The 288,358-nt window shown below is 40.1% G+C and overlaps 12 protein-coding genes across 27 annotated transcripts; 8 read left to right on the forward strand and 4 right to left on the reverse strand.

Annotated features, from left to right (window-relative positions):
• Window positions 1–13,285: 13,285 nt before the first annotated feature.
• LOC136686881 (inactive phospholipase D5) lies at window positions 13,286–49,338 on the forward strand. Its single transcript, XM_066660941.1, has 10 exons — window positions 13,286–13,404; window positions 31,815–31,951; window positions 38,165–38,339; window positions 39,777–39,894; window positions 40,193–40,320; window positions 42,202–42,399; window positions 43,380–43,516; window positions 47,457–47,625; window positions 48,374–48,464; window positions 48,642–49,338. The coding sequence occupies exons 1-10, from the start codon at window positions 13,399–13,401 to the stop codon at window positions 48,908–48,910; spliced, it is 1,428 nt and encodes a 475-aa protein (XP_066517038.1). The 5' UTR covers window positions 13,286–13,398; the 3' UTR covers window positions 48,911–49,338.
• An 8,919-nt stretch (window positions 49,339–58,257) lies between these two features.
• cfap36 (cilia and flagella associated protein 36) lies at window positions 58,258–71,161 on the forward strand. 2 transcript variants are annotated; one of them, XM_066660313.1, is made up of 10 exons: window positions 58,258–58,590; window positions 59,986–60,050; window positions 60,163–60,264; window positions 62,230–62,344; window positions 62,693–62,780; window positions 64,651–64,813; window positions 65,646–65,751; window positions 68,075–68,232; window positions 68,356–68,508; window positions 70,111–71,161. In XM_066660313.1, the coding sequence occupies exons 1-10, from the start codon at window positions 58,488–58,490 to the stop codon at window positions 70,192–70,194; spliced, it is 1,137 nt and encodes a 378-aa protein (XP_066516410.1). In that variant the 5' UTR covers window positions 58,258–58,487; the 3' UTR covers window positions 70,195–71,161. The 2 variants fall into 2 exon arrangements, with proteins under 2 accessions (XP_066516410.1, XP_066516411.1); XM_066660314.1 differs by having other exon boundaries at window positions 64,651–64,804.
• Window positions 71,162–72,431: 1,270 nt separating this feature from the next.
• LOC136683466 (polyribonucleotide nucleotidyltransferase 1, mitochondrial) lies at window positions 72,432–84,094 on the forward strand. Its single transcript, XM_066658996.1, has 28 exons — window positions 72,432–72,697; window positions 74,050–74,110; window positions 74,387–74,461; window positions 74,689–74,794; window positions 74,972–75,021; window positions 75,332–75,395; window positions 76,226–76,273; window positions 76,486–76,599; window positions 77,054–77,240; window positions 77,743–77,794; window positions 77,922–77,979; window positions 78,135–78,231; window positions 78,446–78,548; window positions 78,637–78,707; window positions 78,928–78,964; window positions 79,084–79,150; window positions 79,439–79,528; window positions 79,681–79,734; window positions 80,395–80,504; window positions 80,692–80,763; window positions 80,861–80,924; window positions 81,012–81,095; window positions 81,186–81,269; window positions 81,574–81,680; window positions 81,801–81,856; window positions 82,289–82,367; window positions 82,605–82,652; window positions 82,953–84,094. The coding sequence occupies exons 1-28, from the start codon at window positions 72,582–72,584 to the stop codon at window positions 83,103–83,105; spliced, it is 2,307 nt and encodes a 768-aa protein (XP_066515093.1). The 5' UTR covers window positions 72,432–72,581; the 3' UTR covers window positions 83,106–84,094.
• Window positions 84,095–85,642: 1,548 nt separating this feature from the next.
• Window positions 85,643–96,168, forward strand: LOC136686195 (serine/threonine-protein phosphatase 4 regulatory subunit 3-like). 2 transcript variants are annotated; one of them, XM_066659813.1, is made up of 16 exons: window positions 85,643–86,035; window positions 88,232–88,287; window positions 88,375–88,473; window positions 88,767–89,390; window positions 90,268–90,345; window positions 90,440–90,556; window positions 90,737–90,856; window positions 91,057–91,188; window positions 91,614–91,710; window positions 91,840–91,881; window positions 91,977–92,135; window positions 92,573–92,742; window positions 92,828–92,967; window positions 93,260–93,408; window positions 93,607–93,725; window positions 94,606–96,168. In XM_066659813.1, the coding sequence occupies exons 1-16, from the start codon at window positions 85,894–85,896 to the stop codon at window positions 94,717–94,719; spliced, it is 2,358 nt and encodes a 785-aa protein (XP_066515910.1). In that variant the 5' UTR covers window positions 85,643–85,893; the 3' UTR covers window positions 94,720–96,168. The 2 variants fall into 2 exon arrangements, with proteins under 2 accessions (XP_066515910.1, XP_066515909.1); XM_066659812.1 differs by having other exon boundaries at window positions 93,526–93,725; window positions 94,606–96,167.
• A 3,486-nt stretch (window positions 96,169–99,654) lies between these two features.
• On the forward strand, window positions 99,655–144,448 carry ccdc88ab (coiled-coil domain containing 88Ab). Of its 3 annotated transcripts, XM_066651619.1 has the most exons (32): window positions 99,655–100,321; window positions 100,704–100,804; window positions 109,173–109,281; window positions 117,699–117,768; window positions 120,685–120,743; window positions 122,233–122,316; window positions 122,853–122,993; window positions 124,109–124,278; window positions 126,340–126,421; window positions 127,171–127,329; window positions 127,588–127,734; window positions 127,828–127,975; window positions 128,245–128,417; window positions 129,312–129,449; window positions 129,746–130,816; window positions 131,149–131,276; window positions 131,484–131,622; window positions 131,894–132,070; window positions 132,222–132,383; window positions 133,161–133,438; window positions 133,546–133,689; window positions 133,919–134,105; window positions 134,434–134,579; window positions 134,864–134,956; window positions 135,404–135,609; window positions 136,073–136,114; window positions 137,206–137,283; window positions 138,669–138,881; window positions 139,559–139,624; window positions 140,230–140,316; window positions 141,077–141,336; window positions 141,991–144,448. In XM_066651619.1, exons 1-32 carry the CDS (start codon window positions 100,259–100,261, stop codon window positions 142,870–142,872), a joined length of 6,003 nt encoding a protein of 2,000 aa, XP_066507716.1. In that variant the 5' UTR covers window positions 99,655–100,258; the 3' UTR covers window positions 142,873–144,448. The 3 variants fall into 3 exon arrangements, with proteins under 3 accessions (XP_066507716.1, XP_066507733.1, XP_066507725.1); XM_066651636.1 differs by lacking the exon at window positions 140,230–140,316; XM_066651628.1 differs by lacking the exon at window positions 136,073–136,114.
• A 4,893-nt stretch (window positions 144,449–149,341) lies between these two features.
• Window positions 149,342–162,004, reverse strand: ppp1r21 (protein phosphatase 1, regulatory subunit 21). 4 transcript variants are annotated; one of them, XM_066660317.1, is made up of 24 exons: window positions 161,732–162,004; window positions 161,573–161,624; window positions 161,316–161,446; window positions 160,499–160,567; window positions 159,905–160,051; window positions 159,653–159,754; window positions 159,393–159,557; window positions 159,197–159,255; window positions 158,895–158,989; window positions 158,125–158,177; window positions 157,894–158,043; window positions 157,658–157,759; window positions 157,476–157,564; window positions 157,184–157,320; window positions 156,883–156,975; window positions 155,539–155,666; window positions 155,175–155,327; window positions 154,901–154,993; window positions 154,378–154,620; window positions 154,079–154,114; window positions 153,652–153,768; window positions 153,261–153,359; window positions 152,921–153,049; window positions 149,342–152,103 (listed from the first exon to the last, which is right to left on the reverse strand). In XM_066660317.1, exons 3-24 carry the CDS (start codon window positions 161,367–161,369, stop codon window positions 152,074–152,076), a joined length of 2,343 nt encoding a protein of 780 aa, XP_066516414.1. In that variant the 5' UTR covers window positions 161,370–161,446; window positions 161,573–161,624; window positions 161,732–162,004; the 3' UTR covers window positions 149,342–152,073. The 4 variants fall into 4 exon arrangements, with proteins under 4 accessions (XP_066516414.1, XP_066516415.1, XP_066516413.1 ...); XM_066660318.1 differs by lacking the exon at window positions 161,573–161,624; XM_066660316.1 differs by having other exon boundaries at window positions 161,316–161,624.
• Window positions 162,005–163,305: 1,301 nt separating this feature from the next.
• Window positions 163,306–181,966, reverse strand: rtn4b (reticulon 4b). Of its 4 annotated transcripts, XM_066661120.1 has the most exons (9): window positions 181,036–181,966; window positions 177,882–177,941; window positions 175,719–177,104; window positions 167,861–168,068; window positions 167,061–167,199; window positions 166,702–166,771; window positions 165,859–165,905; window positions 164,608–164,666; window positions 163,306–164,258 (listed from the first exon to the last, which is right to left on the reverse strand). In XM_066661120.1, exons 1-9 carry the CDS (start codon window positions 181,757–181,759, stop codon window positions 164,216–164,218), a joined length of 2,736 nt encoding a protein of 911 aa, XP_066517217.1. In that variant the 5' UTR covers window positions 181,760–181,966; the 3' UTR covers window positions 163,306–164,215. The 4 variants fall into 4 exon arrangements, with proteins under 4 accessions (XP_066517217.1, XP_066517218.1, XP_066517219.1 ...); XM_066661121.1 differs by lacking the exon at window positions 175,719–177,104 and having other exon boundaries at window positions 181,036–181,958; XM_066661122.1 differs by lacking the exons at window positions 175,719–177,104; window positions 177,882–177,941; window positions 181,036–181,966 and adding an exon at window positions 173,536–173,717.
• A 10,175-nt stretch (window positions 181,967–192,141) lies between these two features.
• Window positions 192,142–197,944, reverse strand: LOC136686978 (clathrin heavy chain linker domain-containing protein 1-like). Its single transcript, XM_066661124.1, has 11 exons — window positions 197,629–197,944; window positions 196,488–196,675; window positions 196,058–196,197; window positions 195,589–195,790; window positions 195,205–195,317; window positions 195,018–195,117; window positions 194,129–194,235; window positions 193,857–194,031; window positions 193,417–193,619; window positions 192,918–193,097; window positions 192,142–192,650 (listed from the first exon to the last, which is right to left on the reverse strand). Exons 1-11 carry the CDS (start codon window positions 197,782–197,784, stop codon window positions 192,454–192,456), a joined length of 1,761 nt encoding a protein of 586 aa, XP_066517221.1. The 5' UTR covers window positions 197,785–197,944; the 3' UTR covers window positions 192,142–192,453.
• A 146-nt stretch (window positions 197,945–198,090) lies between these two features.
• On the forward strand, window positions 198,091–200,364 carry rps27a (ribosomal protein S27a). Its single transcript, XM_066661125.1, has 6 exons — window positions 198,091–198,135; window positions 198,245–198,309; window positions 198,822–198,876; window positions 198,985–199,070; window positions 199,883–200,014; window positions 200,179–200,364. Exons 2-6 carry the CDS (start codon window positions 198,262–198,264, stop codon window positions 200,326–200,328), a joined length of 471 nt encoding a protein of 156 aa, XP_066517222.1. The 5' UTR covers window positions 198,091–198,135; window positions 198,245–198,261; the 3' UTR covers window positions 200,329–200,364.
• A 1,708-nt stretch (window positions 200,365–202,072) lies between these two features.
• LOC136687027 (stonin-1) lies at window positions 202,073–212,527 on the forward strand. 2 transcript variants are annotated; one of them, XM_066661210.1, is made up of 4 exons: window positions 202,073–202,192; window positions 206,884–208,818; window positions 211,124–211,326; window positions 211,646–212,527. In XM_066661210.1, exons 2-4 carry the CDS (start codon window positions 206,967–206,969, stop codon window positions 211,709–211,711), a joined length of 2,121 nt encoding a protein of 706 aa, XP_066517307.1. In that variant the 5' UTR covers window positions 202,073–202,192; window positions 206,884–206,966; the 3' UTR covers window positions 211,712–212,527. The 2 variants fall into 2 exon arrangements, with proteins under 2 accessions (XP_066517307.1, XP_066517308.1); XM_066661211.1 differs by lacking the exon at window positions 202,073–202,192 and adding an exon at window positions 202,608–202,747.
• Window positions 212,528–212,671: 144 nt separating this feature from the next.
• gtf2a1l (general transcription factor IIA, 1-like) lies at window positions 212,672–232,351 on the forward strand. 4 transcript variants are annotated; one of them, XM_066661218.1, is made up of 9 exons: window positions 212,672–212,774; window positions 213,702–213,803; window positions 213,896–214,019; window positions 214,247–214,299; window positions 214,521–214,656; window positions 215,071–215,621; window positions 215,821–216,090; window positions 216,162–216,251; window positions 231,847–232,351. In XM_066661218.1, the coding sequence occupies exons 1-9, from the start codon at window positions 212,751–212,753 to the stop codon at window positions 231,871–231,873; spliced, it is 1,377 nt and encodes a 458-aa protein (XP_066517315.1). In that variant the 5' UTR covers window positions 212,672–212,750; the 3' UTR covers window positions 231,874–232,351. The 4 variants fall into 4 exon arrangements, with proteins under 4 accessions (XP_066517315.1, XP_066517311.1, XP_066517313.1 ...); XM_066661214.1 differs by lacking the exon at window positions 231,847–232,351 and adding an exon at window positions 216,551–216,866; XM_066661216.1 differs by lacking the exon at window positions 231,847–232,351 and adding an exon at window positions 216,551–216,866 and having other exon boundaries at window positions 214,563–214,656.
• Window positions 217,773–235,566, reverse strand: LOC136687029 (lutropin-choriogonadotropic hormone receptor-like). 2 transcript variants are annotated; one of them, XM_066661213.1, is made up of 11 exons: window positions 235,453–235,566; window positions 224,215–224,286; window positions 222,998–223,072; window positions 222,786–222,860; window positions 222,617–222,691; window positions 222,272–222,349; window positions 221,910–221,978; window positions 221,406–221,480; window positions 220,222–220,410; window positions 219,113–219,178; window positions 217,773–218,990 (listed from the first exon to the last, which is right to left on the reverse strand). In XM_066661213.1, the coding sequence occupies exons 4-11, from the start codon at window positions 222,845–222,847 to the stop codon at window positions 217,847–217,849; spliced, it is 1,758 nt and encodes a 585-aa protein (XP_066517310.1). In that variant the 5' UTR covers window positions 222,848–222,860; window positions 222,998–223,072; window positions 224,215–224,286; window positions 235,453–235,566; the 3' UTR covers window positions 217,773–217,846. The 2 variants fall into 2 exon arrangements, with proteins under 2 accessions (XP_066517310.1, XP_066517309.1); XM_066661212.1 differs by lacking the exon at window positions 235,453–235,566 and adding an exon at window positions 225,955–226,118.
• Window positions 235,567–288,358: the final 52,792 nt, after the last annotated feature.

Consider the following 288,358-nt stretch of genomic DNA (forward strand, 5'->3'; position numbering starts at 1 on the left):
AGCAATAAACTAAATAGCACCATAACTACAGTCTGTAACCCTGTACCTGCACAGTGGACCTGTAAGGCATGCTAAATAGATCTCTTAAATTGGCCAGTGAATGAAGGTGAAAGTCTCTCTCTCATGGCTACACAATTTGAACGATTATATATGTATTGTTGTAGGATGGAATAATATTTTACATCACTTACATAATAACTATCTCTAGTAAACTATGCTCAGGGGTTTGGATGTTGTGTGTTTTGGTTTTAAATGGGTAAAGAGGAACACTCTGTAATGTGTGCTTAGTCGATTCTCTGATAGTCTTCCCCTGCGGAGGATGTGATGTGAATTTAATTGAGGCACCTTTAGCGATGAGCTAAGAAACATGAGTCAGCAGTTTTAGTCTTTCCTATGTGGCTTTTACAAATTCACTGCATGCAATACCCCATATCCTGTCATGTTACTTTGTTGGTTTATGGCTGTACAATATATTATATTATCTGTTGCTGCACCTTTTATCACTGGAAAAGGCCACCGTAGGACCAGGACTGACCAGTGATTATTTGTGTTGTCAGTAGTGACTGTAAGTACTGCACTTACCTGTACAATAAGAGTTAAACAAATGAGAACGGCAGGGCCAGTAAACGAGTCAGAATCATTAGATTTTTTTACGTTTTGGAAAAGTATAAGGTGTTTGTTACCACAATTCAGCTGGAAGCTTGACGGATGTAGCAACAGTATCTAAGGGCGGGGCTAGCACACTTCCATTCAAGCACTAACAGATGGGCTACAGTTTGTAGCCCGCCAACGTTTTTTGATAAAATAGGATTCTATTTGAACAGGTCTCAACAGGTTGTTTAAAAATTTGACTGCTCGGTTAATTGATACAGATTGACTTCACCAGTACAGAGCCGTATGTGCTGGTGAGCAGAAGCTCTTCAATAATGAATGGACTTCCTTTAGCTGGAAGGCTGTGTGTGATAGACTCTTAAAAGAGTTTGGGTGTAAAAGAGTGAGTGAAAGAAACTGCAGCATACACTGCATCATTCTCTGCATACTGTGTGTGCCTTGTGAGGGCCCCTCCCACATCAGGGATATCCCCCTGAATCAACACACACTATGAGAGAGAACGCGCGCGCGAGAGAGGGAGGCAGAAAGGTGTGAGATGAATGAGAGAATGACTGGGGAAAGGTGTGGGCTATTTAAGGTCATTTTTAGAGTGGGGAGAGGTTAGAGAGGGAGAGAGAGCAGGGTGCAGTTCCAGCTGGCTGTGCACACATTGCTGACTAGACCTGTGTGTGTGAGAGAGAGAGAGACACACACACACAGGGAGACTGTCGCTTGGGCAACCCAGGGGCAGCCTGTAGAGGTTTTGATAAGCGAGGTGTGGGTCTGCCCCACAACACACACACCCACAGTGATGCATATGTGTGGGCAGTGTTAGAGCAGGGCTGAAGAGCAGCAGGTGAGGAGGAGATGGATGTAAGACACGGCCGGCTGGCCCCAGTGGGCTTTGAGCAGCTGAAGGGGCGTCCTGACCAGACCCCCACCACAGCCCGACCTTCAGGCACCATCTACAGCACCGTCCAGCAACAGGATTACCTCGCCTCAGTGTGGCTCAGCAAGAAGGAGAAGCTGGAGCACGTAAGAGCACTGACGTTTTCTGTCTGTCTGTCTGTGTGTGTGTGTGTATGCATATATGTATATGTATGTGTGTGTGTGTGTGTGTGTATATATATATATATATTCTAATTATATGTTAAACTCTGACAGTACACAAAAGTTTTTTTAATGACCCTGCTACAGCTTATTTACTGATTCATGGACCCACAGACAGCACCATGTGTTAATTCTGTGCTTTCTCCCTTTGTAGTTTAATGACTTAATGTGGAGCTTCACAGTTCACAGAAGCAGTTGTGTGGTTTGAATGATGTCATTACCTGAGAGAGGTACTCCCACCTCCTCAAAAATAAAGCGCCTTGGAAAATTTCATTTTCAGTGTTCATTCTGTGTAAGGCTTTATTAGCATTTTATTCCATTTAGCTGTGTTCATTTTGGTTATAATAATGTTTACTCTCCACCTACCCCTGGTGCTTTCCTGTACTACTGGCAACCTGCAGCATAAGGATAGCGTCTGCTGCTGTAGATTTTAGCTTCCAGAATACTTGCTTGCCTTTCACTGTCACGCCGTGTACTCAGCAAGCCCTGGTCTGCAAATTCATTTCATGGGCCAGTGCTCGTATCTCAGTCTTTTACGCTGCTTAAGCTAAGTAGACTATTGGAGCGGCAATCCTAGAACTTTATTTAAACTTTATTTATATTTCCACATATTTAAACTTAATATTCTTGTTCTTGGTTCTGTTTTGAGTGACACTCGTTTTTGTTTTTTTTTTGCTAAGCCATGATAGTAAGCCAAAATTAGCTTGTTAGCCTTTAGCAATATCGAACCCTGTTCTGTGTTTTCATTGATTCCCCACATGCCACAGGCTTTGCCGTGCTGTCTCTGTACTTTATGGTCTGTGTCTGATAGATTGGTCGACAGCCAGTTGTTATCTGAGTGCTGCATAATGTGCTATGCAGTAGAATGACAAATGAGCTGAGGTTGCTGGGGCATTGGTCCATTTTCAATTAGGCTCCAGCTTCAAACCAGAAGTTTGGTCAAAGAATAAAACAGATTTACACTGTTCTCCTCTTTCACAAAGCCTCATGTGTTTGAGACTGTAGTTTTTAACAGGTGTTAAGAGGCTAATGAAGCTTTTTAAATAGATTATTAAACAGAACATAGCTATATTTCTTTGCATATAATGAGAAATGTTGAGTGTTTAGAGCAATGACAGTGAATATGGGTGAAAACAGGAAAGAATCTGGTAAAATAATTGCCCTTCCCTTGGTGGGTGTTAAATCAATACACATCTACTACTGTAGTGATGAATAAATGGCTACAGGCCTACAATGCCTTTTTAAAGCGGGGATAAAGAAAATTCTTTCACCCACCTATAGGGGGTAGGGGGTTGGAGACAGGGATTCAGATGAATGGGAGTGGGGGAACTTTGCTGCCATAAGTCCTCAGCCAATCCAAAAGGGTCGTAGATTCTGACTAGGGAAGTGTTTCCGGCTGCTCTTCTGTTATTTTTTGTAAATAGTTCTGTGAACACACACACACACAATCTATTTCAACGTCCTTAGGAGTTTAATTCATAACACATTCTGGGGGAACTGAGTATCTTTAGATTACAGCTGATGTTGTCTTTAAAGCATTTACCACTTAACTCTAACTTTTCAGGATCATTTTATAATCGGTTCCTTTAAATATTATAACAATTATTCCATGCTAAACAAAACATAGGTTGGAGAAAGTGTATCTGCCATTTTGAAAAAGCCATTTTGACTGCTTTTTCTGATTTCTTTTTTGCAAAGAAATGCTGACTAGCTATTAGTCTGCAGTGGATCTGCTCCAAAGCTAACATGCCCTGTTGTCATGGAAATGAATTGAAGAGCCAAAACAGAGAGGAAGAGAATTTAAGTTCTTTTGCATCAGAGAGGATAGAGGCTTTCTGAGCCTCAGGAATGAGTGGCATGTGGCTGTGAATGAGAATGAAGAAGTGTAGGCCAAACAGCCGGCAGCTGCCAGTCTCTCCCTGTACAGTCTTGTCCCTGCTTAATTAACAGCTTTAATCTCTGCTCTACAGGCAATTTATGCAGTTCTCTATAGGAGAATAGAGTAAAAGATAATGATTTAGAGTCTGGAGGAGGGCCACATGAAAAATGGGTCTTTGTTTTAAGCGCAATCTATTCAAGGACAATTTAAATCATAGGGTTCATTTACTGTAGGGGATACTGGGGAGATGTCCTAACGTTATGTTTCATGGCATCACAAAAAGAGTAAATCCAAAACGGGTTGTTTTTGACATTTAGTTTCAGGGACTTAAAAAAAAAACTGGAAGTAAATGGAGTGTTGTGAAATCTTTACAGCTGAATTACAAACCTCATTCTTAAAAGGTTGGAAGATGCAGAGGTGTTTAATTAGATTTTAGAGATCTCTTTCCCAGAAAAGTTCAATGCAGCAAGTAAATACCAGGCCTCATTTTTGGATGAGTTACAGCTGTGTGGCTTTTTAAACATAGAGTCTATGTGCTTGACCACTCCAGGGACCTGGAGGTTGTGGGTTCGATTCCCGCTCCGGGTGACTGTCTGTGAGGAGTTGGTGTGTTCTCCCTGTGTCTGTGTGGGTTTCCTCCGGGTGCCCTGGTTTCCTCCCACAGTCCAAAAACATACAGTAGTAGGCGGATTGGCGACTCAAAAAAAGTGTCCGTAGGCGTGAGTGTGTGTTGCCCTGTGAAGGAATGGCACCCCCTTCTCTACTGAAAATATATGGTACATCATGATGTGATTAATCAATCAGTGGTGACCATTGACTGTTAATCAGCTAAAGCCTTTTTCAAGAAATAATGAGCAAAATTTGCACAGGACTGGAACAATTAGTTCCCCATCGGTTCACAAACTTGTACAGGCATCAAATTCTAAACTTGTTAAAAATTCAACGCAGTTGTTCAGTGAAAACACTTAATTAATGTCTGTAAATAAAAGTTCTTTTGTCAGTAAAAAAAAGTTCTAAAAAATCAACAGATAACAAATACTGTTTTTTGCATTTTAATAAATGCACCCAACCTTTCCAGAAATGGGGTTTGTATTTCAATAAAAGCAAAGACAATTGACACTAAAGTAATGTAGGTTTCCACGATATAAGCCCTTTAATCAGTGGCCTGCTGTAGATTGGGTGTGCTCAAAATAGCATCAACACTGTTGGTCATTTGAATTGCTGAAAGTCATTGAGTAAAATAGCCTTAACAACATTAACAGACTTATAAAGAGGCAAAGTTTTGAGCACAACAGTTCACACAATACTTTACTGAATTTCCATCCATCCATTCATTATCTGTAAGCGCTTTTCCAGTTCAGGGTCGCGGTGGGTCCAGAGCCTACCTGGAATCATTGGGCGCAAGGCGGGAATACACCCTGGAGGGGGCGCAAGTCCTTAACAGGGCAACACACACTCACTCACACACTCACACCTACGGACAATTTTTTGAGTCACCAATCCACCTACTAACGTGTGTTTTTGGACCGTGGGAGGAAACTGGAGCACTCGGAGGAAACCCACGCGGACAGGGAGAACACACCAACTCCTCACAGACAGTCACCGACTTTACTGAATTTCTATAATAATAGGGTGACCAGATCTGAGATGGCGAAAAAGAAGGTGTAAATTAAATGTTTACAGAGAAGGTTACTGACCAATAACTGTAGCTCTACAGTCAAACCGTCCAATCAGAAGATTTTAGGCTACTTCACCACGCCCCTTCTCACTCAATCGAACCAAACGGAGTAGGGGAGGGCGGGACTAGTGTGTGAACGAAGCTTCTCGAAGTTCTATGTAAGCTCTAGAAAAACAAAATCCCGGACGTTTGTGAAATTCCGCCCGGACATTTTTTAAATCTAAAAAAGAGGACATGTCCGGGTAAAAGAGGACAACGTATAATTTTAGGCCACAATTTCTTTTTGTGAAGTCTAACATATTAAAACGAAGTTACGGGACGTTTTTATAATTTATTTGTGTAATGTGAAATTCTGAAAAATAAAGAGAAAATAGCATTAAATACACAATGTTTGAAAATGTTTCACTGAGGAAAGGCCTGATAAGCCTTAAACATTTGCAGAGAAACGTCATATTCACCTCCGAACGGTGAAAAACACGATGAGGGTGTTGTTCTATCCTCCATAGGTGAGTAATATTGAACTATTTGTGTTGTTACTGTTATATGTGTAAGTGACTTAAATTCTTTTCTTACTCAAACATACCGTTCCACCTTAAAAAATACAGAACTTCTGAATGTACACAACCGTTGGAGGGAGTTGATTTTTCGGTGAAAACAGCAGTTCTCCATAACTATTTATTTTAACAACATGTAGCGTACATTGTATGTACTACACGCTTTGTTCCTCTATGAGGCAGGATAAGCTACGACGGAGTTTTAGGGCCACAGCGGTAAAAAAAAAAAAAAAAAAAAAAAAGATTCCAAGATTAAAGTCAGAATTCTGAGATAAAAAGTCGGAATAATTCTGAGAAAAAAAGTCAGAATAATTCTGAGAAAAAAAAGTCGGAATAATTCTGAGAAAAAAAAGTCGGAATAATTCTGAGAAAAAAAGTCGGAATAATTCTGAGAAAAAAAGTCGGAATAATTCTGAGAAAAAAAGTCGGAATAATTCTGAGAAAAAAAGTCAGAATAATTCTGAGGAAAAAAAGTCGGAATAATTCTGAGAAAAAAAGTCGGAATAATTCTGAGAAAAAAAGTCAGAATAATTCGCTGCGTATAATGGAGCAGACACAGTGTAACAGAGTAAAACTCTGGCGCCCACGAGGCTCCATCATGTTACGGTTCGGACTCGTACAAAAAACTAAAGCATTTATGCCTCTCAGTCAGGGGCTGCGTCATGTCTGTGAATGCGTTTAATAAATAATTCATGCATAAGGCTTTAGTGTTTTGTACGAGTCCGAGCCGTAACGCGATGGAGCTTCGTGGTCGCCGGAGTTCTACTCGTTCTGTATCCATCATTTTCGTGATCATTAATTGTATCGTGAAACTACATGCCCTGGGTTCGTGCACCGATTCAGGGTTTAAACACTAATCACACTGTGGCCCTGATGTGGAAGAGAAGAGTGTTTATTCCTGAAATCTATACCATAGCATAACTTAAGCAACACATTGTGTTCCACAGTTACACTGTCTGCTCCATTACACGCAGCGAATAATTCTGACTTTTTTTCTCAGAATTATTCTGACTTTTTTTCTCAGAATTATTCTGACTTTTTTTCTCAGAATTATTCCGACTTTTTTTCTCAGAATTATTCCGACTTTTTTTCTCAGAATTGTTCCGACTTTTTTTCTCAGAATTATTCCGACTTTTTTTCTCAGAATTGTTCTGACTTTTTTTCTCAGAATTATTCCGACTTTTTTTCACAGAATTATTCTGACTTTTTTTCACAGAATTATTCCGACTTTTTTTCACAGAATTATTCCGACTTTTTTTCACAGAATTATTCCGACTTTTTTTCTCGGAATTATTCCGACTTTTTTTCTCGGAATTCTGACTTTAATCTCAGAATCTTGTTTTTTTTTTCAATGCTCTGGCCCTAAAACTCCTTCGTAATAAGCCGTGTTTCTTAGGTAATGTAAATAATATTTAAGGCAGTCATTGTGACCAGCTTTCAGAAAACGAGTGACTGTTGAGTGTATTTTGTTTCCTGCTATAATGTTTATACAAAAAAGGCCACATACGTTTTAAATATGAAGAAAAAAAAAGGCATTTCCACTCATGTGGATACGTCAGAATCAAACTACAACATAAAAGACGTCGCTCTGAAAGTAAGCCATTACAGTATTTAATGTTCTTAGCACGAACTGAATTTTGTGTCATTCCAAGCATTTTCAGTTTTCATTCATTTTCAAGGTTTTTCATTGTGATATTTTCACGTGGTTGTGACAGTAAATGTCCTTGTAATAATTTGGACAGCAGATGGCGCTGCTGTCCGCTTCACAGAAACAGAATTGATCAGAACCAAACAATCAATACTGACCCTGTGCAGATCTCCTGCTGTAGAGTTCTGGGTCAGAACCAGAGAGCTGTCAAGTCCCATAAACATCGTGATCAGTCACCTTCCCAGAATGATTTTACATCATCAGTGGGATGGCCAATAATTCCTTGTAGTCGTCCAGTGCTGACTTGAGAATGTCCAGTGCCCCCCCCCCCCCCCCCCCCCGAGTTATGGGGCTGTAGTGTGTACTAGATTCATAGTGTGAGACATATATTTTACTACAAAGGCTGACAAACCACTAAAGTAGAGCTATCCTTTTGTAGCTGGCACTATGCCCATGTTAAGAGCTGCAGGTCTGAGCTGATTTTTCTGTCGGAAAGAGTTTTTGAAAATGGAGGGTAAACAAAAATGCTCCAAACCTGATGGAGCCTTGTTGTGTTTGGACATTGTTTCCAGTGTTACTGGATCCCCTGATTACAAAGAGAGGTCAGAAGAGATCACTCACTACATACAGTTGGATGTGGTCCTGCATTAACGACTGTGTACAGTGCAAACTTTCTAAAATATCTGATTGGAGGATGGACACTGTTCACTGGTCATTTGCATATAAGGGTTACTCTGGATGCAGTTATTTTATTTAGAATTCACAGAGACTGAGAAGTCTAAGCATCTGTTTTCTTGAAGCACGTCTCTATGCCTTAGCGTGTATCAAAATAAGTGTAGAATCTATAAAACAGTTAATATTAAAAGCATTATTTATGTGTGTGCACATTTGAATGATGTATTTGGGCTTGACAGTATAAATCTTAGCTCCTGGAGGGCAACAGCACTGCAGAGTCCAGCATTGATGCAGCTCTAACACTGTCAGTGTAACTCTTGAAGGCCTTGGTCAGTTTTATGAGGTGTTAAATGTTCATTAGCACTGTGTCGCACTGTGGCCTTCCTCACCCAAAGACTGCTGCCCTTGATTTAACTACGCGCCCTTGCTGAAGTGGTTTATATATTGATATGAGTCTGAGCTGGTGCACCAAACTTTAATAAGCCAGCTGTCGTTTTCTGAAATAGCTTAGCAGTCATTAACAAATCTTTTTTTACTTATGTGACAGTGTACTCCTGTGTTCACAGTAGCAGCTGTGCTTTCTTTATCAGAAAGTGCACTGTTATTTTTTATATTATGTTTCAGAGGATAAAATATTATTTGTCCCTGAAAAGGGGGCATGCCATAGTAGTTGTCATAGCTAGTAATACAAAGGTACTTTGTGTTAAAGGTACATTGCTTTTCCAAGATAATACAGTGATACCTGGCGTGTGATGGCAGCAGGAATAAAAAGTTCTCCCAACACTAATGACGGACAATCTATTTTCTTAGAATATAATCACTTACAGCTCGTATTTAGCATTTCAGTGGCTAGTAATGCTACCTAAGCTCCCCGGCCAGTGTGAGATATTATAATTGGCAGTTATAATGATGCTGTGGCATTGCACAGTAGGAGACAAAACGTAGTCGTAAGAATTCATCCCCAGCTCGGACAGCTGAAATAACCCCCCAAAGGACAGAGGCTCATGACTGATGACTGTTCCCTGCTGTAAAACAGACTAATCTGGAAAGCACGATAGTATAGACTTTATTTGGCTGTCTGGACAAATTTACTGGTCACTGCACTAAAGTCAAAACTTTAAAGTGAAGGAGACAGGAGTGTGAGGCTGAACTTTTGGATGTTTCTTTTGTAAATGGTTGGAAAAAGTTTGTTACACTTTTTTTAAGATAGATTTCTAAAACAAGAGGTGATCTGATGATGCAACAGGGATTGTTCCTACCACATGGTTCAGGGGTCTTGAGGTTATGGGTCTCATCCTTGCCTCGGGTGACTGTCTGTGAAGAATTTGGCGTGTCCTCCCTGTATCTGTGTGGGTTTCCTCTGGGTGCTCAATTTCCTAAAAACTAGTAGCCTTCCTTGGTCACATCTAGTCATCTCAAGTGTGTTTATAGTTGCAGGTATGGATGCTTTGTTACTGACTCTGCATCAGAACTAGACCTACACTCAGGAGACGATGGTTCAAAACCCTATTGGGGAAGAACAATCACGCTCTAATGTTAGACTGCTTTATTAACCCTGTGTTGCAGCTGGTCTAATTATGTTGCTCTCATGCTCTGGGCATATAATTAAATTTGCGCCGTTCAGTCTTAGCAGCCTTTAATGATGTGCTTGCACATATTGTAATGACGACATTACCATGACTGATAACACAGTGTTAGCTCCAGCACTGATAGATACTGAAGGTACGTTAGAAAATTCCGTTTTAAAGGAACACTATGTAGTACAGCTTCAATATCATTTTGATGCTTCACTGATCTGTAATAGGGAGAATAGACTCTCTGTCATAGCTATTCTGGGCTTGGCACTGCAGAATCTGAACTATGTAAGTTTTGGAAGAGAGTAGGAATCCAACCCCCACCACCAAATCATTCCCTGGCACTCTGCAACTCTAGGGGGAGCCCAGGAGCAAAAATACTAAACCTTACATAGTGTTGCTTTAAGCTACTTGACAACTTTGCAGTAGATATGTAGCCCTATGAATGAGTGAATGACTCCTACATAAGCCTTGCTTATGGTACAATAATTGAAGTACGTTTATGCCTATGTAATTGAAGCTTTGGCAAGCCCTTGGTTAAAAACCGGGACACTAGTCTGTGTGACAACTAGAACAGCTGGTGTGCTTGCCTTTTGTGTCGCTGAGTAGAGCTGAGACATGCAGCAGCTCAGTATTCAGCTCACAGTCGATTGCTATGGCGGATGCATCTGTTTGATGTAGCCCTCGCTTCACTCAAGCTACAGCAATGGTCCCCAGTGCCTCTCATCTACACTGTGCTGCTATCATGTCACTTCTCCTATGTGCTAACCCCTACTCTAGGGATGGGCGGTATCCACATTTTTCATACCATAATACCGTCTCAATATATTATCTTGGTATACGATATTACCGTGGGGAGGGGGTGCTCGGTCAGGCTGCGTTGAGCCTTATATCTGTGAGCACAAAGTCGAGTGAATTTAGCTAAACACAGCCCAACAGTGCACACTGACACCCGTGTTGAAGATAAAAACTCGTTTCTGGGAGAGCAAATTTCAGCAACTGGTGCTGAAGAAACAGAAAACTTTGAAAATAAGCCAAATAAGACCGTGTACACTGTTTAGAAGCACAACTGGCGCTAACAAGCACTTGTGGTTTAGCACACCACAGCAGTTTTTTCAGCAAACTGAGGCTCAAAACACACTCTCAAAGTTCTTTTTCTCAAAGAATTATGTCTGTTTACAGCTTAATTCTTTTCTCTTTTAACCCAAACTCTGAGCTAAACTTACAACTGCAGTGGGCTACTGGGCTTGTGTTTTTCTCCACCCATTTTCAGACCGTTACATCAGCAGGCAAAGAGCTCCCACAGCGCCCCCTCCCTGTGGCTCTCTTAAATGCACATGATCATTTTAGCCGACTTTTAAAGACACAGAAGCGAAATTTGACACACCACACACACGACATAAATACCGCCCTCATTTTAAGATACTGTCCACATTTTAAAATACCGTGGTATTATTGTTATACCACCCAACCCTACTCTACTCTTAATGTTTCTGGAGGCTGGCCTACACACACTGTCATGTTTGTTTCCTACATCCTTCAGCAGCTGCAGGGTCAGCCGTGTGTCTCAGACCTCACCACACAGGAGGAACAGTTCATTCTGCTCAGGAACAGAACAGGGCCTTTGGAAGAAAAAAAAAAGCCCCCAAAGAATAGCTCATCCATCCCCGAAGCCGATGGATGTTACCTCATGAAGGAAAAGAGCTCACTGGTACACTCCAGTTTAAAAGGTGTGTATGCAGAACCTTTTGTTAGACAATAATATTCACTACAAATGTGTGCCCTGACATCTGTTTTGTTGATGGGCACTGGGAACATTCTCAATCAGGAGAACATCTGATGCAGAAGTCCCTGAGGAATTGCTGCTGATCTTCTCGATAGGATCTAAAGGTGCTGAGTGTAATGAACGCACATTGGCTCTGTGTGAGATTTCTTGACACTGTAGCTTAGCTTCTTTGGCTCATGGCCCACACCCACTGCTGTGCCCACTGAGCATAGCATATGACATGTTATCCACAGTCCAGAGCACCGGATAATTGAATTGGCATCACTATGGCCTGGTCTCAATTTCATGTAATGTGAATTGAAGCTCGTGGAAAGGGTGATAATGCAAAAATAAATAACTAAATTTTTAATGAAATATTAACAGAACTAGAATGCTTCTCCCCAGTCAAGGCCAGAGAGACACACTTTACATACAGTGCATTATTAAAGAGAGTCAAACAAAGAGAGTCTCCCTCGCTCTGGCATTCTCACCCTCTCACTTCACTTTTTCTCTCTGCCTCTCTCTCTCTCACACTCTCTCCTGCTCATGTTTGCTCTCCCGCCATATTCTTTTTTTTCTCTTTCTATCTGTCTGTCGCGCTCTCTGCCCCCACGTTCTCTTTCACACTCTCGCTCTAGTCTTTGCTTGTTCATGTACCTTCAGAGAAATGTCCTGTCTCTTAGACTATCTGACTCTCTCGCTTTTGCTCTCGTTCTCTCTCTCTCTCCTCTCACATGTCCAGCTTGTTTGCTGCTGAGTGTTGAAAGATCTGCATTGAAATTCAGCAGCTCCACTGGCCAGTCAGACAAACACATGCTGCCTATCTCTCCTGACTGCACAAACACACACACACATGTGACAGATTTCTTTTTTCTTTTTTTCCAGACACACCCTTCTGTTTAATTTATCGAGTAGAGATGACACATCTGTGGGCTGGTTGTTCTGTGAGCCTAGGTGTGTTTACTCGCTCATCACTGAGTACTGATAAAGAGCATGTTTAATTGTGATATTAATATTAAATTAGACATTAAGGATGGTCTGTTTTTATTTTTTGGTCACCCCATAATTTATTGCATGTATGTTTGCTTAGCTGATAATGTCAGCCACAGGTACTTAGCCAGTCGAGAACTGGTAATGGTTTCTGAGCAGTGAAATTGTTACTGCCGCACACTCTGGCTCGGTGGTTGGGAACCTCGGATCTATTGCCCTTTTAGTTTAAATGTTTGTGCTTTGCACTGATCTTAGCTACAGGGACATAGGAAAATGTATGTCATGCTCTAGGAAACGCCCAGGTTTACGGTTACGGAGCAATTAACAGTTATTTAATAATTTGCGCATAAAAAATTGTGACCACTGGTTTTCTAAATACTACTACTACTACTACTTATCTGGTGATGTACAAAGTTTTTTACTGAAGTGGTGTGTATTATGAGAGAGCATGAGAGAGATATGTAAAGAGGAAGCCTCTTCTTCTGCTCTGATCTACCGCTGTAACTTAAATTGGTTGTGAGTGTGACAGAGGGAAAGAGCCAGCATGAGAGACTTCCCTTATACTGCGACATACCAATGTCTGAGACTTGAGGTGTGCATCTGAAACATGTGTAGTGTCTCTCTCCTGGAGGGAGGGGCTACGTTCCAGAAAATATCCACATTGGACAGCATGGGTTAGTGGGTGTGCCTTATGAATAGGGAAGTGTAGTCTCAGTCTTTGTGTCTCACTCACACTCAGTTCTTTCAGAGGTAGAGAGAGCATGGATTCAGGACTAGAGAGAGATTGGTAGCACCATGCCAGAGTGTAGTAGCTCCCTGTTGTTGACCGTGCACTCCGCTTTTCACTTGGAGACCTATCAGCACATAAAAGGCAGCAGGAAGCGAAAGACTGAGTGAATTTCCACAGGAGCAGACTAAACCCTGAAAAAGCAGAATGAAGGTAAGCCTGGAACCCAGAAGTGATGCTGTGGAGAAGCTGATATCAGTCTGGTGTTTCAGTTTACATTTCTTTATAACCAAAGGTTGACTCTGCTTTAAAGGGGAACTCCACCTGTTTTTCAGAATTTGTGCATTTAGGAAATGAGACGTAAACTGAATCATTGGGAGATGTTTGATGTGAAATGGTTCGCTGTGGAGAACCTGATTGATTCATGAGGTGCTGGAAATTGCATTTGCTTGTGCAATACACATACAGGCAATTTATTATTAACAATTTAACCTCAAAACCCTGCAAGTACCTCATAAAACAATCCAAAACGTTCTCTGAAAACTATTACAAAACTATGAATCTAGATAAAAATGTACACTGACATTAACATAAGAATGGCAAAGTAGTCCAATTATTGTATGTTAGAAATTGCCCAGTTTTGTACTTTTGAAGTGATGCTTCAGACACTTTCTTCATGTTGCCTGGTTGGTTGTTTTAGATGGTTTCAGTTGTGATGAGAAAGAAAAAGAGGAATCCTACAGCTAGTTGTTAGTAGAATTTACAATGCTGAAACTTCTCCGGAAGTATCTGCACGGGATAAACACACAGTGCTGATATCAAATGTGGCCTTTTAATGAGCTTGTTTGAGTGATGCTTAGCATGTGTGACAGTGCTTCTCGTTTATATTCTGTGGCTGCAGCTTCGGGCTTTTGCTGATAGGTTGTTACATGCCATTTGCTGTGTGTGGACGTCCCACTTAGCAAAAGGGAAAAAAAAGTGCAAAGTGCAGCACTTCTATGGTGTCAGTGTGAGTCTCGGGGCTGAAAAGTACCACTGGAGGCTGGCACCCACCGTCACTCACACTGATTCATGGCTCTGCAGTGACAGTATTGCCTGCACAGGCAAACTAATGTACTGTACAGACCTGCTCTTCCTGACAATCACAGCAATAAGGAAGGCAACACACACCTAGCAGCTCTTTCCATGTTCTGACAGCCCAGCTCGTCCAGCAGAGTCCTGTGTGGAAAGGGAAGGTTTAAATCTTCCGAGAATATTGTCAGTGTATCTCTCTGTGTCTGTCTTGCTGTCTTGCGCTCTCACTCTCTCTTTGTCGCTCTCTCTCTCTCTCTCCCTCTCTCTTTGTCGCTCTCTCTCTCTCTCTCCCTCTCTCTATCTCTATCTAGTTTTTATGGCCATAGATGAGTGGGAAGCATTGTGAATACCTAATGCAGGCAGGCACATAAACAGAAATCTTTCCAGTTTCCCTGCTATAATAAATGTTAACATTGTGCATTATTAGACGTATAAACTTAAATGAGCTATATGTACAGTACTGTGCAGAAGTCTTAGGCACCTAAGATCATCATATATATTTCAAGTAATGCCTTCTCAGTGAGAGTGGTGCTTGTATAAAATTATATATAATCACAGTAAATACAAAAACAAATAATAAATATAAGATATAATTTATTTCGTATAAAGTAAAGTATGTAAAGAAGGTGTGAGTGAGTTTGCAGAATAATGTTTTGTTCGGATTCTCCTTGATCGCATGAATTCGTTAAATCAACAGCACACATTATTTAAAGTCATTATTAAAATCCAATACCCATTAAAAGGTATTTATTAAAAGGTATTGGAAAAGGTATTGAATGATTACCTCAAATAATACGGACTCCACGAGGAGAGATTTGGAAAACGTTAAACCAACACATTCACTCACAGAATATCACACTCTCTGGAGTAATGTTATTTGAATTTATTCTAATGTTGGTCGTTATCTAAATTTTAAATCTCATAAGCTCTTGTGCCTGGGCGGCACGGTGGTGCAGCAGGTAGTGTCGCAGTCACACAGCTCCAGGAATCTGGAGGTTTTGGGTTCAATTCCTGCTCCAGTTGACTGTCTGTGAGGAGTTGGTGTGTTCTCCCCGTGTACGCGTGGGTTTCCTCCGGGTGCTCCGGTTTCCTCCCACAGTCAAAAAAAACAGTTGTTGGTAGGTTGATTGGCAACTCAAAAGTGTCCGTAGGTGTGAGTGTGTGTTGCCCTCTGAAGGACTGGCGCCCCCTCCAGGGTGTATTCCTGCCTTGCACCCAATGATTCCAGGTAGGCTCAGGCCACTGTGACCCTGAATTGGATAAGCGCTTACAGATAATGGATGGATGGATATATGTAATATTATACATGCAGTGATGTAAAATATTTTTACAATGACCATTTTAATGCCCCTCTCCAGTGATCAGTTAAACTCTTAAAAACTCTTTTCATTAAATCACAGTTATTAAAAGTGGCATAGGTATAACTCCACACCTTCTTTGTCATGTGCAGATATATGAAAATGCAATTAATCCCTGCCTCTATCTCCACTCACACCTTCACCACTCACCTTCAGCTCAAAAAAAAAACAAAAAAAAAAACATCCGTTAATTGGAAGGGATTGGTCTGTTAGGTTCATAATGAAAAAAATTTGGACTTTCTGAACTCTCCAGTCTTTGGAACACTTTGGAAGTTTCAAAGTAGAAACGCTCAGCCATTTCACTCATGACACATCGTCTATTGGATAAGAAACAGAACACAGACATGTTAACAAGGTACATTTAGTCTTGCTGAATATAGTAAGTAATGACTTTTAAACTGATTTTGCATGATTTATTGTAAATTTCACTTTGAATCTTGTCATATTTCATTCATTCATTCATTCATTATCTGTAACCGCTTATCCAGTTCAGGGTCGCGGTGGGTCCAGAGCCTACCTGGAATCATTGGGCGCAAGGTGGGAATACACCCTGGAGGGGGCGCCAGTCCTTCACAGGGCAACACACACTCACACATTCACACCCATGGACACTTTTCACTGTTTTTGGACTGTGGGAGGAAACCGGAGCACCCGGAGAAAACCCACACAGACACGGGGAGAAGACACCAACTCCTCACAGACAGTCACTCGGAGGAAACCCACGCGGACACGGGGAGAACACACCAACTCTTCACAGACAGTCACCCGGAGGAAACCCACGCGGACACGGGGAGAACACACCAACTCCTCACAGACAGTCACCTGGAGCGGGAATCGAACCCACAACCTCCAGGCCCCTGGAGCTGTGTGACTGCGACACTACCTGCTGCACCACCATGCCGCCCCTCCTCATATTTCATTAATATTTAAATTATTATTTATATTTAAAAATATTTGCTGTGCCAGTACCTGTCCAAGGTATTCATTATTTTAAAGTTCAAACCCAGCATTAGCATGTTAGTATGCAGCTTATTTTCCCAAAGCTGAGTTGACCTTTGGCTCAAAGGGAGATGGTATATTTATTTCTGTTCATATGTTTATCACATGGCAAAAATCCAAACTGCTGTGAGTGCCCTATCTGTCCCTGTGTGTGTTCTGGGCAGAGACCCAAAGAAGTCATTTAAAGGTGAGAGAATTTTCCTATAACTGTTTAAAAAATGTGAATTTCGTTATAACCCTTGAATATTTCATTTAAAAATGTGTAGTTAATTTGTTGAATATCTTGTAGGGGGTGTCATTTTTAACTGAAATACCCCATGGATAGCAAACTGAATTCTATTATGGCTCACTTCTGCACATATGGCACTGTACCAACACCTTGTGTAACTGATCACCAATCAGATGTTTGAAAACTGGGAGCAGCTGATTTTAACCAGTAAAATCAGGTTTGTTTCTGCTTGACTGGACCGAGAACATGCAGAACTGGCAGTTTCTGGATAACAGTTGTGACCTACGCTCTAAGGGTCAGATCACTAATCTTTCTCTTAACATGCTAATGTAAACTGAAGAAACCCACGGTGGTAATTCTCATCGGAAAATACCAAAGCACAGTGAACAAGGTTTAAAACAGTGGTGAAAACAGCCCTGTTGTAAATTAAGCCCCATGTACTGGCATCACTTCCTGTCTGAGGTGGTGTAATATCCTGTTGGTGTAATTGTGTTCACGGAGCAATCAGCTCATTTATCACTTTCACCCCCTATTCAGGCCCAAACAAACAACACGCTCGGTAATAAAACCTCTGAAAAGACCCAGCAATCCATTTAAAAAGGCATTAATTATGTGGCAGAGCTTTAGCACGTATGAGCCCCTCTACCAAGCAAACAGGCTTAGCCTTCAAAGCGTATACATGCGTCATTAGTTTTCAGACTGGCACGGTTTTAAATTGGGTTTTAGATATTTGTTCCTCTTTGTAATTATATTTCAGACTAGGCTGCTATGGATAATCTTTTCAGACTCTTCAAAATGCATTGTTCCATGTATTTGGACTAACACTCTTTCATTATCTGGTTCACGCACTGTGTTTATTGGGTATGTTATGTAACATACCCAATACCCAACATACCCCCCACCCGCATTACAAGCATCATGCTTAGATATCTCCAGTTAGCAGGCCTGGGGTTCCCAATATGTTGATCAGGTCAATCATAAAGACAATGCTGGTAGAGCGCATCTTTTTTAAAGGTACAGTACTCAGTTTCGCTGGAGTGCCTGTTTGTGTTATTGTAGTTCACCTATCTGGCCTCCAGAGGTCGCACATCCTGAATCTCAACCAAATCAACAGTTCATTACATGACTTCCAGCAGCCAATCAGGTGAACCACAACAACACTCTGGTCCAGAGTGGAGTTTCCCGACAGTTTTCTCAAAAACAGAATGCACTTGTGCTGATGCAGTTGCTAAAGTCATAATCGTTGGTGTCAACAGCTACTGTCCAGAGTGTTCAAACTTGATTGTTTCTGTTTAAGGCAAATCATCAGAACCCCAATGATTTGATCACTGAACACAGTGGTTATCAAGCATTACTGGGACTCAAACATTACTGGGAGGTTTTAGCTGAAACCACACTAGTTTTGGTCATTAAAAAGACGATTAAATAAGTAATTGAGTGAATAAATGAATAAATAAATAAAAAAGTGGTCTATTTTTGTGCAGATGCTGCATTAAATCGGCGGTTTTAGCTTTCAAGCACTGGTTTATTGATAGAATGTGGACTGAGCAAGTAGGCAACAATCAATTGCGTTGTAATTTACCTGCTCCTACAGGGCAGAGAAACCACTGCCTGGAGCCTTAAAGTCTGAATGTTTCAGAAGAGAACAGTACATTTCACTACTATTTATTTTTGTGTGATATCTGCTGAAAAGTATTGAATTAGTCTTTTAATCCATAGCTTATTAATATTGCTGGACCTTCTTTAGTGGACCAGACTCCTCCAGAGTGCAACACTGATTCAGACTCTATATTGATGTCTTACAGCAAAGTCATGGACGTCTGGTTTGTGGTTGAAAGTGAAATGGTGATGGAAATATGACACTGAAGGGATTTTGTGGAGAGGGCAAAGGGAGGATGAGGATGACGGTTTGTGGAATTGCAAACATAAGCAGACTTCTCCCTGTTGTCTACTAGTGACAGGGATGTGTCCCCCTGTGGTGCAGGACAACAGTTCTTTTAGACTGCAAGTGAGTCGAAGTGACTCAAATAAAAAATACATAAAGCTTAAGCCTTCTCTTTCCTCCAGGTGTGGGACCGGTAGCCCTCTTTCTGTACTGATGTTTTTTATCTGTTTATTCCTTGTGTCACAGTGCTACTGTACACTCTTGTTCCAGTGTTTGAGAGCATCGAGTCGGAAGCATAAAAGCAATAATTAAACTTGTTAGCAGTAAAATATGGAACTTAAAATGTATCCAAAAAACACAAATATAACACTTTAAGATTTAATTGTTGACATATTCCAAAAAGAAAAAATGAAAATGAAATTTATGGTTGTTTACATATTTACATCTGTATTGAATAGATTGCAATAAGTTATTAATGGGTGTAATAAATAATAAATACCACCCCCCCACCCCTTGCAAATTAGTGCAGTGTCAATTGGGGAAAAGTAGATGGAAGTGGGCTCAGAGAGGGGATTCTTTCTCTTGCATCTTTCACACAAGGGAATTTGCCTGGTACCCTGCTCTCATGTCACTCTAATGGAGCTCTAATTGACGTATTGATCAGAGACGTGCAACCCACTATCGATTAACGTCCTCGGAGACAGACAGAGGCTCCTCAAACTCAGCAAGATATTCTCACAGCTTAAAGAAATAACGCTTCACGCATGTGTTCAGCTTTTTTCTCATCATTGAATGATGGAAATTATGAGCATGTTCATTCTCATAAAGGATGTGATGCTAACAGCATGTGTAAATTCATACACATTATCTGCAGTTTTAAACTTTTTTATATAGATAAACTATAGAAGTCAGATTTGCGGAGCCCAGTGTGACTTAAAAGGGGACTTATACATCCTTTTAAACAAGTTAGAATAGGTCTATGGGCTATACAAAACATGTTCATTAAGTTCTCTCACATAAAGAGATCTCACCAGCTCTGTGTCACTGTTATGCAAATAAACTGTTGCTGACCACGCCCCACCTATCCCATGTTTACACAAATGAGGGGTGGTGCCAAGGTGGTTCTATGAAAATATCCTTATTGTGACATCACAATAAGGGAGCCATCCAAATGGCTTGTAGAAGCACATGATTCCTGATGAAACAAATCTTTCACCTGACTCACAGAAAACGGATGGATATGAGTTTTTTTTCATGCTTTTTCCAACCCAAGTAAAAATACAAAAGCCTACAAAACGTTAGTTTGGCACAATTTGTCCCCTTTAAGATAAGGGCTGTTCTATGAAATGTGTCATGAAATAAAATTCCTCGCAATGACAGGAATGCAAAGTGTTCAGGGTAAAGGAGGCCTTGAATAAATGTTCTTTTTTTTCACAGTGCCTGCTTTCTTTCAGTTCTAGTAACTGACAATAACATGCACCTTGCATTGCTCTTTGATATGCCTCTGTATGCCTCTCTTCTCCATGTGGAATCAGTCACGCATCTGAGATGAAACTACCTGCAGATATAGGCTTTGAAGCTGAGCTCTTCTTAAAAGTGAACAATGCCTTTTTGTCATTTTTGTCTTCTCTGATATGATAACTTGGACATCTACAGAGTCAAATCTGAGCTCAGATGACCTTTTGTTTTGAAGGCAGGCAATTGGAAAGGTATAAAAAATGGTCTCCATCAAAGCAATGTCAAAACCCAGGTCTGCTAATGGCTTACTTCCAACATGGAGAGGCTGCATAGGATGAGCAGTGGTGATAGCTTATATCTTATACTGCTGGAATATTATTATTAAATATTAGACTCAGGGACAGCTTTGGAGGACACTGCTATGAAACACTGGTTTTAAGATTAAAAGAATGGAGGATTGGAAGACTGCCTTGCACAATGATTCTGGGTAGTCTTGGACCCACCCTTACCCTAATGAGGAAGAAGCGGTTAGAGAAAATGGAGAATATGAATGAGTAAATACATTTTCTATGTTCATATTTTCTCATTCATTCATTCATTGTCTAAAACCACTTATCCAATTCAGGGTCGCGGTGGGTCCCGAGCCTACCCGGAATCACTGGGCGCATAGCAGGAACACACCCTGGAGGGGGCGCCAGTCCTTCATAGGGCGACACACATTCAATCACACCTATGGACACTTTTGAGTCGCCAATCTACCTACCAACATGTGTTTTTGGACCGTGGGAGGAAACCAGGGAGAACACACCAAACTCCTCACAGACAGTCACCCGGAGGAAACCCACGCAGACACAGAGAGAACACACCAAACTCCTCACAGACAGTCACCCGAAGCGGGACTCGAACCCACAACCTCCAGGTTCCTGGAGCTGTGTGACTGCGACACTACCTGCTGTGCCAATGTGCCGCCCTGTTCAAATTTTCTGATCTTGAAAAATGATTAACTTAAAGCAACATTAGGAAGTACATTACATTGAAATTACAGCTTCAAAATCATACAGAGGCTTCATAGGAAAAAATAGAGCCTCTGTCTTTGCTACTCTGGGCTCTGCACTGCAGGAACTGCGCTATGCAACTTTAGAACATTTTTCTTTTCTTTAAACTGTAGGGGGAGCTCGGGAGCAAAAACACTGTATGTTATTTAGGGTTGTTTTAATGGCTGTTTTACCTGGAATCTGATTAAGTAAAAACACTCTGAATATTGTATGATATTGTTATTAAATCAAACAGAATTGAGTGATGCACTGGGTCGTTCCTAAAGAATTGTGGTGTAATCAAATCGCTGTGGGGTCAGAGATTAACTCTCCTGTGTTTGAAAAATCAGATAAGAGCCAAATGGACACAGCATATTTGGAAGGCAGCAGGAAGAATGGCATTGATTTCTTACAATCCAACATAACTCCTTATTAAAGGAGCTAAAATCCTAGAGCAATCCTCAGTGAAAATCTTGTAATTGACACAAACAGAGCATGGAGCAATTGAAATCGATTAAGGTGGTGGTACGGTGGCGTTCCCAGCAGCCATATTACCCTGCGAGGACATGCTTCGGGTCACGTTTCTTCTCGGAAAACACTCTACCTGTCTGCAGAGGGAAATCTCACACAGCTGGCATCTCCCATCGGCCTTTAGGTCATTAGAGTCAGCCTTGGCTACTTCATGTCTGTGTACTCCTCCCACGCCATAAATTCGACTGTAATCTCCTTGGCTGGGCAGACAGTATTTCATGGTGGTATTGATATTGTAAATTACATCTCTCAACATAGGCTGAAGCCCCCACTTCTGTGATAACATGACATCCTGGATTCTGCAGAAGTGATGAATTGCCTAAAACAATAAGTGCAATAACCTTCGACAGGAGGGACAGGGGGTCATTGGATTTTATAGAACCTCTGGGTGCCTAAAAAGAAATTGATGAGTGCTTTCATTCAGTGACTTGCCGTTTTTCAACTAATCAGAATTAATCAGGGTTTCACTGTTAAATTAATGGTGACATGTCAGATGCTTTCGCTGGAGGCATCAGTGTGTTGTTGCCAACAGCCAATAGAATCCAGTCAAGCAAATATAATGATTAAAAGAACGTATTTTTTTTATTCTTTCCAATATATTTAATTAAGCTGCTTTTATTTCATGGTCCTGGGGTCTTGATTTTGATCATTGGGTTCAAAATTACAATCCAAGCAAACTGTTTATATTTTAATTGTGTATATTTTACTATCATTTAAACAAATATAAAAATTTACAGCAAAAAACTGGAGCTTTGTGAGTGACATCTCAGGCACGTTATCAGAGAGTCTCTGCACCACTGTACCAGCATGGTGTACGCTCGACTGTGCCCAGTCATTTATTATCCCTGACACTTCCCTGTCAGCATGGTGGAATGAAATATGGGCATTTAGTTAATGTAAGGCTCGATCTAACCCTGCGTCATATGAAGTGTGTTACTTTAAGTGTTTTTTAAAGTAAATGTCGGCCCAAAAAAAATCTAATTAATGAATGTATAATTCTCCCTTCCACCAAATGCATTAAGCCAGCCAGCCAGCCAAGATGTGTTTAAGGTTTCATTGGTTTTACACTTAATCCATGAGGCTAATGAGCTAATGTAAAGTAATATTAGCTTATAGTCTAACAGTTAAACTTGTTGTAAATCACAAACCTGCATCGAATTCAACACATATACAAGCTTCTTAGATGCAAAACACCATTGTCCAGTTATGTACACTCAATCTTGCTGATACTATTGTAGAGGAGATGAGGTATCAGTCAGGGAAGAGCTACAGCGTTCCCCAAAAATATATTACACACTTAAAAATGATGGTTCTTCAAGATTCTTTAGTAAAGAAAAGTTCTATAGAGAACCCTGAACACTCGAAGTACCTTTTTCATGATTAAAAGGTTCTTTGCATCATGAAGGTGTTTCTCAGATTAATGGAGAGTGTGCTATAGATGGTTGTGTAGAGCACTTTTTAGAGAAGGTTTCTTCTAGGCACCTCGAAAGAGTTCTTCTACTGTTATAATGTCAAACTTGGTACAAGAGACCATATTTGATGCTATATAGAACCATTTCTAAGGTGCTATGTAGAACCATCTATTGCATGTTCTCCATGATACAAGCAAGTACACACAAAAAATATGAACATGCACTGTCTGGCAAGAGAGAAGCAATGCATCGTTTTATACTTCTTTGTATTCTTTTGTTTATTTAGCAGTGTGAGCTGTTGAATGTATCAGTGTAACCTTCTCTGCTATTGTGCGAGTAGCCTGCCAGATTTCAGCGCTGTTTATGAAGGACACCGCACATGCTAAATGCTACTCTGTGTCATATTTGTTGACTGTGGATTTCTTTTGCTGTAAATAATTAAAGGCCATAGCTGTCCACTTTTACATTTACCTTGAAGACAAAGCTCTATCATTACACCATATGATGAACATATCTGTAATGAGTTATATACAAAATTAATTTACCAGAATAAATAGGATTACAGCTGAAATTTATCTCCAAAATATAATAATAATAATAAGCAAAAACGTATTGAAATTCTTCTGGAGCTTATCTTCCCTCTCGATAATGAAAGTGTTTGAATCTGGCCCTGCACATAGTGTGAGCTGGAAAGGGAGGGCAACTGTCTAAAGCTGTTAAATGAGCCAGTTTTAGCAGGCAGCAGTTTTGTATGTAGAACCCTCTAAAAAGAATTTGGTATTAGATGGGCCTCTAGGCAGCAATGAATCAGTGTCAATATGGCCAGAGTGCTGGAGATAACAGAAGGAGTATTCGGGGACTGAAGCTTTGGATTTCTTTGTAGAAAATGGTTCTTAAAATAATCTTTTTGAACCTTCGGATTATTCTACAGTTATTAATCAGAAGGCATTTTATTCACTAACTTGGGATTATTTTAAAAAACATTATTAAAACGTATTACATAAAATATTTACATATAACCCTCTGCTCTGCAGGTTTTTGGGGAATGTATTTATGCACATGGCCATGAATACGAATGACTTTACAAATCCGGCTTTGTGGCTTTAGAGAAAGAAGAAAGAATGGCTGTGGGAAGGTTTATTTGGGCAGTTGGAGTTATGAGGCAGTTGGAGTTATGAGTTTGGTGTGTGTGTGTGTGTGTGTGCGCCCACAAAGCAGTTTAATGTCTTTTCTTATGCTTTACGAAAATGAACAAATCTTTCATTTGAACTGTGATTTTTTTTTTTGCTTTTTTTTTTTTTTACAGCAAATGTTGATTTACACAGCAAATATTTTTTTTTTTGCAAGGGTATTGATTTTAAATTTCCCATTTAAAATATATTAAAACAACATTGTTGATGATACAGCAATGTAAAATTGTAAATTGTAAAATGGTAAATTAATGAATTCAGGGTCGCCTACCTGGAATCATTGGGCGCAAGGCAGGATCACACTCTGTAGGGAGCACCAGTCCTTCACAGGGCGACACACATTCACTCACACCTATGGACACTTCTGAGTCACCAATCCACCTACCAACGTGTGTTTTTAGAGTGTGGGAAGAAACCAGAGCACCCGGAGGAAACCCACGCAGACACAGGGAGAACACACCACACTCCTCACAGACAGTCACTTGGAGGAAACCCACGCAGACACAGGGAGAACACACCACACTCCTCACAGACAGTCACCCGGAGGAAACCCACACAGACACAGGGAGAACACACCAACTCCTCACAGACAGTCACCCAGAGGAAACCCACACAGACACTGGGAGAACACACCAACTCCTCACAGACAGTCACCCAGAGGAAACCCACACAGACACTGGGAGAACACACCAACTCCTCACAGACAGTCACCTGGAGGAAACCCACGCAGACACAGGGAGAACACACCACACTCCTCACAGACAGTAACCTAGAGCAGGACTTGAACCCACAACCTCCAGGTCCCTGAACCTGTGTGACTGAGACACTACCTGCTGCTTCACCGTGCCGCCGTAAATAGCAAATTGTGAAGTTGTAAAATTGCAGCTCTTGGGCTCTGAAAAATACACTTTCTTATATTGCTAAATATGTATTATATACATACCATAAAAAGGATGAATTGTTCAGCCCTTGCTTCTTGTATTAGTCAAAAAAGCAGAGCATCATGTTGCTGCTCACGGATGAAAGGGGACTGTTTGAGAGAGGCATGGCTTAACCTGCTGAGACTGAGTGGAGCAGAGTGTCCTACCTCAGTCCACTGAATATCCTACAGAGACTCTCAGTGGGGACCCAGCTGTCAGTGAGCCTGCTGTGAAAGGGCGAGGCAGAGCTGCTGCTGGAGAAGCTCTGACAGGAGATAGAATTTAACATGAAAAAAGCCAAGGGACCTGCTGATCTGAGCTTCCTTCGACTGATAAGAGCCTTTTAAGACAGCTACAGATTTAAGGGTCGGAAACATTCTGTTGACCCATAATTTTGTGGTGTTAAAAAACAAACTGTAAAAGCAGTATTAGCTCAGAGGAGCCTATATTTTTTTAAGTCCCTAATGATGCTAAGTAAAAATGAAGGATGGTCTCTGACTTTTGCACATTTCTGTACATACTGCATTCTTGTCCTTTAGAAAAATCGAACCCTATCCCGGATAAGGGGTAAAATAGGATTTAGAAGACCTTTAAACGCAGTGGAAATAACATACGATGCAGAAAGTCCATACATATTATATGTGACATCTTTATACATAGTGACGTTTATGTATGATGAGGAATGTATGGCTGTGCATTGGAAAAACCTAATTACTGTCACACAGCAGAACATATGGGACGTAATCAAAGGTACAGAGATGTTGGTTTAGCAAAGTGTCACATTAGTGTAAGTATCTAACATTGATCACATGGATCTTTGTCACACCTGCCTGTGGAAAACCAATCCGCACTTTTTCACCACAGTGGCCGCTTAGAGAGGGTCATTTGTACTTGTCTACAGCCTAAGCTGGGAGCCTTGAAATATTAGAAAGGAAGCAGATTTAGCACAAATAGGAGCCCTCAGAGACGCAACATAACACCGAGGCATTTTATTACCAGGCTATTTCTGAGGCAGGAGACATTTTAGATTTCACTCGTCTTCTCAGGATACATTTTCCCCAATGCCCAAGTCCAAGGCTTGTGATGTATGTTGACATGTACATGCATGAACATTTGCGGCCCTCTTTATGAACTCTTCCTACTTCTGTGGTGCCATTTCATAGATTATTTTTAGCACCTTGTTTTTGCAGAATATCCACCCATTAGCTATTAGCTGAACTCCCTCTGTCATACAGAATACAGTGATATTTGATGTCAGCCACCACCTTTTTAACACACTGATGTTGATGCAGCCCAATGTCCCAGAGGAGAGTGCAGTCAGACACCCATGCTGAAGCTATCCCATCCCCCAGTGGTGCTTTCCTAGGACTCATGGCCTCGAATGGGACCTTCATCACTAGGGACCTCTCAACACTTAGACGACTTCACTACCCAGGAGCTTAAAGATGTATTGTTTGTTTATGGTTTCATTTCTCTTGTTAGTTCCTAATAATTTTTCAATCCTGGCCTCTTAACGTTCCTCTCTTTACCGTATGACTACCGCTCTCCTACCCCCAAGACAGTCATTGCGTAACAGGCTTAAATTTATAATAATTATAGTCATCAAAGACCTTATTTTATTCCGCTACAGATTTACAACACCTACACTGTGCTATACATTTCCCGGTGAGCGCAGAGCTACTCTCAGCTAGTTTATTTAAGGGATACTATACTTCTACCTAAAGCGCTGGTCTTCCTAGCCCCACCACTGAATGTTTCAGCTCTGTGATTCACAGGCGTATGGAAGAGGGTATGTGTAGTTACTGAGCGGGTGGAAGTGAGTCACAGTGTCTCAAGAACATCTGTGCGCTAAAAGGCAGATTGTCCACACAGACCTGCTATCCATTAGCACCTTCTGCGTCACAGCAGGATCTCTGTTACTGTTGTGTATTCTCTTTTACTTGCTCTTTATTTATTAGCTATGAAACATTCATAAAATGAGATGAAAATGATTATTTGACTTGTTTTTTTTTTATTTTATTTTATTTTTTTTTTTTTTGCTGTATTAACAAATGAAATGTATTTTTTTCTGGAACAGGAAGGCATGGGAGGGGGGCGTTGTCCATGGTTCTGTTGTATTCTGGCAAACATTTTCACCTGTAAGCTGATTGGCTGTTTTGTTGGAGGTGGAAATGTGATGTAGTCACCGTGTATCATGTAGCATCATGCGCTTGCCTTGAGCCGGAGTGACCAGAGTAAGTGTTTTCTAGGGCAGGGCCCTTTCTTATAAGTCTTAGTTCTTGCCTCGACCCAGAGCAGTTTGACTGTATACATTCTACATTCACCGTCCATTCTCTCAGCTCCCATGAGCACACGGGAGCACTGTGTAGCACATGTACAGACTGTAGTCCATCTGCTGTCCCTCTGCCCCACCCCCCCTTCCACCCATTGTTCTTCAATGGTCAGGACCCCAACAGGACCACCACAGAGCAGATATGATTTGGGTGATGGATCATTCTTAGTGCTGCGGTGTGATGGTGGTGGGTGTGTGTGTTGCATTGACATGAAGAGGTGATCATAATGTTATGGGGGATCGTTGTATAATATACTGAAAATCATTTAATAATTTTCTTACAAGAAAGCAAGGGACGTTTGATATTATGTGATAACAGGCCTTTGAGCTGGCACTGGGTGTGAAGCTTTTGTAGGACTATGTAGGTTCAGCGTTATTGGTGTAAACCCAAGACCTGGAGTCAAAGTACAGTGTAAAGTCTGTTGTAATATGAGGTCAGAATGTGACACTTTGTGATTGGTGAGCTAAGCCCAATTCATTAGTTAATAAGCATGACAGTGTGGTGCATTTAGAGCCTGGGGACTGAGGTTCTGGCTCATCAGTCCTCCAGCAGGAGGTTAATGGGTGAGAGTTGTGTGTTTACAGAAAGTGGGATTCTGGGCAGGTTTATAGGCCATCTGCTGCTCGTGATGTGGACTAGAACACGACGCAGGGCATCTGTTTTCTGTTGAGTTGCCATTTTCTGTAACAGGATGCGTGGTTGGGCGGCGTCCCTAGGCACCAGCTCTCCTTCTGGAGGAATGTCTCCTCTCAACAGAACACCATGTGAATCCTGATTACATGCCTTGCTTTTTAGTCAGAATTTAAAGAACGTAGAAGCTCGAGGATTCCTAGTTTACACCAGTATTCAGCACAGCAGCAATGGAGCTGAAAGTACAACATAAATGGCCTGTCAGTATTTTGGAGGCTTTTTTAAATTTCTCTATTGTGCTAAAAGTACAAAGGCTTCTTAATTAAATTTAAGATGTAAAGGTTACTGCTGCTGTCAACCCCAAAAAGTACAGGTCCACGTATAACTCTTATGTAGTTTTATGGCATAATTCATTTTTACATGGCCGTTTTATACCTGATTTGACCTGAATTGATTAGAAATTCACAAGCTTTTTAAAATATTATTATTGGAATTATCTGTTTGAAATACACAGTAATTAGTCTGACATTTTGTTTCTTAGCACAGTTTTTGTTAGAAATGGGACATTAATACATTGCTTTTTGGAAGAACACTGAACTGCATGAGCGCTGAATATTTTTCTGCCATGATCAGATAAATCCAGCATCAAAGAGCATTGAAAAATAAAGCCTCATCATTCATCAAAGCTGTCAGGAGCTGTCTACCATGACACCAGCTTGGCTGAGTTTCATTCATTGTTGCCTGTAAAACGTAAATAGAATCCAGTTGTTTGGAAGTGTTATGGAGATGATTCATTACTTTTAGTCTGTGGTATTCTGTGTCAGCGTATGTCAAAGTGTGTTGTTTCTGAAATGTTATGCATAATCTATGCCTCAGAAAGGCCATATTTAAATAGTAAAATCAAAAAAAATATTTAATTAATGCCTTTGTTCACTATGGAAAGGTTGAAATCTGCCTGCAGGCCACTGTCCATGGTGCTGATCTAAATGCTGCTGGCACTTCTTTTATTCTGCTGATTATAATCACCACACTAACTCTCCAGGAGCGGTTATTGATGATTCATCTATCGTTCAGAATGCATTCCATGTAGACGTGTAGTGACTAAAGTAATTGAACTGACATAAATATGTATTTTTCATATTTATACAATAGATTAGACAAACACAAGGCCTTCATTTAACATAACTTAGTCAGTTATTGTGTTGATGTAATATGTTTAATTTAACACACACACAGTTTGGAGAAAACACATACCGCAGTGGAGCTTAACTGTGGCGAAGAATGCAAACCTTAGTGATACTCAAACCATAGTGACACAAAAAATAGAAGATAAATGCCAACTGGGACAAAACCAAAACCAAACCACGGGGAGAAAACAACAGGATGAGAAGAGAATCCTGTGAATTCTTAATAAAGAAATTCTTGTGGTAATTACATTTATATTCAGCAGCCATAGGGCAAACCTTGTCTAACAGACAGTGGTGTTGGTGGCTCTGCTGGGATTTATGCTCTTCAGCCTGAGAGGATTAGGGATCCACTGTAACGTCGGTCGTATTGATTCTGGAGTCCTGCCCTGAATACTGCTGGCAGTTGCTCAGATTTGGTGTTGTCTGTCTCTTGGGCACTATTCAGTGGAGTAAACAATAAATGATTCACACATAGCAGTTCTTAACTTTTCTACAGAAAAACAAAGCATTCGAATCACATTTGGACAAATGTGATTTCCAATTTCTGGTATGAGCATGATGAATGATTACGCTGAGTGCTGGGCCAGAATTGAATTACGCGGTACGCTTCCCATCATTAAATCTCCTGGGTTGAATACCATGATCTGCTGAAATATAGGGTTAGATATAGATCATTACTTATCCAGTTTTTCACTGAGACAGATCTTGGTACTGCAGCTTTATATTACCCTTCATTTCCATTATAATCCGTCTGCCTCCTACAGCCTGTAGAGTTCTCTCGTTGAGGACGCTGAGAACGTTTCACTGCCACTGATTTATTCTTTCTGCTTCACTGACTTAGTGGCAACTTTCAGATGAATTGCAGTAAACCACCCTCCTCTGCATTTACTGACATTTAATTCCTTTCTTTCACTTTTCAGTTCATTAACAAGGAACAGATGCGAATAATCTCACAGTGATATGATTGAAATTTCTCACCCTTTGCATATTCACCCAGACTCAGTGTTTCTATATAGTTCCACTGCTTTCACTACTATAAATAAAACAAGCCGTTCTCTGGAACCAGACATTACAGCTCTGATCCCACAGAAGAGATACTGGAGCACAGATCGATGAAAAGGTTAATGCTGGTTCTGAGAGAAATCTGTTAGAACGCAGTGCATTGCAGTTCGTGCTCCTTGAGTTTGTTTGTGGAATTGGAGCTGGAAAGCAAGGCTTTCCCTCCATACACACATCAACAAGCCTTGAGCAAACTTAACCATTGCTTTTTGTACTTTTGGTAGGTGCTGGCCTCTGAATACAGGGAACACACCACATGGTCTTTTTTGGAGATGACTGAATGACTCACCCAGTCGCTCATCAAGTGATATTTACAAAAGTAGTGAATGGCTCTCTGGGCTTCAGCTGATGTTGAGCCGGGGGAATGTTTGTAATCGAATTGAAGAATGTTGACTACATGACAAAACCCATATATTGCTCATAATACACAATGGACCATTATTACAAAAATAAAGTGTAACTTTGGTGGTACACTAGCTGTTATAACTGTCACATCAGCCCAAGCAGTTTCTCCTCCAAACCACCAGAGGTCACACTCACCCGAGTTCTAACTTAGATTCCTCACCTGTCTCTAATTCGCAAAATCTTTTGTAGAGCATTTAAGCTCACTGTTTGGTTCCACAGGTTGCGAAGTATTGTTAGAAATATATTGGCAATTCTGAGCATTAGTGTTTGTATTAGCTTTTCATGGTTTTTTGAATCTTGGCTTTGGACTTGGCTTATTCCTTTGATCTGTTTACCCTTTGGATTATGGTTGTTTTTTCTCGGACGGTCTTCATGGTTTTTTGACTCCTCTTCTACTTGGATTTTGTCTCTTGAATAAACCTGCAACTGACTCCTCAACATTTTGTAAGACTGAAATTTATGACAATAACCACAGCAACTGACAGTAAAGCACTTATTACCAACGCTAAAAACTGAGCTTGGTGCAGTAAACCAGCAGAGGACCCAGCATAGCAGCCACAGAGGCTCTATTCCCCCTATTACAGCTCTGTAGAACATCACAATCATTTAGAAGCTGTAATTTTACGGTAGAGCTACTACATAGTGTTCCTTTAAGCTCCTTGTGAGATTTTGGAAAGAACAGCAATTCCCTGATTTCACTCTGGACGTGAATAAAACAGAACAGAAACCATAAACCAAGCAAACCTTACCTTGTTACATGTCTTGCTTTATTGATTTGATTAAAGATTTCATGAAATTCACCTTTTTGCTCAGTGTAGGCCTGTGCTGTGCAGTAGAGAGGGTCTCTTAGGCATTGCACAAAAATAATAATGAATCAATGTGTGTGTGTGTGTGTGTCTTCTCACCCTGTTTGCTGCAGTCTCAGCAGAAGTGTATTGTGATCTTTGCTCTGGTGTGCTGCTTTGCTGTCCTGGTGGCTTTGATCTTCTCGGCAGTAGATGTCTTGGGAGAAGACGAAGATGGCATCAACGAGGAGAACTGCAGCAAAAACTGCCAGTAAGCACTTTGATTACGTATCCTACAAAGCAGGGCATTGGCAGGTCAGTTCATCCAGGCATTATTGAGACCTTAACTGTTTTAAGAACAACATGCACTGTATATTTTAATATTTTAATGATGGGTTAAAAATATTACACATTATTGACTGTACAATCATAATGACTCCACTATCATATTGGAAATAGTAACTTTACAGTAGAATTAAAAACCTAATGTGTATTGCAGGGTTTAAAAAGGATGCTATAGTACACAGATCAGCCATAATATTATGGTTATAGTTTGTGTGGTGGATCATTCTCAATACTGCAGTGTTGTGCTGGTATGAGTGGATTAGACAAAGCAGCGCCACCTACCACCAGTAGCTCATCTGCTGTTGCACTGTTTGTTTTGGTTAAGCTTTAGTCCTTCACCAGTCGACACAGTAACTCTGTTGGCTGGATGTTTTGGTTGGTGGATTATTCTCCGTCCAACAGCGACAGTGAGAGGGATATAAACTCCAGCAGCACTGCTGTGTCTGATCCGTTTGTACCAGCACAACACACACTAATACATTACCACCATGTTAGTTGTTAGTGTCAATGCAGCTCTGAGAATGATCCACCACTGTCTGGTTTTCAGAACATTGGCAATATGATGAAAGAAAAGAGATGAAAAGAAGAATGGTGTTCTTTTACTTTATAAGCTATGTTTTATTATTATTTTTTTTGTAGGTAAAGTGTATACAGCAGTTTCATGTCAGTTTATATCAAAGAACAACACTTGAATGCTGGTTGAATGAAGTGCAAAGCACTGGAACAAGGCTTTGATGCTACAATTATCCTGAAAAATGTTGCACTAGCATCAAATGTGAACCCAAAATAGAGCTTTTCTGGTATGTCTGAAAACAGCACTGTAACTGAAATGCTCCAGTAGCAGAGGAAATCAATATCAGTGTGGCTTTGTAGGACTTGCTTTAGCACAAAATAGCCTTGTTTATTTGTTTTGATTGACAAGCCTTTGTTAAATAATTACAGAATTACAGATAATTCAGCCATTGTACTCCAGAGCTAATATAAATAAAATAGCACTTAATGATCATCCTCTGGAGTCCAGTTACTGAAAAGGTGGGTGTTATATCATTATTCCTTCTCATTATGTTCTTCTTGTGATAGCCACCGGATCGGAATGTGTCCGAGAGTCAGCCTATATAACAACACCCGAGTCTGGCTCTAAGCACAGTCATGCCTGGACATTTCAGTTCTGGATTAGATTTTAAAATGCGAATGCCCAAGGCTACAGCGGACCTCCCTTCAAGTTTCATTGTTATCAGGCTCGGCTTCAGTGTTCAGCATGTAGCTTGTTACCCAGAACATTTTCCAGACTCAGCCATTTCCCCCCACAGTCCCAAGAGCAATCTGCCCTCCATTTCCTCCTAATAAGTGTCGAAAATGCAATTTGGAGCTCCAGAGCTGAAATTGATTCTGTTTTGCTCCAAGTGGGAGCTTGGAGCCATTTGGAAGCAAAGATCCATGCCTCACTAAATGCGGTGATCTGAGCTGTAGGGTTGTGTCAGTGGAGTTGTGGAGATGTTTTTTCTGGATGGCCTCAAGAAGAAGGGCTAGATTCAAAGGGTGTTGTTTGACAGCGCCTCTCGGAGGAATCAGAATTCAGCTCCTTAGCTTTGATCTCTTAGAAATGAGGAGCTGCTGACTTGATAAGAAAGTACATCTAGTGTTGTGGCTTTCTTTGCCAAAACTAATTGCTGAGAAATAGAAAGGCTATTTTTGGTTTTACGTAACAACAAAATCGATGGCTGTTGATGTCAGGTGGAATAGAAAAGCCTCGTTTGTTGTGCTGTATTCCTTCCTGCTGTTATCTTTGGCTGTGATTGCATTAGCATGTAGGAATGAAATCTGAACTGCAAATTGGTTTGTTTCTGCAGCTCGGTCAGAGTGTGCTCTACTACCATGACATGAGAGACACGCTAAACTGAGCTGAAAGTGTTTACCCGCAGAAACATTTCATGAATAGGACCTGCATTAAACCCAGCACCATTTCAGACTAGAATCGTGTAGAACAAAAAAGGAGTATCTTAATTTTAGCGATGAGATAAAACGATTAAATATTAACTGGTAAAGAAATAACTCCTCTCGTGTTATGAGTTTAAAAAAGCATTAACTGTAGTTCATTTCACATAAACAGTAATTTAAACATGAACTCGACTCTCTTGATGCTTTTCTTAAAATGATATGGAGAATCTACATTTTAGCAAATTCATGGCAAAGAACACACACACACACACACACTAGAGAGCAATCTTAGCATACAAACACACACTGGGGCAGTGAGCACACACACTACCGGAGCATTTGGAAGGTGCCTTGTTCAAGGGCACTTCAGAAATTACTGTTCTTTCACTCCCCACCATTTTTCCTGCTCTTCCAGGAGAACCAACTGGAAACCTTTCGTTCCAAAGTTATGGCTGCCCCAAATAGCTGTGAAATTGTGTTATTTTTCAATCTTAGGGGCATTACATGCTTGGTTCAGCTAGAAATGAGGACTAAAAATGTAAGTGTTTATGAGTTAGTGATTGAGTGGTTTATTATTTACATCTGTACTAGATACTAGAACGTTTGATTCACTGTGTTGTGAGGAAATCATTAGTGGGTGTGCAAAATTATGAAGAATAATATGGTGCATAAGGCGGCACCATATTGGTAGTGTCGCTGTCACACAGCTCCAGGGATCTGGGGTTGGGGGTTCGAATCCCGCTCTGGGTGACTGACTGATTTGTTGTAGTGTGTTCTCCCTGTGTCCGCGTGGGTTTCCTTCGGATGCTCCAGTTTCACGTTGGTAGGTGGATTGGCGACTCAAAAGTGTCCATAGGTGTGAGTGACTGTGTGAGTGTGTGTCACCCTGTGCAGGACTGGCGCCCCCTTAAGAATGAGATTTCCGCCTTGCGCCCAGTGATGCGGGGTAGGCTCCAGACTCACAAACTGGATAAGTGGTTACAGGCAATGAATGAATGAATAAATATGGTGCATAGCTACTGAGATACACTGAGCTACAATGGCATATACGTATGTTTATTATAACTTAAGCTAGTCATAACATACATTTACCCATAAGAACATTAGAATCTTAGAATATGCAATGTTCAGTGACCAGTCCTTACATTCTCCAGTCAAACTGGCATTAGAGTACTGCAACATGGCTTTAGAGCCCTGTATTACAACAGTGAATTATGAGTTTATGTTTATCCCTGGAGGCAAAGTGCACTTCATTTACAGCGCTGCTTTACACCGCATTGTGGAAAATTACAGAACAGGCAGCTGTCAGTTAGGTGGCACTTACAGTCAGATGGGGTTCAGTGGTTAAGGACAGCAGCACTATCCTACACTGGGTGCAGAAAATAAATTATAAAAATGCACCACTTTTATAGTTCAAAGCACTAGTTCAATATCAGCATTAAGTGTGCCAGTGATCAAAATGTCTGAAGCCATGTATGTAATGCCATGGCAAAGACCTAATCACTGTTTGCTTCTCTTATTTAAAGTAAAAGTGAAAATCAAGTTTGACCTTGTTACCATGTCTGTGTGGTGTTGGTTATACACTAGAAGACATATCATTATTGAAATAAGCAGTCTACACTAAGGCATGTGTATAAATTCAAGACATTGTACTGAAGATATTTTTGTATGCCCTGTTGTGTGGGTATCATTGGAAGGGGAGATATTGATTCAGAGCTTCTTAATGGTGGAATGTGTAACAACATATGAAACACTGTCCAGCTCATTTGGCTTTTTTTTTTTTTAAAAAAAAAGCAGGTCTTCAGCGCTCCTGTTACCACAGATACCTCAACACTCAAAGACCTTGAAACAATATCAGCCAGGTCTGAATATCAGTCGAATCACAAAATGAATCCTTTTGTCGTACACAGGTAATTGTACTTGGTGCAATTGGTTGATAGCAAAAAATCTATTTAATAAATAAGATTTGGAGTCCAGTCAGCATTCTATTTCATGGAACCTGAGCATAATGGCATGAACAATTTTAGCACGTTTCATCTCTCTCTCTCTCCCTCTCTCTCTCTCTCTCTCTCTCTCTCTCTCTCCCTCTGTGTGTGTACGTACTCTGTCTCTGTCTGTAACTGTTTATCTCAGCCAGGCTAAACCCTCATTCCTAGGGGAGACGCTGCAGCTTATAACCACAGAAAATATTCAATCTTTGTCAAAAACTCCTCTGTATACCCATGTGTATGTACAGAGGTTTGAAGGCCAATGTAAGGGGCTGCATATATATATATATATATACAGGGTGGGCCATTTATGTGGATACACCTTAGTAAAATGGGAATGGTTGGTGATATTAACTTCCTGTTTGTGGCACATTAGTATATGGGAGGGGGAAAATTTTCAAGATGGGTGGTGACCATGGCGGCCATTTTGAAGTCTGCCATTTTGGATCCAATTTTTGTTTTTTCAATGGGAAGAGGGTCATGTGACACAATCAAACTCATTAGGAATTTCACAAGAAAAACAATGGTTTGCTTGGTTTTAATGTATCTTTATTCTTTCGTGAGTTATTTACAAGTTTCTGACCACTTACAAAATGTGTTCAAAGTGCTGCCCATTGTGTTGGACTGTCAATGCAACCCTCTTCTCCTACGCTTCACACACTGACAGAGAGAGAGAGAGAGATGTAAAATCTGTTACTCTTATAAAATCAAGGTTTATATGTAGTTTAATCATCTGTAGTGTCAGTATTTTCAGTGACATAGAAAGAGATGTGAATATATTTGATCTAGTTTTTTTTAACCATGAAACATAATAACCACTAAAGGTTAAAGGGATTTTACGTGAACTTTTTCTTCAGCCTAATTTTTCATGCCTGAGGCCTGGGGGTAACTTGAGGAGGAAATACATATACACTGCCACGGGGGGAAAAGGAATTGTATCTCAGCATCTGAAATTCCTTCTTTTTAATGTTTCCCCAACTCTTATTCAAACTCAGTTACATCTAGTTCCTGTAGTTTACAGATAGTTCATATTGTAAAGGAATGGCAAACGGTGAAATAATGTCACACTGCTTTATATCAATTCGTTTTCTACGTGTTGTTTCATAAACCTTTGCTTCCCTTTCTCATACGTATAGTTAAGTAAATTTATGGATGCTGTCAGGCATGGAGGAGTGAGTGGATGCGTGGATTTCCAGTACGCTTCATTTCTTCTGTTACAAATAGATGTGATTTACAATCTCTTGTGCTCCTTTCAGTGCTGAACTAACACTCTGCCTGTATTTGAGGAATCGAAGTGTCACTCTAGTTCAGTGGCGCGGAGAGATGAAGGGGGAGCTATTCAGACTTATATTTTACCTGACAAATATTTGACTATTCAGATACTTCAATAGTGAAAGCTGTTCGGGCTGACAGACAGGGAGCACCACTATAGCCTACCAGGCTCTTTTTACTATAATCATTATTTATTTATTTATTTATCAAGGACAGTGCCGCTCCATCAAAAGAGAAGTAAATGGGTTTGTGCACATTTCTGCCTGCAGAAGCAAAGGTCTGATGTTAAAAGCAAATACTAAAAAAACTAAATAACAGACCATTTTTAAAAATGGACAAAAATCAGCATTACATCAAGAAGAATGCATTTTAATACACTTTAAATATTTTGATGGAATTGATGTCCAATAGAGAGCTACCAGTGAAGTCTATAATGCGTTGAAGAAGGCAAGGAAAACATTGTGCTTTTGGGAATTTTGCTCTCTCATGGCTCTAAAGAGAACAGACAATCTTGTTCGGCATCTACAGACCCAAGAACTAGCTCTCACCCGCTACTATTCAAAACAGACAATGGGGAGAAGGGTAATGCAAAGAAAGACAACACAAACCCACAAAACCACACACTATATACAGAGAATAACTCTAAAAACATAACCATGAACTACACAGCAATGACCACTACATGAACATTTATGCTCAGAGCCAGTTTGCGTGGTCATGACCTGTGCACTCTCTGCCAGTGTGGAGGCCATTGTGGATACCACAATACATTAATGTAGCACTCAGGTCGTTCCAACATTTTGTAATGGCACAATGGAGGTCTGTTCCAAAGCCAAATACTCAAAACAACAACAATAGGGCATTTATTCCTAAATGTGCAGTGGTGCTAAATCAGAAGACCATGCAGAATATGACACGTGATATTTTCCTTGTAAACACAGGGTCGTGATTGTGGAGAATATTCCAGAAGACATCTCCATTTCACACGAGGGGACGATACCACTGAGCACAGGGCTACATAACCTTCTGGACCTGGCTCAAAAATCAGTGGAGATAGTGTCACCTTTGTGGGCTCTGAATTCTACAAATGGGTCTCGCTTTGCTCAAGCCAAGCAGGTAAAATCAGGCCCTTTTCACAGTGCTAATGAGCAGCTATAATCTTACATTTCTTATTAGCTACATTAGCCTTGTATCGTAGAGGCAAACTTCATACACTCATCTCTTAATCATATGACATCAAATGAAGAGTCCAAACTTCAGTTTCCAACAGCAGACATTTATTAAAGTGCAAATCATTGCATGCTGTGGAATAATGAAGCACTATTTCACATTGGACAGTAGCTTCATGCTCTGCTGAAACACCTTGTTTATTAGAGTGAAAGCAGATGAGTTGTCTCTAATGGCTCCCACTGTAGCACTTTAGCCAGATGGAAATAGTTCTCTGGGCTGCTGGTGGTTGCACAAAACTAATCACCTCCACTGAATGTGATTGTTATCCTTATGCCTTCAGCAATATCATGGTAAATCTCAGTTCTGGAGCAGAATGAAAACTATGAAAGATGACATTTATATTGTTATGGTAGGAAAGGAAAGGCAGAAAGCTGGCATTTGTTAGGATTTGTTTCGATTATTTTGCTTGGTGTTAAAATATAAACAACATTATGCAAGATTATCTGTCATTTTGCCAGTTTACTGTTCCAGTTATTGCCCGAGTTGGAACCTTTGCATCACAAGATAAACAGAGTGGTCCACGAAGTCTCTTAAGCTGTTGGCTATAATTTCCCATCCACAGGCTTCTATTCAGTAAATGCAACCCATTTAAATGCACTACCAAAATAACCAAAAGTAGTTCATTGGAAGTTGCTGTGAACTCATACAGCACACAAGACTATAGTAAAAAAAAACTAATTACATCCTTTTAGACAAGACACACAAAGCAGTTCCCCACATGTATGCCCCATATTCAGTTTAGTGTACAAAACAGCTCCCATCCACTTTCCATCTCCATGGCATCATTAGAAACCACAGGCAGATGGTAGTTTTAATGTTGAGTTAAAAAGCTTAATTGCCTCAGAATAAATGCTGTTCCGGAACCATCCACTTCAAGTCTGAACAAATTTCACTCTGCTGTGAAAGCTGTGTGGCTTTGATTTCTTGTAATCCAAAGACTGTTCCAGTTTCAGTGGGATTCACATTAGAGATTCTGACAGGAAGTTATTTTAGAGTTTTTTGGACTATTTTAATATATACATTTTTGTGACAACACATATATTTATTGGCTTTGTGTTTAATAACAATATCAAAGCTCCAAAAATGTTTAACATGTCTGCCCTCTAGATATTACCTTACTATCTACCTAACTATTTTGTCTTCTGATATAATAATCTGTAAATATCATATGCTATTGCAAAACGTGTATAGGCGAAATAGGTATTAGATCTCAGTAGCGAATTAAAAACCATGAATGAAATCCTTGAGCGGATTTGGCCAACATCAGCAGGATATGTACAGCTTATTGCAGCTTGTATTTTATGACTGTGACATTGTCCACAGGGTCAGCTCTTGCTCCAGCGGCTGATGGGCTTGAAGGCTCAGCGTGTTCATTTGAAGGTGGCTAGTGGAGAAGAAAACACCAGGGCAATACCAGAACTCAAACTTCTCCTTAACTATGGTCAGTGCAATACCTTACTCCATCTTAGTTTAGCCAAAATCTATTCATTTTAATGTAAAATAATAAATCTTAGTATATGTTCTTGAAACCCAAACAAATCTTTTTATGGAAATTAGATTTTGATCAAGTGTTTTATACTTTTTAATGCTATTTGTTGTACTGTACATGGTAGACTCATTAAAGTAAGAACCCTTTATGCTCTATTCTCCTTTTATAATATTAATATATTTTGACTGAGGCTATAGAACTAACAATGTATAACAAAGACCTCAACCCTCTCCTAACTTTCTATCACAAGGTGCAGACGTGCATGACCTGAACATGACTGCCCTCACCAATGGCGAACTCCATTCCTCCTTCTGGGTGGTGGACAGGAAACATATGTACATTGGCAGTGCTGCTATGGATTGGAGATCACTGTCGATGGTAATGGAGGGCACCATGTTTATGTTTATGGTGTCTAAGAATGGTTTTGGTGCGTAATTATGTGTTTGCATTGAACTATTATCGTTACCCATCAGAGATGTATTGTAGAAAGTACAGTGCAAAAGTCAGAACCCACCATTAATTTTAGTTCCTTTTAAAATCAAGACAGATATTAAATAAAATTTTTAGTTTCTGTACTATTTCTGTTAATGTTTAATTTTGTCATTACATGTTTTTGAAATCCCACACCATTTCAGACCCATAGGGTCACGTCAAAGCAGGACTCAGAGACTTGTGGATGGGGTGATGAGGTCACGCCCCTCGCTGCCGGTGTACGCTTGGCTGAACCCATGTGTGCTTTTAGGTCCTTTACACCTTTATTTGCTACACATGGGAAAACATGGGAGTTACTTTTTTCATTCATCCGAGAACTTACATTTCCGTTTCGGCATAGCTGCTCGAGATGAGGTTGGGTACATGAGCTTTGCCTGACGTAAACAAGGACTACTGACGTGCAGACTGACTAATTAAATGTGTACAGAGAAGGTTATCGACCAATAACGGTAGCTCTACAGTCAGACCGTCCAATCAGAAGATTTTAGACTACTTCACTACGCCCCTTTCTCACTCAAGCGAACCAATCGGAGTAGGGGAGGGCGGGACTAGTTTGTGAACGAAACGCTTCTCGAAATTCTATGTAAACTCTAGAAAAGCAAAATCCCAGATGTTTGTGAAATTCCGCCCGGACATTTTTTTAAGTCTAAAAAAGAGGACATGTCCGGGTAAAAGAGGACGTCTGGTCACCCTACCTTAAATAAATTAAGTGTGGTCTCTGAATTTTGCACAGTCTTGCATTACATTTCACAAAATCATAATATGGAAGAATTCTGTAAGATGTTACTTTCACAATGGTCCTTTATACTTATAGGCCTCCATTTCTAAACCTTTCTGTTTGTGAACTCAGTGTGCACAGTGTGCTAATAGTTTCACTGTTATGTAGAGCACAAAACATCCCTAAAACAAAGTGACCAAGCCATAGCTCGCATTTGAATGCACAGAGAATGGGAATATGCACTTAGACGTGGTAATCAAAGCTAGAAATGTGTGTGAACTTTTGGAGTGATAGGCTTTTAGAGGAGCTAATTGTAAATGCTTGGAATGCACCTAGCCTGGGCCTTGTGCCAGTACACAGCAGATAAGTTGCGTAAAGCCAGAGGGATTTTCTATGAAGGAAAACCCAGTTACTCACACCCTCAGATCACTTAAGCGTTTATTACAGCGCAAAATTCAGAGGAGCCCTCCTGCCCTTGTCTGATTCCAAGTACAAAGGATGGTAGTGTCAGTGCTAACACCCTGGCTAGCTGTCACCCCTGTGGGGAGAAACAAGAGACAGGTGATTCTTGTTCAGATTATAAATGATTTTCATTAAATACAAGACACATAAGACACAACTCGAATACAGTTGTTTTTTTTTATGTCGTATAATGCCATAAAATTACATGTTTTGGAAGTCCTTCATTTTATCACTCTGCATATGTCTATGATTTACAAAAGCTTCAGTGAACTCGATCTTAAGAGTGTTTTCAATGTGTTGAAGCACATTTACACATAGTTACATTTACACAAGTGTTATTACTTGAGGGGGTTCTCTTTCATTCTCATTTACCCATCATTGCTTGTTAGCAGCTCAACAAACTAACAATAGCCTACAAACAAAGGTAGCAAACCATAGTTTATGAAAAAATTCTTTAAATGCTTCTGGCATTTAGAGTTTAATTTAGAATTAATTTGGAAAAATGATTAAATTAAATAAATAATATATTTTTTTTTAATGCCAATGTAGCTTCAGTAAATTTATTTTAACCCCTTATGCCCTGACAGAGGAAAGAGATGGGAGTCATTATTTATAACTGCAGCTGCCTGGTGCTGGACCTCCACAGGATATTCAATCTCTACTGGCAGCTACAGTTCAGGGACTTTGTGCCAGCTATATGGTCCAAGAGGCTGACTGCCCTCTACAACAAAGACAGGATGCTTAAGTTTCACCTGAATGGCACCAACACCACTGCCTATGTCTCGGTGAGCACAAATGGCATGCCCGAAATGACAAATATCTGATGGTGATAATATATAATATACTATAGGTTGTATATCATTGCAGTTGTAAAAATGATCATATCCCAAACAAACATAACACACATGAACTTAACATAAAAGCAGCGTTCCCTGACACAGAAATGCTGTAGGCTATAAATGAACCTTTGCTCATCTGTGACTGATAGCTTTTTCTGAAATGTACAGAGAGCGCTGAGAGTGTCATGACTGTTATATAGAGCTTGTGAGGTGAAATCACAGTTCTTGTCCCTTTCAGAGATGCCCTCCTCATGATTGAGGACTCTTCTGAGAGATATCTTTGGATACTGAGAACTCTCTGTCCATTTCCAGAAAGGATGACTAATCTATGTGTACCAGAGCTGGGGGCTTCATGGTTGATGTCATTCAGTGGTTTTCAAAAGTGTTAAAAACACACATATAATATTTTCTGAATAGATTTAGCCTAAAGATTTGATTATAAATACATATGTTCTACAGTTGAACATAATTAATATATCATTACATCTCTATCTATAGTTCTGGACACACAATTTACACATAAGTTGAATCCTATGAAGATTGTAAAGTAGTTATAGTAATTTGAGCCTTTATTGATGAAAAACTCTTAAATTTTCTTGAAATATTCTCCTTGGAGTTTCATTTTCTTCAGCTGTGTTTCATCTTCCTGTCTGTGTATTTATTTCACTTGTGCATCCTGCGTCGGTTTTCAGTGTTGTCTCATTCATGAGCTTTTACAGTTGTACCTTTGTTTGTCTATTAACACTTACCTTTGACTTGTTTGTCCCATTTTGTTTTAGTAGTGTCTTGTTAAACCTTTTGATACGTTAATGAACTAGTTTTGTGCTTCCACATACTCAGCCTCATAAACATATATCTATTAAAATATAAATCGTGTTTACAAATATAAAATATAGAATCACTGATATTACTGTTTATCATTTCAGAGTTCTCCAGATATCTTCTGCCCCAAAGATCGGACGCGAGACCTCGATGCTATTATGCGTGTCATTCAGGAAGCAAACAAGTTCATCTATATATCCATGACAGACTATCTACCTCTCATTACTAATAGTTCACACAGGTGAATACTCGCATTTTCTGTTACATTAAATACCATGTGATCTTTTCACATAAAGCATTGCAGGCAGTGAATTTCATGCTTATAGTCTTTTTACATCTAAAAGTGTATTTAAGCCAAAATCAGTGCTACTCTACATTGCAAATCTAACAGATAATTTGCTCTTTAAGCTAATTTCAGGCTTTAAGATGGTTGCTGCTGTGTTTAGCTATGCAATTTATTATTGTACATTTCAATAATAAGCGTGGTGTCACACCTTGACACTTTCTGCTTTGTTTTCCTCTTCCATGTGCTCTGTTCGTTGTTTTCCTTCTCCTCACATGGCTTTGTTTATGTTCACTCGCTCCACCTCTTGTTCCGCCTCTCTGTAATTGTCCTCGTTATCTGCGTCAGGTGTGTCTAGTTAGTTCATGTATTTAAGCCCTCTTCCCTCACTTCCTGGTATCGGTCATTTTGTTGTTGTTAGGTTTTGTTCGTTTGCTTGTTTGTTTCTTGTTTCTCTAGCTTGTTTTCTCGTTTCTCGTGCCTCGTTCTGTCTCCTGCCTGTTTCATGCCCCAGTCCTCTAGTGTTGTCTCCTGCTCTTTCTCATGTTTTGTTATTGCGTGTTATTCGTCAACTTCGTTTGTCGTGTTATTTGCACATTAAACCTTCCGTGTTATAGCGAGTGTGTCCGCCTCCCTGAATCTACTCATCACACCCCCTGACAGAATGACCGATCCAAAAATGGACACAGCTAGCACGGACTACCCGTTTAAGAGAGGAGTAATTCGCCGTACTCCGTTCCGCAACGATTCCGTTGGAGGAGGCGTTAAGGGCGGCTTCGGATTGGAGTCAACGGCTTCAGAGCATGTCCGGTGTGGTTCCTTTCCCCCGAACAGAGGAATCGATTCATGAATCGAGTGATTCCTCCAGCGGGAATCGACGGAGCCGGAGGAGAAAGCAGGCTAAAAACCCAGCTCCAGAGAATTACCCCCTCAGGTCCGGAGAGATTTTTGGGGGGGCGTTATGTACAAGGGCTGTTAGCCTCAGATCACAGGACATGAGAGATGAGGCTAACAGGGACGCATCTCCGGGGGAACTACGTTCAAAGAAGTCCCTCGAGAGTGCGTCCGAACCCGCTAAATCCTTAACTCGTGCTCGGCGAGCGGCACGAGCACCTGCCCCGCTGGGCGTTTTAACTCCTGCTCCCGTAAAAGCGGCACCTCCGGCCGCGCCTCTCTTCATGCCCGCGGCACCTACGGCCGCACCTGTCCCCATGAGCGCAGCGCCTACGGCCGCGCCTGTCCCCCTGAGCGCAGCGCCTACGGCCGCGCCTGTCTTCCTCAGCGCGGCGCTTCCGGCCGCGCCTGTCTCCATGGACGACGTCGCAGATTCTTCTGCCCCCGTGGACGTCGTCGCTAGGACCCCAGTTCCTAAACACCGCTCTGCGCTCACTCCTGACCTCCAGGAGAAGCTTACAGGCCTCATGGCACGCCTGGAGCTCTCCTTGAAGGCGGCGTCCGTTTCTCCTGTCTTCGAAGGAGCGACGCCCGCCTCTTCTGTTTCCGTGGACGACGTCGCAGATTCCTCTGCCTCCGTGGACGTCGTCGCACGTTCTCCAGTCTCCGTGGACGACGGCGCAGATTCTTCTGCCTCCGTGGACGTCGTCGCACATTCTCCAGTCTCCGTGGACGACGGCGCAGATTCTTCTGCCTCCGTGGACGTCGTCGCACGTTCTTCTGTTTCCATGGACGACGTCGCAGATTCATCTGCCTCCGTGGACGTCGTCGCACGTTCCCCAGTCTTCGTGGACGACGGCGCAGATTCCTCTGCCTCCGTGGACGTCGTCGCACATCCTCCTGACTCCTTGGACGTCGTCGCAGTTCCGTCTGCCTCCGTGGATGACGTCGTCGCAGTTCCGTCTGCCTCCGTGGATGACGTCGTCGCAGTTCCGTCTGCCTCCGTGGATGACGTCGTCGCAGTTCCGCCTGCCTCCTTGGACGTTACTGCAGGTTCCCCTGTCTCCGTGGACGTCGTCGCAGGGTCTCCAGTCTCCGTGAGTACGGCTCCCCCAGCCGCTCCTATATCTGTGACTTTGGCTTCGGCCGTTTCTGCCCATGAGACTGTGGCTCCGGCCGTTTCTGCCCATGAGACTGTGGCTCCGGCCGTTTCTGCCCATGAGACTGTGGCTCCGGCCGTTTCTGCCCATGAGACTGTGGCTCCGGCCGTTTCTGCCCATGAGACTGTGGCTCCGGCCGTTACTAAGCCAGTGACTGTGGCTCCGGCCGTTACTAAGCCTGTGACTGTGGCTCCGGCGCCAAGGACTTCGAGGCCAATCCCCAGAACTGTACCCAGGCTGGCACCTTGGACAGTCCCACAGACACATGCCAGTCCTGGGTACCACCCAGTTGTTTTTGTCCCTTTCTCTGTCCCTGTTCTGGTTCCTGTCTCTGTCCTTGTCCCTGTGCCTTTGTCTGCTTTTCTTTCACTTCCAGTTCCTGTCACTGTATTCGTGTCAGTCCCTGTTAAGGTCTTAGTTCCTGTACCCCTACCAAGCCCAGTCCAGTTCCCTGTTAGTCCTCTTCAGTCCTCTGTCCAGTCTAAATGTCAGTACCCTGTTTCTGCTCCCGTCTTGTCCCAAGTCCAGTCACGTTTATCTGCTCCTGTTCTGTCTCAATCCCCGTTCAGTTTCCAACCTAAGTTCCAGCACCCTGTATTATCACGAGTCCCGTCTCCTCTTTCTAATCTTTCCAGTGCCCATTTAAGTCCAGTCCCTTGTCACCAGTTCCATTTCCTGTCTTGTCCTGAGTCTTTTGGTTTCACGTTTGTTTTGTTTCTTCTGGCCCCCTCCTGCGCCAGCTCCTGGGGAATCTAGTTTTTCGCGCTCCAGGAGTTGCGCGTCTTGGGGGGGGGCGTCTGTCACACCTTGACACTTTCTGCTTTGTTTTCCTCTTCCATGTGCTCTGTTCGTTGTTTTCCTTCTCCTCACATGGCTTTGTTTATGTTCACTCGCTCCACCTCTTGTTCCGCCTCTCTGTAATTGTCCTCGTTATCTGTGTCAGGTGTGTCTAGTTAGTTCATGTATTTAAGCCCTCTTCCCTCACTTCCTGGTATCGGTCATTTTGTTGTTGTTAGGTTTTGTTCGTTTGCTTGTTTGTTTCTTGTTTCTCTAGCTTGTTTTCTCGTTTCTCGTGCCTCGTTCTGTCTCCTGCCTGTTTCATGCCCCAGTCCTCTAGTGTTGTCTCCTGCTCTTTCTCATGTTTTGTTATTGCGTGTTATTCGTCAACTTCGTTTGTCGTGTTATTTGCACATTAAACCTTCCGTGTTATAGCGAGTGTGTCCGCCTCCCTGAATCTACTCATCACACCCCCTGACACGTGGCTTGTAATGTGATGATTTATTTAATCATAGAGCTTTCACGCTCATCCATAAATCCCAAGCCATGTGATTTAATTCTCTGATATTCACATTATTATCGTAGCTGTACTGAAGACGGAAATAAGCAAATAAATGCAGCAGATATGTCTTATTTGATCAACTGCACCAGTGGACAGTGTGAAATGAAATGTTGGAACGAAGTCAAAGGATGACCGTTATTATTTGTTTTTTCAGTGGGCAGTGTTTGACCATATGTGTCTACCCACACATTTAGAGCAGAAGTTAAGAGTGATGATGCAACTGATCAGACACAAGTTCTTCATTTATACATGGGATTAACTTGAACTTAATTATATATTTTCTGTTATCTTCTCAAGGTCTCATATTATCTTTTGATTTTTACTTACATTTGCTTCTTAATATTAACTTATCATCTATATTGGAATGGTTAAATGGCAGATTTTAATTCAGATTTTCATTGTGTTCTTATTGTTATTCTTATTCAATTAATTAGTGTAGAGACCAGCTTTGGACAGTGTTTAAGACCGGTTGTGATTGTGGGCTGCTTGCTGTTTGTCTTTCCAGCAAGTACTGGTCACGCATCGATGGGAAGCTTCGCGAGGCCTTGATCTTGAAGCGCATCAAAATTCATCTGCTAATAAGCTGCAGGGAGCAGACGCACCCTCTCACTTTCAATTTTGCTTGGTCTTTGAAAAGCCTCTGCATGGATCTGTCCAACTGCTCAGTGGAAGTGGTGAGTAGATTCTGTAAGATGATTATTTTTTGGAAGTGGGAAATATGGATTTGAAACATAAATTTAAGTACAGGTACTGGAAGAAAGACCAAAATTATCATTGATGTGAAGCACAGTAGCACCCAATTGTGGAGCATTCCCTAAATCTGTATGTATGTGAGAAAGTACACCCTGTGTGGTTCAGTCCCTAACAGTGAGTGAGTCACTCACTCACACAACAGCTGTTTCCATTGAGTGTTTCACATTTAAATATATACACAACATGTCATTGATACAAAGCACTGGCTAGCGCCCCCTGTACAGGATTTTGTTACTGCATGCATGTGACTGAGTATGTATGTATCTATGTGAGTGTGTATATATGTAAATGAATGAGTAAGGCTGTATGTATGAGTATGTGTGAATATGTATGTTAAATGTGAACTGGAAGTTGACCTATAAAATTAGCTAATAGCAGGCATTTTACACTAGAAATATTCAAACATTTGAGATGTGTAATACGTTTTTTAATTGTGATTATTTGGATAGTGACATGCAACCAGTTCTAATTCTGAACTGAAGAGGTGTTTATAAGAAGCATGGAAGAGTATGAAAGCGGAAACGAGATTGTGACGTTCACAGTAACTGCCAAGGTCTTCAACAATGTGAAAGAATAGCCTGCCACCTATTGGCCATTGGCAGTTAGTGCAAGTTTAATCGACACTCACCCAATGTCACAACATATGCATGTTCTCCCTGTTTACTGTAGAGGTTCTTTAGTCCGCGGCTGCAGGAGGACGGATCTATCAAAGGAATCAATCACCACAGATACATGGTGACTGACAACTCTGTTTACATAGGTGTGATCAATCACTCATTTCAGTTATTGGATTTTGTAATGATTTGTGATGGATTAATATTGGCTGCATGCTCATTAGCTCTGTTTATGTAACTGTGACATGACAGGTCCTGTTCATTGATCTGATAATTTCCCATGGAGTCATTCATTTGCTGTGGTTCTCCTTTTGGTTCTACAGGGAACTTTGATTGGGTGGGGAATGAGTTTCTGTACAATGCTGGAGCGGGATTGGTCATCAGTAAGGTGGGTCATGAGAAGGAGAAGAGCTCCACTCTCGTTGAACAGGTGAAGGCTATGTTTGATCGAGACTGGCACTCTACATACACTAAGACTCTACAGCCAAACAAAGTCCCAACATGCAGCTCGATCACTGTCTTCCCCAGCCCACTTTTAAAAGATCAGACTGGACACACACAACAAGGGAATGGACCCAACAACTCTCTGTGAAATTTCTGCATTCACACAATGAGCAGTTTGTCAAAATGGGCTTTTTTTTCGTATACATGTGTCCATTGTGTCAGTGCTCACTGATTATATCATTCATTTTATACCACGACTGCAGTTTTAATGCCAATGTCTCTTTATAACATTAGAGTTATTTCCAATGAATGTTATTTTCTTTATTTGTTGTTGTTGTTGATTTTATATGTTGGTGTTTGTTTTTGGTTTCTTAATCCGTTTAAGTCTTCCCTCTTAATAGAGAGCATTGCCATCATCCATTATGAAGTCAGCCACTGTATTGATTTTAATGCCCATGAATGCAAAAAAAAAAATAGACTTTGTTTGTCAAATGAATCTTTTAACAATAATATTTGGACTTCAACCTGGACATAAAAATGACTGTATATAGAGCAGTATATTATCAGGATCACTATATACCCTAATGTATTTGGCATGAAAAGTTATTAATTCTAAAAACAACACTATTTGTAATTCATAAGCTAGCTTATTTATTTATTTATTTAGTCATTCATTCATTTATTTATATTTGTATTTGAATTCAATGTTACTAACTTCATTTGAATATTTCCATTGAGGTTATAAGCCTTTCCCTTTACAAATATGTGGCGGTTTTTATACTGCACATAATGTATACATTTTTATACTTCAGTGTACTGTAAATCATCAGTATTATGTGTTTTTTATCAAACTGGGATTTATTATATGAATAGAAAATGCTTCTTACTGTTGGAATGTAGCACTAAGCAACTTTAATTGCGACATGATTTTAATTGAGACTTTCATTTCTACACAGAACCTTCTTTTTTGGCCACAAATTTTAAAAAGTTGTATTGAATACTGCAGCTTGAAATTATTTATTTATCATCTGCATTTTTAGAAAACCATCACAGAGCTTGCACTGATTTTACAGGATGTGTTATTATCATTTAATCTTTAAGCAGATGTTGGTTATTATTGATGTGTTTTGCTGTTGAGCACATATCTGTTGTAAAATTATGTTGAAAAGAGAGACTATATTTTTCTATCTAACTTTCTTTTTTTTCACCAGAGAAATGTGTTTTTCGTAGCCACTTTGTTTGGCAATTTTGGATTTTTTACCATTACTTTTCTTTGCCAAAGGATTTTTATATTTTCATATTGCACTGTGTTGTAACATCTTTGGATCATTTTAAGAAAGTGCGTGTATAGCACCTACCAAAGGTTTGAGGCAGGTAATGCTCATAACACATAGCTGAATCCTATGTGTTAAGGATGTATAGAATGAAACTATACTGCTCATACAGCTTCTCTTAATAATTTAACTCACTCTGCCACTTCTGTATAAACTGAGAAAACAGAGGAAACCACCCTAAAGGGAACTCCTTTTTCAGAATTTCACATCTTTCTGAGTGTCTTGTTGTGAAGTGTTGTGGTCAGAATTGTTCACAGTGGAGATGGTAATAGCTCAAAAATTATAATGAATATGTTGCCTGCGGGGCGGCACGGTGGTGCAGCAGGTAGGTGTCGCAGTCACACAGCTCCAGGGACCTGGAGGTTGTGGGTTCGATTTCCGCTCCGGCTGACTGTCTGTGAGGAGTTGGTGTGTTCTCCCTGAGTCCACGTGGGTTTCCTCCGGGTGCTCCGGTTTCCTCCCACAGTCCAAAAACACACATTGGTAGCTGGATTGGCGACTCAAATGTGTCTGTAGGTGTGAGTGAATGTGTGAGTGTGTGTTGCCCTGTGAAGGACTGGCGCCCCCTCCAGGGTGTATTCCCGCCTTGCGCCCAATGATTCCAGGTAGGCTCTGGACCCACCGTGACCCTGAACTGGCTAAGCGCTTACAGATAATGGATGGATGGATGTTGCCTGCGATAGTTTTATTATAGTATTTTCAATATTCATTCTTAGTAGAGGGATACATGCAGAACTGTGTAAGGAAAAATAGCACCCTAGAAAAGTTTTTAAACTTGTCCCAGCACAGACATCATTTAAACCACTAAAAACACATCTCTGCTCTTCAAATGACATATTTAGAACTTATTACCAGAAAAAATCCCCTAATGCCTTAAAAATAGTTTAAATGTAATGCTTCACCTGCATTCTGGACACATTGATCGGTTAGTCTATTCCTCTATCTCCACCCACACCTTCTCCACTCACCTGCAGCTTGAAAGGCCCACCCGACATTTTGACATGATTGGTTTCTAGGATGGGAATGATCACGAGGTATAATACCCTGGCTCTCTGAATCCATGTGGTTGAGAATCCACTGAATCCTCAATTTGGACAATAATAAAATGGCTGTATTTCCATGGGGTGGCACGGGGGTGCAGCAGGTAGTGTCGCAGTCACACAGCTCCAGCTGCCTGGAGGTTGTGGGTTCGATTCCCGCTCCAGGTGACTGTCTGTGAGGAGTTAGTGTGTTCTCCCTGTGTCCGCGTGGGTTTCCTCCCACGGTCCAAAAACACACATTGGTAGGTTGATTGGTGTCTCAAAGTATTCGTAGGTGTGAGTGTTTGTGTTGCCCTGTGAAGGACTGGCGCCACCTCCAGGGTGTGAGATCGCCTTGCACCCAATGATTCCAGGTAGGCTCTGGACCGACACTGGTTACAGATAATGTATTTCCATGACCACTGCTGTAGTGAATTTCAGCTGTTAGGTTTCTTTACAGTGAGCCATTTCACAACAGAACACTCTGAAAGACTGCTTTGAGCGCAATCATTAAATTACGCAGAACAGTTTTAGATTTGCAAGAATTACCATGAAAACAAAATTCTGGACTGTGTTTATGAGAGACTCATGACAGAGGGCTTTTTTTCATATTTGTAACATTTTGGCTTATTTTAATTATTGCTTTGCATATACCATACACTGGTCTAAAATAAAAAGAAAATATTAGAATATTAGAAATAGAAATTGTACATTTATTATCACTACATGGATGAGGCTTATGTTTGAAATAAATTACACAGTGGGTTTCAGCTCAAAAACTACAGGTGCTCTGTAGTCAGGACAACAGAGCACTTTCCAAATCAGAAAATGTTGGCACAGTATGGAAAATTCAAATGAATAAAAAAAGGCTATTTTTGACATTTACTTTGTTTTTTATTTGCATAATTGCAGACAGTGTAAACCCAAGATATTTCATGTTTTTTTTGGTGAACTACAAAAAGGCCAGTCCAGTACCCATAACCTCTTCTTCCACAGCGATGCCTTTTTGATGTGTGTGTTATGTGTACATTGTTTTTTTTTTTTTTTAAATGCATGGATGTCCCTGGAAGTATACCATCGTGAAGTCAGCATTTGTTGCTCTAATTTTACAAAATACTTTCCTATATTAAGGCTGCCATCATAGAAATGTATATTACCTTTCCTAAGAGCGCTTATAGAACCCCTTAATATGAGAGACCCTTTCTTTGAGGAACATTGTTTTTAAATATTTCAATCAAATTCTCACACAATTGTTGACAAACTCAAGAGCCTTTGCCCATCTTTGATTTGCTTTGTTTGAAATCCTTCACATTCCATACTGTGCCAACCCTGATTTGGAATTGCCAGTAAATAAATTAAACATGTCCCCAAATAACAATTATTTCCAGTTACAGTCTTGTACGTATAGAAACAAACAAAAAAAATATTAGAGAGAATGTGAGGCGATATTATTGTAAATAAATTGAAAATCAATGCACAACAAACACTTTAGCCATTACTCAAAGTCTGTTAATCTAAAAACTATGATTTGCACTGCAGCATCATTTTAACTAAAGAGTAATTACACCCTCAGGCTGTTTTTTCCCCCCTAATTAAGAGCTGAAATGTATTGCTCTGCTTTATTCATGTGTCCAATTGTACAATGACTCTTCACATTCTGTAAATCAGTCGACCAATGTTCCTGCCCCCGATGACGCCCCTTCGTTAGCCTACACCAGGGGAGTACTTCCTCCCTAACTGCCCCTCCCATTTCTGAGGTGGACTTACTCTTTAATCACCGGCCTAAGTTGATTTCATCAAGCAAAATATATTTGTGTTGTATGTATAATATCAAATAATGCCTTTAACTAACTAAAGCATAACAACACAGAGAATGTGTGATGGGATGACGATCACTGCAATATTTCCGCATGAGAGCTTCTTGCATGTTCTGCCTTCTTAAACTTTGACTTCTCTGGTGTGCACACAACTCTGTGTAAAAAAAAAAACTAATCCTGGGCTGCCAGCTCTTCTGCAGCTCTTAACTAGAACACACAACTTCCGTTAGAACAGGTCAAAACACATTTGTCAGATACTGAAACATTCCTTTCCAGATAGCAGTGAGAGATCATGTCCCAGAGCTGGCAGCCCTGTGAGGTCATGTGTATTTAAAATAACTTTGGTAATGCCAATGCTTTTGTATTCCTAATAAAAAGAAAACTTTCTCTGCTAAAAAGAAAATACATGTAATTTTACTGTCTGGAACTCTTCAATTTGTGTGTTTTTCTTACTGCTATATTCGTGGACAGTCTGGCAGTGTCTTTTACATGGTAAAAAGCAACTGACCACTAAATGTGTTGTAGTGATTCATATTATCACGTATCTGTGATTTGGGGAAAAGCTGGACATAGATCACATCTCCCATTTCCAGTAGCAGAGATGCTCCATTGGTCGCGGTCACTGTATGACTGGCCTGGTGAGTGTAGGCGATAACCATATAATCTGAATTCTTAAACAGCTGTGCTCCAACAGGGGTGGAAGTACTGCCTTGTCCATTAATGGAGAATCTGAACATGTAGACTCCCCTGACAGGGGCTGTGAATATTCCTGCAACAAAATGAATACCAGAGTGACACATACTGCAAATAAGCAGTTGTCCCCACTGATAATAACAACAATATCTACATTATTAAAGCCCAAAATAATGTCATAGCGCTATAACATTTATATTGACCAGATTGTAATATTTTAAAATTCATCCAGCTCTTTAGACCAAAAGGGAATGTATCCAAACAAACAAAGGAATGAATGAATGAAGAAATAGAAAAAGATGCACACAGTTCATTGTATGGAAGATGGAGTGTGGTTTTGCAGTGATCATTACCTGTGTGTGGATTGTAAGCTTTACCAGTGTTCACAAAGACGTTCTTGTACTTCAGTGTAAAATGTTTGTCAAAGGGTCCAACAGTTATACCAATTTCAGTAGACAATGATGCTGAAAATGCTATTTTATCTGTAAGATAAAATATATACAGCAACTATGAACAATAGCATTTATGATTGAAAAATGTTTATACACACATTGTTTCTTTTATTAGTTTCACTGACCCCCTTTTTAGATGCAAGATCAGACAGTATGTTATTTGTTGCTGCAAGTTTTATTGCTGCACATTGTTAGTCATCATCTAGGCCAGGGGTCAGGGACCTTTACCACTCAAAGAGCCATTTGGACCCATTTCACGGAGTAAAGAAAACACTGGGAGCCACAAAATCCTTTTGAAATTTTAAATGAAATAACACTGCGCATAACAGGGTTTTTTTTGCCTTTGTGCTACGTATAAACAAACCATACTGTGTTACATTTATGAAATCAATGAACGACTGCAGAGAAAATGAAATAACATTTCTGCATGCAACAAAACATTTTTAACTCGTTGTATTTAGACGTTGGGTTGACGGTTAAGTGAAACACTCAATGACTATTTGAGTCCTTGTAGTAATTTGGAAAAAAAACGCCGAAATTAAATTATCCACTGGCAGCAAACAAAACTACTGTCCTCATCCTTTTACTGGCGCCGTCAGCGGTCAAAAAGTTCAAGAAACCGCACACTGGCGGGTGAGGCACGTTGGAAGTTGTGACGTGTATTAGGAACGACAAAATATTTTAAATATTACAATATTTTAGATGTTACAAGATCGCCATAATCTTTATAGAATTACATTTTGAAAATGAACGAACCAATAATAAAATACATTTTAATAAAATACTTGAATTATTTTCAAAAGCTGAGCCGCATCAGAGGGATCAAAGAGCCGCGGGTTGCCGACCCCTGGTCTAGGCCAATGAATGAGATATATAATGCGTGTCACTTGTAATTAGACTGTAAATGTCATTTGTCATCTTATTTTCTGTTCACTAAGAAGTTACAGTTGGAAGGGTGTGGTTCTAATCTACAGAAGGGTTACTGCTCTAGTCCTTGACCGTTGAGAAACAATGTAAAGGGGCCTAAATAAGTTTACAGAGCAATATATGGAGTACAGTCTGTAACTAGAACTACAAGGTGCACCTATACGGTCAGTGGAACTGAACAAATTAACAATGTGTTTAGAAACAAAAAGGTCACTTTAAGGTTATGGCTGATACATGTATAATTTACCAATATATGCATTCAAGAAAAACAGCACTTACATTCATTATCCATTCTCAGGAATGTGACATGGCTTTCAGTGATGTTGGATCTCGCTTGCAGATTTCTCATCTCCAAAGCCAGATCTGAAATTAAACATAGAATCATGGAAATCAGGTTCCCTTATATCCACACTGTAATTCTGTTTCATGCACAAATTGAAAGTCTGTGCAATTATCTCTTTTTTCACTCTTCCACTTTTTTCTCATTGGCTTTAAGTCTGATGTCAGCAGCTTCAAAACACACACAACACACCACTTACACTTCCTGTATGTCAGAGACATCATTTACATCGTTTTGATCATTCCGTACCTTCATTCTGCTTCTTCAGTTCCTCTATTTGGCTCTTTGCGTATCTAAGCTCCACACTTTGTTCTGCAATTTTAGCGCTCAGCTCCCTCAGCGCTGCATAGATGTCAGAAAGACAGCATTGCTGACCAGAGACACTGCATTCTTTCTCCTGAGCCTCAGTCTGAATTTCATTGCTAATGCTCGGTTCCTCTTGATTGTGAAGCTGCTCAATGATATCATTAGCACTCACTGCCACACCACAGTACAGCAAAACTAGCAAAGCTACAAAAAACTGCATTCTGAAACTTCTCTTCTCTTCTCTTCTCTTCTCTTCTCTTCCCGAATCTGCTTTCCTCTGTTCTGTAGTGTTTTAGCAACATACTCATAAACAAATCAATGATCTAAATTCCCAGCAGTCTAGATAATTATTAACTGATACAAACAATAGATAATATGATACACTTTCCAGGATCTGGATAATTTTGTCTTTTACGATTCAGAATCCTATTAAAATACATCATAATCAGATTTTAATTATTAAAACATTAAGCATTTTATATAGGCACTTACTAAGACAGGCTCCAATAATTAATTTAAAATTACACTACCTTCACGTGACAGATCACAGCTCATGTGTGCTGGCATGCTTAAGTCTGTTTTTAAGCTTGGCAGCACAGACAGCTCTGGTCAGTTATCAGCATCTGATAACAGATATGGACGTTTTTGTTGCTCACATGAATCTCTTTTTATAACAGCACATTGTTCTTTTGGGGTGATGAAAGGCATCCAATTTCCACATGATTATCTTTGTTAGAATCCACCTCAGACAGAGAACTATGTTATTATTCTTCATGTTAGGTCCTATGTGAAGCTAGTAATAACGATTTCCTGAACACCGTTCATGTTCACATGGTTTCACTTTTGCCTGGCTGTGCTCCACAGATCATCTTCTCCCTTACAATCTTAGAGTAATTAAAGTTACAACACACTCTCAGGTCAAGGCCTGTGGCTAAATCAATCCTGCTGCTCATTACAGTTCTCAGCTTAGCCTCTCAGGCTTAATTCCTTTGTGCTCCAACAATTTAAGTCATAAAATCTGAAATTACCTTGTAAGCTTTTGATTTTATGTGCTGTTTTTTTTCTACACGATAAAGTCAGTAAATTAATAAGAACTGTGCACTAAAATCTCCATTAAAAAATTTTTTTTCTGTCAAATATTTGTTATTATGTCTTATAAAATCAATAAACAGGGTTAGACATTCCTGCATATGTTTGTATGTAAATTCAGTTGTTAATGGTTTATTGCAGTGTCTGGGGTCATTTTCACATTGTCAGAAAAAAACAAAACAAAACATGTATCACTAAAAAAAAAGTAACATGACAGGAGAAGAATGTTTTTACTTTTTACATACAGCATGAGCATTACAGGAGCAATCAGCCATTACCTACATTCTCTAGATGATACATGCTCTAGAAGCAAATGGCTGGCCATTCTAATAGATCCTTTCTATTTGTGAAATTCCTGTGTCCCAGTTAGTCATGAATACATTATAATCCTTTTTTTAAACATGGCTGCACCAATGGGGAGACATGCTTTATGGTGCATGATGCATTGAGGGCCTACACAGCAAACTGATGGAAAAAGGAAAATAAATAATATTCACTTTCAGAAATATTATCTGTTAATTCTGGTGGTAGGGCAGCACGGTGGCGCAGCAGGTAGTGTCGCAGTCATACAGCTCCAGGGACCTGGAGGTTGTGGATTCGATTACTGCTTCGGTTGACTGACTGTGAGGAGTTGGTGTGTTCTCCCCGTGTCCGCATGGGTTTCCTCCAGGTGCTCCGGTTTCCTCCCACAGTCCAAAAACACACGTTGGTAGGTGGATTGTCGACTAAAAAGTGTCCGTAGGTGTGAGTGTGTGTGTGTGCGTGTGTGTGTGTGTGTTGCCCTGTGAAGGACTGGCACCCCCTCCTTCACAGGGCAACACAGGGTGTATTCCCGCCTTGCACCCAATGATTCCAGGTGGGCTCTGGACCCACTGCGACCCTGAACTGGATAAGTGCTTACCGATAATGGATGAATGAATGAATGAATAATTCTGGTGGTCAAAAGTTTTGCTGATTTAAAATCCCCCTGTGATAATGTATTAAATCCCCCCAAAGACATATCTGTTCACCAAAGTTATGTATTAAGAAATGGCTTAGATGTAATACCTTCACATTCATTCAGTACATGTGAATCTATGAATACACACATAGTCTCGGGTTCTTTAGGTTTGTGATGTAAGAAACCCTGTCTGAAATTGCCTGTTTAAGGCTGTTTTTGGAACACTGCAGTTTCAGAACAGAAATGCTCAGCCACGATGTTCACTGTTTATTTTCTTTATCTGACATCTTCTAGCATATTAAAACACCACCTAGACATTAATAAAAAGTCAAAACCTTCAGTGGAGTGGGTCTTTAATGATATTTTTATGCCGGGAACATGATGTACTGGGCTCCTGTTGGTGAAACTGTGGTGAGCAGCTGATGTATTCAAAGGTAAATAGATGAAAATGGGGGATGATTGCCTTTCTTTGACAGAGCTGCTGCACTGGGCATATTTATGTTTAATGTTTCATTATTTATCGTGACGTCGGCGTGCCACGCGGTGGCCTCGTGACGTCAGGCGTTGCCATGGTTTCGGGTTAATCTGCATTAGCAGCTTTGCTCCCGTCCATTGCTCTCGCTGTATTTTGTCTTCGCTGGTTTTTCGTCGGTGCAGATTTTTGTCCCCGACATTTTGCACCGACACCAGGGCTGTTTTCACTAAGCTAATGTCCGAATTCTCGCGGCCGAACGTCTCGTTTGTGGCTGCTTCTGCGCGCTGAGCTTGCGGGTGCTTGGCCGAGGGGCGGCGCGGCTACGGGGCCGTGATGGCCGAGGACAGCGAGTGGGTCGCGGAGAGTATCGCTGGATACCTCGGCAGCCCCGAGTGGATAATTCCTGTCACAGACTTCATGGAAAATAAATGTTCAGGTACCTTAAATCCACCTGTTCTTATAGAAAAATCTCTTATTTTATAGAAAAGATTAATGTTTTATATGTTTTCTGTAATTTGAGGGGGAAAAATACACAGCAGAGCTGAAGGTACCGCTGATGTGAGTTAGCACTGTTAGTGTTCATAAGTTAACCGTAGTTTAGGGCTTAATAATGTTATTTAAAAGAAGAAACCCTAATTTTATAATACTTATAGTCAGTGTTTGTTAGGAAATATGAACTATGCAGTCATATTTAAATGTGTGGCCTGTACACGTTATGGCATGTCTGATGTATTTCACCATTCAGTAATATTTTATAATTTCCATATTGTTACAATGTTCATCGTCGTCATCATCATAAATAAATGCATTGCCTGCAAAGTAAACAAAATGCTCAACAGTATGAAATCCATTTGATCATGTTTGTCAGCAGTGTGTCAAATAGAAGAGAAAGAGTGAAAGGAAGGAATAAACAAAAAGCTAATTTTGAGAGCCCATAAAAGTGCTGGACCTTCTTAATATTCTCTTCTGATACAGTCCAGTGTTTTCAGACGCTAGATGTAATGTGTACAGAGGAAAAAAACCTGTGCTGAGCTCCATACAGCATGAGCTACAGCAGAACCATTGAGAACTAGCATTTATCAGCCTTGAAGCTGTAGTATGTTTAGGATCTGTTTTTCTTCTGGAATGCTAAACACCACAAGGCAGCCATGGTATAAAAGTTATACCAGCAGACCTGGGACTAAAAAAGACAATAGTTTATTTCCCTAGACCGACAGGAAACATTGGGGATGGGGAGAGTGAAGGAACTTTCTCCTTCTTCAGCATCCTGCTGAAGTGCCTTTCAACTAAGCAGCTAACCCCAACCTGTTCCCTGGGTGCTCCTGCAAAAATAGCTGTCCACCGTTTCAGGGGTGTTTGTGTGTTTTCAATGCCACTGATGGGCTGAAAGTAGAGTTTCACCTTCTCCAATTGGATTTTTAAAAAATATGATGAGGTTCAGATGCTTTTAAAGCAGAAAAGATTTTAACTTAACCCCTCAGAAGCTTAATGTGACAGGCTGAAACACGTTCACCAATACTTTTTAATGACCATCCACTTTTCTAGCAATAAAGTGCCATGTTTTGTTTGTATTTGTCAGAATTTCTCCTGTTGCACTGTTTTACAGAATATTTTGGGTGAATTTAAGAAAACTGAAATATAGAAAGCTATAATATAGGAAGCATAGTATAGCATTTGTTGGCCGATTGACCGCTAAGTATAGAAGAACATCTAATCAGCAAATAAAGTTGACAAGATTGGGTCTGCTTTGTTTACATCAAGTCCATTGGAACATATTTTCAATTAATAAATTTTCCATGATACTAATTGGATATGTTTAATTTCCACTCAGTGTTCGATGACGAGGAAGAAAATAAATTAACATATACAGAAATCCACCATCAATACAAGCAATTGGTAAGTACATGACTGAAAATGTACCTCAATCATTTTTTGACTTCTTGGACCATGTAGCTTATGCAGTTTTGAGTGAAAATATTCAATCCCATGCATGTTTTTTTTTTCTTAGGTAGAGAAGCTGTTAGAAAGCTACATGCAAGAAGTGGGCATTAGTGAACAGCAGTTTCTGGAGGCATGCTCATCTCCCATTGTCAGGTCGAAAACTTTGCAGGTGAGCATAATTCTCTGAAACAGCTGTTTGTGCATGCTGGATAACATGCCGCTACAAGTTACTGAGACATTGTTTTGGAATTATTTTGAGCTAACATTTTGGGCTAAAACATACTAGTCAACTCAGTTTGGAGATTTTTATAAAGTAACATAATTGTAAAAAGGCAAATAAATACACCTCAAATCAACATTTTTCCTTTTTTATGTCATCTGAGGTTATATCTTATATCCAGCAAGTATGTCAAGTATTTTGAACTTTAATGGTTGAAGTGTTAATATGGGGATTCCCAAAATAACAGCAGATATTGAGCCAGCTTTTCCCATTGGTCTCAGCAGTGAACGAGATAAAGTGTCAGTGACTCAGGTAAACCCAGTATATGAGATTAGAAAGGTAGTCCTGAATTGGGTTACTGAGACAGAGGAAGCGGCTTTGGGGAGCTGTTGCTTTCAGGACAGTGACACAGACCCAATCTGCCCTTTGAGACTTACCCTTGCTTGAAAAAGCCTCCACGTGTGATTAGGTTACCAGGAGAGACTGAGAATCTGGGTTTCGGACCTCGAGCAGAGAGAAGGCTATACGTCTGACCCCATTAGAGGACAGAACAGACAAATTCTTCACAGAAGAACAAAAAGTTAGCGTGTCAGTGTGGGAGGATTCATTTCACTTTTGTTTTAATGGTGTTTTCTTCTCTTCAATTTTAAATAAGGTCTTTGTTTTTGTACCATAAGCATTTACATTTCAAAGCAGTGACTTGACACTGTTCTTTCTCACATCTTTGATTTTTACTGAGGCAAGGAGACCAGAAGTATAGAATGGTTATTAAAATGACTCAAACTTGCCACTGACTGACTGACAGGTTACCTATTGTAGCTGGTATTTTAACATTTAAATGCTTCAGGCCTTTTAAGCCTTTGCTGCCATATAAAGTTTCTGGATTTAACACAGTTACAATAACAAAACAGAAGCATGTCATGTGCTCTTAACTGACAAGTAGATTTTGACAGATTTGAGATTATTTAATAGGAAAACAATTGAAACAAGAGTAAAAAATATAGGTAATTTTACATAATGCTCATTTTAACAATGTTAAAGTTAATTGTATTAAAGTTAAAGGGATAGTTATGTTAAAAACAAATTTGAACCATGAGCTTGGTATCGTGAAATTCCGTTACTTGGTATTTAAAATAATATGAGTGCAAAATTAAAGAAATGTTCTGATATTAAATATGTATTTGGCAGATAAACTACATATTAAGTGTAATTTTGGTGTGATATTTCAGACTAATTAGCCTTTTTTTTCTTGACATCTCACCCTTTTTTTTGAGAGATGTCTTGAGCTCAAAGATTGCAAGCTTGGTGTGTGCTTTGCTGTAGTTGGTCTTGCTTGTGAGCAGCCGGATAAAATGTGTCAAAGCTTTATTTCTGGTGATGGTCATACAGAACAACAGACACTTAATTGGGAAAGGTTCTAGGAAAACAAAAGTGTTTTGCTTCATGCTCAATTCATCAAGGCGAACTTTAGCTTTGCAGATTCATGAAGCTTGGAAGTGTGAGCCTGTAGAAAATACAGAGTGGAACTATGCTCGCTTTTTTCAGAATTATTCAATATGTTTACACAACAAACTAAGATGGAAGAACTGCACATTATCAAACTTTAAAGACTTGTCTTGTGACACTTGTGAAACCTATCTACAGAAGAACTGAAAAAAATATTCTTACCTCTAATGTACCTTTGTACCATGTCTATTTGTCCATTCAGTAGCTTTTTCTTGCTAATGTCGGCTTGCTCACATGGGGTTAATAATTTGGTTTTAATACTCAGTGTCTGTAAAGTTGCTTTGTAAAACCATCAGGCTGTAAAATCGCTATATTTGACTTGACTAATTTGATATGTTAGTGATATAAATGATGGACATTTTACTCTATTTCCTGCTTTTATTCCTTATTTTTCCCACCTCTTCCCAGACTCTGTTCCAGCCAGTGCTGGCCACAGATGACTTCCAGATGTTCCGTTCTCTGATGGTGCAGAAGAACGTGGAGCTGCAGCTTCAAGCCTTGCGCGTCATAAAGGAGAGGAACGGTACTCATTATTTATAATGTTTCCTACAGCAAACACTCTCCGACCTGTGTCAGTGCTTCTCTGTACTCAGTGTAAAACTGTTTTGATGAAAAATACATTTTCATTGTGAAAATGTTATCATAAATGTACACGAAAAAAGTTCTTTAACTTTAAGGAATCCAACTTTTAATTCTGCATGACTTAAATGTTATTTGCGCTACTTCCCTTTAGCAATAATTATGTTATGATTGTTTCATAACCCTCTTGTATTTCTTGTTTGAATATTTTGGCTCAGAATACACTATTGGATGTGTTGTTTAAAAGCTCTAGCATCTAGAAATTATGTTTATTCCTGTGTTGAATGGCTAGGTGCACTTCCGGAGTGTCTGACTGATGGTGCTGATGTAATGAGTGAGCTGGAGCAGCAGGAGATGCAGATCCTACAGGAAGTTCTTAAGTAAGTTGCTTTCTCTGTCCTGTGCGAATGAGGGTGTCGGAGCTCTTTTCATCAGTAAACACTAAGACAGCACATGTTTTTAGGGCAATCAATAAGCACAGATCATTATTTTGTGTAGTTAATTATGATTGATCACAGAAATGTAGTAGTTTTTCGATTTTAATATTTTATTTTTATAAAAGTTTTTATTCACTGTTTGATTTACCACAGAAACTCATTGAAACTGTAATTTGAGTTGTTTAGTTTTGTAGTATTTTGTGTAATGCATTTAGCTGTCTCCTGAGTTTGGAGACATTTCCACCTTAAGTGATAGGAAATAGCAATTATATGTCTATATCACCCACCTATAGAGCAGGAATAGAGCAATCCTCAATTTGGTTTGTGAATTTTAATGTTTGAGGTTCTCTCTGTTGTCCAAAAATCTCCAGTTTTTTTTTACTCATTTATAAACACATTAAGCCAGTTTTGGGTACACAAACAGATTGGAGTGCTAGCAAATGGTGAGCAAACATCTTCTGAATTTTAGAAAAAGTTATAAAATATGTAAAAAAAACAACAAAAAAACCCTCAAAGCTGCCTTTGTTGAATGCACTATATTTCGAGTGTGCGCACATTGAGTGTGTTTATGATTGTGATGTAGTATTAATGTCCCTTCAGGATGGTGATGTTAGTGATTCTTTGTACATTTGTTCACATATTTGTTTGTTTGCTTGAAACACAAGACAAATCTGATGTTTTTGTAAAAACCTTTATAGAATCTTTATATCTAACATAAAAATGAAATGCGTTAAAATGTTAACTATTTTCACAATGTGTGACTTGTAAGACTTCCAAAGTAAAATCAATCTCCGGCAGCAGTCTCTACTTCTAAACACTGCTGTAATTCATCTAATGCGATTGGTGCAATTCACACTAAGCCAGGTGTATAAGACTGTGTGTGTCTATGGATAGTTAATCTTATTAGGACTTCACTAATATTGGTCTTTTGGATTCTCACTGAAAGACTATTGAGTAGATCTTTTAGCCTTGTTTTAATCATTTTCTTACACACTGATTCTGTTGTATTATCTACACTGATTCCAGTGGCCTGTCCATATTTGGCTGGATGTATTCTAATTGAACTTAATAGTATGCACTTAAAGTTGCTGTAAGTTGTATCAGCTTACATTTCTTTAGCATTCAACTAGTATGCTTCTGTCTTGCGAAAGGGCTGTGTGAAAGCTGTTCGTTTTACTTCACATATTCTTTAGGAAGCACATGAATTTTTGCCTTATCAATGATTGTTTTTTAAAAGATGAATGGTAAAATCTTCTTCCTGTTTTTAAAAAATAAAATTGCCCTGGTTTAGCACCCTGGATGCTTCTGTGTAGATTATTTAAGAAGCTAATAGTAATGAAGTCCATTAAGAGATCATGGTACGTGTCAGAGCACTGATCAGAGTTTTAGCATCCTTAAAAAGTTTTTGGACCTACTTTATATGTTAAAACTCTTTTAAATCGATTAAATATTTATCTGTCGATGAACATCTCAACTGTCAAAAGGTGCTCTTCTTTGCTACATAAAAGGTAAGCTGACCTGCCCCGTTCATACCTACAGATCTAAAAATACATAGTGTTACATAACACTGTTCTTAACCCCGGAATCTTCTTGAGCAGTGGCTCTCAAACTCAGACCTGTAGGTGTCATTATGTGATGAACGCTGTGGTTTACCTGCTCTGCCATATTGAGACACTGAACTCTGTACAGATGAATGTTTGTGAGGGAAGACGTGAATTGTAATATTTTTAAACTCCGTTATGTGTATTTATAGCAATGATTATGTTTACAAACATCGGTTTGTGAAATGTTTTGATTATGCTTCTCCCTGCAGACGATCTAAGGAGGAGTATGAGCTGGAGATGGCTCGTAGGGAGCAGTTTGAGGAGGAAGTGGGCTCCACATCCACCAACTTCTGTAAGAGGCCTGTGAGAAATGGCATTGACCCTCAGTCCCCTGCTCACAATCCAGCCAAGCCAGTTAACGGCGTAAGCAGTGTATGTCCACACGGTGCACATGACATTACACTGTTTTCAAATTTACCCCAAATGTAATCAGTTAATGCAGCTAATAGAGAATCCAAATAGCATGCCAATGAACATCATGCCTCCTGCATTACTAATTCATCACACGCCAACCTAAAACTCAGTATCTTAATGTCTCGGTCTCAAAGTCAAATTGTTTAGCAGTATGGAATAGAATTAAATATGTGGTTTCTGACAGTGCATGGTATAGTATGAACTACAGTTTGTGGCTTACAGTTTAAAGAGATATTGTAGCATCTACTTTGCCAATACTTTTGTTCAAACTTCAGCAAACTCTGCAGAAAATGTCATGGTTAATCTACTGTCTAATCTAATGTGGTCAAAAATCCTTTAAATCCTTTAATACACATTAGTAGGTAACACTAATATGTAAACTGTTAGTAGTTTGTTGTTTGATGTGTTGATAAATTTATTTTGGATTATTTTTGTTTCATGTTTCAACTGAGAGTGCACTTTTTACAGATTGTCTTATGGCAGCACTTTTTAAGTAGTGTTTTCATTATCAAGCATTCTTGCTGAGTCATCTGGTTTTATTTTTGCTGTGCTGTGAATGAATAGTAAAAAGAAGCTTTCTGTGTGTTGTGAGTGCCAAGAAGTTTAACTGTTCATTGTGTTCTCTCTGTTTTTTGACCACGTACGGCATTGTGTGTACATTTTTACATTGGTCGCATCTGTCTGTATTTATTAAAATGAAGCAGTTATTTTTTCATTTCTGATTTACAATAATCACTTTAATTATGGCTTTTCTACTGTAGTCATGATAAGTTACTTGTGTATTTTACAGATAAACGGTGCTTCATTAAAGAAAGAAGGGAAGTCAGGAGAATCAAACTCCATGGTCTCAGGAAGCACTGAGAGGTCTTCAAGCAAAATACTTCCCAAACAGTCAGGTAAAAGAAAATTATTTTCTTCCTAGAGGATTCTGTATGGGTAAAATAACATTTCACTGAACTCTGTCCACCGATAACATATACTCATCCGTAATCTGGTCATTGACTGCACTACATTCTCTGTATACTATTTTTACACTGTACATAATTGTATATTATATTGTCTTACACATATTCTGCACATTCAATTAATGTAAACATATCCAACCCTCCTTTGGTAATCCAGCCTGTAAATTAGCTATCTGTATGTCATGTTTATAGTATTTATATATCCATTGTATATCATGTTTATAGCATTTTCTACTCCATCTGCACATCATGTCTTTCTCCCCAAACTATATTTATTATTTTATAATATATAATATATTTACATGTATATTTGTCCATATTCATGTCTATATCTTCTATATATTGTACATTCTACACTTACTGCTTACTGCACTCTGGTTAGATGCTAATCTATATTTCGTTGCCTTGTACTTGTACATGTGTAATGACAATAAAGTTGAATCTAATCTAATCTAACATTTAGCCAGCGAAGCTTGAACACATTTATAAATCTTAATAAAAATTAATAAAACACTTCTAATATTATATAATAAAGAAGCACTTTAAAAATGTGAAGCTATTTTGAACAACAAACCAACATACTTTGCCCTGTGAAGGACTGGCGTCCCCTCCAGGGTGTATTCCCGCCTTGCGCCCGATGATTCCAGGTAGGCTCTGGACCCCCCGCGACCCTAAATATTGGATAAGCGGTTACAGATAATGGATGGAAACCAACATACTGTTAGGTGCTTTGTATATTTCTCCTTATAGTAATCAAGATGTTTAGGCTTTCAGCTGTATATATATAGATATGCCTTCTCAGTAAGCGTGGTGCTTGTGTAAAATTAGATATAATCACAGTAAATAAAAAGAAATACTAACATAAAACAAAAAAGAATATAAGATAATATTTTCTCTATAAAGTAGTAGATGTGAGTGAGTTTGCAAAACAATGTTTTGTTCAGAATCTTCTTGATCGCATGAATTCGTTAAATCAACAGCACACATTATTTAAAATCATTATTTATTAAAAGGTAAAACTAGGTATTGGATGATTACCTCAAATAATACTGATTCCACGATGAGATTTGGAAAAAGTTAAACCACTCACAGAATATCACACTTACTGTAATAATGTTATTTGGTTTTATTGTAATGTTGGGTGTTTTTTGTTATTTGATTTTTTGTTTTTTGTTTTTTATGCACACTACTGTAAATAGTTAAATATATTAGTACCAGTGAGTCATCTCATTCAATGTTTTTTTTATTATTTTCTACATATTAAATGAATATGGAAAACATTAAAAAAACATTAAGGAACGCATATGGAATTATGTAGTAGATAAAATTAGCCACCTTTTGCTTTGATGACAGCTTTGTACAAAGTTCTCTCGATCAGCTTCATGAGGTCGTCACCTGGAAAGGTTTTCAGTGAACAGCTGTGGTCTCGTCAAGGGTTAATTTGTAGAACTGCTCGCCTTCTTAATGTGTTTGAGACCATAACTTGGGTTGTGCAGAGGTAGGGGCTGGTACACAGTTCTATGCAGTGAATAGTCCTGTTCCACCAAAGGCTAATGAGATGTGTAGGAAACATGGGACGTCTCTCAAATTTGATGAAAAATGGAAAACCTTTATTACAGCAAGCAGTTGCAAGATACAAAGATGTACCATGGATTCAGCGGAGCTGGACTGAACATTGAGCAGTAGAAAAACACAGCATATATAGATTGACAATACCGCCTTCCCCTAAGCTCCTCCTGAAGGATGTGATGTCAGTTCTGTCTGAATACAGACTATGTGTATATACCACTCAAGTTCTAACTCAGTGGAAATTGAGTTCTGTCACCTTCATGTTTAGACTAATTCCCTTTTGTCTGTGGTGGTTGTTGATTACTCAGTAATAAACTTCCTTTGATATTGATTAGGTCTTCTGGTCCCACAGTGAGCTGTTGTGGCTCTTCCTGCTTTGCCTGTTCATATGCTAAATAAGTCAAATGGTCAACCTATCTCTAGAAAGACACACTGGTTTGAAACATTTATTATGATATTAATATTGTTGATTGTAGCAAGGTAAGCCAGTCACATTTGGGTCCATGCTGTAATTTCTTACAGATGTGTCCAAACATTTGACTGGTAATATATATACATTTTTTAAAGAATTTGGAGAATTATTTTACCATATAAAATTACATTAATTTATATGGTATAGTAATTGTAATTACAGTATTTTAACCCCTTAATATGAGTGAAAATTATTGATTTTATTGTTTTACAGAGAAAAATACTGTAGAAACCAAGACCCTTCCAGCTGTTCGAGCACCAGTCAAAGGCAGTGTCCCACAGACAATTCCAAAGGAGAAGACTTCCAATCTAGCTGCAGAGAGCTGGCTAGATGAAGCTCGAAAAGAAGCTGGCATCTCTAAACCTTTTAAAGTGAGATTAAAGGAGTCAGACTAAAGCCAACACTTATTGACTACAACACTTATCTAGTGTCTGAGGAATCACTGTCTTTCTCCCTCTCATTCTCTCTCTTTTTGTTTCTGTGGGTGAATATAGGAGTTAACGGTAGCCCAGCAGGAGCAGCTACAGCAGAGAGCAGAGTACCTGAGAGCACAGAGGGACAAACTGCAGGCCATGAAGAAAGAGCAGAAAGCCAAACAGGTTTCTACAGAAGACACTCCTGCAGCTCCTGCCACACCTTCCACCCAGGTAACTAGCTGGATCTTATAGTTCTCATAGTCCCCCTAGTGGTGAAGACACTTGGATCTGCAAATCTAAAGCCGTAGTGGGAGACGCAACAAGACTGGGCATGTCTACTTTGACCAGACTGCCTTTGGCTGCATTAATAAATTGTTTCTGTCATTTCTGCACTAAGGAGACATTTATACATGGAGGGATCAATTTATATATAACCTACTTTAATGTGTATTTTAATAAGCTCTATGGTGAGACAAGAACTGTTGGCTTTTCTGTGCCTGTCCTTATCATATCTTTTGTGTCCTCCTCTACTGCATCCTTAAGGAGAATGTGCTGAAAAGGCATGGGGTCTGTGCTAGTTCAAATGCATCGCAGTCACAAACTGCAGGCCCTGTGGCTCATAAGGTGATCTATACAGCGGTTTCAGTGTTAAATGAACAGATGAGTTAGACCTTATTAATGATTCCTATCCCCACCCACAACCTCCAACAGAAAACTTTCTGCATTAGAGGTGGGTGATACCGGGAGATACAGGAGCGGGGTGGAGGGGTGCTGCTCCTCGCAAGTTGACGAAGCGCGCGGGGGGTGGATGGGCTGCTACTTGCAACTTCATGAAGGGGTGGCACCTCTCCTTGCAACGTGACTACGCGGGGGGAGAGTGCTATGCACTGCCTCGCACACAGACTTTAGTGGCAGAGCAGCGGGAGAGAAAAAAGGCTTGAGTATCGATCTTTGTCCACGAGTATTGATCAATACCAATACCAGGGTTGGTATCGATTTGATCAATCCGCCCACCTCTACTCTGCATTAGCCGGCCTACTTAGTGCTTTAGTTTCTCCCTCTGTTGTTCTCAGTTGTAGCCATAGTCTGTATTGCAAGTTGTTTTTTTCTGCCTCTAGCACCTATGATTCTGATAATGTTATTATAATGTTGCATAAGCACATAAAAAATCTACAGTGATGGCTGAGCAAATATGGCACATTGTTTTTATCACAATATTTCCTGTAACAGTACCCTCCCAACATTTCTCCAGAAATAAAATATCTTTAAAACTAATTTGCTTTCCCTTTGCTGCAGAAAGTACCTCTTTGTTCCTGTTCATGAGACTAACAATGAGTGCAGATTTGACTGAGCTGAATTACATAGGAACTGTTCATCCTCTCACTCATTAATTTTTCATATGATGTGAAAACAAGCCGAGATATAAGTGCAGGTGATGAGTCAGGTCCACTTGTGAAATCATGCTCTAGCCCACCAGGCCTTGTTTACACCCTAATGCCAAAACTTGGAATTCAGAGGCTTGCTCACCAATAGTTGCTCATAAATGGAGTTTGAGATAGAACAGTGGGTGCATTGCCCCCTCTTCTGACCACAGGGTATTGTTTAAAAACTACAAAGCCTGGAATTAAAATGAAATAAACTAAATTATTATTGTTTAAGAAGAGAAGAATGATGTGTTTGTTTTGCTTGATGATTTTTTCTAATATTGCACTGGACTATGCACCAATTATCAGCATTAATGTTAATATCCCTTTTGTATTCTTATATTCTATATATATATTGCTTATTTAACTGCAAATCATGCTTTTTTTTACATTTTATTTTAATTTTAAGGAGATCTCTGTCGAAGAAAAAAAGAAGCTGCAGAAGAGGAAACATTTGGCAGAGAAACTAAAAGAAGAGGTCATCAAGAAGTGATATTTTAAATATTCCCCCTCTGTATCCTGGATTGGGGAGATGTTGTACAGTAGCAGTGCTTGACTGGAATAAATCCACAGACGGATAGACTGAGTGCACTACGCAGTGTTGCAACAGGAAAAGTGCTTTAATGCTGGAAAAGCAAACATTATTCCACACTCCTGACTAGTCTTCGTTGTATGATAATTGATGTACTACTGACATTATGTAATCATGTGTAATCATGTTAAGATATATCTTCTTTAATAAATGCTATTTTGTATATGTTTGCTTTTATACTTTTTTGTCTAGCTGTCTAGCAAAAATGATTTCAGAAATGTAAAACACCAGTTATGTTGCAGAGGAATGTCCTGCATGCTAAAGGCATTTCAGGGTTTCAGATCTTGATACAGAATGAGTTGAAATATGTGTAAATGAGCAGAAGCTATTCTATGGTTCCTGGTAGCACGATGTTTATGTCTGCAGTGTTTCACCCCCATGCAGCTTTAATGACTTTTAAAGATGTGACTGATTTCAGAAATAACATTTTCAAATCCATGCCCATAAAGGGTTTTTTTTTGTCGAGATCACGCCCTTCATTCAGTCTACTGTAAGCAATGGCGCCCTCGTGTGTTTTCATTCTGTCTTGGATGAATCTCATGATATTACTCTGTAAATATTTGGCTCAGTAGAAAAAAATTGGTCGTTTTCTACAATATTCCAATGAAGCATTTTGATTATATAAAGTGGAATGAATAGTTTTTAAAAACAAATAAATCAAGGTATGAAACAGTATGAACCATGTTTATGCGTCTAGCACCTAAAGTAGATTTTGGGAGAAAAAAAACCAAAAATGTGCCATAACTTTTGCTCACAAATAAACAAGTAACTGTGCACTAAAATGTGAATGTTTTAATTTCTGTAGATGATGTGTAATTGAGTTTAAAATAAATAAATGGGGAAAAAAGATATGTATATATCAAGCATATAACAGAATGGAATTAAAACAATAAAATACATTTATTGTCATTGTACAAGCAGTTTTTATGTGTGAACATTTGAATGCAGCCAGTTTTTGTTTCAAACATTTTTAAAGAGTTATTAGATATTTGTAGATTTATATTTTACAGCTGTGAAACACAATACACATGATTTACAACAAATTCAACACAGGAAATATACTACATATCAATTTTAAAAATATATTTTATGTAAATACCAGAATGTAAAAATTATATTGGATAACAAGAAAAACTTTCCTGTATTTTCTCCCCAAATACATAAAACTGCATTACTGCCTTTAAAATTGAACATATTAACATTTCAGTGTGTTGCTAGATGACATATCATGAGCAAAATGATCAGTGACATGGCTGAACATTTCTGCTTTGAAACTTCAGTGTTCTCAAACTGACAGATTCAGCCATGGTTTCTTACATCATAAACCCAAGAAACCAATTTAGTCAAATTGCAGGGCGTGGTTTCCAAGTTGCAGGCGAGTTGTGTAATAACGTGTAAATATTTAATTTAAATAGGGTGACCAGACGTCCTCTTTTACCCGGACATGTCCTCATTTTTAGACTTTAAAAAATGTCCGGCCGGAATTTCACAAACATCCGGGATTTTGTTTTTCTAGAGCTTACATAGAACTTCGAGAAGTTTCGTTCACAAACTAGTCCCGCCCTCCCCTACTCCGATTGGTTCACTTGAGTGAGAAGGGGGCGTGGTGAAGTAGCCTAAAATCTTCTGATTGGACGGTCTGACTGTAGAGCTACCGTTATTGGTCGATAACCTTCTCTGTACACATTTAATTGGTCAGTCTGCACGTCAGTAGTCGTTAACGTCAAAGCTCATGTACCTATACTCACCTCGAGCAGCTGTGCCGAAACGTAAATGTAAGCTCTCGGATGAATTAAAAAAGAAATTCCCATGTTTTGTGCAGCAAATAAAGTTGTAAAGGACCTAAAAGCACACATAGGTTAAGGCTAAGCATTCAACGGCAGCGACGGGCGAGAGTTCATCACCCCCCCTTCAGATCTGGTCACCCTAATTTAAACAACAGAGAAACGTTTTAGGGGTTTAATCAATACCTGTAGTGGGAATTAAAGGAATATGCGGGTGAGTTAAGTTTAGACCTCTTATGGATATATTTTCCCATCACAATGAAAGACTACATCAACCCAGTCCGTTTGAACTGCGTATAATGAATGAAGTGAGGTCTCTGTTGAGGTTGATAGGAACTAATGTCGCGCGCTCTCTGCAGCACGGCACCAGTCTACGCGTGCACGCGCCTAGTCCAGTCAGAGAGGAGCAGGGGCGTTTGTGTGGACCACGTGACGGATGGCCGCCTCCTGCTCCTGTTGTGTTCATGTGTCACACTAAAGGGACTCTCTCTTCTCCGCGTTACTATGAGACTCTTTCTAAGACTCGGCCCCGCGCTGCGGCTGAGCTCCCGCTCCTGTCACCGCAGCGTGTGGGCGAGCCACGGCACCGAGAGGAGAGCCGCGGTGGAACTGGGAGGAAGGTGAGAACACACCTTCAGAAAAAAACACTCTGGATCTGTCCCAAACCAATCACTGTAAGGAGGAACTTGTAGAGCAGTATCACTCCTTCACTCTCCAAGAGCCGAGGAGCATCTACATAGAGCCGATGAGCCATAACATTGCTCATTGTTTCTACACTCACTGTCCAGTGAACATATATGTGCACTTTGTAGTTCTACAGTTACAGACTGTGGTCCATCTTTCTCTGCCTCCTGTTCTATAAATGTCAGGACCCCCACAGAGCAGGTATTGTTTGGGTAGTGGATGTTTTTGTTTGGTGGATGATTCTCAGTCCAGCAGTGACACTGGGCAGCACTGCTGTGTCTGATGCACTCATACACATCACTCCACATTGGTGTCACTGCAGCGCTGAGAATGATCCACCGTGTTGACTACTGAAGAACAGAGTGAAAGGATGCTAACCAAGTCTGCAGATGGACTACACTCTATAATTATATAATCTAATTATAATATAATAGCCATATAGTTTATGGGCAGCATGGTGGCTAGCCTGTTTGCCTCCTAGAACTGGGATCTTGGGATCAAGTCCCATTTGAGTGGAATTTCCATGTTCTCACAGTGTCTGCATGGGTTTCCTCTGGGGTCTGTGGTTTCTTCCCACAGTCCAAAAACATGGAGGTTAGGCGAATGGGCTGAAATCTGAGTCTGTATGTGAATAAATGTCTGTATGTGTTCATGCCCATGTATGGATTGGCACTCTGTCTTAGTGAACTAGTGCCCGATGCAGTCCTCCATGTGGACGATCTTTCCTGGTTGAGAGTATGCCGTACGTGTTTGGCTGCAGCTTCTTGCCAGTGTGTGTGTGGATTGACTGTTGGATGTAAAGCGTCCTTGGGTATCTAGAAAAGTGATATATAAGTGTAACTATAAATAATAATAATAATAATTTTTTTGCTGTTGGCTCTGTAGTGAGATTCCACCAAAAGGTAAATGTGGCTGCATGTGTTATTTCTTTTTGACACATTCATTCATTATCTGTAAACGCTTATCCAGTTCAGGGTCGCGGTGGGTCCAGAGCCTACCTGGAATCAATGGGCGCAAGGCAGGAACACACCCTGTCCTTCACAGGGCAACACAGACACACACACATTCACACACACGAGTCACCAATCCACCTACTAATGTGTGTTTTTGGACTGTGGAAGGAAACCAGAGCACCTGGAGAACACACCACACTCCTCACAGACAGTCACCCGGAGCGGGAATCGAACCCACAACCTCCAGGTCCTTGGAGCTGTGTGACTGCGACACTACCTGCTGCACCACCGTGCTGCCCCTTTTTGACACATTATTTTTCTCTATTCTTTCCTAGAAAACTTGAAATATCAACAGGGAAGCTTGCCAGATTTGCAGATGGATGTTCTGTTGTGCAGGTACAACTTTTTGTAGATATTTTAAAGACTCTACTAGATAGACTGTGTGCATTAAAAATGATTAAAAATGACACAGGTGCATGATGTCACATAGGTCACAGGCTTTACTGTGAAATATTACATGATGATTTTGGTGTCACTAAGTATTAATTTGAACATGCTGACTCAGTTCATGTGGCTTCTTGAAATATATATTGCCCCACACCTACCCCTTACATCAGGTTAAAAATAATTTATTTGCTAATGTGTTGTGCACTTTTGAATTCTGATTTCTAGCTTGGAGAGACCTCAGTGATGGTCACAGCTGTCAGCAAAACAAAACCATCACCATCCTATTTCATGCCCCTCGTGGTACGTTCTGCTGTCTAATAAATTTTTTTACAGACTAACAATTTTCAAAAAAAGCTCTTGAGAAAACTTGAGACTTTTAAAGACAGAATTAGGATTTGGACTAATGTTACATTTTCCCCATTTGGAGGCTGTAAATGTGCAGAATTAGTACACATTACAAAAATACACAATCTTTTTATATATATATAATTTGAACATTACATGTATCTGTCTCTCTATTGAATCAGGTTGATTATAGGCAAAAAGCAGCAGCTGCTGGAAGAATCCCCACTAATTACCTGAGGAGAGAGATTGGCACAAGCGACGTAGAGATTCTCACCAGCAGACTGATAGGTCAGAGACAATGATCGTTCTTCACTATTAAAATAAATCATTCATTTCCATAGACCAGGTTCTGAAGGATTTTCTTTAATAATAACTACATTAATATATAATACTGTAATAATAGCTAAGATATACTCTCATATATTTAGAATGTGTCTCTCTCTATTGTATCTTTTTTTCACTCAGACCGATGCATCAGACCCCTCTTTCCTTCTGGTTACTACTACGACACACAGGTACAATACATTGTATTATCAAACGTGTCCAGCCACCCCTTGGAATTAATGATTAGTGGGATTGCATTTTCTGTATATGCTCTCCATTTAATACCTTTTTGATTAGACGTGTTTGTGATCCAGAACTAATCATGCATCAGTGCCTGCTCATGTTGGTCAACCGGAACAAATACTCACAGCAATATTCCAGTTACTGCAGCAGAAACATGAAAAATCTTCCTGTTATTTCACTTGATTCCAGAAGACATTTGGAAAATATTTATGTGACCTAATGTATGATAAAACCCTTTCTACTCGTTTTGTCATCAAGGTTCTGTGCAACATTTTAGCTGCTGATGGTGTCAATGACCCAGATGTGCTTGCCATTAATGGAGGTAGGAAAGCTCCTTTTGTTTTCAGGTGTGATTGTTCACTGACTTAATTTCGGACAGTTTCAGTAGTAGGCAACGTGATGGTATTTATTGTTATGACTATGAATTTCATCATAGTCATCATGAATATTGTCCGAATATTTACAGTAAACAGTGGCCTCTGCTTGTTGCGGACACACTTGCTAATAATACAGACTTTTATTTAAACAAATGATAACAAAATAAAGACAGACAGACTTGGATCACACAACAGCATACTTAGACAAACAAAGACCTAAACAGGGAGACTTAACAGAGACAGAAAACTTAAACAGAGACCTAGACTAAAGAGACAGATACAGATTAAACATAAGAGGGAACTAGACAGACAGAGATAGCTAAAGAGACAAACCTTGACAAAGAGAGCTAAAGCAGACTATACTTGAACACAGAAATAAACAGAGTAAAGACACAGACATGAGACAAGAAAGATACAAAGACTGACTTGGAAGGCATGAGAAACAGACAACAGACAGACCAGAGAGCACAAAACGAAGGTGGAATGTCCAACACGAGGAAGAGAGACAAGGGAACTTAAATACACCACACAGATAAGGGACACCTGAAACAGATAACGAGTGGGCAGGGTTACAAATGACACTGACGAGGACACTGACAAGGAGGAGGAACAAAGGCGGGACTAGGGCGGAGACATGGACAATAACAAACAGAGCCATGTGCTAAGTGAGCACATGGGGGGGGGACAGACACGACACTACAAGGGTGTGACACTCAGTATTAAATTTCCATTTTTAAATCAGGATATCTATAATTGCCTGTTTATTCTGTCTTAGCATCTGCTGCTCTCGCCCTCTCTGATATTCCTTGGAATGGACCAATTGGTAAGTCTTTCAGTCAAGTCCACGAGTCTGGATATATCATAGCCATTTTCCCTTAATCAGCTTGCAATACATAAATGTTTATGTGTAATTATATTGTTACACTGTAATAATAACACCTAAGACATTTTATGAGTCACATTACAACATTCACAAAGACATAAATGCTATGATATCATATTTAATATTTACTTGCCGTTCTTGTCCTTGTGCAGGTGCAGTGCGCATTGGTCTTGTAGATGGAGAATTTATTGTGAATCCGACCCGGAAGGAGATGACCTCCAGTACGCTGAACCTGGTGATAGCAGGAGCTCCTTCTAGCCAAGTCGGTTAGTGTGGGATTTTATTGGATAACACTGTACTGTCCCTAACCACACCAAACATATTGTGTGCTAATAATGCTGCCCTCTTTGAAAAACATGTAAGCCTCCTATATTTGGGGCTTGTGGATGAATGTTCAGCTTCTTAAAACTACCATTATGTATAAAAGTTTCAACTTTGTAATGGCACACACTTGTGGAGAACTTTGAACTAGCTACATGTGAGGGTGTTACTACAGGCCCATTAGGTGCTGTATATCTGCCGTAATCACACATGCCAGCGTTATTGTTTTGTTTGTTTGCGCTTGTACAGTACCTACTCTCCCCAATCTGTCTGATTTTTACACATGCCCCATTTAATACACATCATATGTTGCCTTAATAATAGAACAGATAACAGACTACAGCATTAACGTTGTAGAGTACAACGAATAAATATCTCTCTGTGTTTTATCTGTTTCAGTGATGATGGAGGCTGCTGCTGAGAATGTGTTGCAGCAGGACTTCTGTCACGCAGTGAAACTGGGAGTGAAACACACACAGCAGATCATCCATGCCATCCAGCAGATGGCCAGAGAGCAGAAAGTGGTCAAGCGCACGCCGTCCAAACTCTTCAGTGTCCCAGCAGAGATGGTAGAACACGTACAACAGTAAGTCAGGCCCGTTTTTAAGTTAGTCAGTCGCTACAGGGCCCTACAGTACAGTTAATATTGTTAACAAACAATGAAAGCTAATATCTTATATAAAAATGCCCAAAGATCTGGCACATCCATTTTATAGATAACTGTATGATCCAACATTTTCAAAACAACATAAGCACAATTCAAAATTTGATGCAGGTCGAGGTGAGTATTTGATCATTATGTCCTACATTTTACACAGGGCTGACAGATAGGGAATAAGCTTGTATTGCTTAAATTCATTAGAATTGAAGCTGTAGTGTTAATGACTGACCATGTCTTGGGTGATCAAATGTATTTGGAATAAGAGGAGAATTGTGCAAATTAGATTGTTTTGCAGAGCTGCTTATTTAAAGCTTGTAAGTAAATCAATGCTTTTAAAAGTTACTTTAATCACTGGCGCATATGTCTAAAGTATCCTGTCTGCAGTTAATATTGCCTTGTTATAAAGTTTAATACATTATATTTGCAGATTGGCCAGTGACAAAATTTATGCAGTGTTTACAGACTTTTCACATGACAAGGTAATTCAAGCATTTGTTAATATCTGCTCGTTTATTATATGTTATATGTTATATTCTTATATGTTATATGTTTATTGCTCGTTTTTTTCTGTTGCATGTATGTGATTGTATATATCTGATCCTGCAGGTTTCTAGAGATGAAGCTATAAACAAAGTACGGCTTGACACAGAGGAAAAAATTAGAGGTGCTCTCACTTAGGTTTCATGGATTTTACCATCTTGCTTCAGTTTAGATTTGTGCCATAATTATTTATCTATTATCCATTATATATTTAACAAAATCGAAATGTAGTGGAGCACTTATTGTGTCTTATCCTATCATTGAATTGCTGTTTTATAGAAAAATTTCCTCAAGCTGAAGCTTTTGAAGTAATTGAAGCATTCGATGTGGTGTCTAAAGACATTTTCCGTGGTCTAGTTCTCAATGAATATAGAAGGTAAGATTTTTCATCTCATGTATCTCATGCCTAGATAGGAGTTATATTTCATCCAATACAAGAGGTTGTGGAACTGTGTTGTCTGGAGTGATAAAGCTTGTTCCAATATATTTGGAATTGATTTGGGTTGGTGTTTGTGACCCAGAACTTATCATTCAAAATTATGACCAAACCGAACAAGCCTCATGTAGTCGTTTTTGTTGTTGTGTTTAAGGTGTGATGGAAGGGATCTGACATCTTTAAGAGACATCTCGTGTGAAGTGGACGTGTTTAAGCCATTACACGGCTCTGCTCTTTTTCAGAGAGGTCAAACACAGGTATCTTAAGTGTGCAAGTCGATATAGAATACTGTGCAACAGTGTAAGATTACTTTTGATAAGTTGACTGTAACTGTTACTTCTGCAGGTGCTGTGTACTGTAACATTTGACTCAATAGAGTCCAGTGTGAAACCGGACCTTATAACCACAGCTTTGAGGTACATCCACCAGTGTCATTATTTTGAGCAAATATGAGTGCACGCTTTACTTAAAATTATTACAATCAATCCAGCTGAATTGAGTCCTTCGGGTTTATATTCATATCACTACTACAACAGTATTCTGTGGTGAGGACCTCAGGCCAAAACTAAGGCAACAGCTTATGATTATGAATGTATATACATTTTAAATGTCTGATTTTCCATTCTTCATGAACAGTGGGATCAAAGACAAGAATTTTATGCTTCACTACGAAGTGAGTATTGCCATCTTTCTCAGTACTGACAGGAATAACCTTTAGGCTTAAAGGCCTTTAGTTAGTGTTTAAGGTTTGTAAGGACATTGATACATTTCTACACAATATTTTCCTCTCAGTTTCCTCCATATGCAACCAATGAGATTGGGAAGATGGGTGGAATGAACCGAAGAGAACTTGGCCATGGTAAGTAAGAGGTTTATTAAGCTCTGCTTCTATATTAATTTTGTTTTTGAAGATAGTCTTTAATTTATATTATTACTGATAGCATCTTTCATTTATATCCAGTACGAATAGGCAGTGTGTGTTGTAGTCAGGGGTGAGTAATTGTGGGGTGATTTTTATCCTGTATGATTCTACACTGTGCTTGTGTAAATAGTCTGTTATCACTATAACTATTATAATATTTATTATAATTGTTGCATGTATATCAAACTAAAAACTCCTCTAATCTATATGCTTCTGTGTGCGTAGGGGCCCTGGCAGAAAAAGCTTTGAGACCAGTCATTCCTAAAGAATTTCCATTCACCATAAGAGTAACTTCAGAGGTGCTGGAGTCCAACGGTTAGTATTCTGGTGGAACAACTGTAATGCTTATTATTAGTGCAATTTTAGTCTTTAGATATGTGACATATTTTTACTTATGTTTTTTATACTTTTTATAAGCAAGAAAATGCATCTCCATATATTGTTGATTAATGATGTTAATTTTGTAGGGTCGTCCTCCATGGCATCAGCGTGTGGAGGCAGCCTGGCTCTAATGGATGCAGGTGTGAACAGGCAGGATTCTATTTAAATCATTCAGACATTGGAAATAGCTCATTCTCTGTATTGAAATTAGCCACGTGTCAGCTGGTGTATTATCCATGTACATGAACAACTGTGAGCAAGCCCATTTATTCATATATTTGACTACTAGACATGCAGTTAAATACGTGTTTATTGGAAGATAGAAGCTGGAAGTGCTACCATTTAACCCAGTCTGTCCTAATTATACATTAGAGAGGTTTTGTATTTCATATTTAGCAGTGCTCTTAATTGCAGCAATCGCTAAATACAGCATCATTTGTTGACCAGAAACTTTTTTCTTAATGTCAATTATTGCAAAAACGTAATATTTTAATAACAATAATAGCCTGAACACAAGTGCATAATCCATTGTGTTCCACATCCTTAATTTGCCAAGCAATAAACGCTGTCAAACAAGTATACACCTACACAAATCAACAAATGGCTGAGATGTATAGTTTCAGTGGAATGAAACGCTTCAGACTTCTCATTCTTATGACTACAGTTAACTATTTCCCAATTAATCCCAATTTTTACATTTTTATGTTTTAATACTAAAAACATCCCCTTTTAAATGAACATTTAATGCAGATATTTTGGAGTAAATTTCTGCTATATCAATTTCCACCTTGCTTTCTCAGGTGTACCGATATCTTCAGCAGTGGCTGGTGTTGCTGTGGGTCTGATATCCAAACCCAATCCAGAAAAACCATCTGACATTCAGGACTATAGATTATTAACTGACATTTTGGTAAGTGTTCTTACAATCCTGTCTATGTAAACCTCTTTACACCGCTTGGCACCGAACATGTTAATGTTCTTTAAATTGTGTTTTTCTATGCCCAAAGTGAATGGATCTTAAAGTAGCTGTGTTCAGTGATCCAACTTTAAGTCATTTGCTTTTGAAATGTAAATCTAATTGTTTCTGGAAATTGTAGGGAATTGAGGATTACAATGGAGACATGGACTTTAAAATGGCTGGAACAAACAAGGGAATCACAGCTTTACAGGTGAAGTGGAGCACTTTCACTGCATGGGAATTGTTTGTGTCTTAGTGCAGTTTTGGAATTGGAATTGTATTTTTAAATTTTGTGTGCTATTTCCTAGGCTGATATTAAAATACCAGGCCTTCCTCTGAAAATTGTAATGGAAGCAGTTCAGCAGGCAACAGGTACTTAGTGATAACTGAGTAACAAACTGGTTTACAGATTTTAATTATTGCAATTGAAATATACACCTCACTGCAATTTTCTTTCAGTGGCAAAGCGAGAGATTTTGGCCATCATGAATAAAACCATTTCCAAACCAAGAGCCTCCCGGAAGGAGAATGGCCCACTAGTTGGTATGACATATTGTGTATGTGCTTTTTGTTCTTTAAGTTCCTGTTTTGTGCTTTATTTTTTTAACAACGTCAAATCATTTTCCTCAAAAGAGAATGTCCGTGTACCTATGTCCCGAAGAGCTCGATTTGTTGGTCCAGGAGGACATAATCTTCGCAGATTACAAGCCCAAACAGGTGAGCAAGCACACAATATTAGGGTCTATGTGAGTAGAACATCAGCTATTTGGGTTTAGGATTGTTTATTGGAGTCATTTAGGAGCTAATTGTTATTAATGGCTCAAAGTTGGATGGTATTATGAATAATTAACAAAACAAAACTTTGGAATTTAAGTTTTTTATAAGGTGACTAATCTTCAGCTACAGTTTTAATTTAGAATGTACAACAACTCCTGAACATTTAAAATCTTTCCTATTAGTTAAAAATATTTTGCTAGTTTGATATTGTTGTAGTTTCTAAAGTTTATTTCCTTCTATGCAGGCGTAACCATAAGTCAAGTGGATGAGGAAACCTTCTCGATTTTTGCTCCAACGCCCACTGCTATGAGTGAAACCCAGGAATTCATCACTGAAATCTGCAAAGATGATGTATGTTTAAACACTTGCTGAAATGCTTTTATTTTGCAAAAAGCTGTTTTGGCCCTATTTTATTTGTGGCTAGAGACAAATAAAAACACATTATGTAATGAGTTTCGCTTTCTCATACAGCAAGAACAGCAACTTGAATTTGGTGCAGTTTACACAGCAACCATCACAGAAATAAGGTAACGTTGATCATTTATATCATTTTTAAAATATATTTCATCATGTATATACTATTGTATTATACTGTGGGTGGCAGTTTGCTCCCATCACCCTCTCTACCCTTATCTATTCTTTCTTTCATCTATTCACACTAAAATCCTACTTATTTTCTGAATACTTTCATACCCTTTAAACTATGTAGTGTTTTTTCACTCTCTTGAACATTGTAAAGCAATCTCGGGTTTGTGAAAAGAGCTATGTAAGAGTAACATTATTATTATTGTTATTATTAATGCGCCCAGTGAATCCGGGTAGGCTCCGGACCCACCGTGACCCTGAACTGGATAAGCGGTTACAGACAATGAATGTATGATAATAATAATAATAATAATAATAATGTAATTGTTATTAATGATAAATTTTGCTGTTTTTTCTTCCAAAAAACTGGACAGGGACATCGGAGTAATGGTCAAGCTATACCCCAACATGACTCCAGTGCTGCTTCACAACTCTCAGCTGGATCACAAACGGGTACACCTCGCTCAAAAAACACATATCTCAGTGACCTTAATGCTGTACCTCTTTGTTTCTGAACTCACAGTCCATTCTCCCAGCTCCACCCTGTTCATTCTCAGAGCTACCGTGATAGCCCATTTGATTAATGTATCCAAATATACTACAAGAATAGTACTGAGACTATAGTTCCCTAATATAATTTTAATTGTAATTTATTTATATAATATTTTAATGTATTTATTTTTTAAACAGATCAAACATCCCACTGCACTTGGACTAGAGGTTGGACAACAGATCCAGGTATAATCTATACATATGTAAAAAGATCATGTGTTTAGAATCAGAAACAGAAATAACCTTTACTTCATTGTTACCATCCATTACAAAAGTTCATCAAATAATTACATGTACAAAATTTCTCCCTCTCTTCTCAAAACAACGCTCAATGATTTATAGTTTTTAAAAATACATTTTTTTGCAGTGCAAGAAGTGACATTTTGATTTATTATAAGAAGGCAATTATGTTTGTTTTTTTCATGATCTCTCACTGTAAATTCCATAGCATACTAAGAGATATGTCCTTTTATTTGCATTGTACAGGTGAAATATTTTGGGCGTGACCCAACAGATGGCAGAATGAGGCTGTCACGTAAAGTACTCCAGTCTCCTGCAGCTACAGTAGTGAAGACTCTCAGCGAGAGGCAGAGCATCAATATGGGAGCAGCGAATGGTCAGCAGGAGAGTTCCTCCTGACCCAGTAACTGCTTGGGGGTGTTTAGCACATGTTGAGTAACAAAACTGGACTGTGTTTCTTTATATGTGCTCAACACATCTCACCAGTCTTCAGAACACATCTACAGCAGTTAACCAGATTATGTTGGAAGAACCTAGAGAATTAATGAGGATGTTTGGGGGGTGATGCTTTATGTTGTGGTAAAATACTCCATAAATGATTATGGAATTGGAGAAAAGTATTTTGTTTATGTGCACCTTTTTTAAGAAATAAAAAGTAATAGAAATTAATATCAGTACTGTGGTGAAAACTACCCTTAAAATAGTGAACTAATACAGAACATATATAAATATGCATACAAAAAAAAAATATATATATATATATATATAAATTATCTATTTTAAGAATCTTGGTGCAGATGTTATTTGGGTGGTATGTTAGTCTGTTGCGCTAGTACTAGTGGATCAGACACGGTATGTAAAAAAGTATGCAGAGCAACAGATGGACTGCCCCTACAGTCAATATAACTTCTAAGAACTCCTTTATTGTCAGTGGAGCTGTGAGAATGCACCATGGGTATAGAAAACAAAAGGTGGTTGTAATGATATGGCTGAACGGTGTGTGGTCATAGGGGTGATGAAATGAAGAATAAGTATAAAAAAATATAAGGTGGTTTTAATAATCTGGCTCACTGGTGTATTTGAGCTGCTCTTGACCCATATTATTTGCGCGGTTTGGGCACCGTTGGCCGCCGTAGCCCCTCTCGGGAGACCCCGCAGCTCAAAAAGCGTTTTGATTGATGTTGTAAAGGAGAAAAGGGGGAGTTCGGCTCATTTTACTGAACCGATTCTCTCCAACCTGACCTTTCAGATACGATTCAATGATTCATTTTGTAGTGTGGAGAAAAGGTTTCAAGTGTACGCTGTTATAAATGGCTCATATATATATATATATATATATATATATATGTTCAGTTTTCTTGTTTCCCCCTATAATAGCCACTTATGTTTTTGTAGCAAAACGTTTTTCCTGCGTTTTATATATTCAAAGTATTATTATTATTATTATTTTGCTATTCCTTTAAGACATCTTACTCTGTATTGTGCCCCATTAAAAACACAAAGTTATAAAATGTAGACATAGAGATGCACTGTGATTTGATTTGAGGGTTATTGAGCTAAATTGAACAATTCTGTTTTTTTTTTGCAACACCCCAAAGGGTGACAACACTTGTTGATATTTAAGATTTACAATGATAAAGCTATTTTAACATGGAGTCAATACTCTAATTCTGAGACTAAAGTATATATGGATAATTCAGAAAATAATGTCAGAATAATTCTGAGAGTAAAATCAAAAAGATTCAGAAAAAAATTATTCAGAATAACTGATATTAAAGTTGGAAAAATTCTGAGACAAAAGTCTGAATATTTAGAGAAATATTGGACTATTTGAATCTAGGGCAGCATGGGGGCACAACAGGAAGTGTCATTGTCACACAGCTCCAGGGATCTGGGGTTGGGGGGTTGAGTTCCACTCTGGGTGACTGTTTGTTGTGTTCTCTCTGTGTCCGTGTGTGTTTCCTCTGGGTGATTCAGTTTTCTCTCATGATCCAAAAACACACGTCGTTAGGTGGATTGGTTACTCAAAAGTGTCCATAAGTGTTAGTGAATTTGTTAGTGTGTGTCGCCCTACGAAGGACTGGCGCCCCCCTCCAGAGTGTATGTTCCCAGCCTTATGCCCAGTGATTCTGGGTAGGCTCTGGACCCACTGCAACCCTTAACTGGATGGATCTATTATAATATAGAGTGAGTTGTAAAAGAAGCAATCAAGTTAAATGAACAGAATACTTTATTATACACTTCCACCCACATGACATGACAACTAAACCTGTCAGTGCAGCCACTGACTGCAATGCATATAGCTTTAGTTTATTGTATGAGTCCTAGCCATAACATGATAGAGCCTCATGGGCATGCGGGAGTTCCTCTCCTTCTGGATCAATAATTTTCATGATAATTATTGTATCCTGTGAGACTACATGCCCTCTTCTGAATAAATAGGCTCTTGCTCAGCCAATTCAGTGTTCAAATACTAATACCAATCTTGTCCTGATGTGCCAGAGGACTGAAATCTATATTATAATATGACTTCAACAATACACTGCATTCTTCAATCACACTGCAAATGGTTGTGTCTGCCATAGTGTATATGCAGTGTAATATTCTGACTTCATACTCAGAATTATTTTTTTTCTCTGAATTATACCCACCTTATTCTCAGAATTCTAACTCTATTAGAATTCTATATTATTTTAAAATGTCTTTCAGTGCTATGGACATAAACTTTGTCGAAGAGATAAGATCACCTGAAGAGGAATTATTTATTTTTATTTAAAGAATAAAATCTTTTTTACAACCATTGGGGCACTTTGTAACCGTTGGTCTTGTCACTACTACAGTCTTGAGTTTTGTTTGATTGTTGCGTGTGAGTCGATTCTCCAGTCAGTTAAGAGTCGACTCGTTTGGTTTTTGAATCACCATCACTAACAGCAGCTCGGATTACAAGATGGCGGTCTGTGGATGAGAGAGAAAACCTCCGCCGGAGAGAGAGCTCGTTTGAACGGTGTTTTTGTATCAAAATCAGGAGTTTGTAGACGCAGAGAGAGGGAATATTGATTTCTGTTCAGACCGAGGAGGTGCGTTTTAGTGGTCTTGTGGGGGAACATGCGGTTAGTAAGAGAGTTGGAAGGGAAATAGAGGAAAAAACAACAGCAGTGTTTTGGAAGCGGCTTCATCGTCACCGATAATGTCGGACACCAGACGGCGTGTTAAAGTGTACACGCTGAACGAGGACCGGCAGTGGGACGACAGAGGGACCGGACACGTCTCATCCACTTACGTGGAAAGATTAAAAGGCATATCTCTGCTGGTCCGGGCTGAATCTGACGGTAAGACCGAGACTACGCTAAGCTAAATGAAACTTTAAAGGGCCCATGTCAACGCAAACCCTATTTCCTCACTTTTCCTTGAATTAAAGAGTTTTATGTAGTTACGACTAATGTTTTAAAGCTTATACGTAAATCTTCTCACTCCATACGGTCCATTTAGAGAAATTAAATTGCTGAAACTAACCGTTTTTAAAATTGTGTGACGTCACAAACCCATACATTTACACATCCTTTAATTAGCCCCTCTCTTTTCTAGAATTACGGGCCAATCAGATCACAGCTTTTTAACGTACTGTCGCTATAGAAATGAAAATTTTAGAGTTCCATAATTTATTAAATGTCTAAACTAGCTGCTGTCTTTCTTTTTAAAGTATGGAGCCACAGAAAAGTTTCAAATTTCCTAAAAGATTTATTTTTCTGTAACGTGTACTAAGTTAATATGGTTATCATATGTAAAGTTATCCTTTTGGAGAATTTTTGTTGTGACAGCAGTTTTATATTAAAATCTTGAAGTCCTCTTTGCCCTTCGATTAAACCCCTAAAGGCTGATTGTTGATAATTTATTACCAAGTAGAAAATAAATGTAATCACTTATAGCCATTTAAATGTAACTGCACATTTTTGCCTTCATTCAGTACGTGCAGTTCTATGAATATGCAGTTAGTCCCTGCGTCTGTCCCGACTTAGCCCCCACTTGGTCCATCTCCACCACTCACCTGCAGTTTGAAAGCGCACAAGTTGATTGCATGGGTTCTTTAGGTTTATGACGTAAAATAACATGTGGGTCTTGGGTACACTGTAGTTTTAAAGCCAAAATTGTCAGCCATGGCATTGACTGCTTATTTTTCTAATTATATGTTTTCTGTTATATACACAAAACTGCCCTGACATGTTAACGGTTATAAAAAACTTTCAAAGCAAGGTGTGCTTTAAATATGTAGAAATCAAAAATGGTTTACAACGACTAAGGAATAAAGAGGTAATTAAAAATTGATCATTTTTTTGTATCTAGACTCACACAAGTGCAATATGTTGTCCTCATATATAAAAAAAGTATGATATGGCCCAGTTACCTTTGACAAAACATTGACAGTTATTTTGGAAGCACCATTGGTTATTGCAATAACAGTTGAAAATGGAAAATTTATTAGTGTTTCTTTTTTTTGTACTGCAGTCACTTGGGATCAGATTTCTGTTGATTATAGTATTTTATCCCTCTTCCAAGATGCATCATTCAAGCCAGGAAACTCTATAATTAGTATAATGAATTTAATTAGCTGTGTTAAGGAAAAGTTTTTTTGAGTAAAATGTTTAAAATGATAGTTATTACTGCCTACGACGCAGACAAGTTAAATAAACATTCATCAGTTTCTTATTGACTCAGATTAGATGGATGGTGCAGTAATGACTGTCATGGGCTTATCATCAAAAAACTGATAAGAGGAGATAGAAAGTTGTCAGTAGCTGATCTGGAGTGTTGCACAGTTAAAATGTTTAAGTAGGATTACGGTTTTTAACTTAAAACTGGGTCATGGACAGATGTGGATGCATCAGTGGAAAGTTCACATAAAGTTCACTTTACCCAGTGCTGTCTGAATGATTTTTGGTGTTAATCGCCCAACAAATGACCAGTCAGTCTTTGTGGATTGTCATATAGCCATTTTTAATGGGGCAGGAAATACAACCCCATGGACAATATACAAGTTTATTATAAAGGGATTGTTTTTGTTTATGCTAATGTGTGTGATTGATCTCTCATTAACTGATCACACAGTTAGTGTGCTAACACAGCCTTACACTCTAAATGCCGTAATTAAGCTAAAATGGCTTTAATTTGTACTCAGATGCAAAGCACCTATTTGAAGTGGCTTGTAACTCACTCATACATACATCCTCACGTTTAGGAAATGCTCCACAAGGTGCATTGTTTAGTGCTTAGCATCAATGACATTGTCTTTTTTTATTTGTAAAGTATATATTAGAAGTTCTTCGTGGGTCACACCAATCCCAGTGATGAAACCATGAAGGGTTTTCATAACAGTAGGAAAAGGACAGACCTATTTATGCATGTAATTACACATAGGGAGCCTTGCCCTGCTGAAATTTCATCTTGATATATTTCACTATAATAACAGTCATGTAAAAAAATCAAATTAAATTTAATCTTGTTTATCTGTGTTTGTCTTTGTCTTTTAGGCTCACTTCTGCTGGAGTCCAAAATCAGCCCCAATACTGCATATCAGAAGCAACAAGTTAGTGACAACCCACTGTTATTTTTATATATGTGTGTCAGCCATAGAGTTTCTGACTTGTGTAATTTCACACACATCTTTCCTCAGGATACCCTTATTGTGTGGTCTGAAGCAGAAAACTATGATCTTGCACTGAGTTTTCAGGAGAAGGCAGGCTGTGATGAAATCTGGGAGAAGATCTGTCAGGTAAACAGCTAAATGGAGCCTGTAAAACTGACATGCTTTGAGTGTTTCTTTATTATTTATTAATTTCTTTTTTCAGAATGAAACAGACCAGTGTTAATGTGTGTTGCTTTGCTTTGTCCCATCTCGTGGTTTGAAATCAATTGTGTCGCTATATATTTTTATTTATTGTCTACCTTGAGTCTCTTAATATTTATATAATAACAGACATTTAAGATAATCATAATCATGTCAGACATATTGGTCTAACCTTTATAGCCTCTAAGTGCTTGTGCTTTTGTGTGGCTCATCCTTAGGTTCAAGGAAAAGATCCTTCCCTGGAGATCACTCAGGACCCCATCGATGAATCCGAGGAGGAGCGCTTTGAAGAGATGCCTGAAACCAGCCACTTGGTGGAGCTGCCCGCCTGCGAGCTGGCTCGTCTGGAGGAGATAGCAGACCTTGTGACCTCTGTGCTGTCCTCACCCATCCGGCGGGAAAAGCTGGCACTGGCGCTCATGAGTGAAGGCTACATCAAGAAGCTTCTGCAGCTCTTCAGAACGTGTGAAGACCTGGACAACCGTGAGGGCCTGCATCATCTTTATGAGATTGTACGTGGTGTTCTCTTCCTCAACAAGGCCACTTTGTTCGAGGTCATGTTCTCTGATGACTGCATCATGGACGTTGTGGGCTGCCTGGAGTATGACCCGGCACTAGTTCAGCCCAAGAGGCACCGCGAATTCCTCACCAAGACAGCCAAATTTAAGGAAGTCATCCCCATCACAGACTCAGAACTTAGGCAGAAGATTCATCAGACATATCGGGTGCAGTACATTCAAGATATCATCCTGCCCACACCATCCGTCTTTGAAGAAAACTTCCTTTCCACGCTTACGTCATTTATATTTTTCAACAAGGTGGAAATAGTTAGTATGCTCCAGGTGAGTGTTCTCAGTAACAGTATACATGTGTTGCATTTGACTAAGCGAATGAGGAACAAGTGTTCAGACAGCAAAGCAGGTTCTGCAAAAACATCTGCACGGAAACTGCTAGTAGTGCACCTGTGACGACTTTTGCGAACAGAACAGTGGAGTGAATCTTTATGGGTTGTTAATATGGGCTTTTTTTCTTAAGTTGAACATTTTCAACTTGATTCACGACAGAAAAACTCTGTTGGAGAGAAGTGGAGAGCAGAATCTGCCTCGCGCTGTAGGATATGATGGTGTTTTCAGCAGAATCAACTCCATGTTCTTGACAAATCCTCATGAAAGCTGTGTCAGACGAGATGCCTAATTTTAGAACGGGACTGCATTATACAGCAGGCAACTCTGGTAGCTGTTTAATTACATGCACATTTACTGGATATGAAAGAGAAGTTAAAGTTGAGGAACAATGAATTGATTTCATACAGTCATTTTCCAGAGCTAGTCGAATAATGGATGTGTTGTTATATGATCAAATTAAAATGTGTATATCTGTTTTATTATCTAAATGAGGATTGTTAGTGATATAGTAATATAGATAATATAAATTTTTGTACAGTGGTTCGGTTAAGCACCAGCACATCTTCTAAATCTAGTGTGTAGTCCAGTGTGTATAAAAAATAGTTCCTCTTGTATAGTTATTTATAACTGTGTGAAAAAAGGAATTGGAGCAACAAACATCCCCGTGTATACAGTCATAGATACATACAGCTTGAACATTAATTTGCATCTGTTACTTTAAAATGACAGAGTGCCGAACACTGGTGGTTAGGATTAAATATTTACAGTATTTTTCGGACTCTTCATTGAAATGTTTTTTCCTCTTGGTCACCAGGAGGATGAGAAGTTCCTGACTGAAGTCTTTGCTCAGCTCACAGATGAAGCAACTGAGGATGGGAAAAGGAGGGAGCTGGTAAGATCATAACCATACCATCTGTCATTCTAACAGACCATTTTTGAACTGTGGTCTATAATCTTTGTGTAACTGTATTGTTTGTTTTCCGCAGGTCAACTTTTTCAAAGAGTTCTGTGCTTTTTCACAAACGCTGCAACCTCAAAATAGGGATGCTTTTTTCAAAACATTAGCAAATTTAGGAATTCTCCCTGCGTTGGAAATAATTATGGTATGTTAGAAGCTATAACTGCTTGAATTTTCTTTATACTCAAGTGTTATTCTGTACTGTTTATTATTCTAATTAAAGTTTAATAGTCATCTGATGCCTTCCTGAGAAGTGCCTTATATTAAGGAGCAGTTTTTGGGTTTTTATTCAAAGTGAGATGCTTAATATTATGTTTTTCTGTAGGGCATGGACGACCTGCAGGTGAGAGCTGCAGCCACAGATATCTTCTCATATCTGGTGGAGTTTAGCCCTTCCATGGTTCGAGAGTTTGTGATGCAGGAGCCACAGCAGGCAGAAGATGATGTGAGTAGCAGCAAAATGACAAATTGTAATAAGTATTTATCACAATTTAATGACCCTAGGTGTTTTACACATTGAGTGAATCCTGTGTATTTTAATTGTAATTTTATTGTAGTTTTGGTGTTTTCAGTTGATCATAAAACATGGTACAGTTTAATGAGTTCTTTGGATTTCGCATGGATTAATTTCTTGTGTGTTTTCAGGACGTTCTTCTGATAAACCTGGTCATAAAGCAGATGATCTGCGACTCTGACCCTGAGCTGGGAGGTGCTGTGCAGCTCATGGGGCTTCTCCGCACCCTCATAGATCCTGAGAACATGCTGGCACCCACCAATGTGTGTTACTGCTCCTTCTTACAACACCTCTCTGCTAACTGTCCTTTGTTCCTGTGGAACAAACAAATGTTTCTGCTTCACTTGTTCTCTGTGAAGCATATCCGTAGTCCTTAGTAGAAGCCTGCCCTTTGGAATTGACTCATGTATCGTGTAGATAAGACCCTGTTATTTCTGACACCATAGCAACTAAGATGATGAGCTTTAGCTTTTGCCTGTTTTTCTGATGTAACATGTTAAAGGAGGTTTGACTCTCCTCCATGCCACCTTCTATAGTTTGAATCATTGGTTACATTGAAGTATTTTCTTTTTATATGGACTGTAATAATGTGCATGTAGAAATATGTATATGGATTTTCATAGTTGTACTGGTGCTAATAGTATTTTCATTCTACAAAGCTAAACCTTTATTTTCTGTTTCAAAACAGAAAACAGAAAAGACTGAATTCCTCAGCTTTTTCTACAAGTATTGTATGCATGTCCTCACTGCTCCACTACTAGCCAATACAGCAGAGGAGAGGAAGGGTAAACTCTTTATTGCATGGGTTTATAGTTACATTTAATTTAAAATTGTGCATTTTGTGATGGATTCCTTATACCTAGAGTTTATCTGTATTTTGAGGTGTTAATTCCTTAGCATGTTTGTTTTTTTAGATTTACAAGAGGAACCAACTAATGTAAATCCAGTTTGTCCAGGTAAATATTAATGGAATGTGAAGTACAGTGTCTATGTATACTAATTCTTCGGTGTTAAGTTATCTTAAAACCTGATGTGTCTCTTGCCACTTCAGACAATTTCCAAACTGCCCAGCTGCTGGCTCTGATACTGGAGCTGCTGACGTTTTGTGTAGAGCACCACACTTACCACATAAAGAACTACATTATGAATAAAGATCTGCTGCGGAGAGTCCTGGTGCTCATGAACTCAAAGCACACCTTTCTGGCACTGTGTGAGTCTCAAATTTCTTTGAGGGTTTTTTTTTAAATTATTTTATTTATTTATTTATTTTTCTTTCTTTTTTTTAAACTACAGATCATTGTACCTTTTTTATAGACTGCTTTTTGTCAAAAATAAACATGGTATTCTAGTCACAAAAAAGATGTTTGAATTATCATCATTTCCGATTAATTCACTTCAGGATTGTGGTAACCGTTTGAAATTTTTAAATCAAATTATTAATATTAGTAACATCTCATACTGTAATGTTTCTTCAGCAAAATTTCATGCAGTCAAGGAGGTGGACATAAATTTACCTTTTTAGTCTTGTTTATTACATTTATACCACTTTGTTTCCCACTTTAAAAAGAACGAGATTTGTAAAATTTCTACAAAATGTAATGCAGCAGGATGTGATACCTGTGTTTTTGTTCCCCACCCCCCGTGCAGGTGCCTTGCGGTTCATGAGGAGAATAATAGGACTGAAGGATGAGTATTACAACCGCTACATCATTAAAGGGAACCTGTTTGAGCCCGTCATCAACGCTTTGTTGGACAACGGGACAAGATATAATCTTCTCAACTCTGCCATCATAGAACTTTTTGAATTCATCAAAGTGGTAAGAGTTCAACTGAAAATGGCTGAATGGCTAAACTAAATTTGACACATCACTCAAAGCTTAAAGTACGTTTTGTTGATTTCAGGAGGACATAAAATCGCTCATTGCTCACATAGTAGACAACTTCTACAAAGCACTTGAATCCATAGAATACGTTCAAACCTTCAAAGGCCTGAAGGGCCGCTACGAGCAGGAGAAGGACAGACAGAGCCGGGGTCTCAGCAGGTCAGAAAACATCAGTGTTTCAGTCTGTTTTCTGTCAGTATAATAGTTTATTAAAACATTTGCTCGTCCCAAACATCATCCTTTTTTGTCCAGTTTTTTAGATAAACTTATCAAAAAATATCAAAACGTATATACGAATCATCTTGAGAACACTTAAAGTGAACTTGAATTAGAAATTCTTAGGGCTTTTCATGTCATGATAATCGCAGTGTGCAGAAGGCCTCTGTTCTCAGTGTTTCATGTTGTAACATTATCCTCAATGAAAGTTCACTGAAAATACTGTTGTTTTCAGATATCGCCGTGATGCTCGATCTCTAGAAGATGATGAAGAAATGTGGTTCAATGAAGATGAGGATGAAGAAGAGACAGAAGCGGCAGTTGAAAAGAGAGTTGATGAAGACTTTCCAGAGAACTATGGAAAGTATATGGGGGCAAAAAAAGGTATCCCAAAATTCCGCCCCGCACTTTTTTTTTCCCCCCAGACGTGTACAATTTTTACTTGCTTCTTCGGAAAGGCTTTTCAACCCATCCTCACAAGCATCTTTTATCTCGTTGCAGTTAAAGAAAGTGAGGACAAAGAGAACCTTCCAAAGCGGACGCCAACTGGCAGCTTTAAGTTTACCTTCTCTCATTCTGCAGGGGCTGCCAATGGGACGAACAGTGCCAGCAGTAAACCAGCTTCATCTGCCTCTCCCGCCAGTCCCAATGGCTCCTCAGGCAAGGCAGCAGCAGCACTACCCTCTACTCCAGTGGTGAAGGTAAATTTGACTTTATAAACTGTATGTCACATTTGCTTTTTAGTATAGTATTAGTATTAAGCAAATATACGAATATCTGTACTAATCTTAGGATTAATCTTAGGACTGTGATTGCAGTATCATCCAATAGCTGCCTCTCTGACATCAACTAGATCTAATTTGCAAAATTGCTAAGTGAAAGAAAGACAAAAAGTGTCATGTCTTTTAAAGAAAATGGACCATGGAATTTTTAATTGAAGTGAAAGTAAAAGCTTAATGTGTACAGAAGCCCTCTCAGTTTATTAGAAAAGCAGTATTAAAGGACATCACACAAACCCAGATTATCCTACTCTACAAGGTTCTATAGGGGGCCGAGACAATTAAGGGGCTTAAGAATAATTTAACTGCAGTGAGTCTCTTTCCAGCAGCCAGCAGGATAGTGCCAAACAAAAGATCTCAAAAATATCTGAAGGAGATCTTGTGAAGAAATATGTCCATTGTTTTCTGGCTGTGTATAAATGTTGCAGTCTGTGGCACACGACCAGGAATGGAAATGTTAATTGGATCCCTTTTTTGAGATAAAAGTTTCCCCAACCCTGCTATTAAAGAAGTGTTTACATTTAAAGTGTTGGGAAGCAAGTAGATAAAATTGTGTCATATGAAACATGCTTAATTTCTCCTCCTCATATGTAAAATCAAACAGCAAACAGCGGGTGGGGAAGAGAAAAATAGCAACCAAATTACTTTCCCACAATCCCAGCCTATAATAGGAGTTGGGTTCTGTGCTGCAAGTGTGATTCGCTACAAACTCCACATGATTTAGAAAGAAATACATTTCGATAATTCTCCTGACCTTCTTTGCCTCATTTTGTTTTAAATTGATGTGCGTTTCTCTCGACAGGCTGGACTAGTTGGCCTCGTGGATTACCCAGACGATGAAGAAGATGAAGAGGAAGAAGAGGAAGATGATGAGGAGGAAATGTCTCCTAGAAAAAGACCCAGACTGGGCTCGTAAAAACACAGCTCTAATACTCCACTCCAAGCTCCCATGGTGCCGCCGAGTCCCGGTCTTACGGGCTTAGGGACCCAACCCAAATATTCCCCCACCTCTCCTCCCCCAGTTCTGACAATTGCTCCCAAATAAGAACGACAACACTTTGGGTAGCAGAGGAGTGGACCCTTTCCTATGGTCACCTGAATCCTCCCCATTTACATTTCCCATCCACTTGATCCTGTTGTACCAGGTTGTACCAGCAGGGGTGCTGAACTTCATTACAGTTTCTTCTTTTTTTTCCTTTTCTCCAAACGTGGAACAGGGGTTACGTGAGAGCCAGTCAGCCTAGCAGGACTAGCCACTTAGTATTGGAAGCTTGATTGGCAGAGCCTACCGAGCCATGCATCCTTTTCTTTTTGTTCTTCTTGATCCAGGTTGTGTGGAGGAATGGAGTTAAATGGGGAGGAAAAAGAAGACATGGGTCTAAGGAGTAGAACTCGTCATTGTCCTTGACATCGGATGTTTGAATTCTTGTTTTCTGAGTTTATTACGAGTAGTGTACAGCTGTATTTTTCCTCTTTTTAATTGTTTTCCCCTTCAGTGATGATTTTTTTTAATCAACAAGGGGACAACTACGCCTGCCAGTGTACATTTCCTTTTTCCCTTCCCTTCCCTTTTTTTTGGCACAAACCAAGGTGGAATAACGTTTACCCCTTTTAAATGAAATTCTTTCGTTCATTGAAGACAAGCAGAAGTTGTGATGCTGATTTTAATAACGTGTATTAAACTGCAGTAAAAGTCATTTGCAGCTGAATGGAGCATGTCTGAGGGTGTCTGTGTTATGTGACTGAATTCATTTGTCATGACGAGAACTTTCGCATCCGAAGGTCCATCTGCCAATCCGTGTGTTTGTCGTCCTTTTATGAGGAGTGCAGGCTCTCCTCAGCACTGGATTCATGACCAGATATTTTGTGTCACCAGCACACTATGTTCCATAAGTGTTAAATGCTGACAGCTACAGTTGGGCTGATATGTAGACATTCCTGTCGCCGTTTAGGTTTGGGGCCCAGTTCATGCTCCTGGAGATTTTCCAGCAACTGGCTCTATTACTCAGTTGCTACTGAAGAACATGCTTTGTTTGGCCAGGTCCTTAATATGCTTTTAAGGCTATGGTTGAGGCAAAATTTGCTGACTGCACCTCAAGCACAGCTGGGAATTCTTGAATTAAAATGGCGTTTTCTGAAGTTCATCCCGTTTGAATAACAGTTGAAAGTGTTGGAACCCAACATGCTTCATTTGAGACTTGAGTATTGAAGTTGTTTTTTTTTTTTTTTTTTTTTTTTTTTTTATTTTCCCCTCTTCATGAATTTTTGTACAAGTCCATTTACTACCATTATCTCCGCACTAGAGCATTTGTATACATTTGATAATTGAAACAAAAAAATTAAATTTGAGCCTGGCATTAAACAAATTGTCTAATTTAATCATTAATTTAAAGGTTTTTAAAATTTTTTTTTTTTAAACCTGATGATATCAAAATCTACAGCCATGACAGTACGGTCAGTTTTGATAACTTTTGATAAACATGATATTTAAACTATTGGCTGTTGGCTGTAGCATTTTGAAAAATAACACTTGGATTGTTTCCCAGAAATATATTAAAAATGGTTTGTTTTTTTTATATAAACAACATTAATATCTGGCAAAGGACGGTCAGTCCACAATGCATGATAGTTAAGAGTTGGGATACATTTTAATTTGTAGTCAACATGGCCACAAAGTACATTTTTATTTTATGTATTTTATTTAATGCTGATGGGGGAGAAAAAACATTTATTTATTATTATTTTTAAATCAGAAAACTGCCCCAAAGCATCAACAACCAGAAAGAATTTTGTATATGTTTTAAATTTCCATCTAAGAATTTGGTTACCACATTATTTTCTTGTCTATATTTATATATTCACATGAATGGCATATTGGCAACTCCTTATCTATTCAAGCCCACTGCATTGAGTTGAGTCCAGTTTTAATTATCTGAATCATTTTTGAACTGCCTTAACTTTTCAGTTCCTACTGTAAATGTTTTGTCTTATTGTATACAGTAATGAATTGGCTTTTTCAACTGGAAATGGTTTATATGATTCCAGACCGACTTGTAAATGTAGGGCTTATCTCTCATTTTCTTTTACCTACCCCATGCTTTTTCACTCCCATCATGGCCTGATTTACCTGCATAGACAATTTGTTGAGCCACTAAAGTAAAGCCTGCATTTGGGAGCTGATGTCTTGGGTGTAAATGTAACTACGTTTCAGTTCTGAAAACATCTGAGATGCAGTAAAGATGACTGAAGCTGTAAGTGAATGAGAGGACAGCTGAGTGTACTAATATTCTTGTGAGAAACCAAGCATATTAACAGTTGTTGGGTTTTGTCTTGCTCTAAATGTTTTGTTTTAATAACAATAGTCATTCGGTCTTGTTTTGAAGAGATCATCGGGAGTGACACAGAGCTGGGAAGTTAATGCTCTCCTGCAAGCGTGTTGAGTCATCCAATTATGTTGTGTAAGTGGTTGTTTGAAAGCGAGCGATGTCTGGCTTCACATGTCACTCAGGCAGTATGTGCTTGACAATGACATAGTGGGATTGGGCTGGTGGGCGAAATCCTTCTCGCTGGTTTGTACTTTGCAAAACAAGCTAAATCACCCTGTACTGTGAAAATGTCTTTATATACTGTTTTTTTTCCCCCATCTCACCCACCTTCAGCTAAAGGGGGTCTGTGGGTTAAGCTCTTGCAGCAGTTTAACTGGCTGCTTCTGCCGCTTAGTGATAGCAGTGGTTGTCATGGCAACATTTTCATGTCAGCAGTTTTCCTCCTCGGTAACAGCAGATACGGTTATTGTGGTGGTGATGCTGCTGTAATTGCATGTCTGAGAGACTGCAGTGCTGAACTCAGGAGAGTTGGAGTGATGCAAAGCATGATATATATTGCTACAAGCGATTTCTAACTAGTATATAGTTACAGCTCATTTTAATATATTCATATTAAATTAAAGAGAACTGTTTGTAGGTCCTTCATTTTCATTTCCTATAAATACTCATCAATTGACTTAATTTTCGTGTTGTTACCACTGAAGCAAATATGGTACAGAACACACTATCCCTCTGTACCAAGATATGTTTCTAAGTGAAACACTGTTAGGGAGGATCTCAGTGCTTGAGGGGTGTGAGATGGGGAGGTCATTTATAATTACAATTATATTATATGACTCCATCTTGCTGGTGTATGAACTGCTATTTCATATGACCACTGAAATGACTTGACAAGGTAAGAGAAAATCCAGTTGACTTAAATTAACTGTGCTATTTAGTCTTTATGCCTCCTAGTTTTAATCTCTGATCTGAATAATATGGTGACTGGCTGTCACAGCCCACTTTATCCCTTGTATACTTTAATCACACTGGGCTTGGTGCTCAGCTGGACATGACAGGCGAGAGAGCTTCCATTCATCTAGGTCATGTCCTGCATACAAATCAGAGTGACGACTTGTTGATTAGATTACAATTGTACATTCATATCTCCAGATTACACAGTGAATGTATATCCTAATATGATTTAGTACTTTGAAGCTTAGACTGGGTACGTTACAATAAGAAGTCCAGCAGGCCCCTAAACGTCAAGTTCCTCTCATCACCACGAGATGCCCCTGTTTGGCGCGTGTAAGAAAAGCGTCGCACGACAGCCACAGATTAAAACAAAAATATGATTGCAGTATATGTACTTGAATGAAACCGATATGAATGATAAGCTTTACACATATTTTTAGTTTTAAATGATAACTGTAAAACAAAAAAGGTGCCTTCCAAGCATTACACTAGTTCAGATTTCTCCACTACAGGATTTTAAAATCACATAGCCCACTTTTTATAATTGTGAAATAAAAAATAAAATCATTTCTGCTTCGATGTAAGGGACCATTTAAGATTTAGTCACACATGAAATGTTAAGAAATGGCAAGTCTCTTAAGTTCCACCCATTAATGCTACTGCGGAACACGAGTACACTGAAAATAACGGTCGTCATCCGTTTCAGATCGTTAACGGACGAACAGGAGTCAGAATCACTGCGAGCGAAGGAGCTCCTCGTACAGCTGGTAATTCCTGAACCGATTCTTTCGGTTGCCCCATTTCAGTGTATTGAACATCCGATTCAAATAATTGATTCATTGAGTCAAATCATCATTCCATCCGTATGCTATTCAGAGATTCTGAGGGTGTCATGATGATTAATAAAGTCGTCATTGGTATTTTGTCAATGAATAAAAACGAGATATTCATGTAATCGTGATAAATGTGGTGTTAAGCACATAGAAAAAAAAATCTAATTTCTACAGCTTGTCTGTAGCCCAAATGTTTCGCCCTCAAGTTGACTCTATTGGTTCCAGAGTTTTATGATGTCTGGATTTTTCCATTTGAGACAGTCTTTGGAACAGTAGTTTTAAAGCGGAAATGCCATGCCAGTGACTGCTTATTCCATCATACGCCTTTACAACCCCACCGCACACATTAAGAATTCCAAACAAACAAATATATAAAAATAAAAGGACAATGAGGGAGAACGATCTCTACCCAAAATAATGTATTCAGTGATACACACAACTCAAAAGCAAAGTTTAAATGGACTTAACTGTCACAGCCACACCCAAGTATGTGGAATCGCACAAAAAAAAACTACGCTCAAAATTAATGTTTAAAAGTAAAATGACAAACTTTGGAGTATGCTATTCAAATCAGTAAATCAAAAAAAAAACACTTTAAAAAAACTAGTTTAAGACTTCATAAGATGAACCAAATCGATTCAGTTGGTATTTGTGAATTGGTTCGTTACAGCTGCTGAATCGGTTCGTCAGAACGAGTCACCGAAAAAGCACTTCAGACGGTGGCAGGCAGGAGGACGGAAAATCCAGCGCTGCCAAAATCCACATTCTTGGAGACACTCAATGGGAATTATCGTCCGCTTCGTGAAGGAGAGCGTGCCGTTGGGGAAGGAAAAAGACTTGAAAGACGAGAGCTTACTTTATATTTAATCTGGCATATTTTCTCTCGTTTTCTGCTCCAGGGTTAACGGCTCATTCTTGTCATTTTTTCATCCACATCTCTCTCTGTGTGAATGGCTGGTCTGAGACGTAGGTTAGCTGCCTGCTTTTCGTCTTGAGGATGTGCAGAATAATGTATTTGCGATTGTATATGTTTTAACGATAAGCTAAGAAACGGTCGGTCTTAGAGGAGAGAAAGATAATGTGCGGCGGCGTTATTTGTTTGACCTCTAAGGCGAAGTTGCGAGAGAATGTCCGGATAATTCAAGCCCCGCTGCTTTTCTTCGCTCTGTTAAAGCAGCTGGACCTTTGTTTGCCGTTGTAGCAAAGAAAGATACTCACCTCTATCCAGAGCAATGCATTTAATGAAATATAGCATAACAGCAATGTATAAGTCGACGTGAAGCCGTGGTCATTCAGCGAGTATTATATTCTGTGGACTAACCGTAGACAAGACCGGGAGAGAATGGAAAACGAGGTGTTCACGCCTTTGCTGGAGCAGTTCCTGCTCTCTCCTCTTGTGGCCTGGGTGAGATGTGTTGGTTTTCTTCATATACAGTGTGCTGTGCAAAAGTCAGAGACCACTCTCAGTTTATTTAATTTCCAATGCAAACACACAAAACGCCACGAGGTACAGATTATTCCTCTTTTTCAGTGATGAGTCAGGTCTGAGCTCTATATAAACTATAAGATGACAGCTTTTGTCTGCGAGGTCATGCCTGGTTCTTAAAAATTCCTTTCCTCTTCTGTCTTCTCCTTAGTATGTCCTTTCTCTTATGTAATAAACTATTTAAATTATTTAATGAAAAAAACAACAGCACAAATTAAACGGCCATTTTGCATGACCCTAACTTTTACACAGTACTGTGCTGTGTGCTTTATTAACGTGTTTGCCTTTGAAATATTTTTAGGTGAAAACCGTGGTCCGGCCAACCACAAACGATGGAAGCAAGCTTTCTGAATACATTGAACTAGTGGACGGCGGGTATTTGAACGAGGTCATGCTTCAGATGTAAGTACAAGAAAGGACCGGTGTTATTCATGATGAAGCCTGCAGTCTTCTTGTAGCCCTATTGCACAAAGACATTAAAAAAATGGAGACATGGTGCAAATGTTGTGAAATCCAGCCACCTCTATGTTTTCTCAAGTTTTCCAAGGAATTTGTAATTCACTGGAAATATCATTATAACATCCACAAGATTAAGCCGTACGGCACCGAGGCACTGAAGACTGCTCTGCATGCTTTGGAAGGGTTTGTGCATGGAAATATTTCTAATGTATTTACAGTATTGGAAAATCTGGCTTACGTTTTATTTTCTTTTGGATTCCTTTGGCTTTTGAAAACGTAATTATATTGGAATTGATAAATAACACATTTCCAGGCTTCATAGAGAATAATATACTGTCATAGAGCATATCTCTGAAGAGCCCTATGTGGATTAATCAGACGGTAGAACAACTATGAGCATGACATTTATGTCGGATGTCAGTGCTTTCAAATGAATTTTTTCTTATTGTTTCATCAGTTTGGAGGATGTGCTTTTTAAAAACGGTTAATTTTCACAAAAGACATTGTTACTGTTGCTTCTCCTTCATCAGAATAACTCACAAATAATTTATGTCCAGAAGCAGATGGCAATACCTTGCCTTTAAAGCAGTCAGTTTTTATAGGGAAGTGTTGACACCTCTGTATAAACATAGACACGCATCTCCTTCATGTCAATATCGGTCCTGTCCCTGTGGTTTACAGAACATACAATACCCTCTAAGCCCAATCTGCAGGATATTATTAGCCTGTGCTGTAGTGACATAGCCTAGGTAAAGATCTTTTTGTCCTCCCTACTGTGTGGTACAAGTCTTCCTCACTTATTGAGGATTTTTAGGCAGTTACTTTTGGCGCTGAGCTTTGGGCAGCTGTTGGCTCTCATCCTCTCAGCATGGCTCTCAGACAGAAGGCACATTGTCTGTTAGTGAAGTGAAGCAGATCTTTGTTAACTGGTCGGCATGTTAACTGGTTAGTGATTGTGGACCCTAGTAAATCTTTAGCCAAACTCACACAGGGATATTTGCTGATCTGCAGTTGTTTTTACCTAAGCGAGAGTGTTTTGAGCAAATGTTTTCCTAATTGGATTCAGAGTGCCATTATTGGAAGTAACACAGTGTCAATAATTTTATTTCCCTTCCTCTTTGTGGCAAGAGATGCCTAGGAAATTTTAACACCACTTACCCTTGTTGATATACAGAATTTGGCAGGCACAGTAGCTTGCACTTTGTAGCATAATGCAATTTGGCCAGCGGATATTGGAAGACCTCGTTGGCATTACATTCGTTATAGCTTCAACTTCAGGCACGCCGTAGACTGGGTGGTGATCAATACTGGTTCTGCTCAAAGGGTGCTCTTGCCATATTGACACAAATGGTCATTAAACACAAGAATAGCTGGAGGGAGATTGATCATGCCGTTTGTCTTAACAAATTTGAATTTTACGGGTGTAGTTGAGAGTTATGCCCTGGAGCTGAGAGTGCGTTAGGCTTTGCCAGTTGTTTTTTTTTAAAAAAATGTGGGATTATGCATTAAATTTTTTATTGATTGAGTGACGAAAACATAGTGGACAGAGTGGCGCACACAAAGTTAGATATTTTTTAGTAATTTGTTGGAGTTTCCAGAGTTTATAATGCTTGTTTGGTGAAAACAAATGCGGTTTAGCAGATATTGATCTGACAGGTCAGGCTTATACACACTGTAGAGGTCACAGTGGTATCATCACTTAAGGGAAGATATTTACATAAACATATTGGACAGTTGCTTAGGTTTGACCAGCATGCTGCTGTGGAATGATTTATTTATTAATAATTACCTGTTAATAAATGATATGCACATCCCTCTAAAAAGTGTGATATTTTGGAGAAACTTAACAGACATATTAACAACATATATCTTTAGTCAGGTGGAAGAATCTATGAATTACTTTCCAGAAATAATCTTGAATGATACATGGGTTTCTCCATCTGCTCGTGTTTGGTAGTTTGCATCATGCAAAGGTGACATTCCTGAAAGCTTGTAGTTTAACAGACACAAGCCGTCTTTGCATGAGAGAAGCTCGTCTGGATTATCTAACGGTTTAGAGCATGTAGCACAGATGGCAGAGGTGAACACCCTGCCTCTTGGTGACAACTGCCCTGTCCCACACTCTTTCCCCCTTAGTGACCACTGCTCCATATAACCAGAAGCTCCCCAAGTTACACGCTACCATGAGCACTACCTGAAATTTGACAGAGTCCAGGTTGTGCTTCTGCCTCTGGATCTCTGCCAGCCTCAACTCACTTGCTCTCCTGTCACCAGATTAAAGCCGTGTGCCTGGTTGCATAAAATACCTTAAGTGAAAATATACCTTACGATTTCCCTTAAACATAATTTAAAGTTAAGGGTGTTGCAGAAAATAAAAATGGATAAATTGGTACCTAAGGGCCTTCTTAAGACAAATCATCATAACCCCTTAAATGTTCCCTTAAGTATTGAATGTCCCTTAAGTAATCCCATAAAAACCCTTAAGTGTGGCGTAAAAGTTCCTTAACTGTTAATTCTCTTCGACCGTCATTAAATTTATGAAATCACTAGTGAGCTAGAAGATGACCTCAGACATCTACACAGCATAACCATGCTTTACCTGCAGATTTACAGCTCCAGACAGCGCTGCACTTTCTTGCAAAAGTTCAGAGTTTTCGGTCAGTGGTGGGAGTCTTCGGTGTGCCGGCTTGTTCACCGAGTGGGCAGACGCTCTTTGCCGATGGCAAGAAAAAGTTAAATTTCAATCCCGGGTTGAGCAAGAGGTTATAATAGCAGAATTTTTTAGTAGTTGTGCTGCCATAGTGTACTTTTATACGTACAGTTGCTTAAATCAAACAATTGACGACAAATGATTTTTCACGTAAATCACCAGACAACGTAAAAACCTTTGGGTCTGAGTGAGTGCAGAGCTGCAGAGTAGCACATTTCAACAAGGTAGCACAACTCGTCAGAACACCAGCTTACCGCATGTTTGCATGCGGTATTGTTGTTGTCACGGAAACAGTGGAACTTTACTGCAACAAAACCTCAGCCACTCCAGTAAATCCCTTACTGCTCTCCCTTAGTTAAGTGAAATTTCAGAGGGATTTTTATGCAACACACTTAAGTAATTCCCTTGGCTAAGGGAAAATCTTCACTTAAGGTTTATACTTAAGGGAAAATCCTTAGGTGTTTTATGCAAACAGGCATTGACACTCGTATTTGAATTGAATATATGTGCTTAATTTTATTATGAAATCTTTATTTCACCTCAGTTGGTTTATTTTGGTGCAGTTTAGAAAATCTTTCAATATTCCCCAAATATACACATATGATTGGTGTTTACGCGTTAATAGAATAAAATAAACACAAAATATAATGTGTTTGAGGATGATATGGTTTTTAAAATATAGTTTAGCCATTTTATTTGACTCTAAATCTTAATCTATTGTTTAGTATCGCAAATTATATTGGATTATACTCAGTCAGAATATGATGCAGTTAGCACTCTTCGTCATCTCTCCTCGTCAGCACAGTTGTGTTACTGGTCTGTTGCCTGAGAACCACACACACGATTTACCCACAGACTGTTGCCATTTTATCCCAACAGTACGCCAGCTTTATAGCTGATAAGATATCTGTTGAATGACAATGGTTTAATTACACTAATCCCCTGATTGGGCTGTGTTCTTGATGGGCACCCAAAATTCACGCCCCACAGTGCTTTTTTTACAATCAGAGGGAGGGTGATAATAGGATAGAGGCACATCAGCTCAAACAATATCGATTGGGCTTTTTTCTTTTTTTCCCTCACTTTCCAGTTTTTCTTCGTCCTTGTTACTGGAGCTTAGTTGTTGCTTTTTTTCAACCCCTGTTGTCTGTTACTTTATCTTGGGAGATCAAAGACATCAAACTGGTCTAGGGACTGGTCTGGGGATGTAGACAGGTAGTAGAAGACTCCATCCCCCACTGCACCACTGTTGTGGCTTTTGCAGGCATTTCTTCTGTTATCTACAGAATCTGAGAAATAACTACCATCCATCCCTGCTTTTGCATTGCTCTTCCTCTCTCTATCTCTCTTGCTGGCCTACTTTTTAGGCTTATCTACTAAATGGAAGATACACCACCTTGATTTCTGCAGTATGTGTCTGTGTGAAGATAGGGGCTGGTTTTTGAACTGAACCTATGACGCTGCTTTCATATTCTGAACTGATGGAATGGGAATGTTGTGCTGTTTGAAAAATGCTATGAAGTCGGTCTCACAGGAAGCAGACTTCATGACCTTGAAGGGGTGTTATTTTAACAAGGCCTCTCCAAGGCCTGTAGGAATTCTTCAAGTCACTAGAAACGTGCAGTGGCACTCAAGCCTCAGAGTGATAGAAAATTTTATTAAAAGTGGTTATACAGGCAATGAAAAATACATCTTATATTTATGTGTATTCCCCTTGAAATCACTTTTGGTTTCATTCATTCTGGTGGTTTTTGTTTATAATGGGTGTGAGAGAATGGTTTTCTCTGATTGGCTGTTTAGGTATATGTTTAGGGGCCTTTTTCACTGAGTGACTAATATGTTTTTGGTCTCTGGTATTAGGGTTGGTGATGTAGGCTATATGTTGTTATTATTGTTTATTATTGTTTCTGGAAAATAGTCTCGGATGTATCCCCCATCTTTCCTACTTTGTCCAGTCCTTCCTCTTTTCATGTACCACCCACATGCCTGAAATGCAGCTCTAAAAAAGAGGGTTTTTTTTCTCCTCCCATAAAGGCCACCCTATGCCATGACAGTGTTTGTGTTATCCCTCTTCTGTCCTCCCCCTCCCTGCTCTCTCCAGCTGAGAGTGATGCACCCTGTCAGAAGTAGGTTAGTCTGTTGCAGAGCAGTGCCCAGGGCAGTGGTGCATTCTGCATCGACTATTGACTTCTGCATCGGTCACCAATGTCTGAAGGACTGCTTCATCAACTCAGTCTATCTCTTGTCTCTTTTTCTATTTTCTATTACAGAAAGCCCCCATTCAAGTGGGTTCCTCTACACTAATGCATGTAACTACAAAGGATATACGTTGCTAACCTAATGATGTGTCTGTACTATAACAAACTCTGTATAAAACATGCATCAGTGAAGGAACTTTTTACAGCAGTGGAGTAAATATTAACAGTTCAATTTTTAATGGACAAAAAATGTATATGCACAATTTGGGGAAAATATCAAATTGCATTTTCTCCCCAGTATAGTTGTACATTAAAAGCAATTTCTGCAAGAAGACCAGCGCATACATATTCTCAGGCTTGAAAACTGCCAGTTTACTAGGTATTCACAATAAGTTGAATTAGGGATGGACAATGTGGCCCTAAAATAATATCATGGTACTTCAGCAATAACAATATTCTTTATATTGATATGACCATAAACATTGAAGAATATGTTTATTACTTTCAAGAACACACTATTGAAACAAAATAAATGTTATATTAATATTAATTATATGAAATTAAATATATTTTTACATAATACCATGATTTATTGTACGTCTGATATTTTGTAACCAAACCACTGCCACACAACTAAAGTCACTGGAGCAAATTTCTCCACCTCAGAGCCACTTTCCACTGTACATGTCACTGCCGAAATGACTGTGACGAATATAAAGCACGTATGCTATATTATGGGTAACTGCATGATGTCTTTATGTAAACAAGTCAGAATATCACTTTTGTCATGATTATAGATATTTATTTAATTGTTATAAAAATTATGATATGGCACTGCCTTAAGTTCAATTTTCACCTCTCAAGACAGCATTGAAAGATTATAGTGTCTAATCATAACATAATGACACACATTCAAATTATTTTTTCAGTAGTAAAATTAATGCTCAGCTGTTTTTATTTGTAATTGCCAATTACAACCAGACTAAAATCTATAACATCATTCCCATATCAATGCATTTGAAAAGCCACTTTCACATAATTTCTACACCCCTAGTGATTACCAGTAGAGATAATGGTGATGGAGCCCAGCCCATGGTGGCATTAAGTTCCACGCCAGATTCATTTCCTCCCCATTTTGGGAATGAGATGTAAATTAACATCCACAAGGCTTGCTTCACTCTGTTTTAACCAGCACTTGGGCTGACAGGATTACAGTTCCCTCTGTGGTATTTAATTAAGGGGTTAAGCCCACCCCCCATCGAGTCCGTCTAAAAGGCCTCCTGGATAGGCATGCGCTTTCAGGTCACGTGATGTGTGTATTCACACTATTCTTAAAAGGCCTCTGTTCCTTGATTTGCAAGACTGAGAGGCAGTTGTATATGTATGTGTGGGAGCAGCCCAGCCCTTGCAGCGGACCTACATCAAAAGAACAATTAAGGCTGTAAGAACAGAATGGCTGTCTGTAACAGTATGAACCTTAATTAGCTTTTTTTCATCACTTTTTTTCAGTATTAAACAGTAGGTTAGTGTAGTTATATGTAATAGGACTATCACCCTAATTTAAAAAAAATAAAAAGAAAGGTGTGTGTATGGGGAAACTTGTTTTTTTTTCTTTCACTTTTCAGTGGCTGTACAGTCACGCAATATGTGTAACACAGATGAATGGACAGGTTACCCATTTCATCGTCTAGTGAATAGCCATGGATGTCTGCGTATGTGTATCTGGGACAGTTAAGGATGAGGGGACTAATTGTGTCAAGGTTCACTTGTAAAGGGCCTGCTGCATATGTGTCTCTATGAGAAAAAAATGACAAAGAATAACAAATGTTCACTGCATCAATACAAACCATTGCACTCTGTTAAAGCAATATGGGAATTTGATAAGAGTTTGAGGCTGATACTTTGAGGCTGTTCAGGTATGCACCTGCCAATGCCAATATTGAAACATTTCTCAATCGTATAATCCATCTGAATTAGCATTGTGTAAATATACATTTATTTCTGCAGGGTTACACCTACAGTACAATGAATAATATCATAATTATCCAAGGATTTTGTAAATATTCTCCTCCTTTAAAAATACAATACAAACAATTTCACTATTAGGTAATGGCCACGCCTGTGACAATCTTTTTAAAAAGAAATATTCTACGTCTGGAAAAATACTGTTCATGTAATTTTTATTTTCATTTCATGAAAATGCATGTTTTACCTGTCGTCTGCCTCTGCACCACTGTCTGTCATTATATTTCATTGCATGGCAGCTGGATCAGACAATCCAGAGTGGGAAACGAGGTCAGCGGCTAACTAAACACAAGCCATCTGCCAGTGAAGAAGGTCAGCGAAGCAGTAGATGTGTTAATCTCGGTGTGCTCATAGACCATTTTAATTTTTGGGGATCATCAGTGCACAGGCCTGAGCTGGTAGGCTGACGGATCCTCAGGGAATTCATTATTCTTTCACTATTCGCTCTCTGTGCATTAAATGGTCCAATAGCGGTTAAAAATAAAGTGTGTTGGTGTTAAGCATTTGTCTTTGTACCATTTAAAATCAGATGTCTTGGAAGAGCTAGGTTTACAGGGCCAGCTGGAAATCTTTTTGTATTTTTAATAGTACGGGCAAGATTTTACTCACAATATGTTGCCTTTTTTAACTCTTAACTCTTATTCTGTCTAGGTGTTTTATATTTATTGGAGCTTATCAAAGAAACTCTGATATTGTGTGAAAATTAGACCAAAATAATGAAATACCCAGGGCTTTTTGTTGGCTTTGCTTCTGAAATGTTTTCTTTCCACAGCAGTTGGTTGTTTCTTTTTACAGAAGGTTACTTTTTGTTGGAGAGAGGAACAGAATTTGACCATATAATATACCAAAATGGCTTTTATGCACTTGTCTATGTTTTGAGTATCAAATACCCCTTAAATACCCCATAGTTTTATTATTTACTTTATAATATATTTCACTTATACTGTGCTTTTCTCATAATAATGCACTCTTTTAAAATAAAATGTAAATTCACAGAATTAGATATTAAAATAATTCACTAGGAGAAATGAAAGCAATATATTTAGGCACTTCAGTTCTTATAACTAATAGACCAGTGGATGTAATACATATGCTGAGATCTAAGCTGGTTTGTTTTAAGCAGTTTTGTTTAGAGATGTCAATAAAGTATGTCAGTATTTAGCATCTATGGTAACTAATGGCTGCCTTGGTTTAGGAGGTGTTTAACAATGTAATTAACACCTCGTTGTTACTGAACCTGTGTTTTAAGAGGTCTTGGTAAATTCTTTTACTCATAATCACATTGTCTCTAACATACCCTTGCACAGGCGAATTGTTCCTAAATTGCATTTCTCTAAGCAGATATCAGAGCTAAATATTTTGTTTCTCCCTTTCACAGAAACCCTAAAGCATCCACCCAGAGAGTGAACAAGAAAGTGAACAATGATCCAGTGCTACGCATACAGAATCTTTCCATTCTCATACGCCGGGTCAAAGCATATTATCAGGTGAGTTGATGCTGCTTCATAAAGGTCTTTCCAAAAGTTTGCCCCATTTACTTTGACTGATTTGGTGACTCTGGATTGTTAAATATTCATGATGCTTCATGTTGTTTGTTGATGCTTTGCGGAAAAGATGTTGGACCACAGCATGTATACATGCTTATTTAGCAATGTGCTTTTGCTATTGTGTCCATTCTGTTACCATATTTTACAGGGAATCAAAGCTTCATGCATGAAACACACATGTTCCTCAAAAGATGGTTGCAACAAATGGGAAGCAGAGACTCTCTTTCAAACAAATACTCACACTGAAACGCAATTCCACTCTGGTCACTCGCTTTCATGAGGCTGTGGCTGGTGTGATGTGGAAATGTTGCCTGTTTTCCAGATGGTGCTGCTTATTCTCTCCAGCTATGGAGCTCTGCTCTAGTGCCCTGCAAATGCATTAGACAACACCTTTGAGACTATAGACGTGGTTAATTCAGGATGCGTTTCAATATTGCTTGTTGAGGGAGACTTTGAGGTCGAGATGATTGAATTTGCCAGTGAGTTTTTCCACTAAGCAATGACGTGTAAAAGTGTTACAGGCTGGTGATCTAATGAGGTTGTGGCTCAGATTCATCTTGTTAAAGCAGTTCTTTAGGGCCTTTTGGCAGGAGTTTGTACATCCCTTCTTTGAAACTTTTGCACTGCATTGAAAAAAGGGTTCTGCAGCTAGGGATGCACCCATGTGGCAGTCATTATCTAATATTTCTCTTGAACATATGGGTCAATAATGATTTTGATAATCTGAAATACACATTTTTCTGTACAGGGCTATGATACGTGTGTATGATACTTTCATGATCAATTAAATAGTTTTAACAGTCAAATGCTATATCAGTCTGATGTTAAGTTGTTTTTGGTTTCTGCCACTTTTCTGGAACATCAGGAACGTGACACAGCTTGCATGCACTGCTGGAATGTGTGAAAACAGGGAAAAGCACAGTCGACAGGGCTTGGGAGATGGAATGCCCATAGCCACAGTACTAGATGTACAAGCAATATTCAGACCCCAGAAAACATTGTGTTTTTTTAAACAAAGGTATTAAATATAAGGTAGCTCCAAGTGATAGCATCGCTGCTAGAATTAGCCTTTACATGCTTAATTCACGTGCCTAGCGTATTTTGCTAGCAAATCAAAACACAGTTTAATACGTGATGATCGGATTTGTGATTACACATCAGTGCAGGTCCCGGAATGAATTGAAATATTTGAGAATAGTGCTGGCGGCACGGTGGCGCAGCAGGTAGTGTCGCAGTCACACAGCTCCAGGGGCCTGGAGGTTGTGGGTTCGATTCCCACTCTGGGTGACTGTCTGTGAGGAGTTGGTGTGTTCTCCCCGTGTCCGCGTGGGTTTCCTCCGGGTGCTCCGGTTTCCTCCCACAGTCCAAAAAACACACGTTGAAGGTGGATTGGCGACTCGAAAGTGTCCGTAGGTGTGAGTGAATGTGTGTGTGTCTGTGTTGCCCTGTGAAGGACTGGCGTCCCCTCCAGGGTGTATTCCCGCCTTGCGCCCGATGATTCCAGGTAGGCTCTGGACCCCCCGCGACCCTAAATTGGATAAGCGGTTACAGATAATGGATGGATGGATGGAGAATAGTGCTATGACTCTGTAGAAGCTGGAAGATTATATAGCACTGAGTCAGCAAAAACTCACTCCCAGAGGTGCAAACTTACTAATTAAGTCTCTCCTTAGAACTTGGGGACCAACAAGTCTGCCTCCATCCTTCATTATATAAAAGCACTGGAATCTTTACAACAGAAGGGAGGAAATTACTTGCTGTAGAGATAAGTCAGCCAGTGCTCCATTTCCATAATAATGGTTCTATAATGCTGTTCCAACCTGCAGATTGAGCGTCTCAGCTCTTCACATTTCCGAAGCAGTTCTTAATGGATGAAGAGGGTTGTGTTCATGGTCTAGACGCGTGACTGTTAAAACAATCATAGGCTCTTTGAAATAGATTTTTTTTTATGGAAAAGCTGGCTTTCAACCACGGAAGAAAGTTTATGGGAGAAATATTGCTGTTGCAGTAGCACATAATATAGTGATAAAAGATGAACGTGGCTTTCACATTCATCAGGTTAGAAGAGTTCTTTTTCTGCCTAACATGCACAGAATGTCAGATTACATACTGAATTTTGAGTTTTGATTGTGGCTATATTGATACAAACCGTATTTCCAGAAAAGTTTGGACAATTCAGTAAAAAACTAAATATTTGATGTGCTAATTCCTTTTTTAATACTAAAAAAGCAAAATAATTAATTCCAGTTTTATCACTGACCATCTGAACTGTATTAAACTAATTTAGAATCCAAACTTGAGAAACATTTAATGTAATATTCCACATACATTCATTCATTCATTGTCTGTAACTGCTTGTCCAGTTCAGGGTCACGATGGGTCAGAAGCCTACCCGGAATCACTAGATGAAAGGCAGGAATACAACCTGGAGGGGGCATCAGTCTTTCGCAGAGCAGCACACACTCACTCATTCACTCACACACTCATACCTATGAGAAACTGTCTTGCTACTCAGATTTGTTCAAATGGGCTCGGAAGCACTTTGGGAAACACTTGCCACAAAATGCAGTCCAACTCTACGTCTAGTAATACAACCTGAATCTCTAATATGTACACAAGGAGAAATCAACACCCAAGATCATCTAAGATGGTCCAAAACAGTAGAAACATAAATTATTATTTATGTGAAGGCAAATGTTTTTTTTAGAGAGACGTGTGCTGTATTTGAGATGACGTCTCAAGGACTGCAAGGAAGCAGTCCTTTTTTCAGATATGGGATACAGCATGTGAATTAATGCTTATGTCCTTTCTTTATCCTTGACTTAGTACAGAGAGAGCATTCTTGCCCCATATAGGCTAATCAGGTCACTAGGAACCAGGAGTAATCATTACACAGCATGACATTGGTCACAATATAACACTGTTCTCTGCCTGTATTATTCACTACTGTACAGCTTCCCTACATCTTATATAATATAACGGAGAAGCACAAATATTTTAGAATTCATAGAACTATATATATTTAAATTGTTAGATTTATATTTGTGATTTATTAATGAAGACAAATGCTTCAGTGAATCAGTAATACATATTTCTGTGTAATTTAGTTTAATATGTAGTATGTGAGTGTTGTATTTTCATAATATGGTCACATGTCACTCCACAAGACAACACATTGTGAAAACTGCCCAGGGGGTGTTCCTGCCAATGTGCCGGCTCATTGGGTAGGCTCCAGACCCACCCCAACCCTGATCAGGATCAGTGGATTACAGAAGATTGTGAAAAATCAACAAAACCAACAGTGCAGATTGGTCCAAAACCTGGAGTTATTAAATAAAGGCCATAGTCTTTAGACTGGCTGAGTCTTCCTTTGCTTAAGTCTTCTGAATTTTATGAGTCATCTCTGTGAACTGGCCATAAACTGGCTCTGTCATGAGACCATTTCTGGAATGCATGGTATGCCTCTCAATGTATGATATCAGTTATCAAGTCTTTTTATCATATATCACAGATATTATACAGGCATTTTGTGTTTTTAATATTATGCATGCATCCATCCATCCATCCATCCATCCACCTTCTGTAATGGATTCACCCTGATTAGAGTCATGGGAACCTGAAATCATAGGGTGCAAGGCGGGAACACACCCTGGAGACAGCGCCAGTCTTTTGCATGGTCCGTAACCTAACAATCCAGTGTTACTGAGTTGAAGAGACTACTGCGATAGTTACTGTGCATTTCTGTGTATCTTATTTTGGAACAGACTTGTGGCCTGTTTTTGACTGCAAATTGAACAGAGCTTCATTCTGGGCCTGGCCCTTAGGCAATGAGCACTAAAAACACGTGACTACTTTTTTCAAGCTCTCTTTAGAAGCAATTACGCAGATGTAAATGACATTTTTTTTACCCAACACCCTACACTGCCCTCATGCAAAAGTTACTTTATTCCCACATGTGAGCCTCAGTCTGTCCTGGCTTTTGAAAACACAGACGCTTGGTTTGTTTTGGAAGTCCAGGGTTGAAGTAACTTAGTGGCCAGCAAACACAAAGACCGCCTGTTAAAAGACCAGGCTGGGGAGCAGAGGGAATGTTTGTTTTTGGTTATTTTCCCCCTTTTTCCATCATGAAAAGCATCATGGAAAAAGCAAAATCTATGGCTGAAGTATGATATTTTAGTAGACGTTGGCCTAAAATCACTATATTAGCATTAGACGTAGTATGATTTCAGTAATATGTAATTATTATATGATGATACTTTATGGAGGCTAGATTAATGGTCTGGAGAAGCAGGCATGCTTGTGGCTATACACCAGTCATTGGTTCAGCTGGAGATGAGAAAAAGGATGTTGTGGTTTCATATATCTTCAGAATTAATTAATTCAGAATTAAAATATTAGGACTGTGACTGTTGATTATATAAGTAATCCAGTAATGTAATAATGAGTTTTGTAACAAATATAATAAATTTACTTAAATGATCAGTAACAAATTATGCTTAAATATTACAAAGTACTTTAATAATAATTAATACTTTAATAAAACAGGAATATATGCATTTTAATTGTTTAATTGTGGCAGTCCTAAAATCACTGTATGAAAAAATCTAAATGTCAGCTTATACACATATAAATAAACTTGTTGTAGAATAAAGACATATTTGTGTTAGTAATTTTGGAATCATTTGTGAAGCTTATGATCTTTTAGATTTTGGTTTTGATGCTTGGTAGGCCAAAACATGTTGTATGTGCATTGTGTTTGGAATGCAATTTAGTTTATTAGGGCATGTACTGCATGTAGAATAGCTGCAGGCCAGGTTTACATTCATGCACAGGCCTGTACATTATATGTCACAATGGTCTCCATAACTAGTCACAATAACTTTCCAAGCCATTCATGGACTATATCATGGATAGAGAAAACTCTGTTCTCTGCTACATGAAAATGAACCTATATGGAGCATGTCTGTGTCAACTATAAACTGTAGCATGTAACCAAGGTTATATTTGGGTGTTTGTACCCCCCTCCACCCAAACACACACACACATACACACACACACACACACACACACATCGTAAACATTACTATGATTGGCATAAAGCAGACTGTATTAATACATGCATAGTACATATGGACTCTCTAGAAATTCATTTCTATGGAAATGTTTAATTGATGTTCAGTATTTTTATGTTTGATGATGATACAGGGAGTGATGCTGATCCATAAAAATGTATTAACTCCATGTGGAAGCCAGTGGGGGTGGCTTGTTTTTACATTTTTTTACATTATATATTATGTTTATTTTTACATATTACACTGTTATATATCAGAATGTACATATGTAGCACTGTTGGCCTGCTCATTGTCTTTGCCTGTTCATATTACATGTGAAACTAATGTCTCCATGTATCTCCTATTGTTTGCCTCTCTGCCTTCCTTTCATTTTCTCCATGGGTGTCACCTCTTCTTTTACCAGGCAGCACTTAAACCTCTTACAGAATACAGAATCAGAGCAGCATCCACAAAGCTGTGCACATCTTCCCTGTATTTTTTTGAGAAGCAGAGAGGAAGAGAGAGCGAAAGATAAGAGTAGCACACACATACACACACCCGAAATCTGCACGGGGTGAATCAACCCGCTGACGTTGCCATGGCAACTGTGGTGTCTGCAGAATGGGTGTGATTCAGGTCGTTAGAGCTCTCAAGGCATGCAGAGTGGTGTTTCCAGCGCCTCTGCAGGACAATTGGGTGCCTTGTTCCTGCCTCTTTCCACACAGATGGAACCAGGGACGAAGGGGAAATGAAGTGTTCGCTCAGTCCATTGACACACAAGCACAGAGTAGCCACACACTGCAAATTTAGAGCTGCAGCTGTGGGCAGCGTCTCCTCCCCCTGCACTTTTCTATTAATGCCAAATGGGTTTTAACAGTGCTTACCACATATGCAACATGTAATGCCAATGCATCATATATTTGGCCTGTAGTTTATCCCCACAAGCTTTGGTCTTGGCCCTTAATTCCCTCTCTGGCCTTGCCCAGATGATAATGTCTGGGTCACAATGAACTTCATCTGTTTGTCTGAAACTGGAACCAGTCTTCAAGGTCATCAGTAGTAAATTAGCAGCACTGGAGCACAGAAGACAGAGGATAGAACACAACTCTTGTGATATGTGCCAAAGCCTTTGTGTGTTATTGATATCAGATTCTGCACAAAAGTAGAAAGCAACAGTTTGAAAAGCTTGGCAAAGGTTGCATTTTGATTCTTCATAGTTATTTTTTATAGTGTATAAAAGCTGTTGTAAAACCACTATAATACATGACCTGGTTTATTGCTATTATATGCCATTTTCTAGTTATGACCGAAAAATAGGTTTATTCAATAGCCTGGCATTTGTATTTTGTAACATTTTTATTCCTAATGTATTTCCAATGTAATTGATGGAATTCTCTTTTTATGATTTAAAAAAAACCCTATTCACAAGAAAAATATATAAAAAAAAAAACTGTCAAGAGAAAAAAGGTGTAAATTGTTCACCTGAATGTGTGAGGAAAAGCCCCAAATCACAGTGCAAATAGTTATTTTGCCACCTCAGAGGTGTCTTTTCCCTCCCTCGCTTCTGTTTTCTTGTTTTCACAGTGTGATTTTTATGCTCATACACCCTGCCTTTATCATATATAGATGCTTATACATTCTCTCCAGCTGGTCTTTGTGCCTGTGGCATTGTAAGCATTTGCACAAACATGTCAGTAGTATTTTTATGACTTTTACTTGAGCCAGTCAGTGAGTGTTTCAGTGCTGTTTTATGAAGCGTAGAGGTACAGAGGAGAATAGAGTTTTTTTGGCAAATGAGTTACTGTCTCTCTGTCAGAGGATTTATAAGGATTGTTCTATAAACATTTGAGGCTGAGGTGAAATGTATATGATGGTAGGTGGTGGTCATGAGGGTGACGCCAGAGCAAGGCTTGTTACTATAATAGTGACAAGTGTGTGTCTTTTATAAACTAATCGTTTACTGTTACTATCCAATTGTTCACAAGGATATTTAGGAATATTTAGCCTTTTCTCACTACAGCAATGACTATTGCTTGTTCTGCCCTGACTGTATGCTGTTGTTGTTCATTCCTTTTAGATAAATAATACATTTGGCCTTGTGATCCACCTCTATTTTAGTCATGTCCTTTATGCTCTTTGCTGACGAGAATGCGGCTGACTCACAAAAAAACCCTGGCTATTGACAGATCTCCGCTCTGTGACTCTGACTCTCAGGCAAACCTGCTTCATTTATATTCAGCAGTATTTGCAGGTATTAGATGTACCTGTGGCATCAAAAATCTCAGACACGGTATTCAGTCAAAAACTGTTGATGGGTGGAAGCTCTCAGAAAATATGTGCAGTCGCTGCAACCATTCCAGTGTTGCATAATATGTTTGTAAATTACAGGGTTTGTCATGGGTAAGGAATGTGCAAATTCGATTTTATTATAAACAGCATATCCAAAATAACAAAACTAAACATCTAACCTGTAGAAACTCTTATGTTTTTTTTTTTTTTTTTGAAATCTTGTCTCTGAGGTTTTAGAAGTGCAAGAAAATAGTATATTGAGTGTTGGCACAAGAAATGATGAAGAGAAAGGTGCTGCCGAAAGAGGGTTAAAAGGTTTTATTAGTCTGTTACTTGAATCATCCATGGCAACTAAGCCGTATCTGGTCCAAAACCTAATTTTCTCTCAGTATGTTGTCCATTAGAGTTTACCAGTGTGATCGAACTGTAATGGCCCTGAACTACTCCTGTCAGTGCTTCAGGCCTTTCAAATGTGCATGTGGAAAAGATGGGAACTAAATCTGTGGACTCAGTATAACATTAAAGAATAGATAAGCTGCTTTATATGTCTGATCTGCAGGACAGAGGCCCTCTGCTTATAGTTAAATTTGAGACTGACAGGTCCTGGGTTGTGGGTTCAAATCCTGCCTTGGTGGTCTCTTAGTGTCTGTGGGTGCTCCAGTTTTGTCACATGGTCCAAAAACACATGTTTGTAGCTGGACTGGCTACTCAGAACTGTCCATAGGTGTAAATGTGTGAGCAAATATGTAAGTGTGTACAAATACAAAGATTATAAACTATGCATTGTGTAAGTTGTGTTTGTCTTGTGTTTGCTGACGCGAAAAAACCCCAACTGTAGTCGTACACTCTAAGGAGGCCATTAAAGCACTTGTTATTGATTGCCAGTTGAAGGATCAATGCGAAGTGAATAAGTGCTGACTGCGATAGCAGGCAGCACACACAGCTGAGAGAAAAGTAGGAAGATGTAGCTCCTAAGTGAAAATGGTGTATGAGTGTTTCATTTCTTTTTGTTTCTAGGAGACCCTGCAGCAGCTGGTGACGATGCCTCTGCCCAATGTGCTGGTGCTTGGCAGGAACCCTCTCTCTGGTAGGTGTCCCATACACACTGACTATCCCAACCCCCAGCATTTGCTGTAACTGCTTATGCTGCATTTGTAGAATTATACAGTAGGATGTACACACTTAGGAACTTAATGTAGGGGTTCAAGAGGCCTTTCTTTCAGTTAAGCCTACTTTTTACCTCAAATGCTTTATGAGTACAACATTACAAATACCAATGAGAGTTGAAGGAACTTGTTTTTTGTTTTCCCAGGGTTAATTATAGCAGGCTAATGTTTGCTGTAGAATTTTCCTAATGTGTGACAGCTACCACCCGTTACCACCCCATGATAATAAAGGATAACATGTGCTTCCCTTCCACATGAAGCCAGTCACCTGATTTCTGAATTTGTTCAGCACATTTAAATGGGGGAACTGATTGTACGGCTAAGTCTAGGTGATATAGCAGAAACTAGAACTATTCTGTATGACCATTTTGCAGTAATTCATATTTTATAAGGTTAAAACAAAGAGTCTCTATCAGTTTCACGTGACCTGTGCCAAAGTGGCTTTGCACAATAGTAGTGCTCCATCTGAAAGTGGTTGGCCATGTGGCTTTTATTACCTAGCTATTAGAGCTCTGTGGGGGATGGGAGCATTATCAGCTCAGTGGGAATCTACCCTAGGCTAGAAGGACTTAGCTCCTGATGAAGTCTCACTTCTTTCTCACCCTTAGTCTGTGTATTTTTCTGCCTCGTGCACACACATATTTTTAGTTTTTTTCTCAATCTTGCACTTAGTCTCTCTTTCTGTTGCTCTTAGTTTCTCTTCTGAAGTTAGTCTTAGTCTCTCTCTCTCTCTCTAATTTTTGCACTTGCTCTTAGTCTCTCTCTGATGCACACTTTTTTCCCCTCAGTCTTTCTCCTCTGTCTGCCCTTTGAGATAGAACATGAAACAACCCCACTGTCCTTGCTTGTTGATCTTCTCGCTGCCTTGCCCTCATCATGGCTCAGCAGCTTTACTCACTCGCTCCAGACTTAACTGACTCACTCAGCACTCGCACGCCTGTCTGACAGGTGTCCTGTTTGCTTGTTTTTAGATGAACAACAACAACTGTGGTGAAAACGACTGCTGAATCATGACAGGTGTACTTTAGTGGTAATGTCGGCAAGAACGAAGCAGGGGTCAACCCTGTCGCAGTTGCAGAATTATTTTAGTGACCTGTTTGGAAAAGCTGTTGACTTTTGTTGTTACATAAGTCATGCTAATACATACACAAAGCAGATTAATGTATGAGTAACTCCTAACGTAGTTGTTGTATAAACTGAAAGTAATATAGCTGGATTTTGATTTGTGACATGGTGATAAAAACAAATTTGAATCCTGGGTTAAGCCCAGCTGAGAGGCCCTGCTTACAGAGGATGCTGTCATTCATGAGGTCATATAGAAGCTGGACAGTGCAGGCATAGGCTGAGCTGATCTACAGGAAACTGTGACATTATTAATCACTGGGATCTCACAGAGGAACTGTTTCCTGTTCCTTTTCAGTCATTGTTTACAGGAAGGGGCGGAGGAGGCTGGGTTTAGTCAGTGTCCCTGTGACCTCTCTGTTTCCTGTCAGGATAGAAAGATGGTGATGAAAGAGCTCTGAAAAAATACTCACACGCACAAAAAAAGTAGTTCCGTCACTCTAGACCCAAGAGAAGACAGGGGTTGTGTTAGGTGAATGTTAATACAGGTTTTAGAAGCTTCCCTCCATCTCGCTCTGCTCCTCTCCTCTAAGCCTACTTGAATAATTCATACACTGCACACTAAAGCAAAGGCTCCTTATCTGACACCAGCATATGCAGGAATTTTCCTTCTCTTTTAAAGTGGTGGTGCTCGTGCATGTAGGTGTGAGCTATTATTGTGATACCAGCTTTTCTAGATTAACTACGATGAATACAAAGCAGATTTTCCATATGCTATGCTTTCCAGCCTGCACAGCTCAGTATGACTAATTCATGCCTTAACTCATCATTTTTTCTTTGTGTCTGGCAGTACTCATTATTGCATGAAGTAATTATCATTTCTTTCTAATCTCAATTTAGCACAATTCTCATTAGACAATGATTAATGAGTTTTAAATTCACAGCGTTTTAAGGAAACATCTTTTAAATGTTTTAAGAATTTGCAATAAGTCAGCTCTCACCGTTTAAGTGATTTGTCTGGCCTTTAACAGAATTTACTGTTGGAGCTGTGTTGCAGAACTGGTGTGTGTTTTTTTTCCGTCCGCACAAATATAGCCTCCCTATCTTACGCCCTGCTGCTGCATCTGGTGGTAATCCATGGCACTTTTGGCCAGGCTGAATTAAATATAGGTCACTGATGGAGAAAACATTCATGCTTTAATGTTTTTTTAAACATCCTGTTAGCTAAGCTGTTCTGTCTCCGAGTATCCTGTATGTGCAAGTAGTGAAAAGATCAGATTCTGCCTCGTATACAGATTTTCTCTAGCAGAAGAAGATAGTTGAATGACATATGTTTTTTACGTTATTCTATTTTTACTTAGATTTTCTTTTTGCAACACACAACTGTATTAGGGTTTAAACTAGATGAAGGTATAGATTTTGCGGTTGTATCTTGTGCAGAAAGATGCGTCACTGCTTTACTTCCACTGTAGTCAAACAGGCCTACTCTTTAAGCCATTTGTTTATTTGTAATCGTCTGCTCTGTGCTCCACCTCTCTCTGCACGAGCGGACTAATCGGAGCCAAGTGGCACAGTTGGAGGAACCACCTGCCTCTTCCCCTCTGAGGGCACAATCCCTGCCTAATTCTGCTGTGTTAACACTTCAGCTCCCAGAGCAGCTGCTTTGCTGCTCTATCTGTTTGTTGTGCCTCAGCTACTTAAGTTGCCACTGTGTGTAAAAAATTGTAACAAATAGATTAGCGTTTAAGCTGATGTTTTTTTTTTTCTGTTTTCAGAGCAAGGCTTGACAGAAGTGAAGAAACTCCTGTTGCTGTTGCTGGGGTGTGCTGTCCAGGTGAGGCCTCAAAGGTTCACTGTCCCCACGGAAATACAACTAATTCTGGGTTTCCCGAGAAGCTACAGATTGCATGAAATAGAAAGTGAGGTAGTTGCTGACGCTATCAGCGTGACAGGTGGCAGTGGCTGGCGACAGGCCAATCTTGAAATCTGTGAGAAAGACTGTCTGCATCGTGGGAGGGCTGCTCTGATCTTCTAAACCTGCGCACACACACACACATACACACTTGCGTACGTTTAACAGATTTAGTTACACTGTAAATAGGAATGACAACACCTAATGTTATTGCTTTATTCATTATATTAATTCCTACTCAGTTTATATTTTCCCTGTTTTAGTCATTGCCACATGCACCCATTAACTAAGAATGTGCCAATCACTCACATTGCCAGCGACCTGCGAGTGTGACCACAATAATGTGTCTCCTCTGAGAGGTAGCCAGCTACCTCTCTTTTTTATTTGTGCTGCTAACACAACACCAGTGGAAAGCTCAATGCTTTTGAAGCAGAACACAAACTGCCCTAGTCTGTTAAGCCACCTAGAAGATGCCCACGCTGGGTAGCAATATTGTTGTCAGGAGGGCCATACTACCAAACCAGAGAGCAAGGCCACATGTGCTCTCATGGACTCCTGGCTTCAGAAGCATCACTAGGGATCAGACCAGAAATCTCCATGTTTTTTGATAAATTTTTTAAAAGTAGCAAGTGAATTGTTTTTTTTTTACATAAGCGATATTTGCTTAAGTGCCAAGCATTTGTGAACAATATATCTGTAAACTCTCCTAGTGCAAGTGTTCCAGTTACTGCACAGGTGGGTTTGACTGTAACAGACTCAGAGCCTAGCTGTTACAGGTTATTAAATAATATGGTAAAATTATGGTAAAATTGTGCAAATGTTATGAATTCATTATTCATTTAGTTTTTAAACCAAACATAAGTATGTGAAACACATAGAGTGTGACCATATTTACTTACCTAACAACTAAAAATACAGTTTTGTGTCACCCTCTCCACTATAATATGAATATATTATCCATATAATATATGAATCAAATTGAATATATTTTACAAATCACAATAAATCTTTCCTAGCTCCTGTGGTTATTCTGCTGCTGATATTTTGCTTATAGTTCCTACTGACTTCCACTTGAACCGTTAGATTTAGAGCCAGCCTCAAAGACTGCTTCTTTCAAGTCACTCACAGCATAGATTACACATACTAGGCCTGGACATAGGGTAAATGGTGTATATGAAACATGGAGTAAAATACGAGCTTTCACAATTTTATCATTGTATTTGTAGTGAAGATGTGTGTGTGTGTCCACATTCTTCTGTGGATTGTTAATAATAATAATAAAAAAAGCAATCCTAGTGGAAACATGAGTGTGCAGTATTGTATAGTGTTTGAGAGCAGTTACTCTGGTGAGCTCCTGCAGACTTTCTCAATATTGCCAGACTCACAGTCTCCTTTCCCTGTCTGTTTGCAGTGTGATGAAAAAGAGGAGTACATTGAGAAAATCCAGACGCTGGATTTTGACACAAAGGCAGCTATTGCGTCTCATATTCAGGAGGTAAGGAGCAACCCCCAAGACAGTTCACCCCAGGAAGTAGTTTCAGTATTTTGAGTTTAATAGGGCCTAACAAGTATGGTCAGAGAAAATCTAGTCTCATGGGACAAGATCTTGTAGGGAAAACATTTAGAGATACACATGAGAATGAAGACTAAATGCGAGGGGGGGACATGGTGTTGCAGATTTATGTCACGTTTTTTGCGGAACACAATACTTGCTGTAAAAATGATCCCTTACAAGCAAAATTAGCTAACAATAGCATTAGTATTTCACTTTTGTTGCAGAGTCTGCTCCAGACAAAAAAATAGAGGGCATGGATTAGAGAAGTTCAGAGTCAGGTTTAAGAGGGTTAGAGGGCATGCTGTTGTTTGTGGTAGGTTTAACAAGTTTTTGTCAGTTGCCTTCTTTGTTCTTACAGTTTATGTCATGCTCTGGTGCTTGTGTGTGTGTGTGTGTGTGTGTGTGTGTGTGTGTGTGTGTGTGTGTGTGTGTGTGTGTGTGTGTGTGTGTGTGTGTGTGTGTGTGTGGTCCTAAAGGTTACCCACAATCAGGAGAATGTGCTGGATATGCAGTGGCTGGAAGGTGGAGAGCCTCCTCTTGAAGACCTGGACTCTTTGTCTAGAAACCTGGCCTTCCATCTTAAAAGGCTGGTGGATGAGAGAGATGAACACTTGGAGGTAAGATAGCTAAAGAGATCAGAGGTTCTGCTGCTGTTCAAAAATTTATATCATAACTGGGGTTTCTTCTCAGTATTAACTTGCAATCTCATATTCATCTCCATATAGATTTCATATGTATATCTCATATAAATCTCAGCCTGAATTTCCAGTACCCATTCAAATGTGCTAAGTCTGCTTTTTCGCTTCACTGTAGACTTTTCAACTGAATTCTGCTAAGCTTGCTGTGAAGTTTTGAATATACATTTTCAACATTTGTATTGAGTGTGTAAAGCATTTGTAGTGTCCTGGGGGATTCCAGGTGTGGCTGATTAGGCTCAGATCTCCCCTAGAGTCAGTGGGCTTTGAGGACATTTCCCCCTATCCTCCACTCCTCTGGGCATGGATAATGATCTACAGAGTTCGACTTGTGGCCAGCCGCTCTTCATTAAAAGGCTATTCCCCTCCCCACTTTCTTTCTCTGTCTCTCTCTCTCTCTGTTTCCTTTTTGCTTACTCACACTCTACATCATTTTCTTACTCAGGATCTCCCACACATGCACATATCACATAGAAACAAGTTGCTGATCACATATATCTTAAAATGACCTTTCTCTTCCTCCTAGTTCAGTGTGACTCAATTGGTGACCCCTCCCTGGCCTCCTAACAGTGATTGAATGACTTAATGGCTAGTTCTGGTGGCGTTCTCCTTGTTGCGCTCCTGGTCTCAATTTAATGAAATCATCACGGCCAGCTGCTCAGGCTAGCATGGCATAACTGCCTTAATCTCCTTCCTCTCTCTAATTGGAGACCTCACATGAAACGGAGGAGGAGAATGCTGTTTATGTTGCTGCAGAGTTTTCTGTGGCACTGTATACATCCCCTCTCACAAATTCACAAAATGGATTTTTCCTCATAAGCAACCTATGTTGCAGGCTTCAAAAACACTAAAGCTAGTTGAGAAATGTAAGCATTGTGTTGTGTTGTGAAAAAGGAATTTATTTTGACATCTAAAATGCAGTTTTAATAGTTATATCTTAATTGCAGAGGTCACTGTTGCTATACTGATTAAAATTCTACAGCCTGTATTTTATATTTTACCTTAGTTAATGACTTTGACCATTTCTGTTTCATCAGACCATTGTTGAGTTGACCCAGGAGAGAGACTGTGGCCAGTATTCACCCCCTGCGCTCAGTGCCCAATCGCCAAACGACTCACCCAGTATGCGCCGCACAGAGAGCAGGCAGCACCTTTCTGTTGAACTGGCAGATGCCAAGGCCAAGATCCGACGCCTTCGGCAGGAGCTGTAAGTAAAGGGAATTGATGTTCCTGACACTTGTGCTCTAAAGTATATACTATACTGTATATAATATACTGTAATCTCCCAGCTTTTAACACAAGATTTTAAAAAGTCCATCCCTTGTCTTTGCTCACAGCTACAGTCAATTTCCTGCAAAATTCCTGAGAACAGCAAAAACTGATTGTTGAGTCAAGGCAAAAAAGCCTGATGTTGTCAGTGCTATCATTTTCAAAGCATCATAGCTTCCCTCATATCTCAGCTTTGCCTTGTCTGATATGGTAAGGCCAAAGCACAAAAGCTTTTTGCAGGCTTGTAAATAATTGAACTTCCTCCTTAAAAGTACATTAACCTTGAGAGACAATACACAGTGGTATGATTTAGAGGTAGCGGTCAGTCAGATAGAGAAGCAGTATGAAAATGAGAGGAAGTTAAGTGCTTTTCCAACAGAAACACTGCAATAAACAGCACTTATCGTTGTTTATTTATTTATTTATTTTGAATACACTTGGAGACGGTAGTTTTATACCTTTTTTCCAGCTTTGTCTGTCTTGTGCCTTGGGAATCTGACACAAATATAGCGATGCCTCAAAGCTCTGTAAGATGCTGTTGTCCTAGTTATGCCCTGACCCTGTCACAGTGATGTCAGCATGGTGAGGAATCTGCAAGGCATCAGTAGAGGGACGAAGCAGGCTCTAGCTTCCACTGGGCCTGACACTGGATCAGATGTCTGGGGATTTGGCCCAGATCAGAAGATAATCTAGCATGCTGGATATTCTTCAAGTGTTTTTGACCTACTTAAAGAATTCCTTCATGTTCTTGTCAGAGTACAGAACAACAAAATTATTGTTTATCTGCAGAGACCTTTTTTTGTGGTTGTTGTCTGCCATTCCCTCTTTGCCTTCTTCATGGTTGGAAGGGTGGAGGAGAAAACGAGGACAGTCTATTTTCGTCAACAGCGAAACAAAAAAAAAAAAATCTCTGTACAGCTCCATTCGAGCAAATGTTTTCTCTGTTCAGCATGTCTGTGAGGCTAGGATGGAGTTCACAAAGCCTTACTTATTCCTCTCCTATGCGGTCGTGAGACATCAGAGTTTCTGACTTGATGACTGTACTGGTTTGCCACACATATATACTGTGGTCAGAGAACGGTTGATTTGTGCTCAGTTGCCAGTGCAAAATTTTGAAGATAAGAGAACATACTATTTTACTTAGAAAAGTACTGGGTCCTCTTTTTGAAATTTGACTGTTCTCTAGGTTTCATCCAGATTTTTTGAGGAGATTATACTATACTTCTCCTTGACTTTATCCTTTGAGATTTAGACCCAGATCACTGCTTGGTGACTGTGCCTGTTGTACGAAGCATTAAACAAACACAATGGGATGAAGTTGAACAAATACAACTACCTGTATTTCCCAAGCTTAAATGTTATCTCTAAGTGACTATGAGTGACCCACTCAAAATCTCTGTTTAACAGAGCAGTAAAATAGAAAAGCAACAAGAATTACTATTAAAAATGCTTATTACTGTAGTTGGGGCTTTTGAGATTTATCTTTTGAGTCACCGTCAATGTCATGCACTTTGTGCTGCTTCTACATCTAAACAATTAGACCTCTCCACACCACTCTGCCCTTGTATTCAAATATAGTGGGCTAATTAACCAGGTGACTCAGCAAAATTAGTATTATTCATTATTGTTAAAAAAAAGTATCAAACATGTATAAAAATTCAACTGATAAAGTTTCTATTGTGCAAAAGAGATATTGCTAACTGGTGCCCACTGGCTTTCCTTTACTGTTAGAGATATTTTGGGATATGTTTCTTTAAGACCAGGAGGAGAACAGAAGGAGAAGAGTAGAGGGGTTTGTGCCAGTTTTGCCAGATGCTATCATTAGTTTCTCAGGGGAACATTGATTTGTGCCTTTATCTTAAACATTAACTTAATCCAAACCTTAACCTTGAATTATTTATATAAACTCAGTGGAAAACAAGAAGAAATATGGATTGTAAAACAGGGATGGAATGGTACGATAATGCAGTAAGATGGAGGGTGTGTATTTGTGTTCCAGAGAAGAGAAGAGTGAACAGCTTCTGGACTGCAGGCAGGAGCTGGAGAACCTAGAGAAAGAACTCAAGAGGATTCAGCAAGAGGTACAAGAAGTATTTCTTGCAGAAGTGTACCACACGCGCATACAATAAATTCAAAATGCAGCTTCTGCCTTTTCTTCTGTATAACATTCATTGCATTAATTTTAATGGAAAAGATTATCATTTGCAGAAATGGATTTTCACTTTTCCTTGTTATAGTGTTTTATGTGTAAATACTGTTCTAATCTAATTTCAATGATTAATATACATTATATTGCCATCAAGATAGCAGCCTGTTATTTTGTTTGTCATTAGGAAGTATTGTGGACTATGTTCACAGCAGGGGTCACATACTCCTTGTGATTTTTCAGTTCACAACACTAAGAGTCAACGCTGTCAAAGTTCACCTCAATCTGGAGTAACATGATGCAAATAGATGCTTGGATTGTATTAACTACAATTTGTTTTCAGTTTTTGCTCCACTCAATCCATATAATGTTGCATCTCTCATTCTCAGAAAGGCACTGTTTTCCAGGATTAGCCAAGACTTCAAACTATGGTGATCTTACTGTCTTAATTCTGGATGATTAAGTCTATTCCCTTAACCACTTATTGGCTCAGCTGTTTTCACTAAGATAACGACAGCACATGTCTATGTGTTGTGGTATTTTTAGAATGACCTGTAAACATATTGTGCTCAAAGAAAGTGCAAAAACTCTTGAGTGAAAGACTTGGATCCAGAGACAGAACTAGCTCTAACCCATTGATCACATGCAGCTGTACTGTGATATTTGTATGTGTGTGTTTATTAGAACCTACAATTGCTGTCTGATGCACGGTCTGCCAGGGCCTACCGTGATGAGCTGGATGCCCTTAGAGAGAAGGCCATTCGAGTGGATAAATTGGAGAGTGAAGTGGGACGCTACAAAGAGAGGCTCCATGACATTGAGTTTTACAAAGCCAGAGTAGAGGTACAGAAAAATCTAAAGCAAGATTTACAGTGAAACATATAATACATGTCAGCCAGATTAGGTTTTTGTTCTTCTGGGGACAGCTTCTCTTTTATCAGCATGTTGTTTTCAATACCCCAGTACAGCTTGAACATTACCTAGATTCTTTTTGATGAACTTAGTTTTAATTAGCTTGTGTTCCTTAGGTGATTTTGTGCCCACAGAAGTGACATACATTAAGGAAACTCATTAATAAGTGCACTGTTTTTGGCCAACCAGGAGCTGAAAGAGGACAATCAGATTTTGCTGGAAACAAAGAGCATGCTGGAGGACCAGCTGGATGGTTCAAGAGCTCGCTCTGATAAGCTGCATGAACTTGAGAAGGAGAACCTGCAGATGAAAGCCAAAATCCATGATATGGAGATGGTAATAACACAAGAAGATTATAACATCTCTTGACAAGAACATAACAGAATGACATGTTTGCATTGGTCCTTATGTTGTGCTATTGCATACCAGGAGCGGGACATGGACAGAAAACGCATAGAAGAATTATTGGAGGAGAATCTGACGTTGGAAATGGCTCAGAAACAGAGCATGGATGAGTCTTTGCATTTGGGCTGGGAGTTGGAGCAGCTATCCAAAACCACCCCTGAGCTTACAGAGGGTAAGCAAACCCTGTAGCCTGAGCACTAGCTAGCTTACAGATTGCCCTCGGCTTATTCACACATGATTGATTAACGTAATTAATATTTAATGACCACAAGTCCCAGATTACCACCCGGCCCACGTTTGACAAAGCTAATAAGGTTAACTGGGCCTAAATCTCAGATAAACCCTGCTTGTTTACCAAATGAGCTCAGCTCAGCTTGTTACAGTTGCAGAAGTGTGCAGGCTTAATATTTATTTACGTTTTTCTTATGGTCATACCTGCAGTCCCACAGAAGTCTCTGGGTCACGAGGTAAACGAGCTGACCTCCAGTCGGCTCCTGAAGCTGGAAATGGAGAACCAGACCCTACTGAAGACAGTGGAGGAGCTGAAAGGCTGTGGGGAAGCTAGCATGCGCCTTATCAAAGCTGAGAAGGAGAACCAAAGACTCAGCCAAAAGGTCAGCTTATGCTTCCTCTCTCTCTGTCTCTTGTTTCTGATGTATGCTGTCCTAGCTTAGGGGGCTTCACACTTTGAAGAGCTCCCTGAAGTGGCTCGTAATAAAGGAGCTCAGTCAAGACAGGAGAGCCGGAATGAACAAAAGAAGCCTGAAGTTCTCATCTCAAATGCCATTATTCCGGTCCTAGAGTTATTTTAAGAAAGCTAATCGGTTCATTTTGAGCTTAGATGAAGTCATGAATAAAATGCAGTTTCCCCACACAAAGGCAAGAAAGTTGGACTGCTGAAAGGATAGAATAGTGGGTTATGCTCTAGTTCAAGCACTATTGCTGGAAAATACAATGGCTGCTCTTGGCCCAGACGTGTGTGATCTTAAGCTGTCACATAAGAAGCTTTACCAGAATTAGATACTACACATAGATCATACATACGTGATGGGCTTAGGGTGTTCTGTGCCTGTCTCTGTGTTTGTGCCTGCCTACTGCTTCATGCTGTGTAATTACTTGTTTCAAAAGGGTTTATAAAAAAAATAAAAAAGTAGGATGTTTGCAAAGCCATGGGGATACGCCCCTCCAGTAGTGCTCTGCATTGCAGCTGTTTCTGTGTTTCACGGACAATGTAAACACATGCTATCCCTCCTTCTCCCTGCAGGAGTGTGAGCAAAGAGGGTGTTAATTATCCCTGTCTGATACTACACCCCACGTTTTAGCTGTAAGAATAGAAGGGTTAGGGCTAAATGCTGCTTGGGTTACAGCTGCACTCCTCATGCCCCCTATAAAAACCACAACCAGCTAGTTTCTGTGCATGAGTGTAATCTAAACCGACCCAACTTCTGCATTAGTCTGGTTGATATGATAGTGATGTTTTGTCTCTTTTGTCTGGATATCCTGCACAGCTGGAGCAGCTGGAGGGTGAGATGTGCATGGACAGGGAGAGCCTGCGCAGTGCCGAGAGCCTCAGTTCTGATCTGATGAAGGAGAAAGCACAGCTGCAGAAAACTTTAGAGACACTGAGGGAAAACTCAGAAAGACAGGTGTGTACTGGGTCCCTAGAGGTTTGGCAAAAGCACAATCTTAATAAAGACACTAGGTCTTAATATAGTTACTAGAATTGTCATGTTATAGTGCTTAATAAACATTTGTATATGTAATATAATAAATGGTTAAATAATAACATTCATATTTTATTTACATTCTGTATCAACAGCAATTTTGGTCAGAAATGTAATGTCAGGAAATTATAAAACATTCCTAAAAACAAGAGAATATGAACTTATTCTTTTCTTCTGCTTACAGTATCCTGTTTAATATCTGTTTCTCACTGGTTCAGGTTAAGGGACTGGAACAGGAGAATGAGCACTTGAACCAGACAATTACGTCCCTCAGGCAGCGTTCTCAAGTCAGTGCTGAGGCCAGGGTCAAAGATGTGGAGAAGGAAAACCGTGTGCTTCATGAGTCCATCAAAGAGACCAGCAGCAAGCTCAACAAACTTGAGTTTGAGCGCAAGCAACTCCGCAAAGACTTGGAGTACTACAAAGAGAAAGGTGAGAAATCTGAGGAGCTGGAGATGGAAGTGCATCGCTTGGAGCGGGAGAACGAAGGTCTGCAGAAGCGGGTGGCCAGCCTCAGTATCACCTGTGAAAAGGTGGAGGCCCTGGAGAAGGAGAATACAGAGTTGGAGGCAGAGAGCAGGAGGCTGAAGAAGAAGATTGATGGCTTGAGGAACACAGCTCTCCAGTTGGAGGCTTTGGAGAAGGAGAATGCTCAGCTGGATGAGGAGAACCTGGAACTACGGCGCACAACTGAATCACTAAGGTCAGCAGGCGCTAAGGCCGCTCAGCTGGAACTGGAGAACAGAGAGCTGGAGAGTGAGAAAAACCAACTTCAGAGGAGTCTTGAGCTGCTGAAGGCTTCATCTAAAAAATCAGAAAGACTGGAGGTGAGCTATCAAGGCTTAGACTCTGAGAACCAGCGGCTCCAGAAGGCCCTGGAGAACAGCAGCCGCAAGATCCAACAACTGGAAGGTGAGCTCCAGGACTTGGAGAGTGAGAACCAAAGCCTCCAAAAAAGTCTGGAGGAGCTCAAGATCTCTAGCAAGCGTCTGGAGCAGTTGGAACAGGAGAACAAAGTGCTGGAGCAGGAGAGCTCCCAGCTCGAGAAGGACAAGAAACAACTGGAAAAAGAGAACAAGCGCCTGAGACAGCAGGCTGAAATCAGAGACTCCAAGATGGATGATGATAATCAGCGAATCTCGCACCTTGAGAAGGAAAACCGTGCCCTCAGCAAGGAAGTGTCCACTCTTAAAGACTCTTACAACCGTGTCAGAGATCTTGAAAGGGACAACAAGGAACTGGTGAAACAAGCCACAATTGACAAGAAGACACTTGTCACGTTGAGAGAGGTACATACTCGATGTAACAGCAACAAAGCAACTTTTAACGAATGTTAAAAATATGCAGTTTTCCCATATTTCTTATTTGCCAAGACTGTTAAGCAGATTTACTGATAACTGTATCATACAACATCAGAAACAAAACAAAAATATCTATTTGACACTACAAAAAATCCTGCTTTAAGGGAACTTTGCTAGGGGAAGGGGTAGAAGTGTGCATTTCTCTGTAATTTCATATCTCGAGAACAAAAATGTTCCATACTTCCATACTGACAACTGTGAGTATATAGATAGAGGAGCTTTATTATGACTGAATTTGTTATTCGTTTATTTTTATCCAGGAGCTTGTAAGTGAAAAACTAAAGGGTCAGCAGATGAACAATGATCTGGAGAAACTAACTCATGAGCTGGAGAAAATCGGTTTGAATAAAGAGGGACTGTTGCATGATGAACAGTGTTCTGATGCCAGGTGATTCACATTTATTCAGTTTATAATTTACAAATGCTTAGTAAGCACTTTAATGTCTCATTTAAAAGATGTTTGCCTTACAATATTTCCTGCTTAAATTACAGTTAAATTTACAGGGCAAATAATTTATGATATCATAGATTTCGTTTTGAATATATAACACATTTGTTGATTGTTTTCTGTTATATTGACTTCTGTATATTTTAGATTCAAGCTTTTAGAGTCTAAGCTGGAGTCCACTCTGAAGTCTTCACTTGAGATTAAAGAGGAAAAGATTGCTTCCTTGGAAGCTAGGTTACAAGAGTCCTCCAACCTCAACCAGCAGCTTCGTCAGGAACTCAAAACAGTGAGAGTTTGCCATGTTGCTGTTAAAATATGTTTCATGGTTAATGCATAAATAGATTTCAGTAAAGGTAAATAAATTAACTTTCATTGTATGTTGAGACTACTAAGGGTAGTAGTCTGAACATACAAAATAAATGGAAGAATTTGTTTTATATAAATTAATCAGTGATTTATGTGTCCGAATCGTTTGAATATTCTGAACGAAAACAGTTCTTAGCTGTGATTCTGATTTACAATCTTGTGAAATGAACCTTCCCTTTTTACTCCATCAGGTAAAGAAGAACTATGAGGCTCTCCGTCAGAGGGAAGAGGAGGAACGCAATGTGCAGAGTTCACCCCCTAGAGCAGTGGAGGGTTCACAAAGTGTCAGTAAGTGGGAGAAGGAAAGTCATGAGGCCACTCGAGAGCTGCTTAAAGTCAAGGATCGTCTCATAGAGGTGGAGAGGAATGTAAGTGGACCTATGTTTTGTTACCATAGAGTGGGCGAATAAAGCACCTTGCATGTTTATAGGTGCATTCCCTCATTTTTGCAGCTGAGGTTGTCATGTGGTGAGTGATTTTTTTTATTTATTTTTTTATTTTTTTGTGAATTCTTCCCAGAATGCCACTCTTCAAGCAGAGAAGCAGGCCCTCCGCACGCAGCTGAAGCAGCTTGAGACTCAAAGCAGTAATCTCCAGGCTCAAATTCTAGCCCTGCAGAGACAGACTGCCTCGCTGCAGGAAAACAACACTACCTTGCAGACCCAGAATGCCAAACTACAGGTTATTAGAATGTTGGCTGTAGTGTCAAGGCCTTATTATTGTCATTTAACTTTGTTATTTCCTCTGTTTCATTCATCTTTGCTTAAAAAAATATCCACAGCCCCCCACTCTCCTCTGGTTATTATGACCCATTGAATGTAGGGTTTGGCTTTGCATTCCGTATGGCACAACTTACCCAGGGATTTAGATTGAGCAACAGATAATGTCAAATATAGGTCAAATATTTGTAACACTGGGCTTAGTCCATCTGCAGCTGTGTTTACAGTTTTCAAGTTTTACTTACAAATCTAACTGGGATTTTAATTCTGAAAGCTTTTTCAATCATTGGCAAAAGTAGACCAAGTGCTAGCGTTGACATTAAAACACGGCCACAGACAACTTTGGCATAACATGACATCTCTCTGTAGAAAATCCATGCTTTTAGTCCACATGGATTATCTGGTACTTAATAATTTCACTAAAAGTGGAGCTTAAGCCTTAGTTTCAAAGCAGAAAGCCAAACTTAACAGCATTTAGAATGCTTAGCCAAAATGCGAATGCAAATACTGGCTGAAGGCAAAACCATGCTTACTGCTACACTTCACATTCTACTTGTTTGCAGCATTCATCATGCTAATTTTGTGTTTTCAGTATCTAGTACTGATTAGTCACAGTAGAATAATTGACCAAACTATACCTTTAAACACAGTGATGGATACGTATTTCTTAGCATGCTTTACGCATTCTCTGTCTTCAGTGAGGTCAGTATCACATCATCGTTTGTGCTTTTGCCTGCAGGTGGAGAACTCGACCTTGAACTCGCAAAGTGCTGCACTGGCAGCTCAGAATGCTCAACTGCAGAGCCAGCAGTGTAGTGCAGAGAGTGAGAGAGACGGAGCGGTACGGGAGAGAGAGGATCTCCGCACCACCTACGAGCAACTTTTGAGAGACCATGAAAAGCTGGCTACCCTTCATGAACGCCAGGCTGCTGAGTATGAGACACTAATTGGCAAACATGGCAGCCTGAAAACTGCACACAAGAGCCTGGAGGTGCAGCACAGAGAACTGGAGGACAGGTGAGACCATCAGTGGGCTTGTACTTATGTATATACACTTTTTTGAAGTAAATATCTGTAAGAATGGATAAGCACATATCTTCACTAACTTAGTGGGCTGTTTGTAGGTATAACCAGCTGCTGAAACAGAAGGCTCAGCTGGAGGAGCTGGAGAAAGTGCTGAAGACTGAGCAGGAGAAGATGCTCTCGGAAAACAAGAGCCACCAAGCCACAGCTGCAGAGTACAACAAACTAAAAGAAGACAATGACAAGTGAGTGGCTCAAACGAGCACTTAATTGTGAAAGAAAAGTATCATGTCGATAAAGCTATCACGTCTACAGTGAAAAAACTCCTTTCATATTTTCCTTTCAAAAATATCAGACAATTTATGTAAAATTTCACAATCCGTATTTTACTTTTACTGCATCATTTTTACATTTGTTTGGCAAAGGTTTATTTGACTGAGAGAACGTGTATAATGCTTCTTTCATTCCCCCAAGGCTCAACACTTCCTACCAACAGCTGCTAAAAGACAATGAGGGGCTTCAGACTGACCACAAGAACTTGAAGAGCCAGCTTAACGCAGCCAAACTGGAGCAGACGCGTCTGGAAGCTGAGTTCTCTAAACTTAAAGAACAGTACCAGCAGCTGGACATCACCTCCACCAAACTCACAAACCAGTGTGAGGTACATTCTCCACATTGTGAACTAAGATGTCTTGTGTTTATTTTCATCATGTTCTTGAAGCGAATATATAAAACAATGGAGTCATGGCTGATATGTTAGCAGATGTCCAAGCTGAGTCTCTCAGCTATTTACACATGGAGGAGGGTTAACTCCTCTCCACGGGAATGCCTGTACTCTCATCTGAAGCTAGAGCCTATGGCATGGGCCTTACACACTTTTCCTTATGTAAATTTCCTCCAAATTACACTTCTTTAACATGATGTCATAATGGAAGAGACTATGTTTGTGTCATGCTGCATAGAGCAACGATATTAATTTATCTTTCTAGCTATTAAGCCAGTTGAAAGGAAATTTGGAGGAGGAGAATCGCCATCTACTGGACCAGATCCAGACCCTCATGTTACAGAACCGAACACTACTGGAGCAGACTATGGAGAGCAAGGACTTGTTTCATGTGGAACAGAGACAGTACATGTGAGACATCACCTCCATGGCTATTGATACACTGAATATAACATTTTGGGCCAGAACAAAAAAAATCTGAAGAAAATGGAAAGAAAGGTTTAGTGCCAAATAAACCAAGCTTTAAAACTCAGTTCTTGATTAAAGGGGGTTATTTAGATGTCTTTGTGGAAGAATTCCAAGATCAGGTTTAATTATTTTTCATAACCTGCCAAAACATTTCTCATTATACCGTTAAGCGCCACTCATTCTGTTTATTTTCTGTGTTATTTTTCTCTTCCTGTCTCTTCATTCAGAGACAAACTAAATGAATTGAGAAGACAGAAGGAAAAGTTAGAGGAGAAAATCATGGACCAGTATAAATTCTATGACCCCTCGCCTCCACGAAGGTTTGTGTTTATTCTGAAGGGGCTTCTGAAAGGCTTCTGAAACTGGCTTTTTTTCCGTAATTTAAGGATTTAATATTGTACTTAAGAATCAGTGAAGACTTTAGTCACATGATTATAAGCTTGTATATGCCAGTTATGGTACATGTTTTGGTCATTTTTTCAGAGCCTGGATCAGCAGGTATTTTTGCATCAAGAATGAAAGTTTATTGCATGATTTCTGGTGTTGAACACTAGCCCTCAGACCTACATTTTGGCTGCTTTGTGCAAAATGGAGCCTTTAGTGTTCCGTTTGTATTTATGTGTTTTACTCTGTGCTTTTGCATGCCCTTTACTTTCTAAAATATAGATTTGCTGCTATTGTGGCAGTGCATAGCTTTCTGTGCATTCTCCTTTTTAATAAAGAGCAAAATGTTCCATTTGTCTTGAGACTGTGCTTTTTTCTGGCAGAAGGGGAAACTGGATCACACTGAAGATGAAGAAGCTTATCAAGCCAAAGAGCCGTGAGCGAATGCGCTCCCTCACCATCACTCCCACCCGTTCTGAGTCCAGCGATGGTTTCTTGTCCGGGACATTAGCACTGCCAGACAGCCAGGACAGCTCATCCATGGGGTCTGGGTCACTGGATGACCCCCTGAGCCACAAGAGGAGCAGCAGTGAGTGTTACATGAGCTTTTGCCTCCAACCCCTTCAGCCCCTAGTTTTAGATGAAAAGTACCTTCAATTATATAAATTATGGAACCAACTGCATAACGTGGGTTTAGCTTTGAGTGCACCTTGTGAAACTTTCTCTTGAGCTCTGTACAAATAGTTGGCTTCTTTATGCTATGAACGCAACACAAGGCACAGCTCGGCTGCATAGAAAGATGTTATTTATTTTCTACAGCGTTTCCTATTTGTCTATCTTTTCAGGAAGAAATGCATCAAGCTGCTTTATATATTTCTTTTTTTTTTTTTTTTTTTTTTTTTGTGCTCAAGACATTTATTTTGCTATTGAGGCCTAATGCTTGATTTGCCTGTTTCTGCCCTCTCTATCTCTCTTTTTCTCTCTCTTCCTCTATCTTCCTCTATCTTGCTCTCTCGCGTCCTTTTGCTGTCTTCCTCTTTTTGCACAAAAAGGGAGGAGAGCGCAGCACAGCAATGCGCAAGGCTCCTCCAATGGTAGGCGTGAGCAGGGCGAGGGCGGGTCTTTAGCAAAATGGTCCTGTCTCAGGGCATGTGACAATGTTTGTGACTGATCATTGTTACCGTCTCACTATTAAAAGGTGCAATATGTAATGAAGGTCTGTAACTACCATTCCTGAATTATACATCATGGAGCTTGTGCATGACATAAGGTCTAGGCTAGATAGAGCCCCCCAGTATGGAAAAACATTAATGTTGTTTCTTTCATTTAAATGCATTAGCTCTTGTGTGTAATGCTGTATGAGCATTGATGATGTCTTTACCTCTATTAGTAATAATACTTTCATTTACATTTTCATCTTAATAAATAGCAACTAAAATAGCCAGGGAAGTGATTCTACATTGTAAATGGGCAGGACCAGTGAGTGGATCATGACATGTTTATAATCATATTTTTGCATTTTTATTACTGGTATTCTAAAGGTTAAGTGAGCACATTTTAATTTGCTTTGTAAAGCTACTGCGTGAATTTTTTTAAAGGTTCTTAGCAACAAAGTTGTTTTAAGAAATTTAGCTTGAATTCTGAATATGACTTAAATATTCTTAGTGAAGGTTAAAAAGCCACTTTCCCTATATCCTATAAATACTGACCCCCCAAACCCCCCCTCCCTCAGTTGCTCCCTAAATTGCACCCTTTAATAACCATATTCCTTCTGTGTGTATGTGCTGGCTTCTGTACAGTGTTGGCTTTTGGACTTGCAGCATCTTCATCACTTCAAAATCCCTCTTCACTACTGTCTTACTGTGTTTTTCATATGTAATTGTGTACCTGTATGCATATTAACTGAAATATGTATGCTGTATTGTGTGTGTGTATATTACACTCAGTAATATATATATATATATATATATATATATATATATATATATATATATATATATATATATTACTCTGTGTGTGATGAGAGAGTGAGAGAGAGACTGTAGGTCTGCTTGGTTCCTTCACCTGGTTGTTGAACTTTGTTAATGTTGGTATGTTTTCTCCCTCCTCTTTCATCCTCCATCTCTCCTTCCGTGGGCTCACATTGTGTTCCATCTCTTCCTTGACTTCTATTATTCTGTGACAGCACTGAAAAGACTGCCATTTATGAGGAACAGATCCAAGGATAAAGACAAAGTGAAGGCCATCTACCGGCGCTCCATGTGTAAGAGTCCTGAAGGCTATCAGCTCCTTCCCTTCGTTCTGCACCATGCCTGCACCCCTCACCAAGTTTTTAGAATTTTGTTTCCCTTTTAGCTTTGTTGCTTTCAGTCATTAAACCAGATGTTAGCAATACTGTGCACAAGAATCACTTCTTGATTGGTTTGGAAGGTCTCTTGCTACCAAATTGCATGTGTTATCCATAGCTTTTCCAGTCATTTCTGGTAGCAGTGTTATGAGATATACACTGAAATGCCAGTTTATTAGCAGATTCCTTCCATCACCCTCCACTCACTGGAAATTTTATCAGGTATCTACCCTCAGGTGCACTTTGTGGTCATTAATAGTAGGGAATAAAAGTGCTAGTGGGTGGTTTATAGTGTGCATAGCAACTAGTGTTACACTTACGTTGATAATTAATTTAATCTACTAAGTTAACCTACTACTTGATAACTTGGCCAATATTTGGGCATGGGGTACCAGCAAAGTGTGCCTATTAACCTAGAGAGAATAAATGTACTGAGCCCGTAGGTGACAACTAGTTGTAGACATGTTTTGAACCTGTAGTCATGTATTTGTGTGGAATGTACTGGTGTTTAATTAGGCATTGGTATAGTATCATGTGGGAACTGCAGTACTGACTTGGTAGTATAGTATTTGTTTAGTAATCCGTGGGAGAAATAGTACTTGATTAAGTATTTGGGCGGTATTTGTGTTGTGTATGGTGTGATCTCTCTGGATGTGTGTGGCCTGCACTGTCTGTGACTCTGGCCTTTTTACTGATCGTGGTGTGAGCTGATTGTTCCATCTCTCACCCTGTACTCACTGCATCAGCAGCACAACACCACCACCCAGCCACCATGTTGGAATTGAAATGGAGCGTTCTGGGACATACACACACACACTTTTTCAAACTCTCTTTTTTTGTTATCAGGGCTGTTAAAGCAGGGGCATGACAGACCACAGTACTGCATAGTTCAGTGGTTCTTCTATTGGTGCCTACAGACACTAAATCACTAAACTGTGTAGTGCATTGTGATAATGTACTGTTTACCTCTGAGATATCAGTATGCTTTTTCTTTTTATTCTTTTTTTTTTATTTACACTACATACACTCTCACTCTTGCTGCTTATCCACACACATCCATTGGAGGCTTCATTTCAGCTCTGTGCATGTCATGCTAACATGGCACGATCTCTCTTTTCAATCTCTCCTTTCAATTTCTCTCTTTTTCTTTGAGGCATTTGTACTTATTGATATTGGTGTGATAAATGCATGCCTCTTTACCTCTCTCTGTTTCTCTGTTTCTACCTGCCGTTCTTTCGCTGTTTGCGCCAGCTTGTTCCATGCAGCATGTTATAATTATCCTCCTGCTATTCCCATCTCAGCCATGAATGACCTGCTGCAGACGATGGCACTGGCTGGGGGCCAGTGGACCGGCAGCACAGATCAACTGGAGGCCCCTGATGAGGCAACGTCAGCAGGCAGTGGCCAGCGCATGAAGGAGCTGGGATCAATGGCCTACTCCACCAATGCCCTCAATTATGCCACCCTCAGTCTGCCTGCCAGCCACAGCACCAAGCAGAAGCTTAAGAACAAAGGTAGAGCTGGCCACACACAACAGTGTCTTTGACTTTCTCCCATATGGCGTAATCCAAAAGATGTTTGTGTTATCTGTCCTTGTAGGATGTGTACATTTCCCAGGTTATCTCTGGTGATGTTTTGTACTTTTCTTTCACTTGGAGTCAGAAGTGCTATTCGTGGAGCTGTATTTGAGTGTCAGTCACCTGTATTGATTATTGTGGGCTGAGTGGTCTTTTTTTTCTTGCTTGCTTATTTGGTTAGGTAGTATTTTGCGTTCAGATTTACAGTACAGTTTGCTTTGCCAATCCTCATGCTTTTCATTCTCATATTTCATACAAACATGTAAGATAACTTCACTGTTGGAACAAGCCCTATGTTTTTTTTCTAATAATTTTATATACTTTTTTAACAAAAATAGTAGCTTCCATTTGCATAATATCAGAACATCGTGCTGAATGATAAAAGAAAAAGTAAAAAAAATACTGTGAATAACAAATCATTTGTTACTGTATTGTTACTCTTTTGGAGATCCAGGGTTTTGTTTTGACAGTGATAATAAGTTGCCTGTTTTGCTAACTATCTGATAATAAAGTGGGGTCTTGCTCGTAGGCTACCTCAGAAACTGAGTCACAGTTGTTTCCATTGTGCTTGGAACTAAGGATTGTATATAAAACCCTGTCTCTCTGCCCTGAAGATAATGCTTCCTGTGAAGATGTCACACCAACCTCTTCAGATGAGCAGAGTGGAATTCGCCCACAAGGTGAGAAAAGGACTGCAAAACACCATCTCATAAGACCCATAGAAAGATCAAGTGTATGGTAATCTCAGCTGCCAGAGCAGTAAGTGTTAGATTAAGCTCGGGTGTTTAAAACTAGTTGGAGATGTTTAATATGGTTGTACTGAGTACAGTGGGATGGTGTTCCACAAGCCATCTTTATGATTGAGATGATTCTGCTGTGGTGTCAGTGGGCATGTGCAAAACACTGTTAGCAGTGCTGGTGAGATAATTCTAATTCTCATTTGAATCTCAGACAGGCCAACAGCTTCGCTTCAGTTTTGCTATTTAACAAGTTGACAAGTAATTTCAGATGGTGTAGTTGCTGTTTTTAGGGTTGTAAACACAATATATCGTTTTCAAAATGTCAAAGTATTGGATTTTGTTCTGCATTATTTTCTGTATTATTTCCAGACCACCTGTGAATGATGGCATTTTTATCTACTGTCATAAAACCCATGGACATGCTTTTACGAGCTTTGACACTTCCACATTCATTTTAAGTTCACAAGGATGCTTTAGCTGAATCAGGCATTGATGTATCAAATAATATGTATAACACAGCAAGCTGTTTGTGTATAATTGGACAGGACTGCATCTCTTTAGCAATGCTGAAGCTTTCCCTCCCCCAGCTCCCACCTTATCCACCATGTGCAGAGTACCCTGTAATATTTGTAGTAAGTGACTTATCTGCATGCACTATTGAACCCCTCTTGAAGCTCTTTGCAGAAGAAGGAATTTATTTTAACACCCTGTTCTTTGTTCTGTGAAGCATTTTTCAATCTGAGGCTTTTCCTCCAGGGTTCTTATATAACCCTCTTCTTACTCGGACCTTCTGGGTTGGCACTCCTCAAAATAGGCCTCAAGACATTCCCCCCCTTCAGATACTCAGTGTATGGTTGCTTATGCAAGACTTCTCCCTGCTACCACTGTCTGACACTGAGCATGCTATGGGCAAATGTGGCTGCTGTGGACCATCTGCTGCCCCAAGTGTGATCTTTTCTCATGCTGTGTGCCCTGTCATCCCAATGCAGCCTCCAGGCCAGCCATAATACTAACATCACTAGTGGTAATAGCAAAGATAATTTTTGGTACTCACTCTACAATGACAAAGATATGCCTGGGTAAACTTTGTTTCTGCCTTTTATATAACTGGGGCTGGATCTGTTGAATTTTTTATTTGGTGTGTGTTGGTGTGGTGCTCTTATATTTCAGATGTACGGATTGTGATTTGGCCTTGGGTGTTTAATTGTCCTTAATAAAGAATATGTGTGGGGAAAAAAGCATTCTGTTCATTATTTAAAAATGTAATTTTAACACATTTAAAAACATCTATATATAGATATATAATCATAAAAAATGAAAAACAAATAACTCCACATTTGAAATTATTGGAATTAAATTCCATTTGTTAATCTCTGATGTTTTGCCCCTCAGGTGCAGTGAATGGCAGTCTGAGCAGGCCACACAGTGAGAGCAGTGGGGAGTTCAGTCTAAGTTTGGATACAGAAGTTTGGTCCAGTGGGAGTAGCCCAGTTCAGCAGCCCCATTCCCATCGGTCATCTCATCAGAGCCCTCTGCAGCTCCGCAAGAACCTTGAGCTGACAGGCGTCCAGAGCATGAGGAAGACCAGCTCTCCTGGCAGTGAGGTGTTGTCCCTTCAGCAGTTCCTGGAAGAGAACATAGACACTCCTGAGGTGACATGAGCACCACCGTGATGATACATAATGCTCAGCCGTAGCAATATGACCTCATCCTATGGTGCCACAAGAGATAATTTATAGTTGCTACAGTGAATCTAATCCTCAGCACAGTCTTTCAGAAAAAAGCTTTTTCACTGTTATGATACTCGCCCACTTGCAGTTTTCCCACTGCAGCTCACTGTGATGCATGGCTCTTCTGGCCACATGGAGGTTACTGTGTTGCAGTGGAAATAAAGTAAACAGTTCGATGCACATGAATCAGAACCAATCAAATTTTGCCATCATGAACCCTGTGATACGGCAAAACTCTCCATTCATATTCTTAAGGCCTGGCTAGTTACAAGGTCTCAATATAAAAACAGCAAAGTTTTTATACATAAAACAGTTATTCACCAATAGTAATATATTTTGCAAAATAGAGCTTGATGATTCTTAAGGTTAGTCTTCAGATTTAAGTAGATATTTCCTTAAATGTTTGACCCAAAATGTTTGAAGTGCTCACCACTGAACTAGGGGTAAAATTATTAAAATCTTATATAGGTGTTTTTTTTGTCTTACTTGTTTCTTTAATTTTATCATTTATTTTATAGAAGGCAGTGAATGTTTTTTTTAAATTCTAATGTATTTGTTGAAATGTTCCTCCTCTAGTCTGGCAGCAAAGAGAACATGACCGTAGATTCACCCCGTCTGTCGGGAGCAACTGAGCCAGTGCAGAAGGAGAGAGCCAAGGGGCGGGGCATTCTACGCTCCGCTAGTGGAAAAGCAGCGCCTTCAGACTCCAGCACAACGCGAACAGGGCCGGGGCGCCCCAGCTTGCGAAAGGCGGAGAGTACCCGAGTTAAGGGAAGCCAGGCCAGACCAAGCCTGACATCGCAGGGGAAGGCCATATCTGTGTCTGAGCGCCTAGATGCCTCTTCCTCCTCTGCAGGTTTGCCCCGGGCCAGCAGCGTCATCTCAACAGCTGAGGGCAGCACGCGCCGGACCAGCATTCATGACCTACTGTCCAAAGACAGTCGCCAGCCGGTGTCTGTGGACCCCTCACCCTCCAAGAGCAGCAAACCTCGTGCCCAGCCTGTGCCCAGTGAGTACCCAGCATCCCCCAGAGCACACTCCTACGCGCCACCCCAGCCTAGCCACCCTACACCTCTACCCAAGTCTGCCAGCATGCCGTGCACTGGCCACGTCCCCAGCGTAGAGGACCCTGAGCTGTCCAGTCTGCAAGCCTTCCTAGGCCCCTCCTTCACTGTAGATTCAGTCTTCCTGGACTCCATCCTTAGTGAACCAGTGTTTGCAGGTGGCGCTAGAAACCAAGCCATCCTCTCTCTCAATACTTCCCTAGTTAGTAATATCAGTGGCCCTCCCCTCAAGCCCAGAGAGCCCAAGCCCAGTCACAACCAGTCAAACAGCCCCCCTGACACCAAGATAGATGGGAGAGGCAGCGATAACAATCACGTGAGCATTTCTGACCAATCAGCTCCCTTGAGTTCAGAGGACAGCCAATCGTTGTGGTACGAATATGGCTGCGTCTAATGTGTTGGATTGTCTGACTTGTTTTCTTTGTGGTGATGGTTAAGCACCTGCATGAATGCTATGAGCACTACCATGGTATCTGTTTGTTCTCCTTTCCTAGTTTTTGTTGCTGAATCCATAATCATGCTCTCAATCTGTTTGGCCTGTCTTCGGTTCTGTGGGACATTGATTCTGAACAATCCCTTTGTAAAACTCACAAGTCCATACTGTTTAATGTCTGCATGTGTGGTTTATCCTTCTATCTTGTGTGATTTTGATTTTCACAAGACCCGTAATCCATGTGCAAGTAAGTTCCTTTGTTTATGATCATCATGATTACTACCTAAACCACAGAATTAAGCCATTGGTTGTAGCTTTTTTGTAAACTTCATAAAGCTTTGTTCCTTGTGGATTTTTATCATTTCACCATTCTGCTATTTTTTTTAACCCCGTGCCAACATTTGCTTGTTCATAAATTTCAAAGTTAACTGAGCCTGAACTACTTGATATTTAAAGTAATTAGGCTTGTGGAACATGTCCCATGGTGCTCTGTCTTATCAGAGCTATTTAAAAGACTAATAGACATCAGTGTAAAAATGAACTTCTTCTGATACGTTGCTGTTACTCTTAGAAGATTAAATTTATATATATTTTGAGGGGCTTATTTGGGAGGGAAAGCTTTTCACAAAAAGATGTGTGGTGTTTCTGCAGTATTGATTCTTCTTGGGACTTCTGGGACTGTCCTATAAGTGGGTTTCACAACATCGTTGCTGTATCACTGCATGGCTTTTCCCTCTCCGTATCAGTCCTGAAATTTTATTTTGATTGATTCAATCAAAATGAATGGTTTAGTTGATATTATATCATGGGTGCTTGTTTTTTTTTTTTTTTTGTTTGTTTTGTTTACTTATACTCAGCACAGTGATGTGTATACGATTGAGCTGTCCAATTAGTTATAGTTACACTATATTGAGGAACATCTTGCTGGGCTTCTCACTCACATCTTAAAAGTGAGAGAGCATTATTGTATATGCTCTTCCTACAAATGCGTTCTTTCAAGGGGGACAACTTTATAGAAAGTCATCTATTACATTTTGGGTCTAGTGCCATGTTTCTTTAAACACTATATGATATTGAGTTTGCATTTCCAGTGCTACACTACTGAACTGTACAATGCTGCTTTCGCTAAGCAACAGCTAATCAAAACTAGGAATGTTGATGAAGAATGTTTAGCTCGAATACACACGAAAAGCTAAATCTAATCCTCCTGACAGTGACTTTGCATAAGCATACAATGTAAATATTACTTGTTAAATATGGTTTTTCCCAATATTCTGTAAGGTCTGTCCAACCTTGCAATATTATCTACAGAAGAACACATTTGTGTGTGGAGCATATAAAGGTCCACATCAGACAGGGAATCCTCATGAGATTAAATGCTAAGTGTACATTAAAATTTCATTTTTAATAAGGGTTCTTTCTCAAGTACATATACCAAACATGCCTGTTCCTCCGGTAGTAGCACTATAGTAACTGTAGTGATTTATATTTATTTGCTGCTCCTTTGTTTCCTGCTTATTTTTATTGCCTATTTATCTTGTACATATAAAGTTCAGTACTCGTTTTTTGTTTTGTTGTGTTTTATTTTTTTTTTTGTAATATTTAGTTGTAATGTCACCTGCCTTTGTCCTGCAGATGTGGAAGTGTTACAAGAACGCAGAAAATCAAAAAGCAGATCGGGAGAGCAGCAAAGCTCCTAAACATTAGCCGCAGGGCTAGCGTTTTCACGAGCTTGAAGGGGTGAGTGTCGCTGGCTGCGAGGGGGATGGGAGGTCGCTATGGTAACCCGGAGCGGTGAACAGATGTCTGAGCTGCACGTGCTTGCTTTTCCGTGCTGGTCTCTGGTGACTGTGGAGGCCATGTTGGTGATGGATCCTGGCCTGCATGGTTCACTCTGTGGGGTGGGATGGGTTTTTTGGCTTAGTTCTGCTTCCTGCCCCCAGTTCCCTCAGTTCAGAGACCCCAGACATGTTATTGAGCCCCCCCTACTTTCTTCTCAGTGGAAGTTTGACTGAGTGTCTCTATGCCCCTACTGAGGTGAATCTGTCTAGTCGTCTGAAAAGATTTCAGTCTCCCCACCCTTTCCTCCACCCAGACGTTGCTTCAGTTATAGCATGGCGTTAGAAAATCCTGTGGCTGGAAACTCCCTTGCTTACCCAGCGCATGCTGGTTTCACCTGTTTATGTTTGTGTATTCACACTGACCGCGGAACATAGTTTAAATCAATAATTCTAGGGTTTTTTTTCCGTTTTCATAGTGCTGCTATCATGACTGTGCTAAGGCAATCAATCTGCTCTGAAAATCTACGAGTAGGTTGGTTTCCCAGATGGGGTTAAGTAAATCCTGGTCTACAAATCAGTCTGAATGGGAATTGTCCGTTGAAAAAAAATGGCTTAATCTCTGAGAAATGGAACCACGGAGCCAAACATTGTGCTGTGTGGTTTGAATATTACTCTTAGTTTACATTGTTAGGGTCTGAATAGACTGCGAAAGAAGACTATATCTCACCATCTGTACTGTTAGATGCGATTTTCCATGAACAAACAAAAATAAAATTGTCTGAACTTATGTCAGCTGGTATCAGCTTACCAAGCCTTACAATTTATGCTAACATCTGGTTTTCATATGGCAGAATGAGTAGGATAGGACCATGTTAAATATATCATCTGATGGCCAGTGGTTCCGCGGTCGGTGTACGTCTGTCTTCTGTCTCTCACATTTCTGCCTGTAACATCATTTTTCTGCCCTTCTCTTTTCATCACTTCTTCCTCCTCTGCTGCCACCTCAGAGAGAAAAGTGACCTTCGACCTGACAGTCTGAAGCCTTTTTAAAAGTTCTGAGATGGTCTTCTTAAAAGATAGAAAGATTGTATGTCCTTTTTGTAAATCAAGGATCCTTCTGTGTTATGAAACTAAAACATCCCCTTTTCCTTGAATCAAGGAAACATGAGACTTTAAAAAAAAAATGTTTCTTGAGTATTGACCAATTTTGGCATTGCACTGCTGTAAAATGGTATAACAATAGACTACTTGTGTGCTCCTTAAGTGCACCATTCTGTTGGTGCGAATGTTTGCTCAACTGAGTCTGAAGCCATGAGGACATCATTGGGACCTTGCGTGACTCTCAATCAGCTGGCCTTTATACACTCCTCCAGTGGACTTTGTCTTTGGAGCATGCATGTGATGCTGCATTTCTAATGTTACAAGACCATCATTGTACAAAGATCTGCACAAAACCAACATGGATCACCACATTCTGCATGGAGCAAATCAGTAAACAAGCCCCTTTTTCCCTTCGCTAATCAAGTGGACAGTAATGTGAGTGGTTTCTCTGAGTACAAAGGAAAAAAAGAGAAATAAACGATGAGAAACATCTTGCTTTTGTCACTTGAACGTGCCAAAAACAAGAGTACAGCAGGTTTCTCGTTTGTGCGCGTGTGTGTGTGTGCGTGTGCGTGTGTGTGTGTGTGAATGCGGGTGTGCGCATGTGTGTATGTTTTCCTGTAGGACTACTGTCACCATTCAGACCTGCCACATGCTTCCTTTTCCACTTTTACATAAATGCAAAATGTGATAAACCAAGTCTTGTGTCTGTTATTTCTCATCTGTACTTAAAGGTCTACCACAGTTTTTAGGTTGTGATATGTTTTCATCACAATAGAGAAATGGGTGCATTGACTTCGGTTGCGTCAGACTTGATAATTTAATTAATATTAATAATATACAGAGATTTTAAGGTTCTTACAAAAACAACAAATGTAATTTTGGATTGGTGTTATATATACACCAAAGTGCTTTATACAATAAAGCAAAAAGAATATAAACCCTCTGCTCAGCACTTACACAAACAGATATACATCAAACACAGGCCTCAATCCACTTCTCAACAGTTAAACATCTAATGACAATAGTTGATAAAGATATCAAAAGAAAAAAATATTCACAGATGAGGAAAGACTTATTTTTGTTAATACTTTGGGATATTTGTCATTCAGAGCAGTAAAGAGTGTTATATTACTACCTTCAGAGGGCAGTGGTGGGTAACGTTTGTTTATTTGGTGTTTGTCCATAATGGGTTTGTATTTTTTCATGTTTTACTATTTTAAGTGTCTCAATATATAAATCCTAATATAGAGATAGAGAAAGAGAAAAAAGTGGGCAGCCATCGCCTAATAGTTAGAGAAGAGGGATTAGGACTGAAAGGTAGTTAAATGGTGACCAGACGTCCTCTTTTACCCGGACATGTCCTCTTTTTTAGACTTCAAAAATGTCCGGGCGGAATTTCACAAACGTCCGGGATTTTGTTTTTCTAGAGCTTACATAGAACTTCGAGAATTTTCGTTCACAAACTAGTCCCGCCCTCCCCTACTCCGATTGGTTCGCTTGAGTGAGAAGGGGGCGTGGTGAAGTAGCCTAAAATCTTCTGATTGGACGGTCTGACTGTAGAGCTACCGTTATTGGTCGATAACCTTCTCTGTAAACATTTAATTGGTCAGTCTGAACGTCAGTGGTCGTAACCTTTAAATTTCTGTGTTTGCGCCAACTGAACAGAATAGGAACAGCCTTAACCCAGAACACTACCACACCCTATAGCCTTTTATGTTTGAAAGAAAGAACGTTTCACAGTTTCGCCGGTGAACAACTGGTTTCTCTGTTAAGAAATGTGTCGGAATCAGACAACACCCTCGACAGCCAGCAGGGGGCGATGACTGCGCTGTAGGAGAACAAGCGACTGTATTCTCAGAAACTCCACTTCACAGAATCCTCCCGGGTTAATTAGTGCTAACCACCTGCGGCCTGCTTAACTTAAAACCGCAACAAACAGCAGCCAGCGTCGCACATTTGTGACCGGTAAGGTATCTCTGAATAAACACACACAAAATATAAACGGAAATAAAAAATAAAAAAGCATAAAAGAAAGTAAGATAGCTAATTAAGCGATAGAAATAGTTATTTGTCTCCTTTCCAGTTCTGTTTGTGTTTCCCGCCTTTTATTTACATGAGAATTTCTGCGTATGACGACTGATATTTTGGGTTAAGTATGAGTTTGTTACTGGGTTGAATAAAGTTCATATGTTAATTGTTAGCTAGTTATCAATTTGTCATTTTATAATGAGTGCTCAAAAACACTAGCAACTGAGTTTGATGTTTGCTGTTTTACTGCTGGATATTATAAATTTATAACGCTTTCTGCTGTGCATTTATCTGGTCCCTCATTTTTACAATCATCTTTACAGTCAGGAAAACAACGGCTCCTGCTCGCTATGCGCTTAAGTCGGTCTTTTGTCGCCGTCTGGCGGATCCTGTTGGAACTGCAACTAATGGATGAACGGGTTCCTCATCTATGTTTAATACATTCAGAATGAATTCACGAAATTAATGTGTGTGAATATATAATATTTATTTATTTAACCTTTCCAAAAAAATATATATAGACACAGTTTGGGGTATATTTATCTGTGAATAGTGAAATATTTGTGACTTGTTTTTAAGTAGTGGATTAAAACTTACGCATTTGTCAAGTATTTTGAGACTAATCTCTCTCCGTACTCGTCGACTACATGTATATAAGTACCGTAAAAAGCAGCCAACTTTCACAGTGACCATTGCAGTAAAAAGTCAAAAACTTGGGCTAAATAATTTTTATACTCGAGCAACAGTGACGTCACAATCTGTAGACACGTGAGCTGCCTCCAAAAACCTACTTGGATTAGGGCCTGGCTTTGTAGGAATCTTGCCTATAATAATTCTGTTAATGGCCCCCACTCTGAGTTCATAGACTGTCCCCTTTAAAGCATACTACCACGCATGTAGTCACGTGATTCTGCCTCATCCAATCTGCCACATGGAAGCAACAGGGAGGAGAAAAATGCTGCCTGTTGTTGGCACATGGTTTGACTTTAGTGAAAACCAACGTTAAAACCCACCACTCTGTTTCAACACTTGAAGTAGAATCACATCACCGTATATGAACAGTGCATGACTTAAAAACACTGACAAATTCCCAGCAACATTAGAAAAAAAATATCCCTGCTTTAATACTTGAGCATATTTTACAGTACAAACCACGTGAGCTGTGAGGGCAAAAAAAAAACAAAAACAAAATAGTTCATTAATTGTAACTGAGGTATTCAATTAATCAAGATATTGATTTGCGGTCATACTGCCCAGCACTAACTTGGATATTACCAACCAACCATCGTGTTTATGTGTAAGTGTGTATGATGGTGAACAGCGCTAAGCAAAACTTAGCTAAGATTTTACTAGTTTTAAAAACTTTTCACACAACACTTTCATATCATTTCAGCGCGTGTTAAACAAAAGTTTGCATATTTTGCCTGACATTTCAACAGCTCTGGTTTTGTTACTGCGTTTTTGAGGCTCATGGTGGACTGAATGAGAGTTCAACAGCTGTAGAAAGAACAGGCAGACAGACAGGTAAAAACACACTTTAAACTCACAAAGCAGTTAAAGAGAATAGTTTTAGTTAGCTAATGAAGCATGGTCCGGCCAAACCTGTTAAATAAGATGTGACTGGTGCCTCCATCATAGCGAGGAGCGCTGTTTTAGAGAAGACTAATACAATAAAGCTGTTCTGAAATCTGTTATCCGGTTTCCTCCCACAGTCCAAAAACACACGTTGTAGGTGGATTGGCAACTCAAAAGTGTCCGTAAGTGTGAGTTAATGTGTGTGTGTTGCCCTGTGAAGGACTGGCGCCCCCTCCAGGGTGTATTTCCGCCTTGCGCTCAATGATTCCAGGTAGGCTCTGGACCCACCGCGACCTTGAACTGGATAAGCGCTTACAGATAATGAATGAATGAATTAATTCTGTTAATTCAAATAAAAGTGAAATGCAAGTTAATTCCAACCAAAGCAAAACCAAACAAATCAGATGCAACATCAACGCACAGATGCTTAGAAGGAGGAAATCTGTTCATTCTTTTAATTACCATATTTTATTTATTTCATGTTTGCCTAAGTACACTGTTTTTGGTATATGGGCAGTAACGGGAGAGGATTAAATGGACAAACACTTTAAATTTCAGCCTAGAAGTAGTTCTTTACAGACTGGAGCGAGAAGAATGTAAAGCAGCTTCACTGAAACAATCATTTTTTTACATTTTGTAAACCTGTGGAATGGCCAGCTAAGCGGCTTGTTGTAAACGGTCACTGCCGATTCACTCAGAGCTACTTTTGGGCTGAAGAATTAAAAAAAAAAAATCACTAGTCATCCAACACACCTGTTTTCAAAGTTTAAATGGAATGGATAAAGTTCTACTCAGTTAGTTTTCTGATAATGTTCTCAGTGTTGGTCTGACCATTGGTATGAGTATATCATAATACAACACTGATTTTATTGGTTGAACCATTTTAAAGCAGTTGCATAAAATGTTGGTAGTATAATTTCTCAAAGAAAAAAAAGACAGTACAAAAGTTAATTTAGACAACGTAGACTTAGATAGATTAGAGAACGCATTCACATGGTGACACTACTGAAGGGCAGCAAAAATATGGCTACATGACACCCACTTATTACCTACTTAAACATCCATAAACCTTATTCCAACAAGCATGGTCAACAAAGCTGCTCATATCACTTGTAGTTTAATTTCAGCAAGTGTTATGACAGTTAACGCTTGTTGAAAATGTAGTTTTATGCCAGTTGTCATAACGCTCCTGCGTAAGAGCTGTGTAGGTTTATTAATGATGCACTTCAGCAGTGTTACTGTTCACATTAACCCTTTTCGTCATCCTCATATGATTCTGTTTTTGCAGAAAAAGAAAATCTGCTCAGTGCATATTCATAACAATATAGTGATCACAACAATACAGCAATAACAGTATACCTTCTACTTAACTGACTTTTCCTCAGGCTACATGAGTAAGTAATCAGTACTACTGAGGTACATACTAGTTTTCGGCACATGATTAGCATGTGTTTAGAAGTGTGTTTTATATTTTTTGGTGTGTGTGTGTGTGTTTCATTGAATAGCACAACACATCAGTTTTTAAAAAGTATTTTGACATTTGTCTTCTGCTGTACATCAAACGGCAGGAAAAATTATATCTTGGCAAATAAAAGCATTTTGATGTTTGGCAGTGTATCGAGCATTTCTCATGTGACTCTTTTGCCCAGTCATCACCTCTTATAAGAATATTAAGAATTATTTCTTGACACAAGCGTAGTTATCTGTAAATGCAGAAAGATTTTCAAACCTTTTTGTTTAAGAAGAAGAATTAAACTGCTTTTTTAATGATGTCCATATCTGACAGCTTTATATAAAAACCAAACAGGCTACATACAGACTGTTCAGGAGGAGTAGTGAATGATACAATTGGAAAACAAATCTTTAACAAAGTCTGCATACTACAAGGTGTTATTTAAAAAAAAAAACAACCAAAAAAATGGGAGGATAAAAAAGTATAATGTGCACTGGACTAAATTGTCTTTTAAGAACATAGAGGGAAATGTAAGATACAAACTGCCTATGTTTTAACTGCTTTCACTTAACAAGACATCATTTTTTGGAACAGAAAAAAACCTGCACTGTGCAAGCAGACAGATCAGCCTTCGATGCAAGGGCTCTGTGATATTTTTGCAGTTTGAGTCCATATTTCTTTGTTAATATGCAGCTTTAGGGTGCGTTCAAGCATCAGATTTCATCAGATTTGGTTTATAGACAATTGGTGAAACTGATTTTACTCAAATGCATGTCCTATGTTAAGCCACATCACATGGAAATGTTAAAATGAAATGTTCAGCGATGTATTTAGCTCACTCACTGAGTCCGAGGCAGCCTCCTCTCTGGAAATGCGGTTCACACAATAGCACTCACAATATAAAAAAAAAATAGGTACAAACACAGTCTGTACTTAAAGGTTTTGGAGAATTTCATGTGAAAACACACACAAATTTGGGGTGAACAAGATTCTCAAATTGCTCTGACCAAACAAAAAGAATGAAGTAGCTGCTCTCTCACACATAAAAAGAAGCAGTTCAACTATTTTGTGTAGAAGTGAAGGTTAAGTTTGGCCAGTTTAACACAACAGAGCAGGAAGTGTGGGGCCATGCATCTCCCTTGTTGAATAGAGAGCCCTGTGCCTGGTCCCACCAGGAGGTTCTTCTCTTCCTCTGACACTGAAGTAGTAGTGCAGACCCCACTACCGGCCCTTGTTCTTCTTAGAGTTTCCCTATATGGATCAATGCCAAAAAAGGAATGATTATATTAGTCTACTTAATAGTTAAAAAATAATGAAACTAGAGCTATAAGATCTAAGACTGAAAAATAGTTTCATATCAAAATTACAATTTGAAAGAGTGCAATTTTCACATCGCAAGAGGTACAATTTTAATTCTAGTCTACATTGTCAAGAAATGTCTTGCATTTTACAAGGGGACATTTTAGCTTACTCTTATTACAGTGATCCCTCGTTTTTTCGCGGGGGATGCGTTCCAAGACCACTCGCAAAAAACGAATTTCCGCGAAGTAGAGGAAAGACATTTTTTTTTTTACTGCATTTAATGAGTATTTGGACTATTAAACACCCCCACCCCCCCCCAATTACTGTTTAAACTGATATCCTACCAGTTTCTTTAATAGAATAATTCCTAAGCTGTTATTTAGCGTAAGTAAATTTCACTCGGATGTGGACATGAACAATACATGTACTGTACGTAAGAAATACTTGTAAATGATATATTTTGTCACATACAGACCTAGTCTAATACATGTAAATAATAAAAAACAAATACTTTTGGCTATTCATCTTTCACGGTTTTTCTAGATTTTCCCTCAATAACCGCGATACAGTGGCCGTTGAAAAACCAGCGAAGTAGCAAATCCACAAAAGATGAACCGCGAAGTAGCGAGGGATTACTCTATATGTAATATTTCTTTGTTAATGACAATTTGACACACTTTCATTATTAGAAAATAATAGGACCTTTTAATTTACAGAAACTAATCACAATGTTTAATCAGCACAACAGACATAGTAAGGAGCTTACTTTGTTGCCTAATTTGAGGGTGTCGATCTCCTCTCGCTGTTTGCTGAGCGTTTCGTTCATGCTGCAGAGATGGTCACTCATCATACTCAGTTGGTCTTCATAGCTCCTCTTAGTAGTGCTCAGCTCGTCCTTTCCAACACAGCACACACACATTTTAATGAAGGTTTTCATAAAACCACAGCATTCAGCAGTTTCACTGAATGAGATGAACAGCCTTAAAATAGTCAAGCATTAATATTAAGCAGTTTTAATTAAGTGAAAAATTCATTAGCCAATTTTTTTTGCTTTAAGACTGCTACAAGGTTGAAGTAGTCAACAAGTTTGCATGTCGATAAATTACCTGCAGGGTTGTGATGTTCTGATTAGCTCGCTTAACTTCCTCAGTTAGCGTATCACGAGATTTCTCTGCAATGGCCAGACGTTTAGCCAGTGCCCGACACTACAAACAAGAACAAGCCTTAGGAGGACATATGAGAAACATTTGCTGCATGGTACACACACACACACACACACATACACTGAAATGCTAACCAAAGAATAGGCTGCATTCTAAACAAAAGCTGTATTTACAACTATCTTCCAATCCCAACCTTTCTTCTTGCAGCTGTTAAGACTGGGGGATGGGGGAAACAGGTTTCTACTACAGGAAATGTTATAGGAAATGTGCTGTTATAATACTATTGTGCAATTCTGACAAAGTAAAGCTAAGCGAAATGTTTAGTTCTGCTCACCTCTGCATGGAAATGAACAGCCTTGCTGTCAGACATTTGAAGCTGAGTGGTCAGCTCAGCTACCCGCATCATATAGTGGGTTTTGATCAAATGTTCTCTTGACTCCTCATCTCCAACCTGCAGTACAAACAGTGGCAATGGTCAGCGCTGCTTACTCACTTCCAACTGATTTAATAAAAATGCAATAATGCAATAATATTCATAGCCATCCTACAAAAACTTAGACACCATCTACTAGTGCAGCCATTTGGGGGGTTAGCACTTCCTAACTGAATATGTGAAAATTAAATAAATTAATATGGCCCCTAACTTTTTCCCTAAGGAAGGAAACCTGTATTAATTTAGGTCCCAAAAATGCACTTCGAATTTCCATGGTTCTAGACTGAAATTAGTTATATGTCAACAAATCAATTTTCTTTGTACTCACAATCTCACTGGTGGGGGTTGTGGTTAGCATTCCAACCTGATGATAGAGAAAATAAAACACATTTGCATACAGCGCCATGCCTGTTTTCATAACATTTAAAAACCTGTTAAAACATTTTCTACAAATATATTTACAGAAAATAGATCTCCTATTTTCTAACAAACTAAACACAAGTATGAAGCCACTGACTGGGGTGACCCAGAAAATTTCATGGTGAGTGCATCTGAAGGCCTTTTCCCCCAGTTGTGTAATCCAGAAGCAGCAGTTCTCTGGAAATGAAGCTCTTGAGAAGCACTAACCACACTGGTGCTGTGAGACACCTCTCTGCCAGTCTCAGTTTCCAGGTCTGTCTGTTCAGTTGTGAGGGAGCTGGTTTGTGAGCAGGCTGGGATGTCTCCTCCTAAAACTGCTGAAAGTTGAGCCTCCAGGTCTGCTATGCGCTGGTTCTCCTTTTCCAGCCTCACTCGACCCAGCTGCGCCTCCAGCAGCCAGTGCTCCTTCTCCTGCTCCAAGCGAGCAATTTTCTCCTGACTCTGCTGCACCTGCAGAACAAAGAGTTGGTGTGAGCGTAAATATAATTCAATATAATGTTCTGCTTCAATGTCAGCAAATCATTTAATAAATATTTTTTTTATTAAAAAGTGCATACTTTCTTATGCAATCAAATACTAAAATGAGTTTTGACATCTTCATTTTCTAAAACCTCATGCATGCCTAGTGCAAAGTGTAATAAACCAAAAATGCTCATGACAACTTGAGTAGGAATTGTTGCGTCTCCTGCTGATGAAGAGAAAAAGACTTTTAAAAAAAATTTAAAAGTACCTGCTGCATAAGGCCCTCCCTGCTCTCCGTAGAGCTGGTCAGGATTCGGCGGTTAGACAGAGCCTCTGTGTATGGGACAGATTCTGGACGTGTCTAAAAATAAACAGAAGCACACGTCTATAAATCCACTATATAAAGAGGCTTTTGGTAATTGCCTTTAATAATGCAAATATACATCCCTCTTTGTTTCATTTAGTTAAATTCCACTTTAAATTGCAATATAAAATGTTATTCAAAAGAAATTAATATAATGCAGTACAATAGTCTGACTGACCATTCTAACTGTGTGAATGTAAGCAGATGCCGCCTTCTTGTTACTGAGCATGCTCTCTGCCTGCAGTGGGTTGAGGTTCCCTGCTCCTCCTCTTGGCCCATAGCCAGCCGACGAAGCAAAAAAGTCTAAATTGTTGCTGAAGAATGTGGCAATCTAGACAAACAAACAAAGTAATAATAATGAATATTTAAAAGGTACTGTATGCTTGAATGAAGTATGCCCCCCCCCCCTTCAAACAAAAACAAAAAATACTAGGAGGCGTGTCCAAAATTAGCAAGAAACCATTTTTTTTTTAAATTATGAGATCAACAGTGACATATCCCTTATACAAACTGATGTTTGCATTTATTCCTTGCTGGCTTACCTTGCCAGTGCTGTTTGTCAGAGATGCCAGGGAGGAGAGTAAGCACTCGTTGGTGGTGCGCAGTTTCTGGGTGACAGTCGGCAGCTCCTGCTCCAGAGTTACTTTTTGACTGTAGTGCTTGGACAGCTCTGTGGAGAAACACAGCTGTCAGATTTCTCAATTTTTTTTGCATAAATAAATCACTAAGATGTGAGCAGTTATGTAAAGAAAAGTGTGGTGTTATGGTGTGATGTGCTATTCTAGAGAAACCTAACAAGTGAGAATTGGTGGTCGGGTGATAATGATCTGAGGTCTTAAGCATGTGATGCACCTCCTCACAAAGATATAACACGAAAAATTTACAAACACCAAACCCATTTCTTTTGCTTCATCTCTGTTTATTTTGGGCCAGGAGAACTCGCCAGTGTTTCTATGCAGAATTATGTCTTTCTCTTTCCAAAATACAGTTTCAGACTGCATTGCTTAATGCAGCAGCAGACTAAGTGACACTAACTAAACTGATTGACTTGATAATGACAATTGTGGAACCTTTTCGAACAGTGGTACTTGTATAATCTTTCAGTTTTGTTTTGCCTCTAAACCCTCTGAGTGGGTTTCAGGTGTCACATTTAGTTTTATAAATGTATAAAAGACAATTAGGTTTGTCAGTGAAAATACTGATTTTTTTTTTCTTTCGTACTTTTATCACTTAGAAGTTGAAAAGATTAAACAAATTACAATTTTTACTTTTATTGAATTTAATAGTGTCCAATCTTTTCTGTGAATGGAGTTTGTTTTGATTGACTGTGTCACTGTCTTAAGACTCTTTAGAGAACAGAATTTTAAATAGCTTATACTAATGGTATTAGAACATTATTTTGAAATTGTAGACCTTTGGATAACATTGGCAACCTTTGGGCCTTTTATGAATATATTAGCAAAAGGTGACTTAAAGGCAATTAAATGTGATTTATTGACCTGAGCTCACAGTGATATGAGTATGTTATGATGGTAACTATAAAACTCCAACTGAAACACATTCTGTGCAAGCTTTATTTAGCCGTGAGGCTTATTTCACACAGCCTTTCTTAGAGCAGTGAGAACAGCCAGTGTTAATCTAGCTATACAGAGTAGCCATATTCAGCAGTCATAAAATACAACTCTCACCGAAGCCCCAAATAAATTCAATTAACTTAATGTTTGTAGTGATTATAGACAAGTGTATAGTGTAGCAAGCTTTTTCCTATGTCACAGTGATTCAGTGAGGAGCATGTCCCAGAACAAAAGCTCTCATACATAACCAATCTAGGATAACACATTAACTAAATGATTCCCTTTGTCTGTGCAGAGGTCTGGTAGTCTCACCCTTGGTGGTGTCATGTAATCCATGTAAACAGGCAGCCAGCTGAGTGAAGACTGCATTGGAGCTGCTCTGAGGCATGGCATCCAAACGTACACCTGCCACATGCCAATAATATTTCAGATTATAATTAATCAATCAATAAATGCATCAAGTAACAGCAAAATAAATAATTGTGTGTCTGCCTAAGTCTGAGGACATTGGATTAAAAAAAAAGTAATTCTGATCTTGTCCTGGATTTTCATGTAGATAGCAGGCACTTAAGTGTTGTCCTGTTTCCAAATTAACAGAGGCACTATTACTCACTAGGTAAGGCTAGAAGGCTAATATAGTTCTGCAGCTTTTCAAAGACAGCTGTCAAATTCTTCATATCATCCTGTAGCTCACGGTTCTTTGCATTTAAAGACGCAGTACAAAGAGGTACATCACACTCTTCCTCAAGGCTGGAGATATAGATAGAGAAAGAGTGGGAGAGAGGAGAAGAGAGATATACATTTTCTAGACAATTTTAGAAAAGTTAAGCAAATGCTTAGGTATTAGTAGTTCATATATAAAAAAATTAAAAGGACGTTCTCATGCAAGTACTAAAAGAGCATACCTTTTAAGCTGGTAAGGCAGGATCTTCTGCAGGAAGTTTGTGTAAGTGGAGAAGGATTTGGAAAAATCCTGCAGTTTGTTCACAGTCTCCTTTTAAATAACACCATGCAAAATCCTAGTATTAATAGAGGTTTCCAAAAATATCTGATTTCAAACATGGTTCTAAATATAAAAGATGCTCACCAGTACAGTTACAGTGTCTTCTGTGATGCTCTGATGCACTTGCATCACACCGTCCTCCAGAGGACGAACATATGCTGCGTTCTCATGCAAATACTGAGAGAACTGAAAAGAAATTAATTACAGTGAATAAAACCTTAATATGAATTGAAACAGGGTGAAAAATCAGATGATGCTCCAAAATGAAGGGTGTGGCAAGAGTAAATAAATATCCATTGAGTTAGTTTGTAGTGATGTACCTTCTGGTTGAGAGGGGAGATAGATTCGATGGAAGAGTCCAGGGGGTAAATGTGGACCCTCTGTTCTGTGTATGAGTGGAAGTTGAGAAGTGCAGAGACCAGATCCTGTACAAAACTTACAGCCTGCCCTGCTGCATCTCTAGCTTTCAGCTAATCACAATAAATGGAGTCACTCAGATTGCAATAAATTATTAACAACAAGCAGTATTTTTAATAGCCATGCTTCCATACCTGATGTCTTCTGTTGTGAGGGGGAACATTCAAGCTATTGTAATCGTCGTATTCTACAGAAAGAATACAATTACAAAAACATCCATGAAGTAGCATCACCTGGTATTTGATGAATGGCTTACACTGATACTGATTAATGGTAAATCATCCAGTCAAAACGTCCATTAATGACACAAAGTAATTTTGGAACTTTCCCCCACTAATTTTCTTTTTTTCCCTTTTTTAAGTGGGTTATCTGTTTCATTCATTTATTATCTGTAAGTGCTTATCCAGTTCAGGGTCGCGGTGGGTCCAGAGCCTACCTGGAATCATTGGGCGCAAGGGGGAAATACACCATGGAGGGGGCGCCAGTCCTTCACAGGGCAACACACACATTCACTCACACACTCACACCTACGGACACTTTGAGTCGCCAATCCACCTAACAACGTGTGTTTTTGGACTGTGGGAGGAAACCTGAGCACCCGGAGGAAACCCACGCGGACACGGGGAGAACACACCAACTCCTCACAGACAGTCACCCGGAGCAGGAATTGAACCCACAACCTCCAGGCCCCTGGAGCTGTGTGACTGCGACACTACCTGCTGCACCACCGTGCCGCCCTTGATTGTCTGTTTCCTCATATTAAAATATATATTAAATATAAATTTTCTCTTTGCTCCACACCTCATATGGAAAACATTTTCACTCTAAAAACACAGTGCAGTGATCCATCTCTCAAATATTGTGAAGCCTACTTTAGCAAGTGGTGAAGTGTTGCAATACGTACTGGTGTCATTAAAGGGCACTTTCTCTTGGATCACACTGCTGCTGTGTTTCATCTGACTGCTCAGCTCACTCTGATACTTCCTCAGCTGCTGCTGGCTAAATAGAAAAAACGGTCAGATACATTCATGCTAACACACAATTCTAAATATTGAGATATGTAATGTTTTAATAGTCCCCTGTAATTCTAATATGTCACTACTGTTAAAATATTTGATTATTTTGTCTAATATAACGATACTATTTTATATATAAAAAAGTGTTTGTCAAGACAGTGATATGTTAAAAGAAATTATATGATTATACCACTCCTCAGTCCTGAGTTTGCACTCCTTGGCCTCCCTCTCCAGTGTCTGAGTCTTAATCTACAAGAGAAAAAAAAACACATTCAAAACTAATTTTAGATCAACAGTAAATGCATCAATTGTGTAATAGTTTAAAGACATTATACATGAGCTGCTGTTTTGGAAATGAATTCTCTGAACTCATCGTTCTGCCTCACCTCTAGTCGAGCCTTGTCACTCTGCAGTTTCTCAATGCTCTCCATGTATTTGCTTGTTAAATTGTCCACAACTGTCTGGTGCTGCTCAGCGTCCTTCTCCAGCTGCACCAATCTGGCTCTCAGCTGAGCTTCCTGCTGCCGATGAAGTTCATCTGCCTCATAGAACTGAAAGCAGATTGACAGGGAAATAGGAATATTTGTGTGCACCGGACAGCACAGGATATTGTTCACAGGCTCATATCTGCTTAGTCATTGTTTACCTGGATATGGAGCCTTTCATTCTCCTGAATCTTTTTCTGCAGGTCCTCATCAAACACACTTTGGGTCTGAAAACTTTGCTGGGAGGGAGAGTCTCCTTTATTCTGTACAAGGACCAGAAATACTATACTCAGAGCAGATCTGCACAAAGATTTTTGCTGAGAAATGGTTCTAACATGAACATTTTTGCAGAACCAAATTATTGGCTTACACCTGCCACTGAATCAGCATTTATCATTACTCGTCAAACTCACCTTAGTCTTCTTGCCCTTGGCCTCACTGGCCAGCAGCTCCTCCTGTAGCAGCTCTACTCTTTTAGCTAGCTGTTGGTTTCTGAAGCTCAGACTGTCCATCTCCTGTTCTGCTTTTCTGAGGCCCTGCTCCCGCTGTTTCAGCTCCTCCTGAAGCCAGGGGACAAGGATGAGTGTTGTTGTAATAACAAATAATAATAAAAATAAAACGGTATGCCTTTACTATCATATCCCCAAGACTTCTGTACATAAGGAAATAAGCCCTCACACAAAAAGGGACAAATCACTCGCCATTCGTCAAGGCTCACATTTAACCACATGACAATTTTATTATTTTTTGGTGCTTTATTTGTGTGGCATCAGTCATGGAAAACAACACTGAGGTAGTTTAGGAAAAATGCATTTTTGAACCTTGAACAAATCACTAAATGTTGTATTTTTGGTTGTGATAATATGGGATACTGTGACTGAAAAATAAATTAAGGGATTGACGCCAATAAAATGATTTTGATCAATATCAATAATGCAGGTCAGTTTTAATGTTGTGAGGTGTCTTTATGTGCATTCTGAACTGAAATAAAGGTGTTACTGTCCTACCTTTAAGGAGTTGGAATTGGCCTGTTCATCCACCACAGCTTTCTTCAGAACCTGGTTCTGTGCTCTAAGCTGTATTTTAGACAAGAACAAACCAACTTAAGCATCAAACTGAGAGGTTAGCAGTTGACAATAAAAAGGCAAGCTCCAGGTTTGAGAAGAGACAGGAAGCAGGCCACAGTCAGCAAAGTACGTGTTTAAGGAAATAGTCTGAATCTCCATGAAGCCTGTCAGTTGCACATAAACCACAGGGCGTGTGGGTGGTTTGCAGACGCAGCATTTTTGCCACATGACGATACTGTGGGTTACCTTTTAAGCTGCATAGTAAAGAGCAGCCAGACTTTTTGGGGAAACAAAGATATAAAATAAATCTTAGATTTATTGAAAACTACATGTTTATAAGTAAATCAGCACCTGACATTTTTTGCTACATTTGTACCCCTCTACATTTTATTACATTTTCCTGTACTGAAATGCAGATTAAGTTAAATATTCAGATTTCTGCTCTGTGTAAACACTCATTTATCAGCAATATTTGGACACAGTAAATAGTGAACATTGATAGTCTATATGACAATTAAACACACCCATCGGCCATATTTAATTAAAAAAAAAATCATTGTTTCTATACTCATTGTCCCACAGGGCCTCCACATAGCAGGTAGGCTTTGGGTGATGAGCGCTGAAGTGACACTGACGGTGGTGGTGTGTTAGTGTGTGTTGTGCTTGAACAAGTGGATCAGACACAGCAATACAGCCTTAACGTTATTGATATACTTGCAAACTGCTGCATAGATTTAAATATAAAAAGGCGCTTTACCTTGGAGTACTCCTGAGCAAGCTTGGTGTACTTGGACTGGAGGTCTGCAGCCATGGTGTAGGATCCAGATTCAGATCAGTTTGTGAAAGGATGTGCCTTCAATGGACAGTCCAGTGACTTCAGAGGTCAAGCTAAACGATGAATATATTCAGTTTTAGCATCTTAACTGTGAATAAACTAACCAGAGATGAGCTGAAGCGTGTCTTTGTCAGTCATATAATAATTAGGAACCTATAGAGAAAACTGAAATTACAGACTTTGGGCGAAGCCACTGTTTATTCCACTCTAGCTGCTCACAGACGGTGTATTCTGTTAAAAACATTTATAAGCAAGCGTTATGACATAAGCCATGACAGCGGTCCCTTAGATATCCAGAGTTAATGTAAAACATATAACTAGACAGAAACACCACAGACCTTGGTTTCAGGGCTGTTTATCAGCGCTAACGGTGAGTCGGTTTGGAACCGCCACCGTAGCTACACTTAGCTCGCTAACCTGCTAAACAATTACACCGGCGCCCCCATTAAATAACGGCGAGTGAACGGCTACTGTACAAATGAACTCAACATCATTGGAGCCGCTGAAGTGGGCTCAATGAAGTGATGCGGTCGTGTTGAGGAATGTTTTAAAGACAGAGGCACAGTCCGCGGTGATAACTCCCGAGTGCAGCGTTAGCCGAGAACAGTTGTGATGATGGTAACGTGACCTGCTCCGAGTCAGCGCAGATTTTCATAATAGAAGTAACTCCGACACGAGCAGAGGGGGATAGTGTGTAGGATTTACCCCTAGTAACAGATAATGATCCCTTCATCATATTAATGTGTATTAATTTTAAATATAGATTTATTTTCCACTTCCGTCAAATATAAAAAAATTACCATAAATATATATAAAAATAGCACGTTTTTCAATACAAAACTAACCGTTTTTAGGCTGTTTTACACTGTATATAATTCGGATGCTTTATAACAGGACTTACAAAAAAAAGACTAATTGAATCCACTCATGTTAAACTGCTCAATGTTTTAAATTTATATAGATTTATTTCTTCATTTTATTTTTTTTAGTAATAAGATACATTTTATCATAGGAGTTTTATATTGACTCTAAAAAATGGTTCATGTTTTTCCAAAATTGATTTTAAAAAGCCCTTCACTGTGATAAAGAACCAACTGCTCCCCCTCCCCCCCGCAGAGAAATAATAGTATTTACGTAGGGTGACCGGGGGTGGGCGACTACTGATGTGCAGACTGACCAATTAAATGTTTACAGAGAAGAATATCGACCAATAACGGTAGCTCTACAGTCAGACCGTCCAATCAGAAAATTTTAGGCTATTTAACCACGGCCCCTTCTCACTCAAGCGAACCAATCGGAGTAGGGGAGGGCGGGACTAGTTCGTGAACGAAACGCTTCTCGAAATTCTATGTAAGCTCTAGAAAAACAAAATCCCGGACGTTTGTGACATTTTTTAAGTCTAAAAAAGAGGACATGTCCGAGTAAAAGAGGACGTCTGGTCACCCTAATTTACGGTATATTATTTGAATAGAACTAGGCAGTTTCACTGGTGTGCCAGTAACTACTGTTCACCGTGAATCCCGATCATTGTTTCGTTGTAGTGCCCCCTATCTTGTGTATGCTTATATAAATAAATCCTTTAAAATCATGTCCTTAATACTTTACAGCTTATTTGTACTTATACAAAATAAATTACATCACATTAAAAATATATATTAATGTAACAAGCTATGTACTGTTAAATGAAGGTTAATTCATTTGTTCATCTTCTCCAAGTGTCTCATTACTATTAAGGACACTGTGGGGCTAGAGCTTACCTGGACTCATGTTGTACAAGGCAGGAACACACCCTTGACGGTACCAGTCAACAAAATGATGAATGTGCTTCTTAATTTAAAATCACATTAATCTACAATAACAGTCAATTATTTAACAAACATTTCATTACAGAAAAAAGAAAAGAAAAATGGACTCAAGTTGTCTAGAAGCTTTATTGGTGCTTGTTTACATTTCACAATGCATTCCACTGAGTTCACCACGACTGTATGAAGTATCATTCACAATTACTTGCATAACAAACAATGCTTTAAGTTTTCATGTTACATAACTTTGCAGCTGTAGGTATTGGGTCCACAGATAAACAACTTTAAATATAATTTTTTTTAAGTCAGCGTCTGTAAACGTGTTCTTCCAGAGATTTCACTATAATAGCTGCAATGAGGTGAAATGATGTCTCGATATATGCTCTTAATCTTGCAAGATTCTATTTGCCTAGAAATACTCAGAAGCATGAAGTGCTATGGAGCAACTCTTTGCTAGTACACAAGAGCCACTGTTAAGAGCAAGAAGCTTTGTGAAAGTCTACACAGTTAATCAATAAAACAGTACAATCACAGTAACACTAAATAATACCAAAAATGGACAGATAGAGTTTTTGCCCAAATAAAGTGGTACCATTTAACACTCCCTCATTAAAAAAAACAAAAACAAAAAAAAATATTTAAATTATTTCTGAAATACATGGGGATTTAGAAAACAACAAAACCAGTTAATGGAATACTATTTCTTGCGCAGAGGTTTGTGACACTCAGAGTAAAGATGTTATTTGCACGTTTATAGCAGTCAGTGTCTCAAGAAAAACATGTAGTGGCTCAAATGGTTTACAACTTCATCAGAGTGACCTTTTGGGGAGCAAAGGAGGAAAGACACTGGAAAAGAGGATTGAGAAACATGGTTCTTCCACAGGGTGTGAGGGCTTCAGTAGGAGAAAAAGAGATGTATGAAAACAAGAGTGTAGAGGAGGGCACCACACCCTAATCCTCAGAGCAACACCACCAGCCAGAACGTGATCGACTCCTTTTCTTTTCTTTCACTTTCTGTCTTCACTCAGCCTTCTTCTTCGCACCAGGGATTTTAGCCTGGATCCTACAGAAATAATTTAAGAAATGATAGTTATTAAACTTTAATATTTTAAAGAATTTACTAATTCACAAAACATTAATAAATCATATTTGATTATTTTATTCCAATGTATAACTAAAAATATCTTCCCCCAGCTTTAGACTAATCAGGATAAGTTCATTCATTCATTTGTGGCTAATTCTACAATTTGGAGCAGTTTTCAAATGCTGCTCCGTTCAAACTGTTTGACTGATTTTACTTGCTTTACATTTTTAATGGAAGCACAGTACAGAAGATGAAATAGACAGGACTGAGGTGAGCTGGCATAGAATTTCCTGCTGTATTTTAGACATATATGGCAAACTGGACTTACTTCCCAACGACATCCTTGATCTGGTTGTTTACAAGGGCGATGTAGTGGTCAATTTGTGTCTGTAGGGACAAGTAACAAATATTCAACAAAGTTCATACAAAAATTAATAATAACAAACACTAATACTACAGATATCGTAACACGTACAGTATTGTACGAGTGTAACTGTAGGAAGGGATGTTACAGGGAGATTTTTGGGATTAGAAACCCTCTGTTTGTTTTCCACTAACATTAAAGTATGGTAAAACGAAGATTTAAAAGTATATATTGTTATCGTAATCCAATAAGCATACAATTAAACAACAGAATGAGAAAATAATAAGTGGGACAGGGCGTACAAATGGGAATAACATGTATTTGCATAGGTACTAAGCCTAAAGGAAACGGTGTACTTCAACATCTAAAACAAAACAGACAGAATACCATCTAAATCGAAACGGACTGAATTAAATGTTTTGGTTATCTTCTAAAGAAACCAAACTGTGACTAAACTAGATCAACCTAAAGTCAAACATTACATCAAAAGTACCTCTTGCAGCTGAATTTGTATGTTTTGCAGATGATTTTGTATCTTTTGCAGATGAATGTGTACGTTTTGCAGGTGAATTTGTAAAAAGGGGTCATTCTTAAAACAAAGAGAGTTGATTAATTGCATTTATTTAATTTCTGTGTAGCAGGTTGGGTATTTTTATATAATGCATGTTTCTTCCTCTCTTTAAGACTCGCATGTCAATAACTACTGACAAATACTTGGCATATTCACTACACTGCTGTGTTCAAAATGTTTAAAGAGACCACCCTCAGGTCTGAAAAACTGCAATGCAGCTGTTTTGTGATGGATGTTAGAACAGCCTCATCTTGTGTGGGGAAATAAAAATGAATAATGATAACATGATTAATTATTCCTAGGGCTTTCAGGAATGTCCTTATCTTTGTTCCTATATTTTTAACCTGTTTACAGGCATATTCAGTTGCACAAGTTAAGACATGTCATCAAAACCCCCAACAACAACCAATCTGAACTGAAAGGAAAGTTATGCTCATATGTTATTTTACCAAGCACTATTTTTGGAAAAACTGTTAAAAATTTTTTTGCAGGACTGCAGAAGAGAGATTTAAAACGTCTACTTGTATTGATAACGCTGCATTCCTAGTGCTTACTCCAGCTGGTATTAGATTAGATGAAAACATTCAGCCATGCTTTAAACCCAATTCATATTCCTTCATCTGAAACAGAATCACTCTCCTTACCTGATGCTTTTCATAGACCACTGGACAAGTGAAAGCACTGACCAGACCTGAAAGATTGAAAGAATTTAAAGAAGTATTTTAGAGAAATATTCAGTTTTACTCCATTCAGTTCACAATAGCAACCACTCTGCAAGAAGTATATGCTCCACTTACCCAGAAACCTACTAAATGGCCTACAGTATTTTCCCCTGTGTGCAGTTTAAAGATAATATATAAGCTAAATTTTGTGTGTTAGTTTAGTAAGTTGAATCAAATACCTAGCAGTCTAGTCACTTTAAAATACTGGAAATAACTTTGTAAAATGGTTACTTTGCCATTTGGTCAAATGTAATTTGTTAAAGCTGTACTATAAAGCTTTTATTCTCTCTCTTTCTTTATATTCCAACAATAGTTGACAACTAGTGAGGTAATCCTTTCCTTGTTTCACTCAATCTAATATGTATAAAACCACCCTGAAGTATCTTTCAAATGACCTCAATATGCTTAGAGAAAAATGCAAATCATGTAATTAGTTGGCTTCCCACGAAGCTTATGACACACAATGAGGGAAGTGAGAAAAAAGTACTTAGTAATAATTATTATTTTTTGTTTAAATCTTATTACTGCTACTCTGAGTGCTTAAATAAATATTAAATGCTTAAATAAATAAATAAAAATTAGCATCAAGAACACAGATGAATAACTACCATCAGGAATTAAAGCTGAAGTTCAAATCTTTCAGATCACTGACTAACTAAAAAAAAAAAACACTTTCCTGAGAACACAGGCAGTAGCTATTTAATTAATGAATAACATATTAAACCAAAACTCTGGTCAAAATCCATGTGGTGGAACAGGCCTTACCCAGAATGAGAAGAGTGAGTCCATTGAAAAAGGCACCAACGTATGTCAGAATCCACATAAGCACAGCAAACTAAATAGTGAGAAACCACACAAATGAAATTGAATGATATTTCTGTTCCATTTCATTTACACGCTCCTTTTCCACCTTAAAATGGTGCATTATTACATTTCTTCAGTTAAAACTGATAGCCCAGACAGAAGTAATGCTATACAATCAAGCTGCACAGCATGTGTTTATTAGCAGGTTTTGTCATTCCATTAGTGTGAGATTATGGCTCTTGCTGGTAATCACTAGAACCACATTACCATCACCAGTCAAACTAATCCATGTTAAATAAGGTTAAAAGTAGGACCCTCACCTTGAGAGAGTCAACCAGGTCCTCAACCAGGAACAGGCGGCGCAACTCGACAATAGTGGAATTGATCCGCCCGAGGGCTACGTCGCTATATTTATGGACCACGGCTTCAGGCAAAGTAACATCCTGCTCGAGATACTGCCTAAAGAGAGAAAATCCATAATTTATTCCCAGTTCAATAACTTCTCAGACCACATACTAAAACTGCTGATCACAAATGACACAATAATTAGCTGGCATTTTTTATTTGGCAATTATCTAAACAGATGCTGGAGATATATTTGAGGTGTTCTAAACCAGCTTAGTTAGAGTGGAGCCCAATCAGTTTCTCTTAATGCTAAAGCCAGCTTATTTGATCCAAATGAGAAGCTAATGAGACGTCAAGAGAAAGGCTTAGTTTGCATAGCTGCCAGGAAAACGGATAAGGCATAGAGGTAGATCCTCAGCAAACATATACACACCCCAATGCTCACAGACACATCTTAAAAACTCAAGCAAACTATGTATTTGAGCACTAATAACCACCCATCTGTTTGTACTCGTAATTTAATATGCAGCTTTAGGTGCCAGAATAAATTCTGCATTCCATTTTGGGAAGTCAAGGAGACTTAAAATATAGAAAAACCCTTATGAATTACAACTGCTAAATAATTGTAGTAGTATTAATCCCTGTTTTTGAGAAGTTGACATATACCCTTTTTTCCCCTCTTTTCACTGCAGATAAACAATTTTACATCCCTTAACATTACGGGTCTTCTGCTATTTGGATTATTCAGAGTGCACATCACTCCTGCATTACTCACTTGAATGGGTGTCCTTCATCAGACTTCTGGATTGCCTGCAAGATGCCCTTGTATATCCTGAATGTGACAGTAACGGAGAGGAGGGCCAGGGCCACGTAGGAGAGAACGCTGATGATGCTGCACACACTGAGCGAGAGCAAGAGCAGGAGACAGGCTCCAAAGACAACCCCTGTGTTCTTCACATCCCGCCAGTACAGGAGATCCACCACTGCAACAGTAAGACATACAGCTCAGTCACTAGGCAAAAATGACCAAACAAGGACTTTAAACAAGAGTCAAACTTGAGCAGTAGAAGGCCGTAATCAGGAAAATTTTAAAGGATCCCAAAACAGGGAACAAGTAGCATCATTAAACATTCATTCATTATCTGTAAGCGCTTATCCAGTTCAGGGTTGCGGTGGGTCCAGAGCCTAACTGGAATCATTGGGCGCAAGGTGGGAATATACCCTGGAGGACACTTTTTGAGTCACCAATCCACCTACCAACGTGTGTTTTTGGACCGCGAGAGGAAACCGGAGCACCCGAAGGAAACCCACGCGGACACGGGGAGAACACACCAAACTCCTCACAGACAGTCACCCGGAGCGGGAATCAAACCCACAACCTCCAGGTCCCCATCATTAAACATGTTCCAAGAATTTAGCATATTATAAGAAATTATTCTTATACACAAGGTTTTTATTTCCTATTAAGATATTAGCAAACATTAATTCTAACCATATATATGCCACCCACTGTCTAAGTTTGACTCTTGTGATTTCTCACTGATCATAAACACTTGCAGGTGAGGTAGGGATGTAGATGAGAACAAATATAACATCTAGAAACATCTATGAAACAAACTCCTCAAAATAAACATTAGTAATAAGCTCATGATCTATGCCTAGTATTGATCTTTGTATCCTCTGAACTCCACTACATGGAAAATATGCAATATCATATAACAGCAGTAGTTTTATGATTCTCACAAGTAAAGTGAAACTAAGTATGCCTTAAAAATAAATGGATTTTATTTTTAAATTTTTAAGTTAATTTCTACACCTAAATAAAATTATAATATCTGGTCAAACAATGGCAATTGGATTAAGCGGCTTTGTGCAGTTGTCAGGTCATTACAAAAAAGGAAAATCCATATTTTCTGGCTGTAGGCATGTCTGTGTGGTAACTCTCCTGACCTCATTTGGCTTAAAAACCTTAGGGAAAAAAATCACTTTATACCCACATGAACCTTGCTTCACCCTGAAAAATAGCCAGACTCTATCCAGAGCTGTGTGCTCATCACATCTCTCTCAGCTTAATCCCTACCTACTTTCAGTGGAACAGCTGCTCACTCAAAAGCACCCACCAGCAGAGCAGAATTCTGAGGTTTGCAGGTTCAAGGGGAATTCCATCCATTTTCCATAAACTTTTCTCTGTTTTCGATCAGTCAGATATATATAGTCATGGTGTCATGAAATAGTTTACTAGGAAAACTTTAGTTTTGGCGATAAACAAATGTTTTTATTCTATATCTATCTTATAATGGCCAGCAAACCTACGCACTTAAAACCCTTTCTGGGACCTTTATATTTGTGTGTGAAGCCATTTAAAGAAACGTTAGACTGTTTAATCCTCTTCAGCATCTTGTTTCTTAAACTATATCTAGAGCTAGCTTGACTCATCTGAAGGGACACCCTCTATCACGAAAACATTCTCTTTAATACATGAGACTTAACACTTTAAATTTAAATTTCCCTGGTTTGGTTAATGAAATTTTTATTTTTTCCAGCTCTTAAAGTGCCTCCTCTCATCTTTATGAATTTAAAATATTTGTTTGCTTCTAAACTATATTTCTATTGCTGTTATGGCAAGATATTATTTATGCGAAATTACACGTTAACATTATGTTCAAACAGATGCATAATGTGTCTAAAGTTACAAAGTCAGCTGACTTTCTATTTAAGACTCATCTTAAATCAAATGCACTTCACACAAAACGTGCATTCTGTCAGCTTCTGTGGCTTCCAACATGAACTTCACGTTTGCCCATGACAGCTAGCCTTGAAGCACTTGGTTGACAGTGGCAATTCCGTTCAGGTCAATCCAGAATTAGATCTGAAAGAGGTTATTTTTTGACCGCCTGACGTCTCTTGACATGGAAGTCAAGTGTAACATTGAGACAAATATGGGGGCTGGCTAACAGCTAGCTGCAGCACAAACTGAACATACTGTACAAACACAGGAGTCAAACACTAGACACAGTACACCTCTTATTGAAAGCCCCCAAACTGTATAAATGCAAAGATCCATAATTAAATCAACATTCCTAATTCTATCAATGTCTGATTGTTTTTTCATTTTAATATATTTGAGAAAAGATAAAGTATATATTAAAAAAAAACAGGCCACATTTTATGTTGTTCTCCCTTCTTACTAAACATAAAGGAGCAGTATTATACACAGAACTGTGTTGCATAATAGAGGTTTAATTAATATTCACTAATGCTGGCCTTTGAGCAAACAACTTTCAAGCGATTTCACTGTGGCAGTAACTGGGGCAATATCAAAATAAAAACAAGGGTGTGTTGCTAGACTTGTGGCACGCTCCATTCATCCTGACTGTTTGATGTAGGTTGGTCAGGATATTTGCCTTAAGTCTGTACTGTTTCTCTTCTAGATGCTCTGTTATAACCCACCATATTTAATATTGTAAGTAAAATAACGCATTATTTTTGTTTGTTTAAAGATAAAATTTCTTAGTGTGGGCTCATTTGCCAAATGAAATGATGCGACTATACATTAATTGTTTTAGATGTGAGGAGTCCAATATTTTGGTCTACTAGCATGTGGTTAACAGACTAGAGAAAAGAGTACTGAAATCTTGCATCTCTGACTGTATGGGTTGACCCTTTCACCCCATAAAGTAACGCATTGTTACATCATCCAATTATTACATCACTACTGCATTATGACGTCTACATTATTAAACCGCAAACCACCAACAAAAACAACAACTCTTAAAGACATTAGCTAGTTGCGTGGTTTTAAGAAAGCCCGTACTTGTTGCATTGCACGGACCCCGTATTTCGTGCACAAACGCACGCGCGCTCTCGCTCCCACCCCCGGCGCGCGATGAAAGGCTTTGAAAGCCTCTCCCGGGCGGATTGCCTACATATGGTAAGCAGTGCGCAGCTTCGGGCAAAGCTAAAAATAACGGAGCAGGGCAACATACTCGCGTCTCCTCTCCCGTCCTCCCCAGCGTCTGCACTAGCCCCGGAACGATAAAAGCGACCATCACCCTCAATATACATAGCGTGTTTTCGTAATTTATTTACGGATCTGTAGATAAACACAGCCGGTGTATGATGTAATAATGTCACTGACCCCGATCTGCGTCCATCTCGCGCCGCCTGAAGCTCCGGGAGGCACGAACACACACAGAAGCGCCAGAAAGAGCGCGCGCGCACTTCCTGCGGGTTCAGCGAGAAGGAGCCCAAACGCGCATGCGCGCACGATGACGCTAAATGCACCCAGTATCAACACATTCACACGTAGAGGGCATTTCATCTCGGATTTTAAAACAGTCACACGCACACAAAAAGCCTTGTCTAAAATATCTGGAGCTTAACAACGTACGGTGTTTTTGTTTTGTTTTAAATAACGATATTAATAACAATTTACCAGTTCCATGCACTCTCATTAAAAAAAAAACATATTAGAATAATGAGCATATTTTTGCCAAGGAGGCAGTCTAACAAACTCCTCACAAACTTTGTTTTCAAGCTGAGATGTATGATGTGACTAGGCTAATAACACCAGATATAAGTACAAGGCATTGGTCTGTTGGGCTTAAGACTCCAGGCTAACACAACTTTAGGATTAAATTTCGACCCCCGTGTCCCTTACTATAGATTTCAGGCCTTGGTTTAAAAATAGTACAGAATTAGTAACATTCTGAGCAGCATCTCTGCCTCTGGTGGCATCCAGGTGATGCAGCTAGCAAACTGTAACATATAGGAATTATTAAACGTGTGTTCCATTGCACTTATGCCAGGTTTTATTGGTCATTGTGCAAGTTTATTAGGTTTCTTAATTCATGGGCAATTTGATCTTGTTTAAATACATACAAATCCTTTTATTTTTCCAGTCAGTGTAAATTGCTCAGGATAAAAGTGCAAGTTTAAGCTGTAAATATACATGTAAAATGTCTCTAAATGAACTCTAGTCTTATATTGGTCATGATAAACACCATATTGCTGCTTTCTGTGACAACAGTAATAAATTTGATACAGGCCTTTTAAAGAAACGAGACTTTCCAACAGACATGTTCAGCATCTCTTGTTCTCACTGCAGCTAAATTAAAATAATAATAAAACATCTCTTGTTAAAGTAGAAGAATTTAGCTGCATCCCCACAACATAGCTAGTAATTCTTTTTAAAAAGTCCCTAAACTTAACACATCCACAAAACCACACAGACAACATACAAAACCTCAGAGGAACTGAGAATGTGTGCTCGGCTAATTCTAACACTTAAACTGTGTTAAACAGAATTAATGTTGTACTGTATGCAAAGGAATATTTACAATACAGCCATTTTCAAGCAAGAACACCATCTTTGATACAAAGCACTAAATAGCACTCCCAAAGTGGAGCAGTTTCGACTGAGTGAGTGATGCCAGGGAATTACAAGTTCCATTAAGTGCTGTAATTTTTTCCCCTTGTGAAGCTAGAAAAAAATAAAATAAAATATAAACAGAATAAACGGATCACACCAATTTTAATGAGAATGCAAAGTTTACACATACTTAGCCTTCATTAAATCATTGCTGCCCCAACCACTACATCTTCAGATCCAAACACATGTTAACAGTACTGAAGTATTAAAAGCCTGAAAGACCAATATTGTATTGAATCCATTATTCATGAAGGACCTTCAACATTTACAGAGGCCACTAATGCAAAAACGCTTCGTTCCTTTACGACTATGTACTTAATTATCTTATTGTGGTAGATAGAGCTGACCCTGAGCACAATGCCCTCACTGTTGCAATGCGAGTCAATTGTGACACAGCATCTTTAGTCTGTCGCCAATACAGCACTCATGATCATCAGCAGACAACTAGTAAACTTCTGAGCCCAAGCTGAAAGTGCGTTGATTAAAACTGGAGAAAAGTGACACAAAATACAGAAGTCAGATTTACAACTTGAGAAACAGAACCTTAACTGTACTTGGTACTGATAGTTAAAAAAAAAAAAAACGGTTTCACATGTAGTTGTCCTTAGATGGCTCCAGATCAACCTGGCAGGCATGCAAATATCAGCAAATCATCTATCTGCAGATACTTTTGGCACAGATCATCCCTACCTCACCCAGGACCTTTGAACACCCCATATCTGTAATCACAGGCAAGCTATATCAGGTCCAAAGGTCTGCTCATGAACATTTTCAATACAAAAACACGTTTCTATATAAAAGAATCAGCTAAAAATCTAGTAAATAAAATAAAAATCAAAACATGCGCAACTGTAATAAAGCTTAGTAAACTGTCCAAACTTAACTGACACCGTAACAGTACAGAATAAGCAACAGCTCAGGTTACTCTACCACCACGAACGATAAGAACTTCAGAAGTCACCTGGCAGCAAACTAGCCTGCGAATTGGTTTCTTAGTATAGCAAACATTGTTGCTGTACCCTGGTCTTTCCAGTTTGGTGGAGGCTGATTGTCCTTATTGTCCATTGCGCTTTCCCTGTAGATGGTAGGGCCGTTCTGCAGGGGATCAACTTGCATTCCAAGCCAAGTGAGGAGCGTAGAGCTGCAGCAGCATGCGGGGCGGGGGGGTGTCGAACACTCAAACGACGAGAAGGAAGAGCTCCCTTAAGTGAGATGATGCGCGCATCTCTCTCTCTCTCTCTCTCTCTCCTCTCTCTCTCTCTCTCTCTCTCTCTCTCTCTCTCTCTCTCTCTCCTCTCTCTCTCTCTCTCTCTCCTCATCTCTCTCTATCTCTCTCTCTCTCTCTCTTCTCATCTCTCTCTCTCTCTCTCTCTCTCTCTCTCTCTCACTCCTCTCTCTCTCTCTCTCATCTCTCTCTCTCTCTCTCTCTCTCTCTCTCTCTCTCTCTCAGGCTGCGGGACTGGGGTCAGCTGACTGTCTGCTGGCTCGGGGAACCACTAATGCACTGACGCAGCGACTACCCCCACCTCTCTCTCTCTCCCCACCACACTTTTCTCCTTAAAATTTACATCTGCAAATACAAACCTACACCTTCCTTTTAAACTCCCTCCTCCCTCTGATACACATAGAAAGCTTTTTGTATCATATTAATAGGCTTTCATTAAACAAAACTATTCTTTCTAGGATACTGGAAAAAACCCCATTTAGTGTTATACAAATTCCACATCTGTACATATTTAGACCTCTCTTTACAAGGTGGTATTAAAAAGATTTTGGCTTCATTAGAATAAAACATGTATGTATTATGCCAAAGTGTTGATGCAAATAGTTAAAGAGAGCAACATCATTCTTCTACAATGGGGTATAAAGCAAAATAAAGAGGAGCTTGTACATATTCCAGACAGTGCGCAATTTTGAAGCACAAGCGTTCAGTTAATACGGAGAAGACCACTAGAGGGCGCCTCTTTCAAAGTAAAAAATACTGAGGCCTAACAGCTCGTCACTTTTTCAAACGTTCAGGTTATTGTGGTTACACTGTAATCAAAAGCTTAGCTGCTCCAAAGATAACTCATAAATAACAGATTAACAGTGGTTCTCATTCACTCAGTGATGTCATTCCAGCAAATCCAAAGAACAAAGTTCCAAAGAACAAGTGAGCTTTATGCTCATTCAAGGTGTGGTTCTGGGGCCCACAGCAAACCATGTTCAGTATTAAAAAAAAACCAGCACAAAGTTCTGAACACCTGCCTTCAGACACAGAACATTCTCTGCTGTAACCAGTGCAATCATTCATGTCAAACAAATTAGGCAACAGTGTCTGATAAACTATCTGCTTTTGATGACCCTGTGTCGCAATGCAGGCATGTAGTTCCTTACTGATCTTGCAACTAATAATGCTTGATCGGATATGCTAAAACCAACAGGAGATTTGTGTGTTAACTCATCTGACTTATTTTAGCCCTGAGACAAACTACGACAGTTCTGTTAGGAAAATGCTTGGTCAAGGGAAACGTGAAGTAGCTGACCTTTAACACAAATCACATACAAGTAGCTCTGTTAACCATGTGTGCACAGTTTTAACTTTAAATGCAGTCTGTTAGAAAACAGGACTGTAAAACGACTGGATCAAGATAAAAAAAAAAAAGTTCCTATCTAAGGCTCTTTCTCAGAATGAATCGTGAAATATGTATTATTCATTTTAAAAAATATCAAATATTTTTTTAACAAAAGCTTCACTTCTATTTAACCACGATTTCAGAAACAGGTTAAAGTTGAAGTTATTTTAAAAACTGAATAATAACAGTTATGGTTTTCTGGTGTTAAAAGTGCCCAGTAGAAAAACACATTTACTGAAATGTTGAGATATAACTATGTTTTCATTCAAATAAATATGAACTTGGTAAACAAAAATGAACTATAAGATGTAAGTAGATATTGGTAAAAAAAAGGGGAGATGAATAAAGGTTTATGAAAGTAATGGAACACTCAAACGAGTAATAAAACTAAACATTCAACATTACCAACACCGGCATGCTTCATGACCATCACAACATGCAGCGTGAGAACAGAAAATGCAGTATATTAATGATGAAGGAGACGAAATAACACTGAAACAAGGGGTGGGGGAGGGGGGTGACTGGGATACGATGGCTTCATTCACAGAAATGAAATAAAAGTTCTGCTGCAACATCCACAAATTTACCTGTTCCCGCACCCAGGCTAGGCAGCTTGATGGCTTTTGGTTCTGCTTCCTTCGTGGTCATCGTCTCGGTTTTGATCACAGGTACATGTGCCAAAGGAGCCTGGGAGGGCACTTGGAAATCTGATAATTCTAGGCCAGCCTTACCTCTTGCCTGAGAAGCCCCATCTAAGGGTTCGGTGAGCAAAAGGTAAGAACTCTGATTCTGTGTTTCTTGTGCTGCAGGGCTTGCATCGGCCTCTTTTTCTGCAGTCTTCTCTGCAAATTTTGGCAGCAGGTCCTCGTCATCAGCCTTGGAAGCGAACTTGGAGTTATCTAATGTTTCCAGAAATTCATCAATGGCACCTCGAGGTGGCTTCTCAACAAACTCAAACTCCTCAGATGACACTTCATGCTCAGAAACCTCGTCAGCGGCCTCAGCCTCCTCCTTGATGAAATTCTTGTCTTGTTCAATCTGAAAACTTGCTGGGTTTTTTGCCATGGCCTCCAATACTGGAGAGAGTGAGTCTGCAGAAGGACTTTCAGAATCAAAGTGTTCTTGAGCCTTTCCGGTTGGGAAGCTTAGACATTCAAATCTGTCAACCATCTGAACCGAATCTTGACTTGAACTCTTGAAATCGTCTTGGTCTTCAATTGCGGTTTCATTGCCCTTTGGGGAGACCTCTGCCTCTTTAACAAGGTCAAAAGTGCCAAATATTTTTTCTGAAGCACTGTCTGCCTCTAGATTTGACATATCAGTAGCCGCAGCAGCAGCCCTTGCCTCAGTCTCCTCAGTCATCTCCTTGAGCAAAGGAACCTTGGTTTCAAAAGCAAAAGGATTGTTTGCGGACAGGGAGAAGGGGGCATTTGGCGAATCATTTCCACTTCTGTGAACTGGACTGAAATCAGGGCTTCCCTCAGATGATCCAGAGTCTACTTTGTCTGGGTTGAGTGGTGAAGACTTCAAAATGTCTGGGAGGGAGGGTGGCAAAACATCCTCATGCTCTTTAGAGGTGGTTGTAAAAAGGTCAGAAGATGCGAGTTGGTGCCTTAGTGATTCAGTGGCCGCCTCCCTGGAATCAAAAGACGACTCGTAATCCTGTAAATCATCCTGTAGCTCTCCTTCATGGGCATTCTGGACCAGATCTGGAGATGGACTGTCTGACATCTTTGCCGCTCTTGTGTCTGCTGTAGTTTCTCCAAAGTGAGAGAACTCACTGCTAGGGTGGTCAACAGGTGAGAAATCTTGAAATGAATTTCTTTTCATTTCAAACATTAAGTCGTCATCTGACTGGTTCAGTACATCTGGCTCATATCTAGGCGGGTTCCTAGAAGGTGAATCGTTGCCAAACGAATCCATGGTTATCTTCGTAATATCCTGTGAAGCTATGAGTGAGGAATTTCCGCTCTCTGTTGAATTAGAGGTAAGGGGAAAATTTAAATGAAGGGTTATCTTGTGTTTAAGGCTTCGCCTATGATGATGTTTTGCCCTCTCCAGAAGTAAAAAAAAAAAAAAAAAAAAAAAAAAAAGCCTGTGCCACATTTTCGCAATCTATTGTGAAAGGATGTGCGCGTGCCTGTGTATCTGTGTATGCCTTCTCGGTTTGTTGGCCATTTATATTCAATGACACTAGGCAGATCTGGCAGGGGACGTTCTTTCACATATTCAGGACAGAGAGGGAAGGGAAAAATCAAGGATAAAACAGAAGCAGAAAAACTCCCTGCTTCTTAGGTAGACAAAGAAGAATATGACATATCAGGACAGAACATTGTTTGTTTGCTCAAAGACATTGAAAGTAGTCAAAGTGGTCAGAACATGCACTAGCCCAAGACCTCACCCATCAGAAATGAACAGGCTACATTTCACACATATCCCTCCCAATACAACACGTTCGTTGACGTTATGTAAAACTTCAACCAAAAACCAAAGAAAGAAATTACATTTCAAGTACTTTAATAAAGCCTTGAACAGTTAATCCATCACATACCTTTAAAAGGTAATTCATAACAATTATTTTGTTTTACTTATTAGTACAATTTTTTTCAGTTAATAAATATTTAATACATCTCTCCCAAAGATTGGTCATGCATGGTAGTATCAGCAAATTAATAGTAAATAATTAATAGTAAATAATTAATAGTAAAAGAGTAGCAGTAAAATGAGTTTGCAGAGCATAGGGAACTTACCTGAGGTAAATTGCATCAGAGGTGGAAGTGGAGCAGCAGGGGCAGGAAGACTGGGTTCATCTGAAAGAACATAAAATATATTATTGTAATAGGGAAACAGTGACATGTTTTCATAAGATGCAAAACACAACAAAGAGGATGCAGCTTTGCACAAGCCAAACGGTGGTAATATACACCCCCACATGGCTCTGCAAAGTTCATTGAGGAAACTGCTTCAAATGATGTGCAGGCCAGAAGCTTCTGTTAAGATCCCTCTACTATGTTTTAATTTGTTTAAACTAATACCCCTTAAGGTATATTAGGTATAGCAGAACTTAAATGTAACAGAATAAAACCGCAAAAGCCCTTGACCACTATGTCAATGATCTTAACACAATCACAATCCAGTGCTTCCTGAGCAGTCCTTCACTGTCTTCACCGAATGCAGGCAGCATCTCAGTTTCTGTAAGTTCTTTCTCAGTCTTTGATCACTGCACAAATGAGGATCAATCTGGATTAGTGTGGGTTTGTCATACCTGTGTAAAGCAAATATACTTCTCTCTGGTTGTCCATTACTAAAAACTTTGAGCTTCTACCCTAACAAAGATGTTATGGTTGTTTTTAACCACTGCCATTCAAGTCATTTATACTGGTCTCTGGTGAAAATTTACTATCACCTGTTATATAAATAATTATAGTAACTTGTTCAGTAATAACATGTAGATTAAAATACTAGTTAGCATCTAGGGGCATATAAAAGTGCCTTGTGGGAAATTAAGAAATTATTACATTATAAATAATGTACTAGAGATATTCATTAGCCATTTCTTTGTTATCTGAAATTTGATTATCATGTTTTAAAATACAGGCATGCTGGAGACATTATAACTACCTTCATATGTAAATAGCTTTTTCAAATCAGTTTGAAACCATCAAACAATGTTTGATATCTACTTTTTTCCAAACAGATTTATTGAAATCCATAGGATAGTAGCAGAATAGAATGATTGTATACAGGTGCCTGCAACATTAAAATTCAAATCAGTGATGCCCCACCTTTTGAATTTTAGTGTATGTCTATAACCCCAACAAATATTTTGAACACCAGACAACTGCATCTATGTTGGTCTGTTCAGCAGAAGGGAGCAAAAACATTTGCATAGACATTGTAAACTGTGGATGACATGCACTGTAATTTCAGGATATGGCCCACAATGAGCTAATGAGTAGGCGTGGGTGGAAAAGACACACCCAGAGCCTTGCTTTTTACAGCATTACTGAGAAGAAGCAATTGAAATGAACACCAGCAGTAGCATGGACAACATGCTCTATATATAGGTTATTGCTATATTTCAGATCAGACCCTGGCCCTCCCCCTAAACTCATCTAGCAGATTTGTGGACTGCTTGAAGGGTGTGGTCTACCAAAAAACGTTAAAAAAAAAAACCTCTGACACAATGTCCTGAAATGCCTGAACAGTGCAAAACACACTCCTCCTGAAAGTTGCAGCATCATTGTATTTTCCACTTGTGAGCCACATCAGTTCAAGTAAAGGCCTTTGGGAGCCAAGAACACAATACAAAGGATGATGGTACTATTGTATTACAAAAATAAAAAATAAATAAATAAATAATTAAAAAACCCTCATCAACGTCTTATATACAAAAGGAGGGTTTCCCGTAATAAATCAAAGCATAGGATAAAACACTTTCCTGTCAATTTTCACCTCTTGCACTGTAACTTATTCTAAAATAAGGCTTAATGAGAGAAATCGGCCCTAGAAAAAAAAGGCACATATGGATTGAGGTGACTGGAGTGCTTCCCACTAATTTATTTAGTCTTAATCACACATTGTCATCTGTACCACATACTCATCTAATAAAAGAAGATAAGCTTCCCATATTACATTCTGCACTGAAACCTAATCCCAGCCTTATCAATGTGTGGGGAGTTAGGCCAAAAAGACACATGCAGAGGTGGACACCATGAATACATTTGATTGATATCATGATAAATATAATAAACAATTCACATTTCATATCAACATATTCTCATATTAAACGTTTGCCAAATAACCTACCCGTACAAAGGGTGGCAAATGTACTCTAGATAAGCTTGGCTTCTAAAAAGCTTTGTGTCGTTTCTTATAACAGCCCCCTGTGCCACTTTTTTTTCCAGAGGTTGTATGCTTATTATAAATCTCGAGTTCACCATATTAGTTTACTTGTACTAATAATGAGACAGCTGTTTAAAACCTGATCCTGAAATTAAGTCAGCAGTCCATGTCAGTCATATCTCGCCTTTGTACTCAACCTCAACCAACCCCGCCCTAGTGGCTTCTTGTCAGAGATTTCTACGGCAGTTCCAGACTAAAATACACGTAAACTTCCAGGTTTAGACCCTCTAAAGAAAAGATTAAAGCCATATATATCCATTAGGTCGGAAATTTGTAAATGTTAGACTACAGCTTCCTGAGTCATTTTATATTCATTAGGATGGGTTAGTTAAACAATAAGGAAAGGGAAACTGATTTAAAAGTCCTTTCCCTGAACAAGGACAGAAGAAATCATTATCTTTATTAATTCCTTAAACCTCATCATTAGAGAAGGGTGTCAGCTCCTTTGTTTGAACGTACATGCTAACCACCAACGGCAAAAACAGTTAGCTAGCATATATTATAATTACATTCACTGAAAACGGCCTAGTCTCGGGGATATAGTGAGTCAGGAAGGCGAATAAAGACAGTGCTCGCTTTTTAAGGAGTCTTGTTTCACCCTTTTCTATTTCGCTAACGTTTATAGGCATTTTTTTGGCACTGAAACAGATGGGCCGCAGGGTCTAGCAAGTATGCTAACGGTAACGCTGCGTCTCATCAATTATTGTTACTGGGCTTCATCTGTGGCACGGTTTTAAGCTCTGTATGGAAAAAAAACCAATCAACCAGACTGGACAATGTGCACGTTAGCGTCTTTTAGGGATGGAAGCAGTGTGGTAAATCTACATCAGGAGCTGATACGGGAGCTTTGTTTTACTGTGATTAATGCTTGCAGGTCTTTATCGCGTTATCAACAAAAGGCACAGCTTCCTTCTGCACATAACGAGCAATACAACGTGGCAAATGTCGCTGTCAAAACATTTTCCAGCAAAATACAAAAGAAATAAAGCAAGCACTCACGTGATGATGGCGGTAGTGGTGCAGGGGCTGGTTCCTCCTCCACTGGGGCAGATTTAAAGGTTTCCTCCGCTTTGACAACGACAGACTCAGAAACAGCAAAGTCCTCCTGCTTTTGTACCACCTCCACAGGCGATGCTCTAATCTCCTCAGGCTCTGGAGTCGATGTAACAACTGCAGTGTGCTCTGGCACTGCAGCAACAATCTCCTCCTTCTGTTCAGGCTCTGGCTGCTCGGGAATTGCCTCTTTCTCTGCAGCCGTAGCCTCTGTCGGGGCTTCTTTTTCTGGTGCTTTGACCTCCTGTACCGGCACAGGCGCTGCTACTGCTGCTGCAACCTGCTGCTCCTCGAGCCATTCACTTTCCTCCACTTCACTGGGCTCTGATGAAGAAATCAGATCCAGTTTCTCAGGAAGCTCAGTCTCGGCTTTGTCTGCGGTCTGTACGATCTCCTCCTCTTGCTCCTTTTTTGACTCTTTTGTCTGTGGTTCCTCCATTGAGCTTGTCACCAGAGGCTCGGGTTTTGCAGGCTCTGGCTCGAAAGCTGTATGTGTTTCCACACCCTTCATTACTTCTCTTAACTCAGTCTCATCATGTGCCGCAAAACTCACAAGTACCGTATTTTCTTCTTTAGCTTCGGCCTCGTTGTTGCTCCCATTCATCACCCCCTCTCCAAACTCCTCATGCACTTCATTTGGAGTTGTGGAGGAAACTTCAGCGTCTGCCATGTTGACTGAAAACGTGAACAAATTCCCCCCTTTGATTCCAATCCGCAGATGGCAGCTGCCTCTCAGAACGTCACTTGTTTGAAATCTGTGCTGTTTTTGGTGTTTATTTTCTCTTGATGCTGATGTCAAAAAAATGTCATGAGCGACAGTGGAGCTGAACGCCCAGAGCCAGCGCTCAGCCGAAGCAGCCAAAGCGCTTTTGCTTCTCCTGCCCAATATTGAAATACAAACCAAGGCCTGACTGGCCAAGGAGGAACCAATGAGAATTCAGAAAGGGACGTAAGGCCTCGCCCACATCCAGCGAAAACCACGCCTACATTCTCAAACGGGTACCCAAACTTTTTGTTTGGTTTCTTTGGGGTTGCAAGTGCGTAAAATCACAAAGACTGTATAAAATAAATAAAACTCAAGTTAGAAATAATAGACATTTATTGTACATAGTGCTGTACTATTACTAAAATACTTAAAAATACACAATTAAAAAGATATATACAGGGTTAACGATTTAAAAGCAAGATGTGTCATAGGAAAAATCTATTGTTAGTTCCATCTAGTAATAATTATTACTTACGAAATAAACCAGACTTTTTATTTGACTAGGAAGAGGAAGCCTCAGTACTCTGTATGAACAAGAGAAGGTGGGTGTGGGTTAATTTTGAGGAAGCACTTTAAAACCTGTTGTAAAATGACAAACTATAAGAACAACTATAGCCAATAACAATGAACAACTCTACTGTAGGTTTGCGTCACTCTGTAAGTACATCATTTACAAGCTACATATCATGTAAGACCACATGTTTTTTTTACTTTTCTAAAAGAAGGTTTTGGTGTTGTTGGTCTCAAAATATAACAGGCCATAAACTCTGTATAAGGAAACAAAGATTCCAAGGATTCATTTTGAATTGTGGTGTTACAAAAAACAACATATATTCCATATCCCTGTGTTCAGCAAACAGTAATTTAGCCCCATCCATTCATGCTGAAATCATGTGTTGCAATATTTGTCATAATATTAACATTAATTGTTTTGAGGCAGAATACAGGGTTATCAGTCAAAAGACATTAATATATAACATTCCTAAATATACTGTAGCAAAATTGTTAGTTTATTTCCGATCGTCTTCATCATCTTTTCCACTTCTCCATTTCAGGGTCGCGGTGGCAACAGGGTGAGCAAAGAAGCCCAGACTTCACTAATTAATAAAATTTAGAAAATGGCCATGTAAAAATGAATGATCAACTCGGAGCCCGACTTTGCAATTGCAGTGTCAGTTAAAAGGTAAGGTAATCTTTTTATCTATGAGTTAGAAATGTTAAAAATGTAAATAATCAGGACATTCACAAATTCACAATCAAATAAATCTTAAGTGTGTACATACCTCTGATCCAAGATATTTCCAAGGAATGCCAAGGCTTGCCCAAACATTTTTCAAGTGTAAAGTCACCAAAATAGTTTCTGAGCTATTGCCTTGGATAGTGGAAATGTTGGAAAACCAGTGGAAAATCATATGACTACAACTGTTTTATAGCAGTGGTAAATATATTTTGTTCACTGCTTTTCTGGCCAGTGGATCATGTGTCATTTTTACCTGCCTATATTTTTCCATTTAGTGATGAAACAATTTTCCTGTATTTTTGTCTGTAAACGTTGTCACAAAGGCATTACAAGTATTAGCTTATTGTAACAAATTGCTGTATGCTGTTTGTGCTCATACCATGGTTACACAGCTCTAAAAATACATGGAGAGTAGCTATACTGTGAACTGTGTATGGTATCAGGTTTGACAAATATGAACAGGTCTTTGGTCCTCTACACGCTCTGCAGAACTGCTTATAATATCAGTTACTTTTAGACTGAATTAAAGATTTTATTTTACTTTGCCATATACAATATACACTGTACCCAGTAACAAGTAATTTATATACAATTGATATGGCAAGTGAGCTCACAGTGCCCTGATGCTGCAGTAAAGTAGCACTACCATAAGAGAAAGTTAAACTAATGCACTTAAAATATCAAGCCAGTAGAATTTAATATGTACAAGTAACACAATCCCTCCCAGTTCACATAGGTGGAAGTAGTTTCTCTCAAGTTACTCCTACTTTGCTTTGTATTGTGAGACTTGTAAGCTTCCTTTGCAATGTGCTTAGCTGGCCTATTCTCAGTGGTCAGGCTCTTGGATTACTGCAACTTGTACGATGGCTGCTGCTTCTGTCTCTCAACCAAGCATTAAGAGATCATTGATGGAAATTTATTCTTTAACCACAATGTGAAACCAGTGCATGTTAACACTTGAAAACATTTACATGGCATTTTTCTGTTTTATACAAAGCAAGAGACTAACTCAAATTTTAAAATAATGACTTTATACTTGGGATTTCTAATTTTGGTGCAGATTACATTTTTTGTGCATTTGGAAATGTTCTGTTTGTAAACGTTTACAAGATTTGAAATGACTGGTAGTGCTTTCCAATGAATCTGACTTAATATTTTATTTCCAGTAAAGACGAATCATATGCTTTGTTTCTTTTGGAGAGGTCTGAATAATCCAAACAACTACACTGGTAGTTAAATGGTAACACAGCTTTACAAACTGCATTATTTAGTTTACCCCTCGCTGTATCTGATTCCTGCAGCAGTGGAAAACGGTGTATGGCGCAAAGATAAACACGGTAGTAGCAGCCAACTTAATGTGAATTAGCCAGTATTGTGGATTATAGAATTAAATGCTGTGTAGGTATCTGTAAGTCTAGCTGTTGTAAATGGTTTGAAAGAAGTGTATAATGATTTAAGCAATGCAAACGCAATAAAACTTCCATTACACGTTAGCTATATTGGCATCATAGCTCCAGTATAAAACTAAAGAAACTACATTTGTATATACTTTATTATTTACAAACTATCACTTTAACATCCATTCAAAGTTTACTACTCTCTTTTTCTTCTCTTTGTGAATGACAATAGAAGTAAATAACAGGTTGGGAAAGATCCCCACAGACTCCCAGTATGTGAAGAATGGGCTCTTGATATGAAAGTGGACTAAGATAAGAGGCCAAAAAAAGGTTTGTCTTCGCTTGTTGGTCCTTTGAAGCACGAAGGCTTACAATCTTTTAGGGAGCCCTTCAGTTAGAGGGGAGTTTGGGTACTTGGCCAAAGTTCCCATGAAGAGTCCTCCAAGGTTTATAGCACACAAGGGAAGGATCACATGTTGTGTAGCTTAAAGCCAATGCGTCTACTATATAAAGAGTACAAAATATATCATTTTAAGACCCGTGTGAATAACTATATACTGAATAACTAAACAATCCCATTTGCAGAAGACTTGGCACACTGTTCAAAATATAAACACAGAACACAATGATTTGTATACCATTTAACCATTCATTTATTAATTGTCTTTAAACATTTATCAAGTTCAGGGTCGCAGTGGGCCAGCCGTTACTGGGTGCAAGATGAGAACACACCCTAGTTCTTGGCAGGATGACACAAACTCACACCTATGGACACCTGAGTACTCAACCCACTTACCAATGTGTGTTTTAACTGATCAGTTTGTACTAAATTCTTGTCAAGGTCTCTGATGGTTGATCACATTTTAAATGTGAGGCTTTGTCAATAGTAAATTTATGGTAACTTGATTCTCAGTATTACATGGTATTCCTGTCCATTGGATCCCTCACAGACACTCACTTGACCAGGCCACTCTCTTTTGGTAGGTGATGATGGAGTGCCAGTCAATTCTGTTTATTTTTAAGGCATGAAAAGGGAGAGCCTGCACTCCATGGGGGAATCCTGTTTTAGACTCTGAAGAGGCTCTCACTGGGTTGATGAGAAAATTTAAGTCATGGCCCACTCTAGATGGGTATGGTTCATTATTTAATTGAAACAAAGAATGGGCTTAATCCCTGTGAAGTGCCAGTGCATGATATCATCCCTGTTGGACATGCATAGGGGATGTTATAGGAAGTGCAGGGTAACAGAATGAGGATATGGATAATGACATAGTACTTCATGATTTCAGCAATGACAGCATGGTCTTAGTCAGCCCAACTGCTCCACTGGTCTTTTAGCTCGCATGTTTGTTAAAATCCTGAAAGTGCTTGGGCACTTTGAGGGGAAAAAGTGTTGGGTCCCATGCATGGAATAACCTGCTACAAAATACAGGAAACCAGAGAAAGAACAGGATGAACTAAGCATTAAATGAAATGGCTTTGACTTTAGATCACTTCATAAGGAGAAAAGGATGTCAACCATTTTTAACAAAACAACAATTTTATAAAAGTTAATTTGCTGGGGAGTAATTTGCCATAAAAGTGAAAGTTGCTCATGGCTTAAAGGGCAGACTTTTACAGGATATGGGTGAATGAAGAATTTGTTATCATTCTTCAAAGATAGAAGCAGCATTCTAACTAACCCCGTGGGCTTGAAGGCCTGGGATGTGGCGCTATGCCAGTGTGAGAAGTGCAGAGTCACCGGCGTAGAGACGAGGGCAGTAATATACTCCTCTGGGCCAGTCAGAGAATAACCCATGATGACCCAAGATTTCAGCAATGACCAGAGAATGACTCATAAGCTTTGGTGAGAGTAAACACCACATGCTCCTTCATGAAAGATAACATCTGCTTTATATGTTGAATACACACACTGCTCTAAAAATACTCTCCCCTACAAACCAATATCTAATGAAATTCATTATTATAAAAGTATTCATTTGCTTAGAAACAGCTTTATATTCTGTGTTTGGTCCTCCCAAGATTTTAGAGAAGGCTATACCAAAAAAGAGCTGAGCAGCTGGTTTAGTAGTTCTAATGTTTAATATAGCTTTTTCCTACAACAGTTTGACTGGCTATTCTTATGCAATCACCTTAGTAATGTTTAGGTTCATGCTACCAGAGCCTTGATGGATTTAAAGCTTTGCGTTGGCTCAGGATTATGTCACACTAGCTATCATATTGCGTTTCTGCTCCCGTTCCCAACACTGCAGTACTGCTGTGCTACGTATATTGATGAGACAGCTGAAGTGGCTCAGGTCTGATTAGAAAGGCTTGGTTGTTCAGATATAAATCTCCATATTGCAAGTCAGAGTGTGGCTGGACTTCAGATGGATTGTTAAAAGGTCTGTGTATATTATAACTAAAGACCAGACAGAAAAGGGTTCAAATTATGGAATTACAGCGAAGTGGCAGAGAAAAAGAATGCAGTAGGGCTGAGAAGGACTGAGAAATAGAGGGTTGCAGACAATGTGAGAATTTAACCTGTACCTTAGTAAACAAAATCACTTGTTTTGGTGCACTGAGCAGGCGGCGTGCCAGCCCTTAAAGTCTTAAAGGGGAATTCCACCTAATAATGAAATTCATTTGTTTATCAAGGGGATCTATTATGTGCCAGTTTTGAACATTATTTGAACATAGCAGCTTTCCTTCACACTGTGTGATAAATTCATGATGAATGGACCATTAGAAATGCTTCAAAATTACTTGGAATAAAATCTAGGTTGACTGTCATTGAAAGCGAAGAAGGGTTTTTCTCCTGAAAAATTACTAATTTTGGAGATACATGTTTTTGATTGGACAGAGACTATTTGTATTGCTGACATATTTATCAAAGGGGAAGTCCTATACTATTGACAAATATATCGCTGGCAAAGTATTTTCAGAATGGTGTGTTTATAAATGAATGTAACATTAAAATTCCATCCAAAAAAAAAAATCTAACTATATATATATATTTTCTACAATAAACTCATGAACTGTCAGTGAATGCAAGCAAACGGTAGACACAATGCAGACAAAAGCTTACATCCTGACTATTCAATAAAAGTTAAAGCCTGAATTGAGAAACATAAAACTCCTTCAAGGTGTTAGTCAACTATGACGTCATAATTGATTATTTACAGCCCATATCAAGACAAAACAAAAAGTAGAAAAGCAAAAAAATGCTTTTGTGATTCAAACTTCACTATCTCTATCGCTGCGTCAAAAAGGGAAACGTCCAGTATAATAACGGCCTTCAGAACCACAGGAAAATTATTGGGTTTGTATTTTTGGCTACCTTTAAAACAGCCCTGAAATAAAGCTTCGAACTGTGTTCAAGATTGTGACTGTAGAATTTATACTACAACATTTTACACATTTTCTGCTTTTCACACGTTTCTGCTTTTACATTTATGCTGCAGTTGGTAAAGCATACCATGCCTCTCTTATGGTTTCAAATCCACAACAGACCAGCAAAAATCTGTATATAGTGTCTGACTGAAATACCTTCTAAAACCATGTGATGCTATTAAGAATGTATTTTTTTCTTTCTATATTAAGGAATGGACGGTATTACATTTTTATTTCAGTGACACAAATTAGGATGGGTTTTGGTATCACAGCATGGTATTGAATATTATTAAAAAGTGTTATATAAATAGTTAAACACACATTAAATCATATGCAATTTAAATATATTTATTACATTTTAATAAGACTGTTGTGATCCTATATGCTGTGGTCAACAAAAAAAAAGGTTCAAAAACACTGAAACGTGGAATCTGAAACAAGAACCAACATCTATATCAGGAAATTATTTAGATGCAAGAGAAACATTACATTTATTTCTACAGTAAATACATAATTAGAGAATGCAAAACAGAGTTCAGTTACACATATAGTTCATTTTTTTAAATTATCTTTTGATCAGCCTGTGGAGTGTGTTACTAATATGTTGTGTGTGTTTATTGCTGTACAAATGGGAAGATCAGCTAAGGAAAACAGTTGTTCTACCCATCTGAGCCTTTGTTTTCCTGTGTGATGGATGCAAGAAACACAGCATGTATCATAGCTTTGTGTAATTAAGCTATGCTAGGCTAAGAGAGGCTATGCATTGGTGCCCTGAATTAGGAGTCCAGAAAGCACACTCACACTACAACAACTGCACCAGGAATCAATGAACTATTTTCCATTCTCTGAACAAGCCCATATTAGCATTCATCTAATCCATAGAAACCAAAATAACATGGACACTGACCAGGCTTTTACTAGAATAGCTAAATATAAATCCATCCTGATGAGCAGATGACAAAGCAAAATAACAGTGATCAAAGGACATGTGCCTGATGCAGTCTTTGTGTGTTTTTCTGACATAACAGAATGCCTAGACAACGTTCAGGAATAGAAGGCTAACAATGCAGCTAATTCTTTGCTAAACCCCAGTCCTAACCCTTGAGTAACGCTCACTGGAACAAGTGGCTAGAAATGACACAATGACTCAAAGCTCTGTGTCTGTGTCACACAATGGCTTGCGCTGGTCGGCTGAGCTTTGGCCAGCGGCTGTGTTCCCTAGACGGTCATGTCGGTTCACATAGCAGAAACCATGGCTGATGTGAGAGAGAGCATTTCAGGACTACTGCATCAACAGATTCATGAATTACAGCCAGATCAAGAGCCTGCTAATGGAGCAGCAGGTGAGCTCAGGATTGGGTAGATGAGTTTAATTTTTAAAGCTTGGCAGATGTGCTTAATTGTAGGTTAGTATTAACTACCAGGCTTTTGAGAAAAAAATATATATATTATAATTATTGGGATCTGACTTTTTGTGACTGAAAACAACTTTAAAAGCCAAGATAACAACAGGGATCACTACTCTTATGTAGTATGACAGCAACATGATTGGTCAGAATCTAGCTAGAGAACTACATCTAGTGGCTACTGTAACAACACACTGGCATCACCATGTGGAGCTTTATAAGGTGTAAAGTATGTTTCTTAAAATATAGAAAAGAAAATAATATATGCCTGATATTTGCTTCTTTAATTTTGCACTTTTAAGGCTATTGTTGCCAACATATACAACATCTTCAAGTATGTTGTTTGTATTATTCAGCATTTGTATATAACAGCATCAGAAAGGCACAAAAACAGGTCTATGATCTGACTAATAAATATGAGCTTACTAAACAACTCAGTATGGCAAGTTTGTGATGATTTAGTCGAAAATACATGGTGCTTACTGGTGTAAACTTATCTTCTATTAGCTTTTAGACTTGTAAAAAATGCAAATGACTTGATTTTTACCTGAGCTGTACCTTAAAGTGATGGCAGTACTTGTACAAACAATACTCAGAGCATAATGCACATGCACATGAAATAAGACCCTCAGCGAGGAAAAATCAGTAAGTGATGACACAGAGACTCTGAATGTGCTGGACTGGACTAGACTACACTTGACTGCGGTGATCAGGCAACACTGTGCAACACTGTGTAAGATGAGGTGAGGGGGCAGTGAAGCTGCACTGTGCAACACACTGACCTAGCAATAGCTTCAGGCTCAGCCAGATGCCCCTTGCAGCAGAAGATCAATAACAACCACAGCGGGCAGTATTCCCAGGAGCTGAAGTAGCACACGCACACAAACACAGCCATTCTCATTCATCAGCATCTTGTACAACTGCTCTTATTCTCACTCCCCACCACAAAGGAAATCCTGAGCACACTCACCGTGTAAAAATTATACTAGAGACATTTTCAATACGTGCAGAAGAGAATATCATTTATACTGTTGACTTCCCTTTTGACGGTAGTAAGCTAATCTGGTGACTGGTGATATTGATGCTGGGGTCTGGGATATGGGACGGCCAATCCATTGTTCTGACAACACAAGCAGTTTTATAATCATATCACTGTTTCAAAACAGCTCCAGGACCCAGCCTCAGGTCACTGTCTGTGAGAAGCTTGTTGTGTTTTCTCTGTGTCCGTGTGGGTTTCTGCCCACAGTACAGAAATGCATGCAGGTATGTGGATTGGCCATTCAAAAGTGCCCAATGTTTGTTTTTTGCTGCAAAAACTATCATTGCCAGTTTTGCCCATCACACCAGGTTACCTGGTCTGGTGATGGCAAGCATATGCTTCCTCTAGCACATGTGAAACCTATTAGCTTTTCATTTTAAACTTCTGCTAGCACAGTACCAAACAGCCAAATATACTCTGAGGGGAACACTGACTGCCCAAATATATTATGCGAGCGAACTGGCATTTCCATCGGTCAATCTGACACTGACTGATGGTGGGAAAAATATTGTTGTTCTAACCAACCAGAGACAGCAAGGTCAGTTGTGCTTACTTTGACCCCAACCTTGGATGGTTGAGGTATTACTCTGGATCAAACTGGAAAGCTTCTACCAAAGCTTTTTTTTTCCTCTCACAGATGAAAACTTTTTTATCTGGGATAGTTGTGGTGGTGTTTTAGGTATGATTGGAATGTTTTTAGAAACCATTATTTCTCTGCCTTTTAAATCAGCCTTTTTTTGGTCACTTATTTCTCTTGGACATTCCCATATCCTGAAATATGAACGGTTTTGACTGGGGAATAAATAAATGAAAAGGGTGGTCTGTGAATTTTCATATAACTGTACCATTAAAAAATGTTCAGTTATTTAATTTTAATTGATTTATTCTCTTTATCTGGAATGGAGTCATTTGGTATGTGAAGGGGCAAACTGCTCTGTTTTTAACCCTTATCTTTCCTACATTACCCCGTTGCATTCATATTCAACACAACATTGTAGGCGTGGTCAACAAATGACAGTTGCTTTTATAAAGAATTAAAACAGTAAACTGCTGCAGACAAAATCCCTTTGGTTCAGGGAGAAGGCATTGCACTGTGCATTTAGCGTGGATGGTTAGGACTGGTGTTTGGGGGTGCTGGGAGATTAGTGAATGTGGGTGTTGTTTGTGGACTGAGGGGGCGCCGTTTGCTTTCATGTGCCTTGTTACCATAGTGGCTCAGCTTGGCAACAAAGAGCCCACTGTGTGTGTGTGGGCTGTCACAAGGCTGGTCTTTTCTCCCCACTGCTGTATCCTCCTATCATGGTGACATAACACAAAGACAGACAGTGGCCTGCCGGCAGGGTGAGACAGATCTTTAATCTCAAAAATGATGGTGGCACAAATGGGAAAATGATGCGTCAGTAACCTAATAAATACTCCACACATAAGTGCCTTCGCTTTCAGCGTTTCCTGAGCATCTGGAATCTGGTATGCTGGAATGTAAATTGGTGTTTTATGTCAAATAAAGACATAAAGGAATAAAGGATAAAGGCATAAAGGAATGTCAAAGAAAAGTAAGATTTGACCAAATGTTAAATTTACTCAAACATACCCCTAACACAAATGTTATCAATCAGCCAAAACACGATTGCTATCCAAACGTTCTTCGGTATTGGACTGGACCTATGAAATTAGCTAACAAATTCCCACTTGTTTGCTCTGCAGACTGCTTGTCTAAATCATAACACACTTGCATCAAACTGCCAGGTTGTTGAGTAATTTTCAGTAGGAATTAGCATTGTTTGCTAATATGATTTTGACATTGAATCAAATTAATCAAATCATAATTAATTAATTACTGTGGCTTATGTAGTGACTGGTAAATGTCATGTTTCTCTCGGCTGAGCTAGTTCACTTGGTATCATGGATGTTGTTGTGATGTCTCAAGTTTGCTAATACTGAATCTTGTATCAAATGTTGGCCTTCATTGTCCTTCCCTTGTAGTAGCAGCAATGTGGAAAACTGATGTTTGCTCATAGGTCGGGAAAGAGCAATAAGAGTATATTAGAATTTTAGTCTGTGAAATCCTGAGTCACTCACCATACACAATGATTTTATGTGCTCTACAGTGTCTGTCTGTTCAGCTCCACCTTGTGGCGGACCTCCTACATAAACACATGCGCCATCAGCAGGGCGCTCTCCTGTTCTTCAGGGAGGGACACGGCACCAGGCTGGGAAAGCAGGGTGGAGATAATTTTCTGTGCCAGCTGAGGTCTTGCTTTCCGCTCACAGTGAGTCGCAATCTCACTCCATGTCTCCACACTGCTCATGACATCATCCAGGATGGTCTTTTCAAGGACACCTGTATAACAACATTTATATCACTCAACATGCTCCATTCTGGCTTTAAAATAAAAAATAGAATCCAGATGTTTCTGTCTGTTAGACGGTAGATAATACTGTGTGTCTGAAAGGCGGAATAACTGTCAAAACTTTTTACTTAGATAAGTAAACAGGTGAATAACCTGTAGTGTATGGTTAATTAGTTAACTGTACTAAATAGCCAATGTACACAATGGACACAACATTTTATTAACATTTTAATAATAAATGGGTAGTGTATGCTAACCTTGCCCATCAGAATACAATTTCTGCAGCAGCTGGAAGGCCAGGTCCTCCAGGTCAGTGCTGAGAAGGGAGTGGCAGATAAAGCCAACAGAAAGGAGTGCTGGCTTGCCCCCAAAAGGCTCAGTCAAATCCTGCATCAGAGCCAGAGTGGGGCACCCTCTCAACACAAACATACAGTCTTCTGCACAAACAAGACACAGGAAGTCTCAGCTATTAAAGCATCTGTAGTTGTATGTAAACATTTGAACACCTTGAATGATTTCATAAGTCAAAATAAGGATGACAAAAATCTAAAGAACAGTGTCTTGTCCTGTTGTGTCTAAAAAATGACTGTTCAATAAATATTTAAAGTTTTGTATGGCATACGATTATATCAGCCACACAATGCCAGTATATTTTTGCATTCGTCTGTTCTCCAGATAAATCTCCCATTTGCTAGGAAACCAAACATAAGAAAATGACAAAATCAGACAATGAAGGTGTATTATGCTTGATCTCACCTACTGTGAATCCTTTGTTTTTATAAATGAATTCTAAAGCACCGCTGGCCAACCCTTGTCTGCACAGGCAGAGAGCTGCCTTCTTTAACACGCCACAGGCTGTGTAAACAATGTGGGCAAGGGCCAGACAAGTGTCTGCAACACGTGGGTCCTCATCTCCATGGCTACAGATTATATCCCCTAATTCTTCACTGTAAATCAGCCTGGAAATGGATATAGCACAGGGATTATATTTTTAACAAACCAAACAGAACCATTCCCTGGCCTGCATTAAACAGAAATATTTTTTTATCCTCAGAAAATACTATTCTATTCTGTTTATTTGTATTGCAATACAGCTCTTCACAAAGCAATTTAACCTAAATCTTGCAATGTTTTTATGAAGCCCACTTGCTAGTAGTAGGAATGTAGGATCCTCCCTTGATTGTGTGGTATGTTACCTATGCTGGGTGACCCAGAAAGTAACAAACTCGATATAGCCATGCTGCAGTGCACATCGGACACCCTCCAAAGACAACTCTTGTCCTGGCAGGTGGTCCTCAGGTGTGGATGCAATCATCAAGATCTGGAAGAAGAGCAGCAGTGGAGGAAGTTCTCCCTTATACACGGAGACAGCTGAGAAAAAAATTGTAGGAATATTAGCACAGCTTTTTCCAACCCGAACCAATGTATAATATTCTATTAAACCCTGCATATAATAGAGAGGGCACACATCTGAATAGCTCCACAGTCTCCATGTTTATCAGGATACCACCAGGTGACTTTACAGCATGATAAGCAGCAGCCTCAAATTCACCCCCTTCAAATAGATCTGAGAACCTGCAGACAACAAATAAAGCAATCAACCCAAAACCACTACAGCCCTGTTTTATTCTTTCTAGAAATTCTAGAAAACCTACCTCTGTACATTATTATTTGACCTTTTCAATGCTTCATATGTACTGACACCATACAAATATATGTTACATTCTATTACATATAAAACAAATTACAGTTCTATGCAAATGTTGAATGTTTTTGCTAATGAAGATGAAAAAAAGAATAATATAAGCTACAATAATTTCTGCACATGGCGCAGCAGGTAGTGTCGCAGTCCCACAGCCCTAGGGGCCTGGAGGTTGTGGGTTTGATTCCCGCTCCGGGTGACTGTCTGTGAGGAGTTGGTGTGTTCTTCCCGTGTCCGCGTGGGTATCCTCCGGGTGCTCCGGTTTCCTCCCACAGTCCAAAAACACACGTTGATAGGTGGATTGACGACTCAAAAGTGTCCGTAGGTGTGAGTGTGTGTTGCCCTGTGAAGGACTGGCGCCCCCTCCAGGGTGTGTTCCCGCCTTGCACCCAATGATACCAGGTAGGGTCTGGACCGACCGCGACCCTGAACTGGATAAGCGCTTACAAATAATGAATGAATGAACTTCTGCACATGCCTTTTTCAGTATGTTATGTTCAAAAAAGTGTGTTCTCTGTCAGGAATGAGTAGTAATTGTCACTTAGAAAACCAATAAAAATGTGTCATGTACTAAGGGATTCAAAACATTCCTGTGTATAATAGTAGTTTTATAAGGTGATTTCTACCAACATGAATGTGTTTGTGATTCAAAAACCTTTGAATGTAATCCTTCAATAGCTTTGATTGTTTGATTTTGCCAGGATCATCCTCTTCAACGATGTCTGTGTTGATGCCATAGTAGTCAGTTTCACAGACTGGAATAAAATGACACACATTTAGTTTCCCGTAGAGCAGAGCTTTTGCTATAAGCTTTTAAGTGCTGAAAGCCAAATTAAGACCACCTTTCATTTGTGAGATGGTTTTCAGTTCAGAGTTAAGGAACTCCTCCAGAGGAAGGTTCATTGATTTGTCCCAAGAGTCAATAGCCTTTTTCAGAAAAGTCAACTGTTTACAACTAGAGACATGAACAATAAAAATTAAATCTGAGATGGGTATAACCTATGACACATATAATCTATGTCACAGTGACCATTTATGAGCTGAAATTACAATCCTGCATGTGCACAAGTTCCCCCCCCCTCTTTTTCTGGTAATACATTCGGCAAACATTTAGAAAATGTGCTCTAATCTTTATTGTACAGGCTCTATTTATGGATATGTTATCTTGGTTTCACTAAGAAAATTAACAAAACAGTGCTGCTAAATCTGTTGTGACATGTTCTCACCGTAGCCGCAGTCTGTCATTGTCTAAAGCAAGTTCATCTCTTTGTTTCATGATGCTGTTCATTTTGATATTCAGTTCATCTTTCACCTGCATTGGCACAAACTGGCTCTTCTTCTTTTTCAGAAGCTCGGTTCGCTTCTCTTCCAAGAACTTCAGATGCTTTTCCAAGGCTTCTGAACTCAAAGACTCATTGAGGGTAAGGCCTGAAAGCAGGAAAGGCTGATATTGTTTTATTGGGGCAAGAACTCACAGCATGGTAGTTATGAAAGTAAAAAAAATTATAGGCGATAATTTCCCTTGCCCCAGAATGCACCCACTTCTAACACATTGTCTGGACTAATAAAATCATGCATTTTAAGTGACGTGACTCATACAGGTGGAGTGAAAGGCTTTGAATTCTTTCTGATTTTACTCCTGCAATTTCTCAAAATTTAGACGCTGTATTTTGGACAGGGTGAACACTGAAGTACCTGGTATCTGACCCACAGGATTCTGTGCTTGTTCATCCAAATTCTGCTGCTGATTTGAATCTCTGTGATGTTCTCCACACTGCTGAATTGTTATCAGCTCTGCTTGGACCTCAGCAGTATCTCTTTTAATTATGGCAATCCTAAAAAGAGGAGGCAATGTTTTGTTTTCTCATAATGAGCAACTTCACAAAAAAATGTATTGAGCTAGGACACTATGACCAGTACATGCTGTCTTATGCGTGCAAATATGAGAAATGCAATAGTGGTACATTCTAAATTAAGCATGAAATTGATCTACTGTTGTAACCCAGTATTTTGGATGTTTGGACCTGACAGTTTTACTCACACTTTAACTGAGCTGAGCCATTATTTCACAGACATGTTTGACTTGTTCTAGTTACCTTAATGTTGACATTATCCTTGTGTTTACCTTTCTTGTAGTTGGGCAGCTCTCTTCTGAAAGTACATTAAAGACGTGGGTTGTGCGATCATGGCCTTCTGTTTTCCATGAGCAAGTTTGGCACTATGGTCATTTGTTTTCACAGCAGCAATAAAATCGTCATATTCTTTCTTTATAGCCGCAAGAATCGGCTTGTATGATGTAGCATGCTCAATTACCTAAATTACAAAATCAAATATATATGTAAGAAGTTGGCTCTAGTTTAAGAAGTTATGCAACATAGTAGTTTTGCCATCTCAGATCTTTCTACAGTGGTTCTGATAGGAACCACAAAGAGAACTCGAACAGAACTCAGTGATGGTATTGTGGCAGATTTGTGGCAAAACTGAATTTTGAATGTTTAGGTTTGATTCGCTGTGCACATTCAAAACACTAGGGAAAAAAATCATTATGGTAATATCATTTATTATCTGTAACCGCTTATCCAGTTCAGGGTCGCGGTGGGTCCAGAGCCCACCTGGATTCATTGGGCACAAGGCAGGAACACACCCTGGAGGGGGCGCCAGTCCTTCACAGGGCAACACACACATTCACTCACACACTTACACCTACGGACACTTTTGAGTCGCCAATCCACCTACCAATGTGTGTTTTTGGACCGTGGGAGGAAACCCACGCGGACACGGGGAGAACACACCAAACTCTTCACAGACAGTCACCCGTAGCAGGACTTAAACCCACACCCTCCAGGTCCCTGGAGCTGTGTGACTGCGACACTACCTGCTGAACCACCGTGCCGCCCATTATGGTAATATAAGTTTAATAAAAAATATAAATTATTAATATGTTACATTCATTAAATATACATTAATACTGCACGGTAATTTTGGGCATGACTGATCAATGGGTAGCATAAAACGTTAGAACACCTGGACCACCTTTTTAAATCTGTGTCATTTAAATGTAAGGAGACCTGAAATGGTTCAAAAACCTTCCCGACAGCTCTGACAGTTGAATTACTATTTCAGGCTTTACAGAGTGACTCGCAGCAGTAGGACGCAATGCTTGAGCAGGTTTCTAATTTTTTTATTATTTCATTTGATCCAATAATGCGATATTTGAATTTTAACATAACAAATCTTAACTACATAATACAACTTTAGTAAAGTACCTTGTCAAAAGCAGCGCTGTAAATAAAGTATCTCTGTTCATCAGTCGCTGCGGTTGGGGAGCATAAGCGCTCCTTCTCGCTTGATATAAAGTCATACAGTGATTTCATGAACTTTTTGTCATTTGCGGTTATAAAGAACGGTGCAGATTTATCCATAGCTCAGGCTCTGCCGGTTTATTTAGGGATAAATGCTGAATGTTGTGGCTGTTAACTAGAACGGACTGTTGCTGTGGAAACGAAGGTTTATGGGTAATGTAGTTCTTCTTTAGTTCTTTAAGTACAAACCTTTCGATTAACAAAGAGAATATAATGCATTTTAAAAATATGTTTATTTCTTTGCCTTATGACGCTAATAACTCGCGTTACAGTTAGTTCATTTCTTTATTTATTCAGTTTTATCATCAGGCTTCGCGCTGGTCACCCTGCCCCTGCGCTCTGTGAGAGAAAACCCCGTGGCGCCCTCTTCTAGCCCTCTTCTCATGTTCCGCCATTAGCGAGAGGCTTGTGGTGAGTGGGGCTCCTACTGTAAAATAAAAATTACGCAAAATACGGCAAATAAACATCGGCATTTCGGGTTGAGATAGTAGTTGAAAGTCTCTGTGTTCTTTCTTTGCAGGTGGAATCGACGGCAAAATGCAGATTTTCGTCAAAACCCTCACGGGGAAGACTATAACCCTCGAGGTGAGCGGAAGAAACGCAATGAGTCGCGCGTGTCATTTTTTGTATTGATTCAGTAACACATTACCTCAAAATTACTTTAGATGTTTACGTAGCTGCTTCAGCAAATGCTATTTCTAAATAGGCCTGTCAGGAACTGTAAGGGTTGTAGCTTCACAGAGTTGATCTTTAGTAGCCGGCTAACTACTGTAGCACGTGTAAACAGCCCTGCCTTCATGGGTAGAAAGAGTTATGAATTCCTGCTTGATAAATGTGTTGCTTAAATTAGTAGTTTAATTCAGGCATGCTTGACTTTAAGTTAAGAGGTTGATTTACGTTATAGGTACCTCGTTGGGAAAATAACTGATTCCATACGCTATACTGTACTATGCATATTACACTGAAAATGCATCGGTATTTTACTGTTAGTACTATACAGTTGTGTGGTCATATGTAGTTTTGCAATAATATCTAGTATATCAATTATGTATGAAGATTTGGATGATACTTTAACTGTGTTTCCTTGATATTTGTAGGTTGAGCCTTCAGATACTATTGAAAATGTCAAGGCTAAGATCCAGGACAAAGAAGGTAAGGCATAGTATCTATCAGTATATCAGTAGCCTTAGTTAACGTACTGAGTTTAGTACATGTGAAGCAGTTCTTGTGTGTGGACCTTAAATTATCATTTCTATCCAGGTATCCCTCCTGACCAGCAGAGGTTGATCTTTGCTGGGAAGCAGCTTGAGGATGGACGCACTCTGTCTGACTACAACATCCAGAAGGTAAGCAGTGCGACCGATATTTGTAAACAGTTTGAAAGTACTTGAGCAAATAGTGTGAACTTCAAGTAGTTCTGCCACACCTTTCTGTCGAGTCTACCATCATTTTGTACAGACTCTACAGATAAACTCCAGTTGATGGAACAGCTAATTTGGCTTTTGTGGGAAATGTTCTATGGAATAGTACATTCTTTTTTATAAAATTTACAGTAGATGCGAAACAACAAACTTAATCTCGTTATTTTGTCATTGTTTTTAGTCTGTCAGCCACATTTGGTAGTTTTTGGTGTGTTCAGATATGATTTTAGGGATGATTGACTATTTGCTCAACTTTAAATTTGAATTATGAAGTCTTTGGCCCCGTCAGGTGACATTAGTTTCTGTTATTACCTGTGAGTGTTGTCCTCACAGTCTGGTGCTCTCATTGAGTACCAAACAATAGCGAAACTGTTATTATTCTTTCCTGTGTGCAGTCTGGAACAGGGTTTAATGATAAGGGTTATGTGAAATTCAACCTGATCATTTTTGATGTCCTCACCTGTTTCTGATGCCGCTTGTTACTATTAATAGATATGTAGTATTTCTAGGTAGAGACAAGTCTGGTTAAAGTTATGTGCAGACATAATTCTTCAAACTACTGACAGATTTAGCATTGCTGATTGACTTGCACACATTAACTTCATTAATAGGGCTGGGTTCGAAGGAACAGTTGTCTTGTTGAATACGACATATAAATTAATGCTGATTACTTGTAATGTACAACTGAGGCCAACTTGCTTGCAACTAAAGCTAATATACTTACTAAATGTATCCAGGAGTCCACGCTTCACCTGGTGCTGAGGCTGCGTGGTGGTGCTAAGAAGAGAAAGAAGAAGTCTTACACCACCCCAAAGAAGAACAAGCACAAGAGGAAGAAGGTCAAGCTTGCTGTGCTGAAGTATTACAAGGTGAGAACAAATGCTGTATTTGTAATTTAAAATGTCCATCTGATTTTCTGGTAACTTGAAAGTAATAGTGGAATTGTAAGGGTTATTAAAAATTAGATTTTTTATTATTATGTATTTTTAGTCTAAAGTTCAACCTTGCCTTAATTATCATTCTTTTTTTTTAGGTTGATGAAAACGGCAAGATCCACCGTCTTCGTCGTGAGTGCCCCGCTGATGAGTGTGGTGCTGGTGTTTTCATGGCCAGCCATTTTGACAGGCACTACTGCGGGAAGTGCTGTCTGACCTACTGCTTCAACAAGCCAGAGGACAAGTAAATGTACAGTAGTCAATAAAATTTTCACCACCCCAACTTCACCTCTGGTCTTTATTTAATCTTCTCATCATTGTGGCTTCAGTAGTTGAGACAGGGGGAGGCCTGAGTTTAACCTAAAAGTGGGAAACAAGGTTTAAAAATATCAGCTGACTTGAAATTCCACCTCTGACACATCTCATTTTCAGTCTGATAAACATCAGCGGAGATAAAACTTGATGAACTTGGTATGAATCCACTACATTAGATTAATACTAATTTATACAAGTATTAGAAAGTGTTTATGTTGTGTAACATTACTAAATAAACATTTCATTAGTAAATATATGTTTGGAATATATAGCCCAGTGCTTCCCAAACTGTTTCTGCAGTGCCCTGTTTTATAGATGACAATATTTTAGAGCCCCCCACTGAGACACACTTACTTCCATACTCCACTGGAATTTATTATAATTCATACAAAACCACATTTTTCTATTTAAACAAATATTGACAAACCACATATACAGTGGATTTAATATAAATTGTGCATGCATCTCATTTGCTGTGCCCTGCACTTTGGGAACCACTGATTTAACCTAAAAGACAGTTGAATTTGTCATACAGTGGTTTTCTAATATTCTGTCCATTGGGACATTGTCAAATGGAATATTCTGCCAGACTTGAGACAGCAAAATTGAAGAACCCAGTGTTACTTTTTTATTCGGCTAAAATATCGCTGAATGAATCATTGTGCACAGTCCATTTTATTATTGCCGTTCACCACATGGGTGCAGTCTAGTTCTACAATTTTACTTGTCCCTCTGTGGCTCTGCATACTTTTTTTCATCCCTTTCCTTCTGTTCCTTAATGCTCAGTGATACCACAGGGTAGGCAATAATTTGGTAATGGCTCATTCTGAAGCTACAGTGACAATGATGTGTTTGTGTTATGGGTAAATCACACATTGCTGCGTGTGTTTTTAAACTGCCCATTTATTTTCCACCCTGTCAGTACCTTTTAGAACACCCAGTAGGTGTCAGACAGTAGCTCATCTGTTGCTGTAATATGTGTTGACCTGTTTTAGACCTTTTAGTGCTTTCAAAGCACTGTTCGCTGTGTAATTTGGTTGGTGGGCTAGGTCCTGCAGTGGTACTGAGGTGTTTAGAAAATCCAGCAGCACTACTGTGATCAACTCATGCAGGAGCAACAATGTAACATCACATCAATGTCAGTGCAGTTCTGAGAATGATCCACCTTCCAAATCATTCATGCTCTGTGGGAGTCCTGACCATTGAGCAGGGTGAGAAGGTGTCACCAAATTATGCAGAATAACAGATGGGCTACTGCTTGTAACTATGAAACTATACTGTGGATTTACATGGAACTGATAAAATTGGCAATACGTTTTAATGTTAAGGCTGATTGGTGAATGTAAATATACCTTTTGTGACATCATAAAAAACAATGAGTTTAAAACAAGGTGGTTGTATTGACATTATAATAATAGGAACAATGCGTGAACATGAACTTAAGTTCTACATCTCTTTAGGAACTGTACACTTTTGTAGAATTTTCTGCCAAATACCATCTTTATCTTTATTAGGGAACTTGGTTCAAGACATGGGGCCCCTGTTTCTTTTGATTCCACTTAAAAACTCTTCGTTGAATAATAAGGGAGCGTCGAGGGACCATTGTTCGTGTTCATAGTTTTTCTGGAAACTGGTTGTTGTTGTGAAGGAGGATGAGGAGAAGGAGGAGGGAGAGGGGGAAGGAGGGAGGGAGAGAAAAAAGCTGCTCCACATATCTCTGCCATTTTGAAACAATCCGGTCAGTCTCATCCCAAATCATGACTCGGTTTTGGACTCGTATCGGAGTTGAGGAGCTTTGTAAGTATTACTATTAGTCTCTACTGCGCCGCGGGCGATAGTCTGTTTAAATAATCGTTACCACAGTCGCAGACACAATTTAGTTTTGGGAACGTTAGCGGTTTTAAAACTTCTCTAACTCCGTGGGACAGCCCTTTTCTGCATCGATTACTTTTCGATACAAACGTATTCTGCTTTTATAACACCCCCGTGGATGAAAAGTGCGGTTTAAGTTAAAATACAAGTTTTAAAATGGATTTTAGCGTGTGTTACGAGTGAGAATTTGTGAAAGAATGAGTTAGCACTAAAGCTATTCAGCATTTCCCAAACAGCGGTGTCAGAACAGCGGTTTTAACACAGCGACAAAGTAAACAATGTAGGAAAAATGTAGCTAGTTTCTAGGGAAACGTTAAATAAAACGTTGTGGTTTTTAACATTACGTTTAGCTTTGGCTACGACGGGTAATCAAAACAAAAGCTAAACATTTCCTTTAGTAGTCTGGGATAATAACTGATGCAGAATAACTGAGCTTGGGTTGCCAGATCTTCGAGAGCCGCTCCTAGAGCATCAACTGTCGTAAGTCTTAAAGTGAAACTATTTTATCATCAAGTTATAGACATTTAAGGCAGTGGCAGCTAGAGTAACAGTCTTGACACTTTATACTAGCATAACTGGAGCCATGTTCAAAGTTGTTGATGTACCTAAAACATTATTTATGAGTATGCTAAATAAGTAATATATATGTTAACAAGGACATGTTTGTTGTTGAAAAGAAGAGAAGGCACGAAAAGACTCAGGAATGTAAAACTATACATAGCCTGTATATAATTCTGTAATTGTCTAAATGGGTATGTTTGGGTAATTCACTGGTGGGTCAAATTCAGCTCCCCTATACTGGCCCGGATGTCACAATATTGGGTGCCCTGCTTTAGTGCATGTGATGACTGGATTCTCTGTGCCCTTGTTTAGTACAGGTATTGATTTACCCCCCCACCCCCCCACCCCCACTACCTCAAACTACATAATAACTGATCTACTTTAGAGCACATCCCAGAGGATGTGATCCAAGGCCCTTTACCGTACACAATGTACAGTTACAGTATTCATGAGCAACTTCAGAGAATGAAGTCACAGTGATGTTTAATTTTGCACCATGCAATTATCTGCTCTCTGATCCACCCTCTGCTTATTTTGAAGATTTATTTTGAGGCCCTAGGCTCCGTTCATGAACCCTAGCCTGAGAAAAGAGAGGTTAATGTTTGTTTTGGCTTGGTTTAAAGGGACATTAAGTGATACTTACATGTTGCATACTTCTGTGCTAGATGTTGTGAGCTTGTTTCATAATTAAATATAAATGAAATAACAGTCATGGCTAGTTGGAAATGTCTGGGAAATTAATTTGTGTAATTCATCAATGGACGTTTAAATGAAATATAAACATAGCAAAGAAAGTATTGAAATAGCTTTATGACTTTAAATTAATTATATTTTAATTTGACCAAGAACATACAAAAGAACTATAAAGTTGAAAAAGCATCAACAAATCTGCTCACTGCTTCATGTAACGTAATGAAATGGGTCCAGTGTTGTGTTGCTGAATTGTGATGGATGAATTTAGAATTGTTCCTATTCGGCTGTAAGACTGAAATGCAAGATTGTGCTGATGGAAAATCTTATTCAGTGGATCTTAAATGACTCAGTTTTCAATATTTTTTTATGGTTTAGTGGATACTTAATTTCTGTTACTCTTTTTTTTTCCAGTGATACGTATTGTGCCTTGTATAAAACATTTCTAACAGCCGATATGTGATGAGAATTTGAGAGCACTGGTAAACCCCCATTAACCCATAAATAAATAAAGCTGTTCAGTAAATTGCCTTTACGTTTTAAGGTGACCCAAGTCTGCTCTATTTTACCTTGTATGACTTTTGTCAGTGAGATGTTTGCAATGATGTGAAAACAGTCTGGACCAGTGTGACTTGCATAAACTTGGGTTGTACGATGTGTAAGACTTTCTGATCACAGGACACTGACCGGTGTCGTGTGAGTCATAGACATTGCATATAATTATGCCCAAGAAAACCATCGATTCTAACTTGAATGAATGAACGAGAAAGTGAGGATCAAAGCAATATACCGATACATGAAGGCCATGAGAAATATTCGCTCACTGACAGTGTGTAGGTGTTTCATGATCTCCTCACAACTAACTCAGGCAGTGAATGAAGTGTATCAGTGACTAATAGCCTAAATGTTTGGAGTGTGAACTCTTATTGAATGTTTTATATGAATATGCAAGAGGATTTCAGGCGGGCATTTCCTGTGTCCATGGTCAGTGTCCCAGAGGAATGTAAAGAATGTCTCTTGTAGCCTCCAAAATTTCTGTAACCTCTCATTTGTCTGCCCACTCGCTAAGTGCTACTGCTTCTGGCTCTGTGCTGCAGTGGCCGGCTGCTGCTGCCTGTGTCAGCTGTATGTATAGTTTGTTTATTTTTTGTTTAAAAAAGAAAAACAACAACAGTGATTCAGAGCTTCTGTTTTATGATATTTCACACCAAGCTAATGTATTTTTGGAGCCACTGACTCCAGCATGAGCTCTATTTTCCACTGTACCTCCTAGTCCAGTGCAGATGTATGATGGTCATCTCTGGATCTGAGAGTAGGGCTGGGGAATATGGACCAAAATCATGTCTTTGTGTTCTTGGGCTGAATGGATATTTATGTTATTTATTTATTTATTTAAATTATTTTTTTGAAGCACGCTTAACGTTTACTTGTATGTCAAAGGAATACCTGTGATATCACAGGCACTTTTAAATAAAATGCAAAGGGACCTGGTGCCTTTAATTTTTGATAAAGTTAGGTTCATTTCATTCCAGACCTACTCTAGTGCACATGCTATTATGGAACATGGAAAGTTCAATAGCTGCACGATGGTGCAGCAGGTTAGTGTCGCAGTCACACAGCTCCAGGGACCTCGAGGTTGTGGGTTCAATTCCCGCTCCGGGTGACTGTGTTGGTGTGTTCTCCCTGTGTCCGCGTGGGTTTCCTCCGGGTGCTCCGGTTTCCTCCCACAGTCCAAAAACACTTTGGATTGGCGAATCAAAAGTGTCTGTAGGTGTGAATGTGTGTGTTGCCCTGTGAAGGACTGGCGCCCCCTCCAGGGTGTATTCCCGCCTTGCGCCCAATGATTCCAGGTAGGCTCTTGACCCACTGAACTGGATAAGCGCTTACAGATAATGAATGAATGAATCTACGTTCAACAGAATAATATGTAAACTAGTGGTTCCCAAATATTTAGTTTCGTACCACCTCTGACATTAAACTTCCTAATTCTCAGTACACCAGTTATTTTAATCACAGCATCACCAGCCAAAACATGAAAACAAACTGGAAATGGTAATGCTAATCACAGCAAGCTACACATTTAGAACTCCAAACAACCAAACCACAGCTATTATATACAATTAACTGGAGTATACAAATACCTTGGAGCACATGACAGTTAATAAAAAAAATTACATACATTACATTATTAATACACATATTTCATGATAAACTGATCAAATAACTTTACTCTTAATTATTATTTTGGACAAATAATAACAACTAATTTTGAAATCAAAATACAAAACAACTGAAGCTATAAATAAGTCTTAAATGTTGGACAGTTATCAATGCTAATATCTAATAAGGTAAATGCCAGAATGTTTTATGTACCCCTGTTTTTTTGGTGTAGCCCAGATAGGGGATGTTCTGTTGTGGCCTAAACATAAATGCCTTTGTACAGGTTTTTGAATCAATGTAGTCAAGTTCTACATCTGTCTAAAACATTAACCGACTCTTTATTCATGCAAAATGTGTGTTGCGTTTACAACATTTAATCATTATGTAATAAAACAGAATTTATTACATTTAAATAATCAAAGAGAGATATAGATTTTTCCAGCATTCCAGTTCCTGCTTTATTACTGCACAATGACCTTATGATTCAGAATGTTATTTTTAAATCTCCAAGTCAAATGAGGAAGTAAAAACACAGAATATAGATGGACCACAGTGTGACAAATTTCCTCCTATCCTTTAACAGCTGTTACAATGACTTACCCAAGGTGGAGATTTGTAGCCCAGATGTTTCCACTTGGACTTATTTGGAGACGACTGCAACCAGTAAAGAAGGCTAAGAAGCCAAAAGCCTGTGCCGTGCCATTGAATAATTAAAATTGCAGTCGTGAGAAATGGGCTAGAGGAGACTAACAGTGACTATATCCAGCTGCTCACTTGGCAGAAAGTCTTACCCAGAACCATCTGTGATTCTGTAATACCTTTAAACAATGTACCCTATGCATCCTTCACATCCTTCCTTAAGTGGGATGAGTAAGCGCAGGGTAACAGTCAGATGCTTCAATGTTTTTGGTTTTGGGGATGTGATTTATTTTGGCATTTGTCATAATAAAGGGAGTGAAATCACCTTGCCTTTTCATTAGGAAAATGTATTGCTTACAATCACATGATTAAAGCAATTTTTGCACTGAAACAACAGTGGGTTGCAATATAGCAGGTCCAAGTATTTCACAGGCAGTCCAAAGAATTCTACCTTTCCTTTTTTTTTTAAATACACTGTGCAACAGTCTGTTTCTTTCTTAGTGTTTAACAGGTTTCACAGTCTTTTGAAACATGTTGTGAATTTTTCTGCTTTTATTTTCATATAGATGACCTCCTAAAGTGGGACTGATTGACACAGACAAGGAGGAAATTCTGCAAATGTGGATAGAGTTTATAAAAGTCCAAAACAATGTGCTCCACAAACCATCCAACTAACTGGGTGACATTTGAAGAAGAAGGAACACCCCTCTCCTCACCGAAGAAAAACATTCCATCTCCATCATCAAACTCAGGGTCAATTCCACGCCCAAATGGCTTGAAACTGGTGCTGCCTCCCTTGGGGACTACATCAAGAAGCTTATCCAGCCCTTTGGAATCCCCTCAAATGCACTTTAGCCTCAATGGGAGCTCGCGGGTGCCCAGCAACACTCCAATGTGTACTCCAGTAAGGGAGACCCCAACTGGTCCATCTCCCTTTAACTACAGCTCTCAAGGACAACCTGACTTCTTCAGCAGTTTCTCTAGCACTTCAACAAGCATTTCTTCTCCTGAGAGAAGCATCTCCAATTGGACAGAGGCCTCCGGTTCCTTCCCGGCATTTCAAGACGATCCAGGTCACTTTAACCCTTTTTGGGGAGAAAACAAGGACAAGCGAGAATCTGGAAGCTCCTCCTCTGACTCAGAACCCAGCTCAAGCTTGCCTCGTTTCTTTATCCGAAGCAAGGACGGATATGAACCGTCCCGGGACCATCTTCAAAACTCGTACTCCTACATATGCCATAAGTTAGAGCGGCTAAGGGCAAAAGAAGACCAAGAGGAAGGAAACGGAGAGCGGAGAGATTCGGACGTAAGGATATTGAAGGATACTGAGTTAGGAAGAAGTGCCTCTTCCTTTGTTCCACAGGGACTGTTCCTCAGCCAGAGAAGACACGGATGGCCCTTAATGCTGAGGATTCCTGAGAAAAAGAACCGTATGTCATCCCGACAATGGGGTCCCATCTACTTACAGTTGCTCCCAGGAGCCTTGCTCCAAATGTACTATGAGAAGGGTCTGGAGAAGCCGTTCAAAGAGTTCCAGCTGAACTCCAACTGCTCTCTCTCTGGCCCAAAATTGGAAAGCTACGGTGAGCAACGCAAGATTGCGACGTTGAAGATTGAACATGTGTCGTATGTGGAGCGAAAACGCTATCACCCCAAGCCTGATGTGTCTCATGAAGCAGAAATCGAGCAGCTGCTGAAGTTTGGCACGACAGAGTATGCAGACATGGACGACTTGCTGGTGTCCCTTGAGGAGGAGCTAATGAGACTTCCAGGTCCTCATAAGCAGCAGAAACACTACGAGGAGCAGGAGCTGTCCCTACAGATCGCGGACCACATCTGGATGCAACTAGACAAAGACGGGGCCACACTGGAACAAGCAGCCATGACACGGATTCACTGCTTGGCCTTTTTGAATGGTGTGGGGGAATGTTTTCTCGCATTGAATGACCTTGCACTGCTGAGAAGAGACTCTGGATATGGCTCGGAGGAGGACGAGGTGTGGATGGAGATCTCTGACGTCCATTTCCATAAGTGTGTGCGAGAAGCTGAATTTGAAAGCAGTAGGCTGATTAAGTTTTCGCCTCCTGACGCTTGTAAGGTGGAACTCATGCGCTATAGGACTGCATCTCTGGGCTGTGACAACCTTCCTTTCTCTCTGAAGGCTATGGTCACAGTGCAGGGCGCCTATGTCGAGCTGCAAGCTTTCCTCAATATGCAATCATCATTCCATTTCCCTGGTGCAAGTTCAGAGACGCAACCTGTCTGTGAAAATGTACTTATACAAGTGCCATTGCCTGGTGATTGGGTCAAAACGCCTCGCACCATGTTGCTGCCATGGCAGAAATCTCTAAAGGCCCGTATGAACAGGAATGCCTGTTTAGGCTCAATAAATGTGACAGACTCTCATCCTGTGATGCAGGTGACTGTCGGCACAGTCAAATACGAGAACGTGTATGGAGCCATTGTTTGGAGGATTGACAAGCTTCCTGCTAAAAACATGGGTAAGAGAACATTCGGTCTTTTCTCTGAACTTTGTGAAGGATGTCAGCTTCCAATATTAAGATTAAATCATGCAAATCAAATGCAGATGGATTTTTCCACTTTTTGTTACCCATGAACAGTTGTGTAGTGTTCTTCGGGCACTAGCATTAAGCAAAACTCATGTACACATGCTTTGTGTATGTGACACCATCAGGTTATAAAAAGCCCTATGTAAATAAATATGATTTGGCTTGACTAGACTTGACTTGACTTGACATGCTGAAATCTCAGTTGTTGCAGAATGTTGAGTCAACTTTCAAAACAAGCCAGCGGGAAGAAATCATAATTTGCTGAACCCTACTTCGCTAGTGGCAAACTAAATATATTATTGTTGTGGTAGTCATGTGAAGGTGCAGTGTTAGATTTAAGCAGAAATTGAGTATAGCACACAAAACCCTGTTTTAATTTGTGTATTATCACTTGTAGTTGTTGTGCTTCTATTAGCACACGGTAGCCCAGAACAGACAACTCTAGCACTTGCTGTAGGTCAGGGGTCGGCAACCTTTACCACTCAAAAGAGCCATTTGGACCCATTTCACACAGTAAAGAAAACACTGGGAGCCACAAAACCCTTTTGAAATTTTAAATGAAATAACACTGCGCATATAACAGGTTTTTTTTTTTGCCTTTGTGCTACTTATAAAAAAAACTATACTGTGTTACATTTATGAAATCAACAACTGCAGAGAAAATGAAATAACATTTCTGCAGGCAACAAAACAAAACTCTGAAAAAAAGATGACGGTTAGTAAAATACTCAATGTCTATTTGAGTCCCGGTAGTAATGAAAAAAAAAAAACATTTTTAACTCCGAAAAAAAGGCGTATTGACGGTTAAGTAAATAACTCAATGTCTGTTTGAGTCCTTGTAGTAATTTGGAAAAAAACGCCAAACTTAAATTATCCACTGGCAGCAAACAAAAATACTGTTCTCTCTCTGCGTGCCGTCATTATTTTACTGGCGCCGTCAGCGGTCAAAAAGTTCAAGAAACCGCACACTGGCGGGTGCCGCATATTGGAAGTTGTGACGTGTATTAAGAGCGACAAAAATATTTTAAATATTAAATATTAAAATATTTTAGATGTTACAAGATCGCCATAATCTTCATTGAATTACATTTTGAAAATGAACGAACCAAAATAAAATACATTTAAATGAAATACTCATTAATTATTTTCAAAAGCTGAGCTGCATCAGAGAGATCAAAGAGCCGCGGGTTGCCGACCCCTGGTCTAGAGACTGCCTTTCACCTTTCAGCACTGAAATGGTGGTAGCTTTGAAGGTTAGGAGTCAGAGCGGGGTTTTCATTTTGTTGCAGTCTGCAACCTCACTTCTTAATATCACTAAACACACCTTTAAAGTTTTAGCAAGTTCTTATATATTGATTATAAGTTTTGAATATAAAGAATTGTCTCCTAAAGTAACAGTTCACAATAGTTTTAGCAAACAGTGAATTTGTGAATTGTTGACAGTAAATATGACCCTGCTACAATTGGCATGATTTAAAATATCTGCTAATTTCTACTTGTTTAAAGTTGCACACTTTAAATAGGTACAGCTTTTTTAATGCAGTCATGCAACTTAAAATTTAATACAAATATGATTTACAATATAAACGAACTACTGAGATATAATGGTTCTCTAAAAATGTACACTGCTCAAAGTAAAACATTCATTTAATGAGAAAATGGCTTGATGAGACAGCAGTATACTGTTTGACAGCATTGATAGCATTTGCAGTATTTTAAACTACCAAATCCCTGGTCTGAAACAGCCTTGCTCTTCAAAAGAAGAGATGTAATACGTTGAATGTGTTATACACAGGCTTTGCCGACTGCCACTGTTAGTTAGGGGTTTTCAGACCATGCCTTGTACCAAGAAAGGACTATTATACCTTGCTTTAACTCATTTAGAAACTGGATGTGATCCATACTGCATGCAGTTTTACAGCTGGAACACCTAATATCTGTTGGGTCAGGGACATTATGCTGTGCTCTGTGGGTAAATACAGCTAGCTATAAACATTGTGGTATTGGATGAATCAATGTTATTTCACAGCAACAAAGAACATCTGTTCAAAAAAATCACAGTGCTGCACTGGTACAATGAGATTGTAGGAGTTATTATACTTTGATGATCATGATGATAATGATACTGTGTTTTATAACATACTGCCAAAATGATACACTGTTTACAATCCATATAAGGAATTTTAGCATAAAAACAACTTGAATATGAATATATTTTTTTCTTTCTCATATACAGCAGTGGACCATCCACATTCCTTCTCTTGTAAGCTGGAGCTGGCATCAGATCAGGAGATCCCAAATGACTGGTTCCCATTTATCACATTGGAATGTGATGTTCCTGACACAGTTGCATCGCGGACGCAAGTGAAATCTTTGGGTACAGAAAGTGATATTCAGCCTCAAAAACACATCAGCAGCAGAGCTTACTACCACTGCCAGGTAAACCGGAGACAACCCAATGACCGGACCAGCATTCCAAAAACTACAGAATCACAGCTGTGACACAGTATGCTTTTCTGTGACATAAACTCAGCTTCATAATTATTTCCAGGTTCATAAAAACGTATTAAAATATTTGTGGTTATATAGTCAAGGAAGACAAAAAATCAAGTCTTTAATTTTGTTCTGAGATTGGACTAATTATCAACAAAGGTTTTCATGTTACATATTTATCCATCATCACCAAGGATGCCCATAACTCTTGAGCTGAATGCAACAGTAAAAAAATGCTGTACTTATCTCTCTCTCCTTCTCACAGGTGGAAATTGAAAAGAAGCTGATTGAAGCTGAATCACAGAAACCATCAAGTTGTGCAACACAGTGAATAAACTTCATAACACCTTTAAAAAATGTGCATTTAATGGTTTACTCTGGCATTTTTCATTCATGTTAACTTTCTCATGTATGGCTGTTCCATATAAGGCATGAAATCATGTGTTTGTTTGATAACCACAAATATAAAATCCCCCTCTGGTCATCGATTAAACCTCTAAAATCTAATATATTTTCATTAAAGTTACATATTTCGTTATTTCCAAGAAAACAAAATCCATAAAACTCATTTGTATCACCTCCACAGCAAGAGGGGAGTGCAATGAATGAGATACATGATACATGTCACTTGTAATAATTCCACTGTAAAGGTCACTTTTGTTTTGTTCAATACAGTATTGTATGAAAACTGCAGTTTCCACGCAAAAAATGCTCAATCCTGTCGTTGACTGTATTTTTCGCATGACACATCGTGTGTGGGTGTTTATATATATATATATATATATATATATATATATATATATATATATATAGTACAAGTTAACCTGTAAAAAAAACTATTAATATGATTTTATAATTTTCAGTGGAGTTGTTGTTATTATTATTATTATTATTTTTACACAGTACCTACAGTTCATACAATGTATTACATTCTTCCAACGCAATGCCTGTCAAAGTCTTACCCTGTAGCTGCAGCATCGTTGCACTTTAGATGTATATTAAGATTGTTCATGTATTAAAGCATACTTGTAAGTAAATCTCATAAATATTTAGGGTAAAATTCTCATCCACAAAAATTGCATATAAAAATCCTTGCATTAACGTGTAATATTATTTAATGTATTCAGTTGCTATTTGTTTATGCATTGTGAGCAATAAATTACAGATAATTACTGTAAAATAAACTTGTTTTGTTCTTGAGAAAGTCCTTCTTCAGAGGATAAACCGATTTTTTAGCTTGACGGGAGTCTATTTTGGGGTATTACGGTGAAAGACAGACCTGATGAACCAACACAAAACAGCTGTAACTGAGCGAACGTCTGCTTGATGATTACGGTTTGCTTACCTTTGCTAACGTTACTTCAACAGCAATGCTGTCCAGTGCAAACACGTTAGTAAGTATATTAGAGTTGTCACCACTAACGGACGGTCTGTCCTTTTTAAAATATTTGACTGAACGGTTTTATTATTTGAGCGTTAAATGTTACTTGTTGGCTTCGATAGTTAGCTCTTTCGTGTTTGACAAAGCTAATGTTTTAAACTTTAATTTGAAACGGAGAGTCTGCACTCTCAGAAAATACGTTATTATCGCGGAGCTGTGACGTAACAGAAGCATTTACTTCAAAAGCATTTAGCTTAGAGAGGTCTGCGACTCCTTTCGAATTAACTTGACTCTAAATGGTTGTTTATGCTTCCCTGTCCCCAAACCCCACTACGTTACATTTATATCATTACCTCGGCCTGTAGTCTACCTTTCTGTCGTTTTTCAACGGTTGGCATAAACCTCACCATTTGTCGCTGTACCTCATCGTTAAGTCCTTGTGTTTGTCGTTTATTTCCTTCTTAAAATAAACATTCAATTTCCCTCATCTTTAATTGTAGGTTTTCTTTCATTTTTCCACAACATATTTATCACGTCCGTACAAAATATTCTTCGTCATTTTCCACAGCCCTTTTCCCATTTTCTCAGGCTTTCTCTTCCCGTAGACTTAGTTATTGGCATGAGAACTGACCTTAGCATGTCTCTCATTTTCCCACAACGTTTTCACGTTTCCCAGTGTTATTTTCCTCTGTATTCTCTAGAGAGTTTCTCAGTATTTTTGTCCTTTTTAGCATTTTGTCACTTAATATTTTCCACAGTTTAAATTCTAACATATGATACACTGGTTTATGGTTAACTCATAACTTTGCAGTTTAACTTCCCCTGTTCTTCAGCACGTGTTCCATCATATCTCTTAATATAAGTTATAATCTTTTACATATCCCTCTGTGAACTCTGTGATTTTCCCTTTGAGACTTAAGTTATTTTCCATTGCCCTCAGCCTAAACTCTACCTGTCGATCATTGACGATGTGATGGATAGTATTCGTGAACTATTTCTTGAAGAGGGGGTGGAAGAACGAGTAATAGATGACCTGAGACAGGTATGAAATGTTTCCTATCATAGTTAATTTAACTGTTAAGCATTCCTGTCATAATAGAGGAAAATAAAACACACACTTTTCTTCACTTGTAGATGTGGGAGTCCAAAGTATTGCAGTCCAAAGCCGTGGAAGGTTTTTCAAAAGACAACATGAATCCATCAAATTTTGTTCTGCAGCTTCCAACAAATTATTCTCAAACTCTTCAGAAACCCACAGGTGAATGAAACCGCTTATAACAAAATAACATTTGGTGATATTTAACAAAATAACAGCTCATAACATTAACAAACAAAGAGAGTTTAGCATTGCAGCTGTTACATTACAGTTTTGGAGCGTTTGGATTTGGAGAGAGACACAGATATTAATTGAGACTTGATGTAAAACATATTTAGCTATTGGCAGGAAAAGCCAAATAATAATGTCCACATTTTGTACTTTTTCAGCTTCAGTCATCATTCCTCCTGGGCAGCATGCACAAAATTACACCACCAAAGCAGTAGGTTAACAGCTTCTTTCGCTTCCCAGACTGTCCATGAAATAGTAACATAATAAAATGAAAAAACAAAACAAAACATAGCATTGGAATCTTCTCTGCTTATAAGCCCAGTGAAAAAGAAATTTATTAATTTAATAACTTACAATATTAATGCATTGTTTTCATTGCACTTAGTGATTACCAAGTTAAACTCTTAAAGGCTATTAAATTGTTATACACAGTATGGAGTTCTGAAGACTACAGAATTCAAACATTTCTTACAGAGTAATGCTGGAACTATTGCAACATTTTCTCTTCCACCTGGAGTTACCTACCCTGTTCATATCCCTGCAGGAGTGACCCTACAAACTGCCTCAGGTGAGATCTATAACCCATACTTTGAACCCACTCAACCTTAATCCTGGAAAAACTTCTCTTCCCCCAGATTGTAGCTCTTCAGGAGGGGTTTTCAGTTCCAGTCCTGTACATTAATTTGTTTTTCTCAAATTTATGAATGCTTTAATATCTGTCTAAAATGTGGATGTGTTTCAGCAGCAATATTTATGGACAATGTGCGTTTGCTAGACCTAAGATTGAATCTGATCCAGAGTTGAAGGAAATATATTAATGTTGAAGGGCAGTATGTTGGACTCTCCCATTTAAAAACTATATTACTGTCTATTATTTAAAAAAAAAGGCAAGATAAATGTGGATGTCCTTGAGAATTTTATCAACAAACAGGAAGCATTATTGTAATTGAGTCATAATAGAAGAATGCTCTTGATTCAACAGGCCATTTATACAAAGTCAACGTTCCTGTAATGGTCACCCAGGCTCCTGCTTGTCAACGTGTCCCTGCCCACGCTAATCAACCACTAGTGGATCAGAGAACAGTCATTCGCAACGTCCTAGCTCCGTGTTCCCAAACTCTGCCTGTGCCTCAAGCATCCCAACCAGCCATGCCACCACACCAACAGAGCCAAAAACAGCTGTCTCAACAACCTGCTATTCCTCTGGATCAAAGTACCCAGCCAACTGTTCCCTTGACCCCCGAGCCGTCCGCTAATCCCCAGTCCTCACAGTCTCCTCCAGAAAGCCCCAGTGACTTCACTCTGGACGGCATTGAGTTCAGCCCCCAGCCACTGGACATGAGCGTGTCCACACCACTGTCCACACAGCTGCCTGTGGGCCAGCAGGGAGGCTTGGGGAATGTGCAGGTGCTGGAGTTCGAAGCCAGCGCACAAGAGTTGGTGGAGAGAGCTGTGAAAGCAGAAGAGGAAGCTGCAGCTTTGGCCATGAATTTTCTGCCAGATTTGGAAAAAACACCTGAAAGTGCAGTTAAGGTAAAGAGGAGAATGTGAATTTAAAAAAATATTAGAATAAAAGTTTATGGCTTTCTCCTTGTCTTTTTTTCAAATGTGTTTTTGCTTTGCCCGTAAAATTACTAACATGGCAAGAGCCTGCAAATACTGCAAAGGTGATGGGGTTTGTTGTGAATGAGGGAAATGGAGAGCTGATGGAGTTTTGTTGATTTCTCCTCAGCTTGAAATGGAACTCCTGAGGGACTACAACTTCAATGATTTGTCCAGCATGGTGCAGCTGGATGGAGCTTGTGACAGTAGCTCTGAAGCGGGAGATGAAGGGCAGGAGCAAGAGGAGGAAGATCAAGGAGCTGTTGGAGAGAACGAATTCCTAGGCATGATCAATGCAGAGGCCTTGAAATCACTTCAGGAAACTGGCGGTAGCAGTGACACCAGCCTAAGTTCCAGCAGCAACAGTGACGGGCCTGATATAGACGAGGTGGAAGAGGAGGTAAGGGTGTGTGAAGATGAATTTCCTAGGTGCGAACATAAATTTTGGTTAATTTTCTTTGTCCTGTCTAGGATCCTTTGAACTCTGGTGATGATGTTAGTGATCAAGATATTCCAGAGATCTTCGACACTGAGAATGTTATCGTTTGCCAGTATGATAAGGTAATACCTGCTGTGGAGCTCTGTGCACTCTGTAGGTTTGTCTTGTGGTTCTTTTCTCTTTGTGATTACATTTAATTCATCACTGGGTTATAGTGCAGTTTAGCCTTTAAAACAAATCTTTAGATGTTACATGTATTCACTTCATGGCAAAGCTGAGTACTGCTTAATGATCCTCTGATGTAATTAAAAGCAATATGTGATTAATGTGCACTTTGAAATAATCAATGGCACAAAATGGCGGATGAATGATTGACACCAGTTTTAAAACTTGAGCTTTTGTTTTGTTCCTCCCCCCGGAGATTCACCGCAGTAAAAACAGATGGAAGTTCTACCTAAAAGATGGAGTGATGTGCTACGCTGGTAAGGAATATGTTTTCTCCAAAGCTGTTGGAGAAGCTGAGTGGTGATATGGAACAGACTAGATGCAAGGGGGTGGGGACTGTGCTATGTTAAGTAATCCTGTAAGTTAAAGCAATTGTGGGCTTTGATTTTTTTTTTGTTTTTGTTTTTTTGTCTGGCTAAACAGGAGGTTTTCTTCCAAATGTATTGTGTGCCTGAAAGGCCTCTGAAAGAATTCTTGGTTATTTCCATTGTTTAAATGAAATACACTGCAGAGAAAACTGGTGTCTCTCTTTCAGTCCTGAAAAATCAGAATTTAGTTTTATTTTGTTTAAGTGTTAAAATATTTCTAGGAATTTATTGAAATTCTGACAGGATGTTTTTTTGAATACTTGTGCTTTAGTCGATATTGACAATGGTACTAATGTTAAAGGTGGTTTTCCAGAAATGTATCAAGCCTTTTCCTGGACTCTAATCATCATTTGAATGGAAAATCACAATAAAAAATGCTGTGTAGTCCAGGACTAGGCTTTAGTCCCTGTCTGGGAAACCATCCCTTCGTCCAGTTCTAACTTTAGGAAGTCCAGAACGTGTTCAAATGGGGCAAAATAGATTATTAGTTAATTTAAAAAAGTACAAAAATGATCTACTTCGCGGCACGGTGGTGCAGCAGGTAGTGTCGCAGTCACACAGCTCCAGGGACCTGGAGGTTGTGGGTTCGATTCCCGTTCCGGGTGACTGTCTGTGAGGAGTTGGTGTGTTCTCCCCGTGTCCGCGTGGGTTTCCTCCGGGTGCTCCGGTTTCCTCCCACAGTCCAAAAACACACGTTGCAGGTGGATTGGCGACTCGAAAGTGTCCGTAGGTGTGAGTGAATGTGTGTGTGTGTGTGTGTGTGTGTGTTGCCCTGTGAAGGACTGGCGCCCCCTCCAGGGTGTGTTCCCGCCTTGCGCCCAATGATTCCAGGTAGGCTCTGGACCCCCCGCGACCCTAAATTGGATAAGCGGTTACAGATAATGGATGGATGGATGATCTACTTCTTAATCCAGGCGACCACATGAAAATATATTTACATATAAAATGATTTATTTTATTTCTGTAGAAGAAATTTCATTAAATTAAAAATAGACATGAGCACATGAAGGCCAAGTATAAAAAGTCAAGTTAAATAAACTGTATAAAAAGCATTCACATTATGTAGGATATTCACATTATATACAGAAGGCTGAATTATAAGTCCGTGTTTTTAAACACGACGCTTATGTTGCATCTTTGTTAAAAAAGCAGCCCTGCAGCTTGATGTGGTATGCGTGAAACTGGTTTGAATGAGGCTTCCTAGAGCTCTTCTTTTTGGGAGCCAGGGTAGCTCCTGAGAGACCTTGTACTCTGTAGAACTCTGCTTGCGTCTGGCAGCAGCCGCAGCGATTTAACAGAAGATACATGTCCCTGCGGAAAGCCCTTGTGAATATGGTGTAAAGGAATGGGTTGCACAGTGAGTTGATTGGATAAAAAAGGATCAGGAGGATTTTGGATTGAGAGACGGTGATTAAAGGCAGGCGCAAGGCGGCAGAAATGGCAAAGAACGAGATGGGTGCCATGCACAAAAAGTCTGTGAAGATGAGCACTGCCATTCTCTTGGCTATCCTGGTGTCTCCGTGCCGCGTTGCCACGTTTGGGTTGCGCACGCTCAAATAAATGCCCACGTAGCAGGAACACACCATTAAAAAAGCTGCAACGTTTAAGACGAGCACAGCTACTATGTAACCCTGTGAGGCTGGGGTTTCAATGTCCATTGGCAGGCAAATGCTCACCTTAGTGTAGCTGCTAACACCAAGCAAAGGAAGCAGCGCTACTGCAAGAGAAAAGACCCATCCAAACGCCATCATGGACACCATATGGCGCAGTCTCAGTCTCCGGTTCTTCTGCATGGCATAAGTTATTGTGTGCCAGCGCTCAAGGGTAATCATGGTCAGAGTATATACTGACAGCTCGCTTGCAAAGACAGTTAAAAACCCAGCTATTCCACACCCGGCCCCTGTCTGCCAGTCCGTGGCGTGGTTATAATACTCTTGACGAGAGCGATAGTCCACCAAGGCAATCGACAGTAAGTAGAGACCCATGCACAGGTCAGCAAAAGCCAAGTTGCACATGAGGAACCTGGTGACGGTCATCTTCTGATGAGTTGAGATCAGGACAATGAGCACAGCCAGATTTCCCAAGAGAGCGAAGGTGGTAATGATCCAAGTGATGGAGCGCAGAAAGCCATAACCCAGCAAGTCCTCGCAGGGGTTAAAGGCATCAGGTTCTGGGGTGCACTTGAGTGGGCTGCTGGTGACGCATAGGTCCAAATCGGGGTAGTGAAAATTGATGTCGTAGAAGTCAGGCGCATCTGCTAATGGGTCCCTGGGGAGACATGAACAGGGGGAAATATATCAGAGGGTTTCTTTGACATGTGAACACTCATGAAGTAGACTGATTTAATAAAAAAAAAAAAACCCCACAAAAAACCCAAAATACTGTCTTACATGATATTGGTCTCCATATTACACAGTCTACTTAGGTTCCTAAAGCGACCGAATACTGCATTCTCCCTAGATGGGGATAAGGAAATAGGGTGAAAATGGATATTTCAACTCATGTTCATATTGTTGTTTAGACACATTAAAATTATTATTTTTTTTTGCACATATTGACAAGTATACAGTTACTCCATACAGTTAGGCACACCTACCTTGCATCTACAAGGGCCATTTTATCATGCACACTTAACTAATTTGTAGGACTGCATATACAGACTGTAACTGAGAGATTTGTTGCTCAATAATTTATAGAGTGTGTGAAGTATTATAAAAGCAATTTGAGCTGTTGTGGAACATGGTGTACATTTAGATTTTAAAAAATTAAACATTAAATAGACCTGTGTGGATGCATAAATAAAAATTGCGTTCTTAGTGTCTCCATCTGTAAAGGTCTTCTTAACAGAACTTGTTCATCAAAATAGTAGGGTATATACAATATATTCTTTTTTTTAATTTTGACACAGAAGTACAATAATAATTACACACGCATTTGCTCTAGTAGAGCTAGAAATGTAATATTTTACCAGTAATTTAGCAAAAGCATGTCTATTTTTATACAGGTACTGAGGTATTGTACTTTGTTGACACCTGAAAATATGATGGGGACATTAATCAGTGGAAAAAGACCACTTCCTCTATTAAAATGATTCAGTAAACAGCTGTTGTGGCCCTAGTCTGAATCTGTCCACTGCTGAAGGGGTAGGACAAGGAGTCCAGTCTCATCAGCAAAGCTCCAGTGTGGCTGCAGGTTCCACCCAAGCAGGAGATGTGGTACATTTTTTAAAGACTAACTGTGATACATGTTACCAGGCTTCTGACTTGCTGGTTGCACTGCCATGCATAGGATTGTCCAGCACACATAACAAATTTAATCAGTGCTGGTCCTATATTGTTGCTGTTTACTGGACGTAGTAGAGGTTGCTAACGTGTTATAATCAGTAACTGTAAAACCAAAAAAGAGCATCTTTCAGAGTATACAAGGTAAAGTGTCAAGTGGATATGTATACTTGGCAATACTGCAACCGTAACTTCTAGTTAAACCTCCTAGATCAGACCTATTGTTGCGTCTCCAGGTGTGGAAGGCGCAGCAGTGGCTGGGATAGGTGAGGTCAGCTTCCTGTAGGTCGACAAAATTCTCAAGTGGAGGTAGAGTCTTCAGAGCAGGTGCAGATCGAGCTATCAGGACTTTCACCTCTCTCAGTCCTCGAGTAGGAAGCGAATGAAGAGGGGTGGATGACACATCTCTACAGATATAGAAGTAATCATACACCTTAAAGCATAAAAAGACCGCACAGTACTTGGCAAAAGTCACACACCACATTTTCATTTATTTATTTTTCTGTTTTAATGGCCATAAGTAGATATTTCAGAGGAGATTATCTTTCCTAAAAAAAAGTGGACAACAGCTGATGTTCTCAGAAACATGGACTGAGTTCCAACATCGTTATCACAGATTTCCTGGATTACACGCTTGTTTCAAGACTTGTAAAACAGTAAAGAATATAAAGAATGGAATCTGTAACGAAGGCAAAGAGTGAAAATCAATACTGTATGTAGATGCTGAGACTTCTGTGTAATTTTCTGATGAATATACGGTTATATCTTGTTTTCAGATGCTGAAAAATGTATAACTAGTAACTTATGGCTGTTTAACTGAAAATTAAATAATTATAAAGGGATGGTCTCTGACATGGTTTTTATATCAAAGGCAGCACTTTCAATTTTAGAGAAATAAGTTTCTAATACAAATGTAAATCCTCTAAACATGTTTTGTGATGATATATAGGACGGAGAATGCATTACGCCTTTATACAGTTATGGAGAAGATTATTCTGCTGTAGTGTGGGTCATAAAAATTATTTATTTAAGGCTTAGGTAAGACTTATTAATCACCCTCCTGGAAGGATCATACATATTAATGTTAAAAGCACTGCATGCAGCTTAAAAATGCAGTAAAATCAGAGTGTAGGATGATGTATGCAGCTAAATAAGATTATTTTAATGTTTCTCCGTAGTGTATAACAGGCGTGATGAATACTTTCCTCACTTTTATATAACTGCAAAAAGGGCACTTTGCACTTTCATACCAAGGATAAAGTTCAGGCTGACACTTGCCTTGAAAAAATTTGAGGGAGGGCTGCTTTGCTCCCCATGAATGTGCAGGCCTTGACCAATAGATAGGAACATTTTAATATGTACCGTTTGTGTATTAGTGTAGACCAACGCTGGCTTTACTTACAGTAAATTAGGTCCTGAAGCCCCTTCAAAAGCATCATTTTGGATTCTAGTAAGGTACCTGTTGTCCTTCAGAATTCTAAAAGAGTCCCAAAAATAATCAAAGCCAGATTATGAAATTTTAATATATTTTTGTTTGAAATAAACAGCACTACTACACAATACTGCAACACACATGCTGAGTTCACTTCTGATTACATCCTCAATGTAATTACGGCAAATTCATACATGAACAAACACCCTGACAGATGGATGTGTATTTATAATAAGTGGTAAGATACTAAAATGTAGACTGTTAGAAAAACACTACAACCCTCAATGTTTTGTCTTATGTAATATTTATTTACCCGTACAATATGTTCTTTTGATTAGACTGAACCTTCGAGCTCAATACAAACAACTGATCATGCCACTCATGAGAAGACAAGAGAGGGTTCTTCTTGTAAACACGTCTGAAAGTGATGTCTGAAAGAACTATATTTTCCGCACTGATAAATGACGTACGTACAGCTTATCCAGTTTGGTCCCGTTGAACGCATGGTCTTTAATCTCGGTAAATCCATTCCTTACAAGATTCCTAAGAAAAGGATGCAATGCAACGTGTAAAAATGTGAAATGTTCAGTGTAGCAATAATTTATTTTCATAAGATCCCACATCAGATATGGTGTCTAAGTCTTTAACTACACATAGACACACTAAATACATTGTGCATATCTTACAAAAATGCTGGCCACCAGAAATTGCTTCAAGCCAAGACAGTTTTAGTAGTAACTGACAAGTCTAAACGGCCAATAAAAACAGGCTCTTTTTATGTTTGAGTTTGTGTGGGTTTTTATTTTTTTGGTGCATGTGTGATTGTCCAAACTCACATGTAGATTAATTCCTTGGAAATGCCTTGAAATGCATTTGCTGGTATGCTGTTTATTTGCATGTTGTCCCCAATCTCCCTTTAAATAAGAGAACGGGAATAATCACGGTTATTATATATCATGGGATATTCAAGTCCTGTAAACTGAGCAGGTTGAAGTCTGCGTAGACTTTCATATCGGGAAATGAACTGCCAGAGCTATGTTTATGAGCACGTCACATGAAGTGATTTAGCAGGGTATTAAATGAGCTGTGTTTAAATCCAAATATTTGTACGGCAGGTGTATTTTAAATCCCACAGCCTTAAATATCTGTCTTCCAATTTATAGAGTAACACAAATACTCACAGGAAGAAATACAACTCCATTGAGGAAATGGTAGAAAGATCTGGGAAATACGTCATTCCTGTGTTACAGATGCTCCTAAGCACAGTAAACCAGAGAAAAATAAAAGAGGCCTTTGAGATCTTGTGTAGCATTGTATAATCAGGGCTCCTGATGGTGGAAGTTTACTTACAGGTATCTTAATTTGGGTAAGTCTGTAAAGGCACCATTTTCTATCATCTGCAGTTGGTTCATATTCTGGATGGAGCTGAAAAACAGAGGAAATGAGGCAGTTTTTCCGTGCCTTCATTGTTTTTCATTTTGCAGTTTAATCTCAAGAAAATATATTTCTTTTAATTACAAAATGCTACTTAAGTCCATTGTAAACACCAAGATAAGACTTACATTTCTATCAGGCTGTGGATGGACAGAAAAGCCTCTCTTCGTATTCTCCTGATTGTATCACTTTGGGAAATTTCACTGCAGCACAGAGAATTATTTTTGTGAGAATTAAAATGATTTAAGAATTGATTTTTGAGGCACATTTTAAGAGCAGCATGTAAAGATAAAAGGACAGCTCTGTGTCCTTGATGGATTTATCCCCTACTTTGTAACCTTCCAAACTCTATACTCATCCACTTGCTTTAATTTCAGTTCATTACAGAATAGTGCTACTCAATCAAGGACCGCTTACGCGAATTTAAATGTTTTCCTAGGTCTGTAAAGACCTGGAAGTATGTAAGTGGCATCATAATTGTCTTTTCCAATTTAAATCAATTAGAGGTTTAACAAGAGGTTTCTCAGTGTTTTTCAGTGTGAACAGTACACAGGCAGATAATCTCAGCTTTCTTTTTTTCCCTGTACAACGTTTATATAAATGTACATTATATAACACAATATCAATTATCTTTCATTAATTTGAGCAATAATAGAGACACTGAGACAGGGCTGAACTGGCAGACCTTTGCATTTATTGTTAAACTCAGCAATTTGAGTGTTCTTGACAAAACATACTGTAACAGCTCGAAAGCACCTCACTCGCTACATAAAGTTTCTGTGGATAAACAATTCAGTTTTTTCTGTTTAACTATATTTGTGGGGAAAATAATATACTTTGTCCTCAGTAGCAAACTAATAATTAACATTTAGGTCCTCATTGCTTTTTTTGTGAATATATAATTCTGCTGTTAGTGGTTAATGTTAATGATTTTTGATGTTTACACCACTCACTTTGGAGATGACATTTTGTTTAGGATCAGATTAGTGGTGGTATAGAACTAAAGAGAGTACAGTTCATATTTTGATAATGTTGGATTTATAGATCATTGCAATGTACTTTTGTACTGTACTTGAAACATTACTGAAACAGCAAACTATGAACCTGAAAAATGACTTTAAAGAACTGAATTTCTGGCAAGTGCAGTTATGTAGCCTCTAAGTCTGATTGGAAAAAGCTGTAATAAAGAGGACAAGGATAAATATACGCTCTTGACCCTGAACTGGATAAGCTGTTACAGACAAGGAATGAGTGAATGAAAGTCCCCCTGTTCCTAACAGCCACATAGAAGAAATCATAAGCCATATAACAATACTGTGCACATGTTATATGAACTCAAACTCACATTCTGGACACATTGACGAGGCCTTTGAAGGTTCTGCTCTCTACTTCTTTGAAAGGCAGGTGTGCAAGTTTTCTATAAACAAAAGTAAAAAGAAATTGATGTTATTCTGGCAGTGTATTATAATATGTCTTACAGTGGATGTCACTGTTTTGTAATAACGTTGTGATCCAAATTGGAGAACAACTTACATTTTCCTACATTTCAATGTCAGCACTCATCCCAGTTCCTCTAACATGAAGGGATGTATGTGAAGTGTACTTCACATTCTAAAAATATTCTACATCACAGCAACAACAAAAATGTAAATGTTTTTAATTTAAAACTAGTGTCATGATAAATTAGAGAATACTGTGGATCAGGCTCTGATGTTATCTTCCTTAATTATCTGACAAACTCTACTGATCGGGCAACATGCGTAATCCATCGGCAACATGGCTCCAAGGTGACTGCGAGGTTTGGATGAAGGCTGAAGAGATGACCCAAGAGAAATTTGTCATACCAAGAACATGATTTTTGGAATTGCAATGCTTTACAATAACACTATTCAATTTGAATCCTCCCCAAAAAAACTGGTCAGAAAAAGTGATCATCCATGTAACACAAGTGCATGAGAACTGAATGATATAGAGACTCTTGATGGGGAATCAGTTCAAAACTCCAACTACAGTTACAACTGAGAGCCCATTTTGCAGAAACCAAAACCCTCATGAAAGATCTAGACTAAACTTTAGACTAAGAAACCCACTACTACACAACTTTATAGACCTGTGGAGGAAACTGGAAAAACTAGAGCAGTGTGAGAAATTTGTCATTCAAAGCAAGGGCCTCTATATTTCCTACTAATGTTTGAAAGTTGTAAACATCACAAATTCCTTTTGAAATATTATTTTGTTACACTGTATACTGTTCTTCATAACTGTATATTATAAATCTACAATTATTTACAATCTGTGACATAGGCTTCATCTATGCCCTTGCTATTCATAGTAAGATTAAATTAAATTTGGATGAGCAGTGACTTTGAGAAAACAGTGTCTCCAATTTTGACCTCTACTGTATAGCTCAATGTACCCCAACATTAACACAAGCCACGTTTTATTACTATTCCCCCCCCCCCAATAAGTTATATTCAGCAGACAAATTGTTTTCTTAATTTTGCATTAGAATATATACATTGTATTTTAAAGCAGATATTTATTTAATAAGACTTTGAAAGTCAGCCAAACATTTGCGTACAGCTGTATTCTAGTAAACCCCGACTAAACTTTCCTCGACGTGAGTGGTCGAGTGTTATCGACATATTAAGGCAGTTCGAGTTCAGTGTTGGTGTTATTAGTCTGCTGCTGCTGACGCTGGACATTGTTTACGTGTGCCAAATTAGCGTTAATATCTTTTATGACGTCAGCTTCCTCAGTATGTGACAGCTGCCATATGATAAATATCTAACAAGCTTAAAAACACTTGATTTGAGGTATTAAGAAGTTATTTGTTCACTAAAGCAAAACGAGGCCAATAACGCTCGAAAACAACACCGGTGTAGACATCTGTCCACTTTTCACCTACAAACCGTCCGTATTCGACTAATTTTAGACTCAAACTAATTTCCGACTCAGCACAATTTACTTAGGCTAAAACTCCATTTTCCAGTTCTACGCCAACTTAAAATTGAAAGGCTGATTATTCCCAGTCCCTCACGCTACAGCGCTCGTTTTGTCGAGCGTCTGTTTTTTTGCCACTTACACGCTGCCGCTGAGGGATGTCGTTTGAGTTTGCGTGTGCCTCGTGCAGCTCACTCGGTCCATTGTACACCTGCAGACCGGCGGACACGAATAAGTCCAGCAAAAAGTCAAATTCCCAGCCAACAGCATCAGCATCAGCATCCGCCTGGACACGTGCACAGCCATAGTTCCTCTCCAGAGCTCACTGCCTCTTCTCGCTGCTGCCCACACCGCGGCGCGTCATTGTGCTGGGGGCGGTGTAGGATCCGATAAGAAATGTTAGTTAAGAAAAAAACCGCCAGGGTGGCAGATTCATTCTCTCTCTCTCTCTCTCTCTCTCTCTCTCTCACTCTCTCTCTCTCTGCCTGTCTGTCCCTCTTTGTCTGTCAGTCCCTCTCACTCTCTCTCTGACAGCAATGCTGCATCACACACTCAATATATAACTCTAAACATAGCTGAAGAACGCTAGGGCCTAGGGTCAGTGAATGACTTCCTGAGAGTTGTCCTGTGCTTTTGTTGTCAGTTTACTATGTTTAGCCTCTTGTTGAGTCCAGTGGAGTCCTGGGGGTGGGGGTATTTCAGTTGAAATTTCAGAGCCAGGTAATCAATACAGCCTTTAACCTTGTTGTACACTTCTGTGATATAAATGTTAATGTTGTGCCAAAATTATTTATTTCCCCCAGAAATAAGTAAACATCCTCTACACAGTACACACTTCTGTTTTTGTTTTTTTTCTCCTGTGAGCAAGGGGATGCCAAACCCATTTCGGAGTTGGCTCGCAGGTGTGGTGTTTTCTGACAAGGTTGCAGTATTGATGGTTGGTTATGTGAACCACATATTAAACATGCTCTTTTGGCCTGCGTGTAACAAAACAGATCTGGCGAACATATGTCAGAGCAGGTTATGGACAATTGGATGTGAGTCACAATCTGTGACGTGGTAGTACTTTGGTGTTTATGTGGCCTGCATGCTGCAAACAGGAGAGGTTCACCTTACCGGCATCAATCCAAGTATCACGGGGGGTCATTGAAAATGACACAAACACTTTGCCATCTAGATTTCATCACTTTTGGATTAATGTCATTAATTATATTATCATTAAGTGGATCCTATTTTAATTTGCATGTACGTAAATGTACTCCCACATGTTTGTGTACATGATTGGCCTTTAAGTCTACCCTGTGTTGTAGCTCAGACTATTCTTGCTTTCGGCTGCATCCTGAGCAGTACCTAATATTAGAGGTATTTATGAATTTATTGTGTTGTGCAGCTGTGTGTTCAGGCGTTAATTACACAGACCTCATATAAAGTGCATTCTTGGAAGAGATTGAGTTGGTGGATGTTTGTCAACAGTGGTAAATGATAATGATTTTAATTGTTATTCTTGGTGCTTTCAATTTAGCTTTGATTGCTTTATGCTTAATTGCAGCTTTCAGTGAGCTATCTTGTCCTTTATTTTTAGCGTGTGCATGTGACGTGAGACTTGTGTAAGCAGTGGGTCATCGGCCCCTTCAAACAGTGAGCGTTCCCTGTTGATGTAACGAAAGTGAACACAGATATTTACGCTTGAACTTGTATAAATTGAATATTTCACACATATCTCAGAATATTGTGCTATGCCTGATGCCATGAGAAAGTTGTCATATTGCAGCAATGCCTAGCAGAATGGTTTGCAGGTTGGAGAATGTAGTAATAAGTGACTTGCAGTTTGAGGACGGTAGTCTGAGAGAGAATCAGTAGTCCAGCAGGTGATGGTAAATGTGCATGGTTGTCATGGTGAAGAAGTTGAAGTGGATACGTTGACCATATAAAACGTGGCAAGCAGAGGTTTGCAATTGAAAATTAACGTCTTGTAGCACATGATTCCCAGAAAGAACAAAATCACAGACTGAATAAAACACTAAATAACTTGGCTCTCAGTTATAAGGTTTGCAGTTTCAGTTCATGCCGGCATTGTTAAAGAGGCCAGGAATGGTAAAGCAGAGCCAAGTTTTAGGCCTTGGTCCTGGAGTGTAACCCCAGCATCATACTCTGGAGTGTAATTACCTTGAACAAATGAATAACTTACAAAAACATTAAAAAACAAACACATTTACACTGCTTGTCTATCCTCCGTAAAATGGGCCCCTGAGTGAAGCTGGTACATTTTGTACTTGTGACTGCTTAAAAAAAAAGTAACCTACTTCCAGCCAGTTAGAGTAGTCGCTGATTTAATAGATAGGACAAGATGTGTCACACCTATTAGATGAATAGATCACCAAAAAAAGAAGCCAACTCACCTTAGCACATTTATTCAGTCAGCCAAGACATGTTTTGTCTGCTGCTTAACACACACCATCCACTTGAAAATCTGGTTTGCATCCAACACGTCACTAGGTGATAATAAACACCATGGAAACACAGTGTGTACAAACAAGCACAGATCAGCCATAACATATCGATCACTTCTACAGTCACTTTTCATTCTCTCAGCTCCACTGACCACACAGGATTCTACAATTACAGACTGTAGTCCACCTGTTGATCTGCACACATTGTTTGCCCCTTTTCACCCTGTGCTTCAATGGTCAGGACCCCCGCAGAGCAGGTACAAGTTGTGTAATGGATCATTCTCAGCTCTGCAGTGACTAATGAAGTTTGTTCGTTTTCTTGAAATTTCATTTACCATTGTGTTATATCACCTTTGATTTTAATTATACTTTTATAACTTGTTCTGATGGCTTTGGCTCAAAGAACTGTTTTTACCAAATACAAGCTGTTAGAGTTCTCTGACTACAGCTCGTTTCCACTTTATTTCTAGATCATTTTAGATGAGCTTGGGCTCAGAGAACTTGTCAGCATTTCTTTAAGAATTCATTAATTTCTCCTTGCATTACAGATATACAGGTTGCGTTTCTTGATGCAGCGGTGGACTGTTTAATTTACAATGGTGCATATCAACTGTGGTTTCTGGCTTTGCCTTGAAGGGACTGAACATTGTGTGGATTTCCTGAATGCTTTACAGAATTGTCTGGTGGTGCTGCAGGTTACTGTCACACAGCTCCAGGGTCCTGGATGTTGTGGGTTCAAGTCCCACTCCGGGTGACTGTCTGTGAGGAGTTTGTTGTGTTCTCCCAGTGTCCGCATGGGTTTCCTCCCACGATCCAAAAGCACACGTTGGTAGGTGGATTGGCGACTCAAAACGTCCGTAGGTGTGAATGTGTGAGTGAATGCATGAGTGTGTGTGTCGCTCTGCGAAGGACTGACGCCCCCTCCAGGGTGTGTTCCTGCATGGAGACCAGCGATTCCAAGTAAGCTCCAGAACCTGAACTGGATAAGCAGTTACAGACAATGAATGAATGAATGTCTAGTACATTGTGAAAGGCTTAAATTCACAAAATCTGGCACAAAGTGCTGAGCCATGGCACACATTTGTTTGCAAAGACTGAGCTTTTGGTAGTTGCTTCTTATAATAATTTCAAAAATCACCTGCTCATAGTGGAATGCTATAAAATACTGTAAACTGAATATTCTATTAACCTTTCACTCTGTTGATTTAAACCTGTTTCTTTTTACTGGTGTCCCTTTGTTGTTTTTCAATTGTGTTGCAGGTGTCAATTTCTAAATGTGTTCATATTTATTATTTAATATAAAGCTGGTCATGAAAACAATATAAATCTTTACTTTTGCCAGTTAAAAAGGTTTAAGAGATTTGGTGCATGACATTTCCGTCATGTGTTAGCTACATTAGCTGTATCGCTCCAGAAGGTTTGATTCAGTGGAAAATTAGCAGAATGTGTTTTGCAAAACTGTTCAACAGAATTGTGAGGACTTTAATTTTGTAAACAATGTATTTAACTGAATACATTTAATTGAATACTGAGGAATTGCTGCAAAGGTGTCTGGGACTGAGGTCATTTAAGATGGACTGAGGCGAAGTGGAAAAGTGTCCTGTGCTGAAACTATTTGTGGAAATCATAGAGGCTGCAGCATCTGGGTTAAAATGGAGAGGGACCATGAAGCTTCTTATAGATGCTGATATATCTGGCTGATAATGCTGACAGAACTTATGGTAATATTCATGCAAAGGCCATTTTGCCTGTCCAGCAACATCACTGATGTCTGAAGTCTGCAGGCAAACACCAAGAATAGAAGAGGGCACCCTGACCAGCGCCGGCGCCAAGGGCACCCTGACCATGCACTGCTTCTGACATAGAGACAGAACTCTTTTGTGAAGCTGTTGGAAATCATTAGACCCTCCTCTACCTACTCTCCTTGTCAGTGCAGAGGAGCAGCCGTAAATGATGCTGCTTCTCAAAAAAAGATAATATTTTCCACTAGCCAAAAAAAAAAAAAAAAAAGCGAAAAACCAACTTGACCACGGTTGGTGTCTGAGAGCCGACCTCACTCTTTTATGAGGTAACTCTGCTTTATAGTGACAGGAGGTCTTTTAAATGATCTCCACCACACATGATAGATACTCCCTCAGCCAGGCCTCGGGGTAAATGAAAGTCAGCTGGAACTCCACATTGTCACCTTTGAAGAAACGCTCTTAAATGACAGTCAGTATCCACATTTACAAAGTTAAACCCAAGCCAGTGTGGCCTCATTTGTCAAATTTGCAGAGACTAGTCTGATGGGGTTTTGAATCAGCTTTGACACCTGTCTGGTTTTAATCCGCATTCAATATACACTCTCTATATTGATGCTGTCAAATGAGAAACATGTTTCTCCATTTTTGTTGCTTTTTATTTTACTACATCATTTGAACACAACAGCTGTCCCTCACTTTCTGTGGCACCTTCCTGATGAATGGACCAATAAAAATACTGCTGAAATTTAAGAATGTTGTTTCCTTCTACTTGGAGATACATATTTGTTCACAGAACAGCAATGATATATACACATACAGGTGCTGGTCATAAAATTAGAATATCATGAAAAGGTTGATTTATTTCAGTAATTATTTCAGTAGCTGATTAGAGTGTGGCTTCAGTATTGAACCTTTTCACAAATTCAAATTTTCTGAGAAACTGAATTTGGGGTTTTCTTTAGTTGTCAGTTATAATCATCAAATTAAAAGAAATAAACACTTGAACTATATCAGTCTGTGTGTAATGAATGAGTGTAATATACAAGTTTCTCTTTCTGAATGGAATTACTGAAATAAATCAACTTTTTCATGATATTCTAATTTTATGACCAGCACCTGTATGTGTATATATATATATATATATATATATATATAGCAGGCTCTGGACCCATTGCTACCCTTATCAGGATGAAGCAGTTGCGGAGCACGAATAAATGAAGAGTGAATTACTTTGCCGCCCCCAACAACTAAACCTACATTTTAAAGTGTTTGCTTTGTGTCCTCTTTGCCTTTGTTGTAGCTACCATTCAGGCTCCAATCATGCAGCAGTCTTTTCAGACCCAGAGAATGGAGATTATACTCAGCAATGGAAGATTTAGTGAGGTCTGAAACGAGAGTTCAGCTTGAGCTTGATTTTCTGAAATATGAACGCTTTAAGTGCTGCTTGTCTGATGGATACAAGGTCTTGGATGGTTCTTAGGAGTCCAGGTTTATTTTAAGCGATCACCAATTAAAAAATAAATAATAAATAAATAAACTAAATTCATACAGACGAAGCAGAATTTAACCATTGTTTTTTAAATGCATTTGTTTTTTTTGTATTATTAGCTGTGTCTTCTAAGAATTTAAAAGTCTTGTGGCTTTACACACTCCATACAAGGTCAGTCATGTGCTCTCACTACTGAATGGATATCGGTGCCTTTTTATTTAGGCTAAATATATGTGTATTTAAGAGCTAGTTTTAGACCTAAATGTGAGTGAGAAATAATGAATATCTTGGCGTAGAAACGCTGGTGGTTTGTGACTACTGATACTGAAAGTTTTTTGTTTTTTTATCTCCAGGACCATGAAGCAGGAGCATTACCTTGAGCAAACATCCTACGTAATCTTCTCCGAAACACAAACTCTGCAGCTCACACAAGGTGAACTGATAACATTAGGATGCATTAGAAGGTGATTGCTTCACCCCAGAGTTTGTCAGTTCAACAAAATCATATATTAAAATTCGGCAGTAATAAAAGTATAAATGTTCATATATTTTTTAGTAGTTTGAAATGAGAATGTTTATATGTACCGTGCAAAATCAGAAACACCTGATTATTTTCTTTTAACCGTCATGTACAAACTACGAGCATGAGATGCCCTGGCCCAGTGTGTGTTCTCACCATGTGAGCAATGACTATGAGGATTCCAGACCCATCGCCACCCTGATCGGGACGAAGAGGTTACTTCTCCTTGCTGAAAGATGATGGATGTACTGCGTCCAAACATCCTGCTAAACATGCTTCCAGACCCTCTCTGTTATCGTGTTACACTCAGAAATACCTTGTTACTTCAGACTAATTTTGGCTTTTAAAAACGTACAGTTATGACTATTAAAAAGATTTAAAGTTGCTTGTGCAAACAGCATGCTTCCCACCTGATTCATTAGAGGCACTTTCCTCATAAAAGTGTCTAAACAACATTCCATCCAGACGTAAGGGTTCTGTGAGTAAGGTAATGGCTCTGTATTCTTTTGTTTCCGTTGTGTCTTTGTGAAGGAAGGTGTCAGTAGGTGTAGTGTCTTAAATTAATAGCGTATACTATACATGCAGTGTGTACATATCAACGTGCTGATTATTTAACCCTCACTACAGGAGGTTTTTATTTAAAACAGTTAATATTTTGCTGCACTAAGCACATGAAGGGTAGTTCCTGTTTTCCATTCATTATTTGCTCATGATCATGTGCTGTGCTATGCTATAAAGCTTTCAAACATATGCACATGTACGTGGATTAACAGTGACAAAGCAAACACAACTACTGCTTGTATTAAGTTAGGGTGACCAGATTTGAGATGGTGAAAAAGAGGACATGTCTCCGGGGGAGGGGGGGGGGCTCTCGCCCCTCGCTGCCGTTGTATGTTTAGCTGAACCTATGTGTCCTTTTAGGTCCTTTACACCTTTATTTGCTACACAAAACATAGGAATTTCTTTTTTCATTCATCCGAGAACTTACATTTACGTTTCGGCATAGCTGCTCGAGATGAGGGTGGGTACATGAGCTTTGCCTGACGTAAACAAGGACTACTGACGTGCAGACTGACCAATTAAATCTTTACAGAGAAGGTTATCGACCAATAACGGTAGCTCTACAGTCAGACCGTCCAATCAGAAGATTTTAGGCTACTTCACCACGCCCCCTTCTCACTCAAGCGAACCAATCGGAGTAGGAGAGGGCGGGACTAGTTTGTGAACGAAGCTTCTCGAAGTTCTATGTAAACTCTAGAAAAACAAAATCCCGGACGTTTGTGAAATTCCGCCCGGACATTTTTTAAGTCTAAAAGAGAGGACATGTCCGGGTAAAAGAGGACGTCTGGTCTCCGTATATTTAGCTGAAAAATATTTCTATAAGAGACAATGTTTAAATAAAGTTTTAGCTTCAAACTGTAGATGACTTTAGAGAACACTGGGAGATTTCTAGAGAAAGATTTTGTGATTTAAATCATAAACACATTATGGTGGGATGGAGTTCCCATGAAAGTAATAGTATTTGGCTTCAATGACGAAGCAAACTCAGAGACATGACACATAATAAGCATGTTTAAAACTGCAGGTGTGTCTATTTAGTAAACTGATGGAAATCTCAGTATCCTGAGACTAGTGTTCTCCTTCAGGGTGGTTGCAGAGGGCGGAGTCTCCTCTATTCACAGTGGAGCCAGAATATTCCATGAATTTGTGAACCACCCCAAATTCCTTCCTTAGGACCACTGTTTCAGGCTCTCTCTCTCTCTCTCTCTCTCTCTCTCTCTCTCTCTCTCAAAGCTTATTCAGTTATTCTGTAATCAGGACTGACCTGCTTCTCTGAGGAGGTTCCTGGTGTCCCCTGTGGTCCTCCTGCCTATAACCTGGATGAAGGGTTAAGGAAGATGCTAATGGAGTGTGGTTCATGAAGGGGAGTATTTACGTATAATTAATATAGGGGTTGCCTTATTGGTGAACAAGTGGATGTCTTGTAGATAGTAATTAAGGAGGAAGAGGGTAGATATTACTTGGGAGGAGCAGGAGGTGAGAGAAAGCGACAAGAAGAGAGGAAGAATAGGCAGAGGGGAAGAAGGGAGGATGAGGATGTGGTTGCAGAAGACGTCCTCTGCCACTATCCTGAAGGAGCACACTAGTCTCTTACTTTCATGATAACTCCTCCCACTATGGAGCCTTCTGCAACCCTGCTTCTCCCTGTGGGAGAACTTTCTCACTAACCAAGCCAACCCCTAAATTCATAATACGTAAATACTTCTACATAAACTCCATCCCACTTCTGCTTAATCCAGCCCAAATCATCAGGCTAGGCAGGAGGATTCACCAGGAACCCTCTCTCAGAGGAGCAGTTCAGTCCAGAGTACAGATGGACTGAATAGGCTTTGGCAGGCACGGTGGTGCAGCAGGTCGCGTCGTAGTCATATGGCTCCAGGGACCTGGAGGTTGCGGGTTCAAGTCCGGGTGACTGTCTGTGAGGAGTTGGTGTGTTCTCCCTGTATCCGTGGGGGTTTCCTCCGGGTGCTCCCGTTTCCCCCTGCAGTCTAAAAACACACGGTGGTAGGTGTGACTCAAAAAGTTGGTATGGAATCTAAATGGTGTGAGTGAATGTGTGTGTTGCTGTTAAGGACTGGCGCCTCCTCCAGGGCCCCCTCCTTGTGCCCAGTGAGTCCATGTAGGCTCTGTACCCACCGCGACCCTGAACTGAATGAGTGGTTACAGATAACGAATAAGCCTCAGTTCATAGAGAGAGAGAGAGAGAGACGGTCTTCTATGCCACGGTGAAAGGAGGAGACTCCGCCCTCTGCCACCACCCTGTCTTTGTGACGTGATTATGCCTCTAGTGACATAAGGGCAAATATGATTCACAGGTGGTGTAACGTGGGAATAAATAAAGTTAACTTGAATGCGGGTAATAAGTGGTAATCCTGAGTTCATAATAATCCACAATCGTCTGAGCAGACAACCGTTAAACAACAACATTTTTTTACTGGTGATCATTGTTTTTATTTACGTTTCTCAAACGGGACACGGCCACAAAGAGGCTTTTGGGGTTAACGGTGGATTCATTAAGCGATATACCGCCATTTCACCACAGGGGGGCTTAGCAGAAATGCAATACCCGTGTCTCACCACCAGATGGCGGGATCGTCTCGATAAGGCCGCCGTGTATCGCACGCCTCCCCGCTGCCGGATTTACTCAGAGAGAAGGCAGCTGGTCTTTGATCACTTATTCATTCTGATCCACAGCGTACAAATAATACATGTGTGGAATATGGGACAGTAGTGTGTGCTTCCTGTGAATGCGGAGAAATTATCCAGCCGTTGGAGCTGCGATAAAGTGTAAGTGCAATTGATATCCAAGAGCACAAGGTCAGTTTTACTCACTCTTATTATTCAAAACACACGTGTGTACAAACGTAAATACACTTACCAGGTAGTTGGTTAAGATTATAAGATAAATGTGAATTAGAAATACGTGTGAAATCGCAAAATCAATGCTTTAGGAACAATCTAAATTTCAGGAAATGCTTTAACCTCTACACACTCAAATCATCTGTCTTCTTGACACGATAGAAACTGCACACAACAGTGACAATGATTTAACTTCCGGAAGTGAAGCAAATCACTCATTCCAAAGCTGATTTTCCCCCTACGTCACTTCTTCGATTAGCGCCGCCGACGTGGCTGGAAACAAGGATTCTGCCTCCGAATCCCCTCCGTCTTAAAGCGAGCTGAATCACCACACAAACTGTACATTCCCGTGTAATCCCCTCCGCTTTGGCCCGACGGCCTTCCTCGGGTTAACCTCGGTTACTGAGAGGTGTTAAATAAGGGCGTCGTGGAGTTTGGGAGCTTTTCTCGGAGCGTTAGCTTTTTGAACATCAAAGACTGTGAGTGGTGGCAGCTGAAGTGCCGTGAAGTCTGAGATGTCAACTCCTTCTTTTCAAGTGTTTACAGACGGAAGGCTTGTGAAACGGTGTTTAACAGCCGTTTGGAAAGACAGCAAAATGTGTTATGATGCACTTGTCACAAGAGGTTTTCTCTATCTTTATCAAACCGAGGCAGAGACGCTCGTGCTCGAGTCTTGATAAGCTTAGGTTTGGAACAGTGCCACCATCTGACCAATGAAACACACCGACACAAGTACTTTAATTAGTAACTCGGCAACAGGGTTTCTAATGCGCTGTTAGGAGTTGAGAACAGGATTTGTCTTAAAGGCTAAGCACCAGCGATATGAAAGTGTCAAACAAATAAATACAGTGGAATTTGAGTTCCTAACTTGTGTTTATTGATAGTCAGAAAACATGTTATTTCTTACTAATTCAAGGAATAAAGTTTAAAAGACCGTTGATCCCCCCCCACCTGTGTTCGGAAACTCTAATAGGCGTCTTGTCTGTGACGTAGATGGTGGACAACAACTCTAGAAGTTGCACTTAATTTAATGAAAATGACGAAAAGGTGTGTTGTTTTTGGCTGCAATCATTCAATGTACAGTGGGACATCTGTGAACAAATGACCCAAAGATCCCAAAATATCCAGAAATTTGTCATCTTTAAACGGGCACTTTGGAAAGGACCCTCCGCTCACTCCGTTATCTGTAGCTCATTTCACTGGCGCTTTTCCAACAATATGGGCATGTAAGGACACCAACGAAAGGTGTTCAAGAGCCTCTGTAACATGGAGGTAAACAGGGTAAGGACACTCACTTCGCCTGTTTTAGTTGGTGTTAGTTAACGTTAGCTTGACTTGCTAAACTCGGTGGCTCAGATTATACTCGGCTACGTAGCTGCATTACGGAGGTTTATAGTGTCGGATGAATTCGACTTCGATCACATTTACAAGAATAACGGTACCTCTACATTTGAGTTTAACTCATTCCTAGGCTATTGTCATGAATAATGTTGGTTATTTAGCTAGATACTGTCATAACAGTCAGTCATAACGGTGTTTTACCGCGGCGTTGTTCAGCTGTTGTCCACCAGTGACGTCACGGTCGCGTTCAAGAATTTCCGTAGCGAGCTCGGGTTTTTCCGTCAATTTAATAAAATTGTCAGTTTTAAAGCAAATTAAGCTGCTATTTTCATTTTAATTCATACTTATATCTGTCAGTAACTACAATAATGTGAAATATTCATGGAGGTCCATTAAGTGGTGCTTATGTAACCGGTGGCTTCTTATTTTCTCTGCGTTGTGTTGGTTAATAATGACCGTTTTGAAGTGCATCTCCATTTATTGGATGAGAAAATTGACAAAACAGTGATCAAAATATCACACTCCGGTTAGCAATCACTCACTCTAAGCCCCGCTCCCGCCAAATGCCACAGAGAAAAGGGGGCACGGCGGGGACGGTGCACACAGTAATGTACTCAATACAGCAACTGATATAAACATACCTGACAAAACAGTGATCAAAATATCACACTCTGGTTAGCGATCACTCACTCTAAGCCCCTACAAAAACCAAACAAAGATATTAATGTTTATTACAGATGGTTAAAAAATTACTCAACTTCCCAAACTTTTACTCACCGTTCCCGCCAAATGCCACAGAGAAAAGGGGGCGGATGGGCGCGAAACTACTCCTTATAAAGGAGCTGTCCCCAGAAACCAAATGTAGGGGTACCAAAAAATCAAAAGAAAGGTTCCACACACTAACTGGAGTTACACAGACACGTCAGGTGAGTTACATAAACAAATACATTTTGTGAAATTATACATAAATAAACATGAAAATAACATATAAAGACAGACTTTAACTGAACACTATTAACAAGGAATTGGCATTGTTACACTTAGCCTTTAAAAAACAATGTTTATATATATATATATATTAAAGACAAATACATTCTACATCTTGATAGAGGTCAGTAAATCGAATGTTCTGACGACATGAAAGAAGAAGAAAAAAAAAAAAAACCTTTTTCTAAATGGCCACATGACTGTAAATACCCATGAAGGTTAAAGTTAGGACTTGTGCTCCACTATGTGAGGGAAAAATTGGGACAACTGTAGAATCGGTAACAGCACCCACAAACAAGAAACAGCTGAAATGTACTGTGTCTTACTAAGACCTTGAACACTACACTGAGGTAAAATCCAGCCGTTTTCAAGGTCAGCTCAACTGACGCTAAACTTTTTAGAAACCCAGTGTACGATCGTATAAATAAAATCCCTCTTTATGGAAAAGAGCCAAAGGCCATATTCTGGTTTCTGAAATATCAGAACTGTCAAATTTTCAAATGGTCCAGGTGACATTTTTATCTCTGATAGATTTTCATTACCACTTTCACCCAGCGTACTGACCAAGGCTCTACTCTCTAAAATGGTTTCAGTGCTTAAAAAAAAAAGGTTTTTCTCTCTGAGAGAGAGAGCCTCTTGCAATGTGAGGTCTGCTGTCTGACCAGAGGGACAGGGACAGTGTTTGGGCGCTATATATATATATATATATATATAATATTTTTGGGGCGACACGGTGGTGCAGCAGGTAGTGACGCAATCACACAGCTCCAGGGACCTGGAGGTTGTGGGTTCGATTCCTGCTCCGGGTGACTGTCTGTGAGGAGTTGATGTGTTCTCTCTGTGTCTGCGTGGGTTTCCTCTGGGTGCTCCGGTTTCCTCTCACAGTCCAAAAACACATGTTCGCAGGTGGATTGGCGATTCAAATGTAGGTGTGAGTGAATGTGTGAGTGTGTGTTGCCCTGTGAAGGACTGGCTCCCCCTCCAGGGTGTGTTCCCGCCTTGCACCCAATGATTCCAGGTAGGCTCTGGACCCACCGCAACCCTGAACTGTATAAGCGGTTACAGATAATGAATGAATTATTATTCTTTTTTCGCCCCACATCTACCATCAGGATGAAGTTTGGGTTAAAGCTTTATGTACTGAGTGTAGGCATTAGGTCCATGCCTGTACATTAAAAGTATCACACCTTTTTTAAATGATCTAAATCACTGACTGACTGGACCTTGCTATTAAATAATTCACTCACGTTTAGCAACCCACCCGGACCCTTTGGAAGCAAATGTGACAAAATTCCCACAATTTCAGCTGAGAGGTGCCAGACGATCAGCTTTCCTTTGCTCACTCTTCTGGACGGAGCTTGGCTTGAGTGGGATGGGAAACGGGATTCGAGAAGGATAATCTATTTCTGTGAATAAGGTTAACGAATACAGTGGCCCAGATTTTAACTGCTCGGCCCTGCCAGCGCAGCGGACACGGCCTTAGGAGAATATGCACTTCTGTCTCTGAGTGATAGAGAAGGTCTTGTCAGGAGGAAACAGCAGTGAAAAGAAGAGGATAAAGATAGCAGGTCATATCGTATTATTAAAGACGGCATGCAAACAAGTCTAATAATTGTAACATCATTGTGGATTCATCGATTGGCTCTTAACTGATGGTCTGTGTCATTTACTCCATGGTCCACACGAGCACACTGTAAGAGTGAAAGAAAATACAAAAAAAAAAACCCCACTCTTATTCAAAAAACAGGTCAACAATCCAGAAGCATCAGTTCCTAAACCCAGCCACAACACACTTCCATTATGTATAACAGTGGTTCCCAAAGTTTTTAGACAAAATACCACCCATTATCAAAACAAAACTTCCAAATACCACCTCTGAGTCTTATCACAGGCTGTGTTGGGGGGTTTGAATGTTTTTTTATTGTGCTTTGGTATTAACTGTTTTAAAAGAAATAAAATAAGAAGAACAGTCAATTCAACATCAGTTATTCATTCATTCATTCATTCATTATCTGTAACAACTTATTGAGTTCAAGGTTGCGGTGGGTCCAGAGCCTACCTGGAATCATTGGGCGCAAGGCGGGAATACACCCTGGAGGGGGCGCCAGTCCTTCACAGGACAACACACACACTCACTCACACACTCACACCTACGGACACTTTTGAGATGCCAATCCACCTACCAACGTGTGTTTTTTGGACTGTGAGAACAAAGCGGAGCACCCGGAGGAAACCCACGCGGACACAGGGAGAACACACCAAACTCCTCACAGACAGTCACCCGGAGCGGGACTCGAACCCCCAACCTCCAGGTCCCTGGAGCTGTGTGACTGTGACACCACACTATATGTGAAAAAAGTATTGAATAGCATCACTTGCTTTGATAACAAGCAGAAATTATGTGCAAACAATGACAGTTCTATGATACAAAATGACAGATTCACCTTCAGCAGGGTGCTATTAAATCACCCGTTTCCCGACAATCCCTTAGGTCCAGTGAAAAATGTTTTGTGGGTTTACTGTTCTTGTCCCACAATGAGGGAACTATTGGTGTTACTTGGTGCCCTCCTGACTTCAGTTCAACTTATAATAGGTCACTTCCTGCTCACCTCTCATGTCAAATTAAAAGACCCTCTATAGGAGAAGGAAAAAACCCTCACTTTCTGTAGAAGCCAATGTAAATATTTTCCCGTGTTTGGATGCGTGCTTTTCTTTAGAAAGAGACTACATATAGCAGACCTAGATATATGACCATTCTTATTTTAATGTGCCCATATTCTGGAGTTACTTTAGAATTCTACACAATGTCCGAAGGTTTTAAAGACCACACGAGTCCTGGCATATCTCTGTAACTGTTACCGTTATATTAACAGTCCTAGTATACAGACACGGTGAGAGGAAGAAAATTCATTTCTACTTCTCATGCTATGAGAAGTACAATGTTTTAAAATGAGATGCAGCAAGACTAAGTTTTGCAATGTCCTTCATAAACATCCATATCTCAGAGACCCTTCAAATCCTTTTCATTTCCGCACCGCGAACTGAGCTGCTCTGAAACGACTCTTCTATAAATAGTTGGTGAGGTGTGGGACCAAGCACAGCTGGATGAGTCAATGCGGCGCTCATCTGTCAACACTTCAAACTCCCCTCAGCCCCCACCTCCGTCCCTCTGCCTGGAACACGCATGATGACCCAAATTAATGACAGAGAGACAACTTGCAGCAGACAACAAACTCAAGTGATGCGAGGATGAAAACTAAGAGGAGCGCATCTGAGCGCTACTGAAAAAGCCTTACTTCTCCATTCAGCTCAGGACTTTTATTCTGAAATTTAATCTCAGGTTTATTCAGTAAACCCTACGTTACACTAAACTAAGCATCTGTTTGAATCCTGTCTTATGATTGGCTAGTTGACTACTATATCCCTGCATTGTGATAGGTCAGAGGAAACCTGGCTCCTGGAACCCCAAGTTCTGTTGTGTGACCATCTGTGAGGGGTTTGGTGTGTTATCCGTGTGCTTCGGTTTCGTCCGACGGTCCAAAAACACACGCTGGTAGGTGAATTGGCTACTCAACAGTGTCCGTAGGTGTGAGTGGATGGATGACTGGCGCCCCCACCAGGGTGTGTTCCTGCCTAAGACTTAAGACTTTTACATTTACTCCACTACATTTCAAAGTCAAATATCTTACTTTTTAATCCACTACATTATGAAAATCCACCGTGTGTAAATAAAACATTGTGTCTGAACAAACCTATCGTTACACTTATATAGCGCCTTTCTAGATACCCAAGGACACTGTACAATCCACACTGCTCAGAACACTCCATCCACACACACTGGCGAGAAGCAGCAGCCAAACGACCAGTAACGACCCTCCACCTGGAGGACTGCATCGGGCACTAGGATTTCACCCAGGACAGAGTGCCAATCCATATCTGGGCACACACACACATTCACATACACACTCATTCACTCACAAACCAGGACATTTTATTAGAGAAGCCAATTCACCTACCCTTCATGTTTTTGGGCTGTAGGAGGAAACCGAAGATCCCGGAGGAAACCCAGATGGGACTTGAACTCAAGATCCCAGCGCTGGGAGGCGAACGTGCTAACCACAAAGCCACTGTGCCACCCAAATCTCCCTGCGTCGCTGCGCTAAAACAAGTGAAAAGAACCATAAGAACCATTATGAATTAACAAAATGATTTGTGCCATTTAGTATTTGGCTGTATTTGAGTCATCAGTACCTACTATTCATTCATAAACAAAAATCAGTGCATAGAGATAGCTAAACAAGTCCAAAAGACAAAAACGAACATCAGCTTAAAGGAATACTATGTGGCTAGCTAATATTTTTACCTTAAAATTACAGCTTCAAAATGTTTGTGATGCTTCACTGATCTATAACAGAAAGAGCTCAGCACTGCAGTAAATGCAAATGCAAATGTAACTTTTGGAGGAGGGTAGGAAACCACCCATTTCCTTCCCCTTCCTACCAATATCAGTACAGTGCTGTAAAAGTTAATTACACTATGGGGAGCTCCAGGAGCAGACAAAAACCTTGCTTAGTGTTCCAAAATAAGTAAAAATAACGTAGTAAATGTCATGCACATGTGTCCTATGCCATTGTGAAAGTCTGTACTTGTGCGTTGACATCTGCATCGCTCTGCAGTTACACAGTCAAACCACTAGGACTGAGCTTCAAAAATCTTCTTCAACATTATGTAGTGGTGTAGGGTCTTTAAAGAGTCCTTCAAGTGCACTATGTATGGATTGTAGTGTAGAGCAGTTAATATTTCTGCACGTCTTGATTTGAGCAACTCGAACCATGTCCGTCCGACTGCAGACCAATCACAGTCTACACAGACGCTATGAGTTACATTTCTGATGAGGTGTACGTCAGGATGTACTGCCTATGGTAGGGGTCACCAGTCTTATTCTAACCAAACAGGAGCACACGATGTATAATGGCTTAGAGGGACACTAGTTGATCAGAGAAGTAGAATCAGGTGTGCTCCAGGTTAACTGGAGTGAAAACCTGCTGCACTTTGTGGATAAGATTGGTGACCCATAGAATATAGCATACGTTCAACACAGAAGCATAAATTGGGCTTAATACTCAGAAGACAGTGACCTCTGTTGGTTTGGAGGGACAACACTTTGGGTGTACGTAATAGTGGGTGTAACATCATTCATTGTGTTTAATCTTTGGTCATTTTTGTTATGTTCGTCTGTATCAGACTAATTAATGACAATCTATTAAATGACTCACCTACAAGAATTCACCTACAATGGGTTAAGCACGAGTCTTTGTTACAAAAATAATAATAATAATAGGACATTAAAGCCATAATACGTCATAGTACTTTCACTATCAATACTTAAGTACATTTGAAGGTAAACACTGTTTTACTTTAACTCAAGTAGAGATCTACAACGAGGACATCTACGTTTACTCAAGTATATGGTTTGTGTACTTTGTCTACCACTGCTGTTTATACGTTACCTTTGTGTCCAGGAGCGGGAGAACCTAGAGACAGGGGTTGGACACGGACGCTGTGGACGCTGTGAGGTAAAAGACGCGACAAAGCAACTGGGAAGAGTGAATGAGTGGTGCCCTGCAATCTTCCATAACCTTGTAGGGGATAGGAGTCCTGCAAGACGTTAATCGTGGCTTTCTAGCGAGCACACAGTTCGTTTCCCTCTCGACATAATTACAGTGTGTGGCTCTTTGAGTGAGCTGCCGTTTTCTACCGAGTGTTTAATTGCTGAGTGTTTAGCGCAAGCAATGACAGAAAGAGCAAACACTTCACTGGATCAGATGACAAGCCTGGGTTTTAGCATGTCACCGTCAGATAAACTGTGCTTCTGTACTTTAAGGCTGAGAAGACACAACCAACTTCTACGCCTGAACTTTGGAGGTGTGCAAATTTCTCCGGAAGAACCGAAGCTGTCTCGAAATGTCTCCCGAAGAACAGAAGCTGTAAAAACCCAAATTTAGCGCGACAAATCCAGCAGAGGCAGGAAATAATGGCGAACGAGGAGAAGTGGACAAGCCGGTGACGGATACGTTCAGGACGCTCATGACACCGGCGTCAGGGACGCAGACATGTAGCGCAGTCACAGCAGTGGCAGGAAGACTGAGTGAGTTTGATTCGCTCACCTGCTGAAGGGCTCTCATTCCCTCCGTTTCTCTCGCTCCTCTCCTTCTCCTGTCACTGTCGCAGAGACACGAGCTCAGGGAAAATTTCTGCTTGCTTAGGGAGACGCTGGAAACTGTTTTTGAGTGACGTGCGGACGCTGAGAGGATGGACTCGCGCTGCGTAGTGTTGACAGCTACTGAAGGCCTCCTTACATGCTTGTAATATTTACAGTGGTCATATCGTTTAAAAAGCATGCCTCTTTAATTTTCCATAACATTTCAGCACATCAGCCATGTGTACATTTCACAAAACGCAGTCGAGTGCTCCATAACGGAATTATATGACGTGAAGATGAATACTGTCTTTTGACACTTAGCATTAAGAAGATGCATGTTGCTTTTTCTGGCGGCAGCAGGTAGTGTCGCAATCACACAGCTCCAGGGACCTGGAGGTTGTGGGTTCGAGTCCCGCTCCGGGTGACTGTCTGTGAGGAGTTGGTGTGTTCTCCCTGTGTCCGTGTGGGTTTCCTCCAGGTGCTCTGGTTTCCTCCCAAAGTCCAAAAACACAGGTTGGTAGGTGGATTGGCGACTCAAAAGTGTCCGTAGGTGTGAGTGTGTGTTGCCCTGTGAAGGACTGGCGCCCCCTCCAGGGTGTATTCCCACCTTGCGCCCAATGATTCCAGGTAGGCTCTGGACCCACCGCGACCCTGAACTAGATAAGCGCTTACAGATAATGAATGAATGAAGACAACACGTGTGTGTGTGTTTGTTTGAATCTCAGAAGTGTACCACTTTACAGTGATGCTGATAGGAACCAGGCATTGTGATATCTCCATTGGGCCCCTCTTCTGACTCTTTATATGAATTTAAAAAACACACACACTTGTAAACACGGTTCCTATTGCCATAACTGTGAACAATTCAGACTTGTAAAGCAAACCAGTGCACAAAAATACAACCAGCTACACAAAACCCTAAGTGCGAGTGTGGGACGGGGATAAAGGCACTGTCTGCGCGTTGTCATTGTCGGAGATCAATCAGTCTGTTATCAAACCTGACTTCAGCGCTGCTTTAACTCAGAAGAGAAGTGCTCTGGAGTGAAGAGATATTCATAGTAAACTCTTCTGGACAGGCTCAGTGGGCATCACTAATCAAAGCTTAGACTCATGTGAACTGGCGCTGTCCCAGAGGCACCGTAACACGACTCTCCTTCTGCTTCAGGGAGATTTAACGTCCGGCCAATGCTAGGACATAGTGTTGTCCACACTGTGCGCTGGACTGGACTTGGAAATGGCATGCAAGTGTGTTCAGTGAGGAATAGAAACGTACCTTCACTACCTTCAGTTAGCGGAAGGTAACAGCATGAGCTTCCTTTGAGACATGGGAAGCCAGTCACTGATTCTTTTTGAACTGCCTTTAACACGACACCACTGGACAGGTCAACGCGCTTGGAGGAGAACACCAAGTATTGGGTTTTGTTATGTTAACTCACAGATAGCTACCATCACTTTGAGTGAGAGAGGGAGAGGGGTGGTCCTCCGACTTCTTGGATGCCCACTTGATGTTCCTTCAAGAGCTTTCTTTAACATAGCACCACAAAAATAGAGCACTGACCCAAAAAAAAAAAAATAGTATTCACCTGTATCCCATAATAGTTACTGCCCTGACAGTCCGAGGGGTATTCTAAAGTCCTGCATGTGGAGTACCATTACAAGTCTGTGTGTGCTGGGTAAAAACCTGCACATACTGAGCAAAAACGGCAAAGATACAGCAATTTCGGCGGCTTCTAAATCCTCCAATTAGTGTTAATGAGAGGCTCCTGGGGCCGGCGGCTTAGAGGCTGTCTAAAGAGAAGCGATGGCTCTGCTTCCTCTCCTTACACGTTCAGCTCTGCCTCCTAATCACACACACACACACACACTCTCCCCAAACAAATTACAGCCCAGATTATCAATGAATGTGGGGGACTATGAAGGGATAAGGAAAGCATGCGTGTGCAGTGGTGCGATTAGCCACACGGATATCTGCCTCTTTTATTTTCTGAGAGAATAAAGAGCAATTTATTGGGAAGAACTGTAAGAACAGGTGAGAACAGCGTTTATAGAAACTTAACCACTGACCCAGCAGTGGCACTGAGGTGTCAAATCTCACTTGTTAAGACCAAGGTACGTCTGACTGGCAACTGACCAGTGAGAAATAGGGTCGATGAAGTTGACAACAGCATGGAGTGCGGTCTGAAACTATCTAAGTGGCTGGTAAGCGGAAATACAAGGTGTGTTTCTAATACAGTGGACACTAGGTGGTCCAAGGTAGAAAGGCACAACATAGTGGACTTGCAAAGTGTTTCAATTGCATGTACTTACAACCTTCACCAGCTGGGGTCAGCAAAGTTCTGTTGAAGTGTGATAGCCACATGGCAACTGTTAGACCTCGGCCAAACACACACAAGTGAACAGACTTTGACGCATACAAATATAGCATCAAACAAAACCCAGCGTAAACCCCACCCCCCCACAAAAGTGTTACGTAGCCGCCGAATGTGCAGTCCAGCCGCCGGCCCGATATGGACGCGAGCAGCACTCGAGTAAACAGCCTGCTCTTTCCTGTGTGCTCAGATGTATAATCCTCTCTGCTTTATGAGCCAAAAGATGAGGCATGTGTCTCACACTGGAGATTTCAGCTGCAGATCTGAGATCACTTAACAGACAGAGGAGAGAACATTCAGGGAATTGGGAAAAGTGGTGGGGGGCGGGTGGGAGAAAAGAAGAAAAAATAAAAGACAACACAAGTATGGGGTGAGCTTAGGTTTTTTTTTTTTTATACATATATCTCACACACACACACACACACAGAGCAAGTCTTCAGTTGCCATGGCAACCAGCCTCAGGAACCCAGCGCTGAAATCCCCGGAGTGGACGCGAGCTGTTGGGACGAGAGCAGGTTCTGAAGTGCCCCAGTTTGGGCCGGGACAGAGGGACAGAACCCCCCCACCCCGCCCCTCTTGCAGGTGGTCCTTTCAGGGCAGGGGCACAGCTGAGGATGGCAGGATGGACGAGGGAAGAAAGCGTCCTTTTAAAGCTGGACACGTCTTACTGGCAGCACAGCCACTGTTCAGTAATGTCACTGTGACACAGTGTTCCTCCATCAGCGCTCAGTGTCCCAGACACACTCCCCATTACACCAGCAGAGCAGAACCGCACAGGGGTGTTCAGAAGTTTGAGCCCTCCCAGCTTCCAGAGGTCCCAGTACTATACACGATGACTAATGTAAAACGTGGCCCGTGCAAACGTTATGACACGTTTAATATTTTTATATCTAAATAAATAAACAAATAATATTTGTACATAAGTTATTCTTAACTAGATAATCACCAAAATGTCCAAATTTACTGTACGTCTAATGACTCTCTCTCTCTGTGCTGCAGTCTTCCTGCTGTCTTAAGCATATGTGAGAGCTATGGTTAACCTCCAACTTGCTTTCTCTCAGCATGCCCTCCCTCTCTCTCTCTCACACACACTCAGTGAGGAGGAGAGAGAAGCTGCTCTGAGTTTTACCACCTTTTACAGCACTTTGCAGCATGATCACACGCTCCACTGCAGGGGATGCTGCTGTTTAATTAACATTACACTTAATAATACGCTTCAATTAATACTGATAATATTACACTCCATTAATATAACAAACAGCATCAGTCCTGTGCAGAGGGCTGCAGTAACCAGTTACATTTACTCCAGCTCGTGTACTTACATTGCTGTGATAAGTAGCGTTCGCCCCTTCCGAGTTTCTTCGTATTTTGGCACGCCAAAAAAAAACACGCCAATGTTTCCGATTATGGAATCAATATTAACAATAAACCATGATGATTCAAGTAAACACAAAAAGCTGGCACAAGCTCAGACTCAAAATCCTGACTTGAATCCCACTGAGATGCTGTGGAAAGACCTTAACCGGGCAGTCCACCCTCAAAAACTGTCCCCTGTCACTGAATAAAACAGTTTGTTACAATCCACACTGCCCAGAACACTCAATACACACACTGACGAGAAGTGGCAGCCAAACGCGCACAGCGTACTCTCGACCAGGAACGACCGTCCACCTGAAGGACTGCATCGGGCACTAGGGTTTCACCTAGGACAGAACGTCAATCCATATCTGGGCTCACACACATACAGACATTCATTGACATACACACTCATTCACTCACACGCCAGGACAGTTATTACAGAAGCCAATTCATCTACCCTCCATGTTTTTGGACTGTGGGAGGAAACCGGAGACCCTGGAGGAAACCCACGCAGATGGGACTTGAACCCAAGATCCCAGCGCTGAGAGGCGAACGTGCGTCCACAAAGCCACTGTGCCGCCACTACTTACTACTTACACTACTAACATTGTAATATTACACTATACTATATAAGACTTGTGTCTTTCTACGGTTTACTTCATGTAACTACCTTCTAATTTAAGGTGTTTCTACTGAAATTCCTTGGTTAAACTTACGGTGGAATTTAGTGGGAGTCCTTTGTCTGGTTAATAGCTTAGTATTTCAGTGTAATTTAGTTGAGCTGTTTTCCAACTTCCTATAAATGTATCCAGAATATTTAGCTAGCACTGTGGAGGTAGTATCCCTCATTTTCCTGGATAATATCTAGAACTCAATGGACTGTAAAAGAACGGTATTCACGTTCCTTCAATCGGAGGAATGTGTGCTACGACTCAAGACGATTAGAGCGTTCCTGTGAGTGTGTGAGAGAGTAGAAAGAAAAGTGAAGTTTGTGATTGTCACACTTTGTTTCTAGCATTTGTTGAATGTTGTGCCGCTTTAGTGGAGAAATGCTAATGTGTTGTTGGAGAGGGGTAATCTCCTCTGCTGGAAACTCGACATGCTTCACTGGAGAAGAGACAGTTCTCTGGCTTTGACAGTTTGTTACACACTAATCATTTGTCTGCGTGAACAATTACATTTTCCTTTGCGGCAGGGAATCTTAAGAAAGATACATGTATTAGCACTGGCAGAGCACCGCTTTCCATACAGATTTCTTGTGTAAATTTAATTAGCACCCGCTCGTGACCTTCCCATTACAGGTAGGGTTAAAGTTCTTACAGGTATTAATAAATAAAGGACGGTGTGTTTTGCCTCCAGTCAGCATCTGTTATTTATAATCTGAGCTAATTGCCGGAGAATATTTGAGTCTATATGATCTGTGTGTGAACTAAGCCGCTCCCAGTGGTTCAGCATGAGCCGTATTAGTCATACAGTCCATATATAAAAATGACTAGGAGGCAACTGACATGGAAGATGACTCTTATTAAATGAAACTGAAATATGAATATCTAATGCCACTGATTCAAATGCTAAAAACCCACTCTTATGAAGCTGAATAAACTGTCCTTAAGCAGTCTGTCCTACTTGATTTTTTCCCCCCCTGCAATCAGCTAATGCAATTCTGTCTGTGTTTATTCAACAACAACAACAGTCATTAGTAATATTTACATAATTATTTTCCAACCTCTTTTAAATCCTTTAGAAAATATCAGGATATTATTGTTATATTGCATTTGAGATTGATATAGTGATTTCCTGTTCTGTGTCTCCTCAGTGTGACTACCTGAAACACTCCCTATAACTTCAGCATGAATGGGAGGAGCTAAATTGTCCTAAACACTGTGTGAAAAAAGAATAATAATTCATTCATTCATTATCTGTAACCGCTTATCCAATTCAGGGTCACGGTGGGTCCAGAGCCTACCTGGAATCATCGGGCGCAAGGCGGTATTACACCCTGGAGGGGGCGCCAGTATTCACAGGGCAACACACACACTCACACATTTACTCACACACTCACACCTATGGTCACTTTTTGAGTCGCCAATCCACCTACCAACGTGTGTTTTTGTACTGTGGGAGGAAACCGGAGCACCCGGAGGAAACACCACACTCCTCACAGACAGTCACCCGGAGCAGTGAATCGAACCCACAATCTCTGGGCCCCTGGAGCTGTGTGACTGTGACACCACCTGCTGCGCCACCGTGCCGCCCCTGTGCTAAAGCCGACCATCTGCAGATGTGAAAATAAGAAAGATCGGTCACACAAATAACTTCTAGAATCTCCCGATCTAAAACAGCTGCACAAGAGTGTAAGGTCACACCGCTCGATTGCAAGCATCAGTCAGAGGTGCATGAAGCCTTTCAGCATTGGGCTCTGGAGCGGCGGAACTGTGTTCTAGCAAGTGATGGAGCTGCATCCGATACCTCTGGGATGAGTTCGAGTGGTGTTTGTGATCCAGAACTAATCCAGCCAAAATCGGTACCTGACCTCAGTAAAGTTTATGGTGCTGAATGCAATTAAAGCCTTGCGGAAATGTTAAACAACTAGCGTAAAGCCATCTACAGAAGTAAGAGGCTGTTACTGCAGCAGAGGGGGCACAAGCGCACTATTAACACCTGCTGTTTGTAGAAAACATGATTTGTCTCGATATACAGCTACAGATCTGCATAATGCACAATCCAGCATCACATCATTGCGTACGTGTTGGGTCCAAACCCACAAATATGACAAAGCATGACACTAGATTTACCACTGCGTCCAGTTCTACCACAGTGTGGACAGCTCATGCAGAACAGGAAAGCATTTCCATTTGGATTGAATGAACAATTTATAGGCGTTCTGAGATTTCCCCAAGACCACATGACTTTTTCTTCCACCTACACGATGAGCCAATAGCACCAGCCTGAGACTATTTCCGAACTCTCCATAAATACAAACGAGAGAATCTAGATCCTCTTATCTGCTTTTAGCTCCTTCAAATAAATCATTTAGCATCGCTCGCAGAGGGGGGTCAAATTAAATTCCAAGCTGCACCTATCAGTTTAAAGCTAAATTTTAATTACTCATTTCAGGTTAGTTAATGTGGGGCACCAGGCACACTAAAGATAATTCTCCTCCATAGTTAATCTTCCGAAAGGCGCGCTCGGCCATTCTATGACAATCAGCCGGTAATTATGTGCAGGGAACCAGCCAAGCGCGTCCGGACTCAATGTCATTAACAAGCCGGCGGCCCGCCTCTATGAGAAGGGCGGTCATTACTTTCTATTATTCCGCCAGAAGCGTCAATCAGAAGAGGTGAAAACACACACACCGGCCCTTTCCCTGCGCCCGGGGTCCATCCAGTCGTGTCACCATGGCGATCGAATCAGGTAGAGAGGGGCAGGTGTAAAAAGGGGTCCGTTGAGCAGGCCATGACCGCCTTGTTGGAGCCTTCATTACCGCGTGTAATAACTTCCCCCGTGCTATAAATGGAGGGGTTCGTAAAACGTCCGCTCATCCAGGAGCACTTATTCAGGTGGAGGAACCAGGTCTGATCTCACAGGCTTTTGTGCGGCTATTCCAGAAGAGTTCAGAATTCCGAGACCATGCTTCATTTACTCCATTTTTGAGTTTTAGGAAAAGAAGCAGAAGACATGCACTAAACAAGTCTAACTATAATATCAGTGTTTGCTGTACTGAATATGTCTTCTCACCTTTAATACAGCTTCCGTTCTCTCACTGTGTGTCTTCAGGACATTTCTTCACACGTATACAGATTCAGTATTAGAATCTGGTCCCACTTTTATTGCTTCTCAAAGCTCTTAAATGAGCAGAACCCCCACAGAGACGGTATGATTTGGGCGGCTCATTCTCAGCGCTGCAGTGACACTGACATTGTTGTGGTCTGTTTGCTGTTATGAGTGGATCAGACACAGCTGTGCTGCTAGAGTTTTTAAACACTATGTCCACTCTACAGCTACAAAATGGACCAAAGGTGTAGGTGTGTAAAGTCGGAGGAAGTGGCTAAACTGTTGATGCACAATTTATGTCGGCCGTTCTCTAGCCCTTCAACACTGGACACAGGACAATGTTGGCTGGACATTTTCGATTGGTGAACTATTCTCAGTTCAGCAGTGACACCGGGGGAATTTAAAAACTCCAGTAGCACTGCTGTGTCTGATCCACCTGTACCATCACAACACAAAACTAACCCACACCACCGCTACCTCAGTGTCACTGCAGCGCTGAGAATGATCCACCACCAAAATTGAATAGTATGGTGAAATGAACAACAGTCTAACTATAGAACTACTAAGTGCCCGTGTGGTCAGCTGAACTGATAAAATGGACAATGAGTGTAGAGGCAAGGTAGGTGTTAGTAATCCATTGTTCATTGTGTGTATATCTCAGCCTCACAGCTGCAGCTCACTTCAAAATTATGTCAATTATCTTTTAAAGGAAGAGAAAACATTTCAATCATTTTAGTTTTATAAGGAAATGTCACAAAAGGGCTGTAAGAAGAACTGCAGTTATTTTCTCTTTGCCCACACATACACTAAATTAGCATAACAAGTGCCACTTTTCTATCATTATCATAACTCCCGAGTCACATCTGAACAGAAACATTCACTCACTAACGCTGCGCGTAACGTTATATTGCACGACATTGTAGCACTACTGGTGTTGTAAAATGTTTTGACATGCATTGAGAAACAGTCATTTACAGTCACTTCTCTTATGACAAGAGTGCTTATGCCACACAGCGTGAGGATGAGGTTATATCCCGTTCAAATTAGAGAGTCAATGGCTGTTAATAATCTCTTTTACAAAGTAAAAATTCATTCCGCTGCTTATTCAGGTTCGGGTAATATCAATCCTCTGCTGAATACAACAATAACTTCTTTCTTGGTTCCAGATGGAGACTGAGAAAAATAAAGAGGTGTGAAGTAGAGAAGGATTCTGTTTCTAAAGATATACTGCTGTTGAAAAACCAATAACTATTACAGCATTCCCAAATTTTCAGGACCCATATCCTTCATTTGTTTTTGTTTTTTTTTCTTTAAACTCATGATTTGTTTCCACATTTCTTTTCTTTTCCATTATAGTTAACACTTCCTGGGCTTGTAATTCAGTCTATAAGTCTGATATATGAAAAGAAATGTGGCCCAAGCCCCTTTAAAGCCTTACAGCAGGCCGTACACCATCCTAATTACCAATTGGCTTGCTCTCACTTCACTGGCAAAGGTATATATATAATGGGTATATAGGGGTGGGGAGAGTAGAAGGGAGGAAGAGAAACTGAGATACTTAGTTGTGCATTAGTGACGCACAACAGGATTTAACATCCAACAGTAGAACCTGACCTGACCCATAGTCGTGTGGCTGAATTACAATGGTCCCATATCTAGTGCCAAGCCTTTCCAGAAAAGCAGGAACTATTTATTGCTGGGAATTCAGCTGGAGAGAATTCAGTTCTGTTGGAGAATTTGAATCCCAACGATCACGGTTGATGTGGTCTCAGGGATCGTAATAGGAAATGGCATGCCATTCCATCCCTAGTGTGAAGTGGAGTGGGTAACCGCTGGTCTCTGCTGGACATTTGGCCTCATCATCTGCAAAAGAATGACAAGCACGGTCTCCATTAATCATAGACAGCTTTGAGAGTAATGCCCAAACCCCTTCGTTTCGTCCAGCGGCATGAGGAGAGCAGAAATAAGTTGGCCGATCAGAGCTGTTGCGCCGTTACACACGCTCGAGCCTAAATGAAGCCCCCTATGGCCTAATGCGGTGCTATCGACCGACAGGCCGCAGTGATGGATAAATATTTCAAGCCTGACGTGCCAGAGTCCAAACCCAATCTCTTCCCTCGCTCTCTCTCCTCCGTCACATGACTGCAGTACAAGTATATCGCATTACTGCAAACGCCACACAATCTCAGAGCAGCACAGGGTCCGGATTCAGCCTTGTTTCCTCGCAATCAATCAGCAATCAAAAAGACTCATGTCTTCTTACGTCCTACGTACCGATGTTTGTCGAGATCTATAGCCGAGATCTATTCCTACTGTCGACTTAGACAAATTAGAACCCTGTCTGAACAAGACCATACTGCTCTAGTAAGGGAGGAAACTCAGAAGACGGTGCTTAAGCACCTTTGAGAACATGAGGAACTCCTTTGGGAAAATGGAACCGTTATAGACTGTGAACCGCAGTGAAGCATGCGAGGTAGTCACTTCCTTCAGATCCTTTCAAAACTGTTACATTCAAAGAATCTGCCTGATGTTTGTTGCTATGCAGTGTCACCCAAGGACTCTCTTTTGCAGAAAGAAGCCCTTAGAAAAAGAAACACACAAAATAATAAAATACGTTCCTTACATTAAGTTGTTGTTATTTTCAGAAAAATGAACCGGCCAACCCCCCCCCCCCCCCCAAGCCCACACCTCAACATCACTGATCCACTCATACCAGCACCACGTCAGTGTCAGAGATGAGCCTCTCAGATAATACCCACTCTGTGCTGGCACTGTGGGGTCCGACAGTGTGAAAAGGGGCTAAGAAAGTATGCAAAGCAACAGATGTACTACAATCTATACTTGTAGAACTACAACGTGCACCTCTATGGCTTCAACATTGAGAAATAACATGGCGTGACTAATGGAATGTGGCAAAAAAGAGATGTGGCTAAATACAAGATATGAGAGAGAGAGCACGAGAGCATATGCAAATGTTTCAGATGGACTGTCAAAACAGACGTCCTGCAGAACTAATGGTCCGTCCTTGGGCATGCCGTCCCGTCTCTTCCGACCCCAGCTCCTACGTCTGCTTCCCCTCGCTGAGACGAGCTGGGTTTGGCTTCCTGAAGTGTGAGGATTGACAGCTGCTAAGAAGAGAAAGTATGTTTGTGCAAGTGTCTGTCTCAGGGTTGGTGAGAGAGAGGGAGAGAGACGGGGAGGGACGGCGTGCTGTGACGATTGGGTGTAATTGTACTAATTAGACCTGCTGGGGGGTTTAATTGAATGAGTTTGGCAGCGTGATGTGAGGACGCGTCACACAAACAGATGTGATCAACCAACTTTCTGTAAGAGCGCACCTGTCTAGAACTGGGGTTTTCATGGCAGAAGGAAAGAGGCGTCCGAAGGGGATTGAAGTGAGATTTCTTAGTTTAGTCGACTGGATGAAGCTAAAATGTCAAAGCGCATGGTGTAGATGCACTATGTATAAAGCCAAAAGTTCATTTAACCTTTCTTCTGAAATGGAGGGCATTATTAGACGTTGATTCATTTGGCTGCAGTTACAGCTTAAAGAGTCAGGAGAGCATTAGGGAGGGTGGGTACTGATGTTGGATGATTACTTCTGGATCACAATCACGACTCCTACTCGTAAACCAATGCTGGGGTTAATGTTCATAACGTACTCCCACGTTCAGCTCATGAACACGGCTGAGGCACCCTTGAGCAAGGCCCCTAACCCTCAAACGGCTCCCTGGGTGCTGAGGTGGTTGTGTGTCTGTGAAAAATTGCTCACTAGTGTGTGTTTGTGAGTTCATTACGACGGGTGGGTTAAACGCAGAGAAGAAATTTCCCGAAGGGGATCAACGAGAAGAGAAAAAGTTACGTCCACTCATGTACTCATTAATTTTGACATCTGGAGCCTACCAACAAACAAACAATAAAATAAGTCCATCCAGTCCATTTTATTGTGGTCTGCCTAACTCTGAAATAACGAGAGAGAGAAAAAAGTTTTTCTGACTTTGTGCTGCTTCCTACACTGTGGGATTGCCCCGCCTCCTCATCTGTGTCTCTCCCATCACACCACTGGACCTGTGTTTATGTGAAAGCACAAAGACAAGGTTAACCAGAGCAAAACCAACAAAACAAGTGCAATATTCATTTCATTCATTATCTGTAACCCTTATCCAGTTCAGGGTCGCGGTGGGTCCAGAGCCTACATTGGGCTCAAGGCAGGAATACACCCTGGAGGGGGCGCCAGTCCTTCACAGGGCAACACACACACACACATTCACTCACACACTCACACCTACAGACACTTTTGAGTCGCCAATCCACCTACCAACGTGTGTTTTTGGACTGTGGGAGGAAACCGGAGCACCCGGAGGAAACCCACGCAGACACAGGGAAAACACACCACACTTCTCACAGACAGTCACCCGGAGCGGGACACGAACCCACAACCTCCAGGCCCCTGGAGCTGTGTGACTGCGACACTACCTGCTGCGCCACCGTGCCGCCCCTTGCTGAGAAATATGAGCGCTGAAAACGATAAGGAAAATATGAGCACGAAGAAGAAAGAGAACTGGGTAAAAACGGCTAAAATCCAGAGCTTTTTAACCTGAGCTCATTCTCATTTAAAGGAACAGGTGCTGAAACCGGTTGCTCTGAACAGGGCTGTTTGGGCAAGGAGAACTGTGCTGTGGTTCAATCCTGTGTTCAAAGTAAATGTATTTTTTCAAACTGGTTATAGTCATGTGACCATATTGGGGACCGAATCCCAAATGTCTCCGTACACCCTCCGTAGGGCAGTTGGTTTGTGCACTCACACTTATTTTTTGTGAGCTATACAGATCAAGTTTCCTTCTCGAATTTGCATCTTATTACTCTCTGTATTATTAGTTTCTATAATATCCGTGATGTGCACTATGTAGGGAACTATGGCGCCACATTTGGACGCGGCCCAAGCTCGTCCACTGACTGACCCAGACGAACAGAGCTCTGTTTACTAATGTGACGTGGATAAATGGGTCAGAGATCCATACTTATATGTCTTTAATTCTATCGTGTAAATGAGGACTACAAGTATTGACAGAAACAATAAAACATTTAATATCACAGTTGTGTGTTTGAGTAATGGCTGCTGGCTATGTATCATTTGTGACACTCAGCCTGACTTGAGTCTCCTCTTTTGAAATGCAGTATAATGATCATTATTACAGCGCAGCCATTCTGAGTGACATATGTCTATGACCATCAAACTCCTGCCCTGACAGCTGTCAGTGCAATGGCTATGCTAATATTCATATAAAAGTTTTGATTTGAATCTGCCATTGAAGATAAAGCTCCATTGCTCAACAATAAATCACAATCAATACCTATTGACTGTCACTGCCATTATTTGTTCCAATAACAACAATAAAGAGAATCGTGCACAGACTCCACAGCACTACTGAAGCCATAATATGAATAATTAATAATCAGTAATTATAGTGACTTTCCTTTATGAGCACCCAGTTATTGAACACAGCTGAACGCAGTGCTGCCCATGGACTAAATAACACACCATGAATCTCAAGACTGTGCTGTTTTATTCATGGACATCTGTGTGTGCAGACCATGAGAGGTCTTGGCTGAATGTTTCGACTGTAAAGCAGTCTTTCGCTATCTGCAGCAGATGCTCTATAAGCTAGAGGTGTGCGCAGGAGTCCCCCTGAGCCTCCGGTCATTCACAGTCATGTTCTAATCTTTCTGCATCTGCCAAGAAAAGCCAACATTAAATTAACTAGGCTATGTCTTTTCAGGTCATTAAGATGTGTTCAGGAGAGTGGGACCACTGACGTAGGTGTTTGTAGATGCTTAAAAACAACAGTGACAACAGTGAATTCTGTTGGAGCATCACCCTCCTCCCTGCGTAGTGCACAGTGTATGTCATAAAATAACAGTTTCTCCACTACATGGTGCTTTACATGTTGAATAATTCATTCATTTATTATCTGTAACCGCTTATCCATTTCAGGGTCGTGGTGGGTCCAAAGCCTACCTGGAATCATTGGGCGCAAGGCGGGAATACACCCTGGAGGGGGCGCCAGCCCTTCACAGGGCAACACACACACACACTCACAACTACGGACACTTTTGAGTCGCCAATCCACCTACCAACATGTTTTTCTGGACCGTGGGAGGAAACCGGAGCACCCAGAGGAAACCCATGCAGACATAGCGAGAACACACCAAACTCCTCACAGACAGTCACCCGGAGGAATCCCATGCAGACACAGGGAGAACACACCAAATTCCTCACAGACAGTCACCTGGAGGAAACCCACGCAGACACGGGGAGAACACACCACACTCCTCACAGACAGTCACCCGGAGGAATCCCATGCAGACACAGGGAGAACACACCAAACTCCTCACAGACAGTCACCTGGAGGAAACCCACGCAGACACGGGGAGAACACACCACACTCCTCACAGACAGTCACCCAGAGGAAACCCACGCAGACACAGGGAGAACACACCACACTTCTCACAGACAGTCCCCCGGAGGAAACCCACGCAGACACAGGGAGAACATATCAAACTCCTCACAGACAGTCCCCCGGAGGAAACCCACGCAGACACAGGGAGAACACACCAAACTCCTCACAGACAGTCACCCGGAGGAAACCCACGCAGACTCAGGGAGAACACACCAAACTCCTCACAGACAGTCACCCGGAGGAAACCCACGCAGACACAGGGAGAACACACCACACTCCTCACAGACAGTCACCCAGAGGAAACCCACGCAGACACAGGGAGAACACACCACACACCTCACAGACAGTCACCCGGAGGAAACCCACGCAGACACAGGGAGAACACACCACACTCCTCACAGACAGTCACCCGGAGCGGGACGTGAAACCACAACCACCTGCTCCATCGTGCCGCCCTTGGATAATACAAACACTTATATTTGATATAAGCCCCACGTCCCTCAGTTTAACATGGAGCACTGTCGGAGTGTGCTAGTATTATTTTTTATAATCTGTGAAGGACACTATATAGGGAGTAGGGCACAATTTGGGACAGAGCCAAATTGTCCATATGTGACAAACACCTCTCTTTCTATTTCCTGTTGGATTGTGAAACAGTAGTGTCCAATCATAATGTACACAACAAATGATTAGCTCTAAACACTACACAAACTACATACTAAAAAACGAGGTAGAATTAGCACAACTGGACTCGGTTAGCCAATACTTCCATAGATGATTTCCCAGTAGGTTTTCTGAACTTGAGATATTTTATAGCTATGTGCCACTACATTAAGAACCATTTTAAGACCTTGGATGTATTGTGTATATGTACAGTGTGTATGTTATTCCAACACTTTATATTATAAAACTATTCATCCAAGCCAACAGAACATGAGTGCAAGATTTAGCTTTTTCCACAAATAGAGAGATTAAGAAAATGGAAGTGGGCTGATACAGAATGAATTGATGCCAAATGCTGCATGATGCATTATTAATAAGGTCTGAACTTACTCTCACATTCTTATTTATGCGTTAAACTTAACAGCATTTGGAATGGCTGGGTAAAATGCTTGTGTGAAACGGGATGTGGGTTTCAAACTTTCCAAAGTGTTTTTTTTCCCTACCTTATTTTCTTCCAGTTTTGTCAGGGCTAATTAACCAGTGAAGCTGTAGGACTGTGGAAACGCAAAGGCCAGTTCACACCTCCTCCACTCAAGCTCTCTTCCATACAGCCCTACATCTAGACCTATACATAAACCCTATCTTACCAACAGGTTTGTCATCTTTGCAAAAACAAATACCATTATACACCAAAAAGGCTTTATTTCCTTCTTTTCATCTGTGGTTCTCCTTTAATAGCATCATTTCTCAATGAGGCTCACACATTTAGTTTGACTTGTAAAGTAATTATTCAGTGGGTAAAATTACATGTTAACAGTGCAACACCTACACTTTCTTGCCATGTGCTTGCTCAATATTTCTTTGGAAATGCAGGGTATTTAAAAGGGGTTTATTCCAACTTTGCTGCAGCAACAGCCTTTCTGATTTTAGCAAGGCTTTATACATTCATCTGTCATTCATTATCTGTAAGCGCTTATTCAATTCAGGGTCGCGGTGGGTCCAGAGCCTACCTGGAATCATTGGGTGCAAGGCGGGAATACACCCTGGAGGGGGTGCCAGTCCTTCACAGGGCAACACACACATTCACTCACACCTACGGACACTTTTGAGTCGCCAATCCACCAACCAATGTGTGTTTTTGGACTGTGGGAAACCGGAGCACCCGGAGGAAACCCACATGGACACAGGGAGAACACATCAACTCCTCACAGACAGTCACCAGGAGCGGGAATTGAACCCACAACCTCCAGGCCCCTGGAGCTGTGTGACTGCAACACTACCTGCTGCGCCACCGTGCCACCCCTTATACAAATTAATTCATTCATTTTCCGTAACTGCTTCATCCTGATCAGGTTCGCAGTAGGTCCAGAGCCTCCCTGGAATCAATGGGTGCACACACCCTGGACAGGGTCTCAGTCTATCGTAGGGCACGATGCACATCATGATTCACTCACACACTCACACCTAAGGACAATTTTACACACTCTTCCGGTCACTCACAGCTGTGGATAATTTTACACATACACAGAACCTAGTATTAGCTTGTATTCAGCCACAAAAACATCAGTGAGATTGGTACAGATTTTTTGATGATTTGCTCAAAACACTCCTTTTTGAATGCTTTATCTCTCCAGGGAACACAGTCTGTGCACTTCAGAGCAGCTGAAATCACAAAGGCTAATTGTAAAATCTTAAAATGTGTGGATATATAGTTTGTATTTGCCGGATCACCTACCGAGCCGCTTACCGACCGACTGACTCCTAATGCTGATACACGCAGGAACTGTTGATTCAGCCATATTTCCCAGAAAGAACTTAAGGTGGTGCTACTACACCGTCTGTTGTTACTATTTCAAATTTCACATTCCAGTTTGTGAACTATATTTGGAACCGTTCGGTGCATTTCCACCGACATAAAAGGTTAGCGAACCAGAAAAATTTGTTCCCAGCTGGAACCAAATAGCAGTAGGTTTTTCAGTGCGAACCGTGGCTAAATAATAGAAAATAAGACAGGGACACGCTCCGTTTGTGTGTTTCTGAGGCTGCGATGAGCAGGACAGCTGGGAAATCGACAATGTTAACACGTATTATACCTCACAGAGAGAAGAGGACTGCTGAATGTGTCTTATTTCACGCGAGCGTCTGTCTTTGAGGTAGGGTGACTTTTTGTGGCATCAGTGCATTTATAAAACTCCATATAACTGCGCACAGCCACATTAAATTTCACATGCTTTACTCTAACCAGTTACATTGAATAAATAAGTAATTGTAATTCTAAAAATCAACAAATCGTTCTTGGTCTTCTTTGCTCTTTGGTGGTAGATCATCTATTATTTATCTTTAAATAAAATGAACAAGAAAAACACTGATGCCGGTGTTAAATATTATAAACAAAGTTTGTGTTCCTTTTTTCATTTCTGCATTTATTACCTGTCCTCCATATTTTCTGTACAGCACACTCGCCTAATAAAAACCACATGTAAACAAAGAAACGCCTCTGGTACAATGGATATATGGCTAATGGCGGTCCGGCTTTCGTAATTCCTCTTTGCTTTTTAGCCTCTAGCCCAAAGAAAGCTTCATTACCACATGATGACGATGATGCATTTCACTACGCCCTGTAACTCCTCTGAGGCAGATTATAATGAGTTAAGGACACCAAGCCAAAGTTTCTGAATTTAACCCCACAAAGACACCGGGTAACATAGGGTTAATGGTGCCAGTACATTAAACCAGTCTGGGGAAAACACTGATTAATGATGGCAAGCAGGCTTAGAGGGAAACATAGTCTTTCAGAGATTCTAGCGAGCGGTATAACATCTCAGTTTAGCATTCGTCCTCTCCCTCCAGAGACCTGACCAACAAGCTCGCAATTCTCCGACTCATAATGTCACCAAAGTGGACTCAGAGGCAATCTATTACTGCGTCTGAAAGAGACTTGGCGGCTTCTGGAGCTGTGGAGTTTTCACCCTGCCGCTCCTTTGAGGAGTGGATGTTGGGTCAGGGCCTAATTTAGAGGCGAGCTTTTAGGGCCGCCGCTGTGGTGGGAAAGGCTGTCACAATAAGATTGATTTGATTGAGCCGGTGGGGATGTATGGCTTGGTGCTGGTAGTGTGTTGTTTGGAGCGCGGATTCCCGACGGAATCGCTCTCAGTTCCACCATCTGCTGCCACCAGTCGATACATCCCTGAGCTCGGAGCGTACCTGTCTTCCGGCTCCGATTGACTTCAAAGGGCACAAGCTAAGATCCATCAAGCATAAACAGCCAATCAACATGCATACATTATGAAAGTCCCAATAAATCAAGGGCTGCTTTTAGCGGTTGCTGGACGTTATGCCCTTTCTCCTACATCCTGGGAACCATACCAGCTTCTTATTTCCTCATATCAAGGGCCATCTTCAACCTGAGTCAACACGGGCACTTGATTCTGATGGCAGAATGTTTCAAGGTCAATATTATACAGATGCTTATTCTGTCAGTATAAAAGATTAATAGAGAACAACCTATGCTCAACATACAGCACTGTGTAAAAGTCAGACCCTCATCTTCGTCTATTTCATTTCCAGGCAAACAGCCCTTAATGAGATGTTATTCATTTTTCAGCCTCGGAAAATAAGCAGGAACCATTCACTTAACAAAGACATACGCAAACACCTCCAGCGCCAAGTATTACATCAAATCTTTCAGTGTTCAATTTGTCTACATTTGTGCAGCACACTACCTACCTGGGGCGGAAATCCCAGGGGGATGAGGGTAACACATGTCCCTTCCTGGGAAAGCAGAGATAATCATTGTGAACATAATTATATAATGTTCAACTATAAATTATTATTTACTTTGAAAAACTCTTGCTAATTATAAATGCAAGCCATTCATTTTTACGTTTTGAAGGATTGCATTGCCCTCATTTACCATCACAATAGTTCCTGGGTCCATGTATTTCAAGCAATATTGTGGTGTTTTTATTTATTTATTTATGTTTTTGGAAATTGCTTACTAATTTTGGTAATCAAATGTTGTGGTTATGGGCTTTTTTTAAATAAAGTAATTTGGACTTGCTCACTACAGTGCAAATTCATACTGAAATTATATTAACGATGATGTTACGTTAAGAATCTGTTAGATGCGATCACGCCACTATGCCCAGGTGTAGTGTGCTGTCTCCAGGGCATTATGTTATTACTGGTTGGAGACACTACCTGTAGCTTTAAAACTCCAGTACTTTGGTATCTCCGTCAGGAATCGCTGTCAATATGTTTTACTGTATATTATCCAAAAACACTTCCATCGTTCTTCTAAAAGGGACTGTAACATGCATACAAACTACCCACACACACCTCAGCTGCCTTTCTCACTAACAAAATAATTCCAGGAATATATGATATGCTCCCCCTGTGTAAGAAAGGACAGGTAATCAAAGGAAATTAAACAAAACCTAGAGTTTTTAAAGCTGGAAATACACAATGACCAAAATATATAGACAATATGGAACTCTTACACACTTTGCAGGATCTCGTTTTTCTTTATCCTTTCACCCAATGCTTTGGATCTGAACGTATATGTATCTCTACCAGAGGAGATTTCAAGCATAGTCTGAGCTTTTGTATGTATGCTAACTTCACAGATCTGACTTTACTATAAAGTCTTGTTGTTTTCACTACAGTCCCCAGGTTGTAGGCAGTTAACAGACATGGGGCCATGTGTAACAGACCCCAACCTGCTTTACACTCTCCCTATAAGAGACTATGTAGTGATTCATTCATTCATTCATTCATTATCTGTAAGCGCTTATCCAGTTCAGGGTCGTGGTCGGTCCAGAGCCTACCTGGAATCATTGGGCGCAAGGCGGGAATACACCCTGGAGGGGGCGCCAGTCCTTCACAGGGCAACACACACACACACACACACATTCACCCACACCTACAGACACTTTTGAGTCGCCAATCCACCTACCAACGTGTGTTTTTTTAAACTGTGGGAGGAAACCGGAGCACCCGGAGGAAACCCACGCGGACACGGGGAGAGGTCCCTGGAGCTGTGTGACTGCGACACTAACCTGCTGCGCCACCATGCCTCCCTCTATGTAGTGATATTTGTTGTTTTTAAAACAGTGCATAATGAAGTGTGTAGTGGTGGTCCCCCATCCTCACAATTGCATTCTGATTTTCTGGTGTGTTGAGCAAGTGCTGTGTTTTTCTCTTTCTTTGTAAAGACATATTCTTGATTTGCCTTTTCATTAAAGAGCATTTTCCACAGATGCCCATATGCTGTCTTCACCTTGTTTGACATAAATTCCACAGAATACTATTTTGGGTATAATATTGGTTCTGTTTGTTTTTGCAAAAGAAAACTAGTGCAAAACCGGCACCTGGGGTCAGGAAGATAATGCAGCGATGTGGGCGACGTCAGAATGTTTGATTATCTTGTGCCATATGTTTGACTACTGGAGCGATGGCTAAGAAAATGTGCCTCAGGCTGGAACTGCGTTATCTGAAATATACCAATATCATAAAGGGATTTTGCCTATATATTTATTCTTTAGGTTCTGCAGGTAGATGCTGCATGAAGCCATCAAAATATTATCTTGAGTTGTCTATTTTCTGTCATAAACTTCTTCAATGCCTCCTGAATGCTAACGGCTCCAGGACGATTAGGTGTTCCAGGCTCCGAGCTGAATATCTGTGACACTTTGGGCCTGTCAAGGTGAAGTCTGCCTTAAATGCATGCCATTACTCCCAATCTCTGCAGGAATGACAAGAGATCTTATCAAGTGTAGAGGTTTCAGCTGGAGTTAGAGAGGTTAACCAATCAGGGGTCTAACTGTGTCCTGACTACACCCTGGAACACCCTTAGTCTGAATGGAGCGTGACCATTTTAACAGGGTGTTGTGCAATGTTGTTACCCGAGCTGATACTCTGTATTAACAGGTTTAAGCTTATCCTTTGTTGTTAGATTTGAGAAAAGACACAACTTTGGTTGACATTCTTTCTTATTTGTCTATTTCCTTTTCTTTATAACGTTCTTATCACACATCCTTTCAGATCCAAATGGTTAAGCTGCTTTCTCACATTGGAAAGATGGACAAAAACAACAGGGCATAGGAAACTAGGTGGAACCAGAAGGAACAGGGTGGCCTTGCCCTTAGGGACAGGACGCCTCGTACCCTGTGGAACCTGAATGAGCGCTGAAGCGAGGGAATGCTTTGTACCCTGTTGAATGTGAATTTGCTCAGTTTGGAGAGCACCTGTCCATAATGCAGAAAAAACTCGGTTCACATACCACCTTTGGTGAGTTGACAGCTGAATCATTGAATATTTGAGATTGAGCATTCGGGTTCCGCAGGGTGCAAAGCATTCCCTCGCTTAAGGGCAATGCTGTACAGTTCCTCCAGGTTGGAGTTCTGTTTGAGTTCCTGAGACTTAGATTTCCTCAGGGTCCAGGTAGGTGTATCTGTGGTAGTGCAAGCAGACAAGTGGTTCCCCAGAAACACAGTGGAATTGTATAGGTCAGAAGCAAGCGTGTGGCATGTGCTTTTTACAGAACAACTGGAAGTGAAATAAATGTTAGGGTGGTTTCAGGTCATTTGTCACTACTAGGATATTTCTGGGAATAACAGTAGTCATTGTATCAGTGTCTATGTTAGGGACCTGATAAAGATGGCAGTGATGGGTTTGACTGTGCACCTGACTCATCCAGTCCTTACGTGACTTGTACCAATTGAAAGTTCATAATCTCTACTGTTGAATTCATGGTTCATGTACAAGTGAGAAACAGCTCATAAAAATTTACAGCATGCTGTTTTCACTGGCAAAAGCTGCAACTTCTATGCGCCAAAGCTGTCCAGCTCTTCCAGCCAGCTCACTTTATTAGTATCAGGATAAATCTGAGGGTGGACCAATTTAAATATGCCAAGAAGTTATGGCCACTTTCCCTGAAAGTTTATTTCGGAGGCAACTTGTAATCGTGCTCTCTTTCTCAAAAGCCTTAGGCAACGGCATCTAAGCTGCAAGTCCAGCTACAGAGCACAGGTGATATCTCCTGCCGAGAGAGTCCCAGAAATGCCATATGTGAGCAATTCTAGGTGGGTAGTGGAGGTGGGGTTTCCCATATTGAAGTGTTCTCACAGACTAATATTCCTTAAATACCCTGACAGTTCCCTCAGTCATTTAATAATCTGTAATATAATAATCTATATCCTAACACAGGATGCTGGGATGATTACTGGACGCTTGAATACATGACAACAATGTATTCAAGCAAGACTTTGAGCATTTGAACAACAACAAATGTCAGAGTGCAGTGCTGTGGGTTCTGCAGATTCATTTAGAATAAATTGACTGAGACTGATAAAGAAGCCCTGCTGTAAACACAGCTGCTGCTCTGAGCAGGGTTTCGGTCAATCCTGGGAAGTGTCAGTGTTCTCCTTCCACAGCGTTGAGCTGCGTAACGATGCGGTGGCAGGTTTCCGCTCTTCAGAAGGAGGCATGTGTGAGCTTTCACACATCCCTGCTGCTGGGGTTGCTGCTCAATGGCGGAGAGCTCCACAAACAGCAATAATTGGCTGCAGCTAACAGTGGAGGAGAAGTCCATGAAGGGGAGAGTACGCTGTGGAGGAGCTTGTTGCAGCAGTGGGGCGCTCCATCTTCAGCTCTGTCATCTGAGTCTGACAATGGATGCTGACATTGGGGAAAAATGACTTTGGGAAAAGTAATTAAACACTACTCACCTTAAATATTTAAGCAGTCAAACGGTGTTTATGAAAGTAAGTTTTTATCATTTTTTCATTTTTTTCCCCCCTATGGAGTATGAATTACATCAGCAGTTTATGCTGCACACAGGGGGTCCCCCACATGGGCCGGCCATGTTTAATATAGGTTTAGTAGTGAATCTCTGGAGCTCTCACTATTTAATAACGTTAAGAAAAATCACTGCAGATAAACACAATTCATATCTGCACCACTGATGAAAACTTTCTGTTTTCTGATTTGTTTTCCTTTTTTTTTTTTGCTGTTAATTCTCTCACTTTAATTACAATATTCAATATTTAATTACAATGTTCACTACAGTAACTTAAGGATTTTAGAGATTTCTGTCTTTTGAATCAGTGACAGTGATAAGATGGCAGTGCAAGTGACTGAATAAAGCCACTAATGTCAGTATTTTCTCACTGGTATTATCTCACTTTAATGTAGTTTCGATGCATTATGTTCCTCTACTTCATAACAACATAAAACATTGCTAACAATTAGGTTCTAGTGCTAGCTGCTGGGGCATTGTGATGCAGCAGGTAGTGTCGCAGTCACACAGCTCCAGGGGCCTGGAGGTTGTGGGTTCGATTCCCGCTCCGGGTGACTGTCTGTGAGGAGTGTGGTGTGTTCTCCCTGTGTCTGCGTGGGTTTCCTCCGAGTGCTCCGGTTTCCTCCCACAGTCCAAAAACAAACGTTGGTAGGTGGATTGGTGACTCAAAAGTGTCCGTAGGTGTGAGTGTGTATGGTGTTGCCCTGTGAAGGACTGGCGCCCCCTCCAGGGTGTATTCCTGCCTTGCGCCCAATGATTCCAGGTAGGCTCTGGACCCACCGCGACCCTGAACTGGATAAGCACTTACAGATAATGAATGAATGAATGTTAGCTGCTGCAACATTAGAGGTGGAACTGGAAGTTTCAAACAAAAAGTTGGCAAATACACAACGGAACTGCACTTCATATCACAAGTGTGGGGGATAATATATGATTAAGCAGCATATGTCAAAGTCCAGCAGAGCGCTGCCAAAACACTGCTCTTTTTTGTGTTCTGATGAAGAACAGGCTCTTGAAGGGTTGTTCTAGTTCATAGGGGAAGAATTTAACCACTACATTTCGTAACAGAGGTCCAACAGGCAAGATCACACTCGAAAACAAACAGTAGGAGTCAAATTAAGAAATGGGACTCCCCCTGAGGGCCGAACAAGATAGGACAAGTTTATTTGAACTTCACCAGCTCAAACAAAGCTGATACTAGTAGCTAGAAATAGATATATCAGTTCTCCACCACCAGCAAAGTGCCCATTCTCCTGTAGAAGCTGCTGGCTCTGACTCCTGTGAAGCACTGAGGCCTGTTTTTTCCACTGCTTTGGGAGCTCAAATTATTACGTATCTGGACCAGAAACAGTGGCTGGGAGACAGTGTATGAACCACATTTCTCTTGAGTAACATGTCACTAGTAATGCTCTTGTCTCTTCTGCTGACCACTGATGATTCATTGCTACTGTTTTTCGCTGCTGTTCCTGTGCTTTTAGCAGTAAATGGAGGAAATGAGGATAAACAACTTAAAGGGGGGGTGCCAGAGCCCCTCCATCAACAGCACAGGTGCCATCACCGCAGCTGAAAAAAACAACTTGTAATGAGGTCTGCCTCAGCACTGATTTGGACATTTGGGGAACATTTGTGGTATTTTACATGTAAATGTCTCTAAATGTTAGAAGTGAAAATGTGCACAGGTGTATATTTTGTTCCTGTTCCTCTGGTTGGGTTCCTTAAGGAAAGGCTGGGATCCATCCTTTGAAAACAACAACAACAACAAAAAAATATAAGCAGAAAATAGGTAAATGTTAAAGATTCATAGGATGAAATGTCAGTAATTGGTTTGATTCTTTTATTTTGTTATGTATGCCTTTGGATTATCATGTGACTAAAGAAGCAGGAATCTTTAAACTCCCGTATGCTCGACCTGTTCAATTTTCATTCATTCATTCAATCATTCATTCATTATCTGTAACCGCTTATCCAATTCAGGGTCGTGGTGGGTCCAGAGCCTACCTGGAATCATTGGGCACAAGGCGGGAATACACCCTGGAGGGGGCGCCAGTCCTTCACAGGGCAACACAGACACATTCACTCACACACTCACACTTACGAACACTTTGGAGTCGCCAATCCACCTACCAACGTGTGTTTTTGGACTGTGGGAGGAAACCGGAGCACCCGGAGGAAACCCATGTGGACACAGGGAGAACACACCAACTCCTCACAGACGGTCACCCGGAGCAGGAATCGAACCCACAACTGCCGCCCTCTGTTCAATTTTCTGATAAGATATTAAAGTGGATTTGGAGAAGCCCTAGGCTGGAAGAGTGTTGTCTCTGGTCCATAAAAAGTAAAGTACAGTACAACATTACCAATCTTTATAGATGGACCAAAAGATCCAGAAACTTGTCAAACCAGTACTGCACCTATTAGTCCAAACATAACCTAGCTATATATACAGTGGAATGAATTGCAATACTGATGGCTTTACAGTCTGTAAAATTGGCAGAGTGTAGCTCTTCCCTTCTAAAGTACAGCAGAATTGAGAATGGATATTTTACTACAGATCTCACAAGTTTTGTATGGGCTGCAGTTCCAAAGGTCTGAAAGTTGTTTTCCATAGTTATCAGCACATAGTGGCTCTGAGGGTAATGAAGAGGCAGACAATGGGGTCAAAGCTTGAAGCAAGCCATCACATTTGATCACGATTGTAACCAAAAACATTTTTATAAAATTCAGATGTTCCCTCACAATTGACTAGCTCTCAGTTTGCATTCTCAAAACCAGTCTAATGTATTGACAAAGCCCGAGTGTCTGTAAATGAGTTGATGACTGTTGAAAAGCACAAATTGAGATGAGGATTTTGCTCTACTCCTGCTCTGTAGGTGGGTAATATACACTTATTTTAGCTGTTTCTTATTACTTAAGGTGGAACACAGGAAACAGAAAATGCTACAAAACTAAACAACTCAACCTACAAAGTCGTTTCTGTGGTAATACAACTTTCCAGACGAGTTAAACTACAGTCATGTACAAACAACAGTCGTTTTATTCCTCCTCAAACACTACGTTCCACTATAAAAAATGTGGAGCATCTGAATGTAAACAACCAGAGAGAGCTGTGTTTCCCCACAATCGCAGATATTCTCTTTAAGTAAAAGCAAGGTTAAAACAATGGTATGGTTCTGGGCCTGAAAGAGCTGGTAGAAATAAGGAGACGACTCAGGTGGGAAGGCATTACTTTAATATTCAGCTGAAAGTAGGAGGGGGACTATGTTTAACCAAGGAGAAAGAGAGTTATAACAAGGCTAAAGTTAGGATATACAAATCTAAATAGCACTCTGAATTGATGGGAGAAGGCATTTTGCCTTCATTGCCAAGAGTTGGAGACTGAGTCATGTTTTATTTCATTGCAGAAGCTATTCAGAGGACAGGATACAGCTTGGACTATGCAGAGACTAAATCTGAGCTTGACTGCCTTAGTATCATCACCTGAAGGAAGAGGTAGTATAGGGTTTTTTAAAATTTTTTAAGATTGCAGACTTATTCTGCAGGATATACGCAGGAATTAGGAAATCTGTTCATCACTCCACCGCAGTGAAACACGGCCTGAGAGAGGGCGCTGACGCAACACATCCCAAAGACGAACAAGAGGAAGAAAGGCACTTCCAAAAACTTTTCCCACAGCTCCTCCCCTGCCCTGGAAAGAGACGGATGAATCGAGGAGAGTAAAGGAGCAGGAGGAATGGAGAGAATGAGCAGTAATTTGAGAAATTAGACAGTTTTCAAATATGTTGACTACTGAGGTACTGAGCCTATCACATACTCATACTCAAGAGCTAATCACAACTGCTGACACATAGGTAGTACTGTCTATTTAACTGTGTTGGGAATGTTTAACACCTGCTTATACTTTGTCGCTGTCTGATTAAAAACACGTATCTCCATTTTTTCCATCATTTTAACCTCTATCTGTTCATTGCAGGAAATATCAAAATGACCAATGAAAAGCTGAAAAATCACAGTTTCTTTAACAAGTATCTCCATTGGCTGCTAGACCTGTCCATCAAAACCGCGTCTCTCCCGCCTCTCACATTCTCTGGGTGCTATTTGAGTGTTATGACTGTTAACGACTGTTTACATTTTCTCACGTGAAATATTAGAGCAGTCTGGCCATCATTAATCACAATAAAGACACAGGTGTTCTCCCTGTGTCCGCGTGGGTTTCCTCCAGGTGCTCCGGTTTCCTCCCACAGTCCAAAAACACACATTGGTAGGTGGACTGGCGACTCAAAAGTGTCCGTAGGTGTGGGTGAATGTGTGTGTTTCCCTGTGAAGGACTGGCGCCCCCTCCAGGGTGTATTCCCGCCTTGTGCCCAATGATTCCAGGTAGGCTCTGGACCCACCGCGACCCTGAACTGGTTAAAGGTTACAGATAATGAATGAATGAGCTCTAATATCTGTGGTTTATTTATTTTACTGTTACAATTAGAGAAATACAGTTTTTCCTGTTCCTGAAAAGTTAGATTTTTGTAGATACGTGTATTTGCTTGTCCGCTGATACCTGCTGCATACTTGTGATTATGAGTTACTTTGTTTGTAGTCTCCTTCATGTTCGTGTGCTCTTAGGCATCACCCGGTGATGTCACTTCAAAATTTTTAAAAGACTTCCTGGGTGGCACGCTCTGGTCTGTCTTCTGATGGAAGTCGTGTAGGTGGGGATATTAAGCAGCTTCTTTCACCTTCAGCATTTCGAAAGGCGTTGAGACGGGTCCGTTTCTGGGTCTTGGAGGAGAGGAGGAGGATCGGTAGGAAAAAAAGAGTTTTTGGATGCACAGAAAGTGTGGGGAGAGAAGGACCCGTTGTTTTGCCGGTGGGTACAATGTCCAGACAGCACCATTTAGCCATGCGTACATCCTACCTACAGGAGGCATTTTAAAGATATTTAAAACTGTACTTACAGTATTACATCTAGTGTTTGTAAACAAATAGAAAAGCAATCATTCATATATTAGTTGATAACTGACCACCGATGCATACAAAGCACTGAATGTGAATAAAAACGAAAATTGGAGGTGAATGAAACATGCTTTAGAAATTGCCATGGTCTTTTTTAAAACTGGAGTGGCGTAAAAATTGAGCGGACGCTCCTTCACAGGCCAGTTGCGCTCCGCTGACCCGGCCATCAAAATCAATCGGCCTCTCATTAACTGCAGCCAAATGAGAGCTGAAGTGACCATGAAGAGGAGTTACGTTCGCCGCCTCACCGACTCCAGCACACGTAACATATGCTCCCCCTCTTGGCTTTACAAAGAGTGTCTTTAAATATTTACGGTCACCCCTTATGACTGAAGATGCTCCCACTTTAAGGTGGCACAGGTGTTCAATGCTAAACACAGCTTGTGTAATCTGCACGAAAAAGAGTGTGTGAGTTCACGATGACTAATGCCATCCAATCAATACGTGTGGGATGAGTTGGAGTGACATCTGTGATTCATAAATAATAATCCAGCATCAATACCTGACCTCAGCGCTGTTCTTGTGGCTGAATGCCATTCAAACCATCACAAAAAACCCCACTGCTGAAAAAGCTCTTTTCTATGAAGTCATTTCTTGGCTCTATGATTGTTTATTATTATATGGCGTAATATTAAAAGCAGGTTTAAGTGAAAATACAGGCACACACTCGGAAATGCTCAACAGAATGGTTCCCAAACCTTCTCCAGGAGATTCACCTTCTGACCATAAATTTCCACACCTGACTGTGCTCATCAGCGTCTTCTTGATCCTCTGGATCAGGTGCATTAAACATGGATCCAAACTAAACAACTCCATTACTCTCCCAGTGCAAATCAAACCACCGGGCAATCAACAAATCAAAGGAAGGGGGTCGTAAATAGTGCGGTGGGATTTACTACCTTCTGGTGTGTATTGAGCGTACTGCTCCAGCGTGAAATGAGTCCGGCTGCACACGGCACTTTGGACTTTGCGGTGGCTGGACTTGCTGCTTGTGCTGCTGCATAAAAAATAAAAAGAACTAAATCAGTGGAAACCTAAGAGCACTGTTTATTAAATGGTCATCTAGAGAAATAACTCAGAAACTTGGACCACCTTATGGAAGTTCGTAAGGTCGTATGAAGTCTTCACAACTTTGTTCAGGAACACTGACATAAACATACACAAGGAACAAACACATCTGCTCAAAATTCCATGCCGAAAGATGATCAGATCTTTCTTCAAAGGTTACACAGTGCAGTTTCTGTTGTGCTTAACCTGCCCGGAGTAGCAGCGGCTGTGGCTCTATTCTCCTACTTACAGATCAGTGAAGCATCAATGGTTTTGAAGTTAAAGTACATTTTAAGGTAAAACTATTCTTGCTTTAACTCTCCACTCTATTATAATCTGCCAGCGTTCCAAATTGGACTGGAGTGTAATTATATGACAGATATGAGATCATAACTCTATATCTGAGGGGCACATAGGCGAGGTAACGAGGATGCTCCTTTCGTTTGCTTGAGTGTTTGTATGTGTTTTAATGGCCATATGCTCTCGTTCTCACTGCTGTCTTCTGGCATCCAGATGGACAGACACCCGACTGAGATCTCTCTCTATGTGCTGAAGAGCTGTGTCAGTGGTGGAAATCAGCTATCAGTGCACTGCTCATGTCCACACCCCTCCCCCCATCCTGCTTTCCCTTTCTCACTCTCTCTTCTCTTTTCTTTCTCCAACTCTATGCCTACCTTGCTTACTACCACTCACCAGTCTCTATTTCTCTCTCTCTCTCTCTCTCTCTCTCTCTCTCTCTCTCTCTCTCTCTCTCTCTCTCTCTCTCTCTCTCGTCTGTATATCTCCCAGCCCTTCCTCTCTCTCCCAGGCTAAAGAGAGATGCTCAATGAATTACCCCCTCGGGCAGCTGGAGGGGCTCCAGATGCACGGGACTCTTAGTGTGTGTGTGTGTGTGTGTGTGTGTTTGTGTGTGTGAGTGAGAGAGAGAGAGAGAGAGAGAGAGAGAGAGAGCAAGAGAATGAGAGAGAGAAAGAAAGAGACAGAGAAGAACAAAAAGAGAGAGACTCGTTTGCCTCCTGCTTTCACACCAGCCCAGCTTCATCACCCCTCATTAATATTCATTCCCTCTTCACCCTGGACCCCTTGTGCTTTCCCCTCGCTCTCAATTTACACTTCTGCTTTTTCCCTCCCTCTCTCTCATAGTTTCTGGCTACAGCAATAATGGCATTTTAATGCTTCATGTAACTAATCTCTCTCTTGGTGAAGCTGGAGCCCCTTGTTCATAAAGGGCTTCAGTGTGTGTGTGTGTGTGTGAGAAAGAAAGACAGACAGTAGGAGGCAGTGAAAGTGTGAAAGAGTGAAAGAGCACAGTGGAGAGTGAAGAGCACAACCTCTGAGGTTTCATCTGCAAAAGGAAAGTCCTGCTGTTCCGCGATTGATGTGTCATTAATAATGATGGACGTTACTGTCTGAATATTCAGGCCTCAGTGTCCTCTGCTTACAAATCATTGCCCTGTCCTCATTTCAACGCTCGGCCACAAACAACGCCGGCTCACACCTGCACGCCATTACACACACCATCCCTTCTCACTCCACTGCCTCGTATCATTCTTTATTACCGTTGCTTCTTATTTGCATGCTGCCTCTGAGTAATGATGTAAGGGCTCAGTTATAAAAGCTGCAGAATTAAGCCGTGGCTCTGGCGTCCAAAAATATGACAGAGAATCTCTCCAAGGCAACAGACTTTTAAATGAAGATGTACATGTTCTACTTTCAGCCCATCATCTCAGAACTGAGACACAGCAAACAATACAAATAAAAAAAACCAAAACAACTGACTTCAGAATTGATTCTTACAGTATTCAAATAAAAATGACTGCTGCTGAGTCGTGTATTGCGATCTAAGTGTTAGACCTATCATCAGGAAGTCCCTGGCTCCATCCCAGGTGATGGACGCCTTACGTGTTTACATATTAACTCTGGGAAAAGTCTGGGAAATCAGGTGATATGAGTTGTTCTTTCACACATGTAGTGAATAGCGAGATATTTTCTGTGTCTGATGCATTCTCACCATGGGGCGGTGACTGTGTAGCGTGCGATTTTCCGGAACATTGGCAGCTCTATTCACACATGCACAGCGGGAGGTAATCCGTGAAAATATTTGCGTTCACAAATATATATAAAATGTCTGGATGTTCCAGTGTATACGTTAAAGGGGCTCTAGGGAACACAAATGGCCTCGCAAGCCCATCGGTACCTTGGGTGATGTGATAGAACTGGGCAGTTTGCATTCTTCTCTTCTTTAGAATTAAGAATTAGGGAGAAAAAATATGGGAAAACAAATTAGGGGAAAAAAATCTTGATTCTGATTGGTCGTTAATGCTATTAAAACCTGTTGACGTCATTTGTCACAAGAGGTTTGTGTAGGGGTCATATTACCTTATGAACAGTAAAGTCTTATCAGGGAATGTATTCGTCTTGTATAGAACCTTCCCCTTGCTCTTAAACTCTGAGCACAAAAGCTCTGCTGAGGCTTGAAGATGGCTCTGCAATGTCCGAGTACTTCAGGAAACAGATAACACTGGTCTGGCACTTTTATTATCCTATTTGCTCTCATTGAATTTATTGTAATGAATACCCTGCCTCCACTAACTCAGTAAGAAACGCTGGTGTTTCAGGACGATTTCATCATCGTTCATTAAGAGTTTACTGGCTTCCATTAGACAATGTCAGCAGGCAACAACCCGCCACTGAGAGAGATACAGACACAAAATAGTATGGTAATGAATGTCGATGAAAAACTCCCCCAAACAGCAGCATTTATCTTAGAAACCAAGACACACAACTTGCCAAACTACCAGGAGAATGCCAGAAGGTTAAGCTTGATAAATACGTTCTGCACGTTTAGCAAAAAATCAATCTGCATCAGCTTCACTAATGACTCCTGAAAGATGCTAGAGAGAGGAAGTACAGTCGTTCTGCGTTACTTATATGTGGAGTATTATACATAGAGAGCAGGCATCTGCAAAATGGCCTTTAAGGCAGAAAATCTTTAACAACTGCATACATTTAATTTCATTATAGTTTCCATTATTTACTAAAGGGCTCAGTCTATTGTTGACACTATCAAACGGCGATCGCTGGTTCAAACCCGAGGGATGCCTGAGCACTCCCTGAGGCCAGAAGTCTAAGAGCGCACAACTGACCTCGCTCTCTGGACGAGTAGGTTGAACCATCCTCTCCCCTCATCACTCAAGCATGGTGCTAGAGCATTTCTCCTCTAATAGCCCTTTTCTCCCAAGGTGAAAGATGGTTGGTTCCTGTTCGTGAACCTAATTTAGAACCTTTCAGAGCATTTTTACCAACATGAATTGGTTCACAAACCAGAAAAATGAATTCCCAGATGGAATCAAAGAACACTAGGTTCTTCAGAGCGAACCAAGATGGCCATTCAAGACCAGACTCCATTATCTTTGAATGGAATGTAGGGCTGCACGATTAATCATATTTTTATCGTTATCACGATATGAGTTTTTGCAATAAACACATCAAAAAATGACACGATAACGCCTTGAATAACGGCAGACTCAAACTGCATTACCCTCTTGCAGCAGCAGAGGGAGCACGTCACGCTGCCGACTATTTTCACTTGACTTAATGAAGGCAAAACTGGGGAGAGGGCTACAGGGTCTGGGAATACTTTGGTTTTAAATGAGACGGCCATGCTCAGTCCAAAGTTTTCTGCAAAGCATGCCGACTCTTTGGCGATGAGGCATGTCAGTCATTGCGAAATCCATGCGTGCAGACAGACTCCTTTGTGGCTGTTCTGGGCACGTTCCTGATAGTACGAAGCACATGAGATGCTGTAAACACTTTTTTGTGATCTACATAATGTGTGAAAGTTTGGGAACTGAAGTGTTTTGCAAAGTCTGAAAGCCCTGTTAAATCTACCTCTCATCACGATGCAGCTCCACATGTAAAACAAAAATTCATTGCTCAAAACAAAGTAAATATGCTGGTTTTCTTCGCCAAAAATAAGATTTTACGCATTAAGTTGAATGATAGTTTGTCACTCTGTGTAACAAAACATGAAAGGAATCATTAGATAGAAATCAGGAGAACTAATGTAAAAAAAAAGAGAAAAGCTGATTCTCTCGACTTATTTGGAGGTGTTTACATGTTTAGAAGGATTTTAATAAATGTTTAACTGGAGTTCTACACTAAAAACTGTTCTGTTCATTCAAAAAAAGTTATTTCATGTGGAAACAAACTATTCAACACCAGTAAATACTTTGGATCAAATAATTGTTCATTAAAAAGTATTTATTTGAGATGAATAAACCCTGTTCATTGTTGTCACAGGAAGTAATGTTTTAGGTTGTATGGGCAAACTATGTTTTACAATGTAGTCTTAACATAAAAAGTATTAGATGTTTTGGTGTTTATAAGTTGGCTTTGTTGGTTTTCTGATGTTGAGCTCCAGCTACAACTTTGTATTAATACGAGAACATAATATTTTTATTTATATATAGATACTTCTATATCTATTATTTGCTTACGTATTTATTTATTTGAATTTTTATTCGTAATTCTTCAGAGAATACAGCCTTTCATCGCACAAACTGCATGCACTATTGCAATTTATATATTTATATATTGGCTTAATAATGCACAAAAACTCTGCTTGTTCTAGCCCATTTCCACTTAGTGGCTTTAACCATTAGCACCACAGTGGACCTTCCTCCACTTGCGGCGAATCAACAAGTTGATTGGCTCTTTTGTTGAAAGGTGGGACTTCAGAGTGATTTTTCCACAATGTCAAAGTTCAGTTAACTAAGAGTAGTAGCTCTATTTTAACGTTCATAATCTAAAGATATATAAACATATGTTTTCAGGTGGATGAAGGAATGTTTGAAGAAAAATGTTTCTTCACACACAAATGCAGATCTGGCTATAAGCTCAGAGGTGTTATGATTACTGTCTGGGTTTTACAGGCTGTAGAACTCTCAGAAACTAAGTTATATAACTGCTGAATAAATATTCTATTTTCACTCTAAGATATGCATTACATAAGTGAATCAAACTGAAGACAGACCTCTCTGACACTAATATGATATGTAGGTCTTATATAATTGAGAGGCTGTTACTTAAAGTTACTTAATTTGCAATATATACCTTACACTGAAAAAAACATAGCACTAAAATACTTGATCAAAATGTATGATTCATTTCCACATTAATAAATTATATCGAATCAATACTGTCTGCCACTGTACATATTTTTGTGAGCGACAGTTATATAAGGGATATTATTCATTCGGAAATGATTACATCTGAATCAAGAAAGTGTGTTACTTACTCTACCGTATTATGAAACAGTAACACTGAACAGTACGCATACAATCTTCACTCCACTTATAGTGTGAGCTAACATATTTAGCCCTGTCATTTACTGGGGTTATTTTATTTTAATGCTCCCAATTTACTACTTTTCCTAAAACTCCACATTGGATATGCCTTCTGTACAGCTCCTGAAGTCCTAACCAATGGGAGAGCTCCCTTGGCTGTCCATACCCTCAATTCCATTTGAAAATACCTGATTGGATCATTATTCTTTGGTTCTTGAAAGGCTTTAACCATTTTAACCATCCATAACTTCACTCAGAAATATGCAACATAGTGTAATCTACATGCAAGTTATGAGACCACCATTTTGCACCATCACTGCAGTACAGACCATTATTCAACATTCATTCATTATCTGTAAGTGCTTATCCAATTCAGGGTCGCGGTGGGTCCAGAGCCTACCTGGAATCATTGGGCGCAAGGCAGGAATACACCCTGGAGGGGGCGCCAGTCCTTCACAGGGCAACACACACTCACACATTCACTCACACACTCACACCTACGGACACTTTTGAGTCGCCAATCCACCTACCAACATGTGTTTTTTCGAAACCGGAGCACCCAGAGGAAAACCACACGGACACAGGGAGAACACACCACACTCCTCACAGAGGGTCAACCAGAGCGGGAATCGAACACTACCTGCTGCGCCACCGTGCCGCCCCATTATTCAACAGCTATACTGCTAGCTATACTGACAACAAACAATCCACTAGAGCACTAGAGTTTATTTTAGCTCTTTAGTAATCTGGTAATGAGATAACCCAGTCTACATGAGTCACCCAGTAATCAGACTGTTTTCCAAACACAGTTCCATACTGTTGCTTTGCAACTTGACAATAAACTTACCACAGACGGCACAAAATTGAGTCATTTGTCAGCACTGCACCGTTGTAAAGTGCATTATGTTCTGTAACTTCTTGCCGAACGTTGTCCTTGTTGTATGTCTAGTAAACAGGCAGTTCAATACACTGCGCTCCTACGGAACAAACTGAACTGAATTTGATTGTAATAAAATATAAAACTTGTCCTTATGTGGCTGATTTAGACTGTTAGTCGGTACAAAAGGATGCTCCATGAGTGATGTTTATCTAGTTTACACTGTGTGAGGGATAAATACAGTGCTGTCATATGTTTGTACCTAAGCTTCTTTATGTCAGGGACACCTTTAAATGCTATACAGCCAAAGTCCTTATCATAGACAAATTACCAGTTCTCTCTCTCTTTCTCTCTGTCTCTCTCCCTCTCTCTCTGCAGTTAGAGAGCAACAGAAAAGCCTGAGTAGATGTGTAAACAGCCTGGGGGCTTCAGCCCACCGCTGCTGCATCCCTCTCCTGCCAATCACTTATAATTGGACAGCCAGACACTAGCAATTTGTGAATCATGTCAAAGCAGTCATACCCAAGATGCAAAACACAAAGCAGGACAAAAAAGCAATGTGTACACTCCGATTTAGGCCATGGTAAGTAGTGTTTGTGTGTGTGTGTCCATGTGTGCTGGACAGTAGTGATTTGTTCTCAGTGTTTTCTAGAAGAAAAGTTCAAACAGAAGCAGCCGACTTTCACAGCAGGTAGATGCAGATGCCAGGGTGAGCTGGAAAGCAGAGATCTGGCAGGAAATCACACAGAAAATTTACCACTTACTGCAATTGTAGTCAATGGAGATGTAGTAGCTATAGTTGGTGTTTGTTTTGCACTGATGCTAATGCAGCTAAATATAAGTGGAATTGTTGTAGGAAAGCAGATTATTATAAAGTGCCATTTGTATCCACAGGAGCCCTGGAACAAGTCTGTGAAAAATCTGTAGGTGATCAACAAACCTTATATAAAATGGTGTAGTATTTGCATGTCACATATTCTCCCATATGCTTTAAATGGGGCTTATTCTACCTCTTTTGTGCGGGGTCTTAATTCAACATCTCTGGCATACATTGGTCAAAACACCACAAGGATCAAACACTACAGCAGTGCTCTCTCTCCCTGTCTAAAGAACACTATTCAGTATATTTGGTTTCAGCGCCTGTTCTTTAAATGGGAATGAGCCACAGTTTAGTTCAGTGCAAGATCCCAGGAGTGAGGAGAAAGGAGCAGAAACTCTGGATTTTAGTCATTTTCTTGATTTTCTTTTTTCTCCGTTTCCAATATTTAATCAGTGCTCTTATTTCTCTGTGCTAATTATAATTTTTGCACGCTCACATAAACACAGGTCCATCACTGTGATTGGAGCGACTCAAGTGAGGAGGCGGGGCAAATCTAAAGTCTATGCACTCTACGAAAGAAGCAGAACAAACCAATTTTATCTCATGGTTACTGACTTAACAAGTCCACAATAAGGGACTGGGTGGACTTGTTTCATAGTGTGTGGGCTGGTGGCCTCCAGATCCGCAAATAAATGTGCACATGCACTGCATTTGAACTTTTTAGGAATTATGTCCCCTTTAAAACACCTCTAGATTACTGGTCATCACAAATACAATGTGAATGACGTGTAGTTTGCTGTTTTATTTTACAAAAACAAAGGCTGCGCACAACAAGTAGTGAACGAATAAGACGTGAGATAAACAATGCTCAAACATCCAGAATGCTGGAGAGAGCCTGAGGATGTGTGAAATGGTGGGAGGCTACAGCAGTGTATGCCTACACATCTTTGTAGAGTGGAATCAGCGCAATGAATGGCTTACAGAATGTTTTTATTTGTTTGGTTTTAGCACTTTTAGGAATAATTATTATTATTTTTAATATGTCTGATCTGTGTTTGGTTGAATGCGCAGATGCAGATCTCATGTATACGGACGGCTGACTTTTAACATGAGTCTACATGAGTCACGCAGTATTCAGGGGTCTTCCTTATGCAAGACATGCGCGTTTACCACTGCTGAGCAACTTTTCAGCAGAGAATGTGTTCTTATTCTCAAGTTTTGTTGTTGATTTGACCTAGCCCAAGACTATTCTTTGACGGCCGCTGGAAAGAACCTGAATGTGTTCCCAGTGATGCCTATAAATGTGTGCACTTTCATGCCAGTCCTCAAGGGGTCATTTTACTTTCTGCTTTGCTGCAGAAAAGGCTGAAGCTCTGAAATCAAATCTATAATGCTCTTTTGTCCTGGACGCAGTAAAGCATTCCCTTTCCAGGAAAGCCTGCAGCTCTCCGGCTTTCCTGCGAATCCCGCAGACGCTCATTGGGGACGAGAACCAAGGATTGTGTTTATTCCTGACTGGAGCGGCTTCTTTATACAGACAGACTTCAAGACGTCCCCCAGTCACATCATTTATACGCAACCTCTGCAGTCCCTCTCCCCTTCTGCTCTATTTTTGAATGTGCGGTTTCCAAGGCAACCCACAGTTGTGCAGTTGTGGACTCCTGGCTTGTTGCCGATGCTTTCCGATGTTTGGCCACAGAATCCGACGAGCATGAGATAGAGAAATAAAGGGAAACAATAAGAAAGCTTTTTTTTTTTTTTTAATGGTTGGTAAATGACTGGAAGGCACCAGCTGCATTAACATTGCATGGGTGCTACATGAACAATGGACCAACAGAAATGGACCAAATTACTAATGAGGATTAGAAAGGAGAAAAAACAAGGTTAAACCTACACTCTACTGGCACAGAACTTTCTTTAAGAAGCCATAGCTGATTTGCTTTAGGTTCCCTTGTGAAACGTGGCCTTATTGTATCGTATTACATCACGGCGACATTTTATTGGACCACGTTTCCACCCACCAATAGAATCCACCCATCATTATAACATACATGAAGGCTGGAGCCAGTCTGAAAATGGACGGGAATGAGGTGAGAAGGTTACGTACAAGGCTCTACAGGAGAGTGTGGAGAAGTGATCTCAGCTGAGTGTGGGCATATGCTGTCTGTATTAGCATGGGGACACTTGATTTATTCTGAAGAGGAGCCAGCGAGCCTGAGCAGCAGTCCGTCTGACACTCCATCTCTGCTCTTAATCAATCCTCCATCCGTCCAGCACCACCGCCAAACTGCCTCTCACCTCCACCAGGCCACGTAGGGTCTTCGCGCCTGCTATGTCTTCTAGTGCTGTGGCAAAGCCAGTGTGGTGTACTTCTATACAGGGCATTCTTTCATTAGTTTGTCCTAGTTTAATGCTGTTGTATGCATGAATGAAGCAGCTGCACATGAGCCTATGCCAGCCAGTATACAAATAAATAAATAAAATAAAGGTAGGTGCAAGACAATGTAAAACATTTTAGGGGAAAAAAAAAAGATATAAAGTTTGAGAAACAGTTCTAGAGCAAAGTATAGAAAGTAGACAGTGATTCTTAGCTTCTCTCAGACAGAGAGAGAGCAGGGTCTTTGTTTACAGGTCACTCACTCATTGGTCAGGGAAAAAGATGATGGGAGCGTCTCCATTTGCAGAAGCGTGCTTTGACCCCTGCGGCCCTTCAGAGGCTCTCCATCAGGAGATGTGACAAAACCGTATCGATTGCGAGCTGTAGCCCAGTGGCTGGGGAGAGAAGAGTAAGCTGGGGGCACTGAGATGTATTATGATTGCGTTTTTACTGCGAGATCCAGCAGAGTTTATGGCTTACGGCTTCGCTGTACGTGTGCGTGGGGAGAATAAATGTTCCAGCGCGAGCAGAACTGGAGACGTAGCCGCGGAACCGGACCTATCGAAATCCGATATGTATAAATAGCACGTCATTTGTTTTTTAAAACCATGGGCTGCTCATATAAAGTGTCTGAAATACATGTTAATCTTAGAGCTACGCCATTGGATAAGCATTTAACCAGGTTACAATCAATATATCTATAACGTAAGGCAGAGAAAACTCACACAATGTGCCCTGTGACTTTATATTGCACCAGTGCACCAAACGCTGGCCAGAAAGTCTCAGCAGGGTCATAGGCCCTATTTGTCATTATTGTAATAAAATACTGTAATGCACGTTTTTTCTAATTTGAGGGATTCTGTTATTTCTGTGGTCTCCATTTTAAATGACAAGGCCTTTGTAAAGCAGCCTAATCTTTGTCTGTTGAATACCAATATTTTTCTTTGTCAGCTGGGAATTTTATACACGTGCATGGCAATGATTTCCCTTTAATGAGGGCGGCACGGTGGTGCAGCAGGTAGTGTCACACAGCTCCTGGAGGTTGTGGGTTCGATTCCCGCTCCAGGTGACTGTCTGTGAGGAGTTTGGTGTGTTCTCCCTGTGTCCGTGTGGGTTTCCTCCGGGTGCTCCGGTTTCCTCCCACAGTCCAAAAACACACGTTGGTAGGTGGATTGGTGACACAAAAGTGTGTGTGTCTGCCATTTAGTGACACTGGGGCTTTAAGTCTTGCTTTGAACCAAATTATTTGGCTCTCATAGTTTTAAAAACAGTGCATTAATAGTGCGATCGACAGCTAGGAACAATAAAGCAGATTCTAGATTAAAGACTGAACAGATATTTTTGGCAGTTTGTCAGATTAGTTTTAGGGCTCGGCTCTCTCAATTACTCTCACATTTTTCCTCCCATCCACTTTGGTTTTGTGAGACCTTGCCGTGTACATAGTTTGGTCTGTGGGTTATGTTTATCTTTTGTTAAAGGAACGCTGTAATATTTTTACTTTAAAATTACAGCGATGATGCTTCACTGAACTGTAATATGGGGAATAGAGCCTCTGTCATTGTTGTATATTTTCGGTGTCCAAAGAAAAACATTCTAAATTCCTCTTTTTGGAGCATTTCTATTGGTCCATTCATCATGAAATTTTCAAACCGTGTAAAGGACAGTGGCTGTGTTCAAGCGATGTATTAAACTACATATCCACAAACATGGAGATACACGTTTCCTTGGGACAGTGACGATATTCTAAAATTGAACTCAGTGGGTTGATGGGAGAGCGGAACCGTATATCCAAGCCTACAAACATTTATAAAACGTTATTCGCATCAGCGCCATCTTCCTTCATCTTAGAAATTATTCCACCTACTGGTCACAACCACAGAATGAAACATCTTTTCCCCTGAGACCTTATACAGTAGGAAAGGGTCGAAACCTTTTCCTTGAGTAGAGCAGCACCTTCCAGAGCAGAACTGTCCAAATTGAAAGTAAAGTCAAAAGTTAAAGCCGCAGGTCAGCAGGTTTCCCGCTGTCTAAAAGAGTACTGTTGCCAATGGTCAGAAAGGGCAGGAAAGAAGCCAGTGGTCAATGGCGAAGCTACCGAATCCAGGAAACTGTACAAGCAAACACAAAACTTTTCAAAGGAACAGTGCGAAAGGTCTTTGAAAGCAATGAAAAATGATTGAGCACCTTGCAGGAATGTGCCGGTGTTGAATATTTGGGTTATGAAAGAATATGTTTCATATAGATATCAGTTCCCTTGAAAGAGTCAAAGCAATCAAAGAACCACAGACTTTTCTGTGTGTGAGACGCTCCTGTACAAAGCGTCTAGGAGGTATTCCAGTCACAACAAAAGCCCAGAGTAGCATTTTGATGAATAACCCTGGGAAGCCCTGCTGGCTCTCTGGACTCGGGGTCTGGACTTCACTGGACCTACTTTTGCACACGGCTCCGGTGCGCCAGGGCATCTGCACATACAAGCTGAGGAAAGGTCATTTCCAAATCATCTTTCATCCAAGAAGTGCACAGCTGGCCTGAATAGTGCAGTGTGTGTGTGTGTGTGTGTGTGTGTGTTCCTATGGGGAAATCAAATACTCAGAGATGCTAAGAGCAACAAAGTCTTTGCAATTAAAGTAAACATGTCAGATCCAAGGGCAGAAGACGCCTTGACACATCTGTCTCACTTGAAAAGAGGGGAAAAAAAAGCATTTCGTCTGATGGTTGAACATACACTTGCCTGGATTGCACTAAGGCTGCCCAATGTTAAGCCTCCTGCTATTGCTTTGAACCCTCTCTGAAAGATATAAATAAGCTCTGTCGTGATTGGCAAGATGGCACTACATGTAGCGTCTCTGTCACACACCTCCAGGGTCTTAGGGGCCTGGGGTAAACCTTCTCGGGTCACTGTCTCTGAAGAGTCTGGTGTGGTCTCCCTGTGTATATGTGGGTTTCCTCTGGGGGCTGGGTTTTTCTGACAATCCAAAAACACATGTTGGTGGGTGGATTTACCCTGTGATATTGTCCTCTGATGGGAGTGCACAGGTGTGTGTGTGTGTGTGTGAGAGAGAGTGTCAGGGTGAGTGTGTTATTCACTGTGATGGATTTCTTCCCTGTCCAGGGTGTGTTCCTGCCTTGTGTCCAATGATTCCAGATAAGCTCTGGAACACTGTATAGGAAGAAATTGTTGGAAAAAATTGAACAAATTAAAGGAACACTATGTCATATTTTTACCATAAAATTACAGCTTCAAAATAATTGTGAAGTTTAACTGCTCTGTAATAGGGAGAACAGAGCCTCTGTCCTTGCTATGCGAGGCTCAGCACTGCAGAAACTGCACTATGTAACTTTTGGAAGAGGGTAAGAAACTACCCGTTCATTCCACCTCGCCACTTATTTCAGTACAGTTCTGTAAAAAAAATAATTTACACTAGGGGGAGCCCCAGTGGCAAAAAACCCAAATCTTACCTAGCGTTACTTTAATGAATGAAGGATTGCAAGATGAAAAATATCACAGCCCCCTAGTGTATTTTCCTAAGTCCCATGTTAAACCGAGTGTTGTCAAATCATAATAAAGCTGTGCTTTTCTAATCCTCCACAAGCCGGAGCTGTTAGTATTAAATTGCTTTTGTGTTCATCACTGAGAGAGAGTACACCCACACCTTCCATTTGTTTTGCTGCGCTTCATGTGCCCTACAGTTGACACATTGGACAGAAACTAGTGCAGAATCCTGGACTGTAGGGTCTACAGGTACGTGTTCTAATCTCACTAATTAGACTCCTAGTCTTTTGTGTAAGGATGAAAGCTTGTTAGTGGACGCAGGTGCTAGAAGTATTATGTAAGAGGGAATGCCAGCAGACACTGTGGCCCTTGCAGAGCACCAGGATGTGTGGCCATGTTTTTTTTTTTTGCTTGCCACAGCACTATAATACACATCATTATGCAAATGAAGGATTCCAGGAGAGTTGAATCTGCATTTAAAAAAAAACAAAAAACTTCTCTCTACTGAACATCTCTAAAAAAATCGAGAACCGTTAGCCCCACGTTCACTTTTCAGAGATGCGGCAGCTCGCAGGAAATTATGCAAGGCAGCGCTTTTGGTGACCATTCCCTGCACAATGCGCCATTGTTCCTTCCACAAACAGGCATGATACCAAGAGACTGGGTCATTCTCGCCAGCAAATCAGCCTTTTGCAGACAAACAAAACAGCCATTAGTCTCGCTATGAAAAGAGCTGGAGCAGGTTTGCTTATTTACTCTGAAAGTGTATCAGAGCTGCAAAAGCATGATGCCCCCCCCCCCCCCCAACGAAATGGCCGTGCCACTGATGGTGGAGCTTCCCGATGACAAAGCAAAGGTCCCCTTGGCCAGAGAAGCTTTTGTGTTTTTTTCCAGCCGCCACATCCTAGCACCAGGACAATGTCAGGAAAAGGGGACTGTACAGGTACAAACAATCGAAGTGTACCCTCAACGGTACAACAGTGGTCTCAAGGTCCTTAAGGTACAGGGACTCAGGAAAAGAGGCACATTTGTACCCAATATTCTCAAACAGCAACATAGAATAAGTGAAGGCAAGGTGAAGGGAGTAAACGACTGCAAAAACTACATCTCCAATGGGAAAAGACACAATTCTGTCCCCTACCTAAATATACTGAAGACATATCCTTGAGGGTCCCACCCCACAGTGACCTGAAGAGACCTCAGGAGACCCGAGGAGAGTTTAAGCGCATTGATTTCAGTGTAAACTCCACGCTGGCCGCAGTCAGGAGCCCTCCACAAATCGACTGCTTTTTGGTGAATCAGCGGCAAATCCAGGCACGATCAATTCTTTATTTTCCCTGACCCCGATAGCCCCGCCCTGTTCCATTCCTGGCGGTCTCCTCCATGGCTTTTGGCTCAGGCAGAGCTTAGCAGCTTCCCCTGAGCCTGCAGACACGACTGGTGGGGGGGGGGGGGTGGTATTTTTAGCCAAGCAGGGTTCTGAATCACAGCTATTGTTTTGTCTGCTGGGCTGTTGCTTCGCTAATCTGGCCGCTTGCTATTGTCCCCCTGCTCCTTCATGAGGTGGCCTTCATCCACTCTCGGCTTATACACAGTTCAGCCATAACATTCAAATGTTTCTAGACTGACTGTCCATTTGATTCCCCAGGACCACTTTGTAGTTCTACAGTTACAGACTGTAGTCCATCTTTTGCTCTGCAGGCTGCGTTAGCCTCCTTTTCAGGACACCCACAGGACCACCACTGAGTCCTGTGGTATTCTCTGGTATTCTCAGAGCTGCAGTATCACCCACATGGTTTTAAACCATGTACCCACTCACTGTCCACTCTATTAGTCACACCTACCATGTAGATGTAAATTCAGAGACAGTAGCTTATATCTATTCCATCAGTAGTCACTGGATGCAGTCTATTATTTTTCTAACAGGGGTTTAAAAACTCTAGTAGCCACTGCTGTGTCTGATCCACTCATACCAGCACAACACACACTAACACACCACTGACAAGTCACTGCAGCGCTGAGAATGATCCACAACCCAAATAATACTCTTTGGTGGCCTCTGGCACGGTCAGGGTGAAACTGGGTCGAATCTTCCCCCATTTAAGTGTTATTTTTCCTATGGGGTGTTGGTGTTTTACCAGGTCTTACAGTTGTTAGGGGTCCCATTTTGTTGCAGTCAAGTCTTGTACTGTTATGATTGTGTAACTGGATCTCCTTCCCAGGCTTCAGTGAGTTTATCGTCACTAGTTTTTCTCATCTAAGCCCCAAAGAAAAGCCCCTAATTGGAGCCCTACATAAATGCCTGGAATCCATTTCTGTAATATTCAGGATTCATTCTTTACTCTCACAGAGCAGCCACAGAGGCAAAGGTAAATACGCTCGCAGCACTCGGCTCTGTTGTTTCTCCTTCCTCTCTCTTTGTTCGAAATATCCTGCTTTGATTCGCAACACTTTAGATAGAGCTATAATTTACCCTCGACATCATTGTTGAAACACATATTTACACGATGGAACGGTTGTAGCAAATGTGTGCTAAAGCAGAGCTGCTAAATATGGCTCGCAGTGCTGGTGATATTTTGAGATGTGTTGAAAATGAAACTAAATATTTTTACATCATTTCCAGTCTGTGAGTGTGCGGTTATGTAAAACGGATTACACTGTTTCAGAAAGGCATCTGAAGCCACATCCAACATGTAGTGTTTGCAGTACTCTGGCGCAAGGTTTGTTTAAGAGATTGTTTTTTTTTTTTAGATTATATCTACTCCACTTTATCTCTGCTGAGTTTTCGTCTCAGCTCTTTCTCTACCACCTGGTAGAACAACAGGGCTAATGGCAGTGGCTCTGATATCGAGGTGGAAATACACCATGATTCCGAGAGCCAGAAATGTCTCAGCAGTGGACAGCATGATGGAAAGCCAGCAAGAAATGACCTGTGTTTATTTCTGGACAGTGAGAACCAACACAGAGGCCACACAACCAATGTCTCGCACCGACTACCTTCAGAG

This window comes from Hoplias malabaricus, chromosome 2, assembly GCF_029633855.1.
Source record: "Hoplias malabaricus isolate fHopMal1 chromosome 2, fHopMal1.hap1, whole genome shotgun sequence".
Lineage (NCBI taxonomy): Eukaryota > Metazoa > Chordata > Actinopteri > Characiformes > Erythrinidae > Hoplias > Hoplias malabaricus.

Excerpts from the sequence above, each read along its gene's own strand:
- LOC136687029 (XM_066661212.1), bottom strand. The coding sequence starts at position 226,118 with ATGGCTGTGCACGTGTCCAGGCGGATGCTGATGCTGATGCTGTTGGCT. Across the intron at positions 223,073-224,214 it reads CTCGTCAATGTGTCCAGAAT|TGAAATTTCCCAAAGTGATA; the intron begins GTGAGTTTGAGT and ends TCTGTGCTGCAG. Across the intron at positions 222,692-222,785 it reads TTACCCAAATTAAGATACCT|GAGCATCTGTAACACAGGAA; the intron begins GTAAGTAAACTT and ends TACTGTGCTTAG.
- LOC136687027 (XM_066661210.1), top strand. The coding sequence starts at position 206,967 with ATGTGCTCCACAAACCATCCAACTAACTGGGTGACATTTGAAGAAGAA. Across the intron at positions 208,819-211,123 it reads GCTTCCTGCTAAAAACATGG|CAGTGGACCATCCACATTCC; the intron begins GTAAGAGAACAT and ends TCTCATATACAG. Across the intron at positions 211,327-211,645 it reads GAGCTTACTACCACTGCCAG|GTGGAAATTGAAAAGAAGCT; the intron begins GTAAACCGGAGA and ends TCCTTCTCACAG.
- rps27a (XM_066661125.1), top strand. The coding sequence starts at position 198,262 with ATGCAGATTTTCGTCAAAACCCTCACGGGGAAGACTATAACCCTCGAG. Across the intron at positions 198,877-198,984 it reads TAAGATCCAGGACAAAGAAG|GTATCCCTCCTGACCAGCAG; the intron begins GTAAGGCATAGT and ends ATTTCTATCCAG. Across the intron at positions 199,071-199,882 it reads CTGACTACAACATCCAGAAG|GAGTCCACGCTTCACCTGGT; the intron begins GTAAGCAGTGCG and ends AAATGTATCCAG.
- LOC136686881 (XM_066660941.1), top strand. Across the intron at positions 39,895-40,192 it reads CAAACTTCTCCTTAACTATG|GTGCAGACGTGCATGACCTG; the intron begins GTCAGTGCAATA and ends TTCTATCACAAG. Across the intron at positions 47,626-48,373 it reads CCAACTGCTCAGTGGAAGTG|AGGTTCTTTAGTCCGCGGCT; the intron begins GTGAGTAGATTC and ends TGTTTACTGTAG.
- LOC136686195 (XM_066659812.1), top strand. The coding sequence starts at position 85,894 with ATGTCGGACACCAGACGGCGTGTTAAAGTGTACACGCTGAACGAGGAC. Across the intron at positions 89,391-90,267 it reads AAATAGTTAGTATGCTCCAG|GAGGATGAGAAGTTCCTGAC; the intron begins GTGAGTGTTCTC and ends CTTGGTCACCAG. Across the intron at positions 91,882-91,976 it reads TGTAAATCCAGTTTGTCCAG|ACAATTTCCAAACTGCCCAG; the intron begins GTAAATATTAAT and ends TTGCCACTTCAG.
- rtn4b (XM_066661120.1), bottom strand. The coding sequence starts at position 181,759 with ATGGCAGACGCTGAAGTTTCCTCCACAACTCCAAATGAAGTGCATGAG. Across the intron at positions 177,105-177,881 it reads TCTGATGCAATTTACCTCAG|AGAGCGGAAATTCCTCACTC; the intron begins GTAAGTTCCCTA and ends CTAATTCAACAG. Across the intron at positions 164,259-164,607 it reads ATCAAGGATGTCGTTGGGAA|GATCCAGGCTAAAATCCCTG; the intron begins GTAAGTCCAGTT and ends TTATTTCTGTAG.
- ccdc88ab (XM_066651619.1), top strand. The coding sequence starts at position 100,259 with ATGGAAAACGAGGTGTTCACGCCTTTGCTGGAGCAGTTCCTGCTCTCT. Across the intron at positions 127,735-127,827 it reads AAATCCATGATATGGAGATG|GAGCGGGACATGGACAGAAA; the intron begins GTAATAACACAA and ends ATTGCATACCAG. Across the intron at positions 131,623-131,893 it reads TTCGTCAGGAACTCAAAACA|GTAAAGAAGAACTATGAGGC; the intron begins GTGAGAGTTTGC and ends TTACTCCATCAG.
- LOC136686978 (XM_066661124.1), bottom strand. The coding sequence starts at position 197,784 with ATGGATAAATCTGCACCGTTCTTTATAACCGCAAATGACAAAAAGTTC. Across the intron at positions 196,676-197,628 it reads ACAGCGCTGCTTTTGACAAG|GTAATTGAGCATGCTACATC; the intron begins GTACTTTACTAA and ends TTTGTAATTTAG. Across the intron at positions 195,118-195,204 it reads AACCATCTCACAAATGAAAG|TCTGTGAAACTGACTACTAT; the intron begins GTGGTCTTAATT and ends ATTTTATTCCAG.
- cfap36 (XM_066660313.1), top strand. The coding sequence starts at position 58,488 with ATGGCCGAGGACAGCGAGTGGGTCGCGGAGAGTATCGCTGGATACCTC. Across the intron at positions 60,265-62,229 it reads TCAGGTCGAAAACTTTGCAG|ACTCTGTTCCAGCCAGTGCT; the intron begins GTGAGCATAATT and ends ACCTCTTCCCAG. Across the intron at positions 62,781-64,650 it reads ATCCTACAGGAAGTTCTTAA|ACGATCTAAGGAGGAGTATG; the intron begins GTAAGTTGCTTT and ends TTCTCCCTGCAG.
- ppp1r21 (XM_066660318.1), bottom strand. The coding sequence starts at position 161,369 with ATGGCTGCAGACCTCCAGTCCAAGTACACCAAGCTTGCTCAGGAGTAC. Across the intron at positions 160,568-161,315 it reads TTGCTCAGGAGTACTCCAAG|CTTAGAGCACAGAACCAGGT; the intron begins GTAAAGCGCCTT and ends TCTAAAATACAG. Across the intron at positions 154,115-154,377 it reads TGTCTCACAGCACCAGTGTG|GTTGGAATGCTAACCACAAC; the intron begins GTTAGTGCTTCT and ends CTCTATCATCAG.
- gtf2a1l (XM_066661214.1), top strand. The coding sequence starts at position 212,751 with ATGCTGTCCAGTGCAAACACGTTA. Across the intron at positions 213,804-213,895 it reads TAATAGATGACCTGAGACAG|ATGTGGGAGTCCAAAGTATT; the intron begins GTATGAAATGTT and ends CTTCACTTGTAG. Across the intron at positions 216,091-216,161 it reads TAGACGAGGTGGAAGAGGAG|GATCCTTTGAACTCTGGTGA; the intron begins GTAAGGGTGTGT and ends TGTCCTGTCTAG.
- LOC136683466 (XM_066658996.1), top strand. The coding sequence starts at position 72,582 with ATGAGACTCTTTCTAAGACTCGGCCCCGCGCTGCGGCTGAGCTCCCGC. Across the intron at positions 78,965-79,083 it reads ATTTTATGCTTCACTACGAA|TTTCCTCCATATGCAACCAA; the intron begins GTGAGTATTGCC and ends TTTTCCTCTCAG. Across the intron at positions 81,270-81,573 it reads CAGATTACAAGCCCAAACAG|GCGTAACCATAAGTCAAGTG; the intron begins GTGAGCAAGCAC and ends CCTTCTATGCAG.